Source organism: Aspergillus melleus (genome assembly GCF_016097325.1).
Source record: "Aspergillus melleus strain CBS 546.65 chromosome Unknown contig4, whole genome shotgun sequence".
In the NCBI taxonomy this organism is placed as follows: Eukaryota; Fungi; Ascomycota; class Eurotiomycetes; order Eurotiales; family Aspergillaceae; genus Aspergillus; species Aspergillus melleus.
In genome coordinates, this window is record NW_025763373.1 from 2338 (window position 1) to 224739 (window position 222402).

Here is a 222402-nt window from a genome sequence, read left to right on the forward strand (position 1 = left end):
TCGTTTCAAAATGGATCTTTTGTCGATCTGTGTGTTATAAAATGTCTCACATGTCAATGTCCGAACCACGGCAACCACCTGGCTAATTGTGGACCCGTACACAATCATTTTTCTATTCCGGATCTGCCGGATTCGCGCCGCGAGAAACACCAGAACTGTCGTGCTAGTTATTCAACCGAAACTCGTTCGCGCGAAAATCGCGAATTATCACACCCGGTATGCGACATTGAACCGATTAGTGCAATTCTAGAACAAATGCATCGACCTGCGCGCATATTCCATGCGTTGCTATAGCGCAGACTTTAGCCGAGACAGCAGCATGACCGTCAGCAGCATCATCTGCGTGCGGACATGGTTCAATCGTCTCAATTGTTGTAGTTCCGGTCGGAAGTCTCGTTGCTTGTTCAATATTGTATGACATTTATCGATCACAATCCGATTTAATCGTCGTGTTTGTCGTAATTGATTGATGAATGTCTGGAAGTCTTCCGTGACGGCCGATTCAAATATAATTAACATGATTGTAATCTTGTCCGGGGATTGTTGGCTCTTCCATATCATGCACGAGATCTTGAGCGCCTGATATTGCCGCATTATATCTTCGCGGAATGTCATCAGTGGGACCATCACGATTGTCGTCTTTCTAAACGCGATAAATGCCGGCAGCATAAACAACATGCTTTTTTCTCTGCCGATAGACATTATCGCGATCATCGGGCTCAGTCCGTTCTAGATTGTCCAGATGACCGGACCCTGGATTTTTCGCAGCGTGGTGTGCGCCTGTCCGCTTATCGCGCGTAACATCTGATCTGGGTCGACCATGTGCAGTCCGTGCCGCCGAACGAGCTGATTCTTTTCTGTTTCCATCTCTCATGAAGACCGCTTGCGCGAAAATTCAATATCGACTGACGCGGACGACAGATGCGCCGTTGATGCAAATGTTAAAAATTGATGTCAGTCCGTGTTAGAAAGCTGAAACAATTGTTGCCGATGCATTGTTGTGTTTGTCTGTTTCAGAATCTCACGCGCGTACACGGTGTCAGTTAAATGAAATGAGTGCGCCGTCTGTAGATCCGCGATGTGACCCATTCACTATTCTGGGTCCATCTCATTCTCCATGTTGGGATCAAATGTCGCCGTTGTCCCTTTCTGCGTTTTTTGTGTGTTGTGCGCGAATGCGCTGAACGACTACAAGAATTGTTGATTGATTTCGATGATGATCTCGCGATATGTCTGGAGATAAATCGGTGTGCGCAATCGCATTTGCATCTTGCGTTTGAATATCTCTCGCAGTCGTTCCGAGAATCACCGATGCCAGATCTCGGGATCGGAATCTCAGATGAATGCATCCTTTTGATGAGAAAGACGCGCGGACGGATCAGACGGCAATTTTTGTCACATCTGTCACGTTTCTAGTTGTTGCACGAACGACAGAACGAGCCATAAATATCACATCAACAGTTTCCCGATCTTTTGCGGCAGATATCGATGGATCAGTTTGATATCGTTGTTGGTATAAAACCTTTTGTGATATGCGCTGATCATTGCCACCAGTCTGTTTTTGATATATATATTGCGCTGCCGATTGGTCGTTGTGTTAATATATTGGATATTTAATAATTTGGGCGTTCGCATCGGCTGTCCGTTATTCATTTATATTAACACGGCCAGTTTCTCTTTGAAGCAGGCCACCTGTTGGAAGTACTGTGCCATGGCCAAGAAATGTAGTTGATGTCGATGCTGCCGCACGGTCAAACGTGTTTGCAATGCCGGCTCAACTCACATCCGGTCACGGATCCATTGCTGCCCGTCAACCGGTTATCGCGTGCGTTCATTCTTTAGGAAGTTCCATTTTACCGTTTGCTGCGTGGGATCGTTGTAAATGGCGTGTTATGGGATGGCTGGGATCTTCTGTGCGTGCCGGACTCTCAACATATTGTATAAGATCTGTCGCGTGGCTTCGATTAACTCGTGCGTGAACTCGCGGAAATCGTCAATGGTGAACCGCAGATGCTGATATCCAATCTTCTTATTCCCGTGCCAGATGATGTGTTCGGCCGCCGTGATATTGTAGTGGATCTTCAGCCCGTACATTCGCTAGTTCAGCAATGTCTGTATTGGTCCGGCCGTGCTTCGCATTATAAATGTCTACATTATCCATTCGATCTGCTTTTGAAATGACTTGCCCGTGCGGCGAATCTGGGAAGCCATTAATGATTGGGGCTTCTGGCTACTGGCCTGCATGAACGACGTGAGAGATGATAATAGAAGTGTTAATGTCCCAGCGTTTAATCTGTGAACGGCTGTCTTGTCGGTGCTGTTGTATCCCTCGTCTGACACCAGATCTTTGAGCGTGTCATCTGCATTAATTAACATTCACTGCGTGCAGCTCGCCCGTCGTAACCAGATCTGGATAATTGTTTCAGGATCCGGATCCAGTCATAGCGTCTTTTACATTATTATAAACCGCGTTACTTTGATTACCCGCGACAAGATCGAGAGATAGCTTTCGGCATTCCGCCATCGATCGTGGTTTCAGTCCTGCACTGCCATGGCACACACAAGCACATTTTTATACTTGTATTTCTGCTGCTTCTGGTTTAGTAATTCAATGCAGAACTCTAGACATCGCTGTTTTAACGGGTTCATTGTTTATTTGATTATTAGATCAGTTTCAATGTCTTCGTTTTGCGATTTGGATTCAGATTCGGGCTTGGGCTGCGTGGTCAATGTCCACAGCTATTGTCATCGCTTGCGCTGCCGAGAAGTCATCCCGTATAAGAGATTGGTCTAGTCGTGAAGAATCTGCGTGCGAGCAATGAACGCGAGGATCTGTTGTCACGACTAAACATGTTTGACAATGTTATCGACATCCATGTACGTCTGTAACGGCTGATACAGAGATACGATTTTGACGTTCGACTGGATCGCGGCAAATTGAATTGAGAAGTCATTATATTGGACCGTTTGCTAACATTTGCGCACGAACTGTTCCATTGTTGTTCATAATTGATACATCTCTCGCTCAATCAGATCGTCGGGTGTCGTAATATTTTTTTCGGTCTCGGGCGTAGCAATATTGCGTGTTAAATTGTGGGGAACGATGTCTTCCAAATACATGATCCATTTGATCATTTAAAGTCACGAATTCATGTTAACAATATCACACGTCTGAATAGTCTCCTGCATCTTCCGGACAGCCTAGATTTCGGTCCACGCGATTTCAATTTCTTACAACGCCTGTTCGATCGCATCAGGATTGCTGGGGGGGAGATCCTCGTCGTGGATGATGAGAATATTCTGAGAATTGTGTCGGGTGAGAAATATGCGTTGATAAGAAACCAAGATGTATGCTTATGCGAGCTAAAAATCGATCTGTTTCTGCTCGATCTGGGAGATCCGGCCATGTCCGGAATATTGGGACCATTGATGTGCCTTGCGCCAGTGCTCGCGCATCGTTTTGATATTCTGGATTACATGCCGGCATGCACTATCTCACTGGCATAATACGCCACCGGTATATATCTCTAGACCAGGAATGGATTGCTCTAGTTGCTGAAATTAGTCGATCTCTGTAAGAATGTGTATCAAGTTCGTTCACTGGCAAATGGCCTCACTGATCTGGACGATATTTTGATGCGTTATCGATGAATGGGTCCCGTTCTTTAAATGACGTTGAACTTTATTGGATCACACCCCATGGCGGCAGATTTTGCAAATAATCACGGGTAATGTTTCTACCTGAGTAAAGATCTGGTGTTCCATAGTAGCTGGGCTAACTGGGGTGGACGAAGAATGACAGTTCTATAGTGAAATGGGGGTGAAGAATGAGTGAAAGTAAAATATATTCTTGTAGCTGAGTGTCTGGTATAGATGGGGTTGGAAAAGGATATAAGGAATAAGTTTGGAAGATAAGGATTTTCAGTGAGAAAAAGTCCGGGGGTTCAGCTGGGTGAAAAGATATATAAGTTTCTAAATACATCAGATTATTTATTCGATCTGTACTAGTCTATAATGGCAGAAACGGCACGGCTGCGCTATCTCGGCATCTTATCCCAACAAAAACAATATCAAGTTTCAATCGAGAGCTACAGTCGCAATCTACGATGGCTCGTCTTAAAATCAAGACAACCTTTAAATAAATGGACATCGAACAACTGGTCCAAGTTTGAGCATAATCGGGGCACGGGAAGCTAAATCCAACCTACGATAAAGTGGTAACCCAACTCATGTAATTGAGGCAGGTGGATGGCCAATCACAGGACGTTGTGCTCGGCACCCTAGGTCCAATCCACCTGACTTGCTCCAGAGCCTGTGGGATAGAGGATAAGAATTTTCAGTGAAAAGAAGTCCAGGGGTTCAGCTGGGTGAAAAGATATATAAGTTTCTAGATACATCAGATTATTTATTGGATTTATACTAGTCTATAACGGCAGGAACGGCACGGCTGTGTTATCTCGGCATCTTATCCCAACAAAAACAACATCAAGTTTCAATCGAGAGCTACAGTCGCAATCTACGATGGCTCGTCTTAAAATCAAGACAACCTTTAAATAAATGGACATCGAACAACTGGTCCAAGTTTGAGCATAATCGGGGCACGGGAAGCTAAATCCAACCTACGATAAAGTGGTAACCCAACTCATGTAATTGAGGCAGGTGGATGGCCAATCACAGGACGTTGTGCTCGGCACCCTAGGTCCAATCCACCTGACTTGCTCCAGGGCCTGTGGGATAGAGTGGCAACAATGAATCTAAATAAATTGTGTTTGTAGTGCCGGTTCGGTCCGGATTCGATCGATTAATCATCAATAGCTCTTTATCGGTCATATTGTTTAACTATCGTGTAAAAAGCTCTAGCCGACCTTTGATTGCATAGGATTATTGTAAAACTGATCTCACGGAATCGCGGGCGTTGATCGCTCCGGAAAGCTAAAAAAGAATTGATCTAATAGATCTCGGGCCACTTCAATGAATCTATGAACGAAATCCCGGAAGTTGTTCATGATAAATTGCAGTTTCTTGTAAAGTAGCTCGTCAGCCCTCTGTCACGTGATATGGCTCAGAATGGTGATGTTATAATAGATCTGCAGCCTATAGGTGCGCCAATCCAATAAGATCTATACGGAACCGTGATTACCGCGTATCATGAATTGCCGCACCATCCGCTCCAACTAATCCTGGAATGTGCGGCCTGCGCGTAGATTCTGACTGTCCTGGCTGTCCTGACTACAATTGGGCCTATTGAACCCGCTGAGATTGTCGAGGCTGTCGGGACTGTCGGGGCTGCGTTGTATTGGATAGATGGGGGTGTCAAGGCCTGCACTAAAAAAGGGCTCGCTCGCGCGATAAATATACGGGATTACGGCTGGCCGCCGGTCAACTGGCGTTTGAGAATGATCTTTTGGGTTAAAACTGTTGATTATTGGACTGCTGGGAATTGGGCTGCTCACCGCTGACCCACTAACATATTTCTTATCTTTTAGAATTTCCAACTCGTTATCTACATTCTATAATACCCACAGGATCGCAGTCTGCTTATCTTGTTATATCTGCATGATCTGCAGCGCCGCAGGATCGAATCATAGTGTCTTTTTCATCACAAAGAATCGCGCGAGTTTGATTATTTAGGAGAGGATTGAGAGATAATTTTCGGGATTTCGCCAATCTTCTGTCTCGCGGTTAAGCATTGTCATCGCGCAGATTAGCGCGTTCTCATATTTATGACTGCGATGTCGTTGATTGAATAATTCGATGCAGAATTCCAGACACGTCTGTTTCCGTTATTTTAACAATTATAATTGCAGCATTTCGTCAATCGTCTGTAATTTCGGCTGTGACTCGAAATGTTTGATCAGTTGTTACAATTGTGTCCATTGGGTTCGTTGTCGCGCGGTAAATTGATAGAAGAGACTGGTCTAGTTGTGCAGATGCTAGGTTTGCACGAAAAAGTTCAGAATCTATTGTCACGGCTGCATATGTTTTTGCACATTCATTTTGTTTATATATGTTTATAATAATTAATACGATAGCTCGCCCGCCTGCATGCGTACTGTTTCTTTAATGTAATATATATTAATCATTTATTAGATTTTCGCTCACAGACCAAAACTTCTCTTTTATATATATATATTCTTGTTTTTTGTTACAGATTCTATAATCTCTCTTTATCTCTTTTCATATCTATCAAAATGCATGTTTTTTTTTAACTGTACATTCTTTAGACCGTCTTTCACACGCCGTTTTCACGGATCGAGATAGATCTCGAATCCAAGAAATTCATATTACTTTCGGTTAACAGTCTGATATTATTGTTGTCGAATTTTGACGTGATCTAAAATTATTATATAAAAATAAAAAAGATTTCCAATTTTCTCTTATCATTGCAATTTATATTCGCGATTGCTTTTGTTTTTTAATTTTATCATTCTCTGTCTCCATCTCTTGATTATCAGTCTCATGTCGTCTTTTACATGGCTCTGCAAAGATCTCAAATCCTAAAAATTCATGTTATTAGCGATTGATTCTTTGATATTGTATCTGTCGCATTTTTACATGTTCAAAGGCCTTCTGCAGCCCCCGTGTGTAGACTATTTCAGCTAGTCAGAGAATATGACCGGCCTATTCATTTACACTGCGATGATTATTTATTCAATAGTTCTGTTTGAATCTACTGCAGGATAGATGGATCCGAAAAATTGTAATAATCGCATGTTGATAAAGTTTAATATTTATTTACATATTTAAATGAATATATATTTTTTATTTCAGCACTGTTTGTAGACGATTAGCACTTCAACTCTTCTGGTCCTTAGGTTAGAGAAAAGGGGAAGCATTAGCAGTCCGTTTTAGAATTATCAGTTCTAGATCTTGTCAGAAGGGGAGAACAAGCCAAAAATAATAGATTATTAGTCGGCTGATTGTCACTGATAGATAATAGTGGATAATTTTGGTCGAACTCAGGATATGGTATTTTTTATGATAGATGATTATAAGATTGATCAGATCTTGTTTTAGAAAAATACTGCGATAGCATTCATGAATACTATTATTATGTCAGAAACTGAAGAGTTCGTTTTCTCGGCTAGATTGATCGGAAATAAAATGACAAAATAAAAACAGACGTTGAAGAAAGAGTTCTATTTATTAAAAATATTTATGCACAAAGGGATGCTTTCATTCCATCTGGCTCCGGATTTGATGCATGTGGAAGAATCGGGATTGAAGCTGGTTAATATAGATGATTTGTCAGAAAAATCATTGTTTTTCGGGGGCAAATAATGTTTGATTATATGGATTCTGGAAAAAATTAAATCCTGTCTAACTCTCAGTCATATTATTGCGAAACTGATTCAGATAAAAAGAAAGAATTGCAATCTTCCAGAATTGGCTTTTTCTTTCTTTCTTTTTTCCCAGCAGAAAGAAAACGCCCAGAGCCTGCCCGACTAATCAGATTTGAAACTAAATAAAATTGCAGAAGACGCTTATACCCAATTTTAGCCCTTAATAATAAAAGATCTGCTGATTATCATTTCAATAGATCTAGTCTAAACTAATGGTCATGTTCCGCATCTTCTTGTCAAAGACGCGCAGTCGTGTGATCCAGGCGAAAAGAAAACAGATATTATAAAATATAAATCGCTCGCGCATCTCATCCAGAGCTTTAAATGTATGAAAAACCTCTTTTTGGATGACTGCCTGCATTGTCTGTTGAATCATTAATAACTGAGCAATCTTAATCAAAACAGAGAAGAAACTGATGTAGAAACAAACATCCTGAAAGATCTGCTTTTTTACATCCATTTTTAGAACAACTAAGAATCTCACTAAGATGTTGTCAAAAAGATTTTCAATAAGCTGATGGTTCAGGAGGGCGATAGAGAACTAAAGACATGTCTGATCTAATCCAGTCTGTATTTTGTTTTTTTTATCTTTTCCCTTTTTATCTTCTTTCTTTCTTTTTTTTTTTTTTCTTTTTTTTTTTCTCTAATCTCTGCAGAACCTGAACATGATTTATCATGCGATCAAATCATGCGGACTGGAACTGGGTTAAACAATGGATCAAACAAGTAGACTGATCGGATTAGACTTCATCAGAGCCCACAAATGGGCCTAACTCTTGGGCCCATGGCCCAACCCACTGTGGGCTGATGGCCCAGATTTCAGGCCCAAGCCCAACCATCAGGCCCACGATGGGCCCCCAATGGGCCCCCGCAAAAGCCCAATTTTGCATAAAATCTTGGTCTTGGCGTTCATAAAGCTGCTAAATAATCAAAATAAAATACTGTTTTTTACATCTGTTCCAGTTTGTCGACTGAACTTCTTTGTAACCTTGCCTAAAGCAGTAGGAAATTCTAGGAAATCCTCTTCGAATTAAAGAAAGTAAAGCTTATTTTAAGCTATTTACTTATAAAAATCCTATATTCCGATTGTTATGGTGGTGTACGGGTGGTTCGTGGATGGAGTTAATGTAAACTTGTCTAGATATATATTTCAAATATAAAAGGGTGTGTGTATCTTCTTGACAAGAGAAAAAGTAAAAAAGAAGTTACTTCTGCTTATTCTGATTTGTTTATTCTCTACACGAAATGAAAGCTCATTTTCTCTATTTTAGAATTCTAATCATAAACGACAGTATAAAGAAGTGAATTTGAAGGAATTTAGCTCTTTGTATCAGTATTCTATCTATATATCTGACCGGATGAAAATATTTTGAGGGTATCTAAAACCAAGTTGGGCTGGGAATGGGCTATCAGTGGGCTGTTCGTGGGCTTTCGTGGGCTTTCGTGGGCTTTCGTGGGCTTTCGTGGGCTTTCGTGGGCTTTCGTGGGCTTTCGTGGGCTTTCGTGGGCTTTCGTGGGCTTTCGTGGGCTATTCGTGGGCTTTCGTGGGCTATTCGTGGGCTTTCGTGGGCTTTCGTGGGCTCTTTGTGGGGTTTCCTGGGCTATTCATGGGCCCTGATGGGCTTTGTTGGGCCTCGTTGGGCCTCGTTGGGCCAAATACACTTCACTTGTGATATGTAGGCTTGTTTGTGTGACTTACTATCAACAGCTAAGTAAATCAAATTATTAGAAATCCTTCTTCTAGTCATGTATCTATCTCCTTTACCCTTCTTTTTTTCTTTATTTATGTGTTGTATACTTACTTTATCATGTCCCAAAGCCAGCAATCTGACTTTGCATCATCTCTTTATGATGCAGAGATAGATAATCTAACGTTTCTGACTTCTTCAAATTACGCAGCTACTCCATCTGGCAGCCAGCATCCATTTGATGCCCTTGATCCTTCGGCGTCTTCATTTATTCGACCAGCTATTCCTCTTACAATTCCATCCTCTCTTGAACGCGTCGGGCCTGATCGAAGAAAGGCATATGTGCTTTACAACGAAATGACTCATAGTGAATGGGTAGACTGGTGGTTACAAACTGATTATGGGTCTAAAAGCAAGATACATTGGGACTCAAACCATCTTTCAGATATTTGGAAGCAATATGATCAGGTCGCTTCTAGTATAGACGGCGCCCCAAAGGTCATGTGTAAACGCTGCAGCCAAATCCTTGAACATCCTTACTCTACGAAAAAGGACATTAAAGGGAAGGAAGGGCGTCATGGCTTATCAACAATGACAAGGCACCTAAAGACCGCTGCGTGCCAACGGTTTGAGAACAGACAGAAGGATGAAATCATAAAATTCCTACAAAAAAGGGTATATCTAATATTCTATTATTATACTTCTTTAACTAATAGTTAATTATTCTACTAGGAATCTGCTCCGACTGACGTTCCTTTCTCACAACCAGCCTGGGAGGAAAAGATTTTATCATTTCTTACAATTAATCGGCTTCCCTTTTATCTAATCGAGCATCCAACATTTATAAGCTTGATTAAGATGGCCCACAATGCACCCAATATGCCACAAATCCCATCTGCAATGACGATCCGTCGTCGGCTAGAAGTGCTAGTCAAAGACCGGCAACAAAGGGTCCTTAGGATGCTTCCTTCAGGTTCAAAGATATCAATTGCGCTTGACAGTTGGACATCTCCATTTTCCCAGGCATTTCTAGCTATAACTGGCTACTTTATTGATGCTGATTGGGTATATCGGGAAGTACTTCTTGGCTTTAAACCTCTTCATGGAGCACATACTGGTTTAAACATGAGCAGTGTTGTTCTTGAAACACTGAATAGTCATCAGATTCAAGATCAGGTCTTTGGATTAACCAGTGATAATGCATCAAATAACAAAACACTGGCTGATTCCCTCCAGCAGGCTTTATCTAATGATGTTAATATTATCCGAACTCCTTGTCTTGCTCATGTTATCCAACTTAGCCTGAACCAGCTTCTTGACCGTCTCAGAGCAGTTCCACAAAACAATACTACAGAAACAAAGTGGACTGATCGGCTGTCATCTTCAACCAAGGCAAATACACAGCACCAGAAGCATGAGGTCTCTTATACCTTGAACAAGGTCCGCTCTCTGGCAATTTATATCCACGGAAGCCCTTCACGCCGGGAGGCATTCAACAGTCTCCAAACAGACGGTCTCAAGCTTTCACCAATCCAAGATGTAAGAACTCGATGGAATTCAACCTTTCTCATGCTCCGTCGCGCGAAACGACTCCGCGATATCTTTACACAATTTTGTGCGGACTATGATTGCGAAGAGATGGTACCAAATAATGAGGAGTGGCGCCAAATCGACTATCTTCTCTATATTACTGAGCCGTTCTTTCTCTATACAACTGAGCTATCAAAGACTCGAGAGATTACAATACACCTCGTCTTCAAGATCTATAATGCGCTCTTTGAGCATCTTGAAAAACTAATGAAGCAGCTCCGGCGGAAGTGTGTTCCATGGAAAAAACAGATGCTTGATTCTCTTGAAGCTGGTCGATCAAAGCTTGATGAGTACTACTCGCAGACAGATAGAGTTAAACCACATATCTATGCGATTAGCACAATGCTTGCCCCTGATAACAAGTTCCAATTCTTCCTATCTGATGACTGGGATAAACAATGGCGTGAACTTTACCGGATATCTTTCCAAGAAGCTCTGATTCCTTATCAAGAACGTCTCTCTACTATTCAAGGCTCTGCTACTCCCCTTACCACAGCCAGACCAAGCTCAAGGCTTAAAAAGATGTTGAATGAGCACAAACCACAGCCAAAGCCAGTGAGGGATGAAATGACTCAATATCTTAATAGTGGTATGTTAAACACGTTATTTTTCTTAATCATATACTAATATCCTTGAAGACACTATTGATATGGAGCCCCTTCAATTCTGGAGAGATAATGAATATCGATTTCCAGCTATTGCAGCCCTTGCACGGGATATTCTCTCTATTCCAGCAACAGGTGCTGGTGTTGAACGACTTTTCAATACTGCTCGAGATATCTGTCATTACCGCCGCGGTCGGATGAAGTCTGAGACAATTGAGGAGATTATGATGTTTCTTTGTACATCAAGATTTGATCTCGAAGACCAAGAGGCAGAATTTCTCAAGGAATTCTTCTCTATCTACGAGATCGAGGCAGCAAAAGAAGAGAAGGATGAGAATTTAGAGGAGGTTGAGATAGGGCCGATTAGTGACACTGAGGAGCAAGAAGATGAAGAAGTAGCAGTGATACAGAGCCATACAGAGCCTGAGTTACCAGAGAATATCACACAAACACGAGCTTCAGGAAGATTCAGAAAGAGGAAGAATAGGGAGGATGATGAGTTTGAGTATCATTAATATATTGAATTACTGCTTTTTAAATAGTATCTTAATAACTAATCTCTGCACGCTGACCGCTTCAGCAAGTAAGAATATAAGATATAACCAGGCGAAGTAGACATTACAACGAGTCAATGATTGCTTTTCAAGAGAAATAATGTAAGAGAAATACTCAATATTACAGCTAAAAAATGCATAAATTATGCAGTCATGAGATCGGAGCATGTTTGCACTGTTTAGCCTAGTTTGGGGGCCCATTTGGGCCCCATCTAATGGCCGTGGGCCCCTGGGCTCAGCCCATAGCCCATTATGGGCCCTAAAACCTGGCCCAAAGCCCAGCCCATTTGTGGGCTGGGTTGGGTTGGGCTTGGGCTTTCGTGGGCTCTGATGAAGTCTAGATCGGATGCGGTGGACCGATACGCGAAGCAGATCAGCCGCTGTTAGATCCGGATATAATGCTGGTAGATAATGTTTTGAAGATTTATTAATAACGAGCGATTCCAGGCGTGGATGCGGACAAGGATATTATTAATCTACATCAAATCAAATTCATTGATTTTTCTTTTTCGGATGCACTAACAGATCTGACAGATTAAACAGAATATATTATCTGCAAAATAATCCAACAACGGTTCAGTAATAGGATCTGAAAAAGCATTCAACTGGACGACTACAAGAAAGCTCTATTCTTGGACATAACGCGCCCATTGAGTCAGATTTAATCAAAGACAAATCTCAGTGATGCTTTAATAAATAGGAATAATATTATATATATTCTGTGCTATTGTTTGACAGATTTGGATGTCAGATATCATCTGAATGTAGGTAAATTCTGCCTCGCGAAATAGAGGAACCTGGCGAGACCTTGTAAGTAAAGTAATAATAAAAAAACTGCTGCCTGTTTGAAAAAAAAAGAAACATTGGCAGCTGACCGGCAAAAAGAAAGTAAGAAGATCTCGAATTATATAACGCTTTTTTTTTGGAAGCTGTTGTTGAGGATTATGTGTTTTATTCTGATGCTTAAAAAATGTCTTTCGTGATCGGATCACATAAGGGCAATGAGGGCAGCGGTAGTTCTGATGGACAAGAAACTCTGGAATCAACGTGTTGTCGGGAGATGGAATAGAACAAAATTCGCCGGAGACAGGATCCCTGTGAGGCCTGGAATCCCTAAAGTATAGGGGTGCTTCAATTAAGAATAATCTGCACGAGGTGGGAAAGGTGGTCGGCTGCGCCGGCCACCTTGGGGGTAGGCCTCGCCAAAACCCGCCCACTGCCCAAACCCGCCCACGAAAACCCAGCCCACGGGTCGGGTTGGGTCTTAGTCAGCAAACCCGTGGGCGGGTTGTCATCTGGGGAACCCAACCCAAGACCCAAATGGGTACCCGCGATTACCCAAAAAAGCAAAAAAGGTTGACTTATCATTTTACATTAAATTATGCAGTAACTTTCAATTATCTAATGGTATCAATTGTGTATCTAGTTATTAGTTTACGGCTGAGTAGATTTGGAAGAATATGATGGTCTAAAAAAAATTAAGATTGGCTAATTACAAAGACTAGTAAATCTCATAATCTCGCAGTCTGCTTGAGGGTATTGTTAATCGATCAGAAGATCTCTTCTGGCTTCTATTATTCAATTGTGTGATTGGAGGCGGAAGTAAATCTGTTTTGTTATATTCAATTATCTCTTCCTTCATATTTCCTTCTTCTTGATCAAGGTCGTGAGTCTGGCTGTGCATGAAGCTCCGGCCAGTCTCTATTAATGTACACTTTATTTGATATGACTCTTTTGTCTCAAAATTACCCTCGACATTCTCGCTCTCTTCAATTTTTTCATTATTGCTGATCGGCGTTGCATTTTTTTCAATTGTTTTTAACGCTTCATCTTCTTTAAATGTCTCTTGGCTGTCGCTTTCCAACAATTTCTCCAGACGGATCAATTGCTGTCTCTTTAATGTGAGCTTTTCTGAGCACATATACATTATCAAATCTTGAATAATTTCTTCATGAAGAGATCCTCGACGATAATGACAAATGTCTCATGTATTATTGAAGAGCCTTTCTATATTCGCGCTGGTGGCCGGGATCGAAAGCAAATCTTGTGCGAGCTGAGAAAGCACTGGAAATTTACATTCATGTTTCTTCCAATACAGTCGCGGTGATACAGGGACATTTGTTATTCGAGGTTAGTTAGTCGTTTTGGTGTAATGTGTTAATTGCTTGTATCTTCTCTAAGATATTGGTTCACTTCGTCATATTTTATCTCTTCGTGGAACATCGATGCGTCAGGTGGTTCAAGTAGCCGATCAAGCTCCGTGTTATGCGAAATGGAAGAGCGCTGCACCGTACGGAATAATAATTTGGGATTTTGTTGCTGATACTGTGTGAAAGATGTTCTCAAATATTCACAGTATCTTTTTGATGTATTTTTGTGGCAAATGGAGTACTCTCGATCATCGAAAGCACTCAGTTTATATTGAGGAGCGAGTAATGTTCCGGTGTCATAGAGAAAATCATGGTTGCGGTAAGTCTTTTCATAGTATTCTCTCAGTTTCTGTCTGGCAACAAGCAACGCGCCATACATGTCTTTTTTCTAGGGTGTTGTCTTTCTCTTCAATTTTCGATTCGATCGTTCAATATGTTCCAGCAGCTTCCTGTACACAAGAAAGACATTATGGATTGTGACGTCTCTGGTCTTCATCAGAGCCATAGTAAACTGAAAGAACGGTTTGGTTAGATGAACTAGGTAGTCAATTTGCCTTCATTCGATGTCAGTAATCTTGAATTGCGAGTATTCATGATCGCTGCAGTATTTGTCAATTATATTCTTTAGCCAGTGTGCTCGGCGAAGCATCAAGAACGTTGAATTTCAGTGTGTTTGGATATCATGCAACGGAAAAAGCCGAGCACCGTTTGATTGAAGACATAAAAATGCATCTCATTGTTGTGGGTTTGCGTTGACAAAGATCGCAAAGGACTGAATCTAATTTTATCAATGCTCCCATTATATTGATGAACAAATCATGAATATTTTGGCTCATTTTTGTTAATGTATGAGTCATGTTTTCATGGTTGACCGAATCCTTCAATCCATTCACTTGAGTGTCAGATCAAAAAGCTTTTATCTCTTTATTCTTGGATGCTGTTTTAATATGTTTCAAGAGTTGTTTCAAGCAAAGTTGGATCACATGAATTATACAGGGAACCCGCATTATTGATTCTTTGAAATTAATTGCGCCGGTAGAGATTAGTCTTTCTTGCAATGCTTGTATCATGGTGTCATTGTTAGTAGCGTTATCTGTAGTAACGCTAAAAATACAATTTAGGAGTTTGCATTTTTTCAGTAATTGGTGTAAAACATCATTCAGGTTGTTGTTTGTGTGAGGACCGTGCAATGGTTTAAAACCAAGAAGCATTTCTTTATAGTTCCAATCTTTATCGATGAAATAAACTGTGATTGTTATAAACGTCTGTTGGAATGGACTGGTTCAACAATTTAAAGCGAGGGAAACCTTGGCATCGTTAGGCAGATCTTGCAATTGTGAGTCCTGCTGACAGGTAACTGCATTCCGGAGTTGTTTTTGCAGGGTTTTTGCTGACGGGAGTTCCAATTCTCCAGGGCCAGAATATAGGAGACTAAGTAGTTTCTGAAACACCGGGTTTTTCATTGTCTGAAAAGATAAACGAAGACAGGTAATTGTCTTCAAAAGCTGCTTTTCAAGTTGGATTGCTGTTACCCTGTGAATACTGGGTGACTCTTTTGTGAATTGGTTCTGTAACGAATCTGAAATCAGTGACTGATAAAATCCCTTTTTCTTTTTTTTGCGACAAGTATTAGACTTTTTATGTCTACTCATGGCGTTTGTCCCATTTCTTTTATATTGCGGATGATCAAGCACAGTGAGACAGGTCTGATAGATGACTCGAGGATGTTTAGAATCAATTTCAGCCATCTGATCAAAGTGTTTCCACATATTAGCGTGACGCGATTCGGTGGATCATTTAATCTGAGATTGGCTGTTTTCGTTCAATTTTTAGCCGTATTCCGTTTTTTTCCATCATTTAAGGAAGTCTCTCTCTAGATGCGACTTGTACGAAATCCATTTTTTTCTTTGCTAAGATCCCACACGTTTGAATGTCGCCGGGGGTCTTCGGGCGGTTATATCGTAGTTCTTGCGGGATTCATTGAAAGGCTGCAGTCTATCTTAGTATTCACATAAATATATTTGTAATATTTGAAGGCAAACGAGATGGGCTCATTCTCTTACAGAAGATTGAATGTCCGAGTTTAAGAAAGCGTCCGAGGACGGTTTAATGGAGAATAGAGGATTGAAAGTCTGATGTATTGATCGCGACGATGAAGAAGAAGATGTCATGCTGAAAGAATAGACTGTCGGTTTTGAAAAAGATTTTTTGTATCTTGAGTGTTTAGATGTGGATTTTGTTCGAGTCGCGTTGTGCATTTGGATCTATCAATTCCTGAGTCGCGTAAAACCCGCGGGTATCCAAAACCTAACCCAATCCAACCCAACCCAAGAATACGAAATCGGGAGGACACTGAGAAGATGCAAATTGTTAATTTAATTTATCAAATTTGATATAGTGATTCTAAGACAACTCATAAAGATTTGAATTTATAACTTTTTATAACCTTATCAATGTGGCCTCTACTCCCTTAAGATGCAGAAGGAGTGTAATGAATATGATGATCTTTATGTGGAAGATAATATATATTTTTAGGTTGATAGTATATATTGTTTCAATATAATATCCACCCAAAAGCATAACAGAAATAAATTACCAAAATTACGACATGTAACTAATCAGGCTTATCCACGATTTATGCATATTTTTGGGGTTTTTGGGTAACCCGCGGGTACCCGCCAAGCACCCATGGGCGGGTTCATCAAGGTCAAAACCCGCGGTGGGTTGCCCGTGGGCGGGTAAAGAAATTAAAAACCCAACCCAAACCCGCGTTTGGCGAGGTCTACTTGGGGGGTTCGCTGGTCATGTGACCGGGTCACATGAACATCCCAGGGTCAGGTCCCTGACACTACCCCCCCCTTAAACAAGCGGACGAGGTCCCACGAGCCATGTAACAAGACTAAATACACAAAAAATCGATAAAACAACGCATAAAAAACACATGAAAAGAGGAGCCAATCACACGGCCGGTGTCGAATTAACGAGTACAGCGACGTTAGGGCCGCCCGGAGGGTTTGTAAAGTAAGTAGGCGGCGGCGGCTTCTCCGGGTGCCGGGCATGATATTGCAATATCAGATCCGCGAAGTTCTTAAAGTCCTGCCAGCGCTGTCACGGCGGATTCGAATTCTAGTTTTCCCACGGGCCTTCGAAAAGCGTTTTATACTGCGGGCCTTGTCGTGTCAGCCGGAAGTCAACGACCTCCTGGATGACCCATTTCGGGTGTTCCTCCATAGTATCCACGTCCATGATCATGACAGGTTCCTGAGGATCCTCGTGTTGATCGGAATAAGCGTCGTCCGGGGCAGGGGCAAGGCGAAGCAGGGAGGGATGAAAAACGGATGTAATCCCGGCAGAAAGCATATAATCTGGTAGCTGCAGCTCGTATGCTTTATTATCGATATTTCGCGTGATAGATCACGGCCCGAGGGCTTTAGAGAATAGCGAATCATTCTCTCGCTGGAGACAGAAGTGCTTAGCATCTACAAAGACGCGGTCTCCAACTCGGTAGGCAGGATGGGACTGGCGGTAGGCGTCTGCATAGCGCGCGTAGGTTTCTTGGGCCCATACGATCTCGTTACGCAGAAACTCATTGATTGCTTCAGTATGTCGAACAATTCGATCGGTTGCTTCCATCTCGAGATGTGTAGGGTTATCGAATGAGTCCGGTGGTTCTGCGTCGGTACGGGGGTGAAATTTGTAGTTAGCAAAGAACGCGGTCATCCCGATGGTCTCGGAGATGTGGTCATTCGTTGTGAATTGCGCGTCAGGTAGATAGTCAGCTCAGTCGTCTTGTGCAAAGTTAACATAAGCTCGTAGGTAGTTCTTCAATCTCTTTATCGCGGTCTCGGACTGCTCGTCGGTCTCGGGATGGTGGACAGTTGATAATTTACATTTAATGCTATATTGTGCGCAGTATTGCTTCCAGAAATAACTAGCGAATGCGCTATCGCGGTCCGAAACGATCGATCGAGGAAATCCATATTCGCAGAAAATGCGGCGGTGCATTATCTCTGTGAACTCATCAACCGACTTCGTAGCAAGTGGCTCAAAAACCTTAGCTTTAGTTAGACAGTCGACTACTACCAGTATGTGGCAAAATTCGCGTTCTCGACGATTGTATTTAGATAGATCTTCCGCCATGTCCATAGAGATGTCGAGCCATTTACGACGCGGTATAAGAAGTGGCTTTAGTAAACCCTGCGTTTGAACACTGCGTGCCTTTGCTCGCTTACACGTGGCGCAGAAATCCGTGTATCGATTAATATCTTGCTTCATGCGTGGCCAGAAGTAGTTGCGAATAGCGGCTCGAAACATGCCTTTGGGCCTTGGGTGGCCTGATAGTCGGTGTTGGTGCAGCATCTGAAGAATACGATGACGCAGTGCGTGATGCTCAGGGATAAATAGGCGATCTCCGATCCATATACGGTGCTCTCGAATATCGATTTCGCCCATCGAGATCTTAATGTCTTGCTCAAGGGCGATTCTTGGTGGCTTGCGCCTGCCTTCGCGTTTTGTTTTCATGATTTCTTGGGCTACTCTATCGTTCTCGTAGGCCTCATCGATAAGGGTCTCCAACAGAACCTCATCCGCCTTGGTGGCTGCAGATATATCTGATTGTTGCGGGATAGGTGACTCTAAGTACCCACTTCGAAAGGATCATCTAATTGGCCGTCCAGTTGATTGTCTGACTGGTCGTGACGGTCCGGGGGATCGCTCAACGCGGAGGTCGTAGTGCTGCTGGGGTCGCTCGCAGTTAGTGGTAGTTGAGTATCCGAGATACTACCGGATTACGATTACGATGGTGCATCCTGCCCTCTTCCCAAAGGGGCGGTATTGGGCTCGATAGAGGTATAGAAGCGGCGCCTGCGTGTACTGACTACACGTGGATCTTTTTGGACCGCTTCATCTAGATGCTGCGTTGGAAGTAACACTTGGAAGCGTTCTTTCTCGCGCGTGTCGTCTGCGCCCTGCGGGAGGTCCTGGGAACGGCGGGTGAGGATATCAGGTTTCTCGCCTTGCTTGCCAGATCGATACATAATCTTAAAATTGAATTCAGAAAGGAATTCGGCCCAACGAGCTTGCCGGCGATTTAGTTGCTTTGTAATCATAAAGTGCTGCAGATTCCGGTGGTCCGTATATATCTTTACTGGATTGCTTGGGGCCACACTGGCTAACTCGGGTCGCCAAATCTCGAAGAAACAGATAATAGCGAGTAATTCCTTATCATAGATCATATAATTCGTCTCTGCGGGGCTCATTTTCTTCGAAAAAAAGACAACAGGTCGTAGTACGCCTTTATGTACTTGCGAGACGACGCCTGCGATCACATAATCCGAGAAGTCCGTTTCGAGCCATGTCTCCAACTCAGGATCAAAATGGGCGAGGATCGGAGCGGTCTAGAAGACGTCTTTAAGATCGTTGAAGGCCTTATCACACTCGGGAATCCATACGAACGTTGGGTAACGTACGCGGCGGGCCCCAGTACGAGTCTCGTAGGTCTCACTACCTTTTGTCAAGTTGGTAAGCGGTCGGGTACAATGAAAGAAGCCTTTAATAAAACGACGATAGAAACAAGCGAAATTCACGAAAGAAAGAACATCTTTGACCGAACTAGATGTCTGCCAATCTCGAATAGCAGCCACTTTCTCTGGATCCATGCGGATCCCATTCGTAATAACAATAAGGCCTAGATACTTGACTTCCTGCGTGTCAAACTCGCATTTATCAATATCTATTTGTAGCCCACGATCTCACAAGCGCCGTAGAACTTTCAGGACGTGCTCAGTATGCTCCTCTTCGCTGTCACTATAAATCAAGACATCGTCTAGATACGCGGTACAGAAGATATCCAGATATTCGAGAAATGAGTTATTTATGTAGCTTTGAAATGATGCAGGTGCATTGCAAAGGCCGAATGGCATCACTAAGTACTCGAACTGGCCATATCGAATATTAAACGCGGTTAGCCACTCCTGGCCCTCCTTTATACGTAATCGGTTAAATGCGTGAATCACGTCGACCTTGCTAAATACTTTCGCTCGCTTCAGTCGATTTAGGGTCTCATTAATCAGCGGAATAGGATAACGGCTTTTGATCGTGAGCTCGTTTAAAACACGGTAATCAACGCAAACCCGTAGGCCTCCGTTCGGCTTTCGCACGATCAGTAGGGGTGCAGCAGTCTAAAAGGAACTTAGACGAATGAATCCCTTTCCGAGTTGCTCCTGGATATATTTCCAAACGACGTCTAACTCCTGCTCAGTCATAAGGCGGTAGCTCTTTGCAAACGGTGGCGTGGCGTCTTCTATTAACTGGATGTCGTGGTCCTCTGGCCGGTGTGGTGGTAAAGTGTCTGCCTCGTGCTTTATAAAGACTTCTATGACCGAGTGGTATTTCTCAGGAACACGCTTCTTTAGCTGTTCGATTGTATAGACTTCCTTATTGACCATAAAAGTGTCGTAGTCTTCGGGACGTATGGCATTGGTTGTAGAGGCGCAGAGATGCTTTCTGCCGTCTCTGGACATGACTAGATAACCGTGGTGATTTTGCTGAGCGGCTAACGACATAAAACGTCTTGCTGAAACGATCGAGATGTTAACGGAGCCAGCTAACTAGCTAATCTTGCCGGGCATCGCCTTCAATCCGTGAGCGTAAACAATGCAGGACGTGCCTCGGGGCAGGCAGCCCTCCGAGAAGCATTGGGGGGCATTGAAAGTTAGGGTACGATTTGTGAAGTCGATCTGAGGGTTATGCTTAGCTAGCCACCTGTCTCCTAACACTATCTTATAACGGGCTAGGAGAGCGATGTAGGCAGCTAACTGTTCCGTATGACTATCAATAGCGCAGTTGAATAAAGCCATTTGAGTCACAGTAAAATAAAGAATACCATCTGCGAGATACAGCGGAATCGGGAACGTAAGATCTAAGATAGACAGATTTAGATTGCGTACGAGAAAAGGATCGATAGCTTCAACTTCACTTCCATTGTCTATCAAGACTGGAGTTGTTTGAGGCTGTTAATGGACCTTAACAGACACTACGAAGTGTCTTTCAAACTTCAGTTGGCTCTCCAACCCTAGTGCTAGTGACGATAAGAAACGATGATCCTCCTCTATAATAAATCCCTGGTCACGACTTTGATCAGAGACTACTCATTTTCCGAATCTGAAAATTCTTCAATTCCGGCGTCCGCGGCGATTTTATTCAACGATTTACCTCTGCCATTATGGGACGCGTAATTAGGGCAACAGGGATCGCTGGCGCGATAATTAGAGCCTCTACAGCTCCAGCAGCGGCTTGAGCGAGCTAACAGGGTCCTATCTTCCGAGATCAGCCTCGGAAGGTTGCGCTGTGATTCGAACCACTCGCCCTGTCATTCGGCAGGCTTAATAGAGAAAGATGTAAACCGGCGGCCACGGGGGCTCGGAGCGATAATAATGTTCGGGCGTACCGGCGCAGTAGCCTCGAAACTAGTAGTGACTACAATCCGCCTGGATGCAATGCTGGCTGACGCGGCAGCGGTATTCTGAGAGCGGGGGCCGCAAAGAAAGTGGAAGTCCATTTCTTTACGATTGCGCTCTACCTGCCGGACAGCATCGAGTAGTTCCATGACCGAGCTAAACCGCTGAATACCTAACTGCATGCTAATATGCAACAACACGGTATGACGAAGCTTCAACACGCGGTCGACATTCGCAGTGCCGGCGCGGGTCCAGAGAAGAATAAGACGTTGATAATAGTCGGTCACGGATTCCTTACGGTCTTGCTTAATATGAACGAGCTCCCTACGTGCGTCATCTTCGAGTAAATGGATACCCAAGTAGTTCTCAAATTCCTTCATGAATTCGTCGTACGTCATACCGGGGTTGCAAGTAGCGTAGCTGTTCATAGTGATGAAAAGAGTCCCGGTCATCTGGCGTTGGGCATATGCAATCTTACTGGCTTCATCCGGATACAGTGGATAGTCAATACAAAGCTTTTGGTCCACAGCGAAACACCAAGTATGATAATTGTCAACATCCCCGGGGCCAAGTGGCTCGCGAGGCTTCTCACCACGGGAGCGCCAGTTTGCGGTCTCGGCGGTAATCCATATGGTATCTGCAGTGCCCTGACGCTCGGCACGGGTGTAGATATGAGTTCTGACGTCCTCGACGTTCTCGACGGATTCGTCGACGTCGATATTAGCGAACAAGATCTCATCGAAGCGGCCCGAGCCTGGCTCCGGACGAGTAGAGGTCTGAAAATGCTTCATTTCCTCTTGCAATGCCACGTTTTGATTGTTGAAATGCTGAACGATCTTCTTATAGCACTCTGCTCTAGTACCATGTAGCTTTGCCTCGCTTTCAGCAGACTTAAATAAGGCTTCGTAGATCTTTGCCTCTGCCTCCAGGACTTGAATTCGCATCTTTAATAACTCGAAGTCCTGAGCAGAGGGAGGAGGAGAAGGCGCGGAGATCGTTGCGGACGATTGGCCAGTACTAAACAGAGGGCGAGTAGCGCCGAAAGAGTCCCTTTCGCTCGCTTCTTTGTGACTGAAGACGGGGCGAAAAGGGGCCTTACCTTTGTTAAGGTTATCGTCGATCTGGCTGCCTGAAGCAGCAGCAATCGGGATAGTATCATTATTCAGTGTAGGACGCTTTCTAGCCATCTCTCTAAACATCTTAACCGCAGTATCAGGATCCTGGCGCTCGTCCTCACTCACGGTGGAGCGAAAGGAAGTAGCGCTGCTAAAGCGACCCACACCGGACATTCTGACAGTGGATCTCGCTGTGTAAGAGGCCACTCGGGATCAATCGAAGATTTTAGTATTACTATTCTGCGTAAAATAGCGTCTCGGAAGATTTCTAGGGATTTCGACTGATTGGTTCGTGGTTTGAGGGTCGGTTTAATTCGGTAAATAGATGCTGGATCGTAGCGGTGGCCGTCGGTGGCCAAATTCAACAAAACAAAGGGTTCAGCAATTCAGCAAAGCGATATAATAATAAACTCAGTATTGTATTCGATGGAGCGGTGCAGATTATTAGTGTGAGGCCTGGAATCCCTAAAGTATAGGGGTGCTTCAATTAAGAATAATCTGCACGAGGTGGGAAAGGTGGTCGGCTGCGCCGGCCACCTTGGGGGGTTCGCTGGTCATGTGACCGGGTCACATGAACATCCCAGGGTCAGGTCCCTGACAATCCCAGGATAATTGCTTGAGCATCTGGACACCGATATCCTAACAAAAGGCCCTGATGACAGCGGAGAGATGCTTGGAATGATAGAAAGCCAGATAGACCGAGACATGAACTGACAGCACGGCAAATCCACAGAGAATGCAGATCCACAATTAATAAGCATCACAATAGATGAAGAAATCCATAAAAGATAGATTGATAGATAGATTAGTTTGTAAAGAGGCTGGTCAGTTGGTGGATAGAAATAGAGGAAGAAAGGAGGGCGTACAAAAGAGAAAAAGGTAATCGTTGTTGATAGATTTGCCTTATCGCGTCTCTACGCGTTAAACACATGCGTGTAAGAGAGTTTCAAATTTCAAGATATGATCTGTCTCTTTTAGTTTGGGCGGGCGAGGGAATGATGAAGGCACGCACCCTGGAAGACGGGACGACGCACAGAGGACGAATCAGGAGGGGGGAAAGGGAAGTGCAGGTCGGGTGCGGGACGGCCTACGTGGTACAGACAGAAGCAATCGCCGAGAAAATCCTCACCTCGGATTGAGGCTTCGATTATTTCTTCCAGAATACCCGCACGGATACAGCCTGCCTCGCCCCCAACACACGCGTGACAATGGCCTATTATCTGACACGGCAATGCGCGAAGCTCCGGTACCTCTGTCGGATATTTCAGAGAAAAGGTCTGTTCGATTGACCCGGTCTCAGAGGCGGTCGTCTGCCGTGTTTTCTCGTTTTTATTCAATGGCCCACCGTCCGCTGGATGGTGCTGATATTTCTGCACGCTCTCGGCATGGAATTTGTAACTATTGTCGCTGGAATGACGAGCGAGAAGCGGACACAGGCAGTCAACGCATTTAATTCTCGAGACAATAGCGTGTTCGTGTTGATGACGAGCTTTCACATGGGAGCTGTCGACATTAATTTTTATGATGAATGTTGTCGTGCTGTGTTTTTCGAGCAATTGAACAGCGTAAACGGCAGTTTACAGGCCATGGACCGTCTGCATTGTCTCGGCCAGTTTTTTGTTTAGAAAGTGTGGATTTTAATCTACAAAGGAACATTTGACGGCTACATGAAAGACATGAACATTATCAAAGCCTTGCCACAAGTGGCCGCCAATCTAGATCCGATGTTTCGAGCGGCTGGGTTCGATTTGAAGACAGCAGAAGACCAAGACAAAAATAATGATTTTTAGACTGTTGCGGCCGAGGACGACGACGATCACAATCACAACGATGATTATTATCATCATTATCATTACCAGACTGTCAGGGCCGAGAAGAAAGAATGTGTGCAGAAGATCACGGTAGTCAAGCTTTGCGTTATGTTCGGCTGTTGTCAGTGTCAATTAATTCATACATTGTTTGACGATTGGGTCGAGATCATGCGGCAGCCAGGCCTTCAACAAAGCAAGGCGAAGGCAATAATCGTTCAGATCGTTTTTTTATTCGAGCTTGAGAAACACAAAGACCCGCCCGGGTCGGATACGCGCGAATCTAAATGCCTAAAAGTGGTAAGAAGTTTTTCGTCCTTGGGCGAAAATCGCGAGGACTAACCGGTTGAAAAGCAGCAGGAGAGAGCAGTTGCGGAGTTGAAGGAATCCCAGTTGCAGGAGTTGAAGATTAAAAAATTCAAATTGAGCCAATCGAAATCGCCGGCAGTCGAATTGGCGATTAAGCCGGAGATTCTCACGAGTAAGTTTTCGCTCGTGGGCTAAATGTGCAAGAACATGCAACAAACTAATCGATCGATTAGTTCAGATTTTTCGGGTGATGGCGGGAAAGGATGTTAATTGCGTTTTCGCGAGAGAAACCGTGATTAGATCATAGATCTAGTTGATTGTATTGTATCAATTAGTTATTTTGACAAGAAGAAAATCTTGTCGATACGCAGATTTGGTAAATAAGAGGGAATCACATTGAAAGAAGAATATCAGTCACATCTGGCCTCTATGTTTATGGTCGCTGGTCGTAGGTGAGATTGAGAAACCAAAAAAAAAAAAAAAAAAAAACAACAAACAAACAAACAAATAAGCAAATAAGCAAATAAACAAAAAAAAATTTCCGTCGAGCCAATCTAAGGGAGTGGTTTTTGTTTATGACGACGCGAGATCGGATTGGATTTTATATTTTTTTGAAGCTAGGAATAGGGGATTTGGCGTGAAATGATTACGTTTTTTTTGAGAGTGATATTACTTTTTTTATTCGGACTGTTAGATATAGATATTTCAATGCGATTTGAATTGAGTTTTATATAAGATGTAAAGTAGTATTGATGTAGTTCGTACGGGAAAATAAAAGAAGAAAGAAGAAAGTGATAACAGATTGATTTGAAGATAATCAATTATATATCTTTTTTTTGATCGGCGGGACTTGTTGTTCTTTTTCATTTAGCGAATATTATTGTTTCGATATTAAGATATGTTAGATTAATATTTATCTCTCTATGTCTCTGAACGCTATTGCACGAAGGATGATGAAGATAGTATCGTGGGTGGAAGGATGATTGGTTGTTGTGATGGTGAGGATAACTATGATGGGGAGTTAATTATAGATAAGGAGTAGTAGTAGATAGGATATAATAGCGGGCGGAAAGAGGGATCTAGGTAGGCTCGTAATATTCTCGGGCAGGATTGGGTAGCCCAAGAGTGATCCCGGGCGGGAACCATAGTAATGTCGGGCAGGATCAGTTCGATCGCATAGTAATACCGCGCAGGGTTAGTCGGATCGCATAGTAATACCGCGCAGGGTCAGTTGGATCGCATAGTAATGCCGCGCAGGGTCAGTCGGAGGAAGCCGGGGCAGAATCGGGACGGTGCGGGGGATGCAGAGACACATACAAATGCCGCGCAAGGTCATGCTTATGTCAGAAAGTGCGCAACGGGATCCGTATGGGCAACCGTAGTCGGCGGGCCGGGCGCCGCGGGGGGGCGACGAATGGTGTATCTAGGGGCACGTGCACCACTTAATTGGCCGGGTGTGTAGGTTCAGCTCAACCCCGCCTTCCCTGACAAACTCCCGACCTCATTCCTATGATCTTAGTATTCTTTCCCCCATGTTCCACACAAACTGACAGGTCAGAAATCATAAGGTACAATCCGATCGTAAGGGAGTCAATCCACTATGGATGCCAGGACCCGATCCCACGACGATTATACGGTCGGATGGATTTGCGCCTTGCCAGTGGAGACGGCGGCTGCAAAGCTGATGCTGGACAAAATACATCCGCCTTTACCTCGCCTGCCGATGGACCAAAATGCATACATTTTTGGGAACATCGGAGAACATAATGTCGTTATTACTACCTTACCGCCTGGCGCATGTGGAACTACATCAGCCGCAACGGTTGGGATGCAGTTGCTCTCTAGTTTCCACGTCATCCGCTTCGGCTTGATGGTCGGTATCGGCGGCGGAGTACCAAGCAGCAATGCAGATATCCGACTCGGGGATATTGTAGTGAGCCAACCAACGGACACTTTTGGAGGCGTGATCCAGTACGATTTAGGTAAAGCACTGAGTGGTGGCCAATTTAAGCGAACAGGAATGCTTAATCGACCTCCTAAGGTTCTGTTAACCGCTCTCGCGACTCTCCAGGCGCATCACTTCACGGAAGACAGCCAGGCTGTCGGATTTATTTCCAACCTGGAAGCCAAACTATCGCCCCACAAAGCTACTAAGTTTATGCGACCGACGCAAGAGGACTATCTATTCCAAGCAGAATATGATCATGTCACATCCGATACCTGTATTGATTGCGATCGATCTAGATTGGTTTCACGAACCCCACGAGAGCACCAAGAACCAGTAATTCACTACGGACTCATCGGATCGGCAAATCAAGTTGTGAAGGATAGCAGGCGGCGAGATCAGCTGGCTCGAGATTTAGGTATATATTGTGTGGAGATGGAAGCGGCGGGACTGATAAACGACTTTCCGTGTCTGGTCATTCGGGGTATCTGCGACTACGCCGACTCACACAAGAATAAAGAATGGCAAGGGCATGCGGCGGCGGCGGCTGCGGCCTATGCAAAAGAGCTTCTCTTGGTGGTTGCAACCGATCAGATTAACTGCACACCAACTGCAAGAGACGCACTCGCAGACTCTGGTGAGAGAATATAACTAGAAGTCCTTGAATAATTCGAATTGATTGCTAAATATTAGTTCATATATATAGTTCACCGCTTTGATGTTCCTTTGGACCTGAAGGATGTGCCGGTGATTGAGAATTTCGTGGGACGGCAAGGCGAGCTAGACCAACTCTGGCAGTATTTACGGCCCACGTATACCCAGTCACGAAAGGTTGCAATCATTCATGGGCTTGGAGGGATGGGAAAGACACAACTAGCCATTCGTTTCGCACGAGACCACAAAGATGATTTTACTGCTATCTTCTGGCTAAGTGGTAAGGATCGAGGCACGCTATTACAATCTTTGAGCTCTATCCTGCCCCGATTACCAGGGCAGTCATGTGCTAATGGGGCAATAAATGACGAGGAGGTGGAGCAGCGAGCTAGAGAAGTGTTAAAGTGGCTAGCTATAGGGGGAAACTCACGCTGGCTGATCGTTTTCGACAACATCGACCAGTACTCCCCTTTCAATGGCCCAATTGGTGATGCATATGATATTCTTAAGTTCTTCCCTCGAGCTGACCATGGCTCTGTTCTCATTACATCTCGGCTGCAAGAGTTGACAGAGCTAGGAAAGGCGTTTCCTATCCGTAGACTTGACTCGAAGAATGCGATTCAACTGCTCTTACAAAGCAGCCATCTATCAATGAGGAATACAGCCAAGGAGCTTGAGAGCAATCCAGGTATCAAGGTACTCAAGAACTCAATTTTATATATGATGCTAATGTATATAGATACTGTTGCCCTTGCAAGCCGTCTGGATGGCCTTCCATTGGCAATCGCCATCGCTGGGGCGTTTATGCGTGAAACTGGAACCAGCATCACTGAGTACTTGCAATATTACCACGCATCTTGGTCCGACCTACAGCTGCAATCAAATCCTGAACGCCAGTACCAGCAAGGAAATATGCTGCAAACATGGATGATCTCATATCGTGAGATTCAGCGGCGAGACGCGAACACAGCTAAACTGTTACTGTTTCTTGCTTGTTTCGATAATCGAGATATCTGGTTTGAACTAATAAAAAGTAGCTGTTATAGCTTCAATCTCCCAAATTGGCTGGAAAAATCTACATCAAGCGGAATCGCGTTCAAAATCGGTGTCAAAGCTCTTATCGGGTTCTCTTTACTGGAGGCTAAGGAGCAAGAAGGGGGCTACGCTATGCACCCGGTGGTGCAAGACTGGTGCATTCACCTTGCTAGCGCAGATAAAACTGTGAGTTCAATTCAGCTCAATGAACTGGCAGTGGTATCTGTTGGGTACACTGTCCCTAGCGCAAGGACCAGAAATTACTCCGAACTTCAGCAACGACTTATTCCACACGCGAATTACGTACGTTATAGGGGCTGTCCAGGCCATGATATTGCGGTGTGGGAAGCCTTCGATGGCTTAGGAGCCCTCTACTCTAACCAGGGGAAGCTAAAAGAGGCAGAGGAGATGTACCGGCGAGCACTGGCGGGGAAGGAAAGAGCCCTCGGTCTTGATCACACATCCACTCTTGATACAGTCAACAACCTTGCGAATCTCTACTTTAATCAGGATAAGTTACAGGAGGCTGAGAAGATGTACCAGCGAGCACTGGCAGGAAAGAAGAAGACCCTTGATCCAGATCACACGTCTATCCTTGATATAGTTAATAACCTTGCGGCACTCTATCAATATCAAGACAAGCTACAGGAGGCCGAGGAGATGTACCGGCGAGTATTAGCAGGGAAGGAGAAGGCCCTTGGTCCGGATCATACGTCCACCCTTGATACAGTTAACAACCTTGCGAGTCTCTACGCTGATCAGGACAAGTTGCAAGAGGCTGAGAAGATGTACCAGCGAGCACTGGCAGGCTATGAGAAGGCCCTCGATCCGGATCACACGTCCATCCTTCATAACCTTGCAGTGCTCTACTCTGATCAGGGCAAGCTGCAGGAGGCTGAGAAGATGTACCGGCGAGCACTGGCAGGAGAGGAGAAGACCCTCGGTCCGGATCATACGTCCACCCTTGATACAGTTAACAACCTTGCGAGTCTCTACTCTTATCAGGGCAAGTTACAGGAGGCTGAGAAGATGTACCAACGAGTACTGGCAGGAAAGGAGAAGATCCTCGGTCCGGATCATACCTACATCTTTAATACAGTTAATAACCTTGCGATTCTCTACTCTTATCAGGGCAAGTTACAGGAGGCCGAGGAGATGTATCAACGAGCATTGGCAGGAAAGGAGAAAGCCCTCAGTCTGGATCACACGTCCACCCTTGATATAGTGAATAATCTTGCGGCTCTCTACACTGATCAGGGCAAGCTGCAGGAGGCAGAGAAGATGTTCCAGCGAGTACTGACAGGCTATGAGAAGACCTTTGGTCCAGATCATACGTCTATCCTTGATACAGTTAATAATCTTGCAAGTCTCTACTCTGATCAGGGTAAGCTGCAGAAGGCCGAGGAGATGTATCAACGAGCATTGATAGGGAAGGAGAAAACCCTCGGTCTGGATCACACATCCACCCTTGATATAGTGAATAATCTTGCGGCTCTCTACGCTGATCAGGGCAAGCTGCAGGAGGCCGAGGAGATGTTCCAGCGAGCACTGGCAGGCTATGAGAAAGCTCTCGGTCCTGATCACAATCGGACGCAGTTGGTTATGAGGAATGTAAATGCGTTAAAGAGTGTACATAGATACTAGCGGATAACCATCCTCATGCATTAAGAAATAATCGTTTCATTCTGTTCGGTTTTTTGGTCTTTGCAGGAAGCCATTTCGGTACTACCTACGCAGAAAGTATCCAACAGAATTAAAATTTTGTACAGTAATTCCTGCTATTCTTCTGGAATTGATTGACCTAGCAAAGGTTAAGGAAATTTTGATATTACTGCCACCAGGCAGCATTCACCAAGAGGTTCAAAAGGATACTATGCCAAGTGGGTACGTAACATGTAATATTACAACTCACTTAACATATGAAACCCATATTTCAACGGCTCTCAATTAAGTGGGCCCGTCCATTAATTAACTTGCACTAAGGCCTTGGCAGTGGGGTTGGAAAACAATTCTTATGTTAGAAGGTCAGAGGAGTTTCGAGATCCCCTATAGACATCTCTGGAGCGAGGATATGTTTAGTCTGTCTGCCCTGTTTACGCTTCTCAAGCCAGCTTTATGGAGTTAGCCATTCGGAATACGCTTTATCTCTGGCTGGTGGCCGGGATCGTCGCCATGTCGGTAGATTACGCCACGGCCTGGGGTATTTTCACCACGATCAGATGGGGATTAGTTATGGTACCGGTTCAGGCTTTAGAAGCGACGTCATTAGCATTCGTCGGACATGCTTGGGCAGCATCTAGAATTGCTAATGTGCAACGTGGGAAATGGAAGGTTTTTTTCAGTATGCTCTAATCCCTTGACGTGAACGACTGTTTTTCCCGAGATTCTCATCTTCTTTAGTGATAACACGATCAGCGTTTCTTGCCGCTGCTATTGCAGTGACTATTGAGATGCCATTTTGTATATTCTTTATCATGTTTGACTGCAAACCATTTGCGTTCTATCTCAATCAATCAGAATCGGTAACTAAAATCACAACACACATGTGACAAACGATAGATTGGTGAGGACTGCAACAGCCTCCTTATGCGGACTCCAATATCTTACAAAGGTATATACAGGTGTTATATATTATATGCAATATCCACTCAGCTGGTGATTATACTATTAGCTACCTGTCCACCGTGGTATCTAGGGCAGTCTCTCGCCTCTAACATTCTCTATGTCCTCTCTTGGGCTATTGTTTGCCAAGTTGCCAAACTCGATTCTAACAATGCGTGGACTTATTATAGTCTGGCTTTTGGAGGAAGCTTAGTGTTTACCTTTGTAGAGCTCTGCTTTATTATTTCATTATGGGCTTGGAGGGTTCTATAGGTTCTTCTATAGGTACATATATTGTTGCGGGCACGCTTTTCTATATGGTCTTATTAAACAGTACATCACCATGGTAAACTAAGATTTGCTTTAACTTGGTGTGCTCTTTTCCTAATCCCGCCGTTCCACATTGTATCTCGCACTTCCTTCTTTTATATGGAGATAAGGTATCAAGGAAGAGATTAGGCTTAAGCCCTCTAGAAGGGTCTTATGTTATTTTATGGCCTTTAACTAGTTATAAACAGCTGCTCTTAAATAAGCGGTGCTAATAGATTTCATACTGAGAGTCATACATCAGAAAGCCAGAAATAAAGTAGTAACGCCGGACTGTTAGTCGATCTTATTAGAGTTTCAACCCCTGAAATCTCCGTCTCAAAACTGTCCCTCCTCGGGCGAGATGGTTGGCCCTTGCATATCAGGTAGCGCATCGCTCAGATAGACAATCTAGAAAAATTGGTTACTATATTAGAACTCCAGGTACGAATCTTACCTAGCCAGCACTAATGCTAAATCCTCATTCGAGTTTGGACAATGACCAACTTTACATCCTTCACACAGTTCACTATCGTGCGGATCTCTGCTCTGGCCAGAATAATCGGGCCGTCGTACCTCAAATCCATTCCATTTTTTGAGCCAGTATGTCACTCTTTCCGCATAGTACCCGCTATTTAGAAAGAGCCGATCAACGGTTCTGCAATTCCTGCATCGCTGGTGATACACCCGCGCATTGTATCGCTGTTTGGAGTACATGCGAATTGTAATCGCTATCTTTTTGCTCGACCAACCACTGAAGCTACATCCCCTGTTTTGGCAAATGAATCGGCCCATAACATTTGTGTCCCGTTCCTCAATGTTGGTTTTCCCATCATCGGCGTCAAAGAAGTCTATTTGAAAACCTTCCTCGTCTAACAGCCGTGCTACGTCGTCATGAAGCTTCGGATGAAGCGACCACAATTTCGCAGCTTTGCGTCCCTTGCGTGGCATGTTGAATCTGGCTGCTGGTAGTGGGACGATAGGATGTCAAAAGATTGCACTGGAAGCTCGGAGCATGACCTTGGATGGGGTTACGAACACTTTTCTGGGACAAGGTCTACCCCGCTTCGCAGCAGCTGTACCTCCTGAGGACAACACATCGCTGCCACAGCACGAGCTGATTGGTAGATATGTTTCAGCACTAATTTTCCCAGTTTTCGCTATATCTAAGCGCTGAGACCTGTGGGCACTGAAGCACTTGCTAACTTAACTGACTCAGTCAACAGTTAATCACACTATTTCTGTAACCGGGCAAGGGAAGAAAACGGAATGAAAGGCTTCAGGTACAGGTAGTGGAACAAAAGTCTGACGTGTTTGTCTAATATGGCCATATGCTCCTTAGCGAGAGTCGAAAACAGAATTAGACACCAACTGGTAGGATATCCATAATAGACAGCGCGGACGGCTCGGCGCTGCATTTTCGGTAGCACGTTGAATCTATTTGGCAAGTTTCTATTCCTTTGAAATACTTCAAACGATACGAAGGTTTATGAAGCGGTCCAGAAGGTCGTCTGATGCCACTTGAAGATGACGACCCTGAGTGTCTTTGCATGGGCTGTAGAAACCACATTCACCTATCCGACAGACATAATGCAATCCTCTTGCAACCACTTTATCATAGCCAGCGACTTGAAGTTTGCTCGAACGCCCGCAATAGCATGGTGGATTAGACGGGTCATTACCACGATCATCAGCAAAGCAAAGAAATTTTCTGCAGTGATTACATTTATAGTAAGGACGCCCTGCGTTTCCCTTGCGATTTGATCGGCGTGTAATATCCCACGTTCCTAAACGGTGGCATCGATAACATTTTGGAGGTACTTCTGGAGGTTGTGCAAGTTCCACAAGCTGAGCACTTGACAGTTCGATGGATAGAGTACGCTGTATGTAAATGACCGTCAGACTACCGTTAGTATATTACTCCATATAAGTCTTACAGTCATCGTACTAAACAATTGGTCCTTAATTTAAATATGCATGCAGCCTTTGAGATAGTTGAGGGTTTGCTTTGTGGTGAAAAATTCTCATAGAACGGCCCTGACTGAAATAGGTTGGCTAACCGAAAGGCCCACCCCACCATACAATACCTGAGAGGGGAACAGCCAGGCAGATATGATTATGCACCAAATTTCATCAAAAGAACACATTTAAAGTGCGCCCAGGTATGCAGGTACATGTCACTATTATTAGAAGTAAATGATAAGAATTAAAGCTGATTAATAGCAATCAAGTGCGTATGAAGCAAGAAGAAACTCGGATCTTAAGTAAGGTGCGAAATTTGATCATTATATTGGACCAAGGGCAGACAATGACCGACGTGAGACGATCCCGTGCCTCTTCTACGCATGATTCATTACATGTTTTTTATGTTCCAGCTCCTCGTTGCAGATATCACACGTAACGCGCATGTCCTTGGAAAAGCGCTTGACGTGCTTGTCAATGAAATGCCGACTTAGAGATCCCGAAGTACTATATTTTTTGAATCATTCTATTGCCGGAAACTTGAAGTTTAAAACACATAGAAAGCAGATGGTTGGTCTTTCATCCGAAAATTTGACACAGACCGACAAAATCGCCCATTCAAAATCTGTTTCATTTTCAATCACCGAACACGTTTCTTGTCGCTTTAAAAAAAACATAGATGGCGGTGCATTATCAACGCGCCATTTCAGAAAAATGTTTTGTCGTCTCGTAGACGATCTCTTTTCCACGTCACAAAAAGCGATAATTGCATTGATCGCGGAGATTCGACATTGATATTTTTTTTCGACAATCAAACCGGACATGATGAGAACGGTATCGATCAAAAACATATGCTAAGAAATCATGTATTCGGTTCATTTCAGCACGTCCATTACGTTTTCGTTCATCAATTTGCTAGAGAATTGTCGTTCGCTGTCGATTACTGGCTGCTCGTTCTTGTATCGTTCTAGATTCTCGCGTACCAAACAATTGCGCTGCCACTGTCATTTATTTCGGAATTCACACTGTATCCGTTGATATCGCTGATTTGCATTCTTGCTCTGTTTCTCACAAGCCTTGACATGTTTCTGTGTCTGACGAGCGAAACGCGGCAATTCCTCTGCTGCCTGTCGGAGATTGATATCAAATTTTTGCAAAAATTCATCTTTCGCTGTTTCATAAGCCCGCTTTTTTTTGTCCCGAATCTATTTACGTTTACAAACGTGTTTCTGTAAAACGAACACGTGAAATACTTTGTTAACACAACTGATGTCATCAAACTTATACGGTCGTCGGGAATTGATTGATTGGCTTATGGAAGCGACAAAACGCATCAACTGCTTTTGAACCGATAAACTCCGGACAATTGCCTGAACATCGACATGTATATCCACATTATAATATTTCACAAATGTATTGATGTTAACATATTATAACATCACATTTTGGATCTCGTTTGTCACGTCCGCTGTTCAAAAGAAGAAAGCTTAAGACTCAAGCGATTCGAATGAATAACAACTAAACAAGAGAGACTCACAGCTATCATTGAATGCTTTCGCGGCCCCGTACCGGAGCTCATAGGACTTGATAACCTATTCAAACCCTATAATCTCGCCACCGCGCTTCATCCGATATCGCAATGCTCCATCCGTCAATTATTCTTTCACAACAATCTGGATCCCATCAACTTCACGCACCACCTGACAGAACACAAATCGATTCAATATTTCCTTTTTGAATTTCAATTCCTGCTGCCCTAGACCATCCAGAACGCCGAGATTATATAAATTTTCAAAACAATTCACTATCATTCCGTCGATAGAAAATCTTTTGAACGCTTGAAGGCGGAACAACATCCCTAAAAGGAATACGTGGGAACTAAGGACCAAACTCGGGTCGAAGATGATCTCTGAAAAAAAGAATGTGTTCCTATTCCACGTATTAGCTATTGTTCACCATTCATACAGCAGTAGATTCGCAAGCCTCTTAGACTTACTGCTCCTTTTCCCCTAGAAAGGTCTTGATAAATCCCAGAGTCAGGTAAATAAAAAATCGAGATCATCCTCCTTCGGGATTACGGACCAAAGTCAAAATGAAATCCCGATAGCGCAGATTTAGGAGCGTCCCAAAGCGACTACCGATGATCGCAGCTAGTTGACAGAAGAAAAAAAATTGGATCTGAAATCATCCATACAAGAATGTCATTTTCGTTATTGATAACAGCACGCAAGCAAACTCCGCCACATCTTTAATGTACATTATGGCTTTTGGTCGGCAACCAAGCTTAAATTTCTTTTCTTTAATAACGATTGTCAACACTTTCATATTATTAATCAGAGTTCTTGCGCAAAATTATCGAACAATACTACTCACATTCAATACTTTGACAATAATGTTCTTGTTGAATCCATGTCCAACTTCTGCTTTGTATATCAAATGCCACCACTTCCAAAATGTCTCTAGAGAACTCTTGTATTTCATATTTACAATACGACGACCGTTTTTCTCCCGTCGCCGGTCACTTCGCCAAAAAAAAAAATCTTGAAAAAACAAACTGTCTTCTCCGAATTGGACAGCCAATGAAAACATTCGATAAGATCATACTTTCCACCGCGGCAGAACTTAGAAACAAGATTATACTATTAGCGCTAAAATCAAAGTTAAAAAATGACCGTTCTTCACTGATCTCAATATTTCTGAATCTTGTCCAATTTCTTCTAGATTCTTGAACTATAACGTTTCTATCAGAGCTGCGAGACATCAAAATATTCAACCTTTTGAAAATAATGTTCAACAAAGAGTTCCCGCCATTCTTCATTATTCAAGATTGAGTTATCATCAGAAAGATCATCGCCGTTATTATGCTTAGACTTATTGGCCAAGGAAGTGTCGAAAGCGTCATTTTCGTCTGAAAAAATAGATGACAGGTCGTTTATCCGGTCACTCTCATCTTCGGATGCCATCGGTCGGGAGAGTCGCATGCTGGGTGCGAAGTGTTGGGGGGGGGAAGTGTTCTAGAATAAAGAAATGGTCCAAGCCGGAGTCGTTTCTTCAGCCGTGTTGTGAAAACGGTTAGAGACTGATGGACCGATGAGTGGAAGTCGTTGGAGAAAGATGCGAGGTGGGAGAGAAGGTTATGACCGCTGGAGGCTTTATAGAATCGGATGGAACCTGGTGGTCGCAAGGGGAGCCAAAAACGGCTCTTTTAGGAGCGAAAAAAAGGTACGGTAGAGCAACAGAAGAGCCCTGCGCCAGCATCATGCATCGATGAATGAGAGATCAACGGAGTGACTAGTGCCAGGGCCGGGCGCCTAGGAGAACGGGAAACAATGAACGTGATAGTAGTGGCCGTGGCCGTGAGATTATCTTCACGTGATGCCAAGCTCAGTGATCGTTAAAACGACTCGTAAAACGGCGTTGAAGGTAGCCTTTTACAGCCGCCGGCTAACTGTGTCATCGTTATATAGAGTATTTTCTCACAACCATTAAATTTTACCCGGCGGATGTATATCCATTGCAAGAGGGCTTCGAGACTTTGCGCCGAAACGATACCTTCAACCTCTTCCAAGATGGCTATCTACTCTTGTCTTTCCTTGAATTCGCCTGTGAACATTGTTGAGAAATATTTGGAATCTTTGTAAAGAAGATATTTCGAAACTGTGTATTTATTGTTGTTAGGATTAACTCAAATCTTGACGCAGGGTCCGTGATATAGTGAAAGTATGCTGGAAAATAAAACCGTTAGATATGTCATTTTTAAGATTAGGATTTCACGTACGATTTTGCAAACTGTCGTATTTGCTCCAGATATGTCGGTCATTGAGCTCGTGATTAGACTTCATCAGAGCCCACAAATGGGCCTAACTCTTGGGCCCATGGCCCAACCCACTGTGGGCTGATGGCCCAGATTTCAGGCCCAAGCCCAACCATCAGGCCCACGATGGGCCCCCAATGGGCCCCCGCAAAAGCCCAATTTTGCATAAAATCTTGGTCTTGGCGTTCATAAAGCTGCTAAATAATCAAGATAAAATATTGTTTTTTATATCTGTTCCAATTTGTCGACTGAACTTCTTTGTAATCTTGTTTAAAGCAGTAGGAAATTTTAGGAAATCTTCTTCGAATTAAAGAAAGTAAAGCTTATTTTAAGCTATTTACTTATAAAAATGTTATATTCCGATTGTTATGGTGGTGTACGGGTGGTTCGTGGATGGAATTAATGTAAACTTGTCTAGATATATATTTCAAATATAAAAGAGTGTGTGTATCTTCTTGACAAAAGAAAAAGTAAAAAAGAAATTATTTCTACTTACTCTGATTTGTTCATTCTCTACACGAAATGAAAGTTCATTTTTTCTATTTTAGAATTCTAATCATAAACGACAGTATAAAGAAGTGAATTTGAAAGAATTTAGCTCTTTGTATCAGTATTCTATCTATATATCTGATCGAATGAAAATATTTTGAGGATATCTAAAATCAAGTTGGGCTGGAAATGAGCTATCAGTGGGCTCTTGCGGGCTGTTCGTGGGCTTTTGTGGGCTTTCGTGGGCTATTCGTGGGTTGTTCGTGGGCTTTCGTGGGCTTTCATGGGCTTTCATAGGCTTTCGTGGGCTTTCGTGGGTTCTTTATAGGATTTTCTGGGCTATTCATGGGCTCTGATGAGCTTTGTTGGGCTTTGTTGGGTTTCGTTGGGCCAAATACACTTCACTTGTGATATGTAGGCTTGTTTGTGTGACTTACTATCAACAGCTAAGTAAATCAAATTATTAGAAATCCTTCTCCTAGTCATGTATCTATCTTCTTTATTCTTCTTTTTTTCTTTATTTATGTGTTGTATACTTACTTTATCATGTTTCAAAGCCAGCAATCTGACTTTGCATCATCTTTTTATAATACAAAAATAAATAATCTAACATTTTTAACTTTTTCAAATCATACAGCTATTCTATCTGGCAGTCAGCATTCATTTGATGCCTTTGATTCTTTAGTCTCTTCATTTATTCGATTAACTATTTCTTTTACAATTTCATCTTTTTTTGAATGCGTCGGATCTGATCGAAGAAAGACATATGTACTTTACAACGAAATAATTCATAGTGAATGAATAGACTGGTGATTATAAACTGATTATGAATTTAAAAGCAAGATACATTAGGACTCAAATCATCTTTCAAATATTTAGAAGCAATATGATCAGGTTGCTTTTAATATAGACGGCGCTCCAAAGATTATGTGTAAATGCTATAATCAAATCTTTGAACATTTTTATTCTACAAAAAAGAACATTAAAGGGAAGGAAGGGCGTCATAGCTTATCAACAATGACAAGACACTTAAAGATTGCTGCATGTTAACGGTTTGAGAACAGACAAAAGAATGAAATCATAAAATTTTTACAAAAAAGGATATATTTAATATTCTATTATTATACTTCTTTAACTAATAGTTAATTATTTTATTAGAAATCTGCTCCAACTGACGTTCCTTTTTCATAATCAGTCTGGGAGGAAAAGATTTTATTATTTCTTATAATTAATCGGCTTTCTTTTTATCTAATTGAGCATTTAACATTTATAAGTTTGATTAAAATGGCTCACAATACATTCAATATGTCACAAATTCCATTTATAATGACGATCTGTCGTCGACTAAAAGTGCTAGTCAAAGATCGACAACAAAGGGTCTTTAGGATGCTTCCTTCAGGTTCAAAGATATCAATTGTGCTTGACAGTTGGACATTTCCATTTTCTCAGACATTTCTAGTTATAACTGGCTATTTTATTGATGCTGATTGGATATATCGGGAAGTATTTCTTGGCTTTAAATCTTTTCATGAAACATATACTGGTTTGAATATGAGCAATGTTGTTTTTGAAACACTGAATAATTATCAGATTCAAAACCAGATCTTTGGATTAATCAGTGATAATGTATCAAATAACAAAATACTGACTGATTCTCTTTAGCAGGCCTTATTTAATGATGTTAATATTATCCGAACTTTTTGTCTTGTTTATGTTATCCAATTTAGCTTGAACCAGCTTTTTGACCGTCTCAGAGCAGTTTCACAAAACAATACTATAAAAATAAAATAGATTGATCAGCTGTCATCTTTAATCAAAACAAATACACAGCATCAAAAGCATGAAATTTCTTATATCTTGAACAAAATCCGCTCTCTGGCAATTTATATCCACGAAAGTCTTTCACGCCGGAAAACATTCAATAATTTTTAAACAAACGATTTCAAGTTTTCATCAATTCAAAATGTAAAAATTTGATAAAATTCAACCTTTTTCATGCTCCATCGCGCGAAACGACTCCGCGATATCTTTACACAATTCTGTGCGGACTATGACTGCGAAGAAATGATATCAAATAATAAAAAATGACGCCAAATCGACTATCTTTTTTATATTATTGAACCGTTCTTTTTTTATACAATAGAGTTATCAAAGATTCGAGAAATTACAATATATCTTGTTTTCAAGATTTATAATGCGTTCTTTGAACATCTTGAAAAACTAATGAAGCAGCTCCGGCGGAAATGTGTTTTATGAAAAAAACAGATGCTTAATTCTCTTGAAATTGATCGATCAAAGCTTGATAAATACTATTCGCAGACAGATAGAATTAAATCACATATCTATGCGATTAACACAATGCTTGTTTCTGATAACAAATTCCAATTCTTTTTATCTGATGACTGAGATAAACAATGACATGAATTTTATCGGATATCTTTTCAAGAAATTTTGATTTCTTATCAAGAATATCTTTCTATTATTCAAAGCTCTGCTATTTCCCTTATCATAGCCAGACCAAGCTCAAGACTTGAAAAGATGTTGAATGAGCACAAATCACAGTCAAAGCCAGTGAGAAATGAAATGATTCAATATCTTGATAATGATATGTTAAATACATTATTTTTTTTAATTATATACTAATATTCTTGAAAATACTATTGACATGAAGCCTCTTCAATTCTGGAAAGACAATAAATATCGATTTTCAATTATTGCAATTCTTGCACGAGATATTCTTTCTATTTCAGCAACAGATGTTGATATTGAACGACTTTTCAATATTGTTCGAGATATCTGTCATTATCGCTGCGGTCGAATGAAGTCTAAAACAATTAAAAAAATTATGATGTTTTTTTGTACATCAAGATTTGATTTCGAAAAACAAGAGACAGAATTTCTCAGAGAATTCTTTTTTATTTACAAAATAGAAGCAGCAAAGAAAGAGAAGGATAAGAATTTAAAAGAGATTAAAATAGAGCCGATTAGTGACATTGAGAAACAAGAAAATAAAAAAGTAATAATGATACAGAGCCATACAAAGTCTGAGTTATCAGAAAATATCATACAAACACGAGTTTCAGAAAGATTCAAAAAGAAGAAGAATAAGAAAGATGATAAGTTTGAATATCATTAATATATTGAATTACTGCTTTTTAAATAATATTTTAATAACTAATCTTTGCACGCTGACCGCTTCAACAAATAAAAATATAAGATATAATCAAACGAAGTAGACATTACAACAAGTCAATGATCGCTTTTCAAGAGAAATAATGTAAGAGAAATATTCAATATTACAATTAAAAAATGCATAAGTTATGCAGTCATGAGATCGGAGCATGTTTGCACTGTTTAGCCTAGTTTGGGGGCCCATTTGGGCCCCATCTACTGGCCGTGGGCCCCTGGGCTCAGCCCATAGCCCATTATGGGCCCTAAAACCTGGCCCAAAGCCCAGCCCACTTGTGGGCTGGGTTGGGTTGGGCTTGGGCTTTAGTGGGCTCTGATGAAGTCTACTCGTGATGTTAAATTTTGATAGTGTGATTTGCACGAATGTTGGAAAAAGCAGACTGAAGTCGTTGAAAAACGATGTATGCTAAGATTATAAAGAATACAATTATGTTAAGGAATTTGGTTTATATAAAGTGTCACATGTTTCTCAAGTTCGGAACTGAATAAACGCACGGTTGTTTGTCCAAAGGAATCACAAGATTTTTGATATGTAATTTGGCCATTGGCCGCACAGATAGACACTTTTCGAATCTTAGAATTTAATAGTCTGAAATCAAACCTTGTGTGTCACGTTATATTCTATTTATTTTGTCTCCCAATAGTACATTTTGAGATATTCCTCCCTATGTATCTAAAGGTTTAAAAATCTTTATATTTTTTCGATCGCTCGGTCGATCTAATTTCGTTTTAAAATTAGAAAATTCTATGTCGAATTTAATTTTACCCATGTCATCACGAAGATGTTATGCTGTTGTTTAAGGTCGCCTTTCTGTCCCAGGCATTCTTTTGTCCTGATAAATGGTATATCACGGCTGGAGAGAATCTAGTCCAATTAAAACATTTATTACCGCTGACAATATAATTTAGGAATAAAACAAAGTCTTTAGTCAACGGTTATCCAGGAGCTAAACATCAAAGCTTTTTAATCTTTAATAAAGTTATCGAATTTTTGATCGAAAACGGCGTTTCAAAAAAGCAAAAAGTGATTTGAAATGTTTCGATTGAAAGATAACAAAAATAATCGTTAGCTTTTTATACCTTTGTTGATGTAATTAGCACGCCATTTATGTACCGTTATCTTTATTATGGTACATATGTAACTATGGTTTTGGAGAGAGAAGACTCGAAAGATATTAAAAAATATCTGTGAACGGCGTTCACTTGTCTCTACGGACCGTTTATTTTCAATCATATTGTCGTATATTATAACATTAAGCTAATGATATAAGAATGCACCTTTTTTGCAGGGTATAGCAACGTCATTGATGACTATAAACAGAATCTTGCATGGATAATATTATCGAACAAGATTTCCATATCCTAATTTGATTGTGCATAGCTTTTTGTAGAGTAGTAATATTAGTATTATTTTGTAGGTAGTAATTAGGTGAAATGTCTACCAAAAGCCATTCTTTAGCCCGCTGTTTCTGTTGTTGTTAAATTGTTGCTATAACGAGTATTGCAATATAGTTTGTCCCATTTTCTATCGATGGTAGTCACAATCTTGGTAATCTTCGTACAGTTACATCGAGTATAATAAAAATTCGTGGCTTTCGATAGCCTATGTTGCTACATATTTCCTCGCGGTGGGAATGTCTTCATTACATCTTCCAATGAAGGCATGGTTTACTGGCAAGGAAACTGGAATAAAACGAATTTCGGTTTAGCTATTGATACTTGATTTCATAAATAAAAAAGACATGATAATATAGGTATTAGGCTCACACTCTAATTCGTTGACTTCTTCAAAAACATTATCTTCACTGCGAGGCAATTGTCAGTGAAAGTTAGAAAGAGGCATGTTTCTTGTATCTTGGGCTCTCTTTTAGAGATGCGGGGTAGCTTGACTTGCTCCTCTCAACATATCTGAAATATTACCAAACGCTTCTACGATTCATATTCATGCGTGTAGGATGTTTGATCTGCGCCGAAAAACTACCCCGCTGTCACCCCAATAAATGTGGGTTGATATCCAATCGACAATGCAGTAGCCCTCTTTCGTATTTTCTAAGGGGTCTAAGCGCTTGTGCGTTTTATCTAGGCATAATAGGAACGAATTAAAATCACGAACCAGAATCTTAATGTTACACGTTGGGCATCTACTTTTTAACCGGGCTGAAGAGTCCTAATACGATGACCCTTGTCGAAGCAAAAGTGTTAAGGCGAATTTAGCTATTTAAAGTAATAGTTTACGGTGAAGGAATGTACATAGAGATTAGAGATAGTGATACCCTGTATATTATTTAAGGCGAGGGGTCAGCGTATGAATTACCATCATCATCACCGACTGTAGTATTTGGTATTCCATCTAAGAGTCGAACTATGAGAAGACAGTAGGCTCCAAGTTAATCCATTCTCTGCAACTAATGAGTATTCTCGTCTAGCACATTATATGAATGAGAGAGCACAAATGAGAGAACATTCTGGAATCTGAAGTACAATCCAGCCGTAAGCTTCTAGCCAGGAAGTAAGGTTCTTCTATTATCACGTTCAAAGAACCAGCTTCGTAAGTCAATCACAAGATTCTGCGCAGTAGTTCCTTGAGAAAGCCGTCTGCTTTGGCCGCTTGCTTTGGGAATATCTTTTCGGTGTCTTTGGTGTACTTCCTGAGCGCAGCTTGGTTAGGAAATCTTTGAACGGCCGCTCCTGTGCGACGAGAATCGATCAGGTCAAATATGTTGACATGCACTTTAGCAAGAGCCTTTATTATTCAGTTCCATACGTTTGGGTAGTTTATAATTTGAGATGAGGAGAAACATACCTTTCGACACTGTGTGACGCTAGTTAGAGGCCCCTCGACCCGCAATTCCTGACAAAGAGCTCGGTAGTTTTGAAGTTTATTGCCAATATGATAATAACGTTCAAACTCAGTGCTTGCGAATTTGACCTTTTCTTTTCTGTACTTTTTGGAACCAGTACTCCAATTCATATGATGTGCTAGACGAGAAAATTCCTCAGTTGCAGAGAGAGACGGGTTAGGCTGGAAGCCTGGAAAACGAGAGAAAGTATCCTCCATTTCTTCATAAGTAGGGGAAATCGGTTGTGGGGCTTAAAGCGAGTGTTTACTCAGTAGGAACATAGGACCCACTTAAATACAGCTTGAGATTATGATTCTGCCTCTCCATTGTGATAACGAGGTAAGCTGGAGGGTGGCTTTGGAATTCGTATGGCTGCTTTACTTGGTATCTTTGTATACTCTCCAAAGAGGAAAGGAGGAGACCAGTGATTGGTAACCCCGCACCTTGTTACGTGGCCATCTACCTTTGACCCATGCAAAGCTGACATTTCCTCTCGCGGCGCCTGTCAACCGTTGAATCCCATGGGAAATTATTACATCACTCTCTTTTGCACCAGTAGTTCGTGTTAAAGCTGTTGAGTTGCCAACAATAATTCTCCAGCCTAATTTTATGCAATGAGCCCAAGGCAGACAATAACATGACTGCATTATTGCAAATACACAAACAAATCAAATATTGCAATGAAATAATCACTGGTGACACATCTTCAAGGCTTGACGAAGCTAATAATTCTTGACATTTATATTCAATCTAGAGACTTTATAAATCTCTTTCATCAAAAAAAATGGACTATATTCAAGTTCCTTCAAAAGTCAAATTACTAGACTTCCGCACAACCCAACATAATCCGGATCCAACCCAGACCCAACCCGGGCTGGATTGGGTTTTGGATCGAAGATTCCAATCCAATGTTGGATCCAGATTAAAGTTGGATGATCCAGCCTGAATCCAAGGTCTCAATTTAAATTACAAACATAATATATATGTCAAAATCTATAACTACATAAATTATGCATTTTTTATCGATAATATTAAATATTTCCTAATACTAGAGTCTACCACACCTAGGCTGCGGCAGGTCGTACGACATCAACATTTTTTCATTATCATAGTCGGCAACCGATACAATATTGATTTTTTCCAATATCGTTATCGTATATACGATATCTAACAGACATCAGACAATATCGATGGATATTGTACAAATATCTGCATTAGCATCAAATTCATTAATTTATTCTATTCTAAACAATCAGATGATAGTTATAAAACTAATTAATTAATATCTTACAACTGAAAGTTTACATGTTTAATTATAACGATATTCATTTATTATTTTTTTCACTTGTCATTGAAAATAATAAAATATAATATTGTATTTATAAATTAATATTGTTAATGTAACAATATATATTTTATTTAAATAACAAGCGTATTATTATTGCTTGTAATTTTACAATTATTAATTGATAAATGATTGTTAGATAGAAATATATATTTAATACACAAATAATGTAATATGTTTTCTTACAAAGTTTTGATTTTATATCCGAATTTATAAATATTACAATTTTGATATTCAAAATAATATTTATAGATTTGCGAGGGCTTTATCTCATCATAAAATTATTTTATTTAATATATTTATATATAAAAATAAAGCGCAATTTATATTTGAAATTTCTAATTTGCGGATTTAAACATTTTTTTTAATTTAAATGATCGCGAAATAATCGTTTAATATTCAATATAAATCGCAAAGATTTTTCAATATTATCCGATATCGATTGGATATTAGATAGATTAATTAACAAATATTCACTTCTATTCATTTATATTCAATTAATATTGAATATTATTTTTAACACATTGAGATCACGCCAATATTTGTTTATAATCTCGTTTTTATTTTATAGTTGAATTCTCTGTAAGGTTTTTATTTATAAATCTAATTATTTTATTATTTTTATTTAATCTTATATTTATTATATCTCATTTTCAAACATTCTCGAATCAATATACAGTGTTTTAATATATTAATTCATTTATTAATTCAGATATTTTACAATCAGATGATTTTTTAAACGCAATAAGTAATTAAATTACAATATAATCAACCCTTTTTTTGAATTTCTTTTTCTGTTTCAATATTTTCATGCACTCGATTCACTTACACACATTGTTTGCAAATTCTGTCAACAGATTTATATATTTTATAACAACAATAAAAATGATTGAACAATGAACAAATCACAAAAACATTTTGTCAAATGATAATTAATAATTAAATTCAACATTAAAAAAAAACTTCAGAATTCTGTTTACTAAAATAATAATTTCAAAAAGTCTAATATTTGAATATCATTTAATCAAATTGCAAATATCAAGATTAATGAGTCTAAGATTATATGTAAACACTGTCAAAACATAATTATTTATTCAAAGATTAATTGTATTAATTTATCATCAATAAAGATCTATTTTATCAATGTAATCTATATTAAATAACAAAAGATTACAAAGCAAAACATCAATCATTTATTACAAAAAATGATAAGTTTATTTCTAGATCTAATCTATATTATATATTAATATTTTTTATTTTTATTCAATTACGTCAATCAACAAACACAGAATTCAGTCAAATCATTTTTTAAAAGAAAATCTTTAAATTTATTACAATTATCCGTCTTTCATTTCGCATTATTGAATATTTGAAGTTGAAAAAACTATTATAATATATTAAATTTGTTAATTCAAAGCTTAATATTCTATCCATCCGCAATATAAGACAGTTTTTAGATAATGAAGTCCAAAAACAACAGCAAAATATTTTTAATAAACTTTTGTTTAAAAATTATTTTTCTATTGCATTAGATTGTTGGATTTTTTTTTGATTAGACATTTATAACAATCACTGAATATTTTCTTGATCAAGACTGAAATTATTGTGAGATTTTTTTTAAATTTGAACATATATAGAGATTATATATTGAGATTCAATCAAATAAAATTGTTATTCGAATTTTTCAGAAACATAATATTATCAATTAAATATTATTAATCACAATTAATAATGCATCAAATAACAACACAATAATCAAAAACATTTAAAAAATAGTTCAATTTCAGGCTCTTTACAATATATCTATTTTCCAGATATCATGCATTGTACATATCATGCAACTTAGTTTAAAAATCCTTTTTGGAAAGATTAAAACAAATTCAAAGAATGCAGAGACCAAATCAGAATAATTAAATGAATGTATGAAATTGTTACAGATTGTTTCATATCATTTTTCAAGTAAAAACATTATTTGTGATTATTTGTAAAATATGCCGACATGGGATATAACCCAAAGAAATTTAACGTTATTTAAAAAATGGAGCCCATTTATCAATAATATATTAAAATATCGTTTAAATCAATAATGCAATTGTTTAATGACCTAATCTTATTTATGAGTTTATTGCAATCGATTGGCCGAAATAATTAAAATAATTTATTGTTAAATTATCAATCTATATTAATAAATTATTATGCCAACAAAATTTCCAATGGTAATATATAATCTGAAATATTAAAATCATACGCGAATAATGGTATAAAGTACATTAATGATTTTAATATTTCAAACATGGCCGGATTTCTCGAATTGAATAAAAACGGACTGATTTTTAATTCGTATAAATATATATTTTAATTTTTTATTAACACATATTTCTCACCCGGCACGATTTCCAAAACATTTTTATTATTTATGACAAAGATTTTTTTTTAACAATTTTGATGCGATTGAACAAACATTGTAAAAAATCGAGATCATGTAAATCGAGATTTAAATTGTCCGAAAAACGCAAAAAATTATTTAAACATGCGATATTATTAACGCGAATCTGTAATTCCGAATGATTGGATAAACCATATATTTGAAAAATATCGTTTTTTACGATTTAATACGCAATATCGTTATGTCTAAAATCAAAAAAAAAAACGTTACGGCGTTTAACGATCCAATTGAATGAAAAATGCATCAATTGTAAATAACGATAAAATAATTCGTGCGTAAATATTAGCAAACAGTCCAATATAATGATTTTTTAATTTGATTTGTCACGATCTAATCAAATGTCGAAATCGTGTTTTCATATTAATTATTATAAACATATATAAATGTCAATAACATTATAAATATATTTAATTATAATAACAGATTTTCGCGTTCATTGTTCACACGCAAGTTTTTTACAAATAAATTAATTTCTTATACGGGATAATTTTCGGATAATGTAAACAATAATAATAATTATAAACATTGATCACGCAATCTAAATTTAAATCCACATTTGAATGATAAAATAAAAACGTTGAAACCGATCCGATAATTAAATAAATAATGAATTTGTTAAAATAACGATATTTAAAATTTTGCATCAAATTATTGAATTAAAAATAATGAAAATATAAATATAAAAATGTGTTTATATGTATTATAACAATATAAAATTAAAATCACAATCGATAACAGAATACCGAAAATTATTTTTTGATTTTGTCGCGAATGATTAAAATAACACGATTTATGGTAATGCAAAAAATGTTATGGTTAAATTTAGATTTTGAAATAAATATTTAGATTTGATTATAACAAGCTGATTACATGCAATGAATATTAATCAATGCGAATAATATGTTTAAAAATTTGATATTAAACAAATAATACAATAATGTTAATGAAATAACCGTTTATAAATTAAATGTTAAGACATTGATATTTCTATTATTATTTTTTATATTGTTTATGCAAATTGATAATCAGGAATCTTAACCATTAATGGTTTCCCAAATCTATCACACGAACAAATCGTTTTAAAAATAGATTAAATAAATAATACAAACGTTTATAATGCATGATTGGGTCAATATAAATATTATTGGATTGACAAACATATAAATTAAAAATTTATTATGATATTATGATGATTAGGCATATCATTTAATATAAAATGAAAAAATCGAATATTGATATTTGCAATTTATTATTGGCGATTTTCGCGGATTCATATATAAATTAATCGAAATTATATAATAGATCTTATGCGATGTGTTGAAAATCCGATATATTTAAACGATTTCGATTATTTTATAATATATTATTTACGACGATCTCACGTAGCAAATGATAAAATGCAATTTTTTGAAAAATGAATATACCTGATGATCGATCGACAGATAATGATGGATTTGTAATTAAATATAAATCGAATTGATATTATAAACGCGTTTAATTATGTAATAATATTGATATTAATTATATTTTTTAATTATAATGCAATATTTCTAGCAGATGATCTGTTTCAAAGAAAAATTAACCGTATTGATATAAATAAATGGTAAATAACCCTATGCAAGGACTTGATGTTTTATGATAGCTAGATCAATTGGCGTAAACAAATAATAATAATTTTAATACAAAATGAAAATTGGAAATAAATCTGCTTTTATCTTGGAGTGTTTGAAAGGATAAACATATATATATCGATTTATAGATAAGTTGTTGTTCCGATCAACATCCCAACAAAATAATTTTTTATAGAAAACTGACTTTTACAAATACATTTCACGATGGATCGGTCTCAATTTTTAAATAATTATAAATAAATACCTAACCAATACCATATCTAATTTTGGATGAAATCTGAGCATAAAAACTAAATGAAAATCATATAACAAATTAAAAGAAAATCATATTGTGTTGTCAATTGAGCAACCAATCACAGGCCGTCTTGTTCGGCATTCTAAATGCAAATCACATATCTTTCCCCACGGCCTGTGAGATAGAATTAGTTGTCTTAATTCAAGCTTAAATATTTAGAATCAGTTGCCTCAACTAAAACCAATCAGCTTAACTAAAGCCAGTCAACTTAACTAAAGCCAGTTGATCTATTTCAAGCCAGTTGCCTTAACTAGAGCTTAAATATTTAGAAATCAGTTGATCCTTTTCAAACCAGTTGCCCTGATTAGAGCTTAAATAATTAAAAACCAGTTGCCTCTAGTAGAGCCAGGGCATTCACTAGAGCTAGTTGATCCTTTAAGCCAGTTGTCTCAACTAGCCAGTTGTCTCAATCAAAGCTTAAATAATTAGAAACCAGTTGCCTCAACTAGAGCCAGTTGTCTCAATTAAAGCTTAAATAATTAAGATCTAGTTGTTTTAACTAATTAGTTGCTTCAACTAGCCAATTGGCTTAATTAGCGCTTAAATAATTAAAAATCAGTTGATTTAACTATAGCTTAACTAATTAGAAACCAGTTGTCTCTACTAGAGTTCTAGTTATCTAAATTATATATATATATATACTACTACTAGCTCAATTTACTATATATAATTAGACATATTCACTATATATGTTTATCATTCTATATATTCACTACATATATTCACTATATATATTCACTATATATATTCACCATATATATTCACCATATATATAAATAGTTTTTTTTAAGTTCTGCCTTATAAACCAGGCATTCATCGCTGCCTCAGGCATCAATGTTGACACCCTAGGGTGGGTGGCGGTCAGGCTACCCGCCTTTCTGCCGGCTTGGCATACCCCAACAAAAAGTTCCCCTAGTAAAATTCACCTGCCTTTTTCGGCCTAGCCGGACTATAAAAGTGAAAAAAAAAAACTATACAGGCAGAAACTCTAAGAAAGTAGCATTCACTAGAACAATTTATATTCGAAAATATAAAGAATTGACTGAGTTTGGGGGGGGGGGGGGGGTATGGTAGAACCTAGTATTAGTATTAGGTCTGCCATACTCGGTGGACACCCACTAGAAACAGGCATACTAATGGTATTGTGCCCCGCGGTCTTGGTGTTGGTGGATGACGCCTGTTTACGGGGTCGTCCGATCTTGCTCCGGAGGGAAAAAAGACAGCGCCGCTGATTGGCCCGGCATGCTTCGCAACTGCTCCCAGATCCGGTGAATGACGGCTCACAGCGAACCTTGCGGACGTGGCATTCCTCACAGGCCAACCGAAACTGAGGTTCAATCAGACGGGACGAGCTGGACGAGATGAAGTTGGAGGATGATGACCCGGAAGCGGAGCTAAGATCTGTTATCCTTGTTATTCCAGCAACTTTGATTAAATCATGGAGTCCTTCACGGGAAGGAGTGATGGAACTGGATAAAGGTTTGCTTTGGGGGGGTTCCCGTAAGACAGACCTTCTCCGAGACGACAGTGCGCTCAACACCCTGTTCCCTTTACTTTTCCTCCGCGGGACCAGGGTCGCGTTCTTCGATTGTAAGCGCCGGGGACCTCTGGGTGTCCGGCAACATCTTTGCTGCTATTTGGGTTGGGAGTTTTGATTCTTGCATTTCTCTCCGCCAGAACCAGTCTGGCGGGAAGCAATCCAACTGTCCCTCTATCAATTCCTGGACGACACGGATCTTAGAGCCGAACACAAGGGACATCTGACTTCAGAGCGATAGCCACCGCTAGCAAAGGATGGGCACATTGTGGAGTGTTCGGATTCAATGCATGAACCGATTGGCTGGGTATTGCGTTCACTTGCGTGATTTATGTTTCGTTTTTGCATCCATGCCTTTGATTCGTGCCGCGTGGACAGGCCAATTCGTGAACTATACCGGGGAAGGGTCTGGGATTCGGAAGAGAGTCCTTGGTCGCTTGCATTAGGCAGTGTCTCCCCTCGCTGTTGTCCAAGCACCCCGCAACATCGAGCTGGCGCTTTCGCGAGGGTCCCTGCTGTATGCACCATGTACAGACTCGACAAGCCTCACTGGAGAATGGGCATGATGAGAGCCAAGGGCACGATGTAACAATCCCATGGCCTAGTGAGTCACAGCGTTACATCGGACACTAGAGCCTTGCTCGTCGCCCAATCACACTGCCATTTCAATCGGAGCGCAGTGCAGGGTCTGTACAGGTCAATGTGACGCCCAAGTACTCCGCATACGCACAGGGCGCTGTCATGGCGGAAATATCCGTACGGAGAGATCTCTCGTTGGATAGATAGATAGATAGATAGATATTTGCCATGCATCCATCTAGTCAAGCCTTTCCGCCCAGAGTCAACGACTAGGTAGAAGTTGCGCGGAATCTGCCTCGGAGCGGTCCTTCGTACTTAGACTTTGGCATTACCCAACCCATCGATAGGTTTTATATAGGGACCCCTAGGTACCTTTTTGACATGTGGTGGGTGGTTAACCGCTTTATGGATTTAGCGCTTACAGTGGATTGACCTAACGAAGCCACCTGGCACCTCCATAAGCGTCATGCCGCGAAAAGAATGCATAGCGACTTCACGTTCCCCTTTGTCATATGTTCCAACATTTTGAACTATCTCCCTCGAGAAAGAGCCAATCAAAGCTCTTTAGACTTCACCAACAGGACCGTAGAATCCCCCGCACCCCCAGAAATGAGGAACACGGTTCGCTTTGCTAAGCAATCACTGTGACCTGGGAGGTCGGGGCCTTTTTCACCACGAAGCATGTGAGCCCAGTAAGAACGGCCACCCATACCCATGGTACGCTCCAGCCTAGAACCTCTAGTTAGAGTCCTAGTCCCGACACCGCAGGCCTTTCTCAGGAAGGGGCGATTGGTGAAAAACACACCGAGGACGTATGATATTTCCTTGTCCGCCAGGCTTCCAATCAGGGCGAGGAGCAAGATGGACACTCCCAGCCCCGACAGGCCCCAGGCCCAGCCCATCCATTGTAGAAGGGCCTGAAGCGCTTTGTTGGAGATATAGCTAGCATTCATAAGCTGGCGGAAATGTACCCCGTGGCCTCCATCAACCGCGACCACGTCTTCAATAATTGTGTACACCCCGGGTCGAACCAAGGCGCCTTTTGCCATCGACGAAACACGAAACGGATATTTGGCGCGCAGACAGACCAGCATTGATCCAAACACCAATTGACTGCTAATCTGAAAAGCCAAGAGCGGTAGAGGAAGACTGACCAGGAGGACCGCAGTGTTCTCGCGGGGGTGGGCAATGGCCACGGCTACAGCCAACAGCGCGGCGATGTAGACGAATCCGAACAGAAAGTTCCATTGAAAGTAGTCGAGCTGCGGGAATTTTCGCCTGTCAGGAGCCATGCGTAGTACTCATGGAAAAGAAGGAGACCGGTACTCACTTGATATCGCGCTGTTTCGGATGGGCGACATGTCGAGTCGGGCCGAATAAGCCGCCGCGTCCGGCGCACCAACGCCAGGACACTCCCGACGCCTAGTATGGTAGCTATGATTGCAAGGACTATAGCGGATTTAGTTCGGTCAGCCACTACAGTGAACTGAAGCAATTCTTCCAGGATCTCATCAAACCATGACCCAGGCGGAAGGGCTTCATCTTACCTACCTATCCGTAGCTCCAGCCGAGCGACGTATCTGAGAAGGAAGTACAACAACACGGGAATCAGTCCACTGCCGATAAAAGGAATCGCGGCCGTGACTGCAATTGTGGCCCTCCATTGGCGACAGTTTCCTATGACTTCGCCGTGGGAGATCCGGTTTGTGAGATGAGAAGGAAATTTTGCTTCCTCTCCGTTCAACGACAATCTCATTGCAGGAACGGAACTCGACCGAGTTGAGTTCACTAATGAACAGGCCATCAGCTCTATCTATGCTTCTGAGCAATCTAACTAGAAGCTAACCTGTCTAGACTGAAGAATTCGGACCTCTCTAACCAGCAGCACAACGAATAGAACCGCATAAAAGTCGCCGGCGGAAGAAGGTAAGGCAGAACTAATTTCAGAAATTGGCCGATGCGTAAGGCTAATGGGGGCACCTCCGGAGCCCTCTTGCAGGGTTGGGTTTCCGGCCATTTTCTGTCCCATCACTGTCAGCTCGACTTGCCTGTCACATGGTCTTTGGGCAAACCATCGTTCTGGAAATGTGGCAAGATCAGATAAGACGGTCCTTGACTGTCGCTTGCAGGCCGTTCCTACTCTCGCGGTAACAGACCCGAAGATCGCCTTGTCTCCGCCAATAATCCTTGTTGCATACGTTATCCCAGCGTTCACTATGGCCTCCGCCCGTGAACACCAGTCTCCTTGCATGGACTGGCCTAATGATGCAGGCGTATGTTCGACCCGTGATGCTATTCGGTCCGAAAGCTGAACCTCCTTCGTTTTGTACAGTTCGAGGCCACGGCCGAGTGTCGCGAGCCCGTTGAATTACCAGTCACCGGCTTGATCCCTTGGCAGGTCGCGGGAACACTATACCGAGTAGGGCCCGGAACATATAAAGTGGCAGGGAGCAAGTACCAGCTCAGTCATTGGTTTGATGGGTTCACTCATCTGCATCGCTTTCAGATGGTGACGCAGCCTACTGGTACCTGCAGGGTGTTGTATAGCTCGCGACGGCAAGTGGATAGACTGGTCGAAGAAGCACGGAACTCGGGGACTCTTGAGGGCATCACCTTTGGCCAGAACCGAGATCCATGTGCGAGCATTTTCCAGAAGGTCAAAGGTTTCTTTCGTCCTCGTTCAATACCAAAGACCCGGGGCTCGTCAATGCCGGGGTCACCGTCCATGCAAATGTACGTTTGGGAACTTCAATACCTACCTCGTCTTCTGTCCACACAGAACTCTCTTACAGCCACCTTGCCGGTTCTAACAAGCTAGATCCCGGGCGTAACACCTCATCCTACGAGCTCCGATGCATTGGCAGGAGTGCGGCAATTCCGCAGTCTGACCACTATGACAGATGCCAACATACTCAAACATGTAAAACCACCATATTCGCGAAAATCGGATCCTTCAACTTATGGAACAGGCGTTCTAAGTTAAACAGGTCGACCCGGATACCCTGGAGCCCATGGGGGTCACTCGCCAGGACACTCTGCACCCCGAGTTGCGAGGACCCCTTTCATGTGCTCATGCCGCCCTCGACCCTACAACTGGGGATTTGTTCAACTACAATCTCGACCTGGGTAGATACGCAACCTACAGAGTTTTCCGAACCGCGGCTGCTACCGGTCAGACGGATATCCTTGCCACTATCTCGGGGCCAACCGTCAAACCGGCTTACCTCCACTCCTTCTTTCTGAGCGCCGACTATGTGATTCTGTGCATCTGGCCCTGTACCTTTGCGGCAGCTGGCGTCAGAATCCTGTGGGAGAGAAACATGGTGGATGCTATGCGATTCGACTCCAACATTCAGACGCGCTGGTATGTCGTGGACCGAAAACAAAACAAAGGGGTCGTGGCCGCCTTTTTGAGTCCAGCCTTTTTCAGCTTCCATACCATCAATGCATGGCAGACCGACAACGGCGATGGAACAGTCGATGTCATTTGTGACATCATTCAATATCCGACCGACGAAATGATCCGGCGAGGGTACTATGAATCGATGGTTTCCGCCGGTAGTGACGTGGGGAAATACTTCGGCAGTGAAGCATCGCGTCCCAGTTTGGTCCGCTATCGCCTGCCCAGCGTGCCCAAGGACTCCCGGGCCGAGTTACCTACCAACGATACAAATATACCCCCAGCAGACATACTGCTGAAAATTGAAGGCGAAGGGGTTGGAGACCTGCCCACCATCAACCACTGTGTTGCCACCAAGCCGGCGCGATATGTGTACAACGTCGTCAACCGGGGAAAGGTAAGCCACTCGATTCCGTGATGGGCTATGGGATATCATTCAGAGCTGAGCGTCCCATCTTTCCAGTCATCCTTTTTTGATGGCATTGCCAAGGTTGATCTGGAAACGCAAAGGGTCCTAATCTGGAGCCAGAACCACCATACTCCGGGCGAAGCTATCTTTGTGCCGGACGGTACGAATGCCGCCGAGGATGCCGGGTACCTGCTCAGCATTGTTCTGAATGGCGACACAGGAACAAGCTACATTTTGTGCCTCAATGCGTGTGACATGACGGAAGTAGGACGCGCTGATTGTGCTGCAGCAGTGGGCTTTGGTTTTCATGGTACACATTATCCTTTTTGCGAATAGGAGAGGAGTCTTTGAGCGCTTCAAAGGGTACGTTGTTCTAGGAATCATATCCCCTACTGGTAGCCTTTAGCGCATTGGGAATCCCAAATCTAAATAATGGAATCAAGAGGCAGTGCAGTGCTAGACGATAACCCCCTACGGATGAACCGACAGGTCCAGAAGATGGTGTAACCCGAACTGGCTTCGTATAACCGTCGACCATGCCGTTAACACTTTGAAGGAGACTGCGGGGTTATGTCTGTGGCCGAAGACTTTTCGGCCTATCGTTGCCCGGTTTCTCCCATCGTGCCAGAAGCTACGGGCTGAACTACAGCAAGCACAAGACGTTATCCTGCCAGTACTAGAGGTCAGACGGCAGGCTGCAAGAAGAGGGCTGGAGGAAGCCAACTTTGTACAGGTTGAAGCTCATGGATAACGTGTTGAAAGTCAGCAGCTTAAACCAAATTGCCATCAGTAAGTAGTAACCAAGACCTCTAAATCAGATTGACAGAACTAACAGGGATCCTTAGTCTCCATGCGGCGGTTTGCCTCGGCCGACATCAACAAGGCGCCGGGGGAAAGCTTGTCCCTCTCTCGGAAGGGACGGTGCCCGCAGTGCCCTAACCTGCCCGGCTTCTTGGCATTCGGCGCGCCTTGCAAGATCTGGTTAGTCTTGTGCCTCGTCTACGTGCCTCGCTTGGGGCAACGACGTCATGTGTCCCACGTGACGGGTGGGGGTCTGGAAGATAAAAGCCGTGGATAATCTCATTAATTAGGGTGAGGACTACTTCGTAACCATGACTATGCTGGGCCACCTTGCACTGGCAGTCATCGCCGTGTGGGCCGCTAACCCGGCCGCCGCCAGCTACGCTTTCTACGTTGGTAAGAACCTCACGGCCGACGGAAGTACGATGATCGGTGGCACGGGTGAAGAAGTTTCGAGTCACTGGCTCCAGCTGTTTCCGGCGCGCAACCATCCCCCAAACGCGACAATCACCGTAGGCGTCACCAAGGACGCCAGTTTCCCCGGCGAGCTGATCCAGATCCCCCAGACCAACCATACCTTCCGGTACCTGAGCATGGAGTACTCGGACTACGAGGGATTCCCCGCGCCCCTGACCAACGGCGGCCTCAATGAGAAGGGCGTTGGTGTGCGGGACGTCTGGGCCGACAACCGAGACGAGCTGCTGGCGATGACCCCCAATCCCCAGCACGGGTTGCAGTACAGTGACCTGGCTCGCATCGTCTTGGAGCGAGCGAGCACGGCCCGCCATGGCGTCGAGCTCATCGGCCAACTCATTGCGAAGCACGGGGAATCGACGTATGGCGGCAACTCCCACCTCATCGCCGATCACGACGAGGGCTGGATCGTCTGGGAGATGGCCGGCGGCGCGGGACTCTGGGCGGCGCAGCGCCTGGGACCCAACGAAGTCAAGGTCCTGTATCCCGGGTACATCGAGGACTTCCCGGTCCACTTCGGCGACAGCGCCGATTACATGGGTTCCGAGAACATCGTGTCGTTCGCAGTCGAACGGGGTTGGTGGAACGCCTCGTCCGGCAAGCCGTTCAATATCTTCGAGGTCTACGGCCCTCAGGATCCCCGGTACCGGGCCCGTGACGGAGGGTACAAGTTCATGTCCCAGGCCGCCCTCGAGAATGCCACGCTGCGCATGGCCCCCGTGACGGAGGAGGATCTCATGGCGCGTGTCAGAGATCACCGTATTGCGGATGACGAGGCTGGGTACGGACAAGTTGTCAGTCTGCGTGCTGGCGTCGACCGAGACATGCTCCGGATCTGGATCGCACCCACCGGGTCCGTTTCGGCGCCTTTCCTTCCGTACTGGCTGGGGGTTGAGTCCATCCCTGCGGAATACGGAGAACACCGATACCTGACGACGGGGGCCTCCAGCAGCTTTCTCAACCCGGACTATCAGCTCCAGGAGGCCTCGGTCTTCGCTGGCCGGGTGTTCAAACGGGTTCTGTACTATATGTGCTCCTCGCCCCGCCAGTATCTTTCCCTGGTGACGGAGATGCTGACCCGATTCGAATCTGAATCACGCGCCCAGATTCAGGGCTGGGTAGAGCATTCCGCCCAGCTCTTAATCAATGCCGGTCGACGGCAAGAGGCGCAGTCATTGTTGACCTATTATTCCCATTCTCGGGCAACGGCGGCTCTTGAGATCGGCCACCGGCTGAATAATGCGCTGGATGGTTATATCAAGCTCACCAATCAGTGGCGTACCCCGGTGGGCGATGAAATCAACGATAGCGGCGAGGGCAAGGAAACGGTCAATTGCTTGGTTGGATACGATCCTGACCAACCGAAGAACCTGCAGTCATAAAGCTACTCGTTGCCGGGACAGTCATGATGGGATTATATAGCTAGTCACCGTAGGGCGCGTTATCTATTTTAATGCTAGAACAATGGCTGCACAAAGTCTCTCGAACCCAAATCATTCTATCGTCACCTGTCTCCGCACTCTGTCGGTCTGTAGCCACGGGAGCGTATCCGCCACCATTCACAGGTCGGCCCTTTAGCCGTTCACATCAATGTGCTTTCCCATTTTATATCCTTCATTCTTGAATACCATTAAAGTACTTGACCAGAGGTTGTCTAAACCTACTTTCCTGTAGCGGTCCTCCCCAGTCCTGGGTGACCGGCTGATGAAGGCACCGATGAACGCCGTTCATATTCGGTAACGTAGTGTCATAGATGTTGCCTTGACTGCTACCTGGACCAATCATGATAAGGGCCACTTTCTGAATGCAGTTGACAACTTCACCCTCAGCACCCTTCCTGTCTGCTCTTCTTTCCATAACAGATTATCTATGTTAGAGCCACATCATTGTCTCGAGTTCTCTTTGGTGGAACAGACCAGAGGCGCTATATTGAACACCTTGATGTCGCGAGATCACCAATTTCCCAGAATGACAGAGCCGACAATTATTATTGACGTTCCTATCATGTTCGAAATGCCCCTGGGAGATTACCTCTCGTTCGAATGTCTGCCATTATGTTCGGGAGCTAGATATGGGTGGCTCATGGCTGTCGCCCAAGGTTGGCGGAGTCGCGGGCCGGATATTCGTAGGTTGCAGGGATGGCCGCTGTAGATGGTGGGTTCTCGAAGGATCTAAAATTTCTATTTTTCGGCCGGTAACTCATGGATGTGCGTGTTTTTCATGGTGTCCAGCTCCGCTGGCACACTGTGTCCGTGAAGCTCCCTGGGATTCAAGTTCTGATACTGGTGCAGCGCCCCAGGTTCGCCAGCCGGTGGTGGCATGGGCTGGTTCTCTTGTCGCCGACGCAGCAAATACCAGATGAAGGCGCCAACCACGGCGAGACCGCCGACGCCGCCGACGACACCGCCGGCGATCGCCCCGCCATGATTACTGGACGAGCCGGTGGACGAGTTGGATGCGGACGTGGTGGTGGCGGAGGCAGCGGCGTATGTGGACAATGTGGTAGAAGTAGGAGTAGTGGACGTCGATGATGTTAAGGTTGCAGCCCCGGAGATATCTGGTTCATAACGTCAGATTAAACACTAATGAAAACCGACGATTGCTCACTGTAAGGAATCGGATTCAAAATGGAATACGATCGGTTGTTAGGGACACCGTCGGAGCAGCCGACGGCATCTTTTGGGCTGTGCGTCCAGAAACCCGTCTGCTCGTCAAGGCAGCAGAAGTATCCGGTGTGATCGTACATGGTTGCGTTTGCGATGGCACAGTGGGGCGACTCCTCCAGGGGAGCGGTGCAGTCTGCCTCTGATGGACAGCAGACATTGTTGGGGATGGCTTGCGTGGCTCCCGGGCAGACCGAGTTGCCAGGACAGCAGGCGTGGAAATTGTCCCAGGTGCGGCCGCAGCTGGTCTCACTGCTGAGACAGGTCCCATTTCGGCGCAGAGGGAAGCCGTAGGGAGGGTCGTAGGACACCATCGCGAGTGTAGCAACGGTCAGGGGGGCGCGGAGGGAGCGAACGAAGGTGTTCGGTGAGTCTGACAGCGAGAGGCACGCGGAGAAGAAATCGCACTGAAGTTTGGGGGCCTGAGTGGACCCCGGGAATTCGACTTTTGGCCCCCATTCTCTCATGCTCAGTTACTCACGGACACTCGTGGACCTTTCCGTCTTTCGTTCCTTCGAACGGGATAGCTTCGAGCCGTTGCGATTAGTTTGAGATCGGTTCAGGTAGTGGCCCCACTGTCGCGTTGCTTAGCTCGTGTTATGATTTCTCACTTCGAGAGCAAACTGCACAAATGCAGAATATTGAGTAGACCTATAACACTGCATTTATGGTCGGGTAGTGGATGTTGGTATTTACCAGGACGTCATGGTTGGGTAGTTATAGGCACCCAAAGTCCCAAACATTAAGCGAATGAAGCCGCAACACACCTGAAGTTTATGTTAAATAGGAAAGTAGCGTATTGATTCTTAGTATTCTCTAATTGCAAGTGAGAAAACATCTATCAGACTCTATAATCCTATGGGTCATACAATGTCTCGGTGATCTATGTACGGAGTATGCTTGTTCTAGGTGTGGACAGTCGGAGTAAGTTACACCGTGGAACATCACTTGACATCATCAACTTATTGTTTTCTCTTTCCCAAACATCGTGTACACAGCTCATGCGAGTTCATTTTTGAACATGTGTGAGTTGATCTTATTTTTTTCTGCTTTGACTCGCGCGAGTTTTGATTTATTAAATAAAATGATTTGTGCGAGATTATAAAATTACATTATATCTTGTTTTTATTTTATTTTTTTAATTATTTTAATTATTTTTTGTTTAATCGCTTTTCAAGTGCTTGTTAAATGATTGAAAAGATAAAATGAACGAGAATCTAGAAATTTTAATTTTTTTAATCTAAGTTAAAAGTTGATCGATTATAATTCTCAAAATTGAATATATTGATGATTTATCAAAATATTTTATTATTCATTTTTACAGATATTCATATATGATAGTCACAAAGGATTGATTACAAAAAAAAGTGGAATAATTTGTACAAAAAATATTTTAAGTATTTTTTAAACACTTTTAAAATATTTAAATTAATATTATTAAATTCAATATGGCAAACGATTGCAAATTATAAAATAATTTCTAATTTTTTAGGAATTTTTTCAAATTTATATGAAAAAATAAATTTAAAAATGCAATGAGGTTTATTATTATAAAATTTTGAATTTATTTTTTCGATTTTATTATCATATTTTTGTAGATGCAAAGATATGAAAAAAATTTCAAAATTTTGTTAAAATGTTAAATTTCTAGAAACAAATAAGTCAAAACGCAATGTTTATAAATAAAATGTTTTTTAATATTTGAAAAGTGCTTGTTAATCATTTTATAGTTCTTTTTGTTTGAAAATGATTTTTTTTAAAAGAGAATTGTTTGTAAAGATTAAATTAATTTTTGTAAATTTTTTTAAACGATATACACAAAAGGTTTGTATAAAATAAGTTAAAGTGTTTGAGAAACATTTGGTAAATATTTGACAAAATGTTTTTAAAAAAAATGATTGCATATTGTTTGTATTAAGAATAACAATGAATTTATGAATTATTATTTTTAATTAAGAATTTTTAATTATATGATTTTTGATTTAAGATTTTTAAAATGTTTTTTCAATGAACATATCATATTATCAAAAAAAATGTGAAATGATTGAATCAATAACACAAAAAAAAAGATTTTGTAATATGTTAATGCAAATATTTGACAATTACTTGTTAATTGATTAAAAGATTGTAATTATTTGGAAAAATAAAATTAATTAATTCATTTATTTTATAATGTTAAATTTTATGCAATGATTTTTATTGATATTTGTTTATATTTTTTATTTTTTTTATATTAATTGAAATTTATAAATATTTTTTATTATCATCAAACAAATTTTCGAAATGAATTTTGAATAATATCAAACGAATTATTTAAAAATTATAATAATTTAGCTTTATTACAAATAAATACGTATCAATCATTTGATAAACATTTATTAAATATTTATATAATGCAATTTTTTTCAATTTTTTTATTTGAAAAAATTGTAAACAATTTAATTCTTTCACATTAACAAAAATTTATTTTATATTTATAAATACTGATCGAATCTCTGCAATCATTTAAAAAGAATATTTATTGTCAAATTTTTAAGATTAGAGATTAAATGAATTGTTGTTTTAATAAAAAATAGATTTTTTCTTAAATAAATGTTTGTCAATTATTTATGAAATATTTATTAAAAAGAATAAGATTATATTCAAGTTTATTATTAAAATACATCTGGATTAATAATATTTTGCATTTTCAAAAAATAAATTCATTTTTTATTCAAATTAGATTCATTTAAAGTTGATATATCGTACAAGTGAATTCGTACAAAAGGATTTAATAAAAGTTTTTTTTTCAATTCTTTTGATCGATTAATGCAAAAATAAATATTTTTTCAAATGTTTGTTTATTAATTGTTAATCATTTGACAATTAGTTATTATTTTTTTTGTGTGTTTATAGATTAGAAAATAATAAAAAATCATTATTTATTATTTTCATATGTTTTTGTTTTGATTTATCAAATCACACAAAAAAAATTTAATTTTAATCAATTTACAGCATTGGAATTTTCGGAATAATTATTGATATAAATATCAAACAATATACAAATAAATATTTTATAAACATTTTTCAAACATTTATTAATTGTTTAAATCTGGAAAAATATCTCGTTGAAATTGATTTTTTATAATGTAATAATCAATAATATTTACAAAATATTATTATATTTTGTAAAATATATTTTTAATGATTTATTTTGAAAACAATTGAAATTCATAATTATGACAATGATATATAAAATCAAATGATTAATTTTTTTGATATAAAATCCAAAAAAGATTATAATAAATTGATAGATTTATTTATAAATTAATTTTTATAAATATTTGACAAACGTTTGTTAATCATTTTATAAAATACAAATTTAATGAAATCAAGAATTGAATTATTTATAGAAAAAGTTTAATTATAAAGATAAGATTGAATCAAATTTGTTCAAAAATTTTATTTCATTTTTTTGAATTTTTTCGAAATCATATAAATGCAATCAAATAATTATATCAAAAATCATATATCATCGAAAAAAATGTGATTTTAATTAAAATAACACAAAAATATTTATCAATTATTTTGTAAACAATTTATTTTAAATTAATAATATTTTAGTTCTGCAAAACTTGATAAACATAATATTTTATAATATGTAAATTTTCAACAATTCAAGATTTATTATTTTTTTCGAACATTCAATATAAAAACGAATTATTGCAAACATATAAATTGTAACAATAAATATTGATTGAAGCATTTGATAAATAAATATAGAATATTTATTTATATACAAATCATAAATGTTAATGAATTATTTTTTGAAAATCTGTGAATATAAATTTAAAAATCAAAATATAATATCAAATAAACAATTAATCGAAATCACAATCTTTGAAATTTAATATATGTGAAAAATATAACATTCAATTAATGTTTTTTAATCATTTATTAATTATTTTATAATTTTTAATCCAATTTTCGCCGAATTGTTTCAAAAAATGTATTAAATTTTAGATAATATTGTTAAGAATTTGAATTTCGAAAGTTTAAAACAAAGATTAAAAAACAAAAAAAGATTAAATTGTAGTAATTTCAAAATGAAATTTTAAAATTAAATCTTTTAAAAAAATAATGTCGTCTACAGAAATTAACTGATTAGAAAGTATTTCTTAAGTGTTTTTGTAAAATTAATATATATTGTATAGACGCTCGTTCATTTTTTATATAAATATAATTGTTTAATTTTTGATATATACAAAATCATTTATCAATCATTTAAAAAAGTGATATATATAAATGAACAAATTTAAAAGAATTTTGTAATCTTATTTAAGTTTCACACATTTTCAAGGAATCGCATAAATTTTTGTGTTAAATATTTAATAAGTACTTGATAACGTTAAAATATAAATATATAAATATAATATTAATTATTTCAATTTATATTGTTGATTATGCAGAGATCTTTATATTTTTATATTTTTTTAGATTTTATTTTTATAAATGCTTGATAAATAGTTTTGTAAAATCTTTAATTAATTATATATATATTTTTTATTGATCGTTTATAATATATATATTTTTGTCAGAATTCGCAATTTGTTTTATTTAAGTATTTATAAATCAATTATATTAGAAATGTTAAATAAAACAAGCAATATATATATATATTATTTTATAAATTAATATTTGATTGTTTTTTGAATAATTTTTACGATTACAAAATCTTTTTTTTGAATATTTATGAAAAATTTCATTTTTTTTATTTCATTATTTTAAAAACGATCATTGTAATATCAAATATTTGAAAATCATTTTTAAATCATTTTTTATAAATCATTTTTATATTTTTATATATCAATTCAATCGTTTCACAAACATTTTTTAAACAATTTTATTTATATTCTCATTTTGTTGGTCCATGGCAAAATCTGGAATCAAATTTTTATGATTAAAAAAAATAAAATGTTCGCATATATTAATATTTTTATAATAGACATTGTAATTTTTACAAAAATTATAAAAAACAATATAATTTTTGTTTTCGATTGTTTTGTGCATATTGATCACATAAATCTAAACGATTATTAATTATTTGTCAAGCATTTAAACGAAAAAAATTTATATTATTGTCTTTTTTGATAAAAAAAATATTGTTGATATTTAAATCCGCAATATCAATTTTTTTAACATTTTTGATATTTGTTTATAAATTGTGATATTATGTTAAACAATTATAAATTAATTATCAAACATTTTATTCAAATTTTAACATTATATTAACAATTTTATCAATATTCTTTTGTTTTATGCGATTTTTAACATTACGATTATTAAATTTGTATTTGTTGTAAATGATGATATGCGATCGAAGATTATTGATAATAATATATTTTTTTTAAATAATTAAAAATTAATTAATTAATAATAAACAAAAATTTTAATAAATTTTTTTTACATTAATTTTAAAGCAATTTAACACACAACAAAAGATTTTTTTATAATAGAAAATCGATTTGTCGTTATTTTAAACAATTACCAAGCAATTAGTATAAAACAAAAAAAAATAAAAAATTTGAAAAATAACAATTCAATTGTTTATTAAATAATTGTAAAATTGTTTTTTAAAATTTTTCATTAAAAATTATAATTTTGTTTTCTAATTATCATTTGAAACAAAAATTATACAAATTCATATTTAAAAAACTAAATTTGATCGATTTACGCGCAGTGAAGATATTATTGATATATATATTGTAAAAAAATGTTAATATAATCAATTAAAAAATGATTATTAAATAATTATTTATATTTACAATCAGTTGTGTTATCTTGTTAATTAAAACACAATTAATTGACAATTGACTGTTTATTATTTGATTTTTTTGAAAAAAAATGAAAAAAGTGATGTGGGAGAGAGAAGAAAAGATGCGAGTGAATCGCGTGAAGGAGATGGGAAATAAGATTTTGAAAGAGGTGTCGCGAATTAAAATTTTGAAATTCTCGTGTGTGGATTATGTGACCCATTAGCGCCATTTTCGACTCGCGACACCAAAAACCGGGCCTGTCCGAGCTGCAACCTGCCAAACATCCGAGCTCATCAATTTCCCAGACGTCAACGAACAAGCTACTTGGTGTATATGCTCGGCCTGATGGCTGAGCTATATAAAGAAAAACACATATTTCAAGTCCACCTTGAGTCCGATATATTGTTAGGATTTACGCAATATATAAACGAACAAAGCTAGCCGTATACCAGAGGAAAGCGCCAAAGACATGCATTATATCTACCCGCAGGAGCATACATGACCAATACTTCAGTCTACGCTTGCCTCGCGGAATCTAATATATGTATTCTAAAGCTCTTGCAAATAATGGAGACGAGGGAGGACGAGAAGAGGGCGCGAGCGAAGGAAAGAAGTTCTCAAGTCTTGTTATGATACTTTGCATCTAGCATGTATCTGCAGTGGGGTCTCAGGATAGAAATGTACGCATAGTAGCATTTGCAAATCGGATTCAACCTGCAGATTATCATAAATCTAGCTGGTCAGAGTTTCGCTAATCGAGGTACGACTCTTTTTTTAATTCCTCCGACTATGCCGGGTCGCTGCTTTATTTCTTTTATCTTCACCTATCCCGGAATTGCCATTGGCATCACGACTATTAGGTATATACCGTCTTTTATATCAACGTGGAACAACTCTCCTCTGGAATCGAGTGACACAATTCACATATCCTTTGATAATTGAAGATTCACAGCGCGTTCGACATAGTCATAAAGGCCGTAGGTGACCTCGGTCGTTATGAGCAATATGGTTATAAGGCATGTATATCACGACTTCCATGAAGAGGATTTCGTATGCGAGGGGTAATATCCTCAGCTCATTCGGCACACTGCTGTCTTTAGTCCCTGCATGTAACGTCAGATGAAAGTGGTGTATACTACCTAGTACCCGAAACCCAATTAAGGTGAGGAATAAGGACTGGAGGGTCGGAACCCAGCAGGATAATTGATAACAATGTATCACATCAGCCGCAAGAGGTTCAGAAAATACAGCACCTCGGATCCGTTATATAACAGGTAAACATATCGCCATCATCTCGGTGATTCAGATTATTTATTTGGTCTGACATTGGCTAGTCGATTTGGCGTCATCTCTCTCGACAAGTTTGACGTAACTATGTAGGGCTCAACCTCACTAACTACTTAGCTAAAATTGTTGGTACAGCACTTCTTTGGTATAACCAAAAGTAGAATAGAGAAGCATTCGGTAACTCTAACAGTATTACTATCCTAAAGCCGAAAGGTGGAGCGATCAGTAAATAAACTTCTTGCTTAGGACTTGTCTACGAAACTGGATTATTGTGTCGCGTATGAAAAGGCAGTAATTAGAGTCACGTTTCTAGACTGATATTAGGTCAAGAGGGATATAGCATTACATTTACACATCCTTCGGCATCTAAGATAATAGGGTCTCGATTTGATAGATAAAGTATATCATGCATAGCCTCAAGAACGTATAATAAGAGGGGATGTACTATGTACTTGAGCCGATTAGTAGATATAGTACTTGTTTACTCGCCATAAAGTCCAGAGTAATATCACTAAAGAGGTATACGCCGGAAGAATAGGTATAATATAAATAAGATATAGATCTAAGGCCTAGCCTATGTACTGCAGACATGTTAACCACAACCACTTCGTCTCTTTGTACGTTAAGCCCATTTTAAGTCAAATATCCTCGCTCAACCTCCCTGAACCAGTACTAACGATGACGCACGTGCACGACCGCACCTTCATGCCCGACGTTATCATTATCGGTGCCGGGTTCGCTGGAGTCAGCACGTTTTACCATCTGCGGAAATTAGGACTTGTCTGCCAGATTGTGGAGAAGGAGGATGGTATTGGTAATGTTGGCACGTGAACCGATACCCGGGTGCTCGAACAGACTCCGGCGTGCCGTCCTATACCCTCAATATTCCAGAGTGCTGGGAGGCCGGAGCCGGAGCGATTCCCAGACCACAATAAAATAAACCAGTTCTTAGATCACCGTGGCAAGGAGATAGGTATTCGAAAACATGCCTTGTTTTGGAAGGAGCGTTACCGGAGCTCGATTTAAGTCAGCATGAAGCCGCTGTGGTGTGGAGCTGGATGATGGAACATTCATCACCAGCAAGTATCCATTCTATGCCGTTGGGTTTGCACATCAAAGGTCCGATCAGATAGATGAAATACTGCAAGAATTCCGTGGTCAGGTTTATCTTCCATGCGCTTGGCCTCGTTACGATATCAGCCCCAAGGAACAGGATGTCGCTATCATTGAACCTGGGTCCACGGCCCTCCAGATCATCCAGGAATTGGGCACTCTTACGAAATCATTGGCACACTGATACTCGTACACTCTTTGGCATCATGCACCACGGGTTCCCAAATATGTTTATGATATGTGGTTCGCAGTCGCCTGGTGAGTAGTGCAATATGCCTACTTGTATCGATATCCAGGTGGATAGTGAATATAATCCGGAAAATGGAGAGTTAGAATATCATTTATCTCCGTCCCAAAGCTGAGTCAGTGGGGAAATGGAATGCAAAAATTCACGAAATCTATAATGAAGAGTTCTATTCTTCCTCTATAGCCAGTTACGCAAGTGCGGGAAAGCCACTATTTTATGGCGGCGGGGTGGCTCAATATTCTAAAGAGCTTATGAATTGAACTGCATTCTGGGATATTTTCGAACTTGTTTAAGGGGTTATCACGATATCAAACCAGCTAACCTCCAAGCCGCATAAAAGCCTGGTGGGCTTACCAGGGGCAGAAAAGGTGGTTGATTGATTATGTTACAGTTATAACTTACTTTGGGAGGGTCGGGGAGTTTGTTCGTGCGCATCTATGATTTCACGTTAAATGGTCAGAGTACGCTATCAGGAGCATATATTGTGATGGATGAGTCGAGGGATTAAATAGGATTTCCAGGAAATGCTACTATTTACACCGTACTCAACTGCTGCTGATCAATTCAACTTATGTAATACATCCAACCTGACATGAAGAATTAACAGAGTGACTGGAGTTCTTTATGTTTTTTCTTCGGAGTACTAGCAGCATGAATCTCAATCTAGCCCTCGCTAGAAGTCAAGTAAAGGCCCCAAGTTCCAGTAAACCGAAGCTAGCATGTTTCACTTCGCCCTCAATGCTACGATGACCGGCAATGACACCATCTGCTCCACCGGTAATCTCGTCCATAGCCCGAACAGGGTAAGATGAACCGACTAGCGACGCTAGCAAGCCTAGCGGATGCAACGATGCAGAATAAGCCTTCCGACTTTCCATTTCTCCGCCTCTCCTGCCAATTATTATCGTCATCAGTCCGCCATGAGGCCATCCAAGCTTCGCAGACGGGCTTGGTTGTAGACAAGCTTCCTACGCGCTCCGACGGTCGTCCGTCGGAAGTCCTAGGCCTACAGAGGATAGGACGACCTTAAAAAGGCCACTGTTGGGTTTCTACAGATTGAAAGCGACCGTAAAAAACATCTAGAAGGTTCGCGTATATTATGTATCTTCTCACGGCAATTTTGGTCATGCTGGCCCCCAACGCTTGGGGACTCGAAAGCCCTCATCGCAAGGCCCTTCGACCGGCTCGTCAGCCGGCAAATCTTGCTCCTAGGGCGCTTTCGATTGACGATGGCGTCGAGTATAAACACCTCAACAATAAAACCCAGAGTAAGTTTGAGTACCTCCCTAAATCTGCCTTGCTCCGGTCTCACATATGAGGTAGGATTCCTTGTCAACGGCACTGGGATCCCCGAAGTGGATTTTGATGTCGGTGAATCTTACGCCGGCCTCCTTCCCAATACGCCCTCGGGCAATTCTAGTCTTTTCTTCTGGTTCTTCCCTTCCCAGAACCCGAAGGCCACGGATGAGGTATGCCCCGTGTTTTTCTTCAGCTGGTCCTCTGAACCGTAAGCGGTGGGTGCTGACGGGGTAGATCACCATCTGGCTAAACGGCGGCCCCGGATGCAGCTCTTTGGATGGTCTGTTGCAAGAGAATGGCCCATTTCTCTGGCAGTCGGGCACCTACAAGCCCCTTCGTAACCCCTATTCCTGGACCAATCTGACCAATGTGGTGTACGTGGACCAACCGGCCGGCACCGGATTCTCCCCCGGTCCATCGACGGTGCAGAACGAGGAGGGCGTCGCATTCCAGTTCAAAAGCTGGTTCAAGCACTTCTCCGACACCTTTGGTCTGCATGGTCGAAAGGTCTATTTGACCGGCGAGAGCTACGCGGGACAGTATATCCCGTATATCGCGTCGGCCATGCTGGATGAGGAAGACGAGAAGTACTACAATGTAAAAGGGATCCAGATAAACGATCCGTCCATCAATGATGATGCAGTCATGATATATGGTATGCCCCGTGAACAATTTCTATATTTACAGTCGAATGGCTGACTCTAGCCAGCTCCCGCCGTCCGCCACTTCAACCACTATGCCAACCTCTTCGCGCTGAATGACAGCTTCGTTGAAGATATCAACTCTCGCGCCGAGCGATGCGGTTACAACCAATTCCTCGATGAAGCCCTTACTTATCCGCCTCCCAAGGACTTTCCGAAGGTCCCGGACCCCTACCGCGGGGACTGTGCGATTTGGGATGACATAGTGGCCGCGGCGTACGACGTAAACCCATGCTTCAACTTCTACCACATCACCGACTTCTGCCCGTACCTCTGGAACGAGATGGGGTTTCCATCGTTGGCCGGACCCCCCAACAACTACTTCAACCGCTCCGACGTTCAGGCGGCTCTCCACGTTCCCCATACTGATTACTCCGTCTGCGGCGGCAGCACCATCTTCCCTAACGGCGATCTGTCGCTTCCTAGCGCTCTAGGACCACTACCGGGCGTCATTGAGCGCACGAACAACACGATCATCGGCCACGGCTGGCTCGACTATCTTTTGTTCTTGAATGGCTCCCTTGCGACGATTCAGAACATGACTTGGAACGGCGCGCAAGGCTTTCAGAAGTCTCCCGTGGAACCGCTGTACGTGCCTTACCATGCCGGTCTGGCGGACCTACCCAACGGCAACGTGCCCGAGCCGTTTATCTGGGACGCCGGGGCCGGATACTTAGGAACGGCACACACGGAGCGTGGATTGACCTTCAGCACCGTCTATCTGGCGGGTCATGGTGAGTCCCCCTTCCTTCTCATGCTTAACCTCCTAAATGCTAACAACAATATAGAAATTCCTCAATATACCCCCGGCGCGGCGTATCGCCAGTTGGAATTCTTGCTCGGCCGCATTGACAGTCTGCAGGATCAGACCGGGTATACGGCGTAGCATAAGTAGGTTACGTATCATCGATGTCGATGTCGCAAGTCGATAGCAAGTTTGTCCCTCGTTATGGCCATCAAAAAGGGGATCTCGTCATCATACAGAAGAGACGCCCGGTCACTTTGGCAGCATTCTAAGAGAAAAGGGGCGAGTCGGTCAGCCTCGGCTGATCGGTTCGCGAAGTCTAAACGAATACCTAGACCTCGCCAAACGCGGGTTTGGGTTGGGTTTTTAATTTCTTTACCCGCCCACGGGCAACCCACCGCGGGTTTTGACCTTGATGAACCCGCCCATGGGTGCTTGGCGGGTACCCGCGGGTTACCCAAAAACCCCAAAAATATGCATAAATCGTGGATAAGCCTGATTAGTTACATGTCGTAATTTTGGTAATTTATTTCTGTTATGCTTTTGGGTGGGTGTTATATTGAAACAATGTATACTGTTAATTTAAAAATATATATTATCTTTCACATGAAGATCATTATATTCATTATATTTTTTCTGCATCTTAAGGGAGTAGAGGCCACATTGATAAGGTTATAAAAAGTTATAAATTCAAATCTTTGTGAGTTGTCTTAGAATTATTATATCAAATTTGATGAATTAAATCGGCGATTTGCGCCTTCTCAGTGTCCTCTCGATTTCGTATTCTTGGGTTGGGTTGGATTGGGTTAGGTTTTGGGTACCTGCGGGTTTTACGCGACTCAGGAATTGATAGATCCAATGCACGACGCGATTCGAACAAAATCCACATTTAGACACTCAAAATGCAAAAAATCTTTTTCAAAATCGACAGCCTATCCCTTCAGCATGGCATCTTCTTTTTCATCATCGCGATCAATACATCAGGCTTTCAGTTTTCTATTTTCCATTGAGCCGTTCTCGAACGTTTTCTTGGATTCGGACATTCAATCTTCTGTAAGAGAATGAGCCCATTCTGTTTGTCTCTGAATATTGCGAATATACCTACATAAATATTAAGATAGACTGCAATCTTTCAATGGATTTTGCAAGGGTTATGATATAATCGCCCGAAGACCCCCGGCGACATTCAAACATGTGGGATCTCAGTAAAAAAAAAAATGGATTTCGTACGAGTCGCATCTAGAGAGAGACTTCCTTGAATGATGGAAGAAAACGGAGTACGATCAAAAGTTGAACGAAGACGGCCAATCTCAGATTAAATGGTCCACCGAATTGCGTCACGCTAATGTGTGGAAACATTTTGATCAGGTGGCTGAAATTGATTCTGGATGTCTTCGAGTCATTTGTTAGATTTGTTTCACTGTGTTTGATTATCCGCAGTATAAAAGGAATGGGACAAGCGCCATGAGTAGATATAAAAAGTCTAATACTTGTCGCAAAGGAAAGAAAAAAAGATTTCATCAATCACTGATTTCGGATTCGTTGCAAAACCAGTTCACAAGAGAGTCACTCAGTGCTCACAGGGTAACAGCAATCCAATTTGAAGAGCAGCTTTTGAAAACAATTATCTGTCTTCATTTGCCTTTTCAGACGGTGGAGAATCCGGTATTTTAGAAGCTGCTTAGTCTCCTATATTCTGATTTTGGGGAATTGGAACTCCCGTCAGCGAAGATCCTGCGGAGACAGCTCCGGAATGCAGTTATTTATCAATAGGACTCACAGTTGCAAGATCTGCCTAACGATGTCAAGGTTTCTTTCGTTTTGGATTGTTGGACCAGTCCATTTCAACAGGCGTTTATGGCAATCACAGTTTATTTCATCGATAAAGATTGGAATTATAGGAAAATGCTCTTTGGTTTTGAACCGTTGCACGGTCCTCACACAGGCAACAATCTGAGTGATGTTTTACATCAATTATTGGAGGAACGCAAACTCCTGAATCGTATTTTTAGCGTTATTACAGATAACGCTACTAACAATAACATTATAATATAAACATTGCAAGAAAAACTAATCTCTATTGGCGCAATTAACTTCAGAGAATCGATAGTGCGGGTTTTTTATATGGTTTATGTGATCCAGCTTTGCTTGAAACAACTCTTGAAACATATTAAAGCAATATTTAAGAATAAAGAGATAAAGCTTTTTGATCTGATATCCAAGTGAATGGATTGAAGGATTCGGTCAATCATGAAAATGTGGCTCATACATTAACAAAAATGAGCCAAGATGTTCATGATTTGTTCGTCAATATAATGGGAGCACTGATAAAATTAGATTCGGTTCTTTGCGGTCTTTGTCAACGCAAGTCCACAACGGCGAGATGCGTTTTTATGTTTTCAATCAAACGATGTTCGGCTTTTTTCGTTGCATGATGTCCAAACATGTTGGAATTTAATGTTCTTGATGCTTCGCCGAGCACGCTGGTTAAGGAATATAATTGACAAATACTGCAGCGATCATGAATACTCGCAGTTCAAGATTACTGATGTCGAATGGAGACAAATTGACTATTTAGTTTATTTGATCAAACTGTTCTTTCAGTTTACTATGGCTCTGATGAAGACCAGAGATGTCACAATCCATAATGTCTTTCTTGTGTACAGGAAGCTGCTGGAATATATTGAACGGTTGAATCGAAAATTGAAGAAAAAGGCAACATCCTGGAAGAAAGACATGTATGGCGCGTTGCTTGTTGTTAGATAGAAGCTGAGAGAGTATTATGAAAAGATCTATCGCGATCATGGTTTTCTCTATGGCATCGGAACATTACTCGTTCTTCAATATAAGCTGAGTGCTTTCGATGATCGAAAGTATTCCATTTGCCACGAAGATACGTCAAAAAGGTACTGTGAATATTTGAAAACATTTTTCACACAGTATCAGTAACAGAATCTCGAGTTACTATTTCGTACGGTGCAGCGCTTTTCCATTTCGCATAACACGGAGTTTGATCGGCTGCTTGAACCATCTGACGCATCGATGTTTCACGAAAGGATAGAATATGACGAAGTGGACTGATATCTTAGAGAAAATACAAACAATTAACACATTATATCGGAACAATTAACTGACCTTAAATAACGAATGTTTTTGTATCATCGTGATTGTATTGAAAGGAACATGAGTGCGAGTTTCCAGTGCTTTCTTGACTCGCATAAGATTTGCTTTCGGTCTCGGTCATCAGCATGGGTGTAAAAAGGCTCTTCAATAGTGCATGAGATATTTGTCATTATTGTCGAAGATCTTTTCATGAAGAGATTATTCAAGATTTGATGATGTATATGTGCTCAGAAAAGCTCACATTAAAGAAACAGCAATTGATCTGTCTGAAGAAACTGTTGGAGAGTGATAGTCAAGAGATATTTGAAGAGGATGAAGCGTTGAAAGCAATTGAAAAGAATGCAGCGCTGATTAGCAATGATGAGGAGATTGAAGAGAGTGAGAATGTCAAGGGTAGTTTTGAGATAGAAGAGTCATATCAAATGGAGTGTATGTTGATAAAGACTGGCCGGAGTTCCATGCACAGTTAGACTCACGATCTTGATCAAGAAGAAGGAAGTATGGAGGAAGAGATAGTTAAATACAACGAAACAAATTTATTTCTGTCTTCAATTACGCAATTGGATGATAGAAGCCAAAAAAGATCTTTTGATTGGTTAACAATACCTTCAAGTAGACTGCGAGATTATGAGGTTTATTAGTCTTTGTAATTAGTCAATCTTAATTTTTTTTAGACCATCATATTCTTCCAAATCTATTCAGCCGTAGATTAATAACTAGATACACAATTGATACCATTAGATAATTGAAAGTTACTGCATAATTTAATGTAAAATGATAAGTCAACCTTTTTTGCTTTTTTGGGTAATCGCGGGTACCCATTTGGGTCTTGGGTTGGGTTCCCCAGATGACAACCCGCCCACGGGTTTGCTGACTAAGACCCAACCCGACCCGTGGGCTGGGTTTTCGTGGGCGGGTTTGGGCAGTGGGCGGGTTTTGGCGAGGCCTACGAATACCGTACCTGATCACCTGACTAGACCTCTTCAAGTCCCATGGGACTAGGTCAAGTCTAGTCCCAAGTCCCAGTGCACTCCACTCCCGTGGGAGTACCGAGCATTTCTAGTCCCTCCCATGGGAGTGGAGCATACTCCCACGGGGATTCCCCAATTCCCCGCCAAGGCCTCAATTTTGCATAACTAACCAAATTAGTATGGATAAATTCGCTGACTACTTACTTTATATTACTGTTATTCACACCTGTTCTGGTCAACAATGTTATTTATATTAAATCCTATCCAAAATCTGGATAAAACCTTTCCAAGTTTCCCTGTATAGGATCCGTCTCTTATAAGGATATACGTTCTACGTAGGCTGCGGCAGCATCCGCGAAAATCCAAATCCGCTCCGCATCCGCTCCGCAGATTGCGGATATGGATATGATTCTGACATCCAACTATCCGCGCGGATTGGATGCGGATTTAGGCTTCAAAAAGTTGAATATCCGCGGATATCCAGCGGATTTGAAAACAATACAAATATGTCAAGTCTCGTGATCTGATTCGACATACACATCTTATGCAGATTTCAAGATAATATTCTGTATGACCCGCGTTATGTATTATTGAATTAATTACATATTCGTGATACAAATATTATTTCTAATAATATATCGCATTAATTCACTCTTCAACTGCTCCATTCAGCATATTATATAGTTATACTATGGCTTGCCTATCTCGAATCCGTCTGATAGTCATGACTTCTTCCGAATCCTTCCTGTCCGGGTCTGTGTACCATTGAATGCCGTTTCTTCGAACAGAGCACTATTTTCCAGATCTAAACTATTTATCGACCGCTTTGAGAAGCGAAAGATTGCCAGTTCATCTATATTATTATCAGAAATCTTTTGTTAATCCTTCTTTTGTAATTCTTTTTGACATCCTTCCTCTTTACTGTCACTAATCGATTCTATAAACTCAAGTGATGATGGAGATAGACGGCTCTGATCAAGCATAGCAGCTTTATTAAATAAGAAATATTCCTTAATCATCTCAACCTCTGCCTGTTTCAGCTCAAATTTAGATAAAAAGTGATAAAACATTAGATCCTTGATTGTGTCTGGTTTCAGCTGCCCATGGCGATAATGACAGATATCACGAGTACAATTGAATAAACGCTCTACTCCTGTTTCACTGGCAGGAATTGAGAGAATATCTCGTGCAATTCTGGTAAGCACTGGGAATTCCTGTTCATGTTCTTTCCAGTAAACACGTGGATTTCCTTTATTGAGCCCTAATTTTTTATTAGATGCAGTAAACAGATTAAATCAATAAGTAGTTTATCTTTCGATAGATATCGTGTAATCTCATCTTGTTGGCCATCAAATTCGTCGGTAGAGAGTGTACTTTGTTGTGAATCACAAAGCATTGCAAGTTCTTCATTTTCTATATCATTAATCTTCTTTGAGATATCTGGTTGGTGAGCTTCTCTCTGAGCTTGTTTCTGATAAGCTATAAATTCATTTTGAAATGTGTCTTGATACTGCTTCATGAAATCAACCTCATCATTTTTCCAATCCTCATTATCAAAGTATTGTAGCTTCTTTGATGGGTATAGGATTGTTGTCAATGCACAGATTGTATCATATGTATTATTATCAGTTTCATTGTAATATTTAAAGAGCTTTTTCTGTGCCAGTTAAAGTGCCTGAAGTATGCTTTTCTTCCAGTATACACGTTTATTCCTTAACTTCTTTTCAGCCTCTTCCAGGTGGGTAAAGAGTCTGTTATAGATGCTAAAGATGTGGTATATTGTGCAGTTTTTAGTTTTTGATAAAACATTGGTAAAGTCAAAGAAAGGTTTGGTAATTAATAGAAGATATTCAATTTGGCGCCATTCCTCATTATTAAGCTTAAACTGGATATATTGGTTTGTAGTGCAATACTCATCAAGGTAAGATTGAAGCTTCCGTGCACGGGAAAGCATTAAGAAAGTTGAGTTCCAGCGTGTGCGTACATCTTGAATTGGAACAATCTTTGGCTCCTTTTTTTGTAATCTTAGGAATGTCTCACGGCGCTGTGGGCTTGCATTGATAAATACAGCAATCTTTCGGACCTGTAATAGTGATTAGTTAAATTCATTAGAAGGGAATCGAATTAAAGAAACCTTTTTAAGGGTAATTACGATTGAACGAGCAGAACATTTTGTCTGTAGATTGAAATTTTGTTCATTTGATCACTCTGATTCGGCTTCATTATTTTTGGGTACGGTCTTTAGCTTTTCAAGAAGCTCTTGTAGACAAAGCTGAATCACATGAGCAATACAGGGTATTCGAAAGACAGAGGTATCACATTGGAGAAGGGACTGGACTGTTTTTTAGATATCATTCATCATGATATTGTTGTTTGTAGTATTATCAGTTGTGATTGATAACACTCGGTCGGCAATTCTGTGGTATTGTAGAATTTGAATAACAGTATTACTTAGATTACTGTCAATATGTGATCCGTGAAGATGCTCAAACCCAAGTAATACTTTATGATAGTTCCAATCTTGATCAATGAAATACTCAGTGATTGCCATAAATGCTTGTTTAAATGGAAACGTTCAGCAATTAAACGCAATTGAAATTCGGCATTCATTTAGCAATTTATTGAGTATCTCTCGTTGCTGGACTTTCACTGATGTATTAAGAAATCGTTGTATTGTCCGGGCAGAGAGAATATTGAGTTTTGATTCCGCGATTTGAAAATAATTAAAAAGACTTCGGAAACTAGCATATTCAATGATCCGAAATGGAAGCCGGGCAGTAGTTATGAATTCAAGAATCTTTTGTTGAAAGATCGACTGATCGAATGAAGAAGATATCTGCGCATGCGGCTAACGATATGTGAAGTAAAAGTAAGGTTTATTAGTTTAGAGAACTTAAATCAGAGAAAAAGACAAATCATATTCTGTAAAAGTTGATCAATGCTCTGTTTCTTTGAGTCCGAAGGCTTCGCATATATAATGCTTTTCAAATGTATCTTCATTGGAGATGTCTCTGTCCGACGATGACTTGGATAAACAAGAACAGTTTGGCAGCGCTTACATATTATCTTAGGCTCACCAGTCTTTTCATGTGCGACTTGATCAAAGCAATCCCAAATATTAGATGTCTTTTGTTTATTTTGCCATTGAATTGACTTCTGTAAGTCTTCTTTTTCACTAAATTCTGTCTTTAGTCATTATTCAACAAAACTCTTCCGGAAGCTCTCCATATTAGGATCAATTAGATTGTTGTTAAAGAGGATCCAATGCTTTTGGAGATGCTTGTCGACACGATGAAGTGATTCTGGGGCACGAACAGTAAAACGAGATCGTATAGATGAGAGAGAGTGTTCAGAAAAGGAAGTTATAGTTTGACCTGCTTGACTTGAAAAGTCAAGGAAGTCATCTGATTGTAGGATATCTGGATCAAGAAAAGACTCAGCATGTTGAGATACTGGATATTGATTTTCTGAGTATTGGAATCGAGGCATAGTGATAAGGTAAGGGAGGAAGTAAGATATAGAGTATAACTGGAGAAATAGAAAAGGCAGAATTCGAATACTTATTGAAATGACCAGGGTAAAAAGATCTGGGGGATGTTCAACTATTAGATGTAGCTTGCGCGATCGTGATCTGAATGCGACTAGAATATAAAATATTGATATATCACATTCCCCATTTGAGTATAGATAATGACCAATAAGATAGTCGAGCAAGATATTCTATCTAGGCCTCTGATTGGATTAGAAGATTTATTACGTTCCTATGCCGATATTTGTTGGATGTCTGTTGGATGTCTGTTGGATATCTGTTGGATATCTGTTGGATATTTGTTGGATATCTGTTGGATATCCGCGGATATCCAACTATTATCCACATTTGAGCAAATTCAAAATCACCAAGTCCAACAATTTCAATAAATATACCATGTTCTCACTATATTTTTATATTGTAATCTACTAATAAAATTGCATTTCCTAATTCTTTAAGCTCTAAAGATTCTATATCTAGGAATATTTAGTTTGATTATAGTAAATTTGGCGTAATGTCTTTTTATGATCTTCTTCCATAGAATCTTCACTAATGTTCACTCACCAAAATATACATTTTTCATAGCAACCAAAATAACAACAATCATCACACCGATAAATCAAAAATACAACCACCCAGTATATCGTTTGGGAGTTAAAATATCACATATAGCTAAGAGAATATAATCTCTTCTTGAATTTATTTATATTTCATATTATTTCCACTGGTTGATCACATAAGATGGTAATTCTACCACAAATAACCATGACATACCGATACATCTGTAATCTGACGGGAAAACGATTGCTTGGTCAGCTGTATTAGGATCACATGAAGTGCTAAAATAAGTTAAATTAGCGAAATTTATGCTAGTGCGGATAATAATTGGATTTCGCGGACATCCGTTGGATGTCCGTGGATATCCAACAGTTGGATGCGGATGTTGAAGTGGTATCCAACATCCGCAATCTGCGGATGCGGATATGACTTTGACATCCAACGGAGCGGATTTGCCGCAGCCTAGTTCTACGTGATTTATAAGAATTTAATATGTTTTTAGGTGGTTGAGGACTAAAAGATGTAAATTACACTGAGTACTTAGGTAAATATATATATTTCTTACAGAGTAAGTACAGCTGTGTATACCAGAATCTCTTAAACTATAATGATATCTTGATCTTGATAATAATCCTTATATTTTTAGTACTAAAGTTGAGTATTTATTCTCTATTCTTGAAATAGTCTTCTTTTAGGCGCTTTTATTCAATGTGGGAGAGATAAATCTCTATATAAAAGTTATAGTGGATGAAAAACTTCCATGTAAAATCAGCGGGGGGCGGCGAAGACCCCCAAAAATCATGGATTGGGAATTGGCCATTAGTCCCATGGGGATTGTACCGGGACTGATGGGGATTGTACTGGGACTAATGGGGATTCCCCATGGGACTAAAGAGAATTATCCAATCAGCGCTGAGCTTGTAGAGGCCCCTCTCTTCTTTTATGATATATCAACTTTTGCTTATTATTTACTAAACGGGCCTAATTCATGGCCTGAAAAGATTATCACGCGTTGTAAAAGTTGAATGTAAGTTCTCTACACTCTCTTTTTATCGCATAACTTGATATCATGGATCAATTTAGCCAATCCTCTGACACTGGCCCCTCAAATTACTACAAGGATCATCTTGACAGTCTTTCATATATTCCATCAGATCCTCTACAACCCTTTACATCTGATCTCAACTATAGTCAAGCAACAACAATAAATACTTCAGCTCCGCCATCTGAATTTCTTCAGCCAATATCAGGCCCTGATATCCTCCGACGCGTTAGTCCCGATCGAAAAAAGGTTTATATACTTTATGAAGCCATGTCAAAGGAACAATTTATCTCTTGGTGGCTGCAAACACAATATGCAACTGTGGAAGGGAAAGATAAAAGAGTTCACTGGAATGCGAAGCATACTTCAGATGTATGGAGCTATTTTGACCAAGTAGCCCATCAGCTTACTGGTGAAACAAAGGTTATGTGTCAAAGATGTGGAAAAGTCCTTCCCCATCCACATGATAAAGGAGATGGAACAAATTCTATGAAACGCCATCTTGGATCAAATTCATGTCAGAGGATTGCTGGTGATCGGTTGAAGCAGCAAGATATTCAACAATCACTTGATTCTATGGTATTTTTATTCTATTTAATGTGTTAAGACTTATATACTAAGCTCCTCTGGAAAATAGGCACATCTTAGTCCGCAGCGGCCTAAGAAGGTTTTTACCCAGGACCAATGGGCACGTAAGCAAGTTACCTTAATTGCTCGATCATCGCTTCCATTCCAGTTCCTAGCCCATAAGGACTTTGCGGAACTTATTGAAATGGCTCAACTAGCCCCATCAAGGCCTACGCTCCTCACTCCATTGACTGCTCGTCGTCACCTCCAGTCGATAGTTAAAGATGACCAGCAAAAAATTCTTCAAGATCTTCCGCTAAAAGCAAAGCTCTCAATTGCTCTTGACTGTTGGACTTCCCCATTTCAACAAGCCTTTATGGCAATCACTGGTTATTTTATTGATAAGGATTGGAGATATCGTGAGATTTTACTTGGCTTTGAACCGCTCTACGGAACACACTCTGGGGTCAATTTGAGCAATGTTCTCCTAGAGATGCTCCAAAAATATAATATCACCAACCGAGTGCTAGCAGTTACGACGGATAATGCATCAAACAATAATACCTTGATTAAAAGTATCCAAGAATCAATTCAGTCCCTTGAACTTCCTAACCAGGCTATTATTGTCCGAATCCCATGCTTAGCTCATGTGATTCAGCTAAGTCTACGTGAACTTCTTGGCCAGATCAAAGCCAATCCAAAGAATGATAACCCAGATAGAGTGTGGTCAGATTCACAAGCACAGTCCCTCCACACTAGTCAACGCGAGCAGGGAATTATTTATATTCTTGCAAAGGTAAGTTCCTCTCAGTATATTCCTTAATAGTCTACTAATAAATTGCCTAGATCCGTGGATTCGCAGCATTTGTTAATGCTAATCCACAACGAAGAGAGGCTTTCTTAAGTCTTCAAATAGATAAGCCAAAGCTTACTTTTTTTCAAGATGTTAGAACTCGATGAAACTCTACATTTCTTATGTTCCGTCGCGCAAAGCGTCTTTCATCAACTTTCAATCAATACTGCGAGCTACATGTACAGTCTCAATTCAAGTTCAATATAGAGGAGTAACAACAGATTGAATATCTTCTTTGTATTACACAGTCTTTCTACAAGTTTACAACTGGTCTCTCACAGACAAAGGAGATTACTGTTCACAATATCTTCCGAGTCTATAATTAGCTTTTTGATTATCTCGAGGGGTCAATACGGCGACTAAAAAAGAAAAAAGTACCTTGGAAACAAGCAATGCTTCATGCTCTTAACGCAGGTCAGGAGAAGCTGAGGCTCTATTACAACAAAACCGAGGAAATTCATGATAATCTTTATGCAATTGATACAATCCTTGCGCCCCAGCATAAATTGAAGTTCTTCTCAGGCAGGGAGTATGATAATGATCCTGAGTCGCGTCAAAAATATAGAGAATACCTTCAAACATTCATAGAACCTTATCAGCAACACTATCCTGAAGCGCAGCGTCCGACACAGCTTCTGCAACAATCAAACACAGGTGGTCTTGAAGATCTTTTTGACAAGGATACAGCTGAAACTTCTAACCAAAAGAAGACACATTTTAATGATGAATTAACGGAATATCTTGGAACTAGTAAGTGATAAGATATCTTCTTATTTTTATTATTGCTAATATCTATATTTAGATCTAAAGAAAATTGCACCCCTAACCTTCTGGAAAGAACATGAACGCGAGTTTCCAACACTTGCAAGAGTCGCACGAAATATTTTTTCTATTCCTGCAACAGATGCGGGCGTTGAGCGTCTATTCAATTCAGCTCGAGATATCTGTCATTATCGCCGAAGGTCACTAAATGCTGCCACAATTCAAGATATTATGATGTTTCGTTGTATCTCAACATTCGATATTAGCAGTGAAAAGGATACTCTAGAGGATCCAGCTCTCACATCTAAAGAGAGACAAGAGACAGATGAACGAAGGGAAGCTGATCTTCCTCAATATACACCTAATCCAATCAGTGATGATGAAGAGGATGAATCACTCTTGAATTGGCGTGAACCATCTATTGAGATACATATACAACCGCCGAGTCAACGCGCACTTGGGAAAAGACGACAGTCTATCGTTGATAGGAGCGAGGAGGATACACATGAAGCAGAATTTGATGATGATAATCGACCTCTACCTGAAAGTAATACTCAGATACGGGTGTCTGGTAGAGCAAAGCGTCCAAGACGAGAGGATGACGTCTTTGCTTATTATACCTAGATACTGGGCTTGTAAATACTTTTAATGAATATATTGACTCTGCTATTTTTCTTAATTATGGAATATTTCTTGTAGACAATGTAACTGTAATCCAGATACAGAAAAATACAGCCAAAAACTATATAAATTATGCAAGTCTCGAGCAAGACGATTTTGCTTATAAATCAGTCCCATGGGAATTCCCATTAGTCCCATGGGAGTCCCATAGGGGTCTTAGTCCCACTGGTGGGACTAACCTTTGGTCCCAATGCACTCCCATATAGTCCCGTGGGACTAGTCCCATGGGACCGGTCCCGTGGGAGTTGAAGAGGTCTACACCTGACGAACATCCCCACCTGACGAACGTATTTTCCCATACAAAATAACTCAAAATTCTCATCTTTAAAGAGCTACAGTTCAACCAAAATAAGGAATATTTAAAATATATCTTATAGGGGGAATTTATAAGGATAGTTCTATATATTTATAATAAAAAATATATAAACATAGCTTTATAAGTACATATATAAAAGCAACGTTTTTAAATAATCAAAATTTATAATTTTTATATTATAATATTATAGTATTAGTAGATATTTATATAAAAAATATATTATTATAAAGCTAAATAGAAAATAATATTAGATAAAGAAAAGTTTTTTTCTAATCCTCTATTTAAAGGCTGTTTTTTTTGATCAATTAAACTTCAATAATTATATTTAAGGACCCGAATTCTACTATAATTCATGATTAATAATATTAAATAAAATACTAGCTTTAAGGTTTATATATTTCTTTTATATACTATTCAAAAAAATATTAAAAATCTTTTAGATTTAATAATATTTTTACCTTTTTTTATGCTTTTTTTTTAAAAGCTATCTTTATTTTTAAAGTTTTAAATACTGTCTTATAATAATTATTTTTAAAAGTTTAAAAATGATAAAGAATAAATTTTATTTCTATTATATTTATTTAAACTTAAAAAAATAAAAATTACTAATTAATTATAATTTTATCTATATATTACTAGTGGGTATTTTAAATTGTATTTTTAAAATAATAAAATAAATAAATACTATTCTAAAGTTTATTTAAAAAGAAGATATTAAGAATTATAAGTTTGAATTCTTTATATTTTTATTTTATTTTTAAATCTATTAATATGTTGATTTAATTTAATTAAAAGTATTATAAAATATTTAATTCTTTTTTAAATATATATAACTAATAAAGAAGATATAATATAATTTTTATACTATAATTATAGTATTTATATTATAAATACTTTAGTTAATATTTAAGTTTCTATTATAGATTTAAATTTATATAAATTATTAATTTTTTAATTTTTTATATTTATTTTTTTAATTTTATCGTAATTTAATACCTTTTTAATACCTTTCTGAATTTTTTTTAAGATAATATCTAAATTTAAGGATAAGGTAATATTAAACAATAATTATTATCAATTTTATTAATATATTATAATTAATTTAGTCCTTTAATGTATTTCTAAAAAAGCTATATTTTAACTTAAATAAAAATATATAAAACTTCTTATAAAGACTAAAGTTTTAATATATAAAGTAAATAAAATATTCCTCTTTATCTGAATATAAAATATAAATGTAATATCTCTTTTTTTGGTTGAACTGTAGCTCTTTAAAGATAAGCATTTCGAGTTATTTTGTATGGGAAAAGACGTTCGTCAGGTGGGGATGTTCGTCAGGTGATCAGGTACGGTAACAACTGAATATATAGCCATTTTACTGTTAATTTCCAAGAAAGTTTGGGATAGGAGCCAGTGACAACGCGCAAAATAAATTATCTCATATGACCAGGGGATCGATAGGATCCCATCCCTCTATCAAGAACTTCTCACCAGCCTTAGGACATTGTTCATACGATAGAAACTCCTGCGGTAGATATTACTAGTCCCCCGGACATGCTCTACCTACCTCACCATATCATCTAATGTGATATGATATATCGATTCAAAGTGTACTACGAACAGACCACCACACTAGGAATCAACAAATCGACTCAATCTCCCACTATCTGAATGCCACGTACAGATACTTCTTTAGGGGCATGGTTATAACTTTCTATTCTATTTTTAGCACGAGCTCGTCATCAGTTTGTGTATCCGAAAACTGAACGATGCATTGCGACAACAGAGGACGGACGACCATATACATATCGAAGGGAATGAGCGCCTTGCATATCTTCCTCATTCGGGATACCAATGAACCTAAGGAACCGCACGATTTTTGTACTAGTCAGATGGAAAGCCCCTAAGCCCCCAAACGGCCACTCTGAATATGCCTCACAATCAGAGAACACTTTCCTCTTGTCGCCGTCTAATCTTGAATTTCGTGGTCGGGTCCGAGTTTAATGTGATACTGATCCTCCTTATATGGGACACCGACCCATCAGGCAACTTAAATTCGTGTTTCAACAAGATATGGCACAATGCAAACTTGACCTCCTTGATGGCGTAAAACCGACCTGGACAAGCATGACGCCCGAACCCAAAGCCCATATGTTCTGGTGATGGAGATACAGCTTGCGTAGAGGTCTCTTGCCCAGGAACATCGCGCAGTTTGGGGAACCGATAACCATCTGATTCAATGGGATTAGGGTATATGCCAGGGTTCCACATGCGCTCGCTCATACGGAGAGGAACGTCCCTTTCATCTGAGCAGTGAGCACTCCTGGCACACATCCTGCAGCACACCTCTCGCTCTAGCGACACCAGTATGACCGAGCCTCGCAAGCAACACTGCTGGGAGTGCCTTCGACGACCTCTGGTCTGCGACTTTGCTCGTCCCCAGTGCAAGCGATGCGCCACGGCGGGCATCCCCTGCCCCGGATACGGCAAGAAGGAGCCTCGCAGGTTGAAGTGGCTCCCGCCCGGAAAGGTTACGTCGCGACGACCGAAGGCCGTCAAGCCCGAGGCCAAACCGAGTCCCATGTGTTTGTTCAGGCCACAGAATATTGTCGGTGACTGCAACTCGATCAGGGTCGTCCGACTCCCACTGACAAGTCCAATATCGGAAGTAAGGGGGGCAGGTATTCGCGTAGTGGGGAATCCCTCGTAGGTACTACCATATACACCGGAGTACACTACCAACTAGTCCTTAAACAGTAGTAATCTCCAAAATGGTCTCCGATTTCCCTGTTTTTCTTTCCCTGCGGATGCCGTCCGAACTCGGTCCCTCGAGCCGAGTCCTACCTAGCTAGCTCTTGCTGTAGCGAGGGAAATAGGATAGCAACTACGGATACTGACAATACAACTATAAAGGAAAAATGGAAAAAGACAAGAAAAATCCCTAGATGCTGACATCATGGCGGTCCGCCATCCTGGCCTGTGGTGAACTCTGAATCGCAAGGTCAATCCGAGCATTGATCAATAAGATGACACCGTAAATCCCTCGCAGGCCGACGGGGCCGATTTCCTTCCCCTACGGCCTGCGGTCTCCACCGTCATTTCTCCAGCTCGGATGTCGGCCGCCCTGAAAATGCCGGAAGTTGAAACCTCCACGACGAAGCCTTCACCCGCGGGGTAAACATGTGGGGACCATCCACTTGATCTGACCGTCCCGGCATAACTTCGGATCTTCGTCAACCGACGAGATGAGGTCATTCTCTGGGAAACGGCTCTCTACATCGGTTCGGCTGGCATGGGGAAAGCTCGACACGAGGCTATCCCCGGCTTCCATTCGGTCTGTAGCGCCCGAGCCGGGGACTTGTGGGGATGGAGTTGGGGATTCAGGCCTGCAGTGCTGGGTGAGTGCTTCTGCCTGCCTAAAGTGGAAAACCCCTTCTCGTACCTTGAACGTGGAGACTATTATATAAAGCAGGCTATGTTTCTTGTGCTCAAAGCAAGAAAGGTAGAATCAACAACCCAGATCAACCCGATTCCAAGATGAAGGTGACGGGCGCGCTCCTGTCGACGTTCTGGCTAGCAGCCGTCGATGCCAACACATGCCACCCCTCTGGCCCATTTACTGGGACGCCCTTCAGCTATATTCCCCCGGAAAACACAACCGTCCTAACCCCCTACGGCGAATCTCCAGCCGTGCATCCGTCGCGTGAGTGAATCGCCCATCACCCAGTCTGGCCCGTGAATCACGCTAACACCAAGGTCCTAGCAAAAACGACGGGAATTGGAGGATGGGAAAAGGCCGTGAAACAAGCCAATCACTTTGTCTCTCAGCTGACCGTCGACGAGAAGGCGTGGATGGCCACGGGTCAACCGGGTCCCTGCGTGGGCAACGTGCTGCCCATCCCTCGGCTCAACTTCACGGGTCTGTGTCTACAAAACGGTCCCCAGTGCGTCCAGCAGGGCGACTACTCCAGCGTGTTCGTGAGCGGCGTGTCTGCCGCCGCCAGCTGGGACCGGAAATTGCTCTATGATCGAGCCTACGCCCAGGCGCAGGAGCATAAACAGAAAGGCTCCCATGTCATCCTGGGTCCCGTGGCCGGTCCGCTGGGTCGCAGCGCCCACGGGGGACGCGCATGGGAAGGATTCGCCGCCGACCCGTACCTCACGGGAGTCTGCATGGAGAAGTCCATCCTGGGAATGCAGGACGCCGGGGTGCAGGCGAACGCGAAGCACTTCATTGCCAACGAGCAGGAGACTCAACGCAACCCGACCTACCGCCCCGACGCCAACGAAACCACCTACATTCAAGACTCGGTATCTGCCAACGTGGACGATCGCACTCTGCACGAGATCTACATGTGGCCGTTTGCCAACGCGGCCAAGGCACGCGTGGCCAGCTTCATGTGTTCCTACAACCGGGTGAATGGCTCGCACGCCTGCCAGAACTCGTACCTGCTGAACCATTTGCTCAAGGGCGAGCTAGGATTCCAGGGCTACGTCATGTCGGACTGGGGTGCGACCCATAGCGGTGTGGCGTCAATTGAGAGTGGTATGGACATGACGATGCCTGGAGGGTTCACGGTGTACGGCGAGCTGTGGACGGAAGGATCCTTCTTCGGGAAAAACCTGACGGAGGCGATCAACAACGGCACCGTCAGCTCTGATCGGATTGACGACATGATTGTGCGCATCATGACCCCCTACTACTGGCTCGGTCAGGACAAGCCGTCATACCCCAGCGTGGACTCTCAGGTGGCTCTGCTCAACGTCGACTCCCCCATCAAGGACTGGCTGTATGACTGGAAGTTCACGGGCTCAAGCAACCGCGACGTCCGGGGCAATCACAGTGCCCTGATTCGCGAGCACGGTGCTGCATCGACCGTGCTCCTCAAGAACGAGCGAAACGCCCTGCCGCTGCGGAAGCCTCGCAATATCGTTATTGCTGGAAACGACGCAGGTCCGATCATCGATGCCGCCACCACGCGGTCCAACGCCGAGTACGGAGTACTGGTGAACTCCGGCTCGTCGGGGTCTTGCCGATTGACCACCTTGTCGACGCCTCTCGAGGCCATCACGGCTCGCGCTCGCCGACATGGTGGCATCGTGCAGCCCTATCTGAACAACACCCTGGTGGCCGAGAACTCGCTCCCGTCCCTACTCACCGTCCAGTCCCCTGATGTCTGCCTCGTCTTTCTCAAGTCGTACGGCCAGGAGGGCGAGGACCGTCAGACGTTGAAGTTTGACTGGAACGGCAACGAAGTCGTCGAATCGGTCGCCAAAGACTGCAATAACACCGTCGTCGTCACCCATTCCGCCGGCGTCAACGTCTTCCCCTTTGCAGACCATCCAAACGTCACCGCCATTCTGGCCGCGCACTATCCCGGCGAGCAGGCCGGTAATGCGATCACAGACCTCCTCTACGGCGACGTAAATCCGTCGGCCAAGCTTCCCTACGTGATCGCCTACAACGAGTCTGACTACAACGCGCCGCTGACCACCGGCTCCGCTACAAACGGCACCTACGACTGGCAGAGCTGGTTTGGCGAGAAGTTGGAGGTTGGCTATCGTTACTTCGACGCCCACGATATCCCCGTTCGCTACGAGTTTGGCTTCGGGCTTAGCTACACGACCTTCAACCTGACGACGCTCTCGTCCAAGACCTCGGTTCCATCTAACCTGACCGCTCTGCCCGAGGCCCGTCCTGTCCAGCCAGGCGGCAATCCAGCGCTCTGGGACAAGGTATACTCCCTGTCCGCGCGGGTGTCCAACGTGGGCCGGGTCGACGGATTCGCCATTTCCCAGCTCTACGTGCAATTCCCACCCTCCACCCCCTCCGGTACGCCGCCGAACCAGCTGCGTGGCTTCGACAAGGTCTGGCTGCGGGCAGGGGAGACCAAGACGGTTACGTTTGACCTGATGCGTCGGGACCTCAGTTATTGGGATGTTGTCGCTCAGGACTGGCGCATTCCAACGGGCGCTTTTACCTTTAAAGCCGGCTTCAGTAGTCGGGATTTCCGGGCGAAGGCCACGGCGACTCTGTTGAAGTGATGTGTGGTAAGAATAGCTTGATTGGGGTATGGCCCATGTACGTATGTATATAAGAAGCATGATATAGGAGTCTTGAAGTTTGCATTGTGAGCTTCCCAAAGGCAGATTCGTCGGCCGAATGGCCGTCTGAAAATCTGGTCATCTAGAGTGGTAGACGTGTTACTAGTCACCCACCCTATCGTCGTCTCCCAGCACATAAGCTCGTTCGATACCTGATCCTGTCAAGATTAGATGAACCCCACCCAAGCCTATCTATATCGCGGAGATTGCAGTCGCGTGGGCGAAGGCACCACTATTTGAATTCCGCTGACCGTCGGTGGTTTAAAACCCGGGAGTCACTACACGTAATTGCGGTGGCAAACTCCCCCTTGCTACCTGCGCCCAAATACTGCCTAGTAGAGCCTTGAGTCCCATACGAGCAACACCGGTGCGATCTGCTTCCCCGAGATGAACCCTTGGTTCAAGCCCTTGCATAAGTCTGGGTCGACGCAATGAACCGCCCTTGTTGCGGTCTACGCTAACAGACCATGCCGGAGTATGAGTAACGTGAACACAGGCTTAGATAATATCCCGAAGTTGATATGTCTCCCAATCCAGCAAATGCATGGCCAACGGGCACTGACGATCGGAAAATTCAGCAATTCTGATCAACGGGGATTTTGTTTATCGTACCTTAACCTCGCTGGGTCTGACATCGGAGGAGATTGATGATGATGATGGTGATGTTGCGACGGCTCATGTGTCCATGAACCCGAAGAATAGAGCACAGAACTAGTCCACGGTAGAGCAATAGCCTCTTCTTTCCATCAACCGGTGAATCTATTGATGGCACATTATGCCATTGTTTTGTGCGTCGCTTACTGGCACAGAAATGCCTCGCTGGCTGCTCTATCGACGGTAACAATCATGATGTTGTCGCAGCACAGCCTCCGATCGCGATCTACTGAGAGCGGGATTTAATTTTAGAGCCCTGGCCAGCGTGTCTTACCTTAGACACGACGTACTCCATAGACCGTGTTGGCTTTGCGCGGCGGGAGGTTGGGGTGGCAGCCGCACGTCCCGATGTCATACCGGCTTATTTGATCGGTGTAACGGTGTACAGCAGGCTGAGCGATCCTCCGGACGATAATCAGCCAAGTGCAAACACATGTTGTGTTATCAATTCGGATTGATAATAATAGCTCCCGGGTGGAGCGAGCGGGGAGCTTCCAGGACATCCCATAGGGGGGTTGGGCGTGATCAGCACAGCCCTACTCCGCCGTCACGTCTTGGCTTGCTGGGACGAGTCAAGACTCAAGACTCAGGACTCAGGAGTCAGGACTTGGAAGAAAAGCCGCAGAAACTTACAGAACTATCAGTCTGGCCGTACATTAGCCGATCTTGGCACTGTCCCAACGCCGGCCCTCGTATCCCTGGAAGGGGATTGGGATCTGCGCCTTGCGATCTTGGTATGGCCTGACTAGGGAGGAAATTAATTCATCTGGGGAGACTGGAGACTGGAGGTTAGGCCGCGAGCCGCGTTTCTGTCCGTCCGAATTTTGGGCGATGATCCATTGATCCTTCACCTTCATCTGGACTTCGGGAAACAGCCTCTGTTGCGAGGATATAAAGCAGGCCACCCTCGCACTGAGCTGCCAATACATCCTCCACAGTCAACCCGTGTTTCTATCACTAGCAACTCATTTAATTTTATAATTATCTCCTCCGCGGCTTACACTCTCCTCGTCTTCTTCCACCCTCGTCCCAACTTAATTTCTCCATCTACGCATAATTCACCATGCTGTTCCGCGCATCCCCCCTCTGTATGGCAGCCAGCCTGATCGGTGTGCCTCTCGCCGCGGCCCTGCCTACGATCACCAACTCCGGTCTGACTCTGACCTCTCGCGACGACACGCAATGCGAGGCAGGCACGGCCTTCTACGTCTGCAAGCTCAACAACTTCCGCGGCTGCTGCTCGGTCGACCCGTGCGCCCTGCAAGATGGCTGCCCCGATAAGACCGACGACGACTCCCAGCCTCCTCTCGGGTCTTGCCCGGAGAAGGGCGAGAAGACCAGGCTCTTCCAGCCTCAGATGCAGACACTCATTCTCCCCGACACGGACCACCCGATCCCCGCAGAGAACTTTGACCTCAGTAAATCGAATACGACCGAACGCCAGCAGATTGCCTCGTGGACGCTGCCCTCCGAGGCCAAGGACTGTTCCGTGGGATGGAGCATCCCCGAGGAACGAAACTTCTCGGCCGGACACACGGCGCGAGTGACGGTGTTCGATAACGAGGACGACGAACGTTTGGGATCGGCCGACTTTTCCTTCTGGCCGGAAACGCCGGGCCCGCGCTCCAACCTGGTGGCCGCCGTGGACTGCAAAGAGAACTTGTCGCTGCGGCTGGCGATGGTCCTCAACGATCAGGTCTTCCTGGAGCAAAACGAGGAGACGGGCTGGTGGGTGGAGTATAGCTGCTAGGGGGATGGAAGGAGCCAGGAAGAAGTGGGGGGATCCTGATGGAAAGAGTCTCCACTTAACGACTAATGCGATCAATTTTCAAGGTGTCACTAATAATTATCATTAATTCTTATGCATATAGCTAGTTACGACCCTCTAATTTCAATATACTCTCAGTAATCTGGCAGGCTGATGGTCCTCTGGTATAGTTGGTTCAACCCCGGATTAAGCTTGGCCCCGAGCGTAATGATCCCATTTGGGGCCAATTCGGCATTTTGATGGTGAACCCGCGAGGCATCTGAATCCGCGACCCGGTGGCAGGGGCTTTCGCCAAGGGGCCGGAACCACAGGGAGGCGTTTCATCGTTTCATCGCTCCCGTGTCGCCACTCTCGCCAATCTAGGGTCTTTCTACGGGTGAGCTTTGCCGGCCGTCAGCTGGGGCTTGATCGAAGGTTGAGAATTCTCGGGAACGCCTAAAGAGCCGCTGGATCGGAAGACACCAGAACATCTCGCGCTTGGCAGTAACTCATGTCAGCGGCTCGCGAAGGCGTTCATCCAATCCAAGATATTGCCTCGTGCCTGCTCGGCCCAGCCGGATGAGCAGAGGAATCCGTTTCATCATGGCTAAAGATCAATGGGTATATAGCTGTAGATTACCCGCCAAGTGTCGTTAGACCGATCACGCTCCGTTCTCGAAAACTGCAAGTACGTTTGATCCGAGCTTCGGCTCCACTTGGTGAGGTCGGCCTCGGGGGTCCCCAGGGGAAAGCCATCTCGCGGACGAAACACACCGTGCGGCCGGATGCGTGCCTCTTCTGGGATGAGCTCTGCCGACGGCGCTATGGGCTCAATCTCCGAAAATGAGGGGCTAGGGCTGCTCGCCAATTGGAGATCCAAGGTGCTCAGGAGGTGGCTGATGTCGTCCATATCACGAGTGTGGGAAGAACGCCCGACAACGGCATTCTGTGCCTCCACTGCTGCCGTCCCGCACGTGGTTTGGCCTGCACTGAGCGCCATGCCGTACGTTTCCTCCAGCAAAATCACCCATTCCCCCACCGTCGCCCCGTGGTCACGGTTACTAAATCCTTGCACCTTGTGCGCTCGCCGTAGTAGGGCGAGCGCCGCGCGCCGGGTGGTTGGATCGCTACAGCGAAGGCAAGTGAACCAGAGGGGAAAGCCAACGCTGATCTCGCAGGTAAACAGCGGCGGCGCCCCGTCCTCGGGCGACAGGTCATGTATGACGATGCGTGATTGCTCGACGATATTTCGGAAGTTCTGTAAGCACGCATCATGGCCGATCCGTGACTGCGTGACACAGACTGCGAGGATCACAACGGACATGTCATAATACGTCAGGAGCAAAGCACCGGTGCTGAACAGCGGGCATGACGAAGGACCGGGGCTCAATGGGGTTTCCGTCAACGCGGTAAAGGCTGAATACCAGGCTTCCAGTCTCGTAGATAGACTCTGCTGTCGCTGCATTAGCTCGTCCGTAACCCGGGATGCCCGCGACATGAGGAGATAATCATTGCAGGTCTGCTCGAAGGCCTGGACCTCGGCGGCCAGTAGAACGATCGCCTCCCGGGCCGCCTTGAGAGACGGAAAGCGGGTCGCCGTTGGATGCCCGGCGGCAGTCAGGAGAGCGTGCACGGGGAGGGCGATGATGTGCGTCGACAGCATTCCGAGCCGAACGAATATGGGAACTATGGTGTCTTCCAGCAAGGAAGCCTGGTCCCCTGTCACCACGCCACCGGCGACTTGGCTGCGCAACGTGAGAATGAGCTGGACGCCCTGGTCATAGAGCTGCGCGGCCTCCCGCATACCACCCATCAGAGCTTCGATGCAGATGAACAAGACGCAGGTCACCAGGCCGACGAAGAGGTCGACGCCGCCCCGCTCAATGTGCCGACGAACGGCCTCTACCGAGCGGGAGTACCAGCCCAGCGCGTCTCGTTGACTCTCGTTGAGAGCGAGACTATGATGCCGGCGGAAGGTGATCACGTCCGGAGAGAGGTCGGGGCTCTCCAGCAGCGCACTGAGCGCGATCATGGCATCCCACACGGCCGGCTCATTCCGGCACACCTGCGGAATGATCGTACGCCAGAAGTCGACGTCCAGCACACCGCCCACAGACACGGCCGCCTCGTGAAAATAGTAGGCAAAGGCGCGACGCTCCCGCCACACGGTGTTGGGCGAGGATGACAGGGGATGGTCGAGCACCGTCCGCGTGGCCGGGGCCGAAGCAAAGGACGCGGTCGGGCGGCTGTACTCGCAGCGGCGACCGGTGCGGCTGCATCGCACGCACGTCGGCTTTTCCTGGCCACATTTCACCCGGCGGGTCCTACTCTGCGATCAGAACGGCTGGCCAGGGGCTAGACACACAGACGGGGACACTTACTTGCAGGTTGTACAACCCCGTCTGGATCTCAGGGGTCGGATCGAGTCATCGAGGGATTCGGAGCGCCCCACCAACATGGCGGCCTGGTAGAGCAACCCTAAGGGCAGGATCAATTAATGTAAACCCATTGCCTGGAATGACAAGGCGAAGGCGGATGGGAAGGAGTGAGGAATCGGGAGGCCAAGGAGAGTCCAGAGTAGAGAGTAGAGAGTAGAGAGTAGAGGGAAGAACTGCGCCATTTTTGGGGGCGAAGAAATGAGGGCGGGTGTGCCTGGGTGCCTCGGTGCCTGCGCAATCAGGCATCGAAACAGCATCACGGAGCATACTATACTTATATACCCAATAGCAGATGTTTGGCGTTCTGCTCAAGCTCAACTCCTGCTGGACTCCTTCGGCTACACTCACCTTCAACAGCTGGTGTTATAGTCGTTGCCCAAGATCTGGAAGTTGAAGTGTGGAACGATATATATTCTCTCGGACAAGGAGAAGATGCGAGGAAAGAGCAGTGGCCTATCGCTTTTCAAAGCCATTTCAATGCAGGTGGGCAGGTGCTAGCAACTAGAAATTGTGATCCAGGCGCAGGCCGAGAGCGACTGAAGCTCTTACTCCCTAATAATTACTTGGGTTCGTACTGGGGTGGGAGAGACCAGACCGGAGCATAGATGACTCATCATGCATAATCAGGTATCTCTGCATTGTTGTGCAGGGCCTTTCCAACTTCCCAACTTCAACTTGTCCACTTCTCCACTCCCAACTCAAGGGAATCAACCACCACTGGGTACGTAGTGTCATCAGCGGATGATCTTGTGCTGTATGGAGTTCGAGCTAATCAGACATAGGTCTGCCTTTCTCCGTCAGAAAACCCCATCTGAAGCTTCCTCCCCCCCAGAAAGCAAATGCCGCTCGATCGACGACGTCCAGCTCCTCATCCGACAAGGAGTGATAAATGGGCAGCAACAGCAGCTGGGCGCTCGCCAGCGTGATAACACGATCCGCTCCCGAGAATCGACCATGAGCCCGACCGTCGGGGGAGGAATGCAGCGGCATAAACTGGGCATGGGCATGGAAGCTGGCCTCGCGTAGGTGTTCGATCATGGCCGGGGGCTGCGAGGCATCCGCGAGCTGGACGTAAAACATGTTGGGATTGTGGGTGGTGCCCGCCGGAGGTAGGGACAGGTGTCCCTTGTCGACCAACGGGGCGAGTCGCGTGTGATATTCCTGCCAGATCTGGCGCCTCCGACCGTTGATGGTCTCGACGGCTTGCAGCTGGGCGAAGAGGAACGCTGCCTGGACCTCCGACAGGGTGGCATTGGGCCCCAGATCGAGCCACTGATAGCGATCCACCTCACCGCGACCGTGGTAGGTGGATGTGCACGCCATGGCGGCATCCTCGCAGACGATGAGCTGGTGCCGCCGAGCGATGGCCATAATCGCATCCATGTTGCAGGCCACACCGCCGTAGTGCACCGGCACAATGACCCACGTCTTCGGTGTGATGGCCGCTTCGATGAGCCCGGCGTCCATGTTCATCGTGGCGTTGTCGAGATCTACAAACACCGGCTCGGCCCCTCGCAGCACGAAGGAAGTCACCGTAGAGACGTAGGTGTAGCTGGGTACGATGAACTCGTCTCCCGGCCGCATGCCTGCGAGTATGGCGGCCCTTTCGAGGGCCGAAGTGCCCGAAGAGACCCGGGACCATGAACTGCTCTAATAACGAGCTCTGCAGAGCTGCGAGATTGATGCTATTGTTCACTGTGCTGCTAATCCCATGTCGGCAGATCCTTCGATGATCCTTTGTCATTTAGACAGACCAACGCAATGGGAACCCATGTCCTCGTCGAAGCGGCGCGACAATGGAACCGGATTCGTCGGTTCGTCCACGTCTCCACAGACGAGGTCTACGGGGAGAACCATGCTACACGACTTACCAGCGTTCACGGAAGACCAACTGCTGTATACGACCAATCTGTATGCCGCCAGTAAGGCTGCGGCAGAGATGATCTTATAGTCCAATTACCAGTCATTCCGTACTCCAGTCATTATCACACGATGCAATAACGTGTTCGGGTTTACATTAGGGTCTGAAGAACAAAAAATAACATCGGCGGGATAGAGGCCGACTTCTTCCAACCAACTAGTCGGCAGATAGACCCGGTTAATTGCTGTGTCGTGGCCATTAACAATCCCGAGCCACGTTGACATACTGCAACGCCTTCCTCATTTTCTCAGCAAGGCCGGATAAATTCAAGGCTGGGCTGCCGACCTTCTCTAAGCCCTCGTTTCTGGGCGAACTGGACAAGGGGGTCTGGCGTGCATAGTGTCATGGCCATTTTGGGTCTCCGGCATTTGAATTGCGCGTCCCATGGGATCCTCGAAATTCTAATTCATACACATTCTTGTCTCCAGCATAACTGACGACATACGCAGAGCAGAACCTGCTTCGATTCCCCGATGGAGCCATTGCTAGGCGATCCACCGCAAACCAGTAATTCTAAACTCTGCAGGTTACCATAGGGTTCCATTAGATGCAAGGAATCATCATGGAGCATTCATATATCTTAACTGCTATCCTCCTTGATCCCTTTCTATTATGCTTTTCGAAACTTATGTTTCTGTCTAGCACTTACTCTGACGTCCGTTAGGAAACACTATACACAGCATGCCTAAACGCAGTGAAAGACACCCGTACGAGCTGGTTGATAGGATCCATTATGCTCTATACTGACAAATATTAGGTATCTAGAAGGCAATTATGCCCCGATAAGAACCACCCTCTCCTCTGTCCCTTGTAAATTCCAAGGGTCGATCCCTGACGAGTTCATCGGTGGTCAATATGTCCGCAACGGCAGCAATCCACTGGCAGATGACAACAGTCACGGCGATCTCCACTGGTTTGATGGAGACGGAATGTTGACGGGTGTTTTCTTTCAACGGATCGCTGGCTGCCAGAGAGCGCGACCGCTATTTACCAACCAATATGTTCTGACCGATGTCTACTGTGCCACGAGAAAGAACCAAGCCCTTTACCCTATTATACCGAGCATGGCGACGTTGGTCGACCCCAATCCATCTCGGTTCCAAATAATGTTTGAGATGCTCCGTACCTATGTAATTGTGTTTGCGTCTCTTCTGAAGTTGATCGCTCGCCCAATAAAGAGGGTAGGAGCCGCGAATACCAATATCGTTCATCATGATGGGCGAGTGCTGGCAACGAATGAGATCGGGCCTCCAATGAGGGTCCTTCTGCCGTCGCTAGAGACAGTTGGATGGTTCACGGGCTCTTGTGCAGAAGGCGAAGGAAAGTTCGCAGATGACAGCGCATGCGAGCCCTACTTTGGAGGAAAGGGCATCGAGGGTTTCTACAAGGAAATGACCACGGCACATGTTAGTATGACATGCATGATTTAGTAGCAGAAAGCCGAGACTGATGGAGCATTGTCCTCCCAGCCGCGTGTGGACCACGAAACAGGGGAGATGGTTCTTTTCCACTCCACGTTCCTGCCCCCGTTCATTCAATATTCCATCGTCCCTGCTGGCATGTCGCCTTCGGCGATCCGTCTCAACCAGCCGGTTCCGGGGGTTGCGTCGGGAAAGCTGATGCACGATTTTGGTGTCTCTTCACACTACACGGTGCTCATCGACTGCCCGGTTTCTCTAGACCCGTTAAAAGTCCGTAATAATGAGTCGGCTGTTGAATACAACCCGCAAGGACGAACAAGACTAGGGGTGTTCCCTCGACATGCCCCCGATCGGGTCCGGTGGCATGACACTTCACCGTGCATTGTCATACACACTGCCAATACCTGGGACGAAGACTGTCCCGATGGCCCACGCATTAATCTTTTGCTCTGCCGCGAGAACAGTCTTGCACCGTTGTACACCATGGGATGTTTGACGCCCCCCGAAAACGTGTGCGCCGCCGAACCGGAGTCTCGCCTCTATTATTATGAGATCTCGCATGCGATTACCCAGCAGTGGGCTCTGTCGGTAATTCCTTTCGAATTTCCCCACGTCCCCCGGCATCGCGAGATGAGAGCAGCCCAGTTTATCTACGGATGTTCAATGACGGAGGGAAACTTCTCATCTGCCTACATTGCTGGGATCAGAATCGACTGCTTGGTAAAGGTCAACGCAAAGGCGCTGATCCAACAGGGCAAAACGGACCCACCCCCTCAGATCCATGGCGCAGTGGATACCAGATCTATACACCAGATTATAGAATCGACCGACCCAGATGACGTGATTCAAGTCTTCAAGTTCCCGAGTGGTTGGTATGCACAGGAATGCTCTTTCGTACCGCGCCATGAAGGTCATAGCGAGGACGACGGGTGGGTGGTGACGTACGTATTTGACGAGTCCCAGCTTGACGAGTATAGGCAACCAAAGCCAGACGCCTGCAGCGAGCTGTGGATTATCGATGCACGGTCAATGAAAGATGTCGTGGCTAGAATCGTTTTGCCCCAGAGAGTGCCGTACGGGATGCACGGGAATTGGTTTCCGGAAGATCAGATCAAAAGCCAACGAGGATATAGAGAATTGCGGACCCAGTGAATGCGATGTGCCTTTTTTGGGAATTGATGTCTGACTCAGGAGATAGCAGATTGAATGATATTTGTGTTACTATAAGCCTCAGAACAAGACCGACAAAGAGCAACGTAAAGCCCAGGGATGAGACCATGAGAAACAGATACTAGTGTTCAGGCAAGTATATGGACAAGCTGCTGCCACACAAATGATTCGCCAGGAGCGATATGGTGACAGCTAGGACAGTAAGTAGGGCCATGATGATTGGAAAGCTTGATGAATTCCAACCCTTCTCGGCCTTGTCGTAATTCACTATTATCTGCTGTGCAACCAGCTTCCCCCCTGCTAAACAGATCGGAACCCCGGTGCCGGGATGCGTACTTGCGCCGACGAAATAGAGATTCTCTATGTCCGGGTACTTGGTCTTTGGACGGAAGCTGAGAACATTCAGGAAGCTATGTGACAGCCCAAGGATTGCACCGCGGTCCAAATTGAATTTAGACTGCCATGAAGCCGGGGTCTCGTATCTCTCGAATAGGATGTCGGATCTTAAGTCCTCTAGTCCTGCTCGCAGCTTGAGAGTCTCCAACACAAAGTCCCTGATGGCTGAGATTCTTTGCTCCCATGACTGCGTTTCATCGGCCAACGTACTGGTGAGATGGCCCACTGGAACCAAGATAACCACGGATTCTTTCCCAGCCGGCGCAGCTGTAGGGTCGACACGACTAGGGACATTCATATAAAAGGAGGGCTCTTTGGGAATGCTGTGGTGTTTGAAAATGGCATCAGAACTCTCCTTGTACTTGTTCGCGAGAAAGACGTTGTGCGCGTTCAAATGTGGCAGCTTGCGGTTTATAGCCCAGAAGAATGAGACACTGCTGCACGAGGCCAACCGGGGTTTGAGGGCACAGGCTTCAGGCGAGAGAGGAAGAAGTTCATTATAAGCATATACTAAATCTGCGTTTGCCAGAACTATATCGGCGTATAACTCATCGCCAGATGCAAGGCGTACCCCTTGGGCCGACTTTGGGTGGTCTTTGGAGACAATGATTGACTCGACCGTGCTGTTTAGCCGATACTGAACGCCAAATCTGCTGCCAACATCGGCGAGGGCTTGAAGAATCTAAAGAAATGTTATGGCTGGTGCTTGTTTGAATACGTGCGACACGTTACGCTCAACAGTGAAGGGAACCCACAGCTTGAAACCCCCCTCGCGGATACCAGATCCCGTCAACCGTCTCTGTATATTGCAATAAAGCATAGGTACCGGGCGCTTCGTAGGGGCTCATACCCAAGTACATTGATCCAAATGTCCATGCCCTTCGCATCTTATCAGAATGGAAATACTGAGAGGCCCTACCGTAGACTGTGGTCCACGGTCGCATGCGCAGCAATCCCAGAAGAACCCTGGGCTGCAGCAGACTCAGTATGGACGGAAAGTTTCGGTGGAGAACATACTTGAGAGCCGAGTCATAGTATATCCCTGCCTCCGATATAAACGCGCATACTCTAGGAAAACTGTCCGGGCCTTCGTGACGCTGGATCTCTTGCTTGAGCTGAGACAGATTAGATGACAGTTCGACCGTGTCAGCGTCGGCAAACCAGATGCGATAATTCGGGTCGCATTTTAGCATATCCAGGCCTTCTTCGGTCATTGAAGTTCCGAGATCCTGAAAAGTCTCGACAAAGATCTCAGGCATGAGAACGAGTGAGGGGCCTTGATCAAAACGCTGCAGTTATTAGTGAGCGACTTCCAATTCCTCGACTGCCACGTACAAAGCCATTATCACGGATGATGGAGCACCGCCCCCCAACAGAGTCATTCTTCTCTATTACCTTCACTTTGGCTCCCAGCCGGGCAAGCCGAGCTGCCGCCGCGAGCCCTCCGGCCCCGGCGCCTGGAATAGTTAGAATAGGGGCAACTACCGGCGCATGGATCCTGCCTACCAATTACAATAACTGATGGGCCGGCCATTGTTGACTTGGAATGAGCTCAAGGTGGTTCGAACATCTAAGAGAAAGGAAGATCGAGATGCGAATAAGAGAGCGCGATGATGAAGTCGCCAGACCGTTACATCGAAGTCATTTGGCGTGGTAGCTTCGAATACCATCCATCCAACCGGCCAAACAACAGAGGAATGAAGGCTGAACTCTCTCTGGTGCTTGTAAAGCAAGCAGAGCGCAAGTGCTGAGTCCATGGTGAGAGCAACCCTCAGCCAACATGTGCAGTCTAGGCAGGTCGCAGAGCAGAATGTATGCATCAAAACTGGCTTCAAGTTGGTTGGGTTGCTTGTTCAGGTCTATTGCAGTTGAATCCGGTGCATATTCCCGGGATTTGCCGCCCTGAAAATACAGCAGACCCCCTTCTCTCCCCTTGCAGCCGCAATACGCTGAAAATGGGCAAGAGTCGCCAACGGCAATTAAGTTATCCGTGGCCTCCGGGATCCTGCGGTCCACCCACCACCTTTTTGGTGGTGGGTGGACCGCAGGATCCCGGAGGCCACGGATATCCATTGTCCATCTAATCGAGGCCTGCTGGTGAATGACGTGCGTGGTTGCCCAACCGTTGAACCTTGCTCACGGCTTTTGGAACTACGCAATTCAGGTATGATTATCCAGACCAAGAATCCTGTTAGCGGTCAGCTGTAGGTGCCCTTGCATTAGATATTGGCCGGATCGGCCGGAAAACGTTAATCCAAATGCCGAATACTAACATGTATGTCCGAAAAGTGGTAGTATGGTCTGACGGAGTGGGGCATGTTAACTGGGCAGTCATTACATTATGAGGGGTATGCAATGTTCAAGATCGGTCTCAAGAAACATCATTGAAATTTCAACCGTCAGCGATGACAATGGCAACGAGACCAGAGTTACCAAAGACGGTTTGGATTTGCCATTGACTATCCGGACCAAGTTTCGGGTTCATTGCCTCTTTTGTTCACTTGCATCGCGAATCTGCCCGAAGAAGTATAGGACCTTCGAGGTAACCCCCTAATATCCCTTACAGAACTTTCCACAAGCCAGGCTGCCACCGAGAGACTTGCTCGGAGATTATCAAACCGTAACAAAGCTGCTTGAAAGCATATCGAAGCGGCAAACCTGTTTCCTGGAAGGTGACTAGAGATCTATGTCAGTTCTTTCACAATTACTCTATCAAGAACGGATTGATAATCCCAGAGCTTAACCTATAGGGCTGAACAGTAACAGAGGCCCCACAATCGCTGAAGTCTGATCTGCCGCTGTGAATTACCTGAAAGGTGTCTGAAAAGCCCAACAATGGGAGTCTATGAGTAGAAGGCAAAAGGGTTGCAGCTCCAGAAATACACTAACATTTGGTCGCTAGTAAAAGCATGCTACCCAGCAACGCCACTGCCTTTCGCTGCATGTTGTGGCCTGTCAACATGTGGGAGAATATCAACAGTACATTCCTCGTGACAATATAGACCCCACGGGGTTGTAATCATTCTGGCAGCGCATGCCAATGGGCTACCGGAGGCGAATCCCTTTGATTCAGACTTAGTACGTTAAGCGCTCTACTCGCGAGTAGGAAACGTACGAACCCTTGTGGGAAGAGATATACAGCCGTTGGAAGGCCAATTGTATCCGGATCCGCGGAATCTGGATTGCCGACGCTACCCACCAGGGACAGAGCGGGGTGATCAATGAGGGGATGCTTGGAAATGACCGTGAGTGCATGCTAGCTTCACAGAGGTACTTCATCATTAATATGAATCATTTGCCAGCCAGCTGGTTTGACCATCCACGAGATCTATTGCATCTAGTGAACCTCAAACGTGCCGAGATGCCGCAGCCCATTGTCGGGGTTGGACACAGCATGGGAGGCGCTCACTTGTGAGCGAGACGCATCAACCTGTTGAACCTTTCTACTAGATTCCTAGAGTCAGTCTGGGCCTGATTCACCCGCGTCTGCTCCATAGCATCGTGCTACTGGACCCCATCATCCAGAGGTAACGCAGCTAGACAACGGCGGGAAATTCGAAAAAAAGCACACGATGCGAGAAAACACGCAACTCTCTACTTATCGACGGGACCTTTGGCCGTCTAGGCAGGCCACAGCTGAGTCATTCACGAGATCTTCATTCCATCAAGCCGGGGATCCTCGCGTGTTGGAGAAATGGATCCAGCACGGACTACGAGAACTCCCAACAGCCCTGTATCCGTTAAGCAAAAACGAGTTAAATACTCTTAATGGTAAGAGATATCTGGTCACTCTGACTACTACGCCCCATCAAGAGGTTCTCACATTCTCGCGGCCTGTGTATGACGAGACAGACCAGCCCGGCACGCGTGTCACCCATCCTGACATGGACCCACTGTTGCTGAGCGACTTCCCCTTCTACCGGCCCGAGATGCCCATGATCTCCGAGCAGCTTGCCCATCTCCGATAGAGCGTTCTGTGCGTGTTTGGGGGTAAATGCGTGATGAGCAACCCGAACTGCGGGCGGACAAGCTGACTATGACGGGGAACGGGGTTGGAGGTAGCGGTGGTGTCCCTGCAGGGCGAGTCCGCGAAGCGCTGCTGCCACCGTTTGGTCACCTGCTGCAACAGGAGGCGGTTAATGAATGTGCGGACTGCATTGTACTCTGATGCGCTGGAGTTGGAGCGATGGCAGGTACGAAATCGTCAATTCAGGGCGGCGGGGGACAAGAAAAGCAAGATAAAAAAGATGATAGTCGACAATTTGTGGATGAAGCACGCTCCTCCTCTCACGCGGTCGACTTCTAAGTCAAGAGTCAAGCTCTGAGTTAGGAACGCATATAGTATGACTACGTTCCTTAGAAATCGCTTAACGGTGTTGTGAGTCTGCAGCATGTGGAATAAATAGTTCGGGAAAGAAACCCATCGGGTACCTGAATCTCATCTGTTACAATATCTAGCCTGTTTCATCGTGCACGGACCTTAACCTTTCTCGTTTGGATACTCAGCCAGACGGCGCAAAGACGTCGATACTGCTGTCAGTATACCCAGTATGGCAAGGCCAGTCAGGAACGCCCACCGAGGGAACGGTTGGAATTCGTCTCTCTTTTGCCAATCCTTCACAATCTGCTCAGAGGCAAGCCTGCCACTGACCAAGCATGCCGGAACTCCAGCTCCTGGCTGTGTGCTGCACCCGGCAAAGTACAATCCTTGTACCTGAGGATGTTTTACGTGCGGACGGAAACATCCCACATTGTCAAAAGAATGCGACAGCCCAAGAATTGCGCCGCGATCTAAATTAAATTTGTCACGCCATGTCAAGGGGGTGTTGACCTGCTCATTCAAGAGCTTGGATCGGAGCTCTCGTACTCCGGTGCGTTCCTCGATGATTCTAATCACCGTGTCTCTTGTCCGGGCTACCAAGGACTCCCATCTTGCTTGTTCTCGTTCAGCGTCGGTGATTGTGCTTTTTGGCAGATGACCCACTGGCACCAACACCATGACTGCGTCTTTCCCTGTCGGTGCAGCCGACTGATCTACTCGACTTGGAACATTCACGTAGAATGACGGATCCTCCGGTATGCCCTGCTCGTCAAAGATAGTGTCGAAGCTCTTGCGGTATTCGTCGGCTAGAAACACATTGTGGGGTTTGAGCTCAGGGATCCTCTCGCTGAATGACCAGTAAAAAGAGATACTACTACAAGAGGTCGATCGGTCCTGCAGACGGCGGGCATGGGAAGAGGGTGGTAGGAGATGATTGCATGCATACACAAGATCAGCGTTGATCACTACCAGGTCCGCCGCGACGACCTCTCCTGACGTGAGCTGAACTCCTGTCGCCGTGAGACCGTCTGTTGAGAGTTGCACCTTTTTAACTAGAGCATTGAAACGATATTGAACCCCGAGACGCGTCCCGACCTCGCCGAGTGCTTGAAGGACCTAATCCACGGATATCAACTAATGTGGGGCAATCCTAAGGAATGGGACACCTACTTTCTGGAAGCCTCCTTTCGGATACCAAATGCCGTCGCTGATCTCGGCATAGGGCAGCATACAATAGGTTCCGGGCGCACGGTATGGACTCATGCCCAGATACATGCTGGTAAAACTCCATGCGTGTCGCATTTTTTCCGAGCGAAAGAACGTGGCAGCCTGCTGGTAGAAGCTGGTAGACGGTCGGAGAGCCAGTACGGCCTTGATCAAGGAGACCTGTATCATGCTCCACAACGTGGGAAAGCTTTGGTTAAAGACACTTTGCATTGACATTTCGTATTGATATCCAGCCGCTGCCATGAAGGCACAGAAGCGGTAGAAGCCCCCTGGTCCTTCATAGCGCTCAATCTCGGCCTTTAGGCGTGGCATATCTCTTGAGAGCTCGATCGAATCATGATCCGGGAACCAGATACAGTAGTTGGGCTCGCATCGCAGCATAGAGACACCCTCGTTCTTCATTGATGTTCCGAGATCTTCAAAGGCTCTCCGGAATAGTTCGGGCATCAGCACCAGCGACGGTCCTTGGTCAAATCGCTGCTTGCGTGAGCGACTGGAAGTCGGATGGGTGGCTACCGGCAATACTCACAAATCCGTCCTTATAGAGAAGCGAGCAACGACCACCGAAACTGTCATAGCGTTCCAGCACTTGCACTTTGAAGCCTTGTCGAGCAAGCTGCGTGGCAGCCGCGATCCCCCCTGCTCCAGCACCTGCTAGGTATTAAACTTGGCCACGCAGCTGTAGCGGTAGTATGACTTACCAACTATGACTACCGTTGGACCTGCCATTCTCGCGTGTGTCTTTGGGGCACGCACAACATACAACTATATTTCCTTTTGCCTTTCGTCGGAGACTCAATGGGAGAACTTTGCGGTTTGTGCGGTGAAGCTCGCTGGCTGTGTTGTTGCCCCAGGCAGCCCTCACTCGCCCAAGGGATGCGAGAAACCTCGACGCAGGCAATGCAGTCCTCGCCGAAAGGGGCAAACCCCGGGGATCGGGATGAAGGACTGCCATGGCTGTCGGCAAGGGATGTTTGTAAGCCACAGCCCAGTTTCCACTCCATCCGTAGGAATGTTCCAGTAGATGACGTACGAGGGATTTCTAACTTCCCGATTTCTTGCTCTGAGAAACCCAAAAGAGAACTTTACGTTTGTGCACCACAGGGGGGTTCTGCATAGCGACACATTGGTTTCCTCTGGCTCCAATGTCTGCTGTATATCCCTTCGCCCTTAGTATGGACGTAGATTCAAAGCGGTCGTCCGGGCGCATAGGAAATTGTTTGGAATGCCTACCCGCTTTAATCTTGTGTATTACCCTTTGGGAAATTTCTCTCACACGAACTGCCTGTGTTCTGTTAACCGTAGAAAAAATCAATAATGTCGACTGAGAGTACATATGATCATTTCGATCCAACAGAGCACCTCTTGCCTCATATCGTGGACCACTATGCGGCCTCCAAACCCGACGCGATATATGCCGAATTCCCACGATGCTCAAGAGACTATGACCAGGGCTATCACAAGATCACATACCAAGAGCTAGCCAAGTTGGTCAATGCCCTCGCCCGGTGGTTGATTGGAAGCATCGGGCATGGATGCTCGTTCGACGCACTGGCGTACATCGGTCCTAACGATGTTCGATACATCGCGCTAGCTTTGGCGGCTGCTAAAGCCGGCTATATGGTTGGTGGCTCAGATGCCTTTCCTAAGGAATCCTAGGCTAGTCAGTTAACTGCGTCCTAAGATGTTCTTTCCCTCACCGAGGAACAGTGCTACCGCGCATGCGAAACTCTTGGATGAGCTGCAGTGCGAAATTATGATAACGCCCACGCCTTGTCCGAGAGCCGCTCACGCCGTTTTGCAAGACAGCGGGCTGCGCGTTTTGAATGTCCCTGATGTGGAAGACCTCTTACAGGCAAATACCGCGCCCGTCCGATACGAAAGAACACTGTCGCAAGCCTTGATGGAACCATTGCTGACTATCCACACCTCGGGGTCCACGGGACTGCCTAAGCCAGTAACTCTCACTCACGCCTCAGTTCTGGCTGGGATGAGAATGTTTGCGTTAAGCCCGCCGAAGGGGCGCAGAGGACAGAATCATCTGATGACCGGAAGGCGTCTGTACTCCATGCTGCCTCCCTTCCATGTATGTTCGTGACCAGATGTTCTGACATTACCCTGCTAAATGAATTCTGACGAGCTCCGCAGGGCGCCTATCTTGCATGCCATTTAATGAATGCAGTGCCGTTTGAAACGGTTATGATCGCTCCAATTGCCTCCGGTATCCCGTCGGCAGCCGGACTGGCTCGGGCATTGGAGAAGACAAAAGTCGATGTCGCCATTCTTGCTCCCTCGATTATTGAGGAGTTAGCAAAGGCCCCGGACCTTCTAAAAATCTGCGCTCAACGGCTGGAGTGTATACTATATGCTGGTGGGGATCTGCCCCAGCACATCGGGGATCATGTAGCCACGAAGATACCGCTGTATAACCAGTTCGGATCGACAGAGCTCGGCTTGGTGCCATTATTAATGTCCCAGACACCTCGTAGATCCGGTGACTGGAGCTATCTAGAGTTCCATCCTGACCTGGGGCTAGAAATGCGACCAGTGCTGGGTAAACAATATGAGTTATATGCAATTCGAAACACTCGGCTTGAGAGACAGCAGTTGACGTTTACATACCCTGAGTACACCCGGACTGCCGCATACCCCACGGGCGACTTGTTTGTACCTCATCCAAGCGATCCCTGGCGCTGGAAATGGGTCGCTCGCAGTGATGACATCCTAGTTTTGCTGAATGGGGAGAAAACTAACCCCCTTTCAACGGAGAAACAGATCATGCAACACCCGCAAATCAGCGGTGCTTTGGTTGTTGGTGTTCATCGGTTACAGCCGGCTCTATTACTAGAGGTAAACGCAGAACAAGCTCACTTCGATCCGAATGCGTTCACAGAGGAGGTTTGGCCACGCGTTGAAGCGGCTAACAAAGATTGTCCGGCGCATGCTCAGATCGCCAAGTCACACATCCTCTTCACGGACCCCTCCGCTCCTATGAGACGATCGGGGAAGGGCACAATCCAGCGTGGTGCCACGACAGAGCTGTACGCAGAGGCAATCAACAGGATGTATAACGACGCCGACGCCGTTAGGGGTCCTGTGCTTACTCGGCAGGAAGCACATGATTCTCAGCGGGTCTCGTTATTTATTCTCAGCGCCATCAAGCTGAATACCGGATGGGAGGGTTTGAGCTTGGGCGACGATTTCTTCGACCGTGGAATGGACTCGCTACAAGCATTGAATATTGCACGAGCGTTGAAACACGGTCTCGGTATCGAGGAATTGCCGTCGTCTTTGATTTACCGCCATCCTAACGTCACTGCTCTTTGTCGAGTCTTGGTACATCAAAACAACGACGCTGGAGTACGGCCTGATCCCTCTAGCGAAGGCGACCTACTTTCGAAGCGCAGGGCCACCCTGGATTTGTACCGAGACATTATTGCTCGCATCCCTTTCCCACCTAGAAACCGACCGACCACCACTGGACAATGTGTTCTTCTTACACAGGGCACGGGCTCGCTTGGTATCTATCTCCTTCATGAGTTCCTTCAATCGCCTGCAGTGCAACACGTCTACTGCGTCGTGGGTATCAGCGGCGGCTGCGCAGCGCAAAGCCAGGAGATCAGACAGCATGGTTTGGGATCTGACCTAGATTCCCGGCATGTCACCTTTCTGCAAGCTGATCTATCTCAAGAGAGCATGGGACTTGAATGCAATGTCATACAAGAACTCCGCGAAAAGGTCACCTTGGTTGTTCATAATGAGTGGTTCATCAATCTGAATAGGCCCCTGGCCGCTTTCTCCACCCAGCTTCAGGGTTTGGTAAATCTCATTCGTTTCTGTTCATCAACGGTCGCACTTTCGAAGATGGTTTTCGTGTCCTCAATCGGTGCATCTCTAGGGTATCAAGACCCCAATCGGGAAGTTCCGGAGCGGGTTATCGACCTGAACAAACCTGCCATCAATGGTTACGCAGAGAGCCGATACATCGCTGAGCACCTATTGCACCATGCAACTAAAAGACTAGGTATCTGCACATCCATTGCACGCCTGACCTATGTCCCCGGATCGACACAGCTCCCATCGTGCTGGGATTTCAACGAATGGCTTCCAAGCCTGATTGTAGGGTCTTTCCATCTTGGAGCCCTCCCAGACTCGCTCGGCCCTCGAATGAGCCATATTGACTGGATCCCAGCCGACCTCCTATCACCTGTCTTGGCAGAACTCTGCTTGGATGGTAAGATCGCAAACGGCGACACGCCCATTGTTCATCACCCGGTCAATCTCCAGCCATCGAGCTGGGAATCGATGCTACCTCTCATATTGGAGGAGTGTCACCGAGCATCCTTCAGCGATATCCAAGTGATACCATTGCATCAATGGCTCGAATTAGTTCGTAGACAAGAGCAGCTTTTGGCACGAGACCGCCATGGCCATGGCCCAGGAAATGACATTGGCGACCGACTTGGTCGACTAGCTCACTTCTACCAAACCCTCTTGGGGGGTCAGGATAATCCTGCATTCCCGAAGACCAACGAAACCGCGTGCAGAAGTGCCCTACTGTCTATGGTCCCTGGAATACAGGATGGATGGGTTCGCAAGTGGATGAGGGAATTAATACTGGCAAGTGGCGGGATCCTCCAAGGTTGAATTTGGCTTTCACTCGAAGTATGCATCAGGTGACATGTTCCATTAAATGTTAGGCGACTGGGACAAAGTAAACGAACAGTTCCCGTTATTAAGACGCCATCCTGAGAGAACTCAGCTGTTTGATTGACGTGGCCTATCGGGGTGGCACGAGTATAAGAGACAATAATGCATCTACCATTCTTCAAGGCAACTAATCTCCCCTAGCGGTCTTTTTTTCGATCGTCACCTTTGCTGCCAGTTCAATTCAACTTGACTCCGTGCCCTGATGCCATCACAGTCGGCTCCCGGGGCCACCATGGGAACAAGATGGGATAACAGCCCTCGCAGTATCAGCTTGCCAGTCGGAGCACTTCCCAACTGGCTTGTTTCCGTCTATCACGTCAACAAGTCGCACCGCCTTGGTATCTTTGAGCTTCATTGCTCCAAGAGAAACATCCACTGATATAGTCCAGATGGACGTGTGTATTGCGTCGATTTAGACTATCATCCATGGTTGGCCGTTATTGGGGCGCAGTGTGGCAACAGCAACAATGATCGCGTCCTGTGCACTGTACGGTACGAGGGAAAAGACACGGACCTGGAGGTGCATTGTTATGCACAGTGGATCACGGCACTGCGCATGATGGCATCTGCAGGATGTATGAAGTTTTGAATTGAGCATGAGGTCGAGGAGATCATCACAGAGCCGTTGAGGCATTTGCCTCAAATTGCTAGGTTCCAAGAGACAGAGGGTTCACCGAGCCCGATTTCAGTGAAACGTGAACGCGAAGAAGAAACCTTGCCTTCCAGTGTGATTAATGACCAGCGACAGAGTAGAGTAGACTAAGATTGTCTCTACAATGCCACTCCGCGCCCACTGAACTTGTGCCTGTCGTCGTGCATTCTGGCGTGGGAAAAGATCTTTTCTAAGCCTTGTTCGTCAGAGGAGTGCCTGAAGAAATTGGGCAAATACAAGGTTCAAGCGTGGTGTGAGTTTAGAACACACTAAATGGTTTTCGGTGTTCATCCCAATCGTCCATCTGTACTAAGACGTAGCAATCTATCAGCGCCAATCAGTATACCATATTTCTGGCCAATGTTAGCCGCATGGCTCATTATAGTCAATCATCTGATACACCCGTAACCAGCTAAAAATAATCGAGATTAATATCAAATCTCTGGAACATATTGTCGAATATAAAGCAGCCAGCCAGTCTTGTCGAGTAGTTGTAGTTATGAGGGATGTGCCGCTGTGGCAGCCTGGCAGCCTGAGGACGCGATTTGGCGGCGCTGTCAATCGGCCAATCAGAGTGCCGTCCGTTTTGTTCCGGGACCCACAGCCTAAAGAGGTTTGATTGGTTTACATCTTATCGCGTTCCGTCCCGCCGGGTTGTTCCGTCGGCTCTCAGGCACTCAGGCACTCAGGCTTGAAGGAGTATTCGGCATCTTGCCTCAGGCATAAAATCGCCAACCCTCAGGAGATGCCTGGTAGATCAATCTCATCCAGCATTTGCTAGTAAATTCGCGCTACACTACCGTTAAGAAAAGTGTAGTCCAACCAAGGCAGGCTCATCCCACTAGCAGTTTGCGTAAAAAAATCCAACCACCTGATCGCGCAATTCCTGGCGACAATATATATTGTGGAATAACCTCCAATATGCCGCTCAGAACATTTTGCAGAAACGACCAACAATATGACTATCGCAAGGATTTCCTTGCATTTACAGAGAGTAGATGACATAATAGGCTGAGCAGGAGCTGCCAGAAATGGCCCCAATCCCAAGGGCTGATGCCCTGACTCGACCATCAGCCAACACCGCCTCCCGATGACTCAATCTTGAAAAAGCAGATAAATCAAATCGCAGCTTTCTCTCCGTAGAAACGCTGACAATTTCATCGACTACAATTACAATGACGTCCTTTAAAATTCCGTCGGACTTCTTGAGGGGCGAGTGTCCTAAGGCCTGTCTTCGCCGTTTGTACTTCACCCAGACGTCGCCGCCCATCCCAGCCTTCAAAGACCACTTTGCCGCGACGGTGGACAATCTTCTTACAGCAAACGAATGCCGGGATCTGCTTCGACTGGCGAAAGAATCGACCGTCCAGACGAACAAAAGATCGACCGCGCCGATATGGGACCGCGCAATGGTGAACGTGGGCAACGGCCAACAGACCATGTTGATCGACACGCGGAACTGCGGACGCATCCTGTGAAATACTCCTGAGATCGCCGACGAAAAAGTCCGTCTGAGACCGTTCTTGGAAGAATGCGGAATCGAGACGATTCGCAATCAGCCGCTCGTGACAGGGCGTGGACCAGCCAAGCGCGGGGAGACGTTCGAACTATCCCGGCTCAACGAGCGCATTCGATTTCTGCGATACGAAGGGGGAGAGTATTTCCGACCGCACTGTGATGGGAACTACGTCGCAGAGAAGGGGAGTGAAATGTCTCTTTTTACAGTGCATCTATACCTTAACGGAACAGGCGAACAAGACATGGAAGAGCTGGAGAGACGAATCGAGGAGTCGGAGCGGAAGACGAGTCCATTTAAGGAGGACGGGGAGGTTGATCTGGGCAGGATTGCGTCGCATGATGGTCACAACGGCAGCCTCACAGCGTCACCGGCGGATGGGAGCTCAGACGGCGCCAGGGCTGGTCCAGACGTGGGAGGCGGCCATGATCAAGAACCACTTCTTGGGGGCGCGACTTCGTTCACAGATGGCTACCGGAGCAAGGACGCGGTTCGCGTGTTTCCGAAGACAGGGTCAGCTCTCATTTTCCAGCAGAGGAATCTGTTCCATGGCGGGGACGACGTGTTCCGCGGCGTGAAGTATACGGCGCGGACCGACGTGATGTATAGGAGGAAGGCCCACGAGTAATTGATTCAACAGTGTGGAGACCTGAAGACTTCTTTACCGGCCCAGCACCTTGTCCCGATGAGTAAACCGCCCATCCCTCTTGATTTGTTCGTAGAAACTTCTAGCCCAGTGTAGATGATAATTATCGCCAAGGTCCGTGAAGAGTTTCAGCGAAAGTTCCTGGTCCCGTATATCCTCCGAGTGATTGAACGGCGAGTACAGGTAGCGTCTCTGAATGACCGGCATGTCTCGATCCCAACCATTGTCCACTGCGCACCGAGCCACCTCCACCGCTTTCGAATCCGTCGCGTAGGCCTGGGGTGTATTGCGGAAAATATTGCGAGGCACCTGATCCAGTAGCAGAATTAGAGCCAACGCCCCAGTCCCCTTGCCCTCTCGTGCCCATCCGTCGAGCTGACCGTCTTTGGCAGCCTGGTGGGAATCCTCGAGGTGGGTGCGCACGTAGGCATCGTCGGCGGGGCTGCCGTACCAGAAAGACTTTTCTTTCAGATAGTCTGGGGAGGCTTTGGGGCCGAACCAGAAATCGAGCACATCGGAGTATGATTTGGAAGGCATGATTCGTCGCAGGAAGGTGAGTACCGGCGTGGGTTGCAGGTTTGCAGAAGAGTTGCATAAGGGAGTCTCCAAAGGGGGAAACGAGGGAGAAATCCACGGATGGGAGCTAGGCTTGAATCGGTTAGCGGATCACGGGGAAATGAGGTCATCCATCGCCGACGGCGGACTATAAATAAACACTCGGAACAGACACGCTCCTCAGGAATACGAAAGGTAGCATCGTGACGGGGAAATACGACGCGCTAGCCTTTCCTCTTCAAGTCGACAGCCTAGCTGGTCCATTCTTGCCTCCCTCTCAATAGAGCCTCCACAATTGCTTTACCCCATACCACATGGCAACAAACACGGCCAAGGAGCCCCCCGCAGGAGACGAATTCAACATGTGTTATCGATGGACCCAGGAATGAAGCACAGCAAACTCGTATTCATAAATCGCTTTATCCATGCCAAGGACCAACCAGAGCAATTCTCGCGAGATCCACCTCGAAATGGTTAGCCTCACGTCTTAAGAGCAATATAGTGCCTGGACGCTTGCTTTGACTTCACCTGGTGCCAAGAGCGTTGATAATTCTCACTGGCACTCCGCGGGCATCCCTTTACGATATGCCTCGTCATGGCATTGTCTATTACGAGCCGGAACTTGGGGATAAAAGGGCCACGATCCTCCGCCGTAATGGCACCCATCGAATAAACACAATCACCACGATCACAGACTTTACAATACTTCTTCAGATTTTGGAGTCCTCATCGTCACAAGATGCGCGCGGCCTACTTTATCTCCACACTGTTAGCTGCCACTGTTCTGGCCTCCGCGGTTCCTCAAACACCCGCGGAGAATGCCGAGCTCGTCCCGATTGACGATCCGACTGGTAAGATTGATGATCCCAAATCACCGCAATATGCTCACTCTGACGAAATGTACAGAGTTGGGCAGACGTGGCCCTGCTAGGTTGACATCGGAGGGTGATGAGGACGACGACATTCTCGACCTGGAGGATGCAGAGGGCACGCCTTTCTCATTTCACCACTTGAATGAATGACACTAACGGAGCCGCAGAAGAGGATGAGGTAACCACCAGCCACCTGGACGAGCGCGGAATCTTCGATAGCGGCGGCCGAGTTTGCAAGAAGAAGAACAAGAAGACCTGCTATCATGTCAAGTCTAACGGACGGTGCAAGAACCTTGTCTCTTCGAACGGAAAGCCGTTTATCTCCGGCTCGGCTGACGGTGGATGCATCTGCACCGTTTACTCCCAGAAGGGCTGCCCCTGGATTAAGGGCAAGAGAAAGAGCTTTGATGAGCGTGGTGCGAACTTTGGGTTCAATGCGAAGAGTATGGATTGCTCCGTTAAGGTCTAGATACACCATTTGGCTATTATCATCGGGTGACTTGCGATTCCTGCATACACGACGACTTGTCTGTTTTCCCGACTATTCAGCGCATTTATGATGTGAATGACTTCCACATACCTTAATTTCGTGAATTTGCCGCGTAGAGTGCGTTTTTCGAACGGTGTAACTCCTTTCGATGAAACCTAGATATTTACGCAACTACCTCAAGCAGACAGACTTCAAAGTAGGGTTTACGATCTCGTTCGTGGACTCCTTAATGTGTAGTAGCTTCTTTCATTCGGAGAGGGATGAAATGCAAACCATAATTTACAGGGAGTGCAAGCCGTTCCTAGTCCAGGGTTTTGTGAGTTTTGCGCAAGATCCCTTGAGCTGGCAGCTTTGAGCCAAGGCATTCTGAATTGTAATCGACATCATCGACTCCAGCTCGAACGTGACTAAATAAAAGGGTTGCAAGCTTCCATGTGGCTTATTTGACTTTCGGATCGTAGCGGAATGCGAGCCTTTACGCGTTAAACGTTTGCTCAAGCTGGTTTGCAACAAAGTCAATCGGGTTTCTAGTCATATCTAGAGCTTTGCGGCCGTATCCGAGAAGCCTGTATGATGCGTCGTCTCCTACCCGTTTAGGGCAGCTGGAAGTTTGATGGGGACGAGGCCTTCATAAGTTCCGGCTCATCCCAGGGTTTCTCATACCTTGTGGCCCATTATCCGAGTCAGTCGCACATCATGACAGCAAAGGATATTCAGAACTTGGACTACGACGTCCTCATTGTAGGCGCGGGATTTGGAGGGATCTACCTTTTGCATCATCTGCGACTGCTAGGGTACCGGTGCAAGATCTACGAAGCAGCCAGCGAGCTTGGCGGAGTTTGGCACTGGAATTGCTATCCCGGGGCTCGTGTTGATTCCTCCAGTGAAATTTACCAGTTGTCGATGCCCGAGGCGTGGAAGGAATGGAATTGGTCTCAGCGATACCCAGATCGCGAGGAGATCCTGCAATACTTCCAGCATCTCGACCATGTGCTTCGCATTAAGCAGGACGTCAGGTTTTGTAAGAAGGTCATCGGCGCGCAATACAATCGTCAGCGGGCTCGATGGGAGATCCGGACCGACGACGGACGGCTCACTTTGGCTCGCTTCTTTTTGCCGTGTGTTGGGTTTGCAGCAAAGAAATACTTGCCTGATATCCCCGGATTGAACACCTTCCAGGGCGCCATCTGTCATTCGTCGGCGTGGCCCAAGGATGGAATTGATATCAGGGGGAAAAGAGTCGCGGTGATTGGTACCGGATGCACCGGAGTGCAGATTGTCCAGGAATGGGCAAAGCAAGCAGAAAACCTGACTGTATTCCAACGAACGCCTAATATCGCTCTTCCCATGCAACAGAATGCTCGATCGAAGCGGGACCAAGCTGATATTCAGTCCGCATTACCCGAACTATTCCAACTCCGCGAGAGCACATTTACAGGTTATCTGCAAGATGTCAAGCCTCAGAAGGCGCTCGATGCGTCGTCAGAAGAGCGCGAGGCTTTCTTTGAATCGCTCTGGCAGATGGGGAGTTTTGCATTCATGGCCGGAAATTATATGGACCTTCTTTCCGATGAGAAGGCAAATCGCGCGGCCTACGACTTCTGGGCATGCAAGACTCGTGCTCGAATTCATGATCCAAAGACGAAAGATGTTCTGGTTCCCATAGACCCAGTTCACCCGATTGGCGCAAAGCGGCCTTCCCTCGAAGACGACTATTTCGAGCAGTTCAACCGGCCAAATGTCGAGATAGTCAATCTCCGAGACGTGGAAATTGCGGCCATTGAAACCGAGGGCATCGCCACTAGTGACGGCGTTTTTCACCAGCTTGATGTCATTGCGCTCGCCACAGGATTTGATTCAGTTACTGGCGGCATGACTAGCATGGGAATCTGCGATAGCGAGGGCGAGCCGCTCGCCAAGCAGTGGGGAGAAGGCATCCACACATACCTTGGCATGTCGAGTCATGGTTACCCAAACATGTTCTGGGTGTACGGTGCTCATGGCCCTACAGGATTCAGTAACGGGCCCTCCTCCATTGAGATCCAAGGCCGATGGATCATTGATGCCATTCAGAAGATCGAAGGCCAGGGGCTGCTGTACGTCGAGCCGACCATAGACGCCGAGATGAGGTGGAAAAGCCATATCACGCAACTGATTAACACAACCTTCCTTTCCAGGGCAGATTCGTGGTATATGGGGGCTAACATCCCCGGTAAGAAACGAGAATCGATGAACTATCCTGCCGGGCTGGTGACATATCGAGATATCTGTCAACAGGCGCTACAGGACTGGGAAGGGTTTATCGCGGTTTGAAGGTGGGTCTAGGCACATAGCTGTATGTCCGGTAGAGATATGCGTTGTTGTAACTTTGTGTATCCAAACAAATGATCAACGTCATGAGAGATAATTTACAAAGAGGGCTTGGCAATTATATGCAGCTGATGAGAGTCCCGACTGATATCCTCACTAGTACCTCCTTTATGCCTAGAGAGGGAACACCTCCGTCGCAGAACGGATAGCACACGTCCCACGTCGAACCAGAATAGCGGATTCGTATCGCAGAACCTCCACGCGATGTAACAGATGAAATCCAGACGGCTCATGGAAAGAGATTGACCCAGCACCCTCCCAGGCCTCATCAGACGCAAAGTCCGCCACGAATGGAATAAACTCCTTTACCGAAGGGGACTGATCCGGTATGGCCGACGGAATGACACGTAGATTCAAGGATCGCTTTGCCGGGAAGACCACCTCCTCGAGCCTTCGAAGAGGGCTGTAGTTGAACTGCACCACTCTCTGACCTGCAGGATACTCGGCATGGCCCTTGATCACACTGGATCCCGTTTGCAGCGCCAGGGAGACGGGGCCAAATTTCTTGGGATACCCCAGTTGCTCGCGGCCACAGAAGACCGCCGCCTCGTTCTCCAGAATGACTGACAGATTGTAGTCGAACCTTTCTTCTTTGTATGTGACTTCGACCGCGTGAACGTACTCCTTGGTACGTGCCGAAAGTGCTCATGCCATGACTTAACAGCATTGCAGTCACCAAGGGCTCGTCTTCCAGCTCCAGCACATCCGGCACAAAGGGACGGACATGATCTGCCTTGGTGCGATAGGTGACAATCAACATGGTCACGTCGCTATATTCATTGCCGTTGGTGGAGTATGGGGAGCATACTGAGGAATGGGAGTTGCGCCGACGGATAGTGAACCAAAGGGCAAATTGGACTATGTGCTCTGGGGTCTTCAAGCCTGCGATTATCAGTCGCTCTTTATAGTCGTTACAATCCACCATGTCCGGTGGCGAGGGCCAGAGGGGTTGTGGTGGAGGTGTTCCTGCAGAGCTAGTAGATACTACTGCGTGGTTAGTATCAAGGGCTTGAATGTCTCTGTCAAATCAAATGAACGGACAGATAGGTAGGCTGCGCAATCGCTCCCAGTTGATTTCAGCTGAGGAAAAGTACGGAGACCTTCAGGAGGTGACGAGTGGTTTTATAGGTAGGTCGATTCCTGCCTGGGGCGCTAAACTCGTGACCGCACGCGAACTCGATCGGGCAATCCTTCGCTCGTTTCTTCTGCTTCCTCTTCCACTTTCTCCCCCACAGCTCAGCTCAACTATCTAGTCCAGCCCCCGCACGATGTTCCATACCATCACGGATTGGGCGCTCCCAACCCAGCAATCAGGCTCCTCTTCTCAGCCTTCGCAGGCACCAAAGAAGAACAAATCATGTGTGGAATGCCGCCGCCGGCGAATTCGTTGTGATGGGGGTCATCCATGCAGCAGCTGCCACTGGTACGGCGTCCCCCAGCGATGTATCTTTCCGGCGCGATCCAAGAGGAGGACGAAGTCACGCCTGTAAGGAGAACCCCTGTTGTCCCTCGCGCATGTTCGATCATTGATATACTGTATCGTCATGGCAGGTCCCACCAGGAACTATCCCGGTCGCTAGAAATCCGCGACGCCATCCTCGAGCAGCTCTTCCCCACAGTATCCCCGGAGTCGCTCCGCGGCCTGTCACGAGAGGCCCTGCGGCAGCTAATTGAACGCCAGGGCCCCGGGGTGGAGGAAACGTCAACGGAAGTTCAAGAGGCTGCTCACATCCGAGACGAGAGCGAAGATGACGAGGCATGGGACGAGGCAGATAAGCTCATGCAGCATTCCTCGGCCTATGACGAGGTAAACAACCTCTCGCTCACCTTTGACCGGTCGCATTCTTACCTCGGTTTTTCCTCGGTCGGCATCATGCTCCACAGCATTCTTGAGGTCTCCCCTAAAATCCAAACCAAACTGGCACACGACCTGCAAGCTCACGCCTCTCATCTATCTATTGCTCCGGACGATGGAACCACACCCTCGAGTGGGGAAATGCTCCTTACCAGTGAGGTTTGTATCGACGCCTACTTCGCACATGTCCATGCCATTACGCCGATGCTCGACGAGGCTGAGTTCCGACGCCGGGTCCGAGAGAACAATGCGGACGACGGTCCCTGGCAAGCTCTGCTGAATATGGTCGTAGTGATGGGGGCCGTCGCTATGGGCCAATGGAAAAGCGAGTTGATTCGGAACTCCTTCCACCAAGCTAGACGCTTCATGAATATGGAGCTTCTGGGTTCGGTCCAAATTGAAAGTCTACAAGCTCTGTGCCTTTTGGGTGGCTACTATCTGCATTTCCGCAGTACTCCCAACATGGCCAATGCCGTTCTCGGCGCCGCGTTTCGAATGGCAGCGGCCATGGGACTACACAAGGAGTCTATTATCACGCACTCTATTAGGCAAACCCCATCGGATCAGTCAGAGGCTGAAATGAGACGAAGATCATGGTGGAGCCTTTTCTGCCTGGACACCTGGGCCTCGATGACGCTAGGGCGACCTACCTTTGGCCGCTGGGACGGATCGATGATGGATACAAATTTGCCTGGTGAACACCACCACGATCCTGCGGTGTCTATCCTAAGGGCTAGTGTCGAATTCTGTCTGGTCGCCACCGAAGTTCAAGAACGCTTTGCCCAGGCTATTCCAGTAACGACGGAAGAGATGTTCCATTTTGATCAACGCGTGCAAGATTGGTACAAAGCGCTTCCGGCAATTGTCAACCAGTCTCATGGCGGCTTAACAAACATCGCCATAGCTCAGGCCTATCTGAGAAACCGATACTTGAACTTGCGGATCCTGCTTTATCGCCCTTTCCTTTTGCAGCTCTCACAGTCAGTCACGGCCCGGTCAGATACCATAGCGATGGCTATTGTTACGTGCCGCGAACTCAGTTTTGAGGCAATCGCCAACATCGCCGACTCTGTTATGCCCAACACCGTCTGGGCCTGGAATAGCACGTGGTATCTCTATCAAGCGTGTATGGTTCCGCTGTTCATCATGGCCACTGATCCACAACACATTGAAGCCGGAAAGTGCAGGTCAAAGATTCAGGACGCCCTTGTGGCGTTTGAGGCCCTCATTCCTTGGACGCCGGCCGCTCAAAGATCTCACAGCATCGTGAAAAGTATCCTTGAGGCAACCCTGAACTTAGCATCGGGTGGCGATCTAGTGGATAATCCTGATTTTGACCTGCTAAACATGGATGTCAATGGGTTCTGGGACTTGAACAATGTGGGCCTAGACTTTGACTTCCTACTAAACTACAATATGATGAATGACTTGGACAGATACGGGCAGGATGGTTTAACCGGAAGTTGACACGATATGAACCCCGCGGTCCTCTGTCAATTCTTCTACTTGCCACCATTAAGATCATTAGTTCCCGATATAGGTCCAGCTGGGAATTTCATTGTCTCCATCAATTCCCCTGACTGGGATGATCTGCTCATCGCCGGGCACAAGGTCAACTCCATTATCCCCAAACCAAATTCCAGGTCTTTCCTCAAACACGAGCCCTTTCGTGGGCTTAGACGCTACAACCCTGACAGCGCTGTGGTCCTTCAATAAGTCCACCTTTACTCCCCTTTCCTTGAAGTTGAGATATTTCAGTGGTTGGGGCCAGTCAAAATCTCGACTCACAATAACACCATCCACACGCAAGGTGGCAAAAATGACGAAAGGTGGTGTATCCTGTTCTCCAGTCGGACTGTCTCTAGTAAGATCCACTGTGTTGCTCAAAATGTCCGTGGACCCATTCGGAACGATCTCCACGTTGTGGACGGAAGCTGGAAGGAGGTCGTGCCCATTTTCGACAGATATGTAGCGGACAGCCACCACGGCACTCACTTTTACTGTCCTGCTGCTCACAGCCCATACGTCGAATTCCAGGGAGCGAGGCGGCCGCGCATGGCCCGATGTCCACTCTTTGTGGCGTCGACATACGCCAACGGCTAGGGGTTGCGACGCGCGTGCGATGGCATAAAATGCCGGCTTCTTAACAAGGAAGTAATCGACAATGGCCCATGAAATTGTCGGCCAACAATCGTTGAGCTGCCAGACGAGCACTCCTCCACACCGCCGGCTTTGGCCCCATTCCCGCCGCCAGCTGCGATAGGCGAAGGCCATGGTCTCTGATTGAGCGATCTGAGATAGATGAATGTATGGCTGCAGCTCGTTAGGGTAACGACGTCGTGAACGCGGTGGATTTCCAGTAAGGATCAAGGACATACCTCCAAATCCTGCTTTACTTTAAAGTTCTCCAATATGTACGTCCCCAGTCGTCTCTCGTGGCCAGATGCCTTGTTGTGAAAGTCCATCGTCAATGACTGATGATAGCGGTCTTCGGGATCATCAAGGAACGAATCGACTGTATGTATGTGAGGAAATGCCTCCATGCCAAATTCACTGTTGAACCGGCCTCCCATTGAACTGAGTCTTTGGTAGGGCTCCATAGCTCCATGCCACACTGCATCGATTATTAGCGCACAATTGATACTTCAAGCTAATCAAACTCACCATCCCACTGATGGATATCTCCGATGGTTGGGTCAGTTGTGTGCTTACCACCGCCCCACGGGCTGCTGGGATGGTATGCCATTCCGGGATTTTCTTCCTCAACTACCTTCGGCAATAGGTACTCATAAATGTAGCGAGCTGGGAATGACGACTGCAGCCAAGAAGCAGGGTCTTTGTCTCCGTCGTAGTCATATTTCAGATTGTACTTTTGTTGAATCTGGTAATCCTCGTTATTCCCAGCGTATATGACGATCGAAGGATGGTGTCGAAGACGTCGGACGTTAGTTCGCGCCTCTTCTTCAAGCGACTTGAGATAATCCGTGTACGTTGGATACGATGCGCAGGCAAAGAGGAAGTCTTGCCAGACAAGTATTCCTAATTCGTCGCAGGTCTCATAGAAAACCCCCGGCTCAAAGATGCCACCGCCCCAGATACTGTGAACCCCGGATCAGCGCGCATGCTACCATTTTAAACGAAGACCAACCTACCGGATCATGTTCTGATTACCCTCAACCATCAATCGCAGCCAGCTTTGGTATCTAGCATCCGATATTCGAGGAAGAAAGCTGTCCCCGGGAATCCAACACGACCCACTCGCAAAGACGTCTATGTTGTTGATTCGAAAGTAGAAGGATTGACCGTGTTCGTCCTTCTCCTGTATCAGCTCTGCCCGTCTGAAACCTGTTCGTTTCGAGGTGACGTGCAGCAGCTCGTCCTGTGAGAATAACTGAGCCCGGACTTCGTAGAGGCTCTGTGGCCCGTATCCATGAGGAAACCAGAGAGCCGGGTCATCGATGCCAAACGAGACGTCTGCCTCTCCATTCATGTCGACCTCTATATCAGCTTCAATGGCCACTCTGCCCTCGTGCCACAAGGCAATATGCGCTCGGTCTGCTCCGCGACCCTTTGTGCGTACGTGAATCTTTCCTGAGCAGGATCGGAGATCGTCGGCCACGGTATTTTCAATCCACAGGTCGTCAATCCGGTCAACGAAGGACTCCAGTCTGACGGGTCTCCACGGGCCAGCTGTAACCAAAATAGGGCCCCAATCCCATCCCCAATGGTACGCAGCTTTGCGTGCGCCCAATCGGCCCACCTCAGTTTGGTGAGCGATGTGCCGATATTCGGGGTGGTTTTTGACCACCTCGCGACCGCGTAACAGGGCAGATTCGAAGAGGATTTCCAGCGTGTTGGTTTCCGAGGAGCTCTTGGTCAGTATATCTGTGATATCGATGCGATAGGGAATGAACATATTGTCGCTGCGCAGGATCACCACGCCATTCAAAGTGACCGTTGCAAACGTATCCAGACCCTCAAAGACTAAACTGTGTCGGGTTCGCGGGCCGACAGATGGAGTCTCAAAGGTCGTCCGGTAGAGCCAGTCGCGCTCCGCAACCCATTGAATCTTTTCCTCGTTCAATCCGACGAAGGGGTCAGGAATCACCCCGTTCTGGAGGAGGTCGAGATGTATCACCGTGGGTACGGTGGCAACGGCATGCCACGCTTCTGGGTTCGTGTCCGACACTTCTCGAACCCTCCACCCATGGGATAACTCTTCCGACCTCAAGTGAGTCATCTTGATAATTCAATTCACGCGTTGCGTCTGGCTCTGAATCTGAATTCACCCGAGTGTCGCGAGTTGAGTGGCTACTGCTAGACTGCTATGGCTGCACGGATAGCAACTATATATTTCTGACATGGGAGGAAGCCCCTATAGTCAACAACCCCGCCAGCGTTTCCAACCCCCACTATCAAATATGACTTAGGCCACGCATAATAATGGCCTTCTCTCCTCACTCCAACACAGCCAAGCATACAAGGCTTCCTCCCCTTTGGGTCCGCCATTTGACAGCTCCGTGCCCAAAGAGGTCTAGTCTGTGGTGGCCTAACCGGTCAGGCTAAACCCCATCAGGCACGCACTTTCAGGGATGCCTGAATAGTACAACTAGTACTGTTACTAGCGGTATTTGGCCTGTTGCTCAGCCTTGGCATTTCGCCGGATTCGGAGCTGTGCAGACGGAGCACGTGGTCTACACTCAACAGCTTCTTCCCTCTGAAGCCTCTACTTTGTACTCCCGACGGAACACGCGTTTACCAGGACTTTTCATTCGATTGATAGGTAGGTATGCTTGGATACAGAGTTCCTACATTTTCGACTCAATTCGTCCACCACTGTTCCTTGCTTTCCAGAACCCCCCAGCCTCGAGAGCACGCGTATTGACCTGTCCCCGTGAGTAAAAGGTACGAACGCGATGGCCGCAGACTGCTGACTTACGTGCTGCTGGGAGAGCTGGCTTACATCCGAAACTCCCAGTAATCGCATTGCCGTCGCTGTTTCCTCGGACAAAACTGCCAGGTCCCTCCATTAGTCTGAACTGATCTGAAAGCCCAGCCGAGTATCTCTAAACTCACCTTCGAGTACTCTCTCCACACCGGCCGGACCACCAGCGGCCAGTCCCCAAAGCGGCGCTCGACCGATACCGACAGCTTTGGCACCCAGCGCAAGGGCCTTGACGATGTCCGTCCCTCGCTTGATGCCCCCGTCTACCATGACTTCCAACTTCGTGAAGACCTCCGGACAATGACGATGGATCTCGAGTAAGGTGTGTATGGGCGTCGACGCAGTGTCTAGCGCTCGTCCGCCATGATTGGAGATGATGATTCCTCGGACATCTGGGGCGTACCGAGCGGCAAGAATAGCGTCTTCGTATGTCTGTACGCCTTTAAGAACAATTGGAAGATGGGTATGCTTGCGCAGCCAGCGTAGAGTCTTCTCCCAGGTCAACGAAGCATCCGTTCCCCAGACCTGAGGTGGTAAATTCGGCTGCGAAAAGTCCATCTTGGACCGGACCTCGACCTCGCGCTTCCCAGGGAAAGGAGCATCAAGCGTCAGAACGATGAACTTGATCTGCTTGATCTGATTGATTTTCTGGATCCTTCGCTCACTTTTTCGCACGTCCTTGAGACAGTACAGCTGCCAGCCAAAGACCTGATTCTCTGTAGAGTCACGTACTATGTCAACAGGGTCCAACGATGCGTTGTGCGAGATGATCTGCAGGGCACCGAACTTCGCACATGCATTGGCAATTCCAGCCTCGCCCGAAGGATGAGCCAATCGCGCCATCGCCGCTGGAGATACATAGACCGGTAGCCCAAGTTGATGGCCCAGTACCGTCGTGCTCAGGTCACATTGACTGCAGTCGACAAAGACCCGTGGCCGTAGGAGAATGGATTGATAGACCGAATTGTTCCAGGCCTTGGTTAGATTGTCGTCTGTTGCGGAGACATAGTACGCCCAAGATCTATGAGGCAATAATTTCCTTGCCAAAGCTTCAATCTCATGAAGGTTGAGTGCCTGGGATACGGAGTCTTGTACGACTGATCCGCTTGAATCTGACTTGGGATGCTTGTCTCTTGAAGTCAAAGAGCCACTCCTGAGTGCCCCGAGGCAACATGATGAGAGGTATTCGTCAAGGATACCTGGAGGATGGATCGAGTCATACTCCTTTGTCGCATCTTGTCCCGCGAGACCTAACAGGATGGACGAGCCACCGGGATGTTTGTCTAAAAAGCCAGTGATCTTCACCTCGTTAGCTCGCAAACTGCATGCAACGCTGGAGACACAAACATCGTAGACCCGGCCGTACAAGGAAACCCAGCAGCTCTCTAAGGAGGCGTGTCGCTGTACTGAATTTAGAGGATATTAGTGTCGCGCGACGAAGACTGGGAATCACGTTGCGTACATTCTCTCAACGCGATGCGTTTTTCCATTATGAACGAATCGTTCTGATGCATGGCGCTCAACCCGGACAGAGCAGAGCAGGGATATAAGGCCGAAGCACCCCAGGCCTGTAATGACTAGTACCAGGCTAGTACTGGCGGCGCGTCCCATCCTCCTTGCGGATCGACCTGCCGCAGCTTCTCTATGGGGTTGCATCCGGGGTATATATTTGGACTCCGAATCTCTTCTTTTCGTGTGGGTTTCGTTGCTTACTCGCGACAATTAAGCGCCAAGAACAACTAAAAATGGATTCAAAGCCTAGCAGTGAGACAAAGGCTCGTAGTTTGCCGCACATGTCCCTCAAAGAACTCATCGAGACACACCCAGTCGATCCACGCGGCGCCGGATATCGCAAATTGTACCTCATGGCATCGTTGATTTTCTTATGTTCCACAATGAATGGTGTGCTTCTGAATAGCCCCAGTAACTGCACTTGCCCACTGATACCTTCGCTTTAGGATTTGACAGCAGCTTAATGGGCTCCATCAACGCACTTCCCAACTATACGAAATACTACAATCTCCCCGAGGATGGGAACGTGAGCACAGGCATCGTGTTCGCCATCTTTCAGGTATGCATTCTATGGTCGTATCTGCGACCTGGTGGACTACAAGCTGAAAAATGCTCAGATAGGTCAAATGGCCGGCGCCCTGTTCATCTGGATGGCAGACTGGCTTGGCCGACGTGCTCATATATTTATGGGATGCCTTGGGGTCTGCGTGGCAACCATCGTAACGAGCACCGCGCCAACATTGTCGGTCTTTATTGCAGGGCGATTCTTGCTCTCTTTCTTTGCGACCTGCGCGCATACAGCCTCCCCCTTGCTTCTCGTGGAATTGGCACCTCCGCACTACCGAGGGACCCTGGCGGGAATGTACAACACACTCTATTATGCGGTATGTTTTGCTACCGAATTTGCCTACTTTAGCTAATATTAACTGTGACAAAGGGCTCGATCGTAGCTACGTCGGCCGTCTATGGCGCTCATTTGCACCTAAGCCACATCGGCCAACTCGACTGGCGATTACCTCTGTGGCTCCAGATGGCATGCCCGGGAATTGTCTGCCTGGGGATCTGGTGCTGCCCCGAGTCCCCTCGCTGGTGAGACCTTTCTCTTTCTCGCAGTTACCGTCTCGATCACACCGACTTGCTGACACCCACAGGCTGATTTCGAAAGACCGACACGCCCAGGCCGAGGCCTTCATTATCGAGTGCCACGCCAACGGTGACGCTACACATCCTCTGGTGGCGCTAGAAATGAGAGAAATGACCGAAAATCTACAGCTCCAAGGGGTCACCGGCTGGCGCAACATCGTTGATCTGTCTGTCCTCGTCAAGTCCCGGTCGCGTCGCTACCGGTTGATGTTGAACCTTGCTTTTAGTTGGTTTGGGCAATTCTCAGGGAATAAGTACGTTATTTGGTATCCTGGACTTTAGCAATAGACGCTGACGAGGGCTCCTGCGCCTTAGTGTGATCTCGTATTACCTTCCAACCTTGTTGAAAAACGTCGGGATCACCAACACAAACACTCACCTTCTCCTCAATATCATCTACGCGTTGACTGGATGGATTGCAGCTACGGCCGGGACTCGCTTCCATGATGTTGTCGGTCGCCGAAAGATGTTCCTCGGCTCAACTGGAGGTATGGTGATTTGCCTGGCTATCACGGCTGCCACAACGGCGGTATTCGTGCAGTCGGAAGATACTGCGGCCTCTACGGCGGCAATCGTCTTTATTTATATCTTCGGGGTTGTTTTTGCGTTCGCATTCACTTCTATGCAACCAATCTATCCCGGAGAAGTCATGTCTAATGATATGCGAGCCAAGGGTATGGGGACATTCAAGCTCACGGCCGGTGCGGCGGGCTTCGTGAACACTTTCGCGGCGCCGGTGGCCTTAACGAACGTAAGTGCATGTGCTTGGCTTCCCGTTTAGAAATGGAGAAATTGACTCATGATTGGGATCTCATAGATTGGGTATTGGTTTTATGTCTTCTTCGTCTTTTGGGATTGCTTCGAGTTCGCCTTCATTTACTTCTTCTTCGTGGAGACGAAAGATCGCACGCTAGAGGAACTGGAAGAAGTCTTCCAGGCAAAGAACCCGCGGAAGGCCAGCCTGAAAGTTAGTAGAACCCGAGGAGAACCCTAATCATTGGACAGGCTGCCCCGATTTCACTTAAAACGGGGGCTTAATATCGTTCGGATCTGATCGTCACGGCGTTGCGGGTAAATCAATGGATGGATCTTGTCGGATGATTCTGTCTTATCCTCCTCGAAAACCCCTCGAATGGCTCTACCACAATAATCCTTGCGGTCCAACGGGGTTCTTCGCCCTTTGCAGGGGTGTTAACAGTCAAGGCTGCCGTGGTCCGAGGCACTGGACCAGCACGACACGTCGCGCGACATACGACCATGTTCCGGTGTGGCAGAGTTGCATCTCGGATATTCTAATTGGAAACAGTCCACGACCAATCTGATATTAAAAGCCCTCACGAACGTTTTTATTCTTGCCAGGGTCCCACCGATGTTGCGTGAAAGCCCGAACTAAGTGCAGATCTTGCCATATCAGACACTCTGGGCATGCCGATCGCTATCTAAAACCGCATGGCATGGCCTCCATTTGTGGAAGAAATCCCAGATAGGACGCCCGTTGATGCATAAGCTGAAACAGGGACCAACGGCGTTACTCTGCAATCCGGTGGATTCGTGCAGTTCGCAATAATGCCTGAGTCAGGGTCCATCGTATAAGATGGGGCAAACTTGGCTGTTATCACCCACCGCTAAATCCCAGGGATTGAAGCTCTCAGCAACAGAATGGGGAGATTGTTGTCGATAGCAGCTGTCACTGCGGCGCTGCTAACCGCTGCATCGGCCCAGATCAGGGTTCGTCTGAATCCATCTAACGTGCGCTCCTTGGCGGAGCCTGATTTTCACACCTGGACAATCGAGAGCGAAAGCCAGAATGCGTCAACCACTGTTGATAACGTCTCGTTTGGATTATCTGCCGACTCGCAACTAGAGGGCAATTACTTCAAATATCAGTACACGCGAACCATTTCGCACCTTGGAGAGCGTGTCGTCAACCAAGGGATAACGGCAGGTGACGAGTCTGGGGATATCGTTCTGTCCATCAAAGGACTGTCCAAAGGGGAGCACACGCTTCTCGCCTGGCACAACGCCTGGGACGCTGTTGATTCGATCGGGTCGGTGTCTGTTTCTGTGAATGGCGTGAAGAAAACCTCGGTTCGTTGAGTGTTCGTCCCCGAAATCTTTCTCTAACCAACGACACAGGCCAAACAATCCGTGCGCGTGGATAACATCTGGGAGGCCGCAACCTCGTATGTCACCTTCAGTGTGAACTCGGAAAACGAGGAAGTAAAGTTCAGCTACGCACCGTCCGGCAACTCTGAGGATGTGGGCGTAGTCCTGAACGGATTCGAGATCGACACGCCCGCGATCGGAAACCAGATATCCTTCCCATCACCGAACCACCGCGACGAGCGGATCCAGCCAGAGAATGGAAATGGTATTATCGCATCGTGGCGGGCGCCATCATCTGCCAAGGGCGCTACGTATAATGTCTACCAAGGGACTGCGACAGATGAGCTGAAGTTGACAGCCAAGGGCCTGAACAAGACGGAGACCAGCCTGTCCGGTTAGTCGGTTATACCTGAAGCCCGCGCAACCCGTGCTGATTACTCACAGGACTTAACACCATGGACACATTCTACTGGAGAGTTGACGTGTTGTCCGGTGGAAGAACATACACTGGCCGTACGTTCACCTTCCGGCTTGCGCATTTGGCATTCCCCGGTGCAGAGGGATATGGGTAAGTCGCTCCTACTGCTCCAGGATGACATAGCTGATCCATGCAGTCGCTTTGCTCGCGGTGGTCGTGGTGGCAAGGTCGTCAAAGTTACTACTCTCGAAGACAGCGAAGCCCCGGGAACTCTCCGGCATGCCCTGACCAATGTAACCGGGCCCAGAATCGTGGTGTTTGATGTTGGCGGAGTCATCACGATCAAGTCACGCCTGTCAATCACTGACAGTTACATCACCGTCGCGGGAGAAACCGCGCCCGGTAAAGGGATTATTGTGCAAGGTCAGCCCTTCGGACTCTCCGGCGCGTCCGACGTGATTCTGCGACACATCCGCACCCGTCCGGGCACCAGCTCCAACGAGACTGTGGACGGGATGGGGATGGCGGGATCCAACTACTGCATCCTGGATCATTGCTCGATGGGCTGGTCGATCGACGAATCCTTTTCGTCAAGGAATGCGAAGAACATCACGTTCCAGCGTAACATGATCTCTGAGCCACTCAACGTGGCTGGTCATAAGAACTATCCCGCGGGCACTGAACACGGATATGCCGCGACCATTGGAGGTGATATCAGCTCGATCCATCACAATCTCATCGCTCACGCCGAAGGTCGCAGCTGGAGTATGGGCGGAGGAGTGGATGACAATTCGACATTCGCCGGGCGACTGGATATTCGCAACAACGTTGTGTACAACTTCGGTATGCTCACCCGGGTCTCCCACCCACGATAAGCCTTGACTGACAAGAACAGGATCTCGTGTGACGGACGGTGGTGCGATGGAAGTCAACTTCGTCGGAAACCTTTATAAACAGGGCCCGGCCAGCGAGCTCACCTACGCTCTGAGAGCGCAGTACGAGGACAATATGCCAGGGAAGCAACAGTACTATTGCGCTGGAAACTCAATGCCCGGCGTTTTCGACCAGGATTCTGAGCAGTACCCGTCCGGGGATGGCACCTCAAAGAACCCCAAGATTGCCTGCTTCGCCGACGTCAGCATCGACCCAGCTCCTGAATACCAGAAGTTCTTCGACGAGCCGTGAGTACCGAGGCCATCCGGTATGTGCGCTATGCAAACTGACAATTGAATAGGTTTTTCCCGTCCTACATCAAAGAGCAGACTTCAACCGAAGCATACAAGCGTGTCCTCTCCGACAGCGGCGCCAGTCAGCCAGTTCTGGACGACCACGACATGCGCATCATTCACGAGACGCTCAACGGCAGCTACACCTACCGCGGGTCGAAATCTGGTAAGAAGGGCCTGATCGACAATGAAGCGGATGCCGGCGGCTTGGAAGACTATCCCAAGGCCTCGTGGCCGGAGACCTGGGATGCCGACAACGACGGAATCGCCGACTGGTGGGACGGCTCGACCGGCGGCGACGGATACACAGCCATCGAGGGCTATCTTCACTTCATGGCTGAGCCGCACGTGTTCGTCACTCCGGGAGGATCGGTCAAGTTCAACTTGAGGAAGCTCGCCGCCGGTTTCAAAACCCCGTCGTTCAAGGTCTCCGGCAGCAGGTTGGGGTCTGTGAAGATATCTGGGGGACTGGCAACCTACACGTCGAGTGGGGATGCTGGTGTCGATCACTTTACCGTCAATATCTCGGACAGCGAGGGCAGTGAGTGGGAGAGAACGGTGGGAGTGGGGATCTTCAAGGGGGCCGATTCGTTGTCATAATCTATACACCTACTGGATGCTAGTCGAAGCCGCACTCGTATATAGAGTTGTATAAGCAGACCATTTGATAGATTCGAATTCTGTAAATCGATTTTAACTTTTCGTTGCCGGGCTGAAACCCCGGTATGAAGCCCAAAATAGCTGACAGCTTTACCATTTCAGTCCCTTATCCTGGGAGTTGCCCTAAGCAACATTTGTTGTCAAATATTCCATAATGTCGACGTCTAGTATCCTGCAAAGACCATGAGAAGCCCCGAACGGGGCACGACGGGGAATTGAGTCAAGGCTAGAGCTTGGCTACCCAGCTCCAACGATAATTCAAGCAAGCCCATCGTGCCATGACAAAGAGACCCAGGGCAAGAATCAGCATGCTGCCTAGATATGCCACCATCGCCTGCTTGCCGACCTTTTCGAGCATCTCACCACCAATGGGAATACAGATCAAAGTCCTAGGTCAGGAAGAGTGAGCGCTGGTGTCAAGGTGGAAGACGGGGAGTAGAACGTACGCCAAGCTCACAATCGAATAGCACGTTCCAAAACGCCCTCCAATTTCACTCGCCGGGGAGATCTGACCAATGCAGACCGGAGCTAAACTGAGAAACGAGCCCGAGGCCAGGCCGAACAACACGCTGAAAACGTACAGTCCGGCCAGTGAGCTGCCAAATGGAAGCCAGACAGCGAAAATAATGATGCTACCCATGCCGATGAGGGATATTTGTGTATTCAAACGACCGTACGTATCGGCCACAGCACCGGCAGTGAGTCGGCCGACGAATGACGCCCTAGACGGTGGGAAGGTTAGAAGATGTGTGTTTATTAAACCAGGCGGGATTTGTTAACGCACACGTTGAGAATTGACAAGAGAATGGCGCTGGTATTTGCGCTATAGCCCTGCATCATGACGTATGTTGGGTACAGACCTAGTCCTGCGAAGACAACCAATTCAAGGCCTTTTGTCTATCAGTTACGGATCATGCAACTGAAATGAATGTAGACCTACTGAAAATTCCTAGCGTAAGCCAATTGAATCGGGAATCCTTGAAGCATCGCACGTTGATGACCGATTTGCTTCTTCCCCGAGGTAAACGCGATCGCAGCAAGGCCACCCCTAGCCCGCAGATCATGAAGACCATCAAGGCGAGGAGACGAATCGCCCATTTGTACCCAAACCGTGCGAAGGCAGCACGGAGGACGAGCGGGAACATGACTCCGCCACAAGCGGCTCCGGCCATAGCGATTCCCATGGCCAGCCCCACGCGGCGTTGAAACCAATGCGCCACGGTGCTCATGGCCGGCGTCGCTAGCAGAGCAGCACTGCAACCGCCAAGGATGCCGAGCGTGAGGACAAAGTGCCAGTACTGTGTGCACTCTGCCAGCAGGACCAGGGCGACAACGTAACAGCACGTTCCCGCACTGACGACTCCTGTCGGTCCATATCGATCGAAGATAGGTCCCACCTGGACGCCTAGACTGAGTCCCAGGAAGACGAATAATCCAGAGATCCATCCGACATCACTCGCTGAGTAGTGAGACAGCTGATGATTGGCGAAGTAGTTCTGCAGGACTCCAACTGAGTTCATCAGGCCGTATGATGCCATCAACAGGCAGAACGAGCCCATGATGACGGACCATGCCTGTTTGCCACCATCGGGGAATGTCTCATCCGTCGCCAGCGGAATATGAGTATGGGAAGTGATCGTTGACAAGTCTGGCGGTGGTTCAACGACGGAAAAGGCCGACTCTGGGGGGACTTCTTCATCTCGCACACAGGAATTCTTGTTGTACGACCGATCCATCGGCTCCATCGGGATTGAGTCCGAAGCCATTGTAGGTGCAGTCTAAAGACAAAAGCCAGAGGGTAGAGACAAGAACGCCCTTCGAGCGGGCCAGCGAGCAATATAATGGTCGGAATGAGTCATGGCGATCGAACAGCTAGACATGAGGGGCAACGATAGCAGCCAGGATGATCCATCAGATTATTCACGACGTGATTAAGTGCGGGCGAGCAATCGGCGAGCGAGCCGAAGCCGGGGAGCGGATTCTGGCCCCGGTTTTCTCCCTTGGCAGACCAATATCATTGATGCATTCTTATCAACTCCCACCTTCATCTCACGTTCTAGACGGCGGTGGGTGGGCCTGGCCTGCTCGTGTTGCTCGGTGCTCCGGATGCTCTGATGAAGGCTTATCAGGCGTCTATTTGAATGCAGTACCCCCAGCATGGCTGTCCCACCCCAAGACCTGCAAGTCTACAACTCCACCCGATTCAACACCGATTGCAATCCGATCCCATGGGTTGGCGAGTCTCGCTTCGACTGTACGACCTCAATTGCACCAGCGCCGATGATGCCTTTCTTGACCAGATGACGGAGATATTCCATTGTCCATTCTTGGCATCGTTTATTGGTGGTCTGCGATGAAGAGCTTAGTTGGATCGCCCTCACGATAGCTACGAGAAGCTTACATCGTTTACGGGAGCCATAAAATTCTCACTGATTCGGGGAGGCGGCACTTGAGCAGCCAAGATCTCCAGTGTTCCTCGGGGCGTGGAGTCTTCGGATGCCGTTCCCGAGGCAGACGTGTCCACGATGTGATCGCATGCAACGCTTCCAATTGGAACCAACTCATCATGACCAGTGGTCGCCGGCATATAGTTTCTCTGGAAAATCAATCCGTATCCCATCATCGGGGCCCCAACCACGTTGATCAGCGTGCCTCTATGAGGGTCCACTGCGAGCGGAACAAATATGCCAAAATGGGCACGTTGCGAGGGAGCATTTCGCGATGAGAGGAGGAAGATCGGCCGAGTCGACATGATACAACAGCGTGGAGATGAAATTCTAGCTCATGAGCGACTGGAGGTTTGTCGAGGCGTGACAAACGGCGGCTTCTTCTCTGTCGAGGGAGAAAACAACAACCGCCTCGGAGATCGGCCAAACTCGCTCCGGCAGAGATATGAAATTGTTATGTCAGCAATGCATTAGCCGTGGGATAAGTTGTGCATACCTTGATACCTCAGGCCTCCGATATGGTACTACGGAGTACTATATGGACATTTTGCATGCATAAAAATCATGATCTTGGATATTATGCAGGTCTGCACTCGGCCTAGAACGGCTTAGACGGATGTCATCTCGTATATAAAGCCCTGGATCGATTGATATGATCGAATCAATGATGCAGTGGCGGTTGAACACAATCAATACGAGGTGCAGGTGGCCAACGCGATCGACACGAGGCTTGACCCATGGTCAGCATAGAACTAGCCCGAACAAATCTACGGGAGAACAGTTTCTGTGTATATCTGATGATCTTCACACTTTCCTTTGAGGCAGGCCATTGCCATATCACATCCAATTGGAGTTCGTGCCACAATTGCTCTACCACGGCAAAAATAGCAGACTGACTTTACCATTCCATCATCGGTAAATACCATCGTGGCTAGAAGGCAGCATGCAGGACATTAGCTATCCAGCTCAGAAGAGGCATTGGATTGTCGCCATCGATATAAGCGAGGTGCTGTAGAAAGATCGCGTGATTCTTCCTCGCCATTGTCCTATGGCATGCATCATGGCTCATATATAGACCCCTTTGGAGCGGGTGTGCTCGTATCTGAGGTCCCCAGAACCCTACAGTCATCCCTCCTGCAAGATGATTGTCCTTAATCAATTACTCCTGGTGTTTCTCGTCACTACGGCATCTCTGCCCATCTCTGCCGCCGATACACAGTTTCAATCACGTCCGGACCTGGCTCCCCCGAGGTGAAACATCACCGTTAAGGCACCAGATGCAAATGGGACAGAGTATGTGTTCATTACACCCTTCCAACCCTCCCTCGAGAGACCCGGTGCGTACATCTATCGCAAAGATGGCGACCTTGTTTGGGCTGGCACCGGCTACTACACCGCGACTGTAGGCAATTTTCAACCCACCGAGTACCATGGAAAACCAGTCCTGCAAGCTTTCCAGGGCGCCATGAACACGGTCCCCGGAACCGGATACGGACAGCATGTTCTGTTGGACCAGAGCTACGAGCACGTCGTGACTGCCATTCCGGGGAATCATCGAATCGCATGCCTACATGAGTTCAATGTGATCGATGGGCGAACTGCGTTGGTGGAGATTTTTCAGCCGACACCCGCTAATCTGACTCCGTATGGTGGCAATTCGTCTCAGCAGTGGATTGGAGATGGAATTGTCCAAGGTGCGTCTTTGCCAGAGAATACTTTACAACATCATTCTGATTGGTGACTTTCCAGACTTTGACATTGAGACTGGTGATGTAATTTTTGAATGGAGTGCCCTCGATCATATTGATCCGGCTGGTGAGTGTCACTTCTTCCTCTTGATCCATTCCCATCCGATGGGATGTTAGGATGCCGATTGACCCCTTTGACAGACAGCCTCGTCACTCTGGAATCATCCGGACCTAGCGCCGGCCTGGCACCTGCCACGTCCTGGGACTACGTCCATCTCAACAGTGTGGACAAAGATGCCGACGGGAACTATCTGGTGTCAGGCCACCATACCAGTACGATCTACAAGATCAACGGCACCGACGGCTCGATTATCTGGAGGCTGGGCGGTAATAACTCCACGTTTAACCAAGTCGGTAACTGGACATTCGGCTTCCAGCATGATGCCCGTTGGTTGCCTCACGAGGGTGGAAACGCAATCGAGCGATTCTCATTTTTCGACAACTCGGCCGGTGGAGCAGTTCATTACAACAAGGTCTCAAGTGCCGTGATTGTGCAGTTGGACCACACGAATAACACAGCTACTAGTCAGCGCAAGGCGCAAGCGCCGTATGGCTTGTCTGTTGGCTCCGCCGGAAATACGCAGTTGCTGCCAAACGACCATCTTTTTGTCGGCTGGGGCTCCGAAGGGGCATATACGGAGTTCGGCCCCGCCAATGAGGTTTTGTACCATGCTTTCATCCAGAACGGTGTGAGCTATCGAGCCTTTGCAAGCAGCTGGACAGGCACCCCTAGGGAAGATCCGGCTATTATCGCGGTCAAGTCTACCACGTCGATCACATTATACGTGTCGTGGAATGGAGATACCAGGACAAGCAGGTGGAAATTCTACCGTGTCAGTGGTGGTAACAAGTCTGAAATTGGGGAGGTGGATAGGAGGTCGTTTGAGAGTTCTTTGGTCTGGCAGACGCCCAAACCCACCAATTCCTCTTTCCAGTTCTTCGCAGAGGCTTTGACAAGAATGGCAAGTCTCTTGCCCGGACAGGCGAAGTCGAAGCAGTTCCATCTCTGCGAGGTGTTAATTGAACGAACAGGCGGACATTAGCTTGAGCAGTGGTGTATCAAAAGTCAAGTGTAATATGAATACTCGTGTCTATACGTTAGTGGACTTGAGGTGCTTGTAGATATGTACACATCTTTTGAAAGGACCATAATTTATGCAGCTCGCCTCCGGTTCTGCAACATGAAATACTGGACGTTGAGAACGACCGTTAAGCACCAGCAGGCAGCGGCAATTGCACAAATTGCCGTAAGGCCCCGATGATAGAGGGGCTTATCTTCCGTGCGAAATATTTGTGAGCCAGCAATGCCGGCCGCATTTGCAGCCATAATTATAAGCCTGGATGCAAATTAGCGATGTTAGCTGTGAGCGCTGAAGAACACTTACGCCATTGCCACGCTTCTCTCCTGGGGGGACTTGCAGTTCACAGAAAGCCATCCAATATTCAACACGCTGTGTCGGTGTCAGCCCTGATCAGCTCTTTAGGAAGAGGGTGGATACTCACTGTGTACTAGCGTATGACACGTAACTGACCGCAAGGGCACCATACTTGTGCCACTTGCCAGAGCTTTGGGGGAGTGTCCTCAAACAAGGAAAGGCAATCACATTCCATGTTATAGCAAAGAGAACGAAGGGCCCTCTATGACCAGTTTTATCACTATTGGAATTTGTCAGTGGAAGGCCTGTTGGTGCGGAGGGCCATGCATGAAATCATGACTTACGCAGCGAAGGACAGAGCCAGTAGCAAAATCATGCCACAATACACCGAAACCGATGCCAGTGCATTTGCCTGGACTGCGCTAAATCCAAAACCCTTGATCATCGATGGGACGTAAGTGCCCAGACCTTGTAGAGTGCAAATGGAAAGCAAGGTGATAAAGAAATGCTGGATGATACGTGGCTGGCGGATGGTGTCCCAAATGTTTCGGCCAGTGATTTTTACATGTCCCTGGCTTTTCAAGGGGTCGTCGAGGAGCACACGCTGGCGAATTATCCGGGACTCACGCTCACTGAAGTAGCTCCAGCGTCCTCCACTGATGCGACTCAACAGAGGCTTGCCGTCTCCGGCGTGGCGTGGGACCAGGAGAACAAACACGATGCCGGCAAAGATCGTGATAAGGCCTTCCACTGTAAGAGTCAGTCAGTATGGAATATGCTTGAGCTTCGAATGCCAACGAGACCATACCAAGGAAGATCCATTGCCATCCGGCAAGGCCGCTCCTTCCAGATAACTGCAACAATCCTGCGGATATCAAGTTTGACGTTGCGGAAGCAAACATCTGGCCGAAGAAGAACAGACTCGTCCGAAGACTCGTCTCTCCCTTCTTGTACCATTGGGACAGATAATAAAGGGCGCCTGTCAGGTCAGTCTGGAGATTCGGAAAGAGAATTTGGAAATTATTACCAGGAATAAAGCCACCTTCTAGCAGACCCAGAAGTAGACGTGTAACCAGGTAGGCAGGGTAGGTCGTGATGAACGCCTGAAAGGTGGCTACGAAGCCCCAGGCAAACAGTTGGGCCGACAGCCAGCGTTGCGGGCCGACAATCTGCAGTAAGACGTTGGAAGGGATCTCCGACACTACGATTCCTGCCGATAGCAATTGCGTGCCGACATTGATCTGGTTGGTCGTTATGTTCAAGTCTTCGGTGATGGTCGATGTCAATGCGCTCGCGATATTTCCGCGATCGATCTGCAGGGCAAAGAACGCCAAACCCAGGATGGGGATGAGAATGAGGTCGGTTCTGCGAGAGTTATCAGCTACCAGTGATGCAAAAATAGCTATGTCGATCCATACCGTCTTCGCACTGAAGCTTCTTCTGAATCAGACCAGTCCTTCACAACGTCCAAGTCATGATCACCAGAGACCGAATCATTGACGTCGGCAATGGCAGCGTCTTTCTCCGAGATGCCAGACGACACTCCCGGTTTGCTCACGGTCATATTGTTGTCCTTGCTGGTGCACGTGAAGACTTTGAGGGAGGGAATACTTATTCAATGGACATCTTGCTTCCCTTTAATACGCCTGCTGGACAGGCAGGCTCGATGAAAATAAATTTACCGCGTGTCGAAAACGCACGCAATCCCCACACATCAAGACATTGGACGCTCCAATGAAGGCTAGCAGATATGAGTTTTGCATTTCGACAAGCGATTCAATTAGTTGTCGTTGAATGGCGAGCTTGTCGGCGAGCTGCCGTGGTGCCAGTCGCGACAACATAGCGCTGATGATGCAATCGGCGAGATGATGCGGTCTCCACTCGTAGGCCGTGGGAGGGATGTGGGATCGATTCCGCTGAATGCTTCTGTTCTCCGACTTCTCACACTTCTAGGACAGGGGAAGATGAAGGGAACGAGAGGAACTTTGATGTTCAATGCTGTATATGAGATTGGGTAACTGCTGATCTATTGGCATATCAGATACCCGCCGCGTGTGTCCACCGGTCACAGATCGACTTACTCCGTACTGATCCATTCGATTTAGTTGATGCCGTTCTGGCACTACTGCAACCAGCATGCTTAAGCGATGGCTTAGTCTAAAGGATCAAAACAAGTTAACTCGGTTAAGATCATGCAGGCTTGGGGTTAATGTGCCGCTTACTCTGTGACCTAGAGACTAGGTGTTCTCAGAACCGATCCGGAACAAAACCAATGTTTTCTTCACCAGTCAATGGCGAGAGAGTCTGCATAGACGAGAAATAATTCACCGATGTCGGAATGCGATGTTTCGGGGTAGGTCTTTTTTGTCCAGGCTCGTCTCTGCGTGTCTTGCCCGAGTCTCGCGAAGAATGTTCTTTTCGAATGTATCCACTAGGACCGCCGTGAACCTGAACACGAGAACAGCAGCCACGACGATCGCAAACCTACGCTTGTATCTATTTCATGCTTATTTAGACTGGAATAACTCACGTCTGATCACTATACCCATTGGTCCTAAACAAATATGGAGCGCCCGAAGAAAGGCTCTGCCGGTGGAGCCTTGGGAGGTTGCCGATTGCCACGCGACAAACGGGGCGCAGTAGGTAGGTTGCAGTGAAGACCAGATCATCCATCCGATATAGAGAGCACTGGAGAATGAGACAGTAATGAGGTGTCTGAAACCCGTTGATCATTCCACCATTATTGGTCCTGGGTTATCATGGCCAGTACAATTTCTAGCCAAAGGGAAGGGAAACGCACATCATTCGATCATGCACTCTTGTCACTCCTCGTTGAGGCAGAAGTTGAACTGCATCTTGTGGTCACTTGTAATGTCGATTTACGTCCTCTTAGGGGGGCCGTGATTCATGGTCTAGCGACTCTGGGCGAGTGGCAACAATTGTGAGCTTTGACACCAGGGTGGAGAGACACAGGGAACTTTGTCGAGAAGACGACTTCGGAGGTGAGAGTGACGGGAAGAAGAGAAGAAGAGAAGAGAAAAGGGCGGAGGGACCACGAGCCCACCACTTCCATTCTCGATATACTCATTCATATTCCAGTGTGCGCGAGAATGTCAAGAAAATCAACCAAGTTCACTATCTGTACTGACATCTAACTGCAATCCTATACACTGATAATATCACGCAAATCCGATGCAGTCCGAACGCCCACGATGTTACACATTCGCTCCATGCAGTCATCAAAGAAAGAATCTATCGGACTAATATACACACCAAGTGCACCCGCCCGTCCAGATCAGTTCTGGCCTCCTCCTCTCTTCCGGTTCATCTTAGAGCCGTAACCGTTCTCAAATACCTGGCGGATCTCCTCCAGCGGCAGTCCGGACACCTCGGGGTAGAAGAAATAGATCCACAAATAGCCCAGGCCGCAGATGCCAGCATAGAAGCCAAAGGTTCCGGAGGGCGTCATGCCATGCATCATGGAGAGAAACGTACTGGAAACAATCACATTGCTTGCCCAGTTCGAGCAGGTCAGCCACATCGTCCCCATGGCACGGACCTCCAGAGGGAAGAAATCGGCACTCATCCAGGCGGTATTTCCGACCGACACGCCGTAGAAAATGACAAACCATAGTACAAAAACCAAAACGACGATGGCCGGACCCGATGCAGACGAGCTCTCGGGTACCTCGAGCGTTTCCGTGTCGACGGGCAGGAATCGAAAGGCCACGGCCACGGCGATCAAGCCGGCAGACATGCCCCAGACTGTGCACAGCAGAAGGCGACGTCGACCCAGTCGATCGACTAGAACCATGTTGACGAATGTCATGACCAGGTTGGGAGCGGCCACGACCAGTCCCACCGCCGTGGGGTTCGTGAACCCGACCATGGCAAACAAAGTCGAGGAGTAGTACATGAGGGTGTTGAATCCTGACATCTGGGAGATCACCATGAGACCGCAGGCGCTGAACAACGCGCGCATATTGGCTGGCACGGTGTGCAGCTGCTTAATCTTGTTCCAGCGGCTCTCATTCTCGTTATTGCGGCGCGCATCGTCACAAGCCGATGCGATGGAGTCGGCCAGAAAATCGATTTGGGCTTCGGAGGCCTGGCTGTAGATGCGGTAGAGAACCAGCCGTGCCTCTTCGTGCCGCCCTTGGTAGATGAGATGACGTGGCGATTCCGGGCACCACGGCAGCATACAGGCCAGCATCACGGACGGCACACCGCCGAGTCCGACCATATAGCGCCAGCCGTTGGGGACGGAGGCAAAGGCTGCTCCCAGGGCATACGAGATGACCTGGCCCAGCGTAATGGAGATGTTGTTCAGCCCGATCAGCCGACCGCGTGCTTTGGCCGGTGCCAGTTCGGCCACATACAGGGGCACCACCATGGCAGCCGATCCCACTCCCAAGCCGACAACGAACCGGCCGACGGTCATCTGAGCGATAGTATATGCGGCGCCTTGCAGCACGGCCCCGACGGTGAATAGCGAGCATCCGACATAGATACACGTTTTACGGCCAAACTGCACCAGGGGTCAGCGGGGACTCGGTTGGAGGCATCGGCCATGCGATTGCACATACCTTGTCTGCTAATAAACCCGCAGCAATGGCGCCAAAGAAGGCACCGCCGGAGCAAAGCGAGGTAATCATCTCCTTCTCGCTGTGCGTCAGGGTGCGGTTGTTCAGATCATCGTTGATGTAGACCAGCACCGCCGAGATGATCCCGGTGTCGTATCCGAACAGCAAACCCGCAATCGAGGCCGTGGCTGCCACGACATAGACGAACAGACTGATCGGCAAGGCATTGACCTCGTCCTGGTCACTGGCGAGGTGTTTGGCGGGTTGGTCTGGGACCTGTTCGATGTGATCGGCGGAAGCGTCTGGTTTAGCCATGATGGTGAGTGTGATGGATATCAACCATTCGAGGACAGCTGACGACCCTGCACAATCGCCAGGGTATTTATCTCTGCAATTCCATGATGCCCTCCAACGCCCCTCCAACACCCCCTCGTCTGAATCTGACTGATATCGTCATTCCATTCACGATGCTTAGGTTAGAGGCCAGCGTGATTGGCGCCCAGACGAAGTGGAGACGCGGGGAAAGACTCCATCGCGAGGTATAAAGCGATTTAGTCCGCATTGAATTCCGGGCAAACGACGCCATTTCCTTCTCCCCGCCGATCTTGCCTGCCGGTTTTCCCAAAGGCGCAATTTTCGGCGACTGTCCGTGGTCATGCCCCGGCTTGCCCCATGTTTATCCTGCAGATAAGTCGTTTGCATCGTGTCGATTTCCCCCCTCCGATCCTCGTTAACCTTGTGCACAGCCCGGCATTTGAAATGCAATGCCTCCGTGCCGTGCGAGCGTTGCCAGTCGCTCCGATTACCCTGTTTACGCTCTCCCCGCGTTCAGTTTCGCCCGGTTTCCAGTCGGTTCGAGCCGGATCAAGTATGGATAATCTCTCGTCCGCGACGTTGGCGCTTTGTCGACGAGACGGCCGACGTCATCGCCAACAGCTGGTGGGAGGACGAGGCGACGATCGACTCGGGTGATGATGCAGCGCCGATAGAGCCATCCCGTCCTGCGGCTTCATCGCCATCGTTACCTGTTGCTGCTGCTGCTGCTGCTTCTCCGTTGCGCCCGCACATCCGTCATCTGGTCTCGGATCCCGAACGGCAGGCGGCCATTCTACTGCGGTATTATGTCGACGAGCTCGCAGCCCGATTCGACCTCTGTGACCCCCAGAGCCACTTTGCTCGGGTCGTGCCGCATCGTGCCCGCTCGTCGACGCCGTTGCGCATGGCCATCCTGACAACATCGGCGCGGCATCTGGTTCGATTGCCGAGGCATCGGAATAGCTCCGGCGAGGTCGAGTGGCAGGGGCATCGGTTGCCGGAGCTGACGGAGGAGTCGGCCCTGGATTACCACACGACCTGCATACGCGACCTGCTGGCCCTCAGCATGGACCCGGAGCAGGTCCACAATGAGAATCTGCTGGCCGCCGCCATCATCCTGCGCACCGACGAGGAGATGGACGCGCCCTTGCGGGAGGAGGCTGAGGACCAGGAGGTGTTCCTGCGCATGCTCAACGTCTTTATCTCGGCGCAGGTGCACTGCGTCGAGTCGCGCTGGTCCTCACCGGCCGACGGTCTACGTCAGGCGGCCTTCTGGGTGGCCCTGCGCCAAGAAGTGTTGAGTTCTTTCATGAAACAGCGCGCCGTCGACTTCCCCTTGGCGCACTGCCAGGACGTCCGGTCGCTTTCGCCCGCCCCCGACGCCGTCTGGGCCAATCGCATGGTCATCTTCTGTGCCGACGTGCTGGAGTGCTGTTACGGCCGTCGCGATGCCTCCGCTCAACGCTGGCAGGCGCTGGTGACGTACCAGGAGGAGCTGCATGCGTCGCGGCCGCCTTCCTTCGACGCGCTCTACTGCCGCGATGCCGACCCTCGCGCCGACCAGATCTTCCCGGAAATCTGGCATCTGGACCGCTGTCACGTCACGGGCACCAACCATGGCGACCTCGCTCGCTTGCTGCTGTTGGTTTGCGATCCGACGCGACCGCCGCTGGGCCCCGGATCGGCGGCGCGACGGCGAGAGACGATGCAGTCGGTCCGAGTCATCGTGCGTCGGCTATGCGGCGTGGCGTTGAGTAACCGTCACTCGCCGTCAACCTTCTTCGAGGCCCTCATGGGCATCATCACTTGCGGCGAGTACTTTGACGACGCGCGCGAACAGACGGCCCTCCTGGACGTGTTGGGGGTGATGCGTCGCGAGCATGCGTTTCCGACCGAGAGCGTCGAAGCCCGACTGCGCACGGCGTGGCTGTTGCAGACTCCCGGGTAGTCCTTCTTGATGTTTTTTCTTTCGTCTAGTTCTGCATGCGAGGCGTTGTGGTGGTACTTTGGGCGGCGTAACCAGGAGCATCCTGCGCGGTCATTTTGTTTTGATTTCAGCAATCCCTTATGCTGCCATCATAATTTGCAACAGAAACAAAGTTACCAGCGAAGAATGGATAGTAAGATATATCAATTACTCTTGAATCCCCTTTCATTTGGCGTTGCCTTCGTCCCAACTTCGTATGTTGAAAGTGCATGTTGATTGTTGACATGTCGTGACGCGGTTTGTCGGAGCATCTCAAGGGCACTTCGCGTTGATGTCAGATCCAGTAAACCAATCTACTCCTGTAGTCTTGGTATATTGTTTTTCTGTTTCTCCAGAATAAAGTGTAGCGAAAGGAGGTGTGGGGGGTTCTGCGGTGGTGACTTGGAGACTCCCGACCGGCCGCCCGTTCATAGTTGAAGATGAAGTTCGGACGGCAACTCCCCCAATATATATTTCTCTTCCTGCACTCTTTGCACCAGCACGCCTTCCCCTGCCACCAGGTCGACCCCTGAACCATCGGCAGATTAATTTCCCGGGCAAAACTCGATCGGATTCAACGACAGCATGACCATCCTCGAAATTGCCTGCTTTACTCCCCAATCAGCTATCACGGCAGCCCATGGAGGGGCCGACCGTATCGAGTGAGTTCAACCTCCAGTCGAAAGAATCCGCGACTATGGACCCAGAGTCTCATTTCGGTTGCTTCCTCGCAGACTTTGCCATGATTACGCCTTGGGCGGCCTCACCCCTTCCTTGGACGCCGTTGCGACCGTGAAATCCCAGCTCTCGATCCCCGTCTACGCCATGATCCGACCGCACGCACGTTCCTTCGGCTACGATGCGACCGACTACGCCGCGATGGAATCCAGCATGGAGGATTTGAAACGGGCAGGTGTTGACGGTTTTGTCTTCGGCATATTATTGGATTCAGACTCGGTCGCCATCGATGTCGAGCGAAACCAGGCGCTCGTGGCGCGAGCAGAGGGCCGACCGTGCACTTTCCATCGCGCCTTTGACTTGATCCCCGAGTCCGACTGGGAAGGGGCCTTGACGGATATTGCCAAGTGTGGGTTCACCTCCGTCCTGACAAGCGGGGGACCCTCCGGACGAAATGCTACGGACTGCGTGACACCCCTCGGGGAGCGATTAGTCCCATGGGCAAGGAGGCATGGGCTGGACATAATCGTGGGAGGGGGAGTGCGACCGTCCAATGTCACTTGGCTGTGCGAGAGGACGCAAGCGCCGGCGTTTCATTCCGCCGCCCTGCTGCCATCCGAGGACGAGGTACGAGAGGATCAAGTCAGACAGCTGCGACGAGCGTTGGATGCATGCCGGCTGAGTTAGGCAATCCTCCGGCGTCGCGAAACGCAGGTGTCCGCCAGTTGCAGAACTTGTCTGATAGGTGGAGATGCGCCTGCGACGTGATCGACAGTGGCTTTTAATCTACTCGGAACCAGCATTTCTGCAGCAATCACCGTCCGTCTTGGCCCGCGAACATGGCGCTCCGTATAAAGTCCCCTTGAAGTACGTGCGACGGGTGATTGCATCGTGGTAGACGTTTGTCCGTCAGCTTGCGAAACACAACAATGCTGCTCCTCGGCCTGCTTGCTCTGCTGCAACCCGTGTGCGGCCTGGTCGCCTTCCCCGGCGCAGAGGGCTTTGGCGCCAACGCGGTCGGCGGCCGAAAGGGCGAAGTCTACGTGGTGTCCAATCTCAACGACTCTGGCGAAGGGTCGCTGCGTGATGCCGTCTCGAAGACGGACCGCATCGTCGTATTCTCGGTCGGCGGCGTCATTGAAATCGACGACCGCATCGTGGTGTCCAAGCGAGTGAGCATCTTGGGCCAGACGGCCCCGGGTGACGGCATTACGGTATATGGGAATGGCTGGTCGTTCTCCAACGCAGACGACGCCATCGTGCGATATATCCGTGTGTAAGTTTGGCTCGGTCGCGTCGAGTTGTCTCTGGAGCTAACGGGAAGGCAGTCGCATGGGCAAAGGCGGGGATTCTGGAAAGGACGCCATCACCATCGCCGAGGGCAAGCGCATGATCTTCGACCATTTGTCGGTCTCCTGGGGTCGCGACGAGACCTTCTCGATCAGCGGCACCGCCCAGAACGTCACCGTGCAGAACAGCATTATCGCGCAGGGGCTGCAGACCCATTCCTGCGGTGGACTGATGGAGACTGATGGAGGACTCTCCATCTTCCGCAACCTGTATATTGACAACAAGACGCGCAATCCCAAGGTGAAGGGGGTCAACGAGTTCACCAACAACGTCGTCTACAACTGGGGTGGCGGTGGAGGCTACATTGCCGGCGGATCTAGCAGCGAATCTCGTATGTTATCCTTGTTACCCCGAGAGCTATGGATGTATATGACTAACTTCCATGGGCTTGACTCCGTAGGTGCGAACATCATCGGCAATTACTTCATCAGTGGTCCTTCGACCAGCGTGACGGCTTTCACGCGCGGCAACGAGAACTTCCACGGCTACGTCGAGAATAACTTCTACGACCCCGATCAGGATGGCACCTTGAACGGGAATAAGTTGGGCGAGTCCGCGTCTAGTTACGGAGGAATGGATATTGTGTCGACCAAGTACGACTACCCAGCTGTGGCCAAGCAACTTACCCCCGAGGAGGCCGTTGCTTATATCCTTGAATGTAACGTGTCTCCACTCTGCTCTCAGCAACGAACGCAACTAACGAAGAGTAGCCGGCGGTGCCTCCAAGGTCCGCGATGATGTCGATACGCAATTGATCGCACAGGTCAAATCCTACGGCACCAAGGGTGAGTTGATCTCGGACGAAGCGACCATGGGTGGCGCCGGCGAGCTCGACGGAGGCTCGTCGCCGAAGGACACCGATGGCGATGGTATTCCCGACGAGGCCGAGGAAGAGCTGGGCACGGATCCTAACACGGCGGATTCGATGGAGTTGCACAGCAGTGGGTATACCAATTTGGAAGTGTGGGCAAACTCTCTGGTCCCCTCGAGCTACCAGTGAGCAGTCCGATTTTGGGGGAATCCTGAAAACAGGTCGAGAGTTGGATTGTCGCATCGCGTTATGTAAATATTCTGATGTTTTGGGCCGTCAATACTTTTGTTCCCTGCCCGGAAAACTTCTGGTCACGATCGCAGCGGACGACTTTCAAAGCCGGCCGCAACCAACGTCGACACAGGATGCAGCACTTGTTTGTTTGCTTTTCTACCGAAGGATGCGTTAGTGTCGCCCCAGTCTCAATGTAACTGCGTGCTTTTCTTTAGCGTTGTTCCGATCTTCTCTCGTTGGTCCAATACCCTCGATATCCCACACGCTAATTCCTCGCTAATCTGTTAGGCAAACTCTGTGCCCTTCACATGCGGGTTATCGTGGAAAAGACAGAACAGTCTTGTCCTTTTCGTCTCCAATACATAGCATTTCTGACCCGAGTGACATCGTTGCCTGGTATTCCCCGTGGAGTCGGCGGTTGTCCTCGGGGAATTGCAGCCTCTAGGGCTTAGTGCCAACAATTGAGCTGATCAATTGCCGGCGATCCGTTGAAGCAAAGGTGGCAGGCTGTTAACATCCCTTTGCTGCGCAGTATGTAGCTCAGCATGAACCGCGACGATGTTAGCAATTTCCCAGCGAAACGGCTATCATCCGACGTACCTATTGGACTCACAATCAACCGACTCTCACCGGACTGAAGAAAGTACTACTCCGTAGTCATTGTCCACGCAGTCGGCCCTATCCTGAATTCATTAGTCACGGGGTGATTAATGGAAATGCGGGATATTTGAATCCGGTCGTGATCGGCGCGCGTCCCCGTTCAACGTCATGTCGCTAAACCTTGTCAAACACTGACATATAAACGACGTCTTGCCGCGGTCCTCCCAAACTTTCCTTCCAAGCACACACCTCCATCATGAAGAACTTCGTTGTGTGTCTGGCTCTGGCTGGGGTGGGCATCGCGGCCCCTCAAGGCTCGTCTACGTCCGCAGTAGCAGCTCCGACGGGCACGAGCTTTGCTTCCGGATTTGACATGACCAAGAGCTGGGCCAACCTATCCCCGTACAAAAACGCGGAGAGCTTCGGTGTGCCAAAGGGGGTACCCCAAGGGTGCGAACTATCCCAAGTCCATGTCTTGCACCGCCATGCAGAGCGGTTCCCGACCAGCAACCCGCTTGATGGCAAGGGCATGAGTGACTTCGCGTCGAAATTGGCCAACTACACCAAGGAACACTCTAAGGACGTGGCCAGCGGACCACTCAAATTCCTGAACAACTGGGAATACGTCGTGGGCGAAGACACCCTCATGGAGAACGGTGCCGCTACCGAGGATACTTCGGGGGCCAACTTCTGGGTCAAGTACGGTCGGCTGCTGTATCGCGCCGATCGGGATACGGTGGCCGCGTGGAATGAGTCGCTGAACGTCTACAAGAACGGAACCGCTCGACCCAAGCCAGTCTTTCGGACCACGTCGCAGGGACGCATTTTCGAGAGTGCAAAGTGGTGGCTCAGTAGGTTCACTGAGGAAAAACCCAAGATCGTGATGCTAATCACTCTCTTTAGGCGGATTCTTCGGCAACAGCAGCGCGCATAACTCGGAGGATCAGTATGATCTGGTCGTAATCCCCGAGGGCAACGGCTTCTTCAACAATACTCTGGCATCCTACGACTCCTGCCCAGGTGACCAGACCGCTGGGTGAGTGTCTTCCACTTCTGTTCTGAGGGGACCCTACTAACCGTGTCAGGGACCGGTCTGCTGAGGTGTTCATCCAAAAATACACTAAAAACGCTATTAGTCGGCTGTCGAGCTATTTCTCCTCCGACTTCAACCTAACCTCTGTTGACGTGCTGGCGATGCAAAACCTGTGCGTCTACGAACATACCAGCCTGGGCGGCTCTTCGTTCTGCTCCCTGTTCACCGAACAGGAATGGAAGGACTTTGCCTACAACGTGGACATCCAGTACTACGGAAACTTTGCCTTTGGCTCTCCCACCGGTCGCGCCCAGGGGATCGGCTATGTCCTTGAGCTGGCGGCTCGACTGGAGGGTAAGCTGATCCACTCCAGTGACACCAGCATCAACTACACCTACGACAACAATGAAAAGAAGTTCCCATTCAACCAGCCATTCTATATGGACATGTCCCACGACGACATCCTTCTTTCCGTCATCACGGCTCTCGGGCTGGAACATTTCAACCAAGGTCCCAAGGGGCTGCCAAATGACGTGGACCACGCGCCCGCGAAACGGACCTTCACGCTGAGTGACCTGACGCCGTTCGGAGCGCGCTTCATGTCTGAGATCTGGACCTGCCCCAGCAACACTTCCTTCCAGTCGCTTGATCCTATCCTCTACGTCAACCCGAGACTGGAGAAGAAGAATACGAAGCAGCATATTCGATTTGTGCTGAATGATGCTCCGTTGCCGACGGACGGCCTTGTTGGCTGCAAGGACGCCAAGAATGGGTTCTGCCCTCTGGATGGGTTCTTGGGCAGTGTCGATCAGTTGAAGAAGAATGCTCAGTACCAGTTCGCCTGCTTCGGAAAGTATCCGACCGGCGGACAAGTGGGAGATGGCGTGCCTGAGTCGTAGTAAGGCTCGTTTGAATGAGATACGAATCGAAAGGAAGGGGTTGAATAAGGGATAATGTACTGATATGTATACTACACTCGAATTCAATCAATGTCTTTGGGCCTGACACCACATGTAATATCGAGTGTTGGGCTCGCCTGCGAGATCACAGCTCTGTTTGCAGCGCCCGAACCCAATGTCAGCCTGCTAAAATCTATGTCGGGTCGACTCTTTGGAGATAGTCTAATAATCATAACACAATACATCGCCCTGTATCCCCAGCAACTGCTCCAGAGTGGCATTGGGTGCCAACTTGCCAATGTTAACCTCAAATTCCAGTGTCACGTTGACACCACCATAGTCCATCGGAATGATCGGACCGCCGACATCGTGATAGCGCGCCGGAAGTTCCTTACGCTGCCACTCCCACAAGACACGGTCAAGGTTTCCATGATGGAGGAAGAACAGAGGATCTGTTGGACTCGTTAGTATCGGGGAATTTCCAAAGAATATCACTGCAAAGGTAGAGCTGACCACCAGGACTTTCCGCTGGATCGCCCAACGTCCCCAAGATGCCACCGACACCAAAATGCGCGCCGCCATGGATATTCGGCTCCTCGAACGAAGGGATGTTCTCGATTGCGCGCGCAAAGCTCGTATAGTCCGGCTGACTCGTCACAATGTCGACCAAGCTCTGTCGAGAGAAGGAGTTCATGACCCAGGGAATGAAGTCGCGATGCAAACAGCCCGGTTGAGGGTAGTTGAGCAGGAATTTATCCGGGGCAAAAGCGCCGCCATGTACGCATCCTCCGCCCGTGCGACCGGTTACATTGAAGGGGTTCTTCGAGGGCGGAGCAGAGAGGTAGTCACCGTTGCCGCCAAAGCCGTATTCTTCGTCGAAAATCTCGGTCTCGTAGATGGCGGTAGATGTGCGGCTCGGCGAGGCATCGAGGGACCAGTTCCAGTATCTACATCGTCAGTACATGGTAGAAAGGGCGAGGGACTGGAGGAAACCCACGGCTGAGCGCCTTTGTATCCGCATTCCTCTCGCAGGGCTTTCTCGTACGCGGCGACAAAGTATCGGTGCCAGAGGATAAAGTGGCCCTAGACCTTTCAGTCAGCACGATCGGCAGAAGCCAAGAATAAACTATAGCATGTACGTACCACCCAGTGAATCTCCGGGATTTGGGCCGAGTGCACGGCCTGGAAGTCGTCATAGTGGTTCACGGTGCCATTGATCCCCGGCACGGCGGGCAGCTTGGTCAAACAGATCACCGCGTCCAGGTACTCGCGACGTTCGGAGCGATCCAACTGTCTCCTTCAGATTTGTTAAGAGACTCACCGACGACGGTCCGGAGATGAGAGCCGTGGCGCATACCATTCCTTGCGTTGGGGAGGGTCCGTACAGACAGCGGCACATTCACCCGCCAACCCCAGGGCGCCCAACCAGAGGAGCTTGACCAAACGCATTGTGTGTAAGGGAACATACGGGAACTTCAGACCCCGGACAGGGGAAATCGGACGATTTATGAGCTCGGAGAGGGGGAAAACCCCGACAGACCGACTGCTGCGGCCCTGTCCGGCACCTCCGAGATATACTCAGTAAGCCTTATCCGCCGTGAAGATCTCCCCGGGCTCTAACTACATCGAGTATGGTGGCCGCAGGGATCGGACTGGCTCGTCTTGGCCTCCTGGACTGGGATTCAGGGTGGTGCTCTGTCCCAGCGCCATGGATAGCATCTAAATAGTGCGTAGACGAGATCCCGTCCGCACAAAGAAATTGGATGGAAAATGCCTCATCTCCCTGGGACAAAAGTGGATTCTGTAATTATCAACGTAGAATTGGCATGTAGCATGTATGGCTGACTCGGGGCGGCCAGCCTTGAGTTGGTTAATAGCACGTCTGGTTAAAGGAGAGACTTTTTGGATTTCCCCGGATGGCGCTCAGGTCATCTTGATTGAAAGAAACCCTGTCCTGTCAGTTCGATACACGACCAACAGCCCGGTCATGTCGTACTTCTCCCCAATCAACGGCTCGCGGCAGCCAGTGTTCCTGATAGTGACCGGCGTCCTCCTGCTGCTGTCATGCATTAGCGTAGCCCTACGATGGTACTGTCGTGCCTTCCATGTTCTGAAGCTCGGAGCGGATGACCATCTTATCGCTTTGGCGTTGGCTGTCACCGTTGCGATGGGCATTATGAGTGTATTCAACGTCAGCTTCGGAACGGGGTAAGTGAAGTCACTCCCTGCTCAGACGCTACTGACAATGTGAATTTAGTCGACACGTGAATGACCTTCCTCTACATGAGATCCTCGTTCCCACCTTGAAGCACTGGTACGCCTTCCAGATCGTCTACCCGGTGGCCATTGGCCTCGCCAACTTCAGTATCTTGGCCCAGTATCACCGCATCTTCGTCAAACCGAATTTCCGGCATGTGGTTGTAGGCGTGGCAAAATTCGTCTTAATATACACTATAATCGTGGTCTTTGTCAACGTGATTTCCCAGGCTGTACGCAAAGAGGCAACAAGAGACTGATTAGGTATGCAGGTCTTTGAATGCCATACTCAACCTTGGCGCGCGTGGGACCGAATGTTCCCCGAGGGATGCAACAACCTATCTGTTACCTACTTTGTCACTGCGGGCATCAATATCCGGACAGATTTGACCATCTTGATGATGCCGTTCCCGCTGCTGATGCGATTGAATTTGCGGACAAGAAGGAGATGTTGGTTCCCAAGGAACACGACTTCAAAGAGGTGAATATGTACACATCTTCTCCTGTTTCGAAAGGACCATGATTTATGCAGCTCGCCTCCGTTTCTGCAGCATGAAATACTGGACGTTGAGAAAGATCGTTAAGCACCCACAGGCAGCGCTCCGCTCTTTCTTTATCGAGCAATAGGCTACGAGCCATAGGTATTCTTCTAGGCGCGGCACGGTTGCAAGGTCCATACCACAATATCATCACCACCGCCCATCCATATCACTGTTAGTCATATTACTGATATACAGTTCGCTATTCACCATACCTCTCGCCCGCCAAAATGGCCCCAACCGGACTGGTATTGGCAGCCCGCACCGCTAGCTCTACTCTTACGGCCACATCGATCGGAGACCCTGGGAAGCCCAGCTACGCTGGATTCACCACTGTTCAGTCGGTATTTATCGGTCTCGGGATGACTGTTTTCACTAGTCTACTACTTCTCTTTTGCTACTGGCTGCGACTAGTTATTGACAGGGAGTGAGTTCCGAGGACGCCATAAATCTTTTGGCTTCATTACGGTTGACTGAAGAGTGCTACCAGTCACCAGAGACGCCTCCCCGCGCCATTGGAACCTTTCAAGTCCAGCTCCGTTAATGATTTTGTCTACTTGAGCCGTACTGCTCGATGCGAGTGTATGGCCCCTGTCCACAAGTTTGAGGTTGACCAAACTAACCCATTTAGACGAGTATCCCCTGCCGCTCAAGATCCTCCCCGATGAACAGCCCGCTGCTCGGCAACCGGCCATACTTCCTCGAGAGACAATGGCCATAAATGCAAAAGTGACATTACGGCACCGGAATCTCCTGGGATATATCGGACACGTGAAGACATAGGCACAAGACCGAATACGGGAGAAATGAAGGGCCCTAAGGGCAAAAGCCGTGCTGAACAGAACCCATACGAGCTCACCGAATTTCTCAAATCAATCGAAAACGAGCAAGGCACTCTCACCGGGGAGCCTACGGCAATTCGCCGTAAGAAACAAACAATTCCTACCGCGGTCTTGGTTGTTTATACCGCGCGGTTTGCCATAAAACGGCATTGCTCTAGTTCAAGACGGACATAATGGCGCGGTAATGGGGTGCTTCGCCGTGTCTCCGTATCGCCCCTTCCATATTAAGGCAGGGGACAAGAATAACGTCTCTCAGGATGGGCACTGCTGGGACAGGAACTATGACACTCACCAACATACTCCCATCAGCATCCTTTCACCTCCCCCGGTCCATAGAAACTCGCAACTCATTACGGAACACCATCCATTCGCCTCCCACAAAGAAACGTCTACGCTCAAGCTGCAGCCGAGCTACGACGTACGAACTCCTACCTTCCCAATCGCGGTCATGCCCCCCGTGGGGACCGGTAACACACCAGCCGCCACTGCGACCGCAGCATGGCCTGCAATGTTAACGGGGCTAGCATTGGCCATCTGTTTTGGGGTCCCAGCGTACCTTTGCAGGGCACCTTGATCTCGCAAGAACACCCCGAACCGATGGTATGGACCTATGGCTCTATATAATACAGGAGTTTGAAGCTGACTAGATTGATACGTCTAGTGTTCTTAGAACGAATGGCACGCTCAGAGGGCCGTACGGCCGGGAATGGCGGCTCGAGCCCCCCGTAGGCCCGGCGCTTATCTTGGGTTCCCTCCCTTACCTCTGATCTCAACCACTTTCTCATCACATCTCCAATTCATTAGGATGGCTACGCTGAATCACCCGCCGTCCAGAATATCAATTTGCACTCTACCTCTGGAGTGTAGACAAGCAATCCTCTGCCATCTACCCGACCTTCATGCACTTAGAGCTATTATTCTTACCCATCCCTCCCTCTACGCCGCCTATGTTTCCAGCCAAACCGCCATTCTACGCCGTGTCGTCCTACAACTCATATCTCCCGAGCTTTTGCCGGACGCCGTATTGGCGACAATTTCGTCGCGATTGAACGTGGAGCCCTGGACAAGAGCCAAGGTCTTTGCGATACTCGACGAGCATCGTCGGGCACCACGACGCATCCCTTCGTCCTTCCGTTGGACGTTTCACACCGCTAGCCAGTTGCAAACTCTCCATGATCACATAAAATTCATGACAAAGGTCTTTGTCTCTGCAGCATCCACGGAATGCCTCGGTTTAAGCGTGGCTGATCAGCCCCCTTCGAGACTCGAATGGTGCCGGGTCGCCCGCAGCTTTTATAGCTTTGAGATATACCGAAATCTATTTAGAGGGAGATATACGAAAGCAGACTTCGAATATGTGGAAATTTGGGACGCCTACTACAAAAATTTGGTGCCTGGGAACTTGAACAAATTGCCACCGTCGGTGAATATTTATTTAGAGTGATCGCAATTCGTGAGTTTCATATTACCGCTTGAGCACTTATCCAGTGAGTATCACTGACCGGTGCATAGCATTTAACGACATTGCCGAACACGACATATAATGGGGATTTCGGGGTATCGCCTATCCGCTGTTCGAAGCCTGGGACTACGAATGGGCCTCACATATAGCAAACATTGTCAGTATTGTCTATTTCTTGCAGGATAATTCAATCAACGCACTAACACGAAGCTATTAGCTCTCGCAAGGGCTCGCTTTCCTACACAAAGTAATGATAGCGGAGACATATGAGGAGCGTTATCGGCTTCTTACTCCTGTAGCGCCGTCGATACTCACCTTCTTGCCTTGTGACCTTGCCTCTATGATGACAAGTGATATAGATGAGACCCTTCCCCTCGAGGACTATAGTCAAGAACAGATTCAGCCGTACTTAATCCCAGATGCGCCTGAGCCAGACCCCGGTCCACTAGAGGCCTGGCGCTATGTTCACTTACACTCCCCGTGGCCCTTTTTTATTTGCGACCTTGAGGCACGAGATGTGCGACGATGGGGATACGTCATGTGGGATCAATCTCGACTCCAACGGCTTAAACTTTTCGATACTCCTTTCGTGCCGTCACCGATTCCTCAATCGATCTCCTATGATGATCGGATTGATGCCGTTATAGATTCCTTGATGGCGAGGCGGAAACTCTTTTTGAAAGGTGCCAGAGGACGATGGACGAAGGAGGACGAGTCAAACCTGGAATGGAAGCATCCGATGGAGCTCTCAGATGATGAAGTTGATATAGAAAAACTAATGCAGATCGTGTCGCTCTGATATTAGAGTAGGCACTGAAATGTTAATGTATGTTCGGGCCCATCGTAGGACTCATGGATGGTGCCTTCGTGTTGTTCTTGCTGATGGCCCTTAGTTTCTGCGTTACTTTCTTTATGCCCTCCCTCATGCGGCATTCGTCTTACCCTTTTAATTATATTCCATTCTAGTTTACTATTTTCAGTTTGTTGTTGTTAGTTTGGGCTCACGCAGGAGGCATACGTAATGCGGACCTCCAGATTGTTGATGCCTGCGCCTCTTGCCTCCAGGCAACACAAATTCATGGTTAAAATCCAGAGCGACGCTCACCACAGTCATCACAGACGGGATGGGAGAGAATGAATTAAAAAAAAAAGGTGAAAATTCAGCCAGTACAATGAAGCTGTCCTACGAAAACGCAATGGCGACCGCTGAAGTGGTCTGTTATACGGTCGCGTTATCCCTGGCGGTCGCGCTGACAGTGCGACATGGGTAAGTCCCTGCGCACCTTCAACGACTGGAAAACCAGTTCTAATCAGATCCCCTTCTCAGATGGCGCAAGCAACCATGTTGGCCCTCATTAATCGCTTTTGCGACCGTCCGGATTCTCGGCGCCGCAATGCAACTGGGAACCCTCGCGGCGCCGCTGAACTTCTCTCTGTACCGGGGACCTGCGACTCTGGCGCATGCTGGACTTCCTCTCCTTTTCTGTACATTGCTGGGCCTCGTACTGGTGGTTCGCGACAGTGTGCACAAGAGATGCCAGACGATTGTCCGATCATACGTCATCCACGTTCAAGCTGTACTTCTTGTCGCGGCATTCATTCTGGGTATCGTCGGAGCGACGTCGGTGCCTGACTCCGACTTTGCGGGATTCACAACCACAAAAGTTCCGTCTGCCCTCGTTGCAAGCGTGATCCTCGCTCTGATTGTATTTTCATCCCTCGCTGTCTGCACGGGGTCGTTGTGCTTCTACACCCAATGCATCTCGTCAGCGGAAAAGCGTCTATTGATCGCGGCCGCGGTTTCTCTGCCCTTCCTGCTCGTGCGCGTCGTTTACTCGGCGCTGTGCGTGTTCTTCGACAATATGGAGTTCCACTGGTTTAAGGGCTGTCTGCTCGTGTTTATTGTCATGGCCGTGGTCATGGAAATGCTAGCGGTTGCCACGTACGTGTGCGCAGGATTCATGCCGGGATATCGAGGGCCGCGTCAAATCGCTACTGCAGGTGCAACAAGGGGAAAGAGAGCAGGCATGCCTGACTCGGAGAATCTGATAGCTTTGGACACTCAGTAGAACGGTTCAGTCGATCGGTTTTGAATGACAGATGGGCGGAATCTTCATGCGTTGCTGCAGTTTTCACATCGCTATCTTTCCCCCCATCGAACCAAATATCGGCCTACTTCAAGTCCAGCAATCGGAGCAGGTTCTGATGGGCAATCTCGGATCCCTTCCTTCCGAGGTTCATCGTTGGGTCTGTGGTTCCCAATGGAACGGTGGGCATACTAGTCACTGCCGTAAAAAGCGACTCGAATCGCCGTGATCCACTTGAACTGCCAGCGAAGTATAAAGGCTTCATCATTCCACAACCAACTTCCCTTCGGATCACACAAGCCCATCTCATGTTAGATGAATTGTCGCTAATCCCCACTGCCTAACATGCAACTACTGCCAGCCATCCTGCTCCTTGTCAGCCCTCTGGCGCTAGGATTATCGCCACTTTCTTTCCTGCAATCACTGGGATCGAATAGTCTTCCAGCACAGGACAACGCCCAGAGAGTCCTGAACACAGAGCACCAGACCCCGAAGCCTTCCTGGGAGCATCACACTCTCCCGACCTGGTACACATCTACCCTTCAAGCACGGCGCCTCCTGCAAAAGTCCAGCGTCGGCCGTATCTCCACCACTTTCCCATCACCCATCATCCCCGATCCTGTACACCACTACAATCCGCCAGGAATGGTTTCGGGGCTCCCTATCACCCTGCCGGAATACGTTGCCTCGTGTCACCCGGATGGAAATCCGACTATCCTAGGTCTCCACCTCGGCACCACTTTCAAAAACGCTGCCTTCGGGTCCAACGTCTCCCTCTCCCTCGACTGGTGGGACCACATCGCTTCTGACACGGATGTCCCCCTCCGAGACCTATCCGACAGTCGCATGGCGCTACCGCGCGCCGTGCTGATAGGGTACCTAGAACCCTACCCAAGCCCCGTGGACCCCGAGACGAGAGTGGGTCTGGAACGGTGTTTTCTGGACGCTCATCCGGATGCGAGGGCTTGGCTGCCTGGCCGGGAGGGCGCGGCGCATGCAGGATTCTGGGCTAGGATGGTCGTTCGCCAGGTGTTCTGGGTGGGGGGCTTCGGCGATAGGGCGTTGATTGGGTGGGTGAATATGACCGAGTGGGAGGGGATTCGAGAGGATGGCAGCGAGCCTGGGGTTGGTGATGGGAGGGGGTGGAAGGATGCGTTGCTACCTGGAGAGTGAACGGTTGATTTGTTGTGTACCTGGTATTCTTGGTTGGAGGCGAGTCTAGACGTAGGGTGGGAGGGGCGAGTGTTGTTTTCGGTATTTGGCGAGCTGGCTGAAAAGCTCTTCATATCATGGCTACTTGCTTGGTAGTGGAACCTTCGTATCCGTAGTATAGAATCATGAGTTCAATAAAGATATGGAGGTATTCATTCCTTCAGTGAAGGCTTTGTGTACTCGAAGAGCTATGATATGACGGCAAATTCTAGACAATGATAATGTTCCCCCACAAAAGGTTATACAAACACGCCACCTGGCGAAGTGAATCGAAATAAGTAGGTTCCATAGTCATTCATAGAGGAGAAACTTTGATTATCTCGGTTGAAAGACATTAACATAAACATGAAGCATACATCGCATTATCATACCACATCCACCAGCTAGCCTGCCTCTTACCCACCTCTCCTCATCTCCATGCCATCGATTCTGCAACGATTACATGACATGACCATGATCTTAGACAATCACCTAATCTTCCGCAACCCCAACGGAGTGTGATCAACTTCTCCCTTGGCGCTTTCCGCCCAATCCACATTCCTGACAGATGCCTGGTTCCTCGCCGAGCGATACTTCTGCAGCAGTCTTCGGTATCCAAACAGCAACGCAATGCCGATGGCCACACCTGCCACTGCGCCGATCACGATACCCGCGATAGCACCGCCCGAAAGACCGGAGCTCCCACCGCCACTGCTAGAGTCCGACTCCGAGTCCGCTTTGCTTTTGTCATCGGAACCCTTCGACGACCCAGCCGTGGCGGTGGATCCCGCTCCCGCCGTTGTAGTACTCACCGCGGTGAACTCATCCGACGTCACGTTGAAGCAAGGAACGGAGTATGTGAACTTGCTGGTAGGGACGTAGGTCACATCGGCACAGGCATAGTAGGTCTCGTTTTTGTCGGTCTCCATATCACTGGTGTACTTGATCTGGAAGGTTGCGTTTTGCCCTGCTTCGGCATCGACAGCAGGGTTCGGGACAGAGTAACATTCGTGGCCGGGTTTGATTTCAGAAACATCAGACTTCTCGATGAAGGCTTCGAAGTCGTCGTTGCTGGTGGGGTCTACTGGGAGTTAGTCATTTTCTGGTGAAGAAGAGCAAGATGGTGCATACTGTTCTTGTGAGAGATGGAGACCTGGACGTTCCATGACTCATCTTGCACAACGAGGGCTAGCTTTCCGTTGACTATATTCCATTGTTAGACTGTAATTGGCTGGAGGGAAACCGTAACCTACTCAAGGGGAAGTCCGTTCTGTTGACTGGTCCAGTAGACGAGCCGCAGGGCGCGTTGCTATCAAACTTCTCCCCCCATCTTCGGTCTGGCGGCCACATGAATGCCACCGCGCCCATCTCCTTCGCGGCATCTTCTCCATGAGCCCAAACGCCGATGGCGGAAATAGCGAGAAGGGACAAGATAGAGCTCTTCATGATGGGCAGAGTATAGCCGGACAGACAAGAGGAAAAGTTCTCGACAGGATGGATGGAGGTTACTATGTCTTTTACCTATATTGGACCCGATCACCCCTCTTTATACCCCCGCCGCTTCTTCGAGTCGGCGCTGAACGCAAGGGCGCCGAATGCCCGAACCACTCTCGGCGGCAAATGTGTCATAGCTTCCAATGTTTTCCCATGAACCATGTCCTAAACCAAGAATTAACAGGCACCATCAGGGCCACTATCAGAGATTTTCTGTTGGTGCAAATAACAAACCAACCGGATGTTCTCGCTTCCCTGCAGGTTGTGGAGTGACATTTTAGCAACTCAGTCCGTGACATTACTGCAAGCCCGAGCACACCGCCAAGACCGAATAGATGAACTTATCAGTCGGAGAAAACCGCTCGGACCAGTACAGCTCGTCTTCTCATAGGGCCCAGCGGGGCTGTTAATATCGAGGGGCCTCGGCGACGGGAGAAGACTGGCTACAGGGGATCAGATTAGATCAATCAGATAAGATGGCCGTGGGCCAGGGACCCACTCTGACCGCCATAAGCGAGCGACCGTTACATCGTTTGCTCCCTGACCAGCCCTGGTGAACATGGATCGCGGTGGAGAGAGCCCTCGGAAAGCCCCTTTAGGTCTAGGCTGCGTGACTCGAGTGAGACACCGACTCGAATTGGCAATGAGACCCGACAGGATGCTGGTATTCCGAGCACACGTACGATGGATCGGACGGGAACTGGGAAATGAAGCGTTCGTGAGGATGCAATGGCAATTTTCTGCTCTTTTGCAGGCCTATAAGTAAGAGCTCTTGAGCTGCTTCCGAGACACCGCTCTCTCATTCAGTGTCGTTCTTTACCCACTTGTCCCAGATTTCGGTGTTTCCATTGCCTTGACAGGTTCACTCGCTGCTGTCTTCATCATGCATTTTTCCACTCTTGCCGCCTTTACCTGCCTGGTTATGAGCGCCAGTGCCTTTGATTACCCTGAATTCGTTCCCCTTCACCGTCGCCAGGACCCCGGTACCCCTGCATATGAATGCCATGCCAACTGCGGTACGATATCAATTCACCACTCCATTGTCCAAAACCATCAATAACAATTTGAAGGTGGCGTGATCACGTCTTCCCGGTCTGACGACTTCTGTGACTCGAGCACCTTCAAGTCTCAGCTGTCTGACTGCTTGAAGTGTGCCAATGAGTTTGACATCTGGAAATACTACGGCAATTCAGTGTCTAAGGCCGCTGAGTCCTGTGGCTTGGATTCCACTCCTGAGGACGCGGGTAATGATGATGGTGACAGCGCTTCCACTACTGTGGGACCTGCTCCTACCACCAGCGCTGGATCCAGTGTCACTGCCACCGAGGCTCCCACCGAGGCGGCAACTACCTCCACTGAAAATGAGGAGACCACCACGGCCCCTGGCACCACCGCTCCGTCTGCTACTCAGAGCTTCACTACCACCGCCTCGGCTCCACGATCTTCTCATCCGGTAATCCCAACTGGGTCTAAGTCGACTCCCGTGTCTGGATCGGGTACCCCTACCGGACAGGCTGTGCGTCTTTTCTCCTGTCTCAAGCTTTATGCTGCTAATTGCTGACATGTTCAATAGACCGCCAGCGCTTCTTCCTCGGATATTCCTCTCTCAAACTCCGCAACCAGCGCTCAGGGTAACCTGTGGGTCGGCGTCGTTGTTGGATCCCTCGTTGCGGTTGCCATGGGCATTTAAGTCTTTCCTGCCTATCCTGCGCCCACCTCGAGTATCCAACTCATTTCCCAGGATGACCAGTATCACTAATTAACTTCATCACTGGGCCAGATGTCTATCCCCCACTACATGTTTGGCCCAGCTCTAATTGTATTTAATACTTCATGTATGGATATTGACTTGACTCACATGTCTGTTAGCCTTAGAGCTGTATCTATAGAAAACATGATCTTTTCATGCATTTGGATCATCTTCAACCCTTCATAAGTTCATTATCCCGCCCTGAGGCTTTAGTGATTTATAGGACAACATCTGGAATGGACCCATCGACCCAGAATTCATCCCACCAATCGAGAAACTCAACGCTCGTTCCAAATGAATTCACATTGAGGGCATTGTCATCCGGTAACAGGAGATGGTCGGCTGTTGGGCAAATAGCTGTAATACTATCATTCACTGGCCCTTCGCATCCTCCGGTCCCCGATCGATGCTGGACTTGTTCCGTCGTTCGTACACCTTCTCCGACTTGATGGTTCAAAGTCTCGTCAAGAAGTCTCGTTATAACCTCACTCACCTGCACGCAGTTTTTCTGCGTGATGCTCATGATATTATTGGCGTCTTCGAACCATGAAACCAACAGGCTCAGGTTACGAATTATAGTAGAGCGTGGAATAGGGGAGGGAAGCGGCATCCCCTGCACGGTGCATCGATGAAGCTCAATCGCGAGCACGCCCGCGGCTGGGAGACCGTAAAGAAGGAACTAGAAAGAATTAATACCCGCTATAGAATTAATAACTATTTGGAGGCACAGTAGCTCACCACTCCCATGTACCCCTTTTGGATATTTCCACCCTGCTTCCGCGCTTTAATAAAATCAATCAACGCGGTAACGATTCGCATCGATGAGTCCAGTAAGCTATGCATGGCATCTGGAGTTTGGCGACATCGAATTCGCTCTATTTGCGAAACCGCCTGCAGATACTCCATACAAGTAATGACCCGAACGGACGCGTTGGCCGGGTTCTTGTCTCCGAACCCGGCAGCGTGATAGTGAAATGGGGCTGGGATGCTCTCCCACATTTGTTTCAGGTCGAGATGGACCGCCCTAGGTGCTTATTAGCAATGTTTTCCTAGGTTGCGGGGTGTGGAAAATCTTACTGCAACTCGTCGTCAAAGGCCTTTGTCTTCTTACCAAGAAACAAAGCCACCACTCGTTCTCGTAATTTCGCTATCCTATATCTCACTCGTACGGCTGTTGCCGGTCGGATGTTCCCATTCGGAGAAAACGGTGAATCACTCCAGCCGTCTGCAGAAATCCCGCGCAAGACCTGTTTGAGAGACTCCGAGTCTAGGACTAGACTTTCATCCTCGAGATCTAGCGGCAGATCTGTATCGCAATAATGATCCGGCAGTCGGGGCGGTCTCCCGAGAAACATCGCGATGTTCTTGTCGGTGCGATAGCACGAGGTAAATACTCGCTTCCGTGTCTCCGAAAGAAAAAAGGGTATTTCTGCGTTAGATGCTTGGAGTCGATGCAGGCCAAGGGAATACATGTGCGATATCAAATCCCCGAAGACTCGAAACACGTAGTCACCTAAGTTTCGTAAGCGGACGAATTCAGACGCATTCCAGGTACTCATACTAAGCTCTTCCATGGCATCGGCCACCAGCGTGAAGTGTGTATGGTACAACCAGACCAACAAATCGTTCACATTGTCATGCTGGTTGCAGATCTCAATGCACGCGTTACTTGCAGCAGCCATCTCCTCCGTAAAAGCATCCTTATCCGTCTCGCTTAAAAAAGAGTCGGACTGATACCATACGGTTGTAGTCGCCAGCCCTGCCAAAGTGAAGATAATCCCGACAAACTCCCATCTCAGGTTCTCCCCAGTGAAGGTGGCGTAGAACTCGTCTGGCGTCATGTTAGGCGTGATAACAATCGATTTCTCGGCCGTGTTGCGGGTAATCATAGAAGCTAAAGCTTCTTCATCGTCAAACCACTTTCCGCTCTCGATCTGGGTCCGAAGCAGCCTCAGTGGCTGCAGTGCCAGAGGTTCCGGGATGGTGTTAAATAGGCATTCTTCGAAGTTTCGGGTGATCATCTCTTCGTACGTCGCCAACGGACGAAGAAGTTGTACCAGTCGACGCGCGAAAGTGGTCGAGGCACTGGTCCAACGACCCCACGAGCCGGAGGATCGATTATATGTCGAGACCTCGAGGTTGGGACTAACGTCCTGAAACACGGATAGGAAACTGGACGGGCCCAGGTAGTTTCCTCGTCCTGCGGTGGAGGGCTCACTCTCAACTATCCCGGAAGACCCACCCGGCGTGTGTAGTTGAGATAGGACTGCAGGACTATTTTGAACCTGTGCGTCATGGCTTCTTTCTGTCCTGGGCCTAGACGGAGTGGATTCGGGCTGTCTTGGCCCTGAACGGGCTTTGCTACCACGTGGTCGCGTCAAGGGGGCCGGATGGTAAAAACACTAGGATAGTCAGCCAAGGGTATCCTCTATTACAGTGGGGGGTATGATTAAATTTGTGTACCTTTGAGGTGAGCTTCCTTTGGGCACACCGACCACATGTAGGCCGAGCATGATCGCAGCGGATCTTGGAGATGCGACATGGCTCACAGGACGTGGGCTTTCCGTTCCTGCGGACTGAGCCGTCTCGAATTACGTGGGACTTCATACCCTATTCCGACCAAGTCAAAAGTGAAAGTCCCAGGAAGGGGCGGTGAATGAAGCAGATCGGCGCAGAGTCAGGAAAGAGTGACGCCGGGAGAAGGCCGCGGAATAACCTCGATTATATGTCGGCATTCGCGCATTCCGATCCCGATTTGATCCCGATTTGATCCCGATTTGATTCCGATTTGATTCCGATTTTCCGGGGCTTGGCACGGCTGACATCGGAGCTCGGACTATTCGGAATAACGGAATGAGCCCTTCCTCTCAACTTTCAGTTTAACATTTGTGATAGTCTTGATTAGATTACGAGTCAAGATTAGATGCAGGAATAGCATTGAAGTACAATCGAGGAGTTATGTGCTTTGCTCGGAGTTCATCATTGGTATGTCATATAGCCACGGAAGATATATTTATGTGACAGCAGGTCTACAGTCCGATCTAACCTCTCAAGAAGAGAACGTGATTGCTACATGCCTGGTAAAAACACCCATGGAATATTTAACATGGTGTCGCGTCTAGCCCTCTACGAAATTGACAGTAGACAGACAACAACAATAACTACTCCGTACCAAAGGGAAAAAAAAAAAAAAAAAAAAAAAAGAAATGAAAAGAGAGAGAGAGACAGAGAGAGACAGAGAGAGACAGAGAGACACACACACAGAGAGAGAGAGAGAGAGAAAAACCAAAACTCAGCAATAGAAATAAACACAGGATGAATTCTATAACAAGGAGACTACTGTAGTCAGACCTGATCTGGTTCTCAGATATCGGACTCTTCTTCAACCGCTTGTTGTAAAGTAGTCATCAGGCTGACATTACCATTAGACTTCCGCTTGTGCCTCATGGGCTGATCATATGTGCATCTTTCAATTTGGTCCAGACAGGTGGGCAAGCTCAAAAGAGACGTGAAGCCATCGGTCGTGAATAGAACATTGAACAGAGGTGGAGTCTCCCTAGGCGAGCAGAATAGTTTGATTAGTCGCTCTAAATACCGCTCCTCTGCTTTGCTCATCGTACCATCATCGAGCAGCTGGATGCCATTAATGAGACAGAATAATGTTCGGGGTGCAATTAGTAACAGATTTTCAAGAATCGCAAGGGCAGTTGATAGAGACTCTGTCTATCCATCTAGCGAGGAAATATCTAAATAGTCGAGTGTGGCAGGAGCTTGTAACGAGTCGGGGATATGTTGGAGAAGCTGATATAGCAGCGAGGATACCATTCTCACAAACTCGGAATCTCCCGGTGGGTCCGTTTCGTACTCCCAGCTATTCAGAGTGGAGTATGAAATGACTGGGAGATCCATGGACCGGATCGTATCGAGAATAGAGCTGCTCATGAGGGTGTTCTGGGAAGGGACGGCGGCGTTAAAAGGCCCGTCAACCCAGAGGCAGGAAGACTTCGGTGTAGTGACCCATTTTCGCACTGTGTTCAAGACCTCGAAGTTGACCAACAGGTCATGGGTTTGATCCTTCAAACTCGCATAATAAACGTCTTGAAGATACGATCTGAGGTGTTCAGCCGAGTCTTTGAAATCTGACATTGTCCGGCCGGGAGGTGACAGAGACGAACAATCTGACTGCACAGGCAAAAGCTTGGTCTCGTCGACATCAAGTGATAACGAACCTTGGGGGTTTGACTCAACAGTAAACATCTGTAGGCTTTGGTTCATGCGAGCCTGCTCCCGCAGAAGGAGTTGGAGCTTTTCCCCGATCGGAAGCAAGTCATCTTTACTGGCTATCTTGTTCCATCTTTCCAGCTGCATCTGCCGTTCAACCTTTGTCATTAGCTCCTTCATGGTCGATCTTGCTTTGCCCACCAGCTTCTCGACGTAGCCGAAGTTGAAGCTGTGAAGAGCGCGGCGCAGCCGAGATTGGTGCCAGTGAACGAGAATGTCCACAAGGACTTTGAAAACCTCAGTGTAGAAGACGGCGACATAAGGTCGAACGGGGTCATTGTTGAAAGGGCCAGAAATAAGCCCTCGGAGATGTTTGATGTCATCCCAAATGTCTGCGAGAATCTTGGACACGCCGGTGGCGACGGCTTGGTGGTTCACAGCGGCCTGTCGGTATCAGCAACAACAACATCTATAGGACTGCGAGATACCATCTTACCTTGACGATCGCCGAGATACTCCCCGTCACAAGCGAGACGTATTTGTCTCCGGTCGGGAAGATGTGAAACAACTCTTTGTGGTCCTCGAGACTCTCGCACGCTTTGAAGACTGCCTGCTTCGCTTTGCCCATCCGGGTCTCCTTTTGCTCTTGGAAGCTCTCCTCCGCCACGAGAACGGCTTTCCAAACCACGGTGATATCAGGAGGAGTGTCAACACGCGAGCGATGCTCTGGCGGTAGAACGCTTTGAAAGTCGGACCATGCTTTGGCAAGCTCACGAGCTGCTGTCTCTAGCCTCCGCTCCTCGTGATGTAGATGCCTGGACTTGCCGTTAGGTACGAGATGAACTGGATGTGAAGCAAGACGACCTACTCGAGATCCTCAGCTGAATCAGTGTGGAAAAGGCCTTGCCATTGTCTTACAAGCGAAGTCTTCCTGTTCTCTTCTTCCTCATCCAACGTCTCTCTGCGAATGATGGCTCGCTCTAGCGGCTCGGTCGAGTCCTCCTCGGCCAGCTGCTTACTGAACCCTCGAACATGCCATTTTGCTTCTTGAAATCTGGCTTTGATAGGCATCATGTTTTGATGACTTGAATCATAGGTTTCTACGTTTTGATAACAGTATGATGGGATTATATCGGCGTGCCTAGCGGGACACGCCGCAATGACGGAGTCCGCAAGACTGCAGGACGAGGCTGGTGTCGGTCTGTGTGGCACTCACGGGAAATAGCATCATATTTGATTGGGCCACAGAACCTTGGGCGAGGCTGCGGCGCAAACATTCTGATCCTTCGCATTTAGTTGCATGAAAGTCCGTCGTCAGCACGACACGATTGGCTTATGGCCGATGCCGGCGGCAAACAGACTGCCTCGCGCTCTTCCTCAATCTGGCGATAAGCCATTGGCGTCGGGGAGATGACTGCATGCATACGGAGTGTTTCACGGTCAATCGGGTGCCAACATCTACATACGGCGCGTGGCTTCCCACTCTCATTCCCGATTCTGAGAGGGGAACTTTGTCACGTAATCCCTGGGACGTCCTGGCGCTTATTTCTGGTGGATTTCCCACTGTTCGACGCCCGGGAACTAGAGCACCCTCCGAACTTATCACCACGGGACATTGTGAGATTCATCAACTGGAGTCTTGTTCGGAGCGCACGGAATGGCAACGATCATTGCAAGTGAGTTACCTACTTGATTACTGGAATCCCGTGTACACGGAACTGAGATTTCAAAGCCGGGAGCAACGCGCTTGAGACGCCTGTTTTGAACATGTCGACTCAAGAGGCCAAAGAAGAGCATATGCCAGCGAATGCCAGCGATGCGAATTCACCAAAGAGCACCATACCCCAAGAGCTTTTGGACGAAACCGGGGGAGGGCAAACAGAAGATGATGGCGACGTTGCGAGCGAGCGAAGCGGTCCTGGTCGTTCTCTAAAACAAGCCAGCATTTTATACTCGGTTCAAGTCTTTGAGAACGCCAGTGACTTGCCTATAACATTTAAAAGCGATCGCCCACCCCCGTTTGAAGCCAAACGACGAGCGAATATAGGGAACGAGGAGGGCGAAGAGCAGACCGTGTTCGAGGTCGTCACAGACGTGGTGGGAGGGGGAAACAAGTCGCGCATGGAAGCCTTCTCTCAATGGGAGTTGGGAGAAGACGTTGGGAAACTCGAAGTGAAGGAGATTCTCAAGACTAGAATTGAGATCTACTCTCAAGTCTTACTAGAGGCCATTCGGAGCGTTGTTTCCTACTACCCGGGGTGAGTCCCTTCTCGCCTGCCAAAGAGCTTCCTAGTCTGACAGCATGGAAGACAGAATCTGGCTGGCGATGTTGTTACAATTCACCAGCCATACCCTGTGCTGATTCATCATCGCCATGAACTGCGGGCTCTCCAAGCAGCAGAAGAGTCACCGGAGGATGTAAGGTCCAAGCATATCCGGCTTCTTTTCGAATTCCTAGACCCTTTCATCGACCGAGTCATAGCACCGGAAGAACGACGATACAAGAAGCCGACCCCTGCCGCCACATTCGACAATCTCTGGCTCTTGTTCAAGCCAGGCACATTCGTCTACGAAACCTACAAAAGCAAGCCGATCGTACATTGCGTTATATCAATGCAAGAGATAACAATGGAGGATGGGGACAACAAAGGAAGGCCTGCCTGGGAGTTATATGCTTGGAATATAGTGGCAACCCAAGATAAAGTGGGCAGAAACGGCGGATACAGCAATATCCAGCGCTTTGAGGGCGAAAAGGCAATCACTTCGCTGGCCTCCGTGCCACTCGAATACATGAGCGCAATCGATGGTGGAGAGAAGAGAAGAAGGCTTGTAGAGAGAGGGAAGAAGTTCTTTGGTTGGTGTCCTCCAAATACAAACAGGTGATGTATGAAGGCTATGTCCCCAATCTCTCCTTGAGTCCTGTTCCCCCAAGGCCCGGAGATCAAGCTCGATTTGAGCGCGATAAATACGTAAGTGCCCCTTCAGTCGGTGAAAGGCCAGTATAGGCATTTGGCTGAAGTAAAAATATAGTACAGAGGTCTGGTGATTATTGATCCGGCTTCCGCGCTGACATTGGGCAAAGTGGGTGACGTGTACGGTTGGTACTTTGATGGCGAGTGCAAGGATCAGAATTTTATCGGAGAGAATCCATCTGCAGAGTCAGGAACAGTATCTCAATGGGAGAGCTTTGACAACATTGCCCCCGATCAATTCGAAAACCTCACTGATGATCATTATGTGTTGGCAAGCCCCGTTATGGCGGCTTTCGGACTGAAAGATAAAACATGGGGTCAGTCCGCTTTCATGAGCAGCACTCCCCTCTTGCTCGCATATAGCAGAAAGGGGCTTACAGTGACTAGGTGTGTTTGAAGTTGAGTGCTTCCGGGAGATTCAGCGGGAGGAGTTGCAGAAGCCTATCCTTCCACAGGGCGACATTGAAGTGATCGAGGCCCTTGCTTATCGCCAAGAGAACATGCAAAAAGCGTGGAGACCTGACTTTATCCAAGACAAGGGCGAAGGTCAGATAATCCTGCTACATGGGCCTCCGGGAGTAGGGAAAACTTATACCGTCGGTAAGACCGATGCCCTTATCCCGCAGATGTGATTTTCAGGACAACTGACCCTCCGTAGAATGGATTGCAATGACCACTAGCCGACCTTTGCTCTCGCTTACCATTGCGGACATTGGGACGGAGGAGCACAGTATCGAAGGAGAGCTGATGAAATGGTTCTATTTTGCCGAAACATGGAACGCTATTCTTCTGATAGATGAAGCGGATATTTTCCTAGAACGAAGAAGCAATTATGATCTGGCACGGAATGGCATAGTTTCGGGTGAGCAATTGATTAAAGAAACTGGATACACTCGAAACCAGCAGCTGACTATAAGTTAGTGTTCCTGCGACAGATGGAATATTTTCGTGGAATTCTTTTCCTCACTACCAACCGGGTGGGACATATCGATGATGCGTTTCTCTCCCGGGTCCACGTTGTTCTGGAATACAAGAGCTTGGATGGAGATATGAGCAATCGTATCTGGGAGGCATTCTTTGCCAAGCTCCAACGCGACATGAAAGGCAAGTTTATTATTCATTCCCAGGCGAAGCGATTTATCCTCCAGCGAAAGGAAGGAAGTGAGGTGCAATGGAGTGGTCGCGAAATTCGAAACACATTACAGACGGCGGTCGCCCTTGCAGAGTACGAAGCCAGCAAGGAGGAGGGACACTCCGACGACGATCCAGTGATTGTGGTGACGGAGCATTTCAAGCAAGTGATGCAGATGAGCCGCGCATTCCGCAACTACATGACCAGTGTCCACGCCGGCACGGAATTGAAACGCGCGCAGTTGAACCGGGATCGTAACGATAGCTTTCAGGATCGTTCATAAAGAAGCCAGCATAATCATGTTCCTTCAAGGGAATCTCTTTGTAAGCATGTTGCCATAAATAGCATCTGCACCTCAAACTCCTAGTAAACATGGAAGGTCAGAGTCTCGCGATCTTCTGCCCAAAAGACCCGACAACAGATCCGTCTATCAAGCAAGCAGAGGGAGTGATTCAATGAATAAAGATTACCGCTGTCCAATCTTGAGCCGCATACCAATCAGCCTAGTGCCTGGTAAACTGAATTTCCACGTCATGACTACACTATAGTTCAAGATTGGCGAGTTATATCAAGAGTGCAATCATAATTTGGAGTCCCTTATTAGCTACGGATTGGTAGGCTCGGAGAAGCTGTTTGGGTCTTACGAAAGAGGAAGGACTAATTCAAATTAGGGGCAATTGATTATTAGAACAGGGACTGATCATGATGGCTGGACGTGGTCATTTTATTTTCGCCGGACGCCTTCACCGGAGAGACTATTCCACTCGAGCATGAGCAACACGAGTCAGACCGCAAGGCACCCGGGAATGGTGGCATGAGCGCGAGGGAGATGGTATCCTCTTTCTGAAACACAGAGGGAGTGTAAATAGATAAGCTGACCGTCAGGCATAATTGACATGTTCCACCATGAGATTTAAGGCCCTTCGGCTTTCAAGCATATTAAGCTTTGCCACGTTTAGGCAGGCCTCCCACGTGCATTGCAGTCCTCCCAGTCTAGAATCATTTTGACCCGTTACGATGATCCTCGGACAGGTGTGTTCGTCCGATGCCCGGTTGGGGTCCTTTTTCATTTCTCTTCCTCTTTTTTTTTTACCCCACTAAAAGTAACGTGTGCCTCTCACTCTTCACGGAAAAGATCCCGAGCAGGTAGGTCCAAGCGTTATGTTAACATTGTTGAACATGGTGTCAATCCTTGTCAAGATTGACTTTTAGTGCAGAAACGGGGAAGCACTGGCCAAAGTGGCCGATTGCAGTCTCAAGACGACGATGGAAAGAAAAGCCTTCGGTGTTTTCTTGAACGCCGAGGGACTTTGAATAAAGCGTGCAGACATTGGCGTAAGGGAAGCTAACTTAGCTCGCGATAGCTTAAACCTCGATTCAATTAGGGCTTTTTTTGGCGGCCGATGAATACGATAACAAATGACCAAATGTCACCTTACTATCGGCAGCCAGACAGCTTTTTGGTTCCGACAGCTCGTGGAAGGGTAAATGAGCACGAACAGTTGATTTTTTGCTCCCAGGTGCCATGGATCGGCTTCCATGTCATGGGCTAAAGTAGTAGCCCAATTACCACAACGTGTGTGTCAGTCCGCCGCCCCCAGGCCACGCTGACGCGCAGTGGGCTGAGGTAAGAACTGGGGCCGGGAAATGGACCTAAACTACCTAACAGGTGGCTCCCTCAGCCTTTCGACCTGCACGATGTGAAGCTAACCGGGACTAAACTCTGCATACCAAGAACACTATCCCGAATCAGCCTGGCAAGTGAAAACAGGAAATGGTCTTCCCCGAGGATGGCTATGCAGTCTGCACACACACTACGCACACACAACCTGATCTGTAGCCCTCCCCTTCAGTCACCAGGCCGTAATCTCGGCCCATATTTTTATTAAATGAATACTTTTAATTCCCGTACCTTATTAATTGTTATCCATTACGCTCCACGCATTTTGTTCATGGCTTAGCTCAGTCGGGCCGTCAATTCCTCATGGCCCCCTTGAACGATTCCCTGCACCTGCGGATTTTCCTTCAATGAACCCCAAATCTGACCCGCAGGGATGTTCCGCCGTATTCTTTAGATACCATGAGAACCAGCCATCCTCCGCAAGCAGTCTCGTTCAGGATCTTTTGGCCTCTGATGGTTCTTCAACGCCTTCCTTTCCTCACCACTTCCCTCCATCACCCAACACGCCATGTCCTCATTACCGCCTACGGGCGTCAATCTCAATGATGATCAGCGTCCAGCGCTCCGTGCATTATTGATCGTTATGCTGATTACGCCGATATTTGCTGTTATCCTACGATTTTGGTCCAGAGCGATGTTACCTGGGTTTTCGAGTACACCCGTTAGATTTTGGTGGGATGATTGGACTGCTCTTCTAGCTGCGGTTTGTGCGCCCTATTCCACGCCTTCGTTCTTTCAAGAGTAGTTTGATCTAAGTATTTGCAGATGATCAATGTAGTAATGTGTGGGATCGGCCTTAAACTGGCTGACCTAGGAGTAGGGCAGCATGTTCAGGTGGCACCGGAGAATTTCCCGCTGATCATGAAGCTGCTTTGGGTGGAATACTTCATTTTCGACACAGGCACATCTATCGCCAGAGCCTCTGCGCTTCTGTTTTACTCTCGAGTCTTCGATCAGATTCAATCGCGATTCCGATATGCCCTGTGGTTGGTTCATGCCATGAACATCGCCTGGATGATCGGCATGCACGTCGTTGTCGCGCTACAGTGCACTCCTACAGAGAAAGTCTGGAATCGACTTCTTCCAGGGCGATGTATCGACGTTCGCACCTTGTTCCTAGGCAGTGGTATTCCCAGTCTGATAATTAACGTCATGATCTTGGTTCTCCCACTGCCTTTACTTTGGAGACTGCAAATGAAGATTATCCGAAAACTGCTGATTATCGGGGTCTTTCTCTGCGGTTACTTGTAAGCCTTGTCCAATTGCGACGACATCCATCGCTAGCAGTTCTAACGTGTGTCCGATAGGGTTGTCGTGGTATCGATCGGGCGATTAGTCGCAATTATCGAGGTTGGGAAGAATCTTGAGAGCGACTTTACTTGTGAGTTGTCTGGACTGACGGAAAGTACGAACATCGTTTTAACCATGCCCAGGGGAGTTCGTGCAACCCGTCTACTGGCTACTTTCTGAAATCGCCATCTCCGTCGTCAGCGTGTGCCTACCCAGCATCTTCGTTTTCAGTCGGCGCATACATCACGAAGGATTCCGGTCCGTAATGGGCCAAAGCTTTCCACCGCACCCAAAATCGAGGATCGGGGACTCAGATATCGGACGATCATACTTTAGTCGAATGGGTCGAGATGAAGAGACGGAACTAGACACCAAATCTTTGGATCGGCCGCAAAAGTGCTCGTTCACTACGACATCCGCCGAAAGCACGGTTTCTGCTCACAGGGCGTCACCACAACTGCCGTTGCCTGGAGAAAACTTCCTTCAACCACCCAATATGGGGATTGTGGTGCGGAGTGATATTACGATATCCTAGAGTGGGCGAGTGCGAGGCTCACAAAAAACTGTATAGACGCCACGAATGGGCTCTGAAAGAGCCTCGGCACATCTTTGTATATAGAGACTATAATATTGAAGCTAGAGACCCACAAGTCACGAAATAATGACTTTCTTTCTTAATCTATTTCCACGCCCCCAAATTGCAGCGCCATCCAACAGTTGGCTGGACTCGGAGCTTCTAGAGGCAGCGTGGCACGCTTTTGGCCCCAACCGCAGGGCTTCCAAGACCCGCTTCTTTTCCTTGTCTTGCCTGTCCATGTGCGTAATTAAAGCCTGTCCTTCCCTATGAAGCCTAGAACAATTAAGGCTTCCAACAATGTGGCATGATAGCATATCGTAGGAATGAAATCTCTTCCACTGTGGAGACTTGTAATGGCGGCTGCGGCAAAATAGAACAATTGTTCTCATACCCAACAGGGGCCGACCAGTGTTTACGAGACATGCTTCTGGCGGCGTTCTCCGTTGTTGCTATGCACTGAGCTCGGTCGCACATCGGCAAGATGTGACGACCGACGCGTCTCCACTATGGTGTAGCTTTAGCTTATTGGTTCTCAAGGACCTAGCAAGACATGTATACCACGTGTCAAATGAGTCGGACTTTTTACTCCGGATACTCATACATTGGGGTGTTAAACGTGGTATCAATGCGGTTCGACCCGCTCATACAATCTGAAACGACTCTGTTCAAAGGACACGGCATTGCCATTTGTTGTAGGGCAGTGCCTCCCGGAACAATTTTGTGGCAAGGTACGCCAGATTCCTACGAATTGTATCCTTACCCTGCAGGCTTATCGCCAATCAGCGAAAACGATGGTATTCGTTGTCTTGGCCGGCAAGTCTTAGTCCCCGGAGATTCCGGAACAGGATTGATCAACTGCTGTGCGTCATGAGCGTGTAGAGCGTAGCGTAGACACACATGATCGGCAGTCCAAAGTCTCTTTCTTGAATTTCATCTTCGCCATTGAAACAATGATCTCGCCTCGGGCCATGGTCCTTGGGCATGATCGGAATTCAATCGATCTCCGGCTGCCGACTGAACGTCCGAGGTGGAGATCGCTGTTTTAATAGACTTTGGAGATACCGCCTTGATTTATGGGAATACATTGACTGTTGATCTACACGGCGGAGTCTGAGCATATAAGGCTATGTAGTGTGTATCCTTTGTCGATCGCAATTGCGAACTTCTCGGCTGGACGATCAAAAACAGAATATGCTCTACACCGTAGACATTCATATCAGTCCAGGAACGCTCATCCACCACTCCCCATTCGCGGTCTTCCTTGCTGCGCTTGTTATCGTTCTCCATCCAGTAATTCATGAGTAACTATACAACACGGCTCAAGAACGACTAAAACTTCCCGTCACTTCTGGCTTACCACAAACCCGTTATTCCTATTGCCCCGAGCCCCGACTGTTAGCTGCATAAAATCAGCAAGTAGGGTTTATGGATGAATTCGTTACGCCGAACCCCGCGGCTTCGTCAATCTGACATGCATATCACGTTCGCTGTTTTCCCGCCCTCACATCATTCCTCCACCACGCAAAATTGGTTTATGGACTGTACACCGTACGGTGTAAGAAACAAGACAGAGAGAGAGAAATAAACGAACAGTGGGTCATGCCACATCGCGCGGAATCAAGTTCCTCGCAGCAACCCGTACCACCCAACAGTTGACCTCTCGCGGTGAGCGATCGTCATCGCCGTGTGGGGGCTAAACTCTGGACCTTCGGACTACTAGCTAAAAGTCCAGGTCATTGTCATAGTCGATGTGCATTGTCCTCTTGTGGTTAGGGACTACAGGCATTGTTCGTCCCTACTGCTTCGGGAGAAGGATGTTCTAGTGCGTGTTCGAGAAGGACAGGGCTTGGCCGATCACATGTCTCGAAATCTTCAGCTTTCATCGTTCGCTGCTAAATAACTCCTGAAACAATCTTGTCGACGGCGGGAGACAACGGAGTAAGTTGACTCCGTGGGAATCGACCTAGTCGGTCCGTCTACAGAAACTAGAAAAACCGAAGGAAGCGGGGAATGGGCCGAAAATCTTTATACATTTCGGCTATGGAATGTAACGGCAGGTCGTTGACCTGAGCCTGCCACTTCCGCAAGGTACAATATACGTTCTTTTTGTATCAAGCTAAGCTGGCTCTCTCTCATTATCATCACAAACATTGGAGTTCCATCTCAATTGTGGCGAGTTTAATCGTAGATGCTGCGTGGGCAGTCTTGCAGGTTCTTCTCAATGCTGGAATCTTGCTGGCTACGGACTGTAAATTATGACTGTGTCAGTCTATAATCATACATGTATGCTCACTCCAGACTGTGAAGGGAGCACGACTTTGCTCCCCCTCCGCCATGACATAGTAGTAAACCAAACAAGGTTTGTATGTGGCTTGTTGGATACAGCGGTTGAAATATTGTCTGCGGAAAAATGAAACACCAGGGGGGTATGAGAATGTCGGAAGGTCATCTACCTCCATGGTGGGCGATGGTCGGTCCTCGCAGTACCTGACATGCCAACACAGTACACTTTCAGATCGACCAGTTTTCATCCTTCGGTTGGAAGTCCATGGATTGCTGATAAGATTGCGACAGAGGCTGTCAAACTACGCAATATATATTATCATGTTTACCGGATATATACAGTGTATGATATTTAAGACGTAACCTAATCTTCTCCACGAAGGTATCATCTCATACAGTTTTTAAATTAGAGTTCAACTTAAGTATACGGTGAAGCTGGCCTGCAAATCCATCTTGAGTTAGCAGAGCCAGCAGAACCAGCAGCATGTCCGGGTCGAGGCACATAGTTACCACCCCCCATGTACGCGTGACGTCACATCTGCGGCCAGCTGAGTCATTGCATAGCGGTGTTTGTTCTAAAAATAAAACAAAACAAACACAATCGACATTGAGGAGGCTATACCGCAGAAAGCCGGAGGATCTATTAATACAATAGAAGAAAGTCATCGGTCAGACAGCACAGCCTACAATAGCTGCACCTTGTAACACCATCCAAAGTCATCCGGCGCTCTTCCCTTCTTGATGTCCTTGAGACGTTGACACAACTCCGTCGCGACCGGCCCTGGCTTACCTTCGGCAGTCGCGTCATACGTGACCTGAACTCGACTGTTATCGTGAAGATGAGTGATCGACTTGACGGGAGTCAGGTCGGCAGTGGCTCCGACTGCAACGACTTCGCTGAATTCCGACAAGGACGCGACGTGGATCTATGTACGGCCCCGTGTCAGCCCATGAGCCTCTGTCCTGACGAGAGAGAAGACTTACTCCGCGCTTCTCTACAACCCAACCTAGCGACCGTGCTAGGGCGATACAGCTATCGCTAGTAGCACTGTCCAGAGTATTGCATTGTTCCGGGAGAATGACACGAATGCCCCCGTCCTCGCCTCCGCCCATGAAGCCAATAAATGATGCGCGTGAGAATCCTATAATCTCTGTGTGCGTCCGAGCATCTACATGAAGCGCGAGGCCATATTTCTTCGTTCGTACTTGCTCGTCACCATTGACCGGGGTGGCGCTGTCAGCTGTGGCTCCTTTGAGGTCGTCCATGACCAAGGCATCTAATGGCCGAGTGAGATGACAATCTCTTCCGGGGCAAACCGCCACACTTAACAGGAAGTGAGATGACCTGCTGCTGCTGTTATGACTTCCAGATCCGAAAACGGTGGGTCTGATATACAGCATCGCGTCGCTGTCATGCGGGGGAACGTATTCGGCATTACGAGAGACAGCTAGTTCGACACAACGAGTGAAATGACCTTGCGACATGGACGGAACTGACATGACGCAACATGTGTGCTGAAACCGATCGGCATGAAAGTCCGGGCGAAATACTCGGATTGCGCCTTGAGGATCCCGACAGGCTGTCGACACAATATTGATTAACAATAGGCTTCCTTATACCAGTCGCCGGCCGGTCTCTACCTTTGATGCCTTCATAGGCTTGCTGACCTGTTACGAACATGGTTAGCAGAAAATTAATCTACCTGTCATCCGTGCTTCACTGACCATAGCTCAACAACGGCTCGAGCCCATTAACCCGTGAATCGTGACCATGGACAAATTCCGGAATTGACCACTCGTCGGTCTCAGCATTGTAGCGGGACTCGATATGACCATTGACTTGTAAATGATGTAAGCATGAAATTGGCCTGTGGCAAGGATGAGGTTGTTTATCACCTTCCACTACAACTAAGTCCAAATTGGTCCAATCTGCCCAGCCTGGTCAACTTCGATTTATTGATGACAGGAGCTGGAAAAGGGAGTACAAACCTACTGATGTTACCGGTGGCGGCGTAGTCAGGACAGCCATGTTGATGATGATTTTGACAGTGATTAGGAGCTCGGACGATTTGTCCAGATGGGTGATACTTTTCCCCCACACCAGAATCCTTTGGCTTTTAAAGGCATCCAGTGTTCGTTTCATATAGTTGCTTCTGCCAAAACATTCGGCGGTTAACTTAGGGGCACCGGGTGGTGCCCGGTGTGATGGCTGAGCTGGTCAGCCCTGTGTATTCTGGGGGCTAACTGCCTTGGGCTTGCCCTATTGGCCCCATTCTGAACAACCCTGACACTTAGGGTCGGTGCGCTGGATAACGAGGTTAAATTTGTGATCTCATTGGGTGGCGCGAGCAATCTGACTATCTTATGCTGCCCTTTCGTGGCTGTGGTTGCCATGATATGCAACGTCTTATATTATGAAACACCCCAATGCACATGCGTTCCTTTCTCTGTTCTACACGTCACCACCCACACAGCTTGCTACTGGCCCCAGCATTGCATCCGTGATTATGGTCTTTCTATTGACCCCAGCGTATGGCTGCTCATTCTTGTCATGCAAAGCGCGAATGACGTTATCGACAACCATGTAACAGGGGTAGCAACACAACGGAAAAGGCTTACCGTATGGAGGTTGAAACATTTCTCATTACAACTGCTGTTGTAGCTGGGCTCTTTCGACACTTATGAGCTTCACGCTGCCGTTGGAAAAGAGCTTCTCAGAAGCTGTTTTCTGCACTGGTCACACTTCCCATTTCAACCAACAAGACATGCGATCATAATCACGTGGATTTTTTGCTGGAAGATGGCGGATATTAGCTGCTCTAGGCACCCTGCAAGTCAGAAACAACCTGGAAAGGAAATTGAACTACTGCTCTGATAGCCCAAATCCAACCGTCCGCATAGAGTGGCAGATGAAACATACCAACGCCCACTCATAGCCTTTCAACTGGCATACATTGAGTCGGAATACCTACCAAATGGTATACGTCTGCGATCATCCAATGGCGACTGAAAGGAACGATTCCCAAAGCACTCAACATTGGCAAAAGCGCCTTGCATGGATTCTGTTCTCTTTTGAGCCACAATGATATTTCCTGGAATTATGGGTGATGTGAATTCGAAACGTGCTTCGGTTAGTGCTGGTGCATAGCCTCCACAAATCAAACAACCCGGCTAACATCCATATACCCCATTGTCGGCTTTTGTCGGCAGCGGAGATCGGTGCTGTGCTTGGTATATCCCTTTCGGCAAAGCTTTGGATGAAGATGAAGGCGCCGTTTCTTTACCCGCCGAGGTTCATCTGAATCTTGGCAGGAGGCGTCGCGGGCAGCCTCTGGGAGAGATAGGGTTACATTTTGACCGGGACAGAACTTTCAGTTCTTGCATTGGTATGCCTCGCCTAATTTCATTAGTGGCCAAAGAAGTAAGTCAGGCTTTATTCAATATTCGTCCAGCAGAAAGCAAAGGGGGCTATATAACCAAAAGAGTCTGGTCATCCATGGATGGCACAGGCCACTGAAAAAAAGCTATCGAGTGGGAGCAGCGCACAGGAGAGTATCCCTATACGAGTTGACTACGGACTGGAGCACAGTCTCTATTGAAGGCTGCTCTTTTTCTAACAAGAATAGCGACCCGACCATTGCTCTGATCGTCAGCAGCACCTTTTGCTGCTGGTACCGTATGTCCAATATTATTCAGACATATACGGTGCTGCTGCACTGCAAAGGACTGTGGAGTACGCAAGGCTGATCCGAGTCAGGTAGCTAAAAACCCTGGATTTCCAAACTACCGCGGGACAAAGTGATTAGCAACACTCAGAGAAGGCCACACGCAGAGATGCACAGTTGGGGAGGAATGGATTTTTCCATTGTCGCTCTACAACTCGGAAGATGGAGCTAAAAGTTCACTCTGCCCTATGGGTCTGGAACCCTTCATGGGAGTTAGTCTGAGATGCTTTCGACATCATTCGGTACTTTACTGTGACTACCCATTGTGATGACTGCGGTACTTGGATGCTCAAGCATGATGTCAAGAGCACCAGAGATAACGTAGCATTCTTGAACGCTAGAGATTACTGACTATGGCAGGACAGTAATGATCAGTGACATTCAAATGGCCAGCCTATGCTTGAGCCGAAGTCCCTTGGTATGATACTGAGATATTCCACAAACAGTACGATGTGATCCAAAACTGAAGCTTCTATTTGCACAGGCGGTGTAGACGGACTGAGTGCCCTCGAAAATTTCTTGGACAATTCGTAAATCAACCATCACCGAGATCGGATGAAATCGCAATTTGCTTGAAATAGATACCTTTTCTCTTGGTTCCGAAGGGGATTATGAGACAGCCAACCAAGTATCCTATCGGCCTCATGGGCTGCCACAAGCATATTAAACAGACCAATCAAGGAGTGCCTCCATTTGGTTTGATAGACTATGAAGGAGATAGCACGTCGATAATGATGCATCCTTCCCAGCCTACGCCCAACCATATACCGAAATCAAATGGTTGACATTCCCAGTGCTACATGCATGTATGAGACCAAAAGTGTGTTCTTTGTTTCAAGCTGGTTATGTTGGACTTTTGTCAACGAGGCAAAGTAGACCACCAAGGCATTTCGGCCCTTCCTTGTTCACTTCGCAACAGTACATCCATGTGGAGAGTTTCAAAACCCAGGCTGAATGTACATGGCAAGAACAAAAAAGGTATTTTGAAAGGCTTAGAGAGACTCGGAGTGGCACAAAGCTCCACACGAAAAAATTGACGATAAGAGGTTGTCAGGTCACTTGCTATTCAGTTTGGCCACTTCGCTGAATATTGTCAATCCTTCTCAGTGAAGCAAAATTCTACTATTGATGTGCTGTGAAGACTGATTTCTCTTCAGAATTACTTGACTTCTTTCCAGTTTTGGCAGCATAATTCTTTCCTTTCTCTCATATCTCATCTATCTGCTTGTCATCTCTTCTTCATATGGCTTTTCTTTCAATAGAGGGAATCTTACATGCATAGTGAGTTATTAGAGCTCGAGAGAACAAGGCTTTGGATTGCGTCTTGCGCTTTCCTTTCATAGTAAAGATAACACCGCCATGTTGGTAGGCGAGAGAGAATGCTTACATTCTTTTCTTGGACTCATGCTGACTTTTTGGCGCGTACGGAGGCAACGAGACATGCTTCAGGGAGGCAAAAGACCCCAGCACCGACTTTGATTAGAATTTCAGTAGCTATCATTTGCTATACACTCATATTTGTTTCTATCAGTCCCTGAGACCTGGGTTGTTAGATTAGAGTCCAGAGCATTTCCCACGTATCCCTGCAGGGCTTTGAGGACGCTTTGATGGCATGAAACTTTCTGGCTACATGCCAATATGTCTCATAGATATCGGCTTGCTTCCGGTGCTAATTCGGCGAAACATAATTTTGTTATATGCAGAGCCCTTCAGAACGACATGACAGTCAAACACGGTCGCAGTCTTAAGCCTCACTAATCATGCGATCACAATAAAATTGCACTACGGAGTATGTATTGTTGCACGCGGTTTAATCCATGTCTCAGGCCCACAGCTCGGCGCTAGCCACAATGTCAAATCGCGCAGCGGCTCCTATCACCTCGAACTGAAAATGCCTTGTTACAACCGAGAGTGCTTCTAACGGCACCTGGCTTCCTTGGACGCTCATGTTCGGAACTCGGACCTCTCTACAACCAGAGCTCTATCATCTTCGTGATTCCTTTGTCACACTGGAGAGTGTGAGTTGAAAGGTAGCGTGTTCTGCTTCTGGGCCCACTCAAAGCCTGCAAGAACCAAAAAATAACGGCCGTTGAGCTCAGTTGAGGACTTGTGGACCAGGTACTAGGTAAAATGAGGTATAAAAGAACTATTATTCCACATGACACCACTGCTTCGTTGGTCGAGATTCGTGAAATTCCACCAATTAGCTGCACCCCCGGTGACAATCTTGGCAGCAATAGTTGGCATGGCCGGCCTTTCCAAGAACGCCAAACAAGGAAGCATGGAGCGCCCGATAAATCTGGCAGCTGGAAAGGCCAAGTTCCCTGGGGTCTTTCCCAAGGAGACGGACAGGTCGATCTGCTCGGAAAATGACCGTTTCTTGGCCTTCAGCTGGGTGGGACTGGGAATAACGTCCTGCTAGCGGCACAGTGCCGCTATCACGTCAGGAGTCAGAACGGACTCCGCTACGTCCGGTGAAGTCGAAGAATAGCTGATCTCCAGATAGATGGAATGCGCCAGTCAATGCGTGGAACGCACTAGAACATGATGAAACAGGAAGGATTCTTCTTCGACAGGCGATCGATCAGCAAGTCGGTCAAGACAGAACCAAGTCAGCAAGCGGCGCCCACATTTTGTCCCCCACCGGATTTTCTTCATGGATTGTCGTAGCGACACTGAGGAACGAGTCAGCCTAATAGCCATATGGCAACGCTCGTATATTTGTTAGCTGTAATGGGCTTTGCGCGCCAGCTCCTGCCAGCTGCAGGCTTTCCCCTTGCAACATTCCCCTTAGCACCAGCCTGGGCGATCAAAGCTACACACAGCCCCAGACAAAATTAAGGTACAGCAGTTAGCACAGCCTGGTTTGAGGGAGCTTCTCCCGGAATACCATCGCTGTCGAGACCCCCGTCGGTCTCTAAATCCTTGTCACTGACACCCACCTACATGCTGAAATTCGACGATCTGGGATCCCCGTTTCATATCTCCTTGACACTACGTTACAATGAATTTGAAGATTGACAGGAAGGATTTGGAAGAAGGAATGCGTTGACGCGATATTGTTTCACCTGGTATGTGTGACCGGAGACGCCGCAACCTCGGACCTAGGAGAATCGGTACCAACCCCTTCTCTATGATGGAGAGTAGAGGACCTGGAGGCCTGAATGTCTTGGATAGCAATATCAGTATATCGACAAGTCCAAACGCCGTCTGCCGGTGTTTGCCTTAGGACTGTGGCAACATGCAGCTGATATCAGATGGACGTGCGAGCGCAACTCTCCTGTCTTGATTTTCTTTTCAAGAAATTCCTCTGATTCGTTTCTGTAAATAAAAAGCCATCTAAGCTAAGCCGATGATACTTTATCTATTGTGTGGCTGATTCGAGTTTTTCGCCTAGTTCGTACGGCTGAACGGGACAACGCCTATGACATTATCGCGTGAACCCTCGAAACGTGGATTAGTGAACAGGTTGACAGGAACTAGGAACAGTAAGACCAAGAACCATTAATCATTATTCCACATCACATCAGCACTATCTATCAATCCGGGACTCGCGCAGACCACGAAGGGACTAATACATGACGGCCTCGTCTCCAATAGGAAACTGAGATTCGGCCCCCAGAAAAGAAAGTGGCATGGTCATCTGCGTCTGCAGGTTCCATACGCGCAATATAGAGCTGTCAAATGAGATGCGCTCCAAAGCGCCAATATGGAGTCAGTGGAGCCGGTTCAGGACAACGGGTGGTTGGGGGCGATAGGGCTAGCGAAGCTAAAGACGCTAATCCTCCCCCTTGACGGCGCCGTCTGCCCACCTCCCTATTTTCGGCAAGATACGCATTGCTGCTGCGTTTCAAGTCTGACGCACGGAAAGGGAAGAGAAGTCATGATGAAAAGAACAAAGAACAGTTCAGCAAGGGAGGGGCCAAAAAAAGATTCGATTGTCAACCTGTCCGTCATGAATCATGAACATCGTGGGTACTAGGGGACCTCAAAAACAATCCTGGGCCATGACTGCTGCTAGTAGCGTCTCGTCCGCCAAACAGAAGGTGTCTCCGTGGGTACATCGTATGCAGTAAGCGACCTGCTGCCAGATGGTAGAGGAGGGGGTTGGTTTCATGTCTGCTTCGGATTGCCGATGGCAGGAGGGGGCCAAACTATGTTTCAGGACGTCCCAACTGCCCGTTTGCTTCGCCTATTCTGTCTGTTCCCTGCTTAGCTTGAGGAGCATGCATAAAAGCGAATCCCTCGTGGCAGCGGGCCTGATACTAGGGTCTATTCCACCACTGAGGTTCCGTGATCGACTCGGATTGATTGACAAATCCCTGAATAGTAACTGCAGCCATGATGAAGAGGTGCATAGGATGACGCTTTAGCCCATGTTCTCCCCGATCGCGCAGCAACTCACCTTCCTCTAGTAGCATCGGGCGTGCATCTCACACGTGGATTTGCCAATCCGTCATACAGCCGGCGTGCTCACTGACGGCTCGATAGGATGATACTTCCTTCTTTATGGCTTCTAGCGTCCTAAGCCATCTAGTTCCTGCATGGTCATACTAGGGTCCCCCGATGTAGCCTTGCATATGTTCTTTTATTTTTATTTTTATCTTTGACGACCAGCCTCTACGCCAGCAGGGGGGGGGGGTGATCGAGCCCCGTCATCATATTTAAACATTGGTGAATCGCACGTTAGATTTTCGACCATTTTGTCTTTTTTCTCTTACCCCATATCACTCCTCAACAGTGACGCACAAGGACATCACCACAGTATGAGTCGAAAAACAGATGCTGCCCGCCCAGACAAGGTTCAACGGGCTCTTGGTGCAGCCATCGACGCCCTAGGATATCTTGCCAGACCCGCATCTGGGTCGCAATCGTTAGACTTCACATACGTTGACCGGCTACTGTCCGCGGTGGTCGAACCACCGTCTCAAGGCAAGCAGAAGAACGGACGCCGGGGTATTGCGGTGATTCGACACTGGATGGTGGAAGATGGGCCCGGAGTTGCACTACTAGAAATCCTGGGCCAACTGCTCTGGCGGGTGGTGGATATGAACAGCGAACAGTTGGAGTGTTTGCGGGCCGAGCTCCACAATCAACCTCGGTACCACGCTCTGATCTATGATCCTTCCTCGACTCAATTGGTGTTGCAACGTTTGGAGCGGGTCCGTTTGCACAAGGAGAAAGCCTGCATGGACCTACGCGCGAGCCTCGTTGGTAGGTCTTCTTGTCAACCTGGTTAGTGGAGTACATGGCTAACATGGTTTCGTGCATAGGCTTTTCGCTCGAAACTCCTCAGTCTGATGCTTCGTCCGCTGCATCCGAAATCGAACGCCCTTACTCTGCTGGTTGTGGCTCGGTGATCTCTGACACGGCGAGCACTTCGTCAGAACCGTTGTCGTGGGATCCCCTGCTGTCGTACAATGGGTTGATTAAACTTAGACCCGCGACAATAAACTACCGCGGGTTATGGAGCAACGAAATGGAACGAGATCTTCTAGACTTTTGTGAGTAATCCACATAGACGACACAGGCGCGAGAGGGCTAAGGGCTGACATTCATCGGCATCAGATATTAATATGTTTGCGCCTGGTCAAACGTTATTTGCCGAAGAAAACGCCTACCTAGCCCTTCTCCCTATCGCACTACATTCCGAAAGTACACGCAATGCGCTTTTCAGTGTCAGTGCTTCCTATATGCGAGACTACGCACTATCAGACGCAATGAAATACGGATATATGAACCACAACTACATGGTGCTAGCGGCGCAGGCGCTGCAACGCGACCTGAGCGAGGGAAATGCAACCATCGAGAGCTGTTTGGCAGCTGGGATGTTGCTAGTTCACCACGGAGTCATTAATGAGAGCGAAACCGACATGTGCTGGTCATGGCACGTACAGATGCTAGGGGGGTTTCAGGGAGCTGGAAATGGCTTCGATCCGACGTCAGAACCAGCTCTATTCATGACATACCAATTAACGCTGGCGTTGACTGCTCAAACAACCTCACAGATTCAAAGTCGCCACTTCGGTTCCTCGGACTGGTTGTTACAATGTCCGCCACGCGAGTCGCAGCGAGTCTGCGGTCTTCTGGGAATGTCGCGGCGCATGCTCAGCATGATCTCCCGTATCACAACGCTCGCCACCCTACCGATGCCAGAGGAGGAGCGAATCACGGCGGCAGAGGCTCTCGATGATGAGATCGTCATGATGAACCAGTGGTGCTTTCAGACACCAGGGGAGTCACTTGAGGTGGCTCTGCAAACGGCACAGGCGTATCAATTGGCTGCGCGCTTGTACCTTCTTTGTCGTGTTCTTGGGTACGTTCTCTCCCCATTTTAAGCTTCTGAGCTTTTGATTAACGATGTGTTAGTGCCACACCATTGCATTCTCAAGTCATCAGTATCCAAACCAAGCTTTTCGACATAATCATGCGCCTTCCAATCGAAGGACCGTTATATACAGCAGCATACCCCCTCTGGTGTTGTTTCATCGCTGCGTTGACCTCCGGATATCGAGATAAGACGGAAAAGCTATACGAAAGGTTGAACAATATTCGAAAACGTAATAAAGGGGTATGTTTGTCCATCGCTCCATCGTATCTCCTGCTTCAATACTAACGATATCTAGAATATTTGCCCTGTTTTGTCATGCCTGTCCAGTCTATTCGGGTGGATCAACAACCACCCCTTTGACGGTGTAATACAACAAGGATGGTGGGATGCCATGCTGGAGGCTCAACCACCACGAATGCGATTATTGAGTTTAGGATAGACGGATTTATAGACCATGTATAATTGCCCATGTATGATAATGTTTTGGTGACACGCATCTAGACTACTGTGAATATTACATTAATGATCTCTCATTCTAGTCTGGGACACAGCTACCTAAATATCAGGGTTCATCCTCTGCTTCATTTTAGCCTCGGCTAGACTGGTCCTTTTGATGTACTCCATCACAATTTCCTCTTCCCTCCGGCTTTGCTCTAGCTGCGTTTGTCGCTCGGTCTCGGATTCCAGAGAAAGTGCCAGAGCCTTTCTGATCTGCTCTTCCTCCGAGGTGTGATCAAGCTCGCCTCCGTCTGGGCTTGGGATGCCCTGCTCATACGCTGGTGGTGCTTGAGAGTCAAACTCACGGTAAGTTGGAGCTGGAGGTTTCTCCATGTAATGGTTTCGTAGATCCTCCTGCGGACTTGACGATGATGTAGCGACTACCGGCATCCCATCGATCTTAGCGTGTCCGACTGGAAATCCTACAGAGGAGAGATTCTGGGTGCTGGAGGTATTTGTGTCTACCCGCCCATCGTGAATCGATAGCCCCGACAAAACAGGGGTCCCATCCAACTCCGGCGTGTGAATTCGGTCCCTTTCCGTTCCCACAGGTCGGCCCATAATCTCGACAGGTCCGCTATCGTCACTTGTTCCTCGTAGTTCTGAGTGTGTCCGCGCAGCAAGGCCTGCATTGAGATCAGTAGAGGACGACGTCGATACAGAATGCCCTCTAGATATCTTTTCCCTACGTCGCCTTTGTGAGGCCCGCCACCACTCAATAAGATCATGCTCTCTTTGCTCGCGACCCAGCCATCGTTCGACAATCTCTTTGCGTTGATCTTCGGTAAGCTTGTCAGACCCTAGCTTACCCTCCATATACCGTGTAGTAGCTATGTAGCTCGATAGTCCACTGCCGAAGTATTTCTGCACTTCTTCGTAGACACCCTGGAAAGTGTATGCTGGGACGGCCCATATTGCTAATTGGGTATATTAGCAAACTGCAGGGTAAAATAAGCGCGGGGGGAATGCCAGTGGCTAATTACCAGCGCCTGGTTTAAACACAACACCACCAATTCCCCTGCCTACCCCTTTTACAAAGCCGCTTAACCCCTCCTGTCTCAAACCCCGAATCGGCTGTGTGACGATTCCGGTGATACCATCATAGAATCCCAGACCGAGTTCCTAGGAGTGCGAGGCGTTAGCCATCCAAGAGACCACAATATAACATAGAGCTGGGATTACAAACCTTGCTGGCAGTTCTTATTCCACTATGGAACCCCGTTATTCGGTCCACCTCGCGCGTGGTATCACCATACGCTCTGGGAATGTTTCGAAATCCCTTAGAGATACCCATAGTGAAGTCCAAAGGACTACGGAATCCTCTTCCGAGAATGCGACCCATACTTTTCCCTGCGCCCTTAGCAGCATCAGACAAGACCGAGTCACGGGGTTCTGGGGCTTGTCTGTAAATGGCCTCCGAGGCTTTAGAACGGTGCGCTGCGATGTCGTCTTTCCCCGAAGTCTCTTTGAACATCCCATATTTGAATGTCTTCGTTATTTCGAGGGGTTAGAGGCTGCTTAGACTAGAATATAGGGGGATAGAAGACAAAATACCTTGCTTGATGATTTCTTGCCGCCACGCAGTCTTTCGACGCCTTCCTGTCGCGGGTCGTCGACAACAAGATTTGCCGGATCACGGATTGTCGAGGTAAAGAATCCTTGATTTCCCTGTCCATGATCAGTGGTACCGCGATCCACAGGCTCTGTGTATCCCTCTCGAAGATCCTTGGTGGAGAGGCTCGCCCTTTCGGAGCTGGACGACGATAAAGGTGGTGCCTCATTCGGCCTCGCTGCCCTTTTGGAGGTTTTACTCGACCTATCTGAGTCGACAATTGACTTGACCACCTGCCGCGGCATGTCGACAATGGCGACCCCAATACTCCCTATCGAGCCTATCAAGGCATTTGCTCCTCCTGTCAATGGATCGACCGGATCACCCGTGGTCTGGTACTCATGTGTCCGAACTCTATATCGGTTAGCATAGCAATCCAGTGGTCAGCGAGCATAATACCCACGGGCGTAGGTGACCCAGGTCAATTAAACCCTCGTGCGCGAGGACCATTGCAGCTGTCGCGCTCAATTTGAACGGACTCCGCTTGACCTTCCACACGGCTTTCTCGGATGGAAACATACTGCACCGCATGCTGTCCATGTCAAGACGGTCCTGGAAGGAGTTCGCCGTTGCTTGGTCTCCATTCTCCTCGTTGATCAGGCGTCCGAGCTCTTGAGCCCGTTGTCGGACATCTGGGCGAAGCGCTGTAGATATCGCATCGGCGAGGTTTTCCACTGTTAGTGTTTTGTGATTAATAGGACTCGGTCCAGCTCCAGCTTTGGCAACCATCTCTCCCCAGAAATGTTGATCTCCAAAGAATGGTATGATTACCGTCGACTTCCCTAAAGCAATTCCCGCCGCAGTTGTACCAGCACCGCCATGGTGGACGACACATGAGACCCTTTGGAAGAGCCAGTCATGCGGACAGTTTCCCAGTAAGTAAATACCGTGGGGTACATCGACAACACTATCATCACCTAGGCCGCCCCATCCCTTGGAAATGATAGCTCGTTGACCGGTCCGTGCTACCGCCTCAAACAGCAACCTCGTCATACCTACCGGGTCGTCAACCACAATACTCCCGAATCCGATGTATATCGGCATGGATCCCGCTTCAAGAAAAGCTTTCAATCCGGGCTCGGGCTCATACGACTCTCCCGCCGCCATGAAGCAGAACCCGGTTATGGAAATGTGATCGGCCCAATCTGTAGGTTTGGGGATGAGTGCCGGAGACCAGCAGTACGTCTGCGGGACTTTTAAACGAGCTAGCAGCCCGGTAGCGGTAAGCGTGGACAGCGGTCCTAGACCAAGGGTGTATTCGCGGAAGTTGTTGACCACATCGCCGAGCCCTTGCCAAGTGAGCATTTCCACTAGCGAGTAACTGACGAAGTTGGAGGTTGCGGAACTGATGTCTGAAGAGCGGATGTTGGCCAGTGGGTGTGCGAAAGACGACGTAGGAGACCACGGCATTCTGAAAAGGTCAGATGTATCAAAGAGATAGGGGGTTGAGGATGAACGAACGTGAACATGATATGCAGTGGTACACCCAGCTTCTCGGCACAATGAATATGCGCAAAGCTTGGTGGGTTGGCAATGATCGCGTCGGCAATGAATGGACGTATGCTTGCTTCCCCTTCGTTGTCGCTCTCACCCTCTGCGGCGTCTAGACCATTTCCTGGCTCAAAGCATGACCTCCAACACCCATCTAAGATGAGACCCATCTCCCTCCTTCTCCGTCGAACATCGGTCACACTGGAAACGCTCAGGTCCGGCACCAGACTAGGATTCTTCACCATGAACGCCATTAACTGCTCTGGATCCCCTCCAATACTAAAGAACTCAAGCGCGCTGGACTCGACTAATGCTTGAAACTTGGCGTGCGTCGCAATTCGAACGCGATGCCCATGCCGATCGCGGAGCACCTTGCCCAACGCTACAAACGGCTGCACATCTCCTCTTGATCCCACGACTTGGATCACAACATTTAGTGATATGGGGGTCGTCTCGCCTCGTTGGGATTGCGAGGCGGGCGGTCTCTCCGCAAACTGCTGCGCCTGGGCGGGAATAAAGAAATTCGCCAAATTGTTTGCCTTTTCGTCAAGAATAATATCGACCCGCCCATCATCTATGTATTGTCAGTCAATTATTCGATGCGAAACACTGACTGCAGGAATGACTGAAGGTGGCTACCTGTTACTCCAGCCTGAGTCTGCGCTTCATTTGAAAAGTCAACTTGAGTTGAGTCGGGACATCGCTCTCGATCACCATGGTCGCTCTTGGGTGATAAGTATTGCCTACTTAAATTAGCCTTTAGATATCCTCTCTATCGAATGGGGGGTGGACAAGAACATACGCGTAAGCCGCTCTGCCTGGGGTAGGCCCACCATCCCCATCCGGGCTATCCCAAGACTCTGGAACATTCATGGCGCCCTGGTCCTGATGGAAGAGTCTTCACGTGAATCTGGCTCTCTTGAACGATATCAAGAACATTCCCCAAGGACGAGTTTCAGCGAAAAGGCCAAGAAGACAAGTGACGACATTCCAGCGTGTTTTGCCTCGACTGCGCCACGCTTCGGGGCCGATAATCAATTTGTCCACTGATGCGGGGATTTGTTGGCTCGGTGGGACAAAACATTCCTTCGCCTCAGACAGCGATACGAAGCAGCAAATGAGCGTGCTGAACGCGAGAAATCCTGCGCCCGGTCGGCATTCTGCTGATCCACGTCTGGCGGATGGGAGTGACAGGACGATTGAGAATTCTCATTCTTGACAGTCGAGATCAAGACAGAGATAGATTCGCAAGTATCTGCACCATTCTACTGCCAGCATATCGCTCGCAAAGGAAGGAAATTTCGCCTGTTTGTATCCCTCCCTTGGTTGTTGTAGAAGAGATCATACCAAACCACCCCTTCTGGACAAGTCGGTCACGTGATGTGCCAACTCAAGCTAGCCCCGATTAGGCGAGACCGGCAAGATGCCTGAGGCGGCAGTCTCGCGTCGTCTCCGTGACTCCGTTGCTGTCGGACTTCATCAATTGCAGTCCACCCAGGCAAACCACAATGCCCTTCCCTAGTGCTGGCTGCCAGACCTGCAAGTCTCGGCGCATCAAGGTCCGGAATTAAATCCACGGCCTGATCTCCGGTTCCATCGCTAACCACCATGGGGCGCAGTGCGACGGAACCCTTCCTGTTTGCCAGCGCTGCATCAAATCTCGTCGAGAATGCTATGGCATGCGAGACGCAAAGTCTTTGGCCTTTGTACACAGCGAGAATGACTTTGCCGATGGGAAGGTCAAACGACCCAGGGGACCTCGATCCAGACGTAACCTTCCTAGTCACCACCATGACTCGGATGATACCAAAGCGCGAGCAATGGCATTCTATTTCCAAAATTTTCTACAGGCACCGAAAGAGACACCGGACCTCATCCAGTCCCTGGCCGATGATTATATGGCTGGTCGAGAATCGTTTGCATCATCGCAGCTACTTAATACGGCCGTCTCGGCTATGGCTCTCGGCACGTTTGCAAGGACGCATCGGCATGCCGAGGCGGAGGTCCAGGCGTTCAAGGCCTACGAGCAGGTTCTGCGTAATGCACAGTCAGCCATTCAGTCTCTTGACTCAGGTAATGTAGATGTTTGCCTCTTGGTTATCTTCTTTATGAGTCGGTATGAAGATCTCGTGCATCGCCAGGCCACGTCGGCTCCCCAGAGTCGCACTAGTTCTGATCTCCCCAGTTTTTCTCATCATGATGGCGCGTCCGCAGTTTTGAAAATGTGGAAGGAGAGATTTAGCCCTAGCCACCCACCCAGCGATGTCATAAAACATACGAGACGTGGCATGACTCGGTCTGCGCTACTAAGAACTCGAGCATTGCCCGATTGGATGCGAGACGGCAGTGAATTCGGTGAATGCGGTTTAGAGTTGGCTTACGACAGGATTATGGTACGCATACTGGAGCTCCGACAGCTTGCCCAAGACATGACATCGACAGAGGAGCTTATAATAGAGATTTCGGCACTACATCGGGCATTGGATGAGTGGAGATCCGCATTTCCCAAGAAGTGGAACTTCCGTCGCCACGAACTTTCTGAACCCTTGGGTCTCGATCCTCAGGACTTCAATTATTCTCGAACCGTCTACAGCTACCCTAGTCCTACTTATGCAGGGGTATGGGCCAAGTACTACGCCACCAAGATGCTTGTTGAAAATATACGCATTAGTCTGAGTCCAACCCATCTTCCAACCGCGGAAGCATCCGACCAGACATCAGACAGTTTGGCGTGCCTAGAAAGCTTCGCCAATGACCTCGCCTCAACGGTGCCATTCGCCTTGGAGCGATTTAAGCTTGCATGCTCACCTACGGATGGCATCTCATTCAATACGGAAGATATCAAGCCTTACAATGCCACACTGATCGCGTGGCCTCTGACCATGGCATCAGGCATCAGCCGTCTGAAACCAGATCAGCGGTCATGGTTCAGATCGGCAGTCGCTCGGATCGGGAGAGTAGTTGGTGTCGGAGTGCTTGAGTGCGCAGAGACGGAGAAGTGGTTTGATCTCTAAGGTTAAATCACATGCAGAATGCTTTCACGCAAACACCACGGAGTCTAAAAGTTATTATCCTGCAACGTCTTCTTCACCACTTCCCTCTCCACCATTCTCTTCATCCACTCCTTCACAAGCGGAAACTGCTCATCATCAAACTCCTCCTTAGTCAAGAACATCCCTACCATCCTCTGCCACGGGATAAAGGCCAGGTCCGCAAAGGACAACTTTCCTCCCACCAACCAAGCCCCCTCCTCGCCGAATTCGTCCTTCTGCTTCTGCAAATGACTCTCCAGTACACCAGTCACACGCTTGATCTCGCCGACATACCTCTCCACGGCACTGGGCACCTTCTCCGGATGGAACTTTTTGAACCAAGTCATCTGGCCATAGTACGGCCCTTGACCAGTCGTTTGAAAGTACAGCCACTGCTTGGCGTGGTAGAACTGTGACGTCCCGGGTTGGAAACCCAGGCGATGCTCTTTGTCATACCTCTCGATGAGGTACTCAATAATTGCGCCGGACTCCCAGAGCGTGAGACCCGTGTTCGGGTCCTGGATAGAAGGAAGTCGGCCGTTCGGATTCACGGCTAGATATTCCGGTTTCTTGATGTCGGAGAACTGGATGGGGTTGACAGCAAATGCGAGACCCAATTCTCGAATGAGGATCTCGACTTTGAGAGGGTTAGGGCCGGACTTGCCCCAGAGAGTGATTGGTTGGGTTTCAGAAGTCATGGTCGATTCGCGGTCGGTAGTATAATGCGATGTTTTCAAATGAGGATGCAAGGCAGATCTTGAGGATGATAGTGATGGTGATAATGCACCCCCAGCACAATCAAGCCTATTTATACATATTGGAGCCCAGCTATTTTACAAGACTTCATCTAGTTGAGGTTGCATTATAAATCCAACGATAACCAACGATGAAGCGATTCAGAATTCCCTCGCAAACATCTCGCGGGTTTCTCCCGATGCGGACTAGCGTGATGGATCTACGTCTCGATGGGAGCTGTTTATCTCCTCCTAACTCCTATCTCCTGGATTGGAACAGCTATGGGGAGAGTTTAGCAGATGTTAGATCGAATAAACCTTTGTCTGCTAGACTTGGTGTCCCAAGAACAGGTGTACGGACCAAAATGCTTTCAAGTCTCGCAGTTCAGATGCTTCGCGGGTATCCCCCGATTCGGAGATATATACTCCGTCATTAAGTCCGTCGAGCGGTCAAAAGAATTAACTCCGCACGGATGCTCAAGACATAAGACACACGGCTTTCGCATATAAAGGATAGTCTTATCACACTCAACGAACCCAGAGCGACAACCAGCAGGTTTTGATTTTAGTTTCGAAAGATTTTGCCTCAGTATCCCGAACAATTTACCGCATCATATGTGCCATGGACCAAAGAATCGTCCTGATTACTGGTATGCCCTTTTCACATATGTTCCAAAGGCGCTTTCTAATATGTTTATAGGAGCCAACTCCGGTGTTGGTTACGCAATGAGCAAAGTCTTTGCCCAGGCACCTACCGACTTCCATATAATCATGGCCTGTCGTTCACTCGACAAGGCCAACGTAGCCAAGTCCGAGATCAAGAAGGAGCCTGCTATCAAGAACACTCTATCAACAGTCCAACTTGACGTGACAGATCATGAATCAATCTCTCAAGCCGCGTCAACTGTTGAACAACAATTTGGACGACTCGACGTGCTGATCAACAACGCAGGCGTCAGCGGACTTGGCGCCGTCGACAACACAGCCCGACGAATGCGACTATGTCTGGAAACAAACGTTATCGGGCCGAAAATTGTCTCTGAGACATTTCGTCCTCTGCTTCTGAAATCCCTCAACCCCTACTCAATCTACGTAACAAGCGGAGTTGGATCCCTCACGCTCGCGGCGGACCCGAACTCGCCATATCGCGGGCCGAAGAAGGGAGAGGCCTACCGGTCGAGCAAGTCGGCCTTGAACATGGTAGCCCTACAAGAGTGGGCCGAGGTGCAGGATGAAGGTCATCCGCTGAAGATTTTTATGATGTGTCCTGGGTTCGTGCGGTCAAACCTCCGAGGTTGTAGCGAGGAAGCGCGGAGCGGATGGGGCAAGGCCGGGGATGCGGAGGTTGCTGGAAACACAGCGCTGAGCATTGTCGAAGGAAAGCGTGATGCGGATGTGGGCAGAGTTGTTCATAAAGATGGTGTATATCCATGGTAGCCTGATGTAGGAAAGGGGCTGCGAGGCTGCATATATCATGCTAAGGACATTAAACTTGTCATCCAGTGACTTTTTGGCAGACATGACACTATGGATAGTTCACATTAAAATGTGCAGCTCGCAATGACGGAAACCTTTACGTCTCTCCTCAACAAGGTATGCCGAAAGTATGCCGGAAATAATGTGTCTTCTGTAGCCTGACGTTCAGGATGTGAGACACGATTTTTATCATGAGTCTGGACATTTCGTGAGCAAATATGCAACCGCTCTTGCCGCGGTATATCTTCAGACTGGTCCAGAGCTCTGATGGGGCCGGGAGGATTGTTTGAACCAACTTCTACCAACCATACCCCTAAAAGACCAATATCACTTCCGGCGGGTTTCAATAGTAGGATTGGTCAATTCTGAACCAAGCCAGGTGTGACACGGGGGTGGAGACAGTGCAATGCACTTTGCATAGAACCAGAGTCAATTCATAGTCGCGTAGGACAGGCAAACTGGGATGGCATTCTTGGCATTCTTGGGCGGACCTTGGCAGCTACAGGACTAACCGCAATTGGGTTTGGTCTTGGACCTGCATAGTCTATAGTTGCTCGTGTCTTGAGTTCCGGCGACTTTGATCTGCGTGCCAGAGACAGAGGTAGAGAAGATCCGTAGCTGACTAGCAGTAAGGGGCAGAGTGGCGGTAGAATTTCCGTTGCTTTCAGTTCCATTTCTTGTCCCAGCTTCCCGCTTTCATGAGCAATTGTGCCCAAACGTGAAACGCTACTTAACGCTCTTGATAAGTCTATCAGACCCAGTAGTCCTCGACATGCCTGCTCATATTCAGCTCATTTCCGTGACCTCATGATGTATGCAGCAACGAGCACTATAGCTGCATGTCTGGGCTGTGGGGTTGTGAGACTGATATGTCGACTCGACTGGGTGGACTGGTGGCGGTGAGACATGCAATCTGATCTCATGCGCGCAAGGGGGACGCTTGGCTGCATCCCACAGCAAACACGCCCAGGGCTGAGAGTCTCGAGACTTGGTATATAAGGCTGGTCTCGTCAGCTTGTTGTATGAGGATTAGTGAACAATGCTGATGCCACCGACGCAGTGGTGACATCATTTATACGAGATTGTCCTCACATTCCAAACAGGCGTACGGCCTTGAGCTCCCAAGTGAATTCATTTTCAGTACCATCGAGAGGTGGAGAACGAGACTTCACGATGAGTACATCGGTGGTATTCCGTCCGCAGACACGAACCTCGTTGCGGCTGGCCGCATCGGCCGGGAAGGCTAGACCATGGCGTCCGTCTTTCCAACGACCCCCGTTCACGATTAGGAAGCTATCGACCGAGACGAACAAGCCCGCTGGCCCTAGTCGGGGTAACCATGCCGCCATTCTAGCCGGCCTCACAGCGCTCGGTATTGGTTCAATCCTCTACAGCCGGCGTCATAAGTCTGCGGCAGCGACCGTTCAGTCTGGTAATCAGACCAGCTCCGATGACCCGTACCCCTTCCCAGCCGAAATGTCTGAAGAGCAGATCTCGCAGCTCCCAGTAGAAAAAGCCGTCCTCACTTCTGCTCCTAACGTCCCGCCGCCGATCACCCGCAACCACCCCGTCCGCCTCGAAGTTGACCTGACATCGACGGAAAAGACATTCCAGCTGACTAGTCAATACAAGTATGAAGGGTGGACATTCAACGATACGGTCCCGGGCCCCTTCATTCGCGCCCGAGTTGGTGACTTCATAGAGCTCACATTCTTCAACAAAGACAAAAGTGGACGACAACACAACATCGACTCCCATGCTTTCACGGGACCCGGCGGTGGCGCAGCCCTGACAACGACCGAGTCGGATGGCGTCAAGAAAGCAAGGTTCCGACTCGTTAGCCCGGGGCTATTCGTGTACCATTGTGCTGCCAATCCGGTACCGGTTCACATTGCCGAAGGCATGTACGGACTGATCTATGTCCAGCCCGAGAAGGACCTACCTCCCGTCGACAAGGAATACTACGTCCTCCAAAGCGAGTTCTATCACGAGCCACCCGAGATTGGAGATGACGGTCGTCCGATCAACACAGTTGAATTTTCTTACCCGAATGCCATGCGCGAAGAACCCAACGTGGTTGTTTTTAACGGAAGCGACACAGCCCTTACGAAAAATCCGTTGACCGCAAAGACCGGCGAGACTATTCGACTGTTTTTCGGAAATGCCGGCCCTAACCTCACAAGCTCGTTCCATGTCATCGGAAGTCATTTCCGAAAGGTGTACCGCGATGGTGGAGTGGTCAGCCCTCCGGCCGATATCCTGTCGACTGTGTCGGTTCCCCCAGGTGGTGCGACGATAACCGATTTGCAAATGATTGTTCCCGGAACATACACCCTTGTTGACCATGCTATATTCCGACTGGATAAAGGATGCGTGGGATATCTGAATGTGACAGGGAAGCAGAGGCCCGATGTTTATGGGAGCGAGGAGCCGCCAGCACCATGTGTCGGGTGCAAATTGCATCCTTGATAGATATACGTATGTATGAGAGTCGAATAAAAGTGAATCTCTTGGGTTGAATCGCTGCTTCTTGGTTCGTTGTTCACAGACGCGGAGGAACCCTAACAGGGAACACATCTGCATGTTCGACTTCATATGCATGATGAATGAGACTATTGGACTACGGGCGGTCCTGAATAAAAAAATTAGTGAATGTACACATGCCCAAAGGGGCTTAGCCAATAGTACGCCAAGATTTACCCCAATCGGCCAAGTGTCAGATGTGTGATTTGCAAATTACTATTGTTCATGCAGACATCAGCAAAATACATAATCAAGCTAAGTGGAGGAGTAAAGAACCGGGACTAATGTCAATACGACCATGACAAGGTCACCATTTCTGCACAATGACAGAGCTAAACCACTGATTGTTAAAGAACTGGCTGCGTTGGTTTGGACATCTTTCATTGTACAAATCCAGCTGAATGTATAACAGCAGGTCGATGAGGATTTCCTCATATAGTGATATTCTTGGTAGCCGATTGAGTAAACCATAGCCTGTCCAATTAAAAGGTCTTATCATCCCCTCACCCGCTGTAGCACGCAAGGGATTCCATAATATCCCTACATGCATTCCCAGCTTTGGTGAGAATTCCAGACCAAGACAATCTTTGTTCTGCCCTTTCTTTGTGCTTGTTCCGTGATATTGTCTTTGCTTCATTGGGTTATGCCATTGTCTCGCCAAAGAATACATATTCTTGCATGTCATTGACAAAGCATACAGATGCAAAGAACCGTGTTAACTGAATGGGTCCATTATACTTGCCTTAATTGTACAAAGGGAAAACCACAGACAGTGTATATATACAACTGGTCATTCCTCTTAATTCAATAGCACACCCAGCATAATTTCTCATCCTACAGAGCCCACGACCTCCGCAAGGTCCACAGATTTTGACGCAATGTTGCAAAAAGTAGTTGAATTAGGGCGAATTACGATGTTTTGCAAGTGGTCATTCTGTTCGTTCTTTTGCAAGAAAAGAAGTACGTACACTCCGATCAATGATGTTGAAGCGGCCACCGACAGCGACAGTCAGTATGATGAAAGTATTTGGAATGAGACCATTGTTGTGTTCGATCTACCCGACTCAGTAGCCAATTCTCCGGCCTTGAACATCCTCGATCAAATCCTTGCTCAAGCTCAGGAGCGTGTTCGCAGCGGAACCTGGTACTATCCAGTAGGGCCGACTCCTCAGGGCTATTCACGTTTCCTAATCACCTTACAGAATACCACGCGGGAGGAGGAGTTTGAGGTGCTGCAGGACCATCTGGAAAGGTGTCGGCCACCTGCAGATACTCCCTTCACATTTCAGCGCATGTCGATTGAGCTTGTTTACTAGATCATAGGGTGTTGCTTTTAAATGTGAATCGGTGAGACCATAGGCCAGAAGAAATCACTGGGCTCGAGCTCGAGAGGACTATGATAGAATACCTCGAACTTGATGACTTACCAATATAAATGGACTTATAATGAGCTGGATCCACTACGAAAAATTGTAATTGGATGCGTGATGCGTGCATGAGTCTGAATGTATAGCAACCCCTTCGAAGAATGGAAGCTAGGCGTCATGTGTAGGAGAATAGCACTTCCTGTGATCTTCAGTACCCTCGGGTGTTATTATACTGTCATTTAAGAAATCGCTAATACATACGAAGGAAGGTTGGAATTCTCGCATGCTTTAAAAGGGCGGGCATATAGAATTTGCAATAATGGACCTAATGTTTGACTGACAAAATGGGTCACAACTTATACCTATCATTTGGCAGCGATCATACGATATCTGTTAACCTGTCCTAAACATATGCCTGCTAAACACACAACTCCAACTGAATGCTATGATTCTCTCTAATTATCGGACGGACTGGCATCAAGGAAAAAGCTGGTTGCTAGACCCACTCTGGATCCACTGGACGCGACAGCAGAACCGTTCGTCGGGATAGCTTCGCGAGGTCACACCAACGATTCAGGTCTCAAACAAGGCAATTCTAAAATTAACACCGTTCATGCCGACACATGTCCCCAGGAAGTCTAGAGCCTCCTTATGTTTCGATGATATTGGCTTTTGTTTAACTGTAAACCATGTTTCTTCTGAGAACAGGACGAACAAAATGATCGTCCGGAGTCATTCCGGCAGTTAGACGCGTCACCAAACAAACTGACGATCACTATTATCTGATAATAGTTTAAATATTGGCTCTAAACTCTATCCAATGCTTATTTTGCTGCCTATCTAGCTTCAATACTCGGAAATTCCGACCCGGGAAAGCCGGTGTGGGTATGGGCCACGAATTAACATAGCTTAACATGTCCTAGTCAACGCTTAAGCCGTGAATAGTTCGTTTCGGCATCGTTGAATTAGCCCGGTGAAGAAATGAACCGTTTCAAGAGAGGCAATATACGCGTGGTAGCCACCTCAGGATACTAAAGGTATATAGGGAGATGTGCGACCGGTTGAGCGCTGATTTCGTTCCTCTCAAATAAACGGTCACTCTTTCTTTTCTTTGCATATTAAATCATGAAATCACTGTCCTTTATTATAGCGTCGGGTCTTCTTGGCCTGGCAGGCGCTGAATCCATCGGCGTCCTCAAGTCTAATGGCGGTATGTCCCTTGCCTGAACGACCACTTGGGAATTTCTGACTAAGATTATACGAATAGTGGCCTTGGGCAGCTGGGAAATTGCCTACGAGAAGGCTTCTGACTTTGTGGAATCGCTTACCCCAGCCCAAAAGCTTTCTTTAATCACCGGCTCTAACGTTAACACTACCGATGGCACCTTCGACGCCCTTACCTTCCTGGACGGGGAGATGGGTCTTCAGAACTACTTCTACGTATCTGCTTTCGGTCAAGCCAACGCGATTGCCATGACCTGGGATGAGGAGGCTATATATGCCCAGGCTAAGGCCGTTGGCTTCGAGTTCTATAGTAAAGGTGTGCAGGTCCTGTCTGGTCCGACCAGTCAGCCATTGGGAAGAACTCCCTGGGGAGGAAGAGGCGTTGAGGGATGTGGGCCCGATCCATACTTGAACGGATTGGTTACTGGATTAAGCACCAAGGGCTATGCTGATGCTGGAGTCATTCCGGGTGCTAAGGTATTTACTTCTTTTTTTAACCTAGACGAACACTCACTGACACAAGAATAGCACTTTTTACTCTATGAGCAAGAAACCAACCGAACTGGCGGCGGCGGCGGCGGTGGTGGTGGAGGCCCTGGAGGATCTCCACCGGGGATGTCGACGGGGTCAACTGCATCCTCAGCTGCATCCGCCTCTGGAACCCCTCAACCGTCTGGGGGTGCATCATCTGGTGGCCCTCCGTCCGGTGGCGGCGCCACTGAGCCCGGCTCCAGCTCTGCTTCATCTGCGCCTTACTCCTCTAACACCGACGACAAAACGCTTCATGAAACCTACCTCTGGCCCTTCTACGATGCTGTCCGGAACGGCATGGGCGCCGTCATGTGTGCCATGATCAAGGTTAACGGTACTATGGCCTGCCAGAACTCCGATCTACTCATGAAGCATCTCAAGACCGAGCTGGGTTTCCCTGGTCTCGTCTGGCCAGACGCCAACGCCCAAGACAGCGCAACACTCTCGGCCTTGAACGGAGAGGACTACGGATCCAGCAGCATCTGGTCCAACTCGACGATCGAGACTCTCCTATCCAATGGCACTCTGACTCAGGCTCGGTTCAACGACATGGCGATTCGTAATGTCATCGGATACTTCCACGTTGGACTGGATAACGGCAAACAGCCTAGTGTACAGGATCAAGATGCATACGTCGATGTGCGAACGAACCACTCCAAATTGATCCGCCAAAACGGCGCAAAGTCCTTAGCTCTTCTCAAGAACAACGGTGGCCTCCCGCTTAACAAGCCTCGCGTCATGAGTGTTTTTGGCGCCCACGCCGGCGCCATTACTGGTGGCCCCAACACCGCCATGGATATTAACGGATCCGGACCTACGTACCAGGGACACCTGGCCACGGGTACTGGGTCGGCCCAGTCCTCTTATCCTTACCTGATTACGCCGCACATTGCCCTGACAAACAGAGGCGTTGAGGACGGAACTATGCTACGTTGGATTCTGAACGACACGTACACTTCTAGCGGCGGATCGTCGCTAATCCCCGAATCGACCGATAGCACGGCCGTTTCACCGTCATATGAGAACTACGCCAGCGGCTCTGACGTCTGCTTGGTTTTTCTGAATGCCCTCTCCGGTGAAGGTGCTGATCGGACGGAGCTGTACAACACCGATCAAGACACTATGGTCAACACAGTTGCGGACAACTGCAACAACACGGTTGTCGTGCTGAACACTGTTGGGCCCAGACTCATCGACCAGTGGATCGAGCATGAAAACGTCACTGCTGTCCTCTACGGATCTCTTCTCGGCCAAGAGTCCGGTAACTCTATCGCGGATGTTCTCTACGGCGACGTGAACCCATCAGGCCGGTTGATCTATTCCCTTGTCAAGAATGAAAGCGACTATAATGTCGATCTGTGCTATACATCTCAGTGCAACTATACCGAAGGTATGTCATTTCCTTTCATTTCAGTCCGCTTCGTTGTCGTATCAAATTCTAACAAATTTAGGTGTCTACCTTGACTACCGCTACTTCGACGCCAACAACGTCACCGTCCGCTACCCCTTCGGTCATGGTCTGTCCTACACTAGCTTCTCCTACTCCAACCTGAACGTCCACGATCCCTCGCCTCTCTCCAAATACCCGACGGGCGCCCACTCTGTTGGCGGAGACAGCGACTTGTGGGACACAGTCGGCAATGTCTCGGTGACAGTGCATAACACCGGCTCTGTGGACGGTGCCGAGGTGCCTCAACTCTATCTTGGCTTCCCCGAGGCTGCGGGTCAGCCTGTTCGCCAGCTGCGTGGGTTCAAGAGAGTCGATATTAAAGCGGGAGAGGGTAAGAAAGTCAACTTCAATCTGAGACGCAGAGATCTATCATACTGGGATGTGAAGGCGCAGAAGTGGGCTGTTGCGCAGGGCGAATATAAGGTGTTTGTTGGGGCCAGCTCGAGGGACCTCAAACTCAACGGACGTTTTACGGTGCGGGATAGGCCTATGCTTTGAAGTGCGCTTAAACTGTCGATATTTAAACGGCAAGAGAGTGTGGTCAGTTGACGACGCAGGTCTGTATAGCTATAATTGATCTCGGCTTTCCGTACATCACCTTGTGCAAACTACATCAGCACACTTTCCTGTCTTCAGATCACATTCTTGTATCCACCGTCGTACATAGCCGGTGCCTACTCATTATTTATCGCTTTCACAGCACACACGAGGCGTATGATAGAACACCCTTACATCTTACAGTATTTCATATCCGCACTCACATCTCACTTATGGGGTGAATGGGGTGCATTGTTCAAGCCTGCTTGTCTTGTATATTCTGCGACAAGTTCTCAAAACGTTCTGAAGGTAATTGCTAGTTTGGCCGATCGGACAATTCCTATTCATAAAGGTCGGAGTCGTTTGTAGGGTCACCTAACGCCTGACGCGACACGCGAGGAGCGAATGAAAAGGGGGCTAATGAAGAACCAAAATATAGAGATGTAAATTTGACCCATCAACTATGGGATAAGTATTGGTCTAAATGCCATGACTAAACATCCGACATGCTACGAAACTGTGTCTTCTATCAGGGAAACCGGGAAACATAACCGGATATAGATTGGCACGATATGAATGTCGCAAAGCGTCGTGGCTGAAGATGCTGATGGACCAGGATAAACTCATTTCCTTTACCTTGACGGGTGGAAGCTTCAGCTTCATTTCCGGACGCCCATCTATTTGACTATTCAACCTTTCCTTTCCATATAGCGTCGCCACTAGAACCATCCCCGGGTTAGCTTCAATGACTCTTCAACGAAGGCCGAAACTAGGCATAGCATGGGACCACTAACCTTCGGATTCCAGACATAAACCGGCGCCCCTAGCACAAAAACCCCGCCCACAACAGCAGCAAGAATCCCATATGCCACAGAATATGAATACTTCTCGACCATCGGGTTAATGCCATAACTCAAGGCAAACGCCACGATGTTCTTAGTCCCCACCACAGCTACCAGCGCAGGACCCGGGTTCCTCTCCCACGCCTCTGCCGCAAACGACGTCGAGAGAATCAACACCGACACGAATGCTATCTGGTACAATGTCCATGCCATGTATGGGCCTCCCCACGTGAGATTGGTGCCACCTTCGGCAGTGAAGCCGTACAGTAGCAGGGTTACAATACATAGGATCCCAGGGAAGATGAGAAGCGGAAGTCGATGCTCGGGGGAATGGATACCACCTGCGCGTTTTGCCATGTACAGGACGAACTTGTCGCCGAAGATACCACCGTAAAGCATGCCGCCGAGTCCGCCGAAGACGCCACCCAGGTTTATGAGGCCAATGTTGGCCGGTGCCCAGTGATAGCTGTATAGGAGGACGGTGTTGTAGGAAAGAGACATGCCTACTGAGGCACCGAGGACGACGGAAGATAGCAGTGTGGCATAGAGAATTCCGGGTGACGTGAAAGCTTCGCAGATGTGGAGCCATGTTCGGGGTGTAGTTTTGAGGAGGGTTTGGCCTTGAAAAGGGGGGGTCCAAGGCTTGAGCATCTCGACATATGATTTCTTGTGACTGCTCTGGCTGGAACTGGCTTCCTCGGTGCCTTGGGATATGTACTCTTGGGTTTCGTGTGCAGAGAGTATGCGAGTCACTCCGAACTGGTCGGTCAGAACTAATCTGCCATTCATGAACTGTGAACCTCGATGGAAGGAAGTCTCAAAGCCGGCAAAGACCACAATGGCGAGTCCTATCCCGATCGCGATAGTAAAAACCCAGTAATACCATCGCCACCCGAGAGCTGCAACTTCATACGAACTGGCAAGATTCAAAACACCCGTAATGGCATTCTGAGCAGCCCAGTACATTCCATATACCATACCGTGTTGATGCACGAAGGTAACCTCCGCGAGTATAAGGGGTAGAACCTAACCGAATCAGCCGTGTTCTGGGATGATGGAACAGGGATACGAACCGACTCCGTAGCACCGGCTGCCAGACCTTGAATAATTCTTAACGCAAGATGTTGTTCCCAGGTATTTGACACGGCACATCCGATTGTCGCAGTGAGGAGAATGATAGTGGACAGGAGAGTTGCGAATCGGCGACCGTAAACCAATGCGAGAGGGAGAATCAGGAAGTTTCCTGTCTTATTAGCTATTGCTCAGAGGAAAGTCCGGATCGACTTGGAAGGTATGAGGAAGCAAGACGTACCAATTCCCACAAATAGCGATGGAAAGGTAGACAACCAGACCACCTCATTCACACTCCTCCCATCTGCCGTATACATTTGGATAAAAACATCCAGAATGGCACCCAATCCACCGACCACAGAAAGCGACATCGATGCTACTCCGCGTTAGATCCACTCCTCAATCTTGAGATGGTAAACCAACAAAACCAGCAGCAGCTCACGATCACTCCGAGCTTCTCCCAAAACGTAAAATTCAACGGATCATTGGGATCAGTGCTAGGAATAGGAAGTTGCTGCACGCATCCCTCACTGTCAACCAAAACTTGGTCTGTGGCGTGCTTCTGGATTTCGACATCCTCGGCCAACTCAACAGTAGATTTGTCTGTTTGTGCCATGGTGCTGTGGATTCTCTGAGGGGTGGTGGGTATGAAAGTGGACAGGAAGACATGACTCTAAATTGGTGGCGCATCCTTCTTCCCCATGGAGTTCGAGGGGGTCAGTTACTCCACAATCCGAGGTATCGGGTCGTGGGGAGTCAGGCTCATTAGCGTTATTGCATCGCCTTCTTAACCTTGTCTCCAGCTCGATAACCAGAGTCGTGGGATGTCGGATTCACGACGGAATAATTTCAAATAGCGCCCATATCAACGCTCGAGGTTAGTCATGACATCTGCTCGCAATGTGCAGGGTTGAGCATCGCAGATGTTGCTTTCCTTCTTTGAATCGTTACTCCGTTGGATTGTCGGCAATATAGCGACGATGCTTGAGGATCTGCATCTCCACGTCCCGAGCTCGGCAAGTGGACTGAACCCACCCATCCCCTCTTGAAGACTGTAGCGGATAACCATAGAAAGACACAAGTTCGTTTAACCTATACAAATCTAAACACAGGCCATATCCACCGTCATTGTCTAGGTAGCTCTATTCCATAATCATGATAGGTCTCGTAGCCAGGAAAAAGACGTCACTAATGAGGGTGATCTTCATCCTGATCGAAATGCTCTCTAGCCCAAGGACTTCTCAATCTAATCGCCCGACCCATATAGAAAAAGATAAATGGAATCGGTACAAGCAAAATGGCCAGGAATCCCAACAGACTAGACGCCCATTCCCATCCTAGCCGGTTATACATCTGAGTGGCGAACAAGGGAAATCCGGCACCGACCAGATTCCGTGCCAGAATCACACCGGCCAGCGCAGAGGCGGAATACGTCTGGTAGCTATCCACGACGTAGTTGAGAATACTCAGGATAACAATGTAAATTCCTGCGCCGAAGAACGAGGACGCCACGATGGGAACGACCCAGTGAACCGAAGGGTAACTGGTCCAGCCGAACCAGAAGAGACTGGCAGGGATGAAGATAGCACCAAGACGTGCCATCCACATGCGCGCCTCGGGGACACCGCGACCGCCGTTCTCGGCGACGCGGCGCAGGTAGTACCGCTCTTGGAGGGGGTAGAAGCAGAAGGCGATGATGGGGCCGATGGCCATGCCGAGGAAGGACAAACCTTGCTGGCCGACATCAAAGCCGTGGCCATCGCCAAAGACAAGCGGGAAGGCTTCGTTGAAAAGGTAGACGAGGCCGTAGAGGAAGCCACTGCAGGTCAATGTTAGAGTGACGAACAAGGGCTCGAAGCATCACGTGGACATACTTGTACAGGGCAGAAAAGAGCGTGATGGGCTCGGAGAACAGGAACCGGAATGGACGAGTAAGAGTGATGGCAAAGAGCTCGTGTAAGCCCTTGCGACCACCCGCGGCCGCGTCATTGACTGATTCTGCAGATTTCAGGTTCTCCTTGCGCATCTTCTTGGACACTCGCCGCGTCTTGCGCTGCAGGATGATTGTGTGTCGCGTTTCCGGCACCGTCACCACCAGCAAGATCCAGAACCCACCAGTGATGGCCATCAACGTCCAGAATATCCATCGCCAACCCGCATTGCGACCGATATAACCACTCATAATCAGCGCGGTGGGCGGACCAAAGGTGCTGCTCAGTCCGTAGACTGCCATCGGGCCACCACTGGAATTCCGCTCCCACAGATCGCTAATCGATCCACCGGTATTGGTCAGAGGCGCACCACCTGCGAGTCCGGCCAGAAAGCGACAGACAAGAACGGTGCCGATATTCGGGGCCAGGGCGATGGGCATCTGGAAGAGGCACAGCAGGAACCAAGACACAACGTAGACGGGTTGCCGACCGAAGTATTCCGATAGAGGAGCCAGCAGTACAGGACCAACTGCATATCCGAGTACGTATAGCGAAAGACACAGCGTGGTGACTTCTGACGAGACGCCGAATTCCGAGGCAATGGCAGGGGCGCCGGACGAGATACTCCCGGCACACCAACATCTGAACACTCACATATTAGTCTATGATTATGTGTGCGATCGCGGAGAGACTTACGTGACCACGTTCAGCATGCTAACGAACAAAGTGATATACCATTTCCGCACCTTCGACCAAGCTCGCGGATTGTCAGGGTCGCCATCTCCGAACGTGAGCAACAGGGGCAGGGCTTCGTTAGGACGCGCTCTGGCATGCGACAATGCCTCTTCCTCCGAAACGACCAGCGGGAGGTTCTCCCGATAGGAATTGGATATTTTCTGCTCCAAAGCAGCGTCCGGGACACCGTGACTTTCCTCCATGGTGGCTTTTTCGAACAGAACACAGTATTTTCTGGGGATCCGAGTCTGAAATCCGGGGAGAAGAAGAGACAGAAGGCGAGAGCAGGACAGGACGCGCTTAGTCAAAGGGCCAGCATGACGTCGGTCGGCATTTGGGTCTGTGTTCAAGACCGAGCTCCACCGTATTACCAATAGGAATCCCCAAGGAGGTCGACGTGGAGCTGAAGGAACCAAATGTTGATCAAGCTTTTCTGGACGATGCTTGGCTGTGCCGCATCCGCATCCACCATAAATTGGAGTCCGTTAACTCCGCACAATACGCGAGATAGGAGATTGACCGAGTTGACTGGGGCCATTATTAATGGATATTCTGGAGTTCCTGTCTGGTTGACGACGCGGAGATTGCTGCGAGGGAATTAGGCCTAGGGATGTCTATCCCTTTCGGAGACTCAGGCTCCGATCGGCATGCACGCCTTCGATAGTCAACGGAGTAGCCATTTTGCCAGTCAAAGCTCAGAATAGCCAGATTCAGTTGGCCAGGTCGGCCCCATTTGCTGTCTGCAAATTTTCTGGATTCTGGGCCGAGTCGGTTTTCCGGAGTTTTGCCAGACTGGCCTGCCCTGACCCCCGACTGCTGCTCGGTTTTCCGCGGCACGGTCCACTTCTTGTGCGTGGGGATTTCTGGAGAAGAAGATTCTGATATCCAGCTGACTGCTGGCTTTCGCAATCCTCGGTTAATTCGGGTTCTATCCGTTTGTCGGGGGTTGTCACTCGCACACGAGGCATAGTTTGCTTTCTCTCGAACCATTACTAATTCGAACAGTCTTACATATTTGCTGCATTACTGAAGGGATTGGAAATTATTTGACGGGAAACTAGCAATCATGATGAAACTAAAAATCGCACGCAGTGAGCGACTTTTGTTCAAAGCGCCGCAGTGATGACAATCATGTAAATGTCCGGCACAAAACTGCTAAAAGGCCGTGTGCGATATCGGGGTACGTATGTTACTAATGACATCTACCCATACGATTAAAGTAGTTTACTAGATTATTTACATGTAACAGCATGAGAGACTCGAATAAGATCATTTGTTGTTGAGGGGGATAATCCCGAAATCCCAAATCTTTCGATGCGAGATATCTTCACGTCCTCGGAGATTATAGAACGCGCTTGGAACCAATCAACTCTAAAGTGACTCCATCATAGACTCCACGGAGCGAATTTTGGACTGAGGAACAACTCCGCGTTCATTGAGTTTGTTAAGCACTCGCACGGTCCAGCCTTGACAATTCTCCGTCCTAGAGGACCAATCCCGCGCTCGAGGGGGTCGTTCCTGACTCGCAATTTCCTGCACCATCGCTGCCTCTTTTTCAGTGACGACAGTCAACTCGACAGTATCAAAATAGGACTTGGACTTCTTGATGTTGATCAGTTTGTCGGGTGCCCAGTATACCATGCACAGCGGGTTGCCTGTGACTTGATAGCACCGGCCGCCAGGTTCTTTCTCATCTGCCAGTGCTACATAGAGCAACCAATGCTTGGGCTGGGTGGGTCCCTGGTCCTGAAGGACTAGAGATAGAATCCGGGTATCACAAGCGGTCGGCTCAAGGCCACTAAGAACGGTTTCATTCGCCATTTTTGCAGGACCGAGAATAGACTGTTATTAAGCTGAAGATGCTGCCGTAGGGAAGTTCAAGGACTGTTTAACAGACACGAGCCTATTTGACTCGCACAGTAGCAGTGAATTTGTACAGTCCCTGAGAATTGTATCCGAGGTTCGACACTCAAGGTATTGATCGAGGGCTGCCCAAATTGAGCACATTTAGCGAGCGACCTGCACCACGTATTTATGTTGACTTGACTCATGGGTGTATTCCATTTCGAAAGCAGGAGACAAGGCCTTTGGGATATGGTCATTGACCTTTTCAGGCAAAGTCCGTTTTGTCCACCGCATCCATGTTTCATGTTCAATGCACGGGACCTGCAGGTGGGGTATTCGAAAGCTTCCCAGTCTAAAGACAAAGAGAAAGGTTTAGAATGTATTTCACCATTAACACTGTGGAAAAGGCCATATATGATTCACCGGGTAGGCAGGTGATGTCGAAAGGTTTGCGAGAAGCTGTCGATACTATCCAGATATGTGTCGGTTCTGCCCCATAGCCTATACTCTTACCCACAAGCTGCTGATGCCAATGCCGGTAATAAAGAACGCCAAGTTATAGAGCGCTAAATGGAACTGTAGTGATTTGAACGACGGAATAACTAATATCGAACCCCAATCTACGATTTGAGAGTCGCTATGAACGCCCTGCGCCATTGTGTCCAAATCTATCGCCTAATCCACCTTGACCTATGGGATTCCTCTGAGGAGGATGGTTAGGGTCTTTGTGATAACAAAGGGGTAAGAAAGGGAAGACTCTCCCAGAAGGAGGTGTTGGGCCAATATGACCTTTCTTTCCAACCTCGTCGATCCGAGTCCTCAATACCATTATCGGAATCTTTAAAAACCTTGCCTTTCGTCATATTTCTCGCTTCATACCTTTCAGTCCCCAGCAAATCGGCACCGGCTCCTTTCAACACAAATTAACTTCCTATGTAACCATCTGAAACTACAAACCTACCATAACATAGCTGTCATAGACAGAATATATGTCGAGGGTTGTTCGGGCACAACTCATTTGGGAAGGGTAATAAAGTAGGTTATCTGGGTAACTAAAGTGGACTCGCAGAAGTAGTTCTGGCTCCAGCTGAACACACTGGAGCGACAGGAATTGTTAGAAAGCATGAATAAGAGATAAATGAACAAGGATAGTTTTTATCACCCCGGGTTGGAAGACCGGACGCAAGGATCAGAAGTCATCACGCCTCTATTCTCAACGATTGAACTATAGATGCAAAAGAACAGAGCGACAAAAATAGCCGAGGGACCCGGTGCAGAGCGTGTGAGATACATAAGGATACACCTATTGGGAGCAGTTTGACTGGGTAGTTGGAAATGAGGTCAGCCGTTCGGGAGAAACGAGATATACTCGGGGTGCCTGAAATGAATTGAGTCAGAGGTAAACAGGCTAAATCCGGGGTACAGAGTTTCATTCACGAGAGTCCAGACCCAATATCCCTGCTCGACCTGATCTTGATCTCCGTGGATCTCCGATGTCCGTCATCATCTCCAAACCTAACACAAGCACATGCCAATCATGCTTAGATTCACCTCGGATGCCGCACTTAAACAAAAGGAAATCCGACTTCAATAATTCCCACCACTCCTATCCTTTCCGCAACGTATTCCGTTCTCAGACGCAGCAGCCACACTTACAGTCCAAGATACAAACCAGGTTACATCGCGTCCTCCACTAACCAGATAACAGCAACGATCGTCCACGCCACAGTTCTTGGCTGTTTGTGAAGAACCTTGTCCTGTGGGGTAATCAGGGGATCGATTGGCACGTCGATCCGGGGTTAGATGGCGATAGATTAATCTCCTCTTTTGTATCGGGCAGCTCCTCACTCTGTATGCAGGGAAAGAGGTTTGTTCTTACAGTTTATGGCATGATGCCTAGGTAGGCGCGTCCTCACATGCCAATTATGGTCATGCCATTTCGCCACTGGATGATGAATACTCAAATTGATTGAGTATACGAGAGAATTGATGTACGTTGACGTTATAGTGAGACCTGAACTCTACAGTGCTCTGCCGAGGACATGCATCCTCTGTAGGGGATCGAAGCTGCTGATCGAGGAGTCAATAGACCATGAAATCCCGCTGAACCAACTCAAGAATGTCTATATAAGCCTCCATTTCCCTCTTCATCTCCAATTCCCTTCCTCATTACTATCATCCAATCTACAGTACACAAACCACAATACACCAACAACCCAAACCAACCAAGATGTACATTCCAACCCACCTCCCCCTCCTCGTCCTCTCCCTCTTCATCCCCGTCATCACCTCCTCCCCCGTCCTCGCAACCCGCGACGCATCCACCGTCAAAACCGACCTTGCCAAAATAGCAACGGACTTAAACACCCTGACCACGGCCGTAAACGGTTTTACTGGCGGCCTGACCGCGGCGCTGGCAATTCAGACAAAGGAACAGGCCGTGGAGAATGACATCGACAAAGCCACCACGGACACCAACGCTGCGTCGGCGTTCACGAGCACCGAGAGTAGCGCCATCACGACGGCGTTGCTTGGTTTGGAACCGAACATTGATTCTTCGTTGGGTGCTTTGGTTTCGAAGGTTCGTTCCATACTTCCTTCCCTCCCCCACCTCCTATTTGCCCCCTCCTTTATCTGGGTTATTCCGTTCATGGGAACGTCAAAATCAGTGCTCGGACTAACAGGATATAGAAATCCCTCTTCGTCTCCGCCGGCGTCGGCAGTATCGTGCAACTCGATCTTCAGAATCTCAAGACCAAGACAGACACCCTGTCAACCGCCTTGCAGAAAAAGGTAACTGCCGCGGATAAGGCGACTATTTCGTCGAAGACCGTGGAGTTGGATGCGGCGTTTGAGAGCGCACTTGCGGCGTTTTCTTGAGTAGCTAAGCTCTTGCTCAAAGGTGTTTACGTAGCATCAGGGAAGGGTTTGGTCACGGGGTCTTTTGAGGTGTAGGAAATGGGATCCACATGTGGATTATGGTCAACTCTTCTGTTAAGGGATCATTTGCGCTGGCTTTCTTAGTCAGAAATTTGAACGCAATTTGAATACAGACAGCTATCAATGATTGGTCTATCTCACGAAGATGATTGCTGTAGGATGAATGGATCTTGGTATTGTCCTAGAGAGGTAAATATATAACGAGAATCTTAGCAGATGGCACCACAGACATCGAGCCTTCATGGTGTTGGGAGCTGCAGTCATCTCCTCTACCTTAGTCAGAAAGCCAAAACTATTTTAGAAAGAATTTCCTTGATAGTCTAAAAGAAGACTCTACCCACCACCAGAGCGGATTAGAGTATAGAAAGGAAAAGCGTATAGATTAACACCGCCACTAAATCATATCCCATCCCCTTCTCCCATCACCTCACGAAACAACACAACTTTCTTAGAGTGCATGTCTATGCTCGTGAGGCTTCCACCTTCTCTGCTCCGTCTGCGAGCTCTGGCCCCCCAGGATCTTGGTCGCCGCATGCTCGGCCACCGTCACGATGTAAGCGGAGGGATTCGTCGTGATCATACCAGGGAAGATACTCGCGTCCACGACGTAAAGGTTGTCGGTGCCGTAGACTTTGGTGTTCGTGTCGACCACGGAGGTGCCGTCGTTGCGGCCGTCGTCAGTGCCCATCTTGCAGGTTCCTGTTATATCATTATTAGTGAGGCTGGATTGAGATAGAAGAAGAGGATACATACCCATCCAGTGGTTTGCGCGACGAGTTCCAGCGTTAATCGGCATCTGTGATAGTGACGAGTTAGAAATGGTCAAGAGCAGGATAAAAAGAGAGGGGATATAGGCTTACGTTGTTGACAAACTCCTCAACAGTAGTGTTCGGAGCCGGATACGTCCAGTTCAAACCCGTCCCCTTCAACGCATTCTGCAGGTTCTTGATACCTTGGATGACTGCGTCAACGTCCTCTTGATCACGCAAATACGGCAGCGTCGAGACGACCGTGTCAAGGCCCGTTGTAAGCGTCATGCGACCGCGCGAGGTCAGACCACGGCCAAGGTATTGACTGATTGTAACGGCATCTAAAGACTCAGTTTGGATTCCTCGGGTGTACAGGTCAAGGGGACTTACGGCCATCAGGCGTCTCATGGCCGCCTTCAACTCGCGCTTGCCATTGGATTTGACGGACCTTGCCGTCGGAGCCGGTGATTTGGTCAAAGAACCTGATTTGTTAACAATTTCTTCCATCCAGATAATGGTAAATGAACAACTTACAAGGGCCCAATGTTAGGTGCCGCTTGAGCCAGAATTCCAGTTCGTGAGTCTGTAGACGTTAGCGGCTATTCGGGGAATCATTTGAATCAACCTACCCAAGTAGCTGGAGGCATCGCTCTCAATCGGGTCATCGTAGGCCCCGTAAAAGTCATACCAAACCACCTTCGAGTGAGTCGCCACAAGATCGGTCTGAATAGTTAGCAAGTTTCTTCACCCCCAGCAGGTACTTGACGTACATTGGTGTGATCGACCAGGTTCTCTCCCACCGGCAACTTGATCCAATCGGATTCCGCAATCATGGTAGGACCGTCGGTCGAATTCTTCACCTTCTCCAACTGATCCGTCGGTCCGATACCACCTGTCCATCTTTAGCCTATGCCGGCGAACTCCACAAGATATCAACTTACTGCGCATCAGGATCCGGGGACTTCCAAACGTCCCGGCCGAGAGGATCACGCGCCCGGAGTTTGCAGTCACCTTGACTGTGCCATTGTAGCCACCATCCATGAACGCCTCAACCTCGACGCCGGTAATGTGGGCCCCATCGCGGACAACCCGCTTGACGGTGGTGTTCGTCCAGAGGTCAAAGTTGTCTCTTCCGCTAGCAGACACCAAGTACGTTGCCATGGGCCCGCCGCGCTCGCCATTCGCGAACATGAATGGCGCGTGGCCATACGTCCGGTTCTTTTTCTCGGGGGCCTCGTTGAACGTTGTGGACTGCCAGCCGGCCTTTTCGAGCCCGTTGGCGATCAAGTTGGGGCCCTGCTGATAGTACAGCTTCCCGTCCATAGACGGAGTGTCGGATCCCGGGATGCGCGAAAAGAGCCGTTCCGCGGGCGCTTGCATGTCGGACGACTGCCATCCGTCGGGGAAGTTCTCGTCCCAGTCGGCGGAGTTCGGCTGCAAATAGAGACGTCAGTATCCGTGTGTCCAAAATAAAACATGGAGACATACCCGCCACCAGAGTCCGGCGTTGACGGCCGTTCCACCACCCAAGACACAGCCCGCCATCTGGTCGATGTCGTTGCAGGCAATCCCGTCAGAGTCCACCCAGATCTGGTTGCAGAGACCCGGCACGTCGAACCGCGTCAGGTTCGTCCCGTCCAACCAAGCCGGCTTGGTGGTGCCACCCCAGCGACCGGACGACGGGGGTCCCTTCTCGATGAGCAAGACGCTGTGACCCGCCTCGCTGAGGCGATCCGCCAGGGGAATGCCAGCTGCGCCGGCCCCGACAACGATGTAGTCGTAGGTGGCATTGCCAGGCACGGGAACGGGTTCCGGCTCGTTGCCGCCGCCGCCGTCGCCGGAGCACTCGCCAGGCACCGTCTGGTTCGCCTTCTTGACCCAGTCCGAGTACGAGTCGCTGGCGGCGTTCTCGTCCAGCGTAGCCACCCAGATGCCCTGGCCGGTATGCTGCTTCAGCGAGATCTCCTCCGGACAGGCCGGGCTTTCGGGGCTGTCGGATGCCTGGGCCCAACCCATCACGAATTTCCCGGAGCTGGAGGACACATTCCCCGTCTGGCCGTTGTGATCCCAAGAAAGGCAGTTCTCGCAGCGGAAGAGCACAGTGTAGTGGGTAGCGTTGATGCGCGAGGTGACCTGGGTGACGTTGGCGTCGCCCGCGTAGACGTCTGGCGTTGCGTAGCCCGTGCTGAAACGGAGGGAGGTCAAGACGCTATCTTCGTAGGGGTAGGCCATCAAGAGGAGGTTGTTGTTCATGGACCCGCCAATGGAGACACCGCACCAGCCAGTGGCTTCTTGGTCTCCGGAGGCACATGACTGGGTGTTGGGTTAGAATCGCCGCATAGAACAATAGGACGCAAGCATACTAGGTAACCCAAGAACTCGTTCGCGTCCTCATCCAGAGCCGTGCTGGGTAGAGCAAGACCAAAGGTCAGACCGCCAGCGGTCGTACTCTTCGGGACAGTCCACGTATCAAACGTGATGCCTGTCTCGGAATCGGTATAGACCTCTGCATCGGTCGACTGGGCGAGACATGTCTGCAGCACTAGAGGAGATTAGCTTGCATAGCGACGACATCTCATGTTGAAGGTTGAACGCACGAGAGTTAGCTGCCAAAAAGGCAGCGAGCACACGATTCACCAGCTTCATTGCGAAGAGGACCAGGGAACCAGGCGTGATCGGACGACAGGATTGCAAGTCTGCCACGGCAGCATCGAGTCCTAAATATATGAAAGAGGCCAGGCAGATGACCAGGACGAAAGCGACGCAGCAGACAGCTCGAGCGCCGGTCCGTGGATCCATTTCAAAAGCATAGCGTCTGGGGGCGGCATTAGCGGTTCTGGGTAAATTGAGGGTTTGGTCGAGCCTTCTCCTTCTTCAAAGCGTACCCTGCCGGTGACACAACTAGCATGGACCAATGACAGGCCATAAATTTGCAAGACGATACCGTGAAGAGTTTGATAGTTGGAGCTGTCTATCTATCGCCGGCGCGCGAATTACCCGGTAGGGCCAAGACGTCGCATTAGTGCGTCGCGGATAGAGAGTCAAATCTCCCGTCAGGCACGGTGATCGTCAACCGTGCCTCCCGAGACACGGAGGATCATGAGGCATGAGACATGCCAAGTATCGACGATAGCCTCAGGTCGGGTTTATCCCCGTTCCCTGCATTAGTGATGTCAAGCCGCTGATTGATGGAGATGAACAAGGTGTCTTGGCATACCGACTGGTCCCAATGGCCGCGCAGTGCCAATGCACGCCGACTCATCCTCCCAGGATCCTGCGGTTTCACGTCTTCTCCGCCCTGAACAGCCGGACGCCTTCTCCGGTAGTTGCAATGGCGCCTAAATCTACGTCAAGCGGCAGAACAGGGGGGCTGATGGAAAGCTTCAGGGGTCCCTCAGGGATCGATGCCGCCAGTCGAATACGGTTAACCCAAAAGAAAGAAAATTCAAAAACCCGGATATATCATCAGCCATATTCCATTGGAAGTATCAACAAAAAAATCGTAATCTATAGACAAGAAACGGGTAGATCGGAGAAATAGTGTACAGGGACTCGGAGGAGTCCTGCGCGTGTCCGGAGGAAAGCCCTTTACCCATGCGGTGCCAGCGACATGCATCGGGTGCGACGAATCCGGTTTGCGTGATTCCAAGAAACGCAGGGCCACAGGGTTCGGACGACGAGCACTGCTTCTTTTCCAAAAGCAGGCGGAAATTAGGGGAGAAGGCAGGGATCATATCCTGTCCTTCTCTGGCTTTTTTTGGCTTTTCGTTTTTTCCTTGTTTTTGGCGAAAAAAATCATCCCTCAACCTTTGTGCTTAGGGGGCTTGGGGTGATATCGGTAGCGGTGCCAATTATCCACTACCCACCATTGCGCCACATGGGCTGCATCGCGAAGCCAGTCCACAACGTCCTCACCGTACTCTTTATCCAGCTTTTCAGCCAGATCCACCAGGTTGAAATCCTTGTACGGTTTCTTCTCGTTAGGGTCCTTCTCCAAGTCGGTAAAGCGCCACTCGAGATCGTCGATCAACGGGATCACCAGACGATATTTGGGACGGGCCGCCGATCGCAATGCCAGCCAGGAACCACCGGTGTTCATGACTGTGAACTGCCAATCTTGCTTCTTCTTGTCCTTTGCGTCCTGGGGAATGAGCTCGCGGATCATCGATTGACCCTCGTACAGTGACCGAATGTCCTTAGCCGCGTGCGTGCCGTTGGGTCCCAGCGACGAGGACTCGACCAACAGGTCAAGGATAGTGGGGACGATCTGTTGAGAGATAACGGGGGTTTTGATTTCGACCTGCGGGAGCTTTGGGTGCGAGAAGACGATGGGGACGTGGAAGCTGCCGATGTGGGGATTGTCATAGGGGGTGGATCCGCCGTCGTTGGGGAGGGACAAACCGCTGGAAAAAAAAGTCAGGTTAGCACCAGTCATCTACACCCGTTTACATTTCTACTTACTGGTCACCCATCATGACAAGCAGCGTCTCATCGGCGATCCCCTTTTCCTGCAGGATGTCCAGGACTTCCTGAAGCCACCCATCGACAAAGTGAATTGTGTTCAGATACCGATTCAGATCGCCGTTGGATCCGCTAGTCCACGACGACTCAATGATTTCCTGGAACAGGTCGTCGTCGGGCAACCCCCACGGGTGGTGGGTGGTACCGGTGAGGTGAGTCAGGAACAGACGCGTATGGTTACTCTCGGCTTCGTCGATAGCATCACGGATGTACTCGCGAAGATTGGTGTCTGCGTAGCCATAGTAGTTGACCTCCTTGCCTTCCGGGGGATAGTGCTTGGCCTCCGGATCCTCGATGCGCTCCTTGGTCAGGATGTCGTGGTACCCTAGCTCGGGGGTCAACTTGTCCTGGTTGTCGTAGCTGTCGGTGACCGACTGCATCCACTTCGAATGCCAAGGCCAGGTGCGGAAATCGTCGGTCTTGTTCGTAATGTCGTCTTGGTGGGACAACGCGTTGAAGATATGCGGCAGGCAAGGTTGGTAGATGTGGTATTGGTACTCGCGGTTGAAGTCGGCGACCAACGGCGTGATACCGCAGACGGTACCCGTCACGCTCTTGAGCGTGTAGGTACCGGTGGTGAAAGCGTTGCTCGCCGCGATACCGCCGTACGTCTTCTTACCGGCGTGCAGTGTATCGTTGTGGTGGAACCCGTCGGAGAACCCAGTCAAGAATTCGGCCGTCCGGGTGAGGTTGGCGATGCGCTGCTGCACCTCCGGGGGCAATTTCTTGTCCTTGTATGACTCCGCGATGCGGTTCCACATGAAGCTGTCTTTGCGGATGGGGAACAGGTCACCGCGAGTGCTCTCGAGCTTCAACAGAAAGACGTGCTTGATCTTGGCGCCCTTCTCGCCCTTCAGGGCGTTCCGGATGGGCTCCAAGACCGGGTTATCCAGATTGGAGATGTGCAGCGGATCCTCTTTGGGGTTGTAGTGGAATTCCGGGCGTTCCGTGTGATCCCAATCTTCGAAACCGGGGTAGGCCTTCTCGGGCATCCAGTCCCAGACGGGAGTTTCCGCCAGCGAGCTGCGGCCCTCCAACCAGCGATAGTCGCCGGGCATGCCGAACGTGTCGACGGGCGAAGGGCGATGACTGCCATCGGTGAAGGGCGTGAAGGGCAGAGCGCCGGACAGGAACCAGAAGGCAGGGTCCCAAGGACGTAGGGCGCGCAAAAACATCAGGAGGGTGAAGGGCACGAGGACACCTGCCCGTTTCAGAAGCGAGTCTTTCTTATGCGAGGCTCCCACGTTGGTGGATTCGTTCATCGGCAGCGAGTCTTCGTCGTCGCTCTTGTCGTCACGATAGTCGTCGACGGCGATCTGCTCGTAGACCTGCGGGTCGGGGAGAGGCATCGGAGGTTGCCGGCCCCGGACACGATAAATTAGGTTCCGGATCAATCCTCCCAGCTGACGCAACGGCCATGCAAGAACCTTGAGCACCCCGCCGGCCCCACGATGCACCTGGTTTGCCGTGAACCATGCGACCGTCAAGAGAATGCCCTCCACGATCAGGAAGCCCGTCAGGCCGGTGAGGAGCGTGCGAATGGCGGCAGCATCACGGTGGAATGTCTTGGCTTGGCGCCAGTGAATCTCGGCGCCGGTGACGACGTAGAAGGAGGTATTAGCGGCGGCCATTCCTGACATCATTAGACTTTCAATAAATTAGCATCTTCGAAACTCCGTCAAATCATTCCAGGAAGGGGAGCAACATACCTAAAGGGGATAACCAGCAAGGCTGAGGCCATGGCGACCGGTCGCCACGGGATCCGCTGGGTCAGGATGCGGATGAGGATGAGGACGCAGACATCCTGGAAGAAGAAGGTGATTCCCCAGAGCAGGAATTTGGGCGGGGGCAGCGAATAGATATGAGCGTAGAGATGGAGGATCTTTGCACCCAGCAGCGCAAACAGGGCGACGGTGAAGAAATAGCGACGGGAAAACTCCCAGCAAGCATCGAAGAAATGACCCGGCGAGGCGCGCAGTCGCTGGGCCAGAGGAATGATACGCCGCACGACGGCGTGGAGACAGTTGGCGAGCTTCATGACGGCACGACCGGACGATTAATCAGTCAGATCAGCGACATGGCAGGACGGAAGGGAAAGAGGCGAGGAAGCTGTGATTGAAATGGGCTTGTATGAGGTGGGTGGATGGATGGATTTTTTTTTTGGCTATTCCTTTCTGACGATTAGGCGGGAGATGACGAAAGGGGGGAAAGTTACTCCGTAGTGAGGATGACGATCCAAGGACGAGGGAGGAGGAGGATGAAAGGAAGGTTGTAGATGGCAGAAGTCAAATAAAATGAACGAGTCACGAAGGATAGACCGAGAGCGGCAGACGGAGCGACATCACCATCACCAACCTCATAGCATCATCCAAGGCCGGTCGAGCAGCCAGTGCGACTCATATAAAAGGGAAAAAAAGAAAAAAAAAAAAGAAAAAAGAAAAAAGAAAACGGGAATAAGCTTGAGCCCAGAAGGTCTGTTAGTCAAGCCGAGCCACTGAGAGCCGCAGACCGTGAAACGCCGCCCCACGAGACCCTGTAATGGCCGGTACTGGACCCTGGCCATTGTCCCAATTTTCCCTCCTGACAGCCGTCAGTACGGTGTATTGTGAGCGTACGACCAGCGTCACAGTACAGCTAAGCCCCCTTGGCTCCACCGTCACCCCCGTGATTGGCCTCTTCTCCCTTTTCCTACCCAAATTAGAACGCAAACGCTGCAGGGCTCCCCCCCTCCTTTGAACCAATCCGAACTGTCGGCTATCCAGACCCTGTTCCATTCGGGGCCCGCAGCACCCGAGTTTTCTACACAGTACTGAAACAGGGGTCCGGCGTTGTCCTCTAAATTCAGTAAGTGAGGGAGTGACCCCCCTCCTCGATGCAAGCAGGGATTGAGCAATGGGGCACAGGTGCGAGGTTCCTGCAGCACGAGAGTGATGACAGATTGAGAGTTATCTCAACGTTGCAACCTCTTGCAGCATCTCGTTCCATCCATCCTGACAGGCTGTCGGGCAAGTGATCACTTTCCCTTCGCGGCCTGGACCCCGGTCGCCCCGCTCCACTCGGCCGGATGAAGGCCGCTGGTTGGGTGGGTGGCTGCATCCCCTCTTTTCGCTGCCGGAGGGTTTCATTCTGAGTCTTTCTGATTTTCCCCTATTTATTAATAGCTGCTCCAACATTTCCCCGATTATCTTCCAGAAGGCCCTCTGCTCGATTCACTATCGCACCTTAGCCAGCCGTCGGCGAACAAGAACCAGCCCACATTGTCTCAGCACCAAGGCTTAGCTAGATAAACTACACGATGGATTATCATGGTAGTAGGCAAATAGTTCCCTCTCCACCCGCCTTCTCCTTTTAGTTTCTTGCCAAAGTTACCCTCTCACGGTTACATCACCCGCCCGTCATGTTTTCCTGGGATTGCGTTAGCGCTTCCATGTGGAGAAAGACAGGTTACTCCGGCTGTGGACGGAGTGCTCTGTACGGTGTATGGAACACTACGACGGTGACTGGCCTTGATTGTTGGGAACGGTAGACGCAAAGCGAGAGGGACTACTCCGGTGTACTACTGAGAAGGCAGAGACGCCGGGTAGTGGAGAGAGATCAGCCCAACCAGGCTGGAGGCGGAGTGAACCGACTCCGATCGGACGGAGCGAGAGAGAGAGAGAGAGAGAGAGGAAGAATCAGAAATGCCTGATGCCTAACCTGTATCGATGTACTTTCTCATCGATGCACGCGGCAAGCTTCCTGTCCTCCTTCCAGCGTCAGCCACCGCCAAGCCCGGCTCCATTTCGAGCTTAAGTCTTAACTCTCCGGATGAAAAGGGGTAAAATTCAGGCAGCAGTCCGAGCGGGAATGTCTCATCCAAATTTTTTGGTCGCTTTTGTTGCGGAGAACCTCTGCATCTTCCGTTCTTCATTCTTCATTCTTCATGGGTCACGTGGGGTCCCGGAAGAGGCAACGAGAGGCGTGCTCGCCATCCCGGTTGGGACCCTTCCTTCGACGTGATCGGCCGTCCTGCGCCCTGACGTCGCCTCTCCTCAGATCTTCCTTTCCCTTCTCGGATTTATGCCTTGACCGACAACCCGCAGGGACTGGTAGCTTGTACATCTCACCCGTCAACTTCCACGTTGTCATTTCTCACAGCCTCGCCGAACCAGACTCCGATCATCTTACTCGGTAGCTAACCAAAGACCAGGATGTGGCTATACGGGGGCCTCTTTGAGAACTTTTCTTTTAGAACATGCGCTAAGACTCTCTAGTTTCGCCGACGGGCAGATTAATCACGCCATCATGGCCACCAACTCCGTATTCAGAGTTTTTCTTTGTTTTACTTTCTTTCACGTTACCCTTTGGAGACTATCGGGACACTGGACGGTATACAATTAACACCTGAAGAGTGTAGATATCCTCCACAGCTGAAACGGTTGCCCAGCTTGCTACTCCGTAGAGTCTCCAATTTCCGGTGGCAAGAGAAGCGATCTTTGCGGGGTAAAAAGTAATTCGGACCACGTGAGGAGACCATGGCAAAGCTTGGCGTACTTCGTCTTGGCTGCTGGGGCTAGATCTCTCGTATGCTCAAGCTCTCGCGACTTCGCCCGCCTTCACGGCATCACCGGTCCTGAGGATGATTATAATTATATATTGTTTGGGGGCTGCCACTAGAAGGATCGATGCATCTTACCACCAACCCTAAACCTAGGACTAGACTGCATTAGACGTGTCAGTTTCGCCGTTTCCAAATAATTGACCCCCGTCCAGAGCCATCGCTGCCGCTTATCTTCACATCTTTTCCTGCGGTGCGACCTTGCCAGTTCCATATTTCAAACACGGCTGAGTCAGACTGCTTTCTGTCCAACGCATGAAGATAACGAGGCCCTGCCTAGACCCCGAGATACGGGGGCTGTCATTCCAACGACGAACCTGTCGTTATGGCCCAATTGAAGCCCCTGCCCAATCACCCTCGTAGACATGAGTGTAGAAGCAGTAGCTACTCCATACTAACTACTGTCAAAATGTCCAAACAGGGATATGAGTAGGCGTATTGAGTAGACCTACTGCTTACCATCGAAATTTGCAACGTACCTACAGGCGTACTGCATAGCCCCTTGATTCATATACATTGTACTACCCACCGGACGGCAGCGCGGCGTTGAGGGAGGAAATTTCTTTGACGCGCTTCCCTGCGCGACTGCGACGTCGCGTCAAAGGCAACGTCCTCCTTTTCAGACCGCGTAATGGGATTATCCAGGTGGTATCTGTACAACCTGTACCTCCTAGCCTGGATGATGGCTGGGAACCCCGCACTTCATCCACGTCGCCGGTTGCACGGGAAGAAGAGTGTCGCTTTGTTGAATACTGGTCAAAGGTTCTGCAAGCAAGGGTTAGAGAAGTTCATCAAGGGTGGTATCGTGGAGGATCGAATGGGTCGCGAATTCTGGTGTCGATTGCAGCAACCTTGACATCACGTGTCATGAATCCATGGATTGGATCATTGCAGGCCTTACCGTACTTGATCACCTGACGCACGCCCCCACCTGACGCACGAAAATCGATTCTACACCGATATTTTGAACACTTTTAAACCTCAATATCTTCATCAATATGGCTCCTATTGATGATGCAATTGCAGAATTAAACTCCCTGAAGCTTGAAGATAGATCTACATTTACTTTTATCGCGAAAAAGTATGGAATTCATAGATCAACGTTATCAAGAAGATTCCGCGGCGTTCAACATTCCAAAGATGAACAATATCAGGATCAATGATTGCTTAATGATCGACAAGCGAAAGTGCTTATTTCTAATATTAATCAATTGAGCGAGAAAGGCCTTTACATATCATTTGAAATGCTGCGAAATCTAGCTCATGAGATCTTCGGAAATTGTTTCGGAAAACAGTGACCGAGCCGTTTTATAAAGCGATATAATGATAATCTTATTTTTTGCTATATAATTGGAATCGATTTCTCTCGAAAAAAGGTTGATTCTACATTAAATTATGTTTTATATTTTGAATTTTTGACTCGCAAGATTTCGAAATACGATATATAACAGAAAGATATTTACAATATGAACGAGAAAGACTTCTTAATCGGAGTATTTAGTAAAACAAAGAAAATCTTTTCTAAATCATTATACGAGAAAAATGGAATGAAACAACGACTTTAAAATGGAAATCAAAAATAGATTACAACGTTCGTTTGTATCTGCGTAAATGAGATTTCGTTATTTTTGGATTTTATATATTAAACTGTCTTTTTTAAACTTCAAGATTCCTAACTGCAGGATTTCGATTCTTTTTTTTATTTTTGTTTTTTTGCATCTTTGTTTTCAAAATGGACAAATGACGAACTGAAATACATGTGATTACAAGATGTATTTGATCGAGAAACAAAAGCAAAAATGAAACAGTGTTAAAAATTTTTTATTCTTGACGATCACGGGTCTCATATTAATATGAAATTTTTCGAATACTGCGAAACAAATAAAATTCTTTTAATGATCTATCTGTTTCATTCTACGCATTTATTTCAATTATTTAACGTTGGAATCTTCAGGCCTTTTTTCACAGCGTATAACAAGAGATTAAAACGATTTTTTCATAAATTTCAAAATTTTTGTCATATTATTAAAAAAGACTTTTTTCGTTTCTTTTGATCGTTATGAAAGAACGCTTTATCTACTGAAAATATCGTTTCTTTGTGAAAATCGATAAGCGTTTGACCATTGAATCTTGATATCGTTCTATTGCGATTCAATCGAAATGACGATAATTGATCGTCATCTAATAAATTATTTCGTTTAGTGCTTGATGCAGAGGATTAAAGAAAGATTGAGCGGTTTTTTAAACACGCAATTATTGATTTATACGATCAAAAAATCAAAAAATTAAATTTTATGATGCATCATCTTTTTATAGAAAATGTTATTTTAAAATTATGCTGTCAGAGTCTTGAAGAGATCTTTTTTTTTAAAAAAAAAAAGTGTCAGTGAGACAAATCTCTTTTATCTGAATTTCGAGTTTTCGAGGACAATTACGCGATGTTTTATTTTTCTAAGAAGATTCAGCAAGTTCGTGATTTTCAAGCAGAAAGAAATAAAATTATACAGCTTGTTAAAATTTCAAAAAAAAAGAAAAAGCTTCATAAGCAACGAAAGAAGGAAGATCAAAAGCTTTTGATTGAAGAATATAAGCGAATTCGCGCTTTAAATCGAGAGACGAAATTCCTTGAGGTAGAAACAAAAAAGCAGAAAAAGCGAAATGATTAGCTCGTTAAGCAAGTTGATATACAGTTTTAAAATGATTTTAATATTGTTTAAATAGACAAGAATAAGGTTTCTGCAACTCCAAAAGCAAAGAAATCAAATGATAGAATTGCTATAGAATCTGAGGTTGTTGATAAGATCCTTCCAACGCTGAATCGTCGCAATAAGCAGATCCGTCTCTTTGAACGCTTTCGACAATAAAAAATGCTGTAGATAGCTTTATTATAATGCATTTATTCAATCTTCTAAAAATCTCTATATAATATTGAATGTGTGTGGTTGTAGAGCTTCATTTCTATATGGATGCTGAGGTAAAATTCGTGCGTCAGGTGGGGGCGTGCGTCAGGTGATCAAGTACGGTAGGCAGCAAGTGCTTCGCCCCTACCCGAACAGGCAATTCTCCAGAAACGGGGGCGGTGAGAATTGGCAGGCCTCGTTTGTCGAGTCTTGCTACACTACTC

The 222402-nt window shown here is 47.4% G+C and overlaps 69 protein-coding genes across 70 annotated transcripts; 40 read left to right on the plus strand and 29 right to left on the minus strand.

Moving 5' to 3' along the window:
• Positions 1 to 18807: 18807 nt before the first annotated feature.
• Positions 18808 to 18966, minus strand: LDX57_006938 (uncharacterized protein; the record flags this gene model as incomplete). The annotated part of the gene is made up of 1 exon (XM_046088659.1): positions 18808 to 18966. A coding segment is annotated over one exon (159 nt), but the record flags the coding sequence as incomplete, so codon positions are not given.
• A 2333-nt stretch (positions 18967 to 21299) lies between these two features.
• On the minus strand, positions 21300 to 22676 carry LDX57_006939 (uncharacterized protein; the record flags this gene model as incomplete). The annotated part of the gene is made up of 1 exon (XM_046088660.1): positions 21300 to 22676. The coding sequence occupies one exon, from the start codon at positions 22674 to 22676 to the stop codon at positions 21300 to 21302; it is 1377 nt and encodes a 458-aa protein (XP_045944630.1).
• A 20495-nt stretch (positions 22677 to 43171) lies between these two features.
• On the minus strand, positions 43172 to 43585 carry LDX57_006940 (uncharacterized protein; the record flags this gene model as incomplete). The annotated part of the gene is made up of 2 exons (XM_046088661.1): positions 43172 to 43357; positions 43418 to 43585. 2 exons carry the CDS (start codon positions 43583 to 43585, stop codon positions 43172 to 43174), a joined length of 354 nt encoding a protein of 117 aa, XP_045944631.1.
• An 8256-nt stretch (positions 43586 to 51841) lies between these two features.
• Positions 51842 to 52579, minus strand: LDX57_006941 (uncharacterized protein; the record flags this gene model as incomplete). The annotated part of the gene is made up of 1 exon (XM_046088662.1): positions 51842 to 52579. The coding sequence occupies one exon, from the start codon at positions 52577 to 52579 to the stop codon at positions 51842 to 51844; it is 738 nt and encodes a 245-aa protein (XP_045944632.1).
• A 924-nt stretch (positions 52580 to 53503) lies between these two features.
• On the plus strand, positions 53504 to 55432 carry LDX57_006942 (carotenoid oxygenase family protein; the record flags this gene model as incomplete). The annotated part of the gene is made up of 6 exons (XM_046088663.1): positions 53504 to 53560; positions 53620 to 53923; positions 53980 to 54020; positions 54106 to 54207; positions 54275 to 55084; positions 55151 to 55432. The coding sequence occupies 6 exons, from the start codon at positions 53504 to 53506 to the stop codon at positions 55430 to 55432; spliced, it is 1596 nt and encodes a 531-aa protein (XP_045944633.1).
• Positions 55433 to 56208: 776 nt separating this feature from the next.
• Positions 56209 to 57753, plus strand: LDX57_006943 (uncharacterized protein; the record flags this gene model as incomplete). The annotated part of the gene is made up of 1 exon (XM_046088664.1): positions 56209 to 57753. The coding sequence occupies one exon, from the start codon at positions 56209 to 56211 to the stop codon at positions 57751 to 57753; it is 1545 nt and encodes a 514-aa protein (XP_045944634.1).
• A 798-nt stretch (positions 57754 to 58551) lies between these two features.
• LDX57_006944 (uncharacterized protein) lies at positions 58552 to 59348 on the minus strand (the record flags this gene model as incomplete). The annotated part of the gene is made up of 2 exons (XM_046088665.1): positions 58552 to 58928; positions 58979 to 59348. The coding sequence occupies 2 exons, from the start codon at positions 59346 to 59348 to the stop codon at positions 58552 to 58554; spliced, it is 747 nt and encodes a 248-aa protein (XP_045944635.1).
• Positions 59349 to 66794: 7446 nt separating this feature from the next.
• On the plus strand, positions 66795 to 66947 carry LDX57_006945 (uncharacterized protein; the record flags this gene model as incomplete). Its single annotated transcript, XM_046088666.1, has 1 exon — positions 66795 to 66947. One exon carries the CDS (start codon positions 66795 to 66797, stop codon positions 66945 to 66947), a length of 153 nt encoding a protein of 50 aa, XP_045944636.1.
• Positions 66948 to 68602: 1655 nt separating this feature from the next.
• On the plus strand, positions 68603 to 70362 carry cpdS (putative serine carboxypeptidase (CpdS); the record flags this gene model as incomplete). The annotated part of the gene is made up of 5 exons (XM_046088667.1): positions 68603 to 68744; positions 68800 to 68945; positions 69010 to 69430; positions 69485 to 70210; positions 70265 to 70362. The coding sequence occupies 5 exons, from the start codon at positions 68603 to 68605 to the stop codon at positions 70360 to 70362; spliced, it is 1533 nt and encodes a 510-aa protein (XP_045944637.1).
• A 14525-nt stretch (positions 70363 to 84887) lies between these two features.
• On the plus strand, positions 84888 to 85333 carry LDX57_006947 (uncharacterized protein; the record flags this gene model as incomplete). Its single annotated transcript, XM_046088668.1, has 1 exon — positions 84888 to 85333. Exon 1 carries the CDS (start codon positions 84992 to 84994, stop codon positions 85331 to 85333), a length of 342 nt encoding a protein of 113 aa, XP_045944638.1. The 5' UTR covers positions 84888 to 84991.
• An 827-nt stretch (positions 85334 to 86160) lies between these two features.
• LDX57_006948 (beta-glucosidase) lies at positions 86161 to 88692 on the plus strand (the record flags this gene model as incomplete). The annotated part of the gene is made up of 2 exons (XM_046088669.1): positions 86161 to 86326; positions 86387 to 88692. The coding sequence occupies 2 exons, from the start codon at positions 86161 to 86163 to the stop codon at positions 88666 to 88668; spliced, it is 2448 nt and encodes an 815-aa protein (XP_045944639.1). The 3' UTR covers positions 88669 to 88692.
• A 1025-nt stretch (positions 88693 to 89717) lies between these two features.
• Positions 89718 to 91242, plus strand: LDX57_006949 (uncharacterized protein). The gene has a single exon (XM_046088670.1). The coding sequence runs from the start codon at positions 90446 to 90448 to the stop codon at positions 91130 to 91132; it is 687 nt and encodes a 228-aa protein (XP_045944640.1). The 5' UTR covers positions 89718 to 90445; the 3' UTR covers positions 91133 to 91242.
• A 494-nt stretch (positions 91243 to 91736) lies between these two features.
• LDX57_006950 (Zn(II)2Cys6 transcription factor domain-containing protein) lies at positions 91737 to 93587 on the minus strand (the record flags this gene model as incomplete). The annotated part of the gene is made up of 2 exons (XM_046088671.1): positions 91737 to 93453; positions 93511 to 93587. The coding sequence occupies 2 exons, from the start codon at positions 93585 to 93587 to the stop codon at positions 91737 to 91739; spliced, it is 1794 nt and encodes a 597-aa protein (XP_045944641.1).
• Positions 93588 to 94335: 748 nt separating this feature from the next.
• LDX57_006951 (uncharacterized protein) lies at positions 94336 to 95151 on the minus strand (the record flags this gene model as incomplete). The annotated part of the gene is made up of 1 exon (XM_046088672.1): positions 94336 to 95151. One exon carries the CDS (start codon positions 95149 to 95151, stop codon positions 94336 to 94338), a length of 816 nt encoding a protein of 271 aa, XP_045944642.1.
• A 916-nt stretch (positions 95152 to 96067) lies between these two features.
• LDX57_006952 (uncharacterized protein) lies at positions 96068 to 97035 on the plus strand. Its single transcript, XM_046088673.1, has one exon. The coding sequence runs from the start codon at positions 96418 to 96420 to the stop codon at positions 96916 to 96918; it is 501 nt and encodes a 166-aa protein (XP_045944643.1). The 5' UTR covers positions 96068 to 96417; the 3' UTR covers positions 96919 to 97035.
• On the plus strand, positions 96985 to 98061 carry LDX57_006953 (uncharacterized protein; the record flags this gene model as incomplete). Its single annotated transcript, XM_046088674.1, has 1 exon — positions 96985 to 98061. One exon carries the CDS (start codon positions 96985 to 96987, stop codon positions 98059 to 98061), a length of 1077 nt encoding a protein of 358 aa, XP_045944644.1.
• Positions 98062 to 98200: 139 nt separating this feature from the next.
• LDX57_006954 (phytoene desaturase family protein) lies at positions 98201 to 99734 on the minus strand (the record flags this gene model as incomplete). Its single annotated transcript, XM_046088675.1, has 2 exons — positions 98201 to 99157; positions 99231 to 99734. 2 exons carry the CDS (start codon positions 99732 to 99734, stop codon positions 98201 to 98203), a joined length of 1461 nt encoding a protein of 486 aa, XP_045944645.1.
• Positions 99735 to 102047: 2313 nt separating this feature from the next.
• On the plus strand, positions 102048 to 102443 carry LDX57_006955 (uncharacterized protein; the record flags this gene model as incomplete). The annotated part of the gene is made up of 1 exon (XM_046088676.1): positions 102048 to 102443. The coding sequence occupies one exon, from the start codon at positions 102048 to 102050 to the stop codon at positions 102441 to 102443; it is 396 nt and encodes a 131-aa protein (XP_045944646.1).
• Positions 102444 to 102846: 403 nt separating this feature from the next.
• LDX57_006956 (phytoene desaturase family protein) lies at positions 102847 to 104836 on the minus strand. The gene is made up of 3 exons (XM_046088677.1): positions 104725 to 104836; positions 103967 to 104674; positions 102847 to 103912 (listed from the first exon to the last, which is right to left on the minus strand). Exons 2-3 carry the CDS (start codon positions 104468 to 104470, stop codon positions 102956 to 102958), a joined length of 1461 nt encoding a protein of 486 aa, XP_045944647.1. The 5' UTR covers positions 104471 to 104674; positions 104725 to 104836; the 3' UTR covers positions 102847 to 102955.
• Positions 104837 to 105340: 504 nt separating this feature from the next.
• On the plus strand, positions 105341 to 108670 carry LDX57_006957 (uncharacterized protein; the record flags this gene model as incomplete). Its single annotated transcript, XM_046088678.1, has 3 exons — positions 105341 to 105646; positions 105708 to 106109; positions 106172 to 108670. The coding sequence occupies 3 exons, from the start codon at positions 105341 to 105343 to the stop codon at positions 108668 to 108670; spliced, it is 3207 nt and encodes a 1068-aa protein (XP_045944648.1).
• Positions 108671 to 110560: 1890 nt separating this feature from the next.
• On the plus strand, positions 110561 to 110863 carry LDX57_006958 (uncharacterized protein; the record flags this gene model as incomplete). The annotated part of the gene is made up of 1 exon (XM_046088679.1): positions 110561 to 110863. The coding sequence occupies one exon, from the start codon at positions 110561 to 110563 to the stop codon at positions 110861 to 110863; it is 303 nt and encodes a 100-aa protein (XP_045944649.1).
• Positions 110864 to 111145: 282 nt separating this feature from the next.
• Positions 111146 to 111529, plus strand: LDX57_006959 (uncharacterized protein; the record flags this gene model as incomplete). The annotated part of the gene is made up of 1 exon (XM_046088680.1): positions 111146 to 111529. One exon carries the CDS (start codon positions 111146 to 111148, stop codon positions 111527 to 111529), a length of 384 nt encoding a protein of 127 aa, XP_045944650.1.
• A 33-nt stretch (positions 111530 to 111562) lies between these two features.
• Positions 111563 to 112084, minus strand: LDX57_006960 (DUF924 family protein; the record flags this gene model as incomplete). Its single annotated transcript, XM_046088681.1, has 1 exon — positions 111563 to 112084. The coding sequence occupies one exon, from the start codon at positions 112082 to 112084 to the stop codon at positions 111563 to 111565; it is 522 nt and encodes a 173-aa protein (XP_045944651.1).
• Positions 112085 to 112841: 757 nt separating this feature from the next.
• On the plus strand, positions 112842 to 113443 carry LDX57_006961 (uncharacterized protein; the record flags this gene model as incomplete). The annotated part of the gene is made up of 3 exons (XM_046088682.1): positions 112842 to 112953; positions 113009 to 113089; positions 113142 to 113443. The coding sequence occupies 3 exons, from the start codon at positions 112842 to 112844 to the stop codon at positions 113441 to 113443; spliced, it is 495 nt and encodes a 164-aa protein (XP_045944652.1).
• A 717-nt stretch (positions 113444 to 114160) lies between these two features.
• Positions 114161 to 115777, plus strand: LDX57_006962 (flavin-containing monooxygenase; the record flags this gene model as incomplete). Its single annotated transcript, XM_046088683.1, has 1 exon — positions 114161 to 115777. One exon carries the CDS (start codon positions 114161 to 114163, stop codon positions 115775 to 115777), a length of 1617 nt encoding a protein of 538 aa, XP_045944653.1.
• A 171-nt stretch (positions 115778 to 115948) lies between these two features.
• LDX57_006963 (acetoacetate decarboxylase family protein) lies at positions 115949 to 116759 on the minus strand (the record flags this gene model as incomplete). The annotated part of the gene is made up of 2 exons (XM_046088684.1): positions 115949 to 116386; positions 116457 to 116759. The coding sequence occupies 2 exons, from the start codon at positions 116757 to 116759 to the stop codon at positions 115949 to 115951; spliced, it is 741 nt and encodes a 246-aa protein (XP_045944654.1).
• Positions 116760 to 117275: 516 nt separating this feature from the next.
• Positions 117276 to 119156, plus strand: LDX57_006964 (fungal specific transcription factor domain-containing protein; the record flags this gene model as incomplete). Its single annotated transcript, XM_046088685.1, has 1 exon — positions 117276 to 119156. One exon carries the CDS (start codon positions 117276 to 117278, stop codon positions 119154 to 119156), a length of 1881 nt encoding a protein of 626 aa, XP_045944655.1.
• Positions 119157 to 119213: 57 nt separating this feature from the next.
• LDX57_006965 (glycoside hydrolase family 2 protein) lies at positions 119214 to 121929 on the minus strand (the record flags this gene model as incomplete). The annotated part of the gene is made up of 4 exons (XM_046088686.1): positions 119214 to 120002; positions 120068 to 120303; positions 120354 to 120787; positions 120842 to 121929. The coding sequence occupies 4 exons, from the start codon at positions 121927 to 121929 to the stop codon at positions 119214 to 119216; spliced, it is 2547 nt and encodes an 848-aa protein (XP_045944656.1).
• Positions 121930 to 122497: 568 nt separating this feature from the next.
• Positions 122498 to 124124, minus strand: LDX57_006966 (FMN-dependent alpha-hydroxy acid dehydrogenase family protein; the record flags this gene model as incomplete). The annotated part of the gene is made up of 4 exons (XM_046088687.1): positions 122498 to 122575; positions 122629 to 122702; positions 122766 to 124040; positions 124097 to 124124. The coding sequence occupies 4 exons, from the start codon at positions 124122 to 124124 to the stop codon at positions 122498 to 122500; spliced, it is 1455 nt and encodes a 484-aa protein (XP_045944657.1).
• Positions 124125 to 124609: 485 nt separating this feature from the next.
• On the plus strand, positions 124610 to 126070 carry LDX57_006967 (uncharacterized protein; the record flags this gene model as incomplete). The annotated part of the gene is made up of 5 exons (XM_046088688.1): positions 124610 to 124705; positions 124764 to 125030; positions 125084 to 125235; positions 125298 to 125543; positions 125605 to 126070. The coding sequence occupies 5 exons, from the start codon at positions 124610 to 124612 to the stop codon at positions 126068 to 126070; spliced, it is 1227 nt and encodes a 408-aa protein (XP_045944658.1).
• An 878-nt stretch (positions 126071 to 126948) lies between these two features.
• LDX57_006968 (uncharacterized protein) lies at positions 126949 to 127794 on the plus strand (the record flags this gene model as incomplete). The annotated part of the gene is made up of 2 exons (XM_046088689.1): positions 126949 to 127377; positions 127426 to 127794. 2 exons carry the CDS (start codon positions 126949 to 126951, stop codon positions 127792 to 127794), a joined length of 798 nt encoding a protein of 265 aa, XP_045944659.1.
• A 165-nt stretch (positions 127795 to 127959) lies between these two features.
• Positions 127960 to 128688, plus strand: LDX57_006969 (uncharacterized protein; the record flags this gene model as incomplete). Its single annotated transcript, XM_046088690.1, has 1 exon — positions 127960 to 128688. The coding sequence occupies one exon, from the start codon at positions 127960 to 127962 to the stop codon at positions 128686 to 128688; it is 729 nt and encodes a 242-aa protein (XP_045944660.1).
• Positions 128689 to 128734: 46 nt separating this feature from the next.
• LDX57_006970 (uncharacterized protein) lies at positions 128735 to 128998 on the plus strand (the record flags this gene model as incomplete). The annotated part of the gene is made up of 1 exon (XM_046088691.1): positions 128735 to 128998. One exon carries the CDS (start codon positions 128735 to 128737, stop codon positions 128996 to 128998), a length of 264 nt encoding a protein of 87 aa, XP_045944661.1.
• A 149-nt stretch (positions 128999 to 129147) lies between these two features.
• LDX57_006971 (uncharacterized protein) lies at positions 129148 to 129639 on the plus strand (the record flags this gene model as incomplete). The annotated part of the gene is made up of 1 exon (XM_046088692.1): positions 129148 to 129639. The coding sequence occupies one exon, from the start codon at positions 129148 to 129150 to the stop codon at positions 129637 to 129639; it is 492 nt and encodes a 163-aa protein (XP_045944662.1).
• Positions 129640 to 129925: 286 nt separating this feature from the next.
• LDX57_006972 (uncharacterized protein) lies at positions 129926 to 131465 on the minus strand (the record flags this gene model as incomplete). The annotated part of the gene is made up of 4 exons (XM_046088693.1): positions 129926 to 130088; positions 130146 to 130421; positions 130484 to 130589; positions 130640 to 131465. The coding sequence occupies 4 exons, from the start codon at positions 131463 to 131465 to the stop codon at positions 129926 to 129928; spliced, it is 1371 nt and encodes a 456-aa protein (XP_045944663.1).
• Positions 131466 to 131885: 420 nt separating this feature from the next.
• On the minus strand, positions 131886 to 132451 carry LDX57_006973 (uncharacterized protein; the record flags this gene model as incomplete). Its single annotated transcript, XM_046088694.1, has 2 exons — positions 131886 to 132047; positions 132101 to 132451. 2 exons carry the CDS (start codon positions 132449 to 132451, stop codon positions 131886 to 131888), a joined length of 513 nt encoding a protein of 170 aa, XP_045944664.1.
• Positions 132452 to 133611: 1160 nt separating this feature from the next.
• On the plus strand, positions 133612 to 134937 carry LDX57_006974 (arylsulfotransferase family protein; the record flags this gene model as incomplete). Its single annotated transcript, XM_046088695.1, has 3 exons — positions 133612 to 133840; positions 133896 to 133961; positions 134036 to 134937. The coding sequence occupies 3 exons, from the start codon at positions 133612 to 133614 to the stop codon at positions 134935 to 134937; spliced, it is 1197 nt and encodes a 398-aa protein (XP_045944665.1).
• Positions 134938 to 135047: 110 nt separating this feature from the next.
• On the minus strand, positions 135048 to 136834 carry LDX57_006975 (uncharacterized protein; the record flags this gene model as incomplete). The annotated part of the gene is made up of 7 exons (XM_046088696.1): positions 135048 to 135231; positions 135280 to 135345; positions 135398 to 135550; positions 135615 to 136020; positions 136079 to 136249; positions 136298 to 136635; positions 136689 to 136834. 7 exons carry the CDS (start codon positions 136832 to 136834, stop codon positions 135048 to 135050), a joined length of 1464 nt encoding a protein of 487 aa, XP_045944666.1.
• A 1562-nt stretch (positions 136835 to 138396) lies between these two features.
• LDX57_006976 (uncharacterized protein) lies at positions 138397 to 140168 on the minus strand (the record flags this gene model as incomplete). The annotated part of the gene is made up of 2 exons (XM_046088697.1): positions 138397 to 139798; positions 139857 to 140168. 2 exons carry the CDS (start codon positions 140166 to 140168, stop codon positions 138566 to 138568), a joined length of 1545 nt encoding a protein of 514 aa, XP_045944667.1. The 3' UTR covers positions 138397 to 138565.
• Positions 140169 to 140320: 152 nt separating this feature from the next.
• LDX57_006977 (uncharacterized protein) lies at positions 140321 to 142179 on the plus strand (the record flags this gene model as incomplete). The annotated part of the gene is made up of 2 exons (XM_046088698.1): positions 140321 to 140392; positions 140686 to 142179. The coding sequence occupies 2 exons, from the start codon at positions 140321 to 140323 to the stop codon at positions 142114 to 142116; spliced, it is 1503 nt and encodes a 500-aa protein (XP_045944668.1). The 3' UTR covers positions 142117 to 142179.
• A 540-nt stretch (positions 142180 to 142719) lies between these two features.
• LDX57_006978 (copper homeostasis protein CutC) lies at positions 142720 to 143499 on the plus strand (the record flags this gene model as incomplete). The annotated part of the gene is made up of 2 exons (XM_046088699.1): positions 142720 to 142796; positions 142869 to 143499. The coding sequence occupies 2 exons, from the start codon at positions 142720 to 142722 to the stop codon at positions 143497 to 143499; spliced, it is 708 nt and encodes a 235-aa protein (XP_045944669.1).
• A 242-nt stretch (positions 143500 to 143741) lies between these two features.
• plyC (polysaccharide lyase family 1 protein) lies at positions 143742 to 145162 on the plus strand (the record flags this gene model as incomplete). Its single annotated transcript, XM_046088700.1, has 4 exons — positions 143742 to 144088; positions 144141 to 144493; positions 144563 to 144820; positions 144873 to 145162. The coding sequence occupies 4 exons, from the start codon at positions 143742 to 143744 to the stop codon at positions 145160 to 145162; spliced, it is 1248 nt and encodes a 415-aa protein (XP_045944670.1).
• A 901-nt stretch (positions 145163 to 146063) lies between these two features.
• Positions 146064 to 147739, plus strand: LDX57_006980 (histidine phosphatase family protein; the record flags this gene model as incomplete). The annotated part of the gene is made up of 3 exons (XM_046088701.1): positions 146064 to 146658; positions 146711 to 146843; positions 146893 to 147739. 3 exons carry the CDS (start codon positions 146064 to 146066, stop codon positions 147737 to 147739), a joined length of 1575 nt encoding a protein of 524 aa, XP_045944671.1.
• A 222-nt stretch (positions 147740 to 147961) lies between these two features.
• LDX57_006981 (tyrosinase family protein) lies at positions 147962 to 149188 on the minus strand (the record flags this gene model as incomplete). Its single annotated transcript, XM_046088702.1, has 5 exons — positions 147962 to 148191; positions 148253 to 148686; positions 148737 to 148822; positions 148883 to 149036; positions 149097 to 149188. 5 exons carry the CDS (start codon positions 149186 to 149188, stop codon positions 147962 to 147964), a joined length of 996 nt encoding a protein of 331 aa, XP_045944672.1.
• A 538-nt stretch (positions 149189 to 149726) lies between these two features.
• On the plus strand, positions 149727 to 150255 carry LDX57_006982 (uncharacterized protein; the record flags this gene model as incomplete). Its single annotated transcript, XM_046088703.1, has 2 exons — positions 149727 to 149947; positions 149997 to 150255. 2 exons carry the CDS (start codon positions 149727 to 149729, stop codon positions 150253 to 150255), a joined length of 480 nt encoding a protein of 159 aa, XP_045944673.1.
• A 3121-nt stretch (positions 150256 to 153376) lies between these two features.
• LDX57_006983 (uncharacterized protein) lies at positions 153377 to 153637 on the plus strand (the record flags this gene model as incomplete). Its single annotated transcript, XM_046088704.1, has 1 exon — positions 153377 to 153637. The coding sequence occupies one exon, from the start codon at positions 153377 to 153379 to the stop codon at positions 153635 to 153637; it is 261 nt and encodes an 86-aa protein (XP_045944674.1).
• Positions 153638 to 154010: 373 nt separating this feature from the next.
• On the plus strand, positions 154011 to 154907 carry LDX57_006984 (uncharacterized protein; the record flags this gene model as incomplete). Its single annotated transcript, XM_046088705.1, has 2 exons — positions 154011 to 154105; positions 154166 to 154907. The coding sequence occupies 2 exons, from the start codon at positions 154011 to 154013 to the stop codon at positions 154905 to 154907; spliced, it is 837 nt and encodes a 278-aa protein (XP_045944675.1).
• Positions 154908 to 155270: 363 nt separating this feature from the next.
• LDX57_006985 (uncharacterized protein) lies at positions 155271 to 156370 on the plus strand (the record flags this gene model as incomplete). The annotated part of the gene is made up of 1 exon (XM_046088706.1): positions 155271 to 156370. One exon carries the CDS (start codon positions 155271 to 155273, stop codon positions 156096 to 156098), a length of 828 nt encoding a protein of 275 aa, XP_045944676.1. The 3' UTR covers positions 156099 to 156370.
• Positions 156371 to 156395: 25 nt separating this feature from the next.
• LDX57_006986 (copper acquisition factor BIM1-like domain-containing protein) lies at positions 156396 to 157805 on the minus strand. The gene is made up of 3 exons (XM_046088707.1): positions 157370 to 157805; positions 157248 to 157319; positions 156396 to 157197 (listed from the first exon to the last, which is right to left on the minus strand). Exons 1-3 carry the CDS (start codon positions 157560 to 157562, stop codon positions 156605 to 156607), a joined length of 858 nt encoding a protein of 285 aa, XP_045944677.1. The 5' UTR covers positions 157563 to 157805; the 3' UTR covers positions 156396 to 156604.
• A 688-nt stretch (positions 157806 to 158493) lies between these two features.
• Positions 158494 to 159300, plus strand: LDX57_006987 (uncharacterized protein; the record flags this gene model as incomplete). The annotated part of the gene is made up of 3 exons (XM_046088708.1): positions 158494 to 158626; positions 158681 to 159126; positions 159184 to 159300. 3 exons carry the CDS (start codon positions 158494 to 158496, stop codon positions 159298 to 159300), a joined length of 696 nt encoding a protein of 231 aa, XP_045944678.1.
• A 71-nt stretch (positions 159301 to 159371) lies between these two features.
• On the minus strand, positions 159372 to 161991 carry LDX57_006988 (uncharacterized protein). The gene is made up of 5 exons (XM_046088709.1): positions 161824 to 161991; positions 160922 to 161762; positions 160438 to 160873; positions 160099 to 160384; positions 159372 to 160039 (listed from the first exon to the last, which is right to left on the minus strand). The coding sequence occupies exons 1-5, from the start codon at positions 161965 to 161967 to the stop codon at positions 159578 to 159580; spliced, it is 2169 nt and encodes a 722-aa protein (XP_045944679.1). The 5' UTR covers positions 161968 to 161991; the 3' UTR covers positions 159372 to 159577.
• Positions 161992 to 163083: 1092 nt separating this feature from the next.
• LDX57_006989 (uncharacterized protein) lies at positions 163084 to 164655 on the minus strand (the record flags this gene model as incomplete). The annotated part of the gene is made up of 3 exons (XM_046088710.1): positions 163084 to 164025; positions 164078 to 164396; positions 164450 to 164655. 3 exons carry the CDS (start codon positions 164653 to 164655, stop codon positions 163084 to 163086), a joined length of 1467 nt encoding a protein of 488 aa, XP_045944680.1.
• Positions 164656 to 165348: 693 nt separating this feature from the next.
• LDX57_006990 (uncharacterized protein) lies at positions 165349 to 167968 on the plus strand (the record flags this gene model as incomplete). The annotated part of the gene is made up of 7 exons (XM_046088711.1): positions 165349 to 165839; positions 165891 to 166387; positions 166474 to 166550; positions 166612 to 166870; positions 166941 to 167153; positions 167212 to 167415; positions 167475 to 167968. 7 exons carry the CDS (start codon positions 165349 to 165351, stop codon positions 167966 to 167968), a joined length of 2235 nt encoding a protein of 744 aa, XP_045944681.1.
• Positions 167969 to 169541: 1573 nt separating this feature from the next.
• LDX57_006991 (uncharacterized protein) lies at positions 169542 to 171191 on the plus strand (the record flags this gene model as incomplete). The annotated part of the gene is made up of 4 exons (XM_046088712.1): positions 169542 to 170073; positions 170132 to 170613; positions 170674 to 170747; positions 170800 to 171191. Exons 2-4 carry the CDS (start codon positions 170132 to 170134, stop codon positions 171189 to 171191), a joined length of 948 nt encoding a protein of 315 aa, XP_045944682.1. The 5' UTR covers positions 169542 to 170073.
• A 2960-nt stretch (positions 171192 to 174151) lies between these two features.
• LDX57_006992 (uncharacterized protein) lies at positions 174152 to 178482 on the minus strand. The gene is made up of 2 exons (XM_046088713.1): positions 175242 to 178482; positions 174152 to 175184 (listed from the first exon to the last, which is right to left on the minus strand). The coding sequence occupies exon 2, from the start codon at positions 175014 to 175016 to the stop codon at positions 174345 to 174347; it is 672 nt and encodes a 223-aa protein (XP_045944683.1). The 5' UTR covers positions 175017 to 175184; positions 175242 to 178482; the 3' UTR covers positions 174152 to 174344.
• Positions 178483 to 182007: 3525 nt separating this feature from the next.
• LDX57_006993 (uncharacterized protein) lies at positions 182008 to 182753 on the plus strand (the record flags this gene model as incomplete). The annotated part of the gene is made up of 2 exons (XM_046088714.1): positions 182008 to 182455; positions 182515 to 182753. 2 exons carry the CDS (start codon positions 182008 to 182010, stop codon positions 182751 to 182753), a joined length of 687 nt encoding a protein of 228 aa, XP_045944684.1.
• Positions 182754 to 182961: 208 nt separating this feature from the next.
• LDX57_006994 (uncharacterized protein) lies at positions 182962 to 183857 on the plus strand (the record flags this gene model as incomplete). Its single annotated transcript, XM_046088715.1, has 2 exons — positions 182962 to 183557; positions 183611 to 183857. 2 exons carry the CDS (start codon positions 182962 to 182964, stop codon positions 183855 to 183857), a joined length of 843 nt encoding a protein of 280 aa, XP_045944685.1.
• A 231-nt stretch (positions 183858 to 184088) lies between these two features.
• LDX57_006995 (glycosyltransferase) lies at positions 184089 to 188235 on the minus strand. The gene is made up of 8 exons (XM_046088716.1): positions 187976 to 188235; positions 187813 to 187916; positions 187144 to 187747; positions 186086 to 187093; positions 185625 to 186036; positions 185257 to 185559; positions 185054 to 185192; positions 184089 to 184987 (listed from the first exon to the last, which is right to left on the minus strand). The coding sequence occupies exons 1-8, from the start codon at positions 188044 to 188046 to the stop codon at positions 184128 to 184130; spliced, it is 3501 nt and encodes a 1166-aa protein (XP_045944686.1). The 5' UTR covers positions 188047 to 188235; the 3' UTR covers positions 184089 to 184127.
• Positions 188236 to 188681: 446 nt separating this feature from the next.
• On the plus strand, positions 188682 to 191146 carry LDX57_006996 (Zn(II)2Cys6 transcription factor domain-containing protein; the record flags this gene model as incomplete). Its single annotated transcript, XM_046088717.1, has 3 exons — positions 188682 to 188732; positions 188793 to 189289; positions 189359 to 191146. The coding sequence occupies 3 exons, from the start codon at positions 188682 to 188684 to the stop codon at positions 190185 to 190187; spliced, it is 1377 nt and encodes a 458-aa protein (XP_045944687.1). The 3' UTR covers positions 190188 to 191146.
• URE2_4 (glutathione S-transferase family protein) lies at positions 190232 to 190903 on the minus strand (the record flags this gene model as incomplete). The annotated part of the gene is made up of 1 exon (XM_046088718.1): positions 190232 to 190903. The coding sequence occupies one exon, from the start codon at positions 190901 to 190903 to the stop codon at positions 190232 to 190234; it is 672 nt and encodes a 223-aa protein (XP_045944688.1).
• Positions 191147 to 191321: 175 nt separating the features above from the next.
• Positions 191322 to 192495, plus strand: LDX57_006998 (putative short chain dehydrogenase/reductase). Its single transcript, XM_046088719.1, has 2 exons — positions 191322 to 191589; positions 191640 to 192495. Exons 1-2 carry the CDS (start codon positions 191562 to 191564, stop codon positions 192374 to 192376), a joined length of 765 nt encoding a protein of 254 aa, XP_045944689.1. The 5' UTR covers positions 191322 to 191561; the 3' UTR covers positions 192377 to 192495.
• A 1258-nt stretch (positions 192496 to 193753) lies between these two features.
• Positions 193754 to 195004, plus strand: LDX57_006999 (putative multicopper oxidase). The gene has a single exon (XM_046088720.1). It carries the CDS (start codon positions 193892 to 193894, stop codon positions 194882 to 194884), a length of 993 nt encoding a protein of 330 aa, XP_045944690.1. The 5' UTR covers positions 193754 to 193891; the 3' UTR covers positions 194885 to 195004.
• A 2426-nt stretch (positions 195005 to 197430) lies between these two features.
• Positions 197431 to 200008, plus strand: LDX57_007000 (uncharacterized protein; the record flags this gene model as incomplete). Its single annotated transcript, XM_046088721.1, has 4 exons — positions 197431 to 197515; positions 197573 to 198006; positions 198058 to 199450; positions 199512 to 200008. 4 exons carry the CDS (start codon positions 197431 to 197433, stop codon positions 200006 to 200008), a joined length of 2409 nt encoding a protein of 802 aa, XP_045944691.1.
• Positions 200009 to 200736: 728 nt separating this feature from the next.
• On the minus strand, positions 200737 to 202576 carry LDX57_007001 (uncharacterized protein; the record flags this gene model as incomplete). Its single annotated transcript, XM_046088722.1, has 5 exons — positions 200737 to 200766; positions 200842 to 201915; positions 201963 to 202132; positions 202202 to 202336; positions 202384 to 202576. The coding sequence occupies 5 exons, from the start codon at positions 202574 to 202576 to the stop codon at positions 200737 to 200739; spliced, it is 1602 nt and encodes a 533-aa protein (XP_045944692.1).
• Positions 202577 to 203148: 572 nt separating this feature from the next.
• Positions 203149 to 204829, minus strand: LDX57_007002 (uncharacterized protein; the record flags this gene model as incomplete). Its single annotated transcript, XM_046088723.1, has 3 exons — positions 203149 to 203779; positions 203835 to 204533; positions 204588 to 204829. 3 exons carry the CDS (start codon positions 204827 to 204829, stop codon positions 203149 to 203151), a joined length of 1572 nt encoding a protein of 523 aa, XP_045944693.1.
• Positions 204830 to 205997: 1168 nt separating this feature from the next.
• LDX57_007003 (uncharacterized protein) lies at positions 205998 to 206447 on the minus strand (the record flags this gene model as incomplete). The annotated part of the gene is made up of 1 exon (XM_046088724.1): positions 205998 to 206447. The coding sequence occupies one exon, from the start codon at positions 206445 to 206447 to the stop codon at positions 205998 to 206000; it is 450 nt and encodes a 149-aa protein (XP_045944694.1).
• A 2254-nt stretch (positions 206448 to 208701) lies between these two features.
• LDX57_007004 (mannoprotein) lies at positions 208702 to 209351 on the plus strand (the record flags this gene model as incomplete). The annotated part of the gene is made up of 2 exons (XM_046088725.1): positions 208702 to 209052; positions 209163 to 209351. 2 exons carry the CDS (start codon positions 208702 to 208704, stop codon positions 209349 to 209351), a joined length of 540 nt encoding a protein of 179 aa, XP_045944695.1.
• Positions 209352 to 209569: 218 nt separating this feature from the next.
• LDX57_007005 (cellobiose dehydrogenase) lies at positions 209570 to 213482 on the minus strand. Its single transcript, XM_046088726.1, has 10 exons — positions 212758 to 213482; positions 212524 to 212702; positions 211649 to 212473; positions 211102 to 211594; positions 210931 to 211052; positions 210790 to 210883; positions 210695 to 210743; positions 210551 to 210642; positions 210165 to 210501; positions 209570 to 210110 (listed from the first exon to the last, which is right to left on the minus strand). The coding sequence occupies exons 1-9, from the start codon at positions 212957 to 212959 to the stop codon at positions 210224 to 210226; spliced, it is 2334 nt and encodes a 777-aa protein (XP_045944696.1). The 5' UTR covers positions 212960 to 213482; the 3' UTR covers positions 209570 to 210110; positions 210165 to 210223.
• Positions 213483 to 213619: 137 nt separating this feature from the next.
• On the minus strand, positions 213620 to 217065 carry LDX57_007006. 2 transcript variants are annotated; one of them, XM_046088727.1, is made up of 3 exons: positions 216391 to 217065; positions 214622 to 216328; positions 213620 to 214563 (listed from the first exon to the last, which is right to left on the minus strand). In XM_046088727.1, the coding sequence occupies exons 1-3, from the start codon at positions 216717 to 216719 to the stop codon at positions 213963 to 213965; spliced, it is 2637 nt and encodes an 878-aa protein (XP_045944697.1). In that variant the 5' UTR covers positions 216720 to 217065; the 3' UTR covers positions 213620 to 213962. The 2 variants fall into 2 exon arrangements, with proteins under 2 accessions (XP_045944697.1, XP_045944698.1); XM_046088728.1 differs by having other exon boundaries at positions 213620 to 216328.
• Between the last annotated feature and the right edge of the window lie 5337 nt (positions 217066 to 222402).

Bases quoted from the DNA above. Each gene is read 5' to 3' on its own strand.
- LDX57_006949 (XM_046088670.1), top strand. From the start codon at position 90,446: ATGCTGTTCCGCGCATCCCCCCTCTGTATGGCAGCCAGCCTGATCGGT.
- LDX57_006952 (XM_046088673.1), top strand. From the start codon at position 96,418: ATGTTGACGGGTGTTTTCTTTCAACGGATCGCTGGCTGCCAGAGAGCG.
- LDX57_006956 (XM_046088677.1), bottom strand. From the start codon at position 104,470: ATGCCCGAACTATTCCGGAGAGCCTTTGAAGATCTCGGAACATCAATG. The intron at 103,913-103,966 runs GTAGGTGTCCCA...TCCGTGGATTAG, and splicing joins CGAAAGGAGGCTTCCAGAAA to GTCCTTCAAGCACTCGGCGA.
- LDX57_006986 (XM_046088707.1), bottom strand. From the start codon at position 157,562: ATGAAGAGCTCTATCTTGTCCCTTCTCGCTATTTCCGCCATCGGCGTT. The intron at 157,320-157,369 runs GTAGGTTACGGT...AATGGAATATAG, and splicing joins CAGAACGGACTTCCCCTTGA to TCAACGGAAAGCTAGCCCTC. The intron at 157,198-157,247 runs GTATGCACCATC...AACTCCCAGTAG, and splicing joins CTCCATCTCTCACAAGAACA to ACCCCACCAGCAACGACGAC.
- LDX57_006988 (XM_046088709.1), bottom strand. From the start codon at position 161,967: ATGAAGTCCCACGTAATTCGAGACGGCTCAGTCCGCAGGAACGGAAAG. The intron at 160,874-160,921 runs GTATGAGTACCT...TACGAAACTTAG, and splicing joins CGATGCCATGGAAGAGCTTA to GTGACTACGTGTTTCGAGTC. The intron at 160,040-160,098 runs GTGAGCTACTGT...AATTCTTTCTAG, and splicing joins AAAAGGGGTACATGGGAGTG to TTCCTTCTTTACGGTCTCCC.
- LDX57_006992 (XM_046088713.1), bottom strand. From the start codon at position 175,016: ATGTCAGTTCCGTCCATGTCGCAAGGTCATTTCACTCGTTGTGTCGAA.
- LDX57_006995 (XM_046088716.1), bottom strand. From the start codon at position 188,046: ATGAATGTTCCAGAGTCTTGGGATAGCCCGGATGGGGATGGTGGGCCT. The intron at 187,917-187,975 runs GTATGTTCTTGT...TAATTTAAGTAG, and splicing joins CCAGGCAGAGCGGCTTACGC to GCAATACTTATCACCCAAGA. The intron at 186,037-186,085 runs GTGGGTATTATG...TAACCGATATAG, and splicing joins GACCTGGGTCACCTACGCCC to AGTTCGGACACATGAGTACC.
- LDX57_006998 (XM_046088719.1), top strand. From the start codon at position 191,562: ATGGACCAAAGAATCGTCCTGATTACTG. The intron at 191,590-191,639 runs GTATGCCCTTTT...ATATGTTTATAG, and splicing joins AAGAATCGTCCTGATTACTG to GAGCCAACTCCGGTGTTGGT.
- LDX57_006999 (XM_046088720.1), top strand. From the start codon at position 193,892: ATGTCTGAAGAGCAGATCTCGCAGCTCCCAGTAGAAAAAGCCGTCCTC.
- LDX57_007005 (XM_046088726.1), bottom strand. From the start codon at position 212,959: ATGGATCCACGGACCGGCGCTCGAGCTGTCTGCTGCGTCGCTTTCGTC. The intron at 210,884-210,930 runs GTACGTCAAGTA...CTAACTATTCAG, and splicing joins ACCTGGTCGATCACACCAAT to ACCGATCTTGTGGCGACTCA. The intron at 210,744-210,789 runs GTAGGTTGATTC...TAACGTCTACAG, and splicing joins CGATGCCTCCAGCTACTTGG to ACTCACGAACTGGAATTCTG.
- LDX57_007006 (XM_046088727.1), bottom strand. From the start codon at position 216,719: ATGAAGCTCGCCAACTGTCTCCACGCCGTCGTGCGGCGTATCATTCCT. The intron at 216,329-216,390 runs GTATGTTGCTCC...ATTTATTGAAAG, and splicing joins TTGCTGGTTATCCCCTTTAG to TCTAATGATGTCAGGAATGG. The intron at 214,564-214,621 runs GTAAGTAGAAAT...TTTTTTTTCCAG, and splicing joins CTTGTCATGATGGGTGACCA to CGGTTTGTCCCTCCCCAACG.